General features: G+C 44.2%; 2 protein-coding genes across 2 annotated transcripts; both read right to left on the reverse strand.

Annotated features, from left to right (window-relative positions):
- Positions 1–41,285: 41,285 nt before the first annotated feature.
- On the reverse strand, positions 41,286–46,955 carry Kcnj8 (potassium inwardly rectifying channel subfamily J member 8). The gene is made up of 2 exons (XM_032907296.1): positions 46,547–46,955; positions 41,286–43,097 (listed from the first exon to the last, which is right to left on the reverse strand). Exons 1-2 carry the CDS (start codon positions 46,918–46,920, stop codon positions 42,197–42,199), a joined length of 1,275 nt encoding a protein of 424 aa, XP_032763187.1. The 5' UTR covers positions 46,921–46,955; the 3' UTR covers positions 41,286–42,196.
- A 20,356-nt stretch (positions 46,956–67,311) lies between these two features.
- On the reverse strand, positions 67,312–182,080 carry Abcc9 (ATP binding cassette subfamily C member 9). Its single transcript, XM_032905368.1, has 39 exons — positions 182,007–182,080; positions 181,799–181,906; positions 177,443–177,603; positions 174,132–174,273; positions 172,378–172,499; positions 166,538–166,704; positions 164,390–164,632; positions 161,949–162,143; positions 155,221–155,373; positions 154,374–154,529; positions 152,569–152,703; positions 148,753–148,915; positions 146,072–146,112; positions 145,040–145,182; positions 138,149–138,257; positions 132,769–132,873; positions 130,773–130,845; positions 126,473–126,578; positions 118,082–118,183; positions 117,704–117,788; positions 115,688–115,768; positions 111,902–112,039; positions 111,644–111,769; positions 106,229–106,325; positions 101,347–101,576; positions 100,326–100,474; positions 100,055–100,124; positions 98,782–98,939; positions 93,545–93,637; positions 90,429–90,531; positions 82,267–82,368; positions 81,365–81,485; positions 79,629–79,759; positions 78,885–78,963; positions 77,164–77,272; positions 75,565–75,668; positions 74,653–74,786; positions 71,518–71,580; positions 67,312–67,652 (listed from the first exon to the last, which is right to left on the reverse strand). Exons 3-39 carry the CDS (start codon positions 177,582–177,584, stop codon positions 67,515–67,517), a joined length of 4,608 nt encoding a protein of 1,535 aa, XP_032761259.1. The 5' UTR covers positions 177,585–177,603; positions 181,799–181,906; positions 182,007–182,080; the 3' UTR covers positions 67,312–67,514.
- Between the last annotated feature and the right edge of the window lie 66,474 nt (positions 182,081–248,554).

Consider the following 248,554-nt stretch of genomic DNA (forward strand, 5'->3'; position numbering starts at 1 on the left):
AAGTCAAAGGATGACCTGGAGTCAAGGAATGCTGCCTCCTGGTTTAACTCCCGATCCTCTGCTCAGTGAGCTCTCTTACACGGCCCAGGACACCCTGCCGAGGAACAGTACCATCCCGCCATGGGTCAGGCCCTCCTGCATCAATTAGCAATCAAGAAAATATCCCACAGATATATCCCACAGAGCAGGTTGTTGGAGGCAATCCTCCCAGGCTGAACTCTGGGCTCTGTCAACTTGACAGGTGAGGCTAGAAGAAACGTGGTCTCCTGAAGACAGAAAGCAGGGCAGCTTCAGCACTGGTCACCAACAAGGACCCTTCTGGGCACATTGCCTGGCTTCTTTATACAAAAGTTTGGTGACAAGTCATTACTTTGGTATATGAAAACATTTATGGAAGAGTCTCCATTAATTTCCCCAGCGTGTGACAGCGGGAGAGTAAACCTTGGGACCTTGCGTTCCTTGGTTCCTGTCTTCCCTGCAGACTTCTTTCAGTTAGGAAGCCCGCATGGCATGCCACACTCTCAGAGCGGCAAACTCAGGGAGCGAAGCTTTCATGTGGAACTGACGGCAACCTCTTACTTATTTGCTTCCTCTCCCTACTATTCTTTCTAAATTTAGATATTTTTCACAGGACTCGGTCTGCTTCTTCCAGCTTTCACAGCATAAACCACCCACGGCCATTTTGCAGAGCCTCCTTAGGTCATGGGAAGGTACCGTGCTTCCTGTGTACTTAGCACATAGGTAGACCCCACTCACCCCGACCACTGTGAGAGGCCATTCCCTTTGTGTCTAAGTAGCACACATATAAATACAGTGCCAATTGTTATTTCCAAGAACTACAATTCCCAGCATTCCAGGGAGTTACCTGGTTCCTGGGCAGGTGGGGCTTATAGGTTAATTTGGGGCATTACAGGTGTTTGCCTTTTAATTTGATAATGGCACTACTTGGTTGTAACTGTTAATAATTTAAGTTCTTATTGTCTTTTTTTCTACTTATAGCCCTGCTTTTGCCATATAAGATATTGAAATACTTAGTTATGAGGCTGAGGATGGCTGACCAACCTGGGGTTTGTCTCCCAGCACCCCCAGGCAGCTCAGAACCATCTATAACTGCAGTTTAGAGACCCCAGTGCTCTTTTCTGGCTTCTGTGGACACAGAGTGAACACGTGTGTGTCATTACATGCAGACAAAACACTCATCTGAATAAAATAAACACGTCTTGAAGTAAGTTTACTAAAACATTAACAAAAATATCCGCACTGTCCTTTGAATTTGAATAAAGGACTAAGTTTTTATCTCTTGTAAACGAGCTTAAAATCTATCTGAAAGTTTTTATAAACAGCAGGAAGGACTGGTTTTCTCTCATCTAAGGCTGCCTTATCTATTGTTCTTGGGTTCCGTTCAATTTGTTTGTTTTTTTCTTTTCCCTTTTCCGGTCTCAATGCATGTGTCCCTGTTTCTGGTGGGAAATCTTCCTCAGTAATATGTGTGTTTTCTCTTCCTTTGGGATTCGAGTGATCCCAGACCATCTTTTGTCTAATTTTCCCCCATAAATTCTGCTTCTCAGATGACAATGTCTGGGTTTGGTTTCACCAGCATCTGAAGGAAACCTCCTTACTTTCTTTTGGAAATACGTACTGGAAGTTCGGTGTGTTTTCGTTGACAGAAACCTACAAGGTGCTAATTCAAAGCCCCTGCAAAGCGTTCTTAAGCTCAGGGCAACTTCAAGAAATGCAGCTTCCTTGCTAAAACTACTCACAGAGAGCAGCCTCCTCCTTTTAAATTTTGTTTTTGGGTTTGTAATTCAATGACATCACTCTTCCCTTCCCTTCCATTTCTCCCATTACCCCTCCCCATTCTCCTCCAAATCCACAAGCTCCTTCTTCACCTATGGTCATTGAATATATCATATATGTATATTTCTAAATATAACCTGTTAAGTACACATAATGCTACCCACATGTATGTTCTCAGGGCTGACTATTTAGCACTGGACAACCTATCAGTATGCTCCTCTCTGGGGGAAGCCGCTCCCCTGCTCCTGGCTTTCCTTGGCTTCCTGTAGTTTTTGTGTGTAGGGTCAAGGCCTCATAGACATAACACCACCCCACTACCCCTCTCCTCTACCTACCGAACACCTAATCCACTTCGGCATGGAGAGCAGCCTCTACATTAGAAAACAATCCAGGTAGTTTGCTTTCTCCAGGGAGTTTGTTACTTATTTGTTTTTTAATCATTAATTTTTTTCAGTCCTTCTGTAATTAAGGTAGACGATTCATTTTTCTCACTATTTAAGACTGGGTCTCATATGGTCCAGGCTGGCCTTGAACTCACCATGTAGCCAAGGGTAAACGAGTTACTGGTCCTTCTGCCTCCACCTCCCAAGTTCAAGAGATATAGGAATGTTTTCATAATTCCTATTTTATGTTCTTGCTGTCATCAAATATGACCTTGTATGCAATCAGAAGTACATAAATGTCAGTGGCTGTGCATGGACAGGAGGTGGCTGTGCATGGACAGGAGGTGACTGTGGATGGACAGGAGGTGACTATGCATGGACGGGAGGTGATGAGTGTAGAAGCAGTTTCTGTCTACAAACTCATCATGGTCTTTATGACTGCCTGTCTTTGATATGGCAGAACAGAGCAAGCATAGCTATCTGTCCCTAATAACTTCTTTCAGGAAGACCAGGCTGAGCCATTTAAGACATCCTTAGGGACACAAGAAACACATAAAGCCACCAACATAGGCCATGTGTTACTTTTATTTCCCAAGAAGCAGGATTCTGAAATATTTTATGCAAATGAATCAATTATAGACACAGACACTTGGCCATAACCTAGAAGCAATCACAGGGTGAAGTTAGACAAATGTTAGAAAGTAGGTAACCAGGAGTAATTCCCATCTGTTTTTGTTTGCTTTGTTTCCATCTAAGCACCTTCAAGAGCTGGCACAGTGGGCACGTGATGGAATTGGGAGTGATACTCTTTTGGAAAGAACTTGAACATTCCTGGGCTCCCAAGCAATGGCGTTTAGAGTTTGTGTGTGTCTTCTATGCTTTGGTCATTTCCATTGTTCAGAATGAAATCTTCCTTCAGGTAAAAACACTAAATCAGGGATGAGGGAAATGGCTCAGCTGTTAAGAGCACTTGTTACTATTTCACTGACCCAGGTTCAGTTCCCAGCACATGCATGGTGGGTCACAACAATTCATAACTCCAGTTTCAGGGCATTTGACAGCGTCTTTTGATCTCCAAGGTCATGGAACACACATGGTTCATATATATATATATATATATGTATATATATGTATGTATATGTATATATATGTATGTATATGTGTGTGTGTGTGTGTGATACCCATGATAAGATAAATCTCAATTAAAATAGTTTTATTTTGTGTTTGTGGATGTATGATGGATGTGTGTGTGTGTGTGTGTGTGTGTGTGTGTGTGTGTGTGTGTGTGCAGGCACACATTTAGTCTTGGGCATGAGTGTAGATTACAGACCAACTTTTGGGAGTCAGTTCTCACCTACCATCTGGGTCCTGGGTATCTACCTCAGGTCACCAGGTTTGGTGGTAAGCACCTTTATTAACTGATCCATCTTGCTGGCCCTTAAATGCTAAAGTTGGTTTTCCTCTCTCTTAAATAATTAGACATAGATTAGGCCAGGAAACCCTTTGGCTTAAAAGGAGCACGGTATGCCTTGTATTTCAAAAAGAAAAATCATTAATTTAGCACAAAGGTAAATTAGTAGCAATTTGCCATCATCTGTTTGCTACTACTTTGGTGGCTTCCAGCTGGTGGCAGCCTAGAGGGAAAAAAATGAAATCATACCCAAGGTAAGCCAGTAGCCAATGGCCCAGACTGGTGAACTGAGTATGATTTGTGAGAGCAAAAAGCAGCCAAGGGCTGACACGAACTTTTGTGTTCTAAGCAAATGAAACTAGCAAGGTATAATTTACAATAGGCATTATTAGACTGAATTTACTCATTTAAGAAAATCTTTCCATATCTTTTCTTTCAGTTTAACAAATCAAGGACAGAGGTTGATTACTACTACTACTACTACTACTACTACTACTACTACTACTACTAACTTTTAAAAGGAACGATGTCTTAGTTAGGGTTTTATTACTGAGACCAGACACCACGACCAAGGCAACTCTTATAAGGACAACATTTCACTGGGGCTGGCTTACAGGTTCAGAGGTTCAGTCCATTATCATCAAGGCAGGAACATGGCAGCATCCAGGCAGGCAAGGTGCAGGAGGAGCTGAGAGTTCTACATCTTCATCTGAAGGCTGCTAGCAGAATACTGGTTTCCAGGCAGTTAGGATGAGGGTCTTAAAGTCTACACCCACAGTGACATACCTCCTCCAACAGGGTCACATCTAATAGTGTCATTCCCCGGGCCAAGCACAAACAAACCATCACAGAAGAAAACAATTTCTTTCAGGAGGTAAAGTATTTCAGTGTTGTTTGTTTTTATTAGATATCACCTTTACTACCCTTCGTACTCAAGTGTCCAGGTCAAGAGCCAAAGCCTCCTGTTCACAACAGTTAAGAGTTCATACTTGAGTGTATACACCTTTTTATGTTGTTATTAACATCTACACAATAATCCTACACAGCAACTGAAGATGAGTTCAGGGAAGTATGCTGGGCTGAGAACAGCAGCAGCAGCAGCAGCAGCAGCAGCAGCAGCAGCAGCAGCAGCAGCAGCAGTGCGAGGTGAGACGGAGCAGCAGTTAAGAGCACTGGATTCTCTTCCAGAGGACCTGGATCATAATTTCTAACACCTACCTGGTGGCTCCTGAATATCTGTACCTCCAATTTCTGGGGTACATGGTACACAGACATACACGCAGGGAACCATGCACACGAAATGTATTTTAACATTAAAAAAATGTGGGTGATTTTGTCATAGAAATTGTAAACCAGGGGCTGAGTGACCCGAGAGTAAGTGAACAAGACAGAGAAAGAGAAAAGAGACCTAAAATGTCCAACATTGGATGACATGAGAAAGAACCCACAGCAAGACTGAGAAGACACAACGGCAAAAATGGATGTTGGAAGGATGTGGGGTCCATTGGAACCAGGGAGCGAGGAGTGATGAGTTGCCCAGATCACTGCCAGGTCCAGAAAGATGATGTCAGAGACTCCATCTTTAAGTCTTTGTATTAGAATTACATTGGCCCCTAAAGAAAAGACATTTCAGTTTAGGGGACAGTAGCCCAGTTGTGTTCAAGTGGAAAATGAAAGATACTCAAGGAGCTGACACGACTCTGATTAGAGAAAAGAACAATAGTCAGCTGGGGGGGGGCGTTTCAGTAGAGATGAAGGGGCAGTGGGTGGAGCTGGAAGGAAGACTATGGAAAGCTTTTTTCTTAAGAGGGATCTGCCCCAGGACTTCTTGTTCGTATACTGATTGGAATGATCTCTTGGAGACAGGTGGCACCTTAAGCATGGGTGAAGGGTAAGGGAAAGAGAAGCTCAGATAAGTGTAGGAGGATCTTACCCAGAATGGAAGGTAGACTCAAGTTCACGAGTATGGATGAAGACTGCAATAAGGTTGAACGTTCTCTCCTAACCTGTTGTCTTCTCAGAAAAGCAAAAGTCTAGGCCATCACCTCAGAGTGAGGGGCTAGGATAGCAGATGCACGAGAGTTTCCTGGAAGCACCTGTGGCCCAGTAGAGGCTAAGAATCGTAACAAGGAGCCCAGTGATGGTGAATGAGTTTACTGAGCTAAGTTCGGAGTTTCCAGAGGACGTGGGAGTGGGGAAGAGAGTTGAGAATGATTATACCGAACATAAGGAACTCTATCAATAAATACAAGAATCTAAGCTAGGGAACAAGGTTGTGGGTCAAGTACCACGAAGAAGAGATAAGAGAATCAAAGGTTTAAGACATTCGAATAATTGCTAGTGACAGAAAAAGTGATCTGGAAGTATACAACATGGTAATCAGAAATTGACAAACTCGAATTTACGGGATTGTGGGGTTCCTGAAAAACAAAACAAAACAGAAATATGACTAATCAAGAGCCACCTCAGGTGGAGTGAAGGACATCCCCAGTGCACAGGAGGCAGAAGTAAAAGGATTAGGTGGTCGAAAAGTTGGGCACTTGAACGTTGACGTTCCTAAGAATTTCTGCAATAATTTTTTTTTTTGTAGCATTACCAAAGCTAACACCTTCACCGACAGCTTGAGGCATCTCAACTATTTGGAAGAAACAGGCGTAGTCAGTCAATCATTCAGCCCGATGGCCAGGACAAGGAGCATTAGAGATCCCAAGAGAGGCCTACCCCACTCAAAGAAGAGCAGTTCTCAAGCTCTTAGGCGTATCACCATCACCCGGGGAGCCTTGAAACGCATGGTTTCCCAGTTTCTAGCACACGTGGAGTGTCAGCAGGCAGGAGCCCATTGTGGGAATGCTCTTTAAGGTCCCTAGATGATTTCAGTGTCATCCAAGTTTGAGGGCTGCATGCCACAGAGTCAGCCCATCCTGTGCCATTTGGTAAGAACTAAGGGAGGATGAATCAATCTTGGCTGGGAGGCACCTTCCTAAAAGTGTCTATATGTGTGAGCAGTATATGCCAACAGTACCAAGAACAGTGACAAAAACAGCTGCAGAAAGACACGTGGAAGTGGGAACGGTGTTGTGAGAAGAGAGTGTGAGGCTTCTCCTCTAGTTCATTCACAGCTGGGGTGCTCAAATCCTCATCCTTATCCTCCTCCTTCTCAGTGCAAAATGAGGTCAAATGTGTACATTTCAATTATTGGCAGAATACAAACACCCTGGGCAGAATGCCTTTAATAAACACAATTCCTCCTTGGAAAACACTTTGTGGATGCACACAAAAAGCTCTTTTATGATAGTGCTTTCACACAGTTTTTTCATTAGTTCATCAATAGCATGTGGTATATAATTTGCCCTCCCCCCCAGGTAGATACATGCATAGAAAATGCTCCTGAACTCTAAGTTGAAAATATAAACTAAAACCCACATAGTCACTTAACTTGGTAAATATGCTACCTTCCCAGTATAGTTGCCTATATAAAGTCATGGCTGTTCCTCCTCATAGTGGCGTGACTGGCTAGGAGCTTCTGTGAGTGGCCAGCATAGCTTGAATGTGTAGCTCTGCCTGCTGCTGGTTGGGTGAAAGGTCATTATTCAAAAATTGGAGCATGGTTTTTAACTGGCCGTGTATGGGTCTCATGACGCTGTGAAGCTGAAAAATTGTAGTCAAACTGTTGGATTGAGATTGTCCACATTCAGGAGGTCACGATCCAACAAGCAACCTGCCTGGAATGGACCAAACAGTCAGGGTCTACTCCTCTCATAGAGTCGTTGCATGAGCAGGGTGTGGTACTCTCTCCTGCAGTCCCAGCCCTTGAGAAGCTGAGGCAGAAGCACTACCATGGGTTTGAAACAATGAAGTCATGGACACATGCCTGCATCAACATTGAGTTGACTCTCGCCTTGTGGGAAGACTGTCTTTAGTATCTTCAGAGGAGGAAAGAAGACAATGGACTGTATAGTTTCCCCTTTTGCTATGCGAAACCTCCTTTAGGGCTGTTGAGATAACCCCAGTGTCTGCCCACAGTGAGTGTTCGTAGGCCTTCAGTAAGAGGTTGTCATTATCCATCAATAGTCACTGGAATTGGGGTCCTTTGTGGGCTTGCAAGGCAGTGATAGTCCTAGAAGAATTAAAAGCAATGTGTAAAAATACAAGCATTGCTTATACTGCATGATTTTTACAGATTTCCTGACACTGTTTATGTGGGATTTGAAAGGTCACAAGGACACATTTCATTTCCTCTGATTAAGGCAGGAAGTTGACAAAAGGGACCAGATGGCTTGCTCTTTGGGTCCCTTGTTACTGGAGACAAGAATGACACCAGGACAGGAACCTACCCAGGAAATGCTCCTCTTTTTGCTCCTCTGTTTTTATACCAGGATGACCTATTGCCTCTTATAATTTGCTGACTGCTTGTCTGCTCAAGGTGAGTCATGGAGAACCAGCAGCCTTCCACACATGGTGACAAGCCAACAGCGACAGGTTACAGTACTCTATGACCACCATACCTCAGTGGGAGAAACAGGCCTTCCAAAAATATCTTTAATAGGACAGCCTTGCTTCAGGCCCTTCTACTCTTGATTTTTTTCCTGACCATTGTACAATAAACATATATAAATCTAATTTGAAAATTTTCAAGTATTGTAAACGGGCCAGAAAATTTCAGGTCAGCTAACAATAACTGTGCTGAGAAGTCTCTTGGCACCCTTCTCTAATACTTAACATCTTCCCCTGGGCAGTAAATTAAACAAGGTTCCCAGGACCTAAATAGCTGATGAGGGTTTGCTCTTTGACACAATGGACTTGAACAGCAGTAAGCTGCTATGTAGAAGATGATTAAATGTCTTTCTTTCCTCAGAACTATGTGCCGCATCCCGTTTCTACTATAATCATGGGAGATAAAAACATTTTCATCATCGGAAACTGATAATGATCTATCACGAAGGCCTTATTCTGTGATGTTTATAAAAGGCCACTTACAATCTGGCAGTCACTGCTGATGTGGCTTTAAGGGACAAGTAACATCATGGTTTTTCACTTGAGCATCTAGGTTCTTGTAAACTTGACCAAAGCTAAGGTCATCTGGGAAAAGGAAAGCTCAATTGAGAAAGTTAGTGCCTCCATCAGACTGGCCTGTAGGAAGTCTGTGCCTCCATCAGACTGGCCTGTAGGAAGTCTGTGCCTCTATCAGACTGGCCTGTAGGGAAGTCTGTGCCTCCATCAGACTGGCCTGTAGGGAAGTCTGTGCCTCCATCAGACTGGCCTGTAGGGAAGTATGTACCTTCATCAGACTGACCTGTAGGGAAGTCTGTGCTTCCATCAGACTGGCCTGTAGGGAAGTCTGCCTCCATCAGACTGGCCTGTAGGGAAGTCTATGCCTCCATCAGACTGGCCTGTGGGGGAAGTCTGCCTCCATTTGACTGGCCTGTAGGGAAGTCTGTTCCTCCATCAGACTGGCCTATAAGGAAGTCTGTGTGGTCATTATCTTGATAAATGATTATGTGACAGTGTGGGTTGTGCCATCCCTTTAAGGTGGCCCTTACTGTATAGAAAAAGTAGGCAGAACACAGCACAGGGATCAAGCTAATGACTGGTTTCCTCCATGCTTCCTCCCGCTGCTCCTGCTTTGAGTTTCTACCCTGATTTTCCTCAGCATCCTGGGATGCAATCAGGACCTGTAAGTCAATGAAGCCTGTCTTCCTTAAGCTGCTTTTGGTCACTATTTTCTCACAGTAAACAAAGTAGAAAACCACTTTCATTATAGTCTATAAACTTTTTCAAACCTTGTATTAGACACTCATGTGCGAAAGAGAAATTTAAGTTGTTTTCATTGGTGTGTTTGTGTGCTGTTTGTATGTGTTCATGTGTGCACATATAGTGAGTCTGAGTGTATGTGTGTGTGCACATGTGTGTATGTATGTGTGTGTGCGCGTGTGTGTGTGTGTGTGCGTGCGTGTGTGTAGAGGTGAGTGGATAACACTGGGCATTTTTTCAAACAATTGCTACCCTACTGTTTGAGAGAGGGTCTCTCGTAGAATCAGCAATTTTTGTAACTGTCGGATAGGCTGTACAATGAGCTCCAAAGATGAGTTTGTCTCTCCTCCCACCCCCGGCACCTCCTAGTCAGGATCAATCCCAGATTGGTCAAAATGCCATGCTATTTTGATCCATTATGTGAGAGTTGAGCCTTTAGGACTGCGTCTAAAGATGAAGGTCAGGACTACAGATACATCTGATAAATGTGGCGCATGTATGGAGATTTGGGGACCTGAGCCCTAGTCCTCATGCTTACATACACACACTTTCTCGTGTGAGCTGTCTCCAAGGCCCCTCATTTGGGTCTTAGAATAGCAAGACTTTGTGTTCCTTATCCTTTCCCAAGTGGCAATTCCTCTAATTTTTTTTACTTATAAGTGGTGTGAGATTTGCCAAGTTATCTCGGATCCTAGCTGCTCTTTTAAGAAACGCTGAAAAGGCAGAATCCCCAGAACTATTATTTATTTTAAAAAAATATCTTCCCTCCTCACCTACTTTGGGCCTCCTGGGACTAACCAAAGCTACAATAAGGAAGCACCTCGATGGTCCATTTTATAGTTCATTTCCTATTCAAGCTACGTTTTGGTTTTTGTTTTCCAAGAAGGAAAAACGGAAATGGGAAACTGAGCTTCTGCCCCAGTGTTTGGGTCCTAACTCAATCCCAGATTGATCAAGACGTGATGCTATTTTGATCCATTAAGGATGTGACAGGTTGAGTCTTTAAAAATGAAGACCAGCATGTAGACATGTTAGACAGTGCCTGTGGAGGAGAAGGCAAGAGAACACTTGGTGGAGGAAAATTCACGCTCAGTCTTATCCTAGTTGGCTTTCTAGCGATGTAATGAACCCATGATTCAGGACAGCTTCATGAAGAAATGGTTTATTTATCTTCAGCTTCATGGTTCATCATGAAAGGAAGTCAGGGAAGGCAAGGCAGGAACCTAGAGGCAGGAACTGAAACAGAAGCCATGGGGAAATGCAGCTAACCGGCTTGCTCGCAGATGCATTTCAGCCACTGTTCTTATACCTACCAGAACAACACACCCAAGGGTGGCACCACCTAAGTTGACTGGGTCCTCCCATATCAACCATCAAAGACGAAAGTGTCTTATAGTCGTCCTTACAGGCCTATATGATGGAGACATTTCTTTACTTGAGATTCTTAGATATGTCTAGGTATGTGCCAAGTTAATGGATGCTAACCAGAATAGGTCTCAGCAGATATTTTAGTCAACCTTACCAGAAAGTTGCTGACTTCTAACACACTATGAGGCCAAGGTTGACCTCACCTAATCCTGATTCACTAAGACCCCTCTCTGTGAGTTCTGTAGAAATAGCACTCCTGTTTTAATGCAGCATGGGGGTGGGGTGGAGGAGTCAAACCTAGGGTTTCTTGCCACCAACCAAGCATTCTGCCCACTAAGTTACATTCTGAGCCCCTCATCAAAAAGAGAAGATAGTATTCAGGTCAAGAGAGACAGGACTTTATATTTGCAAACAAAACACTTTTTAGATAGATGCAGGTCAAAACAAACAAACAAACAGAAAACCAACCCAACTACTAACCAAACAAAAACCTTTATCTAGGCCAAGATGAGTACCTATAGGTCCTTCCATCTTTCCCTCCCTACTTCTTTCCCTCCCTACTCTCTCCCCTCTAGCCCTTCATTCCTCTTTAGTAATGACCCCAGGATACAAACTGTAAGCTTGGAAGGGACTGTGGATGGCTTATGTCAATACTTTGATGTCCTGAGAAAGATTGGCAAGGGGCAGGGCTGGAATGACCTGTCCAGGCAGAGGGTCAGCAGTGCCTTGGCCTGAGAGGTCTTCAGTTTTGAGGTTGCTTCCATGACTGTGCCTCTAGGGTGCTGATGATCATGTGTATCACCCAGCCTGTGGTACACATCTATAAAGAGATATTACAAACCCAAACACATAATATTTCACTTTAACCCTGAACCGTCATCCCACGGCCTCCACCTTGGCTTCCAGACAAAACCAGTGGATGAGTTTTTCCAAAAATATAAATTTCAGAGTACATTCTGAAAGTCCCAAAAGATGTTTTATGGCCCCCAAAGAACAGCTGAAAATGTAAACATGCTAAGGCAGAAGTAATAAATCAAGGTTATTAAACCCCCAGGAAGGATGTCATGAAGTCTTTGCGCGCCCCACGGAATGTGTTGAGTGTGTACATTGTTGATCCTCTGAAATTCTTCACTCGCTGATGCTTCATGGAGTGATCCTGGCACATTGAGGGCCTTTTGCAGACGGACAAAGATCTGCTCAGAGTCCTCCTTCCTGGCTAGCATAAGAGATCAGGACAGAGGACATTTTAGACCTCCCCAAATGTAAAAGATTAAACTTTAATAAAAATAGAATATTTATATAAAATATCATGCACTGCAAACATTTCAGTTGATGACTATTTTAAGATGTGTTAAGTTTTCCAATATTTTTGAATATTTATTTTTAATCTGACAAAGCCAGTGTGTTTTAACATAAAACAGACGGGACACTCTGGGGAAGATATTCTCCATCTGTTCACGTGAGTGAGGGCCGAGATGTAGAAGATCTGCCAAGAATGTTGGGCCTTGTACATGATAGCAAACTCCCGAGCTACACCCCCATTCCTTAGAGCAGACAGTTTGGTTCATGTCTGCTATGGTTTTAGTAGAAATAGAGCCCATAGGCTCATGATTAGACACTTGGTCCCCAACTGGTGATATTGTTTTAGAAGGTTGTGGAACCTTAGGAACTGGATCCTTGCTGAAGCAAATGGCCCAGTGGGGGTTTGGGGGAGCTTGAGTCCTTCTAGTCCCACCCTACTTCCGTTCTATTGTCTGTTTTCTGACCAAGGACATAAAGTGACCAGCTTTGTCACACAGTTGCTGCCATGCCTTCCCCACTGTCACGGATTGTACGTCTGTGACCCGTGCTCCTCTTCAGTTGTTTCTTGTTGGATATTTGGCCACAGCACTAAGGAAAGTAACAAATGCGTTTTCTCTCAAGGACTGAATGGGCAACAAGGCTTAGATGATAGAGTGCGGGGGAAGACTGCCCAGGAAGGGAACGCAACTTCCTTCCTCTGTGTGCAGGGGAAGAGAAAATAGGAGCACCTAGACTTTCCCCTCACCCTTCTCATTGCCACAGAAGCCCCCACTGGCCACGTTGGATTACAAAGAAGTGGAGGGAGGTGAGGGAAGGCCAGAAGAGCGAAGGGCACATGCCCAGTACCGGAGTAGACAGAAGCCGGGACCCTGAAAAGCTTGTACCTATTGATTATGTCCTCTGTTGATTGATTAGACCCTTATTGAGTATCTGCTCTGTTGTCCCTGGGAACAGAATGACCCACAGCACCAAGTATCTGGCACAAGGGAGAAGACTGACCACAAAGAAGCAAATTAAGTTCTCATCTAAGTGGAAGTTAAATTCCAAATGCGTGACGCGGCTGACGGAAGAAGGCTTCAAACAGCTGCATCTGAGGAGATGTTCTCCCTGAAAACATTTGTTGAAGATAATAGGAAATCCACTTCCAGGAAGAATGGCAAATCGGATGCTGTAAGCATGGGGCAGGGGGGTGGAGAGACACAGTTATCAGGGTATTACATCAAGACCAGAAAGCAAGTGGTTACAGAAGCATGGAGGTTTCCTGAGCTTAGGCAGGTCTGCGTGTGTCTATGCGTAGGATCAACAATAACTCTGCTCAGAGGCACCAGGGAGGAAGCCTAGAAGGGAGCATGCTCTCCGTAGATCTGGGCTGTGTCCAGGGTCCTTGAGAACAAACACATCTGCACGGAGATTCCGTGCAATCCAGAGACCCGAGAGACCTTGCCAGTTCTGTTTATGTCCTTTCACCTTTTCCGGTGCCAACGGGTTCTCAGAACTCAGCCCTTTGCCAGGTTCTTTCCTAAGTACTTACTCTGTCGGTTTGTGAGTGTGTGGTTGTGGTTGTGTGGATAAAAGCAGACAAAGCATAGGAAGCAGGGCTGTTTGTGGTACGCCCATCCATGTGTGGCGGTCAGGACTAACCGTTGGGTGCCTCCTTCCACTGCTCTCCTATAGCTCTTCATCTTGTTTTTGGGGTCTCCCACTGAACCCAAAACTCACCACTCTGCCCATATTGGCTGACCAGTGAGCCCATGGGATCGCCCTATCTCCTCCCCAGAGTCGAACTTACAAACGCCTGCTACAATGCCTGCTTTTTACACGCATGCTGGGAGTCCAAATTCACGTCTTTGTGCAAGCACTAATCCCGACCGAACCATCTCTCTACTCCCCCTCCCCTTTATGAACTTCCATGTATTAAACAATCACGTAATTTCTTAAAGCCCCCAAAGAACAGTTTAAAATGAAAACATGCTAAGGCAATAGTAATAAATCAAGGATTTATTACCCTCCCCCCAGGAAAGATGTCATGAAGTTTGTGAACACCACATGGAATGCATTTAGTGTGTTCATTGTTGATCCTCTGACATTCTTGAAGAGCATCCCCCAGTGGCCTAACTTCCTTCCAGCTGATCCCACCTCCTGGAGGTTCCAGGACCTCCCAGTGCTTCCCTGGGGCAATGTCTTTAGCTGAGGGGCCTTCTGGGGACACCTAAGGTCTCAATGATAACACCACCCTTGGGGTAGGGAAGCAACTAACCCACCTGAGCTGGGTCACTGAGCTCTGCCCCAGTGGAGACAAAGGGCTCATGTCTTCCACGGGGCTTCAGGAGCAGCCTGTGAAGAGGTACATGCATGGTGATAAAGCAGACACAGCACCTCATGTCAGGAAGATGACTAGACTTGTACCTCTAGCAAATTCTTTCCAGTCCAGTTTTAGCCTGGCACCGCTCACACCACTAACTTTCATGCTTGAGCATGGACATGAGCCAATGAAAATGAACTGTAACTCATGGCCGCAGGGATGAGAGCTCTCTGGGGGCACATGGCTGTGAAGTACACGTGAGAGCTCTCTGCAGGCACACTGCTGTGATGCACACGTGAGAGCTCTCTGGGGGTACACTACTGTGATGCACATGTGAGAGCTCTCTGGGGATGCACTACTGTGATCAAGAGCTCTCTGGGGGTGCAACACTGAGATGCACACATGGTAAATGCCTGGGATTTGTGTCACGTGCATTCTGCTCATGTGAAATACAGCAGGCGAGGTTTCAGGTGGCTGAACACAACTTTTTCTCACATCTTGGTTCATTCACTGAATGGTTGATAAAAATCATTTTATGGCTTTTGCTCTGTGTGTTAAAAAGAATATGTTATTACTGATGCCAAGAAGTACATGCTGACAGGAGCCTAATATAGCTGTCTCCTGAGAGCCTTAGCCAGAGCATGTCAAATACAGATGTGAATGCTAGCAGCCAACCACTGAACTGAGAATGGGACCCCAGTGGAGGAGTTAGAGAAAGGATTGAAGGAGCTGAAGAGGCTTGCAACCCCGTAAGAACAACAATACCAACCAACCAGAGCTCCCAGGGACTAAACCCCCATCCAAAGAGTAAACATGGACAGACCCATGGCTCCAGCTGCATATGTAGCAGAGGATGGCCTTGTTGGGCACCAATGGGAGGAGAAGCCCTTGGTCCTGCCAAGGCTGGAACACCCAGTGTAGGAGAATGTCAGGGTGGGGAGGTGGGAAGGGGTAGGTGGATGCGTGGGACAACACCCTCATAGAAGAAGGGGGAGGGAGGATAGGAAAGGGGTTTATGAACTGGAAACTGGGAAAGGGGATAATATTTGAAATGTAAATAAATTTAAAAATCCAGTTAAAAAAAGAATATGTCAGGGGAAGCCCAACCGTCACTAAATTTCTTAATTTGGCAGAATATTTGTAAATTTGAGCTCAGGGTAGGCTTTTAACGTCAAAGCTGTTGACTGACCACACAATTTGCATATAACTATTGAACTGTTCAGTCACTGTGGATTGCATAGACATCTACTTTAAAATAATAATCTCATTTGTTCTAGGTCCCTGTCTGTCTTCTCTTTTCCTGTTATTCTCGCATCCCCGATAACGACTCCCCAATGCTTAGTTAGTAAACAATCAAGTTTGTTTGACTCAAAATCAAAACCCGGTGTTAACGTTTCCATACTTCTGCACGTGCACACAGTAGGTCACTGTGCTTTCTTTACCCTTGAAAACGGGGCTCTTGTCATCATTGACATTAAACAGGCAGGGAAAAGAAGGTGATCTTGTAGATGATGGTCGCTGTGATGTCAGAACCTAAGTTTGTCCGGAAGTAGGTCCAATTGAAACTGCATCCACTTAGTTTGGAAGTACAACCCCAGAAAGAAAGAAAAAAAAGTACAGTCTTGTGTTTCCTCGGTTATTCGGTTCTGGAAACCAACCCTCTCATTCATTTTGTAAATTTACCTTTCTCCTTTAACTGGATTTGGACACCAAGAGAGAACAAAAAAGATGATCACCCAAGCCATGGTGAGTGAAGACAGAAAGCTTGGCTGACCGCAGTGTCCTCTGTGAAGTTTAACCAATATTTATAGTTGAAAATAACCCGTGTTAGATCAGCGGAAAGTTCATGGGCGCTTTCAAGTTTTCTGCATTCCCGAGATCCTGAATTGTAAACTTTCTATGATTATCCAATTGTGGCTTCTGAAAGTCAGATTTTTTAAAAAAATGATTTATTTTTAGCTGAGTTATATTGCCGGAACTTTCATGATGTTTATCTTTACACGCATGTAGATTTATAATGATGGAGCGGGAGAGATGGTTTAATGGTTTAAAATACTAGCTGCTCTTCCAGAGGACTGAAGTTCAGGTTCCAACAACCACATGGGAGTCGACAGTTCTAGAGGGGCCAAAATTGGCCGCCTTGGGCACTGCACACATGGGCTGCAGAGACATATGCAGAAAAAAAGACCCATACATTAAATAAATAGACTGTCCTCCCCGTCACCAACCTTTAGGGGTTGTTGGAGTTTAGTCATTAGTTTGACTTGGTGATTTTAGTTCACATTTTTTTTCTCAGTTGCCTAAATAAACAGTCTGCTTGGTTCCAGTAATTCTAACTTATTTCAGCGACTTCTGAAGATTGATACATTTTTATATTCAAAGACTCTCAAAGCTAAGAGAGGAGAGTATATAATAACTCATATGGTGAATATTTATTGTATGAGTTGACTAATTGCTTGTTTTAACCGAATGATTTCTATATTATTATATAGAGACTTTTAGAGAATGTTTAGTTTTTAATAAATAAGGAGATTTAGAATTATGATTAAAACACCATTATAATTTCCATGGCATGTCCTGGTACGTTACGGCATATGATTTGACCATGGTACTGTGACTTCTTCCTCAAGGTATCCTTAAATTTTGTGTATTTATTTCTTTAGGTTAGTTTTTGCAGGTGTTTGTTTTCTGGGTTAGTTGTCGGTTAAGTGTTTGTCCATTTTTGAGACGATGTCTCAGGCAGCCCAGATTGGCCTCTACATTTTCATTATATCTGAAACCGTCTCTGAACGCTTCTGCCTCCTGAATATTAGGATTGCAAGCACATGCTATTCTGCAGGCTCTCTTTAGGTTACATTTTAAAGTGTTATTTATTTTTATGTTATATGTATGTGTGTTTTGACTGCATGTATGCGCAATCACCATGTCCATGCCTGGTGCCCAAGGAGGTCAGAAGAGGGTGTCAGATCAGTAGAACTGGAGTTATGGACGGTTGTGGTGCTGAGAAGTAAACCTGGGTCCCCTGCAAGTGTAGCTGAGCCCTCAGATCGGTTTTTATTTCAGTTTTCTCTTCTCATTGTTACCTGCCCACCATCACATGCTTTCATTGTAACACTGTGCACTTCTCGCCCTCTGTCAAAGCTACCTCCTTCTGCTCCACCATGGAGGTGGAGGTGTTAGGTCTTGTCATTTACTCAAACATGCTGAGTACTGTACTGTTCTCTTAAAATAACATTCATTTATTTTCATTGTATGTATATTGGTGTTTTACCTGCATGTGTGTCTGTGTACCACAGGTGGGATGCATCTGGTAGAGGCCAAGGAGGGCATCAGATCCTCTGGAACAGGGGTTGCAGATGGTTGTGGGACACCATGCAAGTAGTGGGAATTGAAACCAGGTCTTGTGGAAAAGCAGCCAGTGCTCTTAACCACTGATGGATCTCTCTAGCCCAAACAAAGTATCACGGTATTTTATTTTAAACTATCATCTATCTATCTATCTATCTATCTATCTATCTATCTATCTATCTATCTATCTATCTATCATCTATCCATCATCTATTTATCATTCTATATATCTATCATTCTATCTATCTATCTATCATCTATCTATCTACCCATCATCTATCTTTCATCTATCCTCTATTATCTATCTATCATCTATCTATCTATCTATCTACCCATCATCTATCTATCATTCTATCTATTATCTATCTATCTATCTATCTATCTATCTATCTATCATCTATCATCCATCTATCTCTCTATCATCTATCTACTTATCTATCTATCTATCATCTATCATCCATCTATCTCTCTATCATCTATCTACTTATCTATCTATCATCTATCTATCATCCATCTATCTCTCTGTCATCTACCTATCTATCTATCTACCTATCTATCACCTATCTACCTATCATCTATCTATCTGTCATCTATCTACCTATCTATCATCTATCTATCTATTGGGAATGACACATGGGCAAGTCAGAAGATAACCTGTAAAAGTCAGTTTTCTCTTTCCACTAAATGGGTCCCGAGATCAAACTTAGGCTATTCAGCTTGATAGCAACTGTCTTTACCACTGAACCATCTCCTTGGAGCCCAGGTACTATTATCTTAAAACGCTTTTCTGAAAACTCTAGCATCCACGGCTCTGTTTCTCTATCTGTTGATAACTCTAGCATCCGTGGCTCTGTTTCTCTATCTGTTGATAACTCTGGCATCTGTAGCCTCATCAGCATTTCCATACTTTGAAACAAAGTGAGAAAGAACTCACAGCTCCTGGGTGAAGCTCCTGCTGAGTATTTGAGGACCTGCGTGTGGGTCACCAGAACTCGCACTGAAGCTGAGTGGAGCACCCCTGTAATCTCAGTGCTCCTTTGGGAAGACAGGAAGCAGAGAAAAGAGAATCCGCAGAAGCAAGGGGGCCATGTAGTTTGGCGTAGACCATGGTGAACAACAGATCCTGCCAGGCTGGAAGAAGAGAGCCTCATCTGAGGTTGTCTACTGACCTCCACTCATGCATGTGCCTACACACATTCGCATGCACACACACACACACACACACACACACAAACACACACACACACACAGAGTGAGAGAGACAGAGACAGAGAGACAGAGAGAGACAGAGACAGAGGGAGATAGAGAAATTTTAAAAGAAATGCTTTACTATTTTCCATTTTTTCTCCTCTGAGGTAGGAAGATAGTTCTGTGTTACTCTGTATCATCCAGAGATAGAAGGCTTCAGCTACTTCTCTGCCTTTCTGTTTACCTAGTCTGTTTAATAAAACCACCTAGAACGTTCATACACAGCTACTCCTAGACACATAAGCATGCTCACTTTAAAAGTGTGTTTAAACTTGTTTGTTTGAAAGGCACACGAGGCTAATGAGACTGCCATACTTGTTCATTAAATAATTCTATTTTGTCCATGCATTGGGTGGGTTTCCTAGAGAACCTGATGCTAAGATTCTTTCCTGGTTTTTTTTTTTTTTTTTTTTTTTTTTTTTTTTTTTTTTTATCGAGGAGATCATCTCAGGAGAGAAGCCTGGGAAAACTAGGCAAAGCGGGGCCTGGAAAAGGCAGAGAAACAGCAGCCAAAGGGTGACTTCATCTACTGCTTAGATCATTATTCTCCAAGAAGGCAAGGGGGTTTCACCTCTGTGCCCTTGATCATTGACCACGGGCTGTTTCTACACAAACTTCCTAGGTCATTTTATACAAGGTAGATCTTTTCCACTCATGGAAATCCTGGGGGAGAGGAATTTTTTGAGCCCTTAGTAACAGTTGCAAAGAGGTAGGAGATAGGTACTCTCTCTTAATGAAGAGCCTCTGAGTAGAAAGTCAAAAGCTATCGTCTACATCCCAATAGTTACCTGAACTATTCAGCGTGTGTGTGTGTGTGTGTGTGTTTTGCTTGGGATGAGACCCATGAAGCTACCACTTAGTGACATTCCAAGCTACTGCTTCTTCTTTTTCTTTTTCTTCTTCTTCTTCTTCTTCTTCTTCTTCTTCTTCTTCTTCTTCTTCTTCTTCTTCTTCTTCTTCTTCTTCTTCTTCTTCTTCTTCTTCTTCTTCTTCCTCTTCCTCTTCCTCTTCCTCTTCCTCTTCCTCTTCTTCTTCTTCTTCTTCTTATTCTTATTCTTATTATTATTTTATATAATGTACTTTATTCTCTGAGAACAATAGTGTTTATTTGAGAATATGCATTTAGATGTTGGCTTGGGGATACTTGACATCTCTCTCTCTCTCTCTCTCTCTCTCTCTCTCTCTCTCTCTCTCTCTCTCTCTCTCTCCCTCTCAGTTAACAACTTTCCCACACTTCTGATATGCTAGGTAGAGAAAGAGTGATTCCTTCAGCTAAAAGCCTTGATGCTTATTCCAAGAGACTGGCAGAAAGTGACCCAGGAGAAGGCTAACAAAAAAGAAAGAAAAAAAAGAAAGAAAGAAAGAAAGAAAGAAAGAAGAAAGAAAGAAAGAAAAGAAAAGGAAACCTTAAAAGGTTTTAGACAATGCATTTATCAGTGTGTTGGGAGGATCTAGAGAACTAAAAGCTTTCTAATTCCCTGCTAGCCTTTAGTTTTATCCTACCTTATCTTTTAGTTTTGTTCCTGTAATTTTTCATTTTCTGGTCTGTGCGCTCTAGTGGCATCTCCACAGCCTCCATAAAACACCCTGACATAAAGCCACTTGGGGGAGTTTTTATTTAGGTTACATTCCAGATTATAGCCCTTGAAAGCAGGGAAGGTAAGATGCTAGGAACTTAATCACACCACATCTGTAATCAAGAGTAATGAATCCATGCTTGCTTTCCACTCTGTTCAATTTCTCCAATCTCATGTAGTTCAGAATCTCCCTGCCTTGGGAATGGCACTGCCCTCAGAGGGCTCGGGCTTCCCTCATCTACTAATTTAATTGAGGTCACCCCATCCCAAGACATACCTAGAGAGCTATCCACTATAATCAATCCCTGATGGACATTTTCTTTCTAGGTGATTTGAGATTGCATCAAATTGACAAAGCTAAGCATTAAACTCCACCCTTGTCCACTTGACACACAAGCACACCACACCCTTGTCCATTTGACACACAAGTTTACCACATTCTTGTCCACTTGACAGACAAGCACACCACACCCTTGTCCACTTGACATACAAGCACATCACTTTTAAACCATGATTTTTCACTCCTTATCTTCAGGTTTCACCTTCATCTCCATGTAAAATATAGTCCAATTTTAATAATCAGAAGTGTAACAGGCCGGCAGACCTTAACACAACTGACACCATGATGGATGCACCATGGAATCCAACACAACCCTGCCAAGAATACAACAAAGGCTGAATCTATCAAAGTCCATTATTGGACAAGTCCCTAAATATACTGACTCTGCCTTTTGGCTTCTATAGTTCTGCTTTTGGCCAATTGTTCTTGCTAGCTGAGGTGTATCGGCCCTGGACATGTTTCTTGTGCTTAAAATATCACCCTGAGAAAGGCTTGGAACTGCCCTGGAATCCTGAACACCCAATGTGGCGGCCAACCAGCTTTGTATCGGTTTAGACCCATGTCCAACTGGTCTTCTCTAGCAGGTACCTCACAAAGGAAGTCTCCTTAAAAGATCCCCTGTGCAACAGTTTATATGCTTCTACCACATAATGTTGCACAGTAACGTTCTCTTTCCAAAAGGAAAGAAGTGGGGCACTGTGACAACCAAAACAAATCAGAATCCAATGGGGAACCAAATCTCACAGCCCAACGTCCAGCATACGGGACTCACTGTCTGGCTCCAAAGGGCCTGGCAGTCAGGTCACCACCCCTCTAGATGTGCAGCTCACACAGGCTCTCTCTTGCCCTTCATCTAGGCCCTTTCCACACCTGCAGCTCCCATTGACTGCTCTCCCATGATCTCAGCATCTCCAATATCCTTGAGTCTCCCTTGCAAGTGATAGTTCCCCTTCATAGCTCCAGGAAATGGCCCCTCACGAACTCTCTACAGTAATACATGACATGACATGACATGTGAAATACCAGGCCTTGGCTGCTCTCTGTCAGCCCTTGGTCAGTCTCTTTTACCCCTACAATGCTTGTCTCTCGTGCCTTCAAAACAGCATTTACTTTAGTAAACTGCTTCTAGTTTGAGATGTAGCTGGCTCCTTGCACCACCGCTGTACCATTTTCAATGTACTGACCCTGAATAAACACTTTCCTATTGTCCCATGCCAAACAGGTTCCCTCTGGTATTGATCTCTGAACAGTCACAGATGTTTCTCTAGACCCAGGATGATCACCACACAGATTCATAGCTGAAACACCACACAAATAACCCTACCCCTGTTCCTGACAGTCTTTATTCTACTCCATGAGTTGAGAGTTTCCACCATTCATATTTGTCTCTGCATATTTGTCGTCTAAACTTCTTGTAGAATGACCCATTAACCTCCTCCTATAGTACTTAATGGCTTTACCAACCACAGTCCCAGATTCTTCCACCATAGTCTAATGGCTTGAAACCCACATGCTTTAGTTTATTACATCATTAACTCTACTTCCTCAGTACCAGTTTCTGTTGCTGTAATAAAATAACCCCGACAAAAAGCAACTTAGAAGAGAAAGGGTTTATCTAAGCTCAAAATCTGGTTGTAGTCCATGATATAAGGGAAATCAAAATGGCAGGAACTTCAAACATCTCATCACACAACATCCACAGTCAAGACCAGAGGACAACAAATGTATGTATTTCTTGCTTATTTCATTTGCTTAGTTTGAATTTTCATTCATATATTCAGGAGCCTTTTGGTAGGGAATGGTGCCACCCACAATGGGTTGGGTCTTCCAGATCAATTCATTTAATTAAGGTACTTCACCCAATGGGCATACCCACTGGCTAGCCCAATGGGGGCAGTCTTTCATTGAGACTCCCTTCCCAGGTGATTCTAGGTCATGCTATTGACATTTAAAGCTAACTGTTACAGAATACAAAAGAAATAAGTTATTTGCTCAAGGTCCAAAGAATCTCACAAGCTCACGCCTAGGGTTCAAACAATCCTCGAGCTTCTCTTTATGCTGTTGGGCTTGTCATCTCTGTCACCTTATGCAAACAATATTCTCATGGCTGTGAAATGCCTCACAGAAATAACCTAAGGAAAGAATGACTTATTTTGGTTTATAGTGTCAGAGGCATTGCTCCATGTTCCCGTCTCCAGTGCTTCATCATGAGACAAGGGCAGTGAGCCTTGAAGTTGAAGAAACAGAGGTTGAGCAAGACCGATGACTGGGTATAACTTCAAAGGTATGTCTGTAGTGACCTACTCCTCACAGTAAGCTCAACCTCCTAAAGTTTCCAGAACCTTCCAAACACTGCCACTCGCTAGAACTAAGCACTCAAACAAGAGTCAGGGGGACATTTTATATCATCAATGTATAACGTTCTACCTCTGGATCCTGAAGGTAGGTTCTTGGCTGTCTCTTAATTTAAAATGCATTTAATCAATTTCCAAGAGTTTTAAGGTCTACCTGGCCCATCTAACCTGTGGCATGTAGATTACGTGTATTTTAGAATCAACTGTGAAGTCAACACATTTTCAGAAGACCACACCATGTATACAGTGACAAAAGTCAGACACTACTAGATAGTCCCAAAATTGTTAAAAAAGAAAAGAAAAACAATAAAAAAGAAAAGAAGAGAAAAAGAAAGATTAGAAAAGTCCAATGTCTTCTGCAAAACAAACTTTTAGTTGAAGGCTATTGAAAACAAAAAAGAAAGTTACAGACTTCCACTATACAACAGTGCAAAGTCTGGTCAAAATCCATCAGAGTAATCCTTAAATTCGATATAAGCTCAAAAAAAAGCTTGAACAGCTCTTCCCTAGTGACTTGCTGAATGCACCCACAGCTTCTGTCTCTGAGCTGGCTGTTTTTCCACCTGTTGGTTTCTTTAGAAGGCACACTACATTCTATTCTCATGACTGCACACAATACTCTCTTGCAAGCTCCCTAGAGGGGATCTTACTCTGCCACACATGGCCTAGCCTTCTGGCCCTTCTTTCGAAATCTAGGTGGAAGCTTCCATTACCCTATAGATCTATTATTATTATTTTTATCCCTCCAATACCAATGTGACACAGATGGGGTCACGCCCTGCTGCTATCACAGGTTCTCACTCTAGCAGTATGCACCGTGGTCCCACATAAATGGATAGTTGAGCACTGTGAAGCCAATCTGAAAGAAATAATTTTTTGGCCTATGCTTTGCAAGTAGGTAGTAGTATCTTCTCAAGAGAGAGCCTTTTAAATTATTTGACTCTTTCACATGCTTGAGCCTGTGGTAAACAGGTTCTGGCCAACTTCTGAGAGGCCTTGAAGGCATCTTTCCCATTACCCAGCTGCAGAGTCTGAGCTATATCTCCAGTCTTTGGCACTTTAGATTATTCACCACCATTTAGATAGAGCCTCATCATGTAGCTCAGGTTAGCCTGAAACTATACACTGGGGCAGGCTTTGAACTCCTGATCCTCCTCCTCAGGCCTACAAGTACTTCGGTTATAGATGTGCGCTACACCACCTGGATCCTTGGCTTCTTCTATGTAACTGATTCTTCAGAGGTCAAGTGTGATTTAGCTTCAAATTCACATGAACATGTTAGACCAAACTGACACCTTTTTTTTTTATGTCTTTCTGTTGTTTGCTCCTGATTCTTGCTACACCATTAAAAATGGATAGCGACAACCATGCTGTGTCCTGAATGCTGTACATTCTTCATCTTCAAACTATCCTTCCTCAAAGTCTCAGGGCTTAAATGTAGAAAAGTTACTTCCCAGAATGCACATGTGTGTTCTTGTCTAATTCAGCAGCAGGATCCCTGTTCTGATTGGAACTTTATGAGTGTTCAGCACTATCTGCCTCTTGATTGGCATTCTGCTCTCGTGATATTTTGAACTCCTGACAGAATCACCTAATAGGCTGTATCCATAGCATGTTAGGTTGTTTTCAGCCTTCATCTACAAACTTTCTATTTTACTCATGCAAAACAGTTCCCAAAGGCATCTGCCAGGAATAGTCGCAGCAACAACCCAACTCCTGGTACCAATTTTCTACTTTTCTTATTGCTGTGACAAAGTACCAGAGAGAAACACCCTTTACTCCTTAATCTAAGTTATCTCAATTACATGTATTACAGAGATTATGCAATTGAAATCACAATGTATATGTGAGCTGTCATGCTTTTATAGATTTAGCTGCAAAGCTATTCTAATTTTACATGTCATAAATGAACTGTGATTCAAAGTTTCAGATCAGATCTCTGAAATGATGCTTAGAGAGTCTCTCATTTTCTTGTTATAATGTTCAGTGACCTAGGATGAGTGGGAAGGATATTTCTGTTCACGGTTTCACAAATTTCTGTCTTGTACTCTGGCAGAATTCAGGAGCATGTGGTGATACAATTTTGTACTTCAAGGCCAATTGGAAGCATAGAATGAAAAATTGACTTGGACCTGGCATAACTCTCACAATCATGCCTCTGATGGTCTACTTCTAACCAGACCCCACTTGCTAAATGTTCTAGCCCTCCTAAACCAAGCATTCAACACACAATCCCATCAGAGGTGTGTTTCCCACTTCCACTGTAAAAGGATCTGCAAGTAAGAAGGGGTGAAGGACTTTAGATAGCTTTGAACAATTGTTTTTCAATTAACATAATGGAGATGGTTAAGGAGGAAAGGTTAGAATTTTAAGACCTTTGTTCATGAAGAACACGAGATGATGCTTTCTGGGTATGGACTGCAAAATTTGGCTTTTCAGATACATTCTAGAGTAAGATTCCATAGTACAAAAAGCTTTTCTGGGTCTTGAGATGAAAACAAGGTCATTTTCCCAGGGGAGGAACCCTTCAAGCAAGCCTCTAAAATAAACAAACTGCCTGGCTTTTACTTGAAACAAGGGGCAGTTAACTAAGATTTACTGCAACCGACTCTGGACTCCATCCAGATGTTGAATTAATGCAAAGTTCTTATTGACCATAACAGAATCTCACTTTTGGAGGATATAGTAGAAAAGACCCTCTGCTAATTCTGGAAGTTGATGGACCGGCCTCTCACCTTCCGGCCCTGGGTCATTGAACATTATAACAAGAGAACGCGGAAGACTGTGTCATTTCAGAGATCTGATCTCAAAGCTTGTGAAACTTAGAGTTACCGTTATAACATACAAATTTAGAATAGCTTTTTTCCTTTTTTTTTTTTTTCAGAGCTGGGGATCGAACCCAGGGCCTTGCGCATGCTAGGCAAGTGCTCTACCGCTGAGCTAAATCCCCAACCCCTAGAATAGCTTTACAGATAAATCTTTAAAAACATGACAGCTCACATATATAATGTGATTTCAGTTGCATAATCTCTGTGATACATGTAATTTAGATAACTATGATATGGTATGAATATTTTTGTCTTTTTTTTCCCAAGCAGTTCTATACCACAGTAGACAATACATATCTTTGTAAACAAGGAGAAAGGGTTTGACCTTCTTCTATCAACTTCCTTTTAGGATCCTCTCTTGGAAAACAAAGAGGCTTGACTTACGCAACCTCAGTTTTGGGTCCAAGTAAAGGAGCAGTAGTGTTGACGGATGACAGCTTGGAGGAAGTGGTGACTGGATTCCCAAAGAAGTCTATGGCAGGCTGGGTCAAAGGTGGGCCCCAAAGATCTTAGCTTTAAGAATCACACTCTGAAGTCCTGTGTTATGACAAAAGTGTCTCTTTCCTGGTTATGTTAAGGCGATGGTGGTTCATATCTTAACCACCTGGCTCTCCATTGCTTAAGCAGCCTTGTACGAAGGCTCTTGTTACAACAAACCAGAGTAACCATCCTTCAGGGACTCTCAAGGAGCTGTACCCGCCCCTCAACCCATGACCCCAGAAGAGATTCTTTGCCAGGCAAATGTTCACAGGAGGCTTTCTCAAGTTCTGTGAGGGATGACAGTTGATAACTGAGTACAGGATTAATCTGCCATCCTCACTGCTGGCAAAGACAAAGGAAGGAAGGCGGGGCTTATTTTGGCTCATGATTTGGGAGGATAGCCAATCATGGTGGCAGATCATGGCACAGGAGCTTGAGGTAGCTGATCCTTTGGATCCATAGTCAGGAAGCGGAGAGATTTGGATGCAGGATATTCAGTTCTCTTTCTCATTTTACTTTTCTGGGACCCCGACCCATGAAATGATGTTGCCCACATTTAGAGTTGATCTTCCTTCTTCAGTTAACTCTTTCTGGAAATGCCCTCACAGACACACATAGGTGTCTGTTTCCAAAGTGATTCAGATCTGGTCAAGTTGACAGTGATGATTAACTGTTATAAAAGACCCAGTTCAATCATATCTGGACTTCTGAGCTCCCAAAACTATGGGGTAAGGAATTAGTGTTCTTAAGTCAGTGCCTTGTGATAATTTGTTACAGAGACAGTAATGACATGGCCCCTGCTAAAGGCGTGAGCAGAGAGACAAGGACGTGCTCACTGGTCAGGATGCCCAGTAAAGCTGAAATCACACCAATGACAATACACACATGACTGTGGATGGGGACCATGACAATGGCAGAGGCCACTAGTAACATACAGGAAATATGCTGGGCTCTATTTTCTTTTCTTTTCTTTCTTTTTTTTTTTTTGGTTTTTTTTTTTCGGAGCTGGGGATCGAACCCAGGGCCTTGCGCTTCCTAGGCAAGCGCTCTACCACTGAGCTAAATCCCCAACCCTGGGCTCTATTTTCAAAACATAGTTTTAAGATTTATTTCAATTTCAGTTCTGTGTTTGTTTGTATATATCTCTGTGTGGGTATGTGTAACTGACTTCAGTCAGAAGGCAGAAGAGGATGCCGGCCCTCCTGGAGATGGAGTTGTGGGCTTTCCAATGTGGATGCTATGAAGCAACTAGAATCCTTTGAGAGAGCAGTATGTACTTTAACCCACGGAGCCATTTCACCAGCTCCAATGTTCTAGTTTACTTCTGTGGCCATGAGAGAAAGAACTGACAAAAACAACCTGAGGAAGACACTGAGTTTATTCAGCTTGCAGGTTACAACCCACCATTGAGATGCCAAAGAAGGCACTCAGGGCAGAAACTGAGTGGGAGAGCACCGGGGGATGCTGCTTGCTGGTTTGTTCCCTCTTGCTTGCTCGTCTCCCTTTCTTACACAGCCCAGTTCCATCTACCTAGGGACGGAACCACATAAAATGAGCTGGGCCTTCCTGCATCAGTCAGCAGCAAGAAGAAATGCTGCATGGATTTGTTCCCAGGCCAGACAATCCCCCAGTTGTGGTTACCTCTTCAGGTTTGTGTCAATTGATAAAAATTTTGACATTTATACAAATGATCTGTTATTTTTAGCATCCCCTTTCTTCCCAATGTGTGGGCAGGAAGGTGGAAGGAGGAAAATATCTTGGGAATAAACCATAACTCCAAGGTGAGGGAGAAGGATAAAGATGCTAAAACCATGTGACCCTCCACCCAACACACACACACACACACACACACACACACACACACACACACACACACACACACTCAGTTCCCATCTCCTGAGAGCAGTCCTCCCATGATAGAGTTGTAAATATTTTCTGTCTGATATGCGGTTGAAGGATTTAAGTAGTCAAAATTTTTGGAAGTTTGGGAGGAAGAGATTTTCTGCTCAGTCAGAATGGAAATTTGATGCAACGTTTGACAATGTAATCAACATAGTGCTGAAGTATTAATCTGCTTGACTATTCTTAAAATTACTATCTATCTCTTATATTTCTTTCTTCTGTCTCTGTCTCTGTCTCTGTCTCTCTCTCTTTGTGTGTGTGTGTGCGTGTACACATGTGTAGCAAGAATTATGGAATTTTGGTTTCTTTTAAAAAACGCAGACATATTGTAAGAATATGTTTTCATTTTAATCCCAAGCATGGGGATGTGGGGAGGCTGCTTCACAGCAGCTGACTGTGATTTGCCCTGTGCTCTAGCAGAGGCATGGTTTTGCCAGCTGTAGATAGTTTCTGTGATCCTGTGATGTTTGGTATTCTGGGAAGTGTTCAGAGGGTATTTAAATGCTAGAGCCCTGATAGATATGGTTGGTGGTTATTGGTCATTCGGGGAGGTTGGTTTCAGTTTGTTAGTAGTCCAAGAAAAAACAAGAAGAAAGAAATTAGATTCAGGGATCTTTATCTCTCTATCTCATCCCTCTTTTCTTCTTTCTCTTCTATCCAGTGATAGGGGTAAAACCAGGAGATAAGGGGTGGGAAAAAGAAGAACCTATGAAGTAGTAAAGATTGGCTCTGTGTGTGTGTGTGTGTGTGTGTGTGTGTGTGTGTGTGGTATTTCACAATGGTCAGAGGTCAGTGTGATGGAGTTGGTTATATATCTGCAAGTCTAATAGGGAACAGAATCTTTAAAATAAACTTTAATCACAGTGACCCAAAGAAATTGATTTTCTTTCTCGTGTGTTTTCTAACGCTCCAATATTAGGTGTGCTGGTGAGTTTTATGCCAGTTTGACACAATCTAGAGTCATTTTAGAAGCGAGAACCTCAATCGAGAAAATTTCCCATCAGATTGGCCTGTAGGCAAGTCTGAAGGGCATGTTCTAGATTGATGGTTGATGTGGGAAGGCCCAGCCCATTGTGGTGGTGACACTCCTGGGCTCTGGCTTCTATAAGAAAGTAGACTGAGCAAGCCATAGGAGGAAACCAATAAACTTCTGGTCTTAATGACTTCTGCTTTAGTTCCCTGCCTTCAGGTTCCTGCCCGCAGCCTTCAGTGATGGACTGGGGCTTGCAAGTGTGAGACGTAAAGGCTCTTTCTGCTCTAAACTGCCTTTGAGTATGGCGCTTCATCATTACGATAGAAACTCCAACTGAGAAGACACCACTGATCCCTACACTGTGGGGACTTGCCTGTTTTTTTATCTTTTGTGATCTGTTTTCTGTTTTCCTGATTATCTATGTCTTCTTTAAAAGTCTTTTCTCTCCTGGTTCTCTGAAGTTGAACATATTTGTTTCTTGGCTCTACTAAACATTCTTCATTTACCCTGTCAGGCTATACATTTCTTCAGCTCTTCTGAGTTTTCTGTGTAGAACACACACACACACACACACACACACACACACATATTCTCACACAGACACTCACACATATGCACATATGAACACACACACTCATATACATGCACACACATCGACACACATATATACACATAAACAACCAGCATGCACACATACACAAACATGCATGTACACACACACACACACACACACAATGATGACACTCACTCACTGATTCTAAGGTAAAATTGGAGACTCTTTGTGCTTTACCTCTACACAATCCCCTACCACCCAGGCACACAATCTTTGTTCCACTTAGCACATAGACTATTCCTTAAACGAGCCTGTCAGAACTTTTGCCTTCTTAGCACCTCTGCCTGGCTACCTCTTGTCTAACTGGCCTCAATAAAAATTTTCAGAAAGCCTTTTTCATAACTTTCTACCTAAAAGCTTGCTCGTATCCCTCACCAATTATATCACTTCTTCATTTATTGCATCTCATTCTGTCTCTATCTAAAACAATATGGTGATTTCAAATTTTGCTTCTGGTTTTGTGTTTTATTATCTTCCATAAGATCATAGCAGACATGGATTTCTACCTTGTCTACATCCATCTGGTCTACCACTGTCTTCCCAACCTTGTATACATTGTCATCCTTTACTTAACAAGTAACATTGGATGACATTGGATGAATTAAGGAATCAATGTCTCTTACTCTGCTTGCTTTTCTCTCTCTCTCTCTCTCTCTCTCTCTCTCTCTCTCTCTCTCTCTCTCTCTGTGTGTGTGTGTGTGTGTGTGTGTTGCTCATGGAGGCCAAGGGAAAGTTCCATCCTATGGAATTAGAGTGACAGGGTTGAAAACTGCAGAGCATGCTGGGAATGGAACCTGGGTCCTCTTGAAGAACAGTATATGCTCTTAAGTTCTGATTTGTCTATCCAGCCACTTCAACTCGATTCTAAACTCATCCCTGCCTCCTTATAGCCCCCTAGTTGTCTGGACACAATCTATCATGCTTGTGTTTTCACCTCTCTGTTGCTGTTTTCTAGTTCTGTGAAATATAATCAGGAGCCCTGTGATGACTTTTTTTGACAATGAGCAAGAAGTACAGTGGATCCCAGGAGATTAGGAGGGAGTCGATAATTCTTGGTGCCTAGTGACATGTGGCAGCCATTTTGGATGCCTCAATGCAATGCACCAATGCACCGTTCACATGTTTGTGGTGATGCTAGTGTGAACAGTTGATCTTGTCATCTAAAAATACAGTGCATGCAACTGTGTGCAGCACAAACTACCAAGTGAGTCTCTTTCTAGTTTGGGCACATACACACACACACACACACAGCAAGCAGAGTAGAGACATTGATTCCTTAATTGATCCAATGTTACTTGTTAAGGATGACAATGTATACAAGGATGGGAAGACACTGGTAGACCAGATGGACATAGACAAGGCAGAAGTTCATGCCTTCCATGCCTGCTACTCTATCTATTGTTATTTTAGAGTTTATTCATTCTACATACAAATTCTACAGTTTACTACAAGATAATGTTGTATGGTTTCTCCTAGGGAGACATGAATAAGCGACAATTCACCCCAGATAGGACATTAAAAACAGAAAAGAAAGGATTCCATCCAAGTCTAGGTTGGTGAACAAATCATTTTATTGAGATTACTTATTGGAATATGTGGGAGGAGCTACTTGCTGAAGCATGGGTGAGGGGCTTCTCACAGGAGCATGGGTGCCTGAAAAGCCCACTCCAACATGGGTGAAGACCCAATTTGAACCCAAGTGCAGACAAAACTACTGACATGTCAACAGCTTGCAGAACCTTGGGGAGGAATCTTTGTGAATCTTGTAATGTGGGCTCCTCAAGCCTTGAGAGTTCTTTACCTTCTTGGGTCTTATGGGCTTCTATTCTTCCTCCAAGAAAAAATATTTCAATTCAGAGGGAAGCGCTGGGCAACTAACATGCTAAGCTGTGCTGTGGTCACTCCCAGCTGGAGCTGACCTTAGCTCTGCTGATTAAGAGGTCACAGTGAGGTACTGACTTTGCCACGCAGGTTTATGGGAGCACAGTTATGCAAACAGCTGAAACCACATTTGTGAAAGAGTGTCCCCTTCCTTTATTAGCACATTACTCTGTGCCTATGTGCAAAGTTACTAAAGATTCAGTTCAGTGTAGGAGTATATCCGATTGTCACAGCACTTTCCTAGAATGTTCCTGGTTCCAAGGCCAGATAGTAGTAATTTCTCATCAGTACAGCATCTTCATAATAGTAAGATCTTAATGCATTTTATACTACAACCATAATTACCACATCTAATACTGTTTTAGTGATTTCACAGGAGATGTCCCTACAGCAATACTAGCCAATAGACAGAAAAGAAGGGCTCTTTAACAGGTAAGGCACCAACAGTCCAATGACAAGGGAGAGTCAGTGAATTTGTTCTAGAACGCCCAATAGATCCCTGAGATAATGATGATGCCCACACAAGAAGACCATGGGGGCTAGACCCCAGCTCCTTCCATGGCTGCTGACAACCAAGTCAGTTCCTGAAGTCTCACCCTTGCATCAAGTGCTGTGCCTTAGTCTTCCAACAAGAATGTCTTAACACCAAGTAATTTAACGCAGGGAAAGAAGTTGAAGGAGAAGCTGTCAGCCCCCCATTCTCTGATGCTACACTTTCCAGAAATGTGCATCATTAAGCAATGCCAAGCGAGCGAATCGGAAACTGTGGGAGATTCTGAGTAGAATCCCTCACTCACATGGGAGGCAATGGCTTCATCTGACCCCACTGCATCTGTCACAGTCAAAAAATTCCAATCCAAATTAATCTCCTGCAGTCTTGCATTGTTATTCTTTTTATTAGTATAAAAGAAGTTCCAAGGAATGCCTGGAAAGATAAGAAAGATGGAAAGAGTTGGTGGGAAGAGAAAACCAGGCTGCCTGAGACCTCTTATCCTGACTCATCCTGGAGACTTGGACTAGGGAGATGATTGACAGCCGCAGAGTTCAGGAAATCCCCCGTTCAGGGATGGGTGGCAGGGGCAGACGTGGACAGTGCTGTCACAGGGGCCTGGGTTCAGAGATGAGTGGCAGGGACAGATGTGGAGACAGGACTGTCACAGGGTCCTGGGTTCAGGGATGAGTGGCAAGGACAGACATGGAGACAGGGCTGTCACAGGGCCCTGACACCCTGTGTTCTTTCAAGTTCAGGCAGTGATTCACACTAGGGGATTCTTGGGCCTCCAGATTCTAGGAAGGCTTGTGGCTTCATTCCCAAAGATATCGTGGGTCGCCCAGAGTGATGCAGAAAAAAGCAGAGGGCACTGGTGATGTGAAGCATTGCGACTGAAGTTATATCCAATGTTTTCCTTTTAAATTTAAGTTTAATTTCGTGTTTAGTGTTTTTAATTTAATTTTTAAATAATTAAAAATTTTGTCACATTTGCTCGTAATTTGTTTTCAAATTGCATATGCTGGTATATTTTTAAAATATGTGTTTTTCTGTGTGGGTTTGCATATTTACATTTAGTACCCATGGAAGCCAGAAGATAATGTCAAAATGTCCCGGAGCCGGAGTTACAGGCAACTGTCCGTCACCCAAAACGGGTGCTAGGAACTGAAGGCAAGTCCTCTAAAAGAGCAGTAAGCACCCTAACTCCCGATCTACCTCTCCAGCCCCTTGGTATACAGATTAAAATTTTGGCATTCTTAAATTTGACATAAGCATCTATATTTTTTTTTTAAAGAAACCTGGAACACAATCGCACTTACAGAGAGTTCCATTTCAGGCAAAACTACCCCTAGTTAGACAGAAGCTCTTGCACACTGTGCTCTTTCCTCTTGAGTGTCTGCACTCTGCACCTCGAAGACAGAGTGTGTGATTGTCAAGAACGGAAATAGGCCGTAGAGAGCATCGCAATGAACGTGGAACTGTTTCCTAACAGACACCGCACAGGAAAACACACAGAAAGAGCTTGTTCTGGGATGCGGGAGGTTAAACAAGGGAACTACAACTAAGGAAAAAGCATTTAAGGTTTCCTTGTTCGACGCTTGTGGGTATTTTTGCTTGCATGTATGCGAACTCGCTAAATGTGTGCAGTACCCAAGGAGGCCAGAAGAGGGAGCCAAATTCCCTGGAACTGGAGTTACAGATGGTTGTGCGCTGCCAAGAGAAGCCGTGAGAATGGAACCTGAGTCTTCTGCTTGAGCAGCAAACATTCTTAACCACAGAGCCGTCTCTTCAGCCAATCAGATTCTCAGTACAGGGCAAATTCATTACACTTTTTCTCTAGGGCAGAAATAAAGTTTTTTTCAAACCTAATTCCCAGATCTTTGCTGTGGAGACACTCTATCTGCCCACTCCACTTGCTTTTTCCCAGTCTACCGCCCTTGATAGTTTTGTGGCTTCCAGACTGCCACGTGTGAAACTCGACGGAGCTGAATGCAAACGAGGCAGGCTGCATACAGCGGAGAGTTTCGTCCCGCAAGTCTATTTATCCTTTTAGTGATTTAAATGCAACAATCTGCCATTTCTGACATTGGCCGTTGAGCAAAACATACCCAGGCGTGTTTGTTTTCTCTAAGGGAAAGCTAAGAGATACGGCAACTCTACCCGAAAGAGATCAGATGGAAAACCTGAAACAGGAAACAAAAACAAACAAACAAACAAACCAAAAACCTGGGACACGTTCCAGAAATGCAGAAGGGACATTTTCATGTCAAAATCAAAATCACACCCACCCTCTAGTTACTTAGGCACAGGAAGACAGGGGACGTGCCTGGGCCATGACAGTGTTGCTTTGCCGATTTCTGGGAGCGGAAGCACCACACTGCTCACCTCAGAGCTGTTCCCTTTCCTGGCTTTCTTCTTTCCCAGCCACACAGTGTTAGCTGACAATTCGTGGCTGTTCTTTGTCAGAATTCCAAAGCTCTCTCTCTGAGTGAAATTCTAGGATCCCCAGCCCATAGACGCTCCAAGTGCCCTTGGCCTTGGTCTGACAGAGTGACTCAGAACTCGCAATCCTCCAGTGGCCCAAGGAAATGACCTCCAGGGAGGACAGTGTCACCAGTGAGCATGGTGAAGCATTTCCTGCTCCTGTTGATATTGTTTTGCGCTCTGCAGTTTATAGGGAGAGCGCATTCCTCTTTGATGACTAAATTAGTCTCAGATAAAGAGGAAAGAGTGAAAAGACCTCTGTATCCCCTTCATTTAGTTACTTTCAGGATGTAGAAGGTAGAGAGAGGACTAAAATTTGTGTCTCCGAGGAGCAGTGTGTGAAAGCATTCACAACAAACCCTACAGGCAGCTCAAGAGGAAGCTTAGGGGCCACGCTCTTCCCAGGATCTTTCTACAAGATTCTCATCAAATGTGATGGGAACTCCCCACAGACCTTCGGAGGATGTGACTCCAATTACACTGACAGTAATTTACTGCAAAGATTCAAGTTCAAGTCCGTGGAAATCTTAATCAGCCTTTAATGTCAGGTCAAGATAGGACATTGGAGCCAATTCTGCTTTAAAGGGCTTACATCTTTATTGATCGTCTTTTTCAAGTGGCTCTCTCCCTCTGCAAGACTTCTACAGCTCTCTTCAGTGTAAGCCCTGCCTCTGTCCCTCTGAGGCTCTCTTGGGGGTAACTGAGGTGAAACTATTGTATCAAAAACGGTTTGTTTGAATGAACGCTCAGCAGGGAGGATATGACCCACTTGGTGAAGTGCTCGGGGTGCAAGTGTGCAGAAAGAACTGGGTTTGGACCCAGAACCCACCTCAAAGCCTGTCACAGCTTCGTGCACCAACTCCAACACGACAGGAGTAGCAACAATCGGCTTCCTGAAGCTGCTGACCAGCCAGCCTATCCGCAGTGATGAGCCCCAGGTCAGTCAATGAGAGGAGACCCTTTCTCAAAAAATAAAGCAGCAAAGAATAAGGTATCTAGTATCAATCTCTGGCCTCCACATGCTCATTTGCACCAGCGCACACCTACCACATGCACCATCTTCACACACAGACATGTGTGCACACACACACAGATTGAGGCTAAATATCTATATACCCTTGGACCGCTTCGGTGTGTGTTGACAAAGCAAAGGGTGAAATGTGTTGTATGCAAAATTAAAGCCAAAATCTGCTTCTCAGTTGAAAATGCTACAAATCAACGGAGTTCTCTAAAGGCTTCAGGTATTCACATAGACAACTGGAGAAAGACCGACTTTTTCAGGAACGGCAGTCAAGGCTTTTCTAGCTGGACTCCGATGTGGCTTCCTGGGTTCATTTTCCAGCTTCATTCTCAACACTTTATATCTCTTCAAGTTCACCAAGGACTGCATCTGCCTGTCTATATCATCTATATTGACAGAGATATAGAGATACACAGATATATAAATTATTATATATGTTATTATATAGATATAGGTTATGGTATATATGTAGATATAGATAATATAGATAAATAGAGATTGAAAGAGAGAGACAGAGACAGACACACACACACACACACAGAGGGAGGGAGGGAGAGAGAGAGAAAGAGACAGAGAGGAAGGGAGAGAGAGGTATCACACAGAGCTATAAGCTACTGAGGCTAAAATTCTCTGCTTTTACCAAATTGCTCTTACTAACCCTTTCAAACCTCCCATCAGCCTACTTATCTGTATTTCATAAATCATTTCATTAATAAATTGCAACCATACATCATTTCAATCCCCACACCCCTGCTCTCGCCTTCAGACTATTTATCACAGAATTTGGTTAAATACACAGTGCCAGGAGGCTGGTAGATGTCCTCTCTTCCCAGACTCCTTCTTCTTAGTTCACGGCTACAGCTTTTGCTCTTCTGGGAACGTGACCATTGGGTTACAGAAAGACTTCAAACAGAAGGCAGTATGTGACGTCCGATTCCTGGTTCCAGGACAGTTTTACTTGGGGCTGCAGAGGCAGCTGCATGGTAAGGGCACCTGTGTCTCTCCCAGAGTTCAGCACTCACATGGCAGTGCATAGCCACAGAGAACTCCAACTCCAGCAGATCTGATGCCTAGGTCTCATCCCCGTGGGCACTGCTCTCATGCATGTACACATATGCGCATGCCAAATGCATATAATTGATAGGATATACTCCATCGGGGCAAAGAAGGCATGGCAGTAGCCACAGGACGTGGCTGGTCGATGCATCCACAGTTAGTAAGCAGAGAGCAGACAGGAAGTGGGACCATGCTCTCAAACCTCAAGCCTGGTTTCTTGTGACTCACGTCCTCCCACTGGCTCTACTTTCTAAACGTTCCACACCTTCCGACCTCAGTTAGGGACCGAGTATTCAAACACATAAACCCACAGTGGACATTTCACACCCAAGCCACCACGGTGAGCACACCACCCGTGAGGCACTATTGAGGCAAGCAGTGAGCATATGGCGGTCGTTATAGTCATACCTGCTCTGTTCTGCGTGTTTGAACTTCTCTGTGACAAAAGGCTAAAAAGAGGAAAGAGCAAAACATTCCCCTAAAGACGTACAATTGTTTTCCAAAAGGGACCCAAACACGAGAGAGTTTCCTACTGGATAATCCCATGGGTTTTGTCATTCAGATGGTAGATGATGTTGTTTAAGGATCTGTTGGTTTCCTTGCTTGCTAAATGATGGCTCCTGAGGCTGGGGAGAACAGCTCAGCAGCTAAGAGTGCTTGCTGTTCTGACACAGGACCTGAGTTCGGTTCCCAGGACTCACATGGGGGCTCTCACACATCTGCAACTCCAGCTCCAGGGCTCTTGAGGCCTCCTCTGGCCTCCTTGGGAACTACATACAGGAAGAGAATTGCTGTGAGTCTGAAGCCAGCGAAGTGAGTCCCAGGGCAGCATAAGCTACAAAGAAAGAGGTTGTAAAGCACACACACACACACACACACACACACACGCACATACACAGTCACACACACATGTACACACACGCACACACACATACATCCACACATATATACACATATACACACACACACACATGTACACACACGCACACACACATACATCCACACACATATACACATATACACACATACACACAAGTACACGCACATACACACACATACATCCACAGGTATACACACACATACACACACACGTACACACATATACACACATACATGCACACACACACACACTCACACACACACACACACACACACACACACACACACCAACCACAAAAACCCTCCCCTAAGAACAGAAAGATGAGTGTAGTTGAAATTGCTCATGACTAGAAGTAGTGCTTTATGGAGCTGGGAAAGGATTTTTCTTTTTCATCTTGAGAAAAAGGGAAGCCATACGAGTCTTTTAAGAAGAGTTATAGTGTAAGGTAACCTGGGCCCAAAAGGACACCAATGGTGTGTACTCACTTACAAGTGGCTATTAGCCAAAAGTGCAGGATACCCACACTATAATCCACAGACCCCAAAATACTAACAAGGAGGGCCCAAGGGAGGATTGTTAAATCTCACTCAGAAGGGGAAATAAAATTGTCATGAGAGTGGATGGAGGGAGGGAACTGGGGGGAGAAAGGATGGGGAGGGGAATGGGGAAGGGATCAGATGTCTGGAAAGTGTTTGAGAGAGGGCCAGAAGTGTGAACAGAAATTGGTGACTGGCAGGGCCAGGGTGGGGAGGGCGTCTCTAGGATGTGCCCAAAACCTAGGATGGGGAATCCTAGAGTCTATGTGGGTGACTCTAACTGAGACTCCTAGCAGTGGGGAATATGGAACCTGGGTGGCCACCTCCTGTAGCCAGGCAAGACTCCCAGTAGAGGGATAAGGACATCAACCCACCCACAAAGCCTTTGACCCAAAATGTGTCTACAAGAAGTGCAGGGACAAAGACGGAGCAGAGACTGAGGGGTGGCCAACCAATGACTGGTCCAACTTGAGATCCACCCCATGGACAAGAAGCAATCCCTGCCTATTAACGTTGCTCTATTATCCTTGCAGAGAGGAGCCCAGCACAACTGTACTCTGAGAGCCCCCACCCAGCAGCTGACTGAAACAGATGTGGAGACCCGCAGTCAAACATTAGACAGAGCCCAGGGAGTGTTGTGAAGAGTTGTCGGCGGGGGATTGAAGGAACCCACAAGGGATAGGGACCCCACAAGAAGACCAGTAGAGTCAGCTAACCTTGACCCCTAAGGGTTCCCATACACCAATAAAGAGCATAAATGATCTGGACCTACCCCACCCCACGCACATATGTAGCAGAAGTACATAGCTTGATCTTCATGTGGGTCCCCTAACAACTGGAATGGGGCTGTCCCTGGCTGCTGCCTGCCATGGATACCTTGTCTGGCCTCAGTGGGAGAGGATGTGTCTATTCCTACAGTGACTTGATGGCTTGGTACCCAGGGGACATCTACCTGTTATCAGGGAAGGGGAGAGGGAGATAGGGGTGGTACTGTATGAAGAGGGACTGGGAGGTAGGAGGTGTCTGCAATCTGGATGTAAAGTGAATAGAGAAAGGGAGAGTTTTACTGTAACATGATTAGTGATCTGAAAAAGTATGGCTGTTCTATGAAGACTTAAGTGGGAAGAAAAACTTTAAATATTGAATATAGAACAGGGCTGGAAAGATGGCTCAGCAGCTAGGAACACTGACTGCTCTTCCAGAGGTCCTGAGTTCAAATCTCAGCAACCACATGGTGGCTCACAACCATCTGTAATGGGATCCAATGCCCTCTTCTGGTGTGTTTGAAGACAGTGACAGTGTAGTCATATATAATAAATAAATAAATCTTTTAAAAATATATAAAATAATAAACTTAATAAAGAAGTATAATTATGTATGCACATGTACATATAAAAGCATACATACATACAGAAAAAGAGGGAGCAAATGTGTGTGTGTGTGTGTGTGTGTGTGTGTGTGTGTGTGTGTGTGTGCATGTGCTCCCATATAGAGGAGATCGAGGACACCCTTGAGTGTGGTTTGTTTCTCAGTCACCATCCACCTTGTCCTCAAGACAAGTTCTCTCACTGGCTTGGAGCTCACCAAGTAGGTTGGGCTCTCTGGCCGGTGAGTCAGATATCTGCCTGCTTCACCTCCCAGCACCCTGGGATTACGAGAGTGTGCCACCATGCCTGATGCTTTCTGGTCTTGATCCCAGGTTCTCAAGCTCACTGCAGAGTAAGCTATCACAGTCTATGACATTCTAGTTGTCTAAAATAAAGGGTATGGTTCTCCAAATCACTAATGCAGTGAATATAGAAGTAGGCCATGGGGTCTTATTAATTCTAAAGGACCTGCAGATTTTTAGAGGTTGTTTTGTGAGCATTTACCCAATGTGACTGTCACTTAATAGCATTCTAAGCCATGACTTGACCCAGAGTGCCCCATCAGACCCCCATCAATGTGATAGTCACTATATCTTTGTTATCCAGCAATGACAAGTGACCAGAGGAATTGCCCATGCTCGGTTTGTAGGACATTCTCCGTCACCAGATTCAGAAATCCTACATCGCACCCAGTGTTTCCTACCCCGCAGCCTGTGGCCTTCCAGGACCATCTGCTTTTCCGACAGAGCAGGCAGCATTGTGCATATCCCTGTGGCCACCCTGCCAGCTGCTTGCTGGTTTGCTTAGCCACCTTGGGACATCAGCACGAAAAACCCTTCCCACAATTGGTTCTGAATCTGCAATTGCTGTTACACTGTTTCATAAAGGAATTTTTTTCAGTTACTTCTAAAGAAATGTCTCAATATTTCAACAACTGTCAGGCCTACCTCATGTGCACCCTGTGGGGAGCAGGCCTTCCTGGACCAGGAAGAGGGTAGTAGTACAGGGAAACAGTTGCATTCTGGATATATTTACTAGTGAACAGCATAGAAGCTATGAAGCAGACATAAAGTATGACTTCTGAATATTGGTGTGAATGGCGGGACGATTGGAGAGAAGACCGGGTGTGTGAGTGGGAACAAAGCATTGTGTGGGCTTTTGTTGCTCATTGGTTTTTTTTCTTTCTTTCTTTCCTTTTCTTTTGGGGGTGGAGTGGTCCAGGCTGGCCTCAGACTTGATGTGTAGCTGAGGCTTACCTGAACTTCTGACCTTCCTCCTCAACCTCTCAGGCTACGATAACAGGTGCTGCCTCACCACACTTGCTTTATGCTGTGAGGTGCTGGAAACCAAGCCCATGTTTGTTCCATGTTCGCTAAGTACTCCACATGAAGATCAAGCTACTTCTGCTACATATGTGCGTGGGGTGGGGTAGATCATTTATGGTTGGTGTATGGGAACCCCCTAGGGGTCAAGGCGAGTTGACTCTACTGGTCTTCTTGTGGGGTCCCTATCCCTTGTGGGTTCCTTCAGTCCCCACCCCAACTCTTCACAAGACTCCCACACCCGAAGCAATGGCTTCAACAGACACAGTAGTGGGTTTTGAGAACTTTATTAAACAGGCAAGCAGAGCTGCAAGTACCCGTTTGATCTTTGAGTCTAGAGTTCCAAGTCACAGATTTCTTGGGAGCAGTCAACTTAGCCCACCTGGTTAGAATCATGTGTCTTTTAAGGTTAGATTTGAACACATTCCCGATGACCTGTGAGGTCCAATGGCTCATATATGAAATAAATTCAAGCCCCAAACTCTGACTAAAAGGCTACACAGCTGCCTAGTTTCCATGTTTTACCACACCACACACTGTGTAAATCCAGGACATCTCTCTACTCTGCCCTTACTTGAGGGCTCAGGAGTTAAGGAGGATGAACCTGGGCTCTGGTAGAAGATCTCATCTCTGCTAAGTGACAGAAGCTCAGACATGCAGACCAACTGACTCGGACTGCAAAGGCTGCTGGGAAGAAAACAGAGTTTCCAGATGAGAGGAGGATCAGAGAGGACGGGCTCAGGTTTCTATGGCAACCCAAACTCAGAAAGACAAGCCAAAAAGAATGCTTCAAACCAAAACCCAAATAAACAGAATAGGAAAGGGAAAACTGCGGTTCTCTTTGGCCACAGACCTGAGCAGGGATCTTAGAAGGTGATATCATCTCTATGTGACTCCATGCCTCTAAAAATGTCTAAAAGTGTCGCTGCTGCGGCACTCTGTGTGGGGAAACAAGTGTGAACCGCAAGCCCTCTGCTTTGTGTACTACTGTTTATTTATACAAGAGGTTTAATTTCTCAAATATGAATATTTTTCAGTGCCTTAAAATACAAATACTGTTGTGTTCCAGCCCTGAATTGGCGACGGGTCCGATATTTCGATCACCAGAACTCAGCGAACTGTCTCAGGATGGTCTGTCAGTCATCGGGACTCAGTGAGTGGCTGTCTAGGGTCGTCCTGCCCTCATGATTCTGATGGGCACTGGTTTCCTTCTGGAGTCATGAACTGCACCTTGGGCACCATGAGGGAAGAGTTATTCCTCCGGATGGAGTTGCTCCTCCTCATGGAGTTGTTTCTTCTCATAGAGTTGCGCTTCCTCAGAGAATTCTGGTGCGACAGTTCACTCTTTTGGAGGGTCTGAATCAAGATGGAAGGTTTCTCGTCCAGCTCCCGGGCACTGCATCTTGGCGCCGCCACTTTCACAGTATTACCAAATTTAGAATAGTCCACAGAGTATACTCCCTCCTCCTCAGTCACAATCGACACGAAGCGGTGTCCCCACTGGATCTCCTCTGCAATGTAGGAGGTCCGCGCTTGCGTGGTGATGCCCGTGGTTTCCACCACGCCCTCGAGAATCACTATGACCTCCAGGTCTTGATTGACAAGGTCAGTGGCTGAGATATCGTACAGGGGGCTACGCTTATCAATCACATGGCAGATGATCAAAGGGGCCACTAGGAAGATGTTATTGCTCTCGATGGGGTTATCTACAGGAATGTCCTGCTGGTGAATAGGCACCACCTCCCCTTCTGGCGTCGTGGTTTTCTTGACCACCTGGATGCGCACCGAGGCGCTAATGATCATGCTTTTCCTCAGGTCACCCACCCGGAACATGAAGCACAGCTTGCCATTACGGACCGCAATTACAGCATGGCGGCTGAAAATCAGCGTCTCTGCCCTTCTGTGGGCCTGGGCCGTCTTCATGAAGATGCAGCCCAACATGACCGCGTTGATGATCAGACCCACAATGTTCTGCAGAATCAAAACCGTGATGGCCAGAGGGCACTCCTCAGTCATCATTCTCCCTCCAAACCCAATGGTCACTTGAACCTCGATGGAGAAGAGAAACGCAGAAGTGAATGACCTGTAAGGAACGGTATCAGAAATAATGCCAGGTCAGCGTGGGCGTGGTGGAAAGTGCCCAGGAGGAGCCACACTTGCTACTACAGCCTAGTGACTTGGGAAAGATTCATTTTTAATACAAGCACCCTCCCCACTCCTTTCTCCCTCCCTCCTCCTCCCACAACCTTCTGATATCCTCTCCCTCTCCCTTTCTCTCTCTCTCCCCTCCTCTCTCCTTTTCCATTCGTATGCTTCCTAGATCATATACCATGTGAAGACATTCATAAAAAAACAACTAAATATAAATTGTAGATATATTTCATATTTACCAAAGCCTAACTTACTTTCTGGAATTTTCTACTAGCTAGGTGTTTGTTATTTATTACCTACTTGTGTTTGAGAGACTTGAGTTCATATGGAAGCTACTGGGTAATGGCTGAATGTTGTATTATTTGTAGCTTCTGGAACTATAGTCATTATCCAGTAATTGATTGTCCTGTTTACAAAATCCAGTACAGTGGTAAAATGTGGTGTAAAACATGTCATCCAGAAAACATTTGTATTTTAATAAGGAGAGTTGGGTTTTTTTTTTTTCCATTTGGAGAAGTTTTTATTGATTATCTTGTTTTTCATGTGACCCAAAGACTATGTATACGTAATGACTACATCCATGAGTCCTGTCAGATCTGGCCTGCTGTTCTCAAAGGAGCAAGGGGAAATAGCCAACTGGTGTCAGGATTTTCTTGGGAAGGTGTTTTGCGGTTGTACATCTCCGCATCTAAGCGAATAGACAAGGGTTTGGAGGGCTCCTGCTGGACTTGAGTGAGTCCTGGGTAATTTTGCTTAATCTCTGGCTGAGAAGAGTCACATTTTGTTGTTAGCAAATTACTCGCCTGGCTGCATACCCAGGACTGCTGGGGCTTCTTCACAGCCGCTATTCCTGACACTCACCCCAGGTCCACACTTCGCTAACTTCATAGGAGAGAAACCATACATTACAGTCTGTCAAAATAGTATCTATGAATACCAGGCACAATGAGCAAACCAAACATTTGAACTTTGAGCACTCAATACACGCTGCCCTTTGGCAGGAAGCCAGGAGAGTGTGTGAGTCCCCACACATCCATCTGCTTTCAAGTGGGGTAGGAAAAGAGCCCTTTATCTCTGTGGTGGCTAAAACAGTTCATGCAAAACTCTAAGACCTGACTTCTGCCCTCCTTGCACACCCTGAGATATGTGTCATGGATGGAAAACATCACAGACAGTAGAAACAGGTCTCAGAAGAGGGTGCACCTCTAACACTGAGTTTAACAATGGTTTGTATGTCAGAGAAGAGTCCCGTGTCTGTCCATGGCTTGGGAGATGGTTCCTGAACTGTGTTTTTATATTGGAGTTCAATTTCTCTATCCAGAGTAAGAACAATATTGTCTGGACACCTGTCTCACAATCTCAAGTGGAAAAAAAAAAGCCTTCAGTGGAGAAGGGATGAGGGCAGAGTGTGAGCTGAATAATAATGAGAAAAATAACATTGTTTCTATTTTCTGACTCATGTTGCAAAGTCGTCTGCACAAAGGAGAAAGTATACCACCCTTAAGTGAGAGCAACCAAGCAACTTTGGAAATACTGCTGGATAGCCACTGAGGAAAAGTTGCTTCCACATTTGATGATTTGCCTGACATTGAATTTATAAAAGAAATGGAAACACAAGCGATTAGAGTTATGCACATCTTCAAAGTTCTCTAGGAAGAGAATAGGCTTTACATACGCTAAGGAGCGTGATCTAAAAGCTAGCACTGTTAGGTTGATAAAGTCACCTTTGCTTCACTGTAGTTTTGACAGCATTCCTCACAGCTCAACACCATTAGGAATGCATCTAGGAAATAAATATTCTTCAGAATATCTTCTTTGGATAAGAAGTAACAAGAAGCAGGTTTTAGAAACCAGTGATTGCTATAAAATTCTCTTCCTAGAAAGCATCCTAGAAAGAACAATCTCTTTCGATGATATATATTTAAATTTACCAGAAGAGTAATTTTTCATAAATAGTAATGATAGATCGCCTTGAGTAAAATTAGTTTGTTTTCAAGGTTGCCATGATCATTTTTCCTACTTGCCTTTGTCAGGACCTTTTCCTTTCCTGTTTACTGGAAACTTGTTTGAATGTGAATGCCCTCACCAGCCCTGTCAATGCCAGTACGTGTGAGAGACACAGCATTACAATAACATTAACTTCAAATCTCTCAAACACATTTGAAGCATTGAAACACAAAGAGGGCTTTGTTCTCTGTGTCCCTGGTTGTCTGCTCACCTGGGCTTCTTATTCACATTGTCACTGAGGCAAAAGCTTGAGGAAAGACAGTCCTATCTGCCCAAAGGTAAAGCCTTAGATCAGTCTAGTACATTGTTCTCTTGCAAAATCTGAGCTGGACTCCATGTGTGGTCTCAGGAGACCTCTGTCCTTGACACGCTGACCTGGCAGTTACTTGGCCAAATGGAAGGAGCATAGGTAAGATCATGAGAAACTCAGCTCCTGGCCATGCCATGCTCTGATACTTGTATAGGTTCAGGACCACTGAAAGTCTCGTTCTTATCAGTTTCCCTGGCTGGATGATGTGTCTTCCGTCTCTCTGCCTCACAAATCATGTGAATTCGGACTAGGATTCAGAAAACACCCTGGAATTTTTCCCAGTGTTATTACGGTTTTATTTTATTTATATCGTTTTTCGCAATTGATATAAATTAGGTCCCCACCCAAAGAAACAAATTTAAGAAATTTGCCTTGTTGCAATGTTTGGGGCCTGCCTCATGGGAATACAAAAGAGAGCTGCGAAAACCAAATGCAAGTTAGCGGTCTTTGAAACATCCCTATTTGCAGAAGCCAAGGTTAGGTGACCTAAAAGCTGTCCTGTTCCTATTCTGTGGAAGCTGTGGAAGGATACTTCACTATGCACTTGTGGTTACTCAGGCTCCTTTGGGAAAACCTGCACCGATTCTCACTAAAACCGTCTCTTCTAAAGTTTAGAATAAGCTTTAATTTTTAAAATCTGAAACAATCTGTCAGATATGCTAAAATAACCTTGATAAGAAAAGGCTTATGTTCATTTCAATTACCTTACTTTTAGTGTATTTTAAAGTTAAAAATGCTTTACAGAAAAATATTTCTTGTATTTGCACAATGCTTTTGATTGACTGGAGCTATTTTCTGGGGCACACTGGACATCCTTGGGGTGAAAATGAACTGTTTTTTTTGGGGGGGGGTCAAGAATTCTTCGAACCCATGAGGTTAGCACAAAGAAGCAGCCGCACATTCTCACATTCTCAGAAACCTACCCATAAAACTACATTTACAAAGACTTTAACGTATTAGCCCCAACCCTGCAACCCAGATTTGCTTTTCGTTCCTGAACTGTCCAGTGAAAACCTTTTATTTCACAACTGACCAGCCGCTGTCTCACCCGTCTTCATTCTTACCTGACATTGGTCACACAGACGGCGGACTCCAAGCCACTCTTCTCCGTGATGCCTTTCTCCATGTAAGCATAGATGTCCCCGTGGGCGAAGGCCACCAGCCACCACATGATAGCGAAGAGCAGCCAGCTGCAGAGGAAGGACATAGTGAAGATGACCAGCGTGTGACGCCACTTCAGGTCTACCAAGGTGGTGAAGATGTCCTGCAGGAAGCGACCTTGCTCTCGGATGTTCTTGTGAGCCAGGTTGCAGGCTCCGCTCTTGGCGATGAAGCGGGCTTTGGGGAGGCGGTCGCGGATGCGCGGTTTGCGCAGGTTCTCCGCCGCGATGCGGGCCAGCACATACTCCTCCGGGATGATGCTCTTCCTGGCCAGCATCTTCCTTTCAGCATAGCCCGCCTAGGCACCTGCCCTGACTCACGGCTCCTTTCCTCCACAACGCGTCCTCCTAGACCAGAGAAACAATCATTAAAAACCGTCAATTTCTTTTCCTCATCTCGGGTTCTAGTACAAAAGGATGCTGCTTTACACACATATTAAATTAAAGATGTGATCAATTTAAACGAGAACCTAGTCTGTATCTGAGATCTGGGATCTCAGAGGAAAACTTTTGATCTGAAAGAGAGGAATCAGTCTCTCTCTCTCTCTCTCTCTCTCTCTCTCTCTCTCTCTCTCTCTCTCTCTCTCTCCTCTCTCTCTCTCTCCCTCTCTCTTCCCCAAACCCCCTGCCCCATTATCTCCCTGAGTACTCGTGGAAATAGCCTCAGATACGCAAATCTTAGAGCATTTTCTGTATATACAGAAAGGGTCGAAGAGATTTCTCTTGGGCCTTGGGATTAGGGCAAGGATACCACCTACAAAGGCCCCTGAGGAAAAAAAAATAAAGTCAGCTGGATTCACCATCTACTTGCTAAACTTTTTAGATAAAGTGGCAAGGTTAAAAGTAAAGAAGGAAGGATTCTTATTTTTAGTTGCAGCAAAGACACTGCTTCGTGCTCATTAAAAAAAAAATATTAACTGCAATTAAAAAGGTACCAAACAATGCATTTCCGAACTTGAAAATGATTGATTTTAAGTTGGAAGGATTTAAGAGATGCGTTTTAAAAGGCGTCCTCCCCTCGCCTTCTGTCCCCTCCCTCTGGACAAATCATACTATATACTGGAAACTAATTTGCGACACGGGGATCAGAGGCACTGCTGAGCGCGGCAGTGGAGTGGCAGGGCTTGATCAGGGCTGGGTACACCTTGGCTGTTTGGCTTTTGGCTAGGATGTAGCGGTCTTCCCCTGCTGTCCCCCGGAGGCGCGATGCAACTTACAGACTCAGGGTTGCGCGCCCGGCCGCGGCTGGAGCTCCGCACAGAGCGGACAGGTCCCTAGCTCTCGCATCCCGGGAGCAGGGGCCTCCCGAAGTGCATATCCGGGGGATGTCGGTCCTCCAGAACTGAGTTAGGACTCTAGAGGGTGCGATCCACACCACAGTGCCTGCGGGGAGGAGGGCTGGAGGAAGAGGGATGGGTTTGGCTTTTCCCCTCCTGCTGCTGGGCCACTGGGAGGGCGGGGTAGGAGCTGGGCGTAGATGTGCTAGTGGCGGTGCTCCGCCAGTTCCTCAGCCGCCTCGGCTGGGCCAGACCGCCGAGCGAGCGAGCGAGCCGGGGAGAGGCGGAGGCCAGTCGGAGGGAGGCCGGGAGCGGGCCATAAGGGAGGGACCACCGGGGGAGGAGACACCAGCGAAGCCAGCTCGGTTCCCAGTAGCTCGGACTCTGCTGCTAGACCGGCACACACGTCTTTAAAAGGCTCGCTGCTCAGAGAACTTTCTGAACCCAAGTTCACTGACGCAAAGAGATTTAATTTATTATTTTTTAAAGTGTAACTTGGCGGGGGGAGGGGGGAACGTGTGGTAATCATCGGGTTGCTTCAGATGAAATAAAACCAGATGGAGAGAGTGTAGGTGTTTTGGGTAGGGTGAGAGTGGTGTGAGGATGGGGTCCCTGCCCTGAGCTTGTAGATCTGTTCACGGTAGAATACAGAGGGTTGGGAGGGCTGAAATTCTTTTGAAGGATGATTTCACCAACTAAGACCAGTTTTCAGGAACTAAAAAACACACAAAAGAAACAAAAAGGAAAACAAAAATGAAGACAACAAAAACCCCATCCACAGTCTCCTCCGAAAAAGAAAATTTACACCCAGCAGGGTGGCTGTCCACTTCCCTGCACCACACCTGCTGTCGCCCTGGGCTCAGTCTGGGCTCACTTCTGACTTGTGGCCGCAGGCCTCTCCCTCCGCCTAGATCGTCAGATGATAAGACTGCTCCTTTGCGCACAAGAAAGATTATACAGTAAATGTCTTTCTATAGCTTTTGAGAAGGAGCCAGGGGACCGAAATGTGCTTTCTCCCTCAGGTCAAACCTCTGTTTTTGGCGCTTGTATTAATGGAAACTTTAATTCTTGGAAATTTTATGTGTTTTCCAAGACTTGAGGGTCGAGAGTATACGAAGTATAAACAACATGTTCATTTACTAGAAAGACCTAAAATTAGTCTTTAATGAAGGAAAATGAGGAATCCCCCCCCCACCATTTCCATTAGGCGTAGATCTGCTTAACCCCTTGCATGCTGGAGGGTCTGTCCTGTTTCTCAGTGAGATTCTTTTTGTTTCCTTTGTTTTCTGCAGTAATTCATGCTGTTGTCTGATAACAGCCAAATAGGTGTCATCATTTGTTCTGTGAATTCCACCACTGAAATACAGTTTAAAGTGCAGCTTGCTGTGCAGTTTAATGTCTAACAATTTAACACCAAAAACATTAAACTCTTTTTTTCGGGAGACAGAGTTTCATGTATTCCGAGATGGCGTCACACTTCCTGTGTAGCCTATGATGACCTCAAACTTCTGATTCTCCTGACTGTTTCTTCCTTGTGCTGGGATCACAGGTGTGGACCATCATGTCTGGTTTTTGTTTTGTTTTACTTTTTAAGAGCTTGTGTACGATAGACAAACACTCTACCAACTGAACTACACTGCTACTACTCTCTCCTTACGTGACTTTATCGTCGTTATCGTCGTCCTTCAAAACAGCACGTTGTTGTGTAACCCAGGCTAACTTATAGTTTACTATACAGCCCAGACACACTTCAAATTCAAGGCAGTTCTCTTGACTCAACTTCCTAAGTGCTGGGATTAAAGAATCAATGTACTATGCCTGGTTATTAAGTATCTAGTTTGCGTTCAGATAGCTAGGGATATATAAATATGTGTCGGTGTGACTGATCTTACGAGACAGACAGTGACTGTACAGATGTGATGTTGCTAAGATCTGACCCAATGAAGGATATAATTAAAACAGAAAAGGAGGAACTGGAGAGATGATTCAGCAGTTAAGAGCGCTGACCACTCTTCCAGAGGACTTGGGTTCAAATTCCAGGACCCACGGGGTTGCTCACAACCTTCCGTAAATCCAGTTCCAGGGGATTCAATCTCCACTTCTTACCTCCGTAAGCATCAGGCATGCACCAGTGTACAGACATACATACAGGCAAAACCCACAGAAAATAAATGATAAAAGTATTAAGTGTTAAATTAAAAACATATGAAGCTAACACATGAGACTCAAGAAGGATGACCAAAATGCGAATGCCTCACTCCTTCTTTAAAAGGGGAACAAGAATACCCTTGGCAGGGAATAGAGAGGCAATGTTTAGAACAGAGGCTGAAGGAACACCCATTCAGAGCCTGCCCCACACATGGCCCATACATATACAGCCACCAAACTAGATAAGATGGATGAAGCAAAGAAGTGCGGGCCGACAGGAACGGGATGTAGATCTCTCCTGAGAGACACAGCCAGAATATGGCAAATACATAGGCGAATGCCAACAGCAAACCACTGAACTGAGAACGGGACCCCCATTGAAGGAATCAGAGAAAGAACTGGAAGAGCTTAAAGGGGCTCAAGACCCCATATAAACAACAATGCCAATCAACCAGAGTTTCCAGGGACTAAGCCACTACCCAAAGACTATACATGGACTGAGCCTGGGCTCCAACTGCATAGGTAGCAATGAATAGCCTAGTAAGAGCTCCAGTGGAAGGGGAAGCCCTTGGTCCTGCCAAGACTGAACCCCAGTGAACGGGATTGTTGGGGGGAGGGAGGTAATGGGGGAGGTTGAGGAGGGGAACACCCATATAGAAGGGGAGGGGGAGGGGCTAGAGGGATGTTGGCCTGGAAACTGGGAATGGTAATAACAATTGAAATGTAAATACGAAATACTCAATTTAATAAAGATGGAGGGAAAAAAATCAGGGAAAAAAAAGGACATGGCAATAAATGGTTCCTAGTGGAAAAAAACAAAACAAAACATGAAGCGTGCCATCTAATTCAGGTCAGAGCAGGGAGGGCTCCGGCTCGGGGGGGGGGGGATATCTGTGAATTGTTTGGTATCTATTCTAATAGTTGAAAAACTCGACCCATGTGGAGTATGCTGAAAAGTAGGGGGAAAAAGACATTCCGTAAACAAGCAGACAGCCATGGAATTGGGGCAAAAGCCTCGACACAGGAGAAATGAGTCTAACCAGCGTCTACGACGCACCTGTAAACCAGCAGGGACAGGTCGAGGGCTCCTTGGGGAGCCTGACTTTCTTAGCAACATAATTAGCCATGCCAAGGGAGAATCCTCCAGGGTCTTTTAGGCACTGATAAGCTACTATTTGGGAATGGAGTTTGTCAGTTGGGTTTCATTGTCAAGTTGACCGGATTTAGGAACATGCAGGAGACACATCTGTGGTCGTGTTTGTGAGCCAAGGAGGGAAGACTCATGCAGAGCATGGATGGTGATTCCGCAGTCAGGGTTCCAGGCTGAACAAAGACAGAAGGAAGGAGAGAGGGAGTTCAGCACTGGCACCCACCTCCCCTGCTTCCTGGCTGCAGCTGCAGTGTGGGCATCTGCCTGGAACTCCCACCGCCATGCCCTGCCTTCCCTCCATGATGGGCTGTGTCTCCTAAACCCAATCCCCAACAAACCCCTCCTTCCATGCAAGGCTCTTCAGGTATTTCATCCCAGCAACACGAGAAAGAGTGACCACAAGGAGGTTCCTGACATTCCTACTCTCTAAAGAAATAAAGCTTGTCAGATGCTTTCAGACACAGGTAGGGGTGTGTGTGTGTGTGTGTGTGTGTGTGTGTGTGTGTGTGTGTGTGTGTGGTGTGACAGGCTGATGTCTTTCTCAACTGTCTATTGTTTTGATTACCAAATGGAGACTGGAGAGGTCCTGGAAAAGACTTCTGAGATGCAGGGTGGGGGCTTTGTGTCCGATGGCTTTGACTCGACTTGTGGGCTTTCAACTCTCAGACATCAGGATTTAGAAGACCTTCCAGATGACAGTTGGAGCACTCGCGTCAGCAGCAGGGATGACTGACGGTTGGCCTAATTTCTTGGTGTGCTTCTTTACTCGTGTCCTCATCTAAACCACTTGGGAACATATTGCTTTTGGAATCGGCTTAAATAAAATGTTACATAAACTAGTAATCAAAACAACATGTTATAAACTCACTTTCAGAGCCTTATCACTCGAGGATGACGGTTTAACACTCTTCACAGTTATCTGTTTCATGGGGTTCGGAAACTTCCATTTTGAGCTAGGTGTGTGTGTGTGTGTGTGTGTGTGTGTGTGTGTGTGTGTGTGTGTATGCGCAAGTGCATATGCGTGCACATGTATGATATGTATACACATATATAATAAGTATTTCTTTTCTTCTAATTGTCAAAAATGATTCACCAGGGTTGCATATTAAAAGAACTGACCTCCAGCTTGTGCATTCAACTCAAGTCAGAAAGCCATGATGGGAGGTGGTTAATGAAAATCAATCCCTTTTATTTGCATCTGAGTGGATAAAACAAACTGTGCTGGGACACACTCTTTGCCATCAAGCAGGAAAGAATAGATCACATATCATGAAGCCTACGTGTTTATGAACAACCAGCCTGGGTCAGTCAGTATGTTGGCCTTCAGCTAACAAGACTAGAATTCAATCCCCGGGATTCATGTAAAGCATGTAGCTGTGCAGGTCTCTACGCCATCCTAGCACTGCATCGGTAAGAATCCCCGGGGCTCGCTGGCTGGCCGGCTAGCCTAACAAGAGCTTCGGACCGCAGTGACTATGTGAGTTCCACCTGAGGAAGATATGTGAGGCACACCTTGTACATACTGGGACCCATTTGGGGGTGAGGAATTCAGGGAACCCAAGGACTTTCCAGTAGGCTTCACCTAGGAAATAGCTTGACATGCTTGAAGACTACCAACAAGAGCAGAGTAGTTAACAGAGGAGAGGAAGGACGAAGAGAGAGGTGGGATATGTCAGTGGTTCAGTGGTCCATCTGGCCCTTCGCATACCCTAGTGAATAAGGACCGAGGGCCTGACAGCAACTAGGCTGTGACAACCACCCAGTGGGAACTGGGTTATCTTCCTTATGTTATTTATCAGTCTAGAGCACAGTAAAATAACCTATGTAAACTAATCTGCTTAGCGAGGGCTGAGTGGTACGCTCAGAATGTCTCGTGTCCATGTTTCCCCCACCGTGCACTCTTTCTGAGGGATGGTTTTCTACCCACGGTAAAGCTGCATGAAAAATATCTGGGGATGTGGTTTTATGCTCCTCTGAGGTTTTGCTGGGCAAAGACAGAACACGAATAGAATCCTTGACCACAAATTAAAATGTCTTTAATGGGAAGGCATAAATCCTTCCAATACGATGGAACAAAAACACATTATCCCAGACGTAGGGGGAGCCTCAGACTTACGAGGCAAGAGTGTCGTGGCTTGGATTCAGTCTGGATGTGTCCTGCAAGAGTTTCTGGGCCCAAAACCTGGCCAGATGTGACAGTGTGAGAGATGGTGAAATACTTGTGTGTGTGTGTGCATCACACATACATTGTGTGTGTACACATATATGTGCAGGTGCACACGTACAGGAGTATGCATGTGAGTGGAGATCAGAAGTTAATTTCAGGTGTTGTTTCTCAGACTCGATTCACCTCATTTTTTGAGAACCATTCGCATTGGTCTGGAGCTCACCCATCAGGCTAGAGTAGCTGACAAGCAAAGCCCAAGGTTCCTGCGGTCTCTGCCTGCACCGCCCCGTGATCGCAGCCTGCCTTTTTATCTGGACACTGGGGCACGCCAAACGCAATCTGCATTGCAGTTTCACCAACTGAGTCATCTCCCTAGGCTCTGAGAGGATGGGAATTTTAAGAGGTGGGTAAGTCGTGAAGACATACTTACTATCAGAAGACACTAATGTTGGTCGTTTTTCTTAAAACTTGTATGAGTGTCTAGTCATGCTACAAAGAGAAGTGTCTCACAATGGCGTATTCACTCACGTCTCTCAAATGCTTTGGCTGTCTTGTCCCCCGCCCTACACTCCTGTCCTTTGTGTGAGAGAGCAGGGGATACTTGTTTCCCTGACTCTGTTTTATTTCACTCAGTACGATGATCCCCAGTTCCATCCATTTTCTTACCAATGACACAATGTCATTCTTCATAAAATTTCACATAACCGTTCTGCATGTGTCTGGGGGCTGGGCATACCTGCCATGGCATGAGTGTGAAAGTCGGAGGAAAACTTTGGGGTCCTTCCACCATGCGGTCCTAGGGACTGAACTTATGCCATCTGGTTTGAGGACAGGTGCCCGTTCCTGCTGAGCCATCTCAGCGCCCTAGTTCTTCTGTAGGACCGGAGAAAATTTCACCTTGTGTGTGTACTACATCCATGCATCGGCCGGCGGACAAGGCTGACCTTGAGGTGTAAGTTAGTCCCCAAGAGAGCAGGTGGCTATGTCTGAATCACTGGCTTCATGTTCCATGGGATCTCTGGCACACGAGGCTCCTCCCTCCCGTGAGTTCCTCTCCACAGATGAGAATAGAGGTATAAGAGAGCTCCCCCTTTCAGTCACTAAACCAAATAAAGCCAATTTAACCTCCTCTCCTTATAAAGTATCGAATCGTAGGTGTTTTGCTACAGGAGCAGAAGATGGGTATACTCAAAGGCAGGACAAGTTATGCTGCCTACAGAGCTTTGGGTGCGGCCTGCCCTGCAGCGGGCACTTATTACGAGCTCTTGCCAGTAAGTGAGGGTTGGTTGTGGCCAAGAAGTCAGAGCAAGGGGTGATCATAGGAAGCGGGGAGACGTAGTCCCCAGATTGCCTTACTTACCACCCAGCCCACTTCCTAACCTAAAATAAGGCTCCATATGATAATTACAGAGCTGAGTGGTAATTCTGAGACCTTACCGGCCTTCAGAGTATGGTATATACTCAGTAGTCCTAGTGGTGCCTGTTCAGCTCTTAAATCTGGCCGATACCAGATACTGAAAGGGAACCAGCCAGAAACACCAGTGCTGCAACAAGAACTCAGATATCCTAGGTCTGTTTTATCGGAATCATGAGCATCACCAAGAGAAAAGCAGCTTCTCCTACAAAGGAGAGAGTATCTGGGAGCGTTTTCTACACTGAAGCTATAAAATGCTAGTTCTGGATAAAGCTGACAATTCCCATCCTCAAGACATGAGGAAGATGCTGTTAGCTCTTGGTTCAGGACCTGAAGTTGGGGGTGGTGGGGGGAGACAGAGAAGGAGAGAGGGACAGAGACAGGCAGACAGACAGACAGAGACAGAAAGACATCTCTCTCTCTCTCTCTCTCTCACACACACACACACACACAGGGGAGGGAGGGAGAGAGAGAGAGAGAGAGAGAGAGAGAGAGAGAGAGAGAGAGAGCTCAGTCTCTGCTCTACAGTGGAAAGGCTGAGGAAGAAATTTCCAAAGATGTCCTTCTCTATCCTGTACTTTCAAAGGTTCCCTCCCTGTGTTTTGCAAACCCAGTGACTCATGCAGTGCACGGAAAGAAAAACCTGACACTTCCCAGAACTTTGTCCAGTGGTTGCTTGCTGCCACCTTTCGAGTACGGCCAGCTGCAGTAGGAATTATAAAAGTTGAAAAATTTCCACCTCACCCCCCAAATATCCCCCAATTCCAGTCGTTCTTCCTCCCTAGCCCCCCATCTGATCTGTCCTGTTCCCAACCCCACCTGCCCCCAGTCCACCTATGAAATCTATCCTTCCTCCCCGTCCCAGGGAGATCCTTGCCTCCCGCTTCTGCCTACCCTCCTGTTACTTCGCCTCTCTGGGTCTGCAGACTGTAGCATGATTGACTTATACTCTACAGTCAATCTTCACTCATATTTGAGTACACACCATGTTTGTCTCTCTGGGTCTGGGTTGCCTCACTCAGGATGATATTTTCTAGTTCCATCCATTTGTCTACAAATTTCACGATGTTTCTAACAGCTGCGTAACACTCCATTGTATAAATGTGCCATGTTTCCTTTACCCATTCTCCAGTCGATGACGCCTAGGCTGTTCCCAGTTTCGGGCTATGACGAGTAAAGCTGACGTGAACATAGCGGAGTACGTGTCCTTGTGGGCTGGTGGGGCATCGTTTGGGTACCTGCCCAGGAGTGGTGTAGCTGGGTTTTGAGGCGCATCAAGTCTCCATTTTCTGAGAAACTGTCATATGGAGAAAATGCCACACAGCGACTCCATACCTTTGCTCTCTCAGCAGCGGTGAAGGGGTGAAGGAGCATCCCCTTGCTCCCCATCTTTGCCAGCAGGAGCTGTCACTTCTGGTTTTGATCTTAGCCGTCTGACAGGTGGGTGCAAGATGTAATCTCAGAGTCACTTTGATTTTCATTTCCCTGGTGGCTAAGGGTGTTGAACATTTCCTTAAGTGTCCCTCAGTCATTTGAGATTTCTTTGTTGAGAGTTCTTTTTAGATCTGTCCCCATTTTTAATTGGATCATTTTATTGATATCTTGCTTCCTGATTTATCTATATATTTTTTGGAGATTAACCTCCGACAGATGTGGAGTTCACCTGTGAACCCAGTGGAGACTTCCCAGACTCTATTCGAGTGACCCTACCAAAGATCCCTGTTAATGGGGGGACAGAGAGCCTGAACCAACCGTCTTCTGTAACTACGTGAGGCCTCAAGTGGAGGGATTGGGGTACCAACTCAGCCACAAAACCTTCTTCCTACAGTTTTTCCTCCCTGCAGAATGTTCTGGAACAGGAGCCTAGCAGAATCACCATCAAAGAGACTGGAGAGACTTCATCCAGCAATTTTTGGGTGCAGATGCAGAATCTCACAGCCAAGCATTAGGTGGAGTTTGGGGGGGTCCTGCAGAGGAGGGGGATGAGGGGTTGGAGGAGACAGAGACATCAAGGACACCACAAGAACAATCCACAGAACCAACTGGCTAGGACTCATGGGGGCTCCAGGAGATCAGGGAGCCTGTATGGGTTTGACCTAAGGCCTTGACATCTATGCTATGAATGAGTAGCTTGGTGTCCTTGTGGGAATCCTAACAGTGGAACTGTTTGCTTTTTAAAGTTTGAAAATTTTAAAGGGACTTTCAGTCTTAAGCCCGAGGAAGTCAGGGGTTTTCTTTTCGATCATTAAAGTCTTGGTCTTACTTCAGGTAAAGATTATCTGAGCCAAAAATAGTTTTCATAGGGTCAGTTTTTTTCTTCCCTAAACAGGTTCACACTGGAATTAAACATTTGAAATTTGTTTCCAACTTAAAATATCGTATCTTATTTGCTGTCAGAACAAAAGGAGTAACCTCTACCAACCCATAGAAAATTTGTATGCATTTCAATGACATCTCTTTTATTTGTAAAATAAACGAGTGAATATGGAAGTTGCAGATGAGGTAGTGATCAAGTTCACAGCACCTTAGAGGGAGAAAGACTTGTGATTGGACGGTGCTAGAAGTGAAGCTCAGTGGTAGGGCAGCTGCCTAGCATACATGAGGCCGTGGGTTCGGATCTTAGCACCATGCTGAAAACTCAATTCTGCCACTTCCTGTGGAGGTGTTGAACATCACTGTTTCCTGTTTGGTAAAATACAAAGGGCTTAGAAGTGACCACTGCATCTGTGGACAGCATTACCAAAAATAATCATGGCTCTCACAAAGCCAGCTTTATTTGCTATTTCTAGTTTTTCTTTGCCTTCAATTTACTACTAGTTCTAACCAATAATAAATAACAACAGAGGTGACTAGTGTGGTCTTTCTCCTTGTGATTTTCAGTAAAATCTTTCAGAACAACAACCTTGTATTTCCACATAGTGTGTCTTATGCTTCTTTAGTGTTTAGTCAGTGATAGAAGGTGAATTAAATTATACCAAATGTGCATGTTTAAATGACTTTTTTTTTTTTTTGGCCACTTAATAGCCAATTAAATTGCTAGATTTAAAATGTCAAGCTATTTTTACACTCCTGAGATAAATTGCACTTTTTATGGTGAACTTTTATTTAATGTATTCAATTATGTTTTGTAAACAATTGGTTTTGAAGGAAGTTTCCTAAGCAAAACTGGACTGGCTTCTAATTGACTCTCTCTGACTTTGGATGCAGTCTTTCCTCTTTTAGAAGACGCACAGTTCTTCTTCATGGATTGGAAAAGCCAGCTACCTTTTAAATGTTTGCAAGAATGTTGACATCATCTACTTCTGTGTTGTGTCTTTGTGTGGGGGTGCGTGCAAGTGTGTTGTGTGCACGTGGAGGCCAGAGAACGTGGATGTTGTTCTTCAGATGTTGCCCACCTTCTCTTGAGATTAAGATCTCTCACTGGAGCTTGCTGAGTCGGCTAAACCGACAGCCACTGAACCGCACGGATTCACCTCTCTTCACCTCCCCATCATTGCCTTGGTTATCTTGTTTCTGGACATGGTCTTACTCCTGTAACCCCAATTGGCCTGGAATTCACGGTTAGCCCAGGCTGACTTCAGGCTGACAGAGAGCTGCCTGGTTCTGCCTCCCGTAAGCTGAAATCAAAGCCCTGAACTACCGCACCTATGTCATCTCAGCCTTTTTATGTGGGTGTAAATGTGGTTTCTGGTGGTCTGATTCAGGTCCTGGTCCTTGGGAGGCAAGCATTTCATCCACCGAGCCGGCTTTCCTGCCTGTTCCCCAGCCATCTCCCCGGCCGTTGCCCCTTCGAACTTCCTGATGAGACCCCATTTAAGATCCCCTTATTTTATCCCGTGTCTTCCAGATGTTCTTGTACATTTCCTGTCTGTTGTATGCTGCATTCCGGGTGCATTTCCAATGGAAAGAACTGGAAAGCATTGTTTAGGCTTAAGTCCTGTTTAGTCTATCCACAGATTTCAAAACTATAATCGTTCTGTTTTTTTACTTCCCAAAATTTTACTTGTTTATTTTAAATGAATTTACTCTTTTGCTTTTATTCTAGAATAAAGCGGCATTGGTAAGCAGGCCGAGCTTAGGTCCTTGAGGAATCATTAGTGTGCACCACCACGCCTAGCTTCATTTGCTCTTTCAAAGCTCCTGTCTTAGGCGAGACCTTCCTGCTCTTCCAGAGGACCAAATGTGATTTCCAGCCTCTGTGTCAGGAAACTTCTGCTCCCTTAACCCCACCCCTCTGGCCTCCAAGGGCACCTGCGCTTGTGTCCGTGCATGTGTATATGTGTGGATGCACAATGCACACACACATACAATTAGCTAAAAATAAACAACACAAAAAAGAGCCTGTCTACACAACTTTCTAACCCACATAGAGTGGGGATGTGCTGTACATTGCATCCTTGAACCCGTCTGCCTCCTCTTCACAAAGGCAACCCCACCCTGCCTGAGCTTAGTGTCGAAGTTCTTTCTTCCTTGGCTTTACTTGTTGAGCTGTGTGCACATGGAATCCCAACATAATGTATGATATAAAGACATGTTTAGCCTTGGTAGACTCTTCCGGGTCCTAACTTGGCCGGGACATTTCCTTTCCTTCCGCTGGTACCTTGCCCATTTTCTTGGAAGGTAGTTATTACTGCTTATGTTCCTGATGAACCGTGTTGAGCACATTTTTATAAACTCACCAACAAACACATATGCTTTAAAACCCCTTACCGATTACTATTTTTGTTAGCTGTTGTGCTAATATTCTCAGTTGTTTTTTTATATTTTATTTGAAAATTTTATACATGATTTTTTTTTTTGGTTCTTTTTTTCGGAGCTGGGGACCGAACCCAGGGCCTTGCGCTTCCTAGGCAAGCGCTCTACCACTGAGCTAAATCCCCAACCCCTATACATGATATTTTGATCATATTCACCTCTCTTCTCTAACTCTGAGATCCACACCCCCATTCTATAGCCCTCCGACTTTGTGTCCTCATTTCTTCTCTTTCTTTCTTTCTCTCTCTCTTTCTTTGTTTCTTTGCTTATTCCTTCTTTTCCTTGTCTTTCTTTCTCTTCTTTCTTCTTTGTTTCTTTTCTTATTTGTTTCTTTCTCTATCTTCTTTTTTCTCTTCTTTGTTTCTTTGTTTCCTTCCTTTCTTTCTTTCTCTTTCTTTCTTTCTTTCTTTTTTTTCTTTTTTTCGGTGCTGGGACCGAACCTAGGGCCTTGCGCTTGCTAGGCAAGCGCTCTACCACTGAGCTAAATCCCCAACCCCATTTCCTTCCTTTCTTTCTTTGCTTCTTTCTTCCCCTTCCTTTGTTCTTTCTTTTTCTTTCTCTCTTTCTTTTTTTCTTTCTTCCTTCCTTCCTTCCTTTTTTCTTTCTTTCTGCTTTTTAAAAAATGCCAATTGAATCCAGTTAGTGCTACCTATAAACTCTTGGGTGTGTGGTCATCTACTATTGTAGCTGGACTACCATGAGTTATACTGTTGATGAAAATTAACTTTCGCCCAGCATTTACCAGTTACCAAATACCATCTCAGCTAAGGGTAGGAAGAGGGTGCCCAGCTCTTCCCCCTTGACAGTGGTGTCATGGCGGGCTTGAATGTGCATGGCTCTTGTGCATTTTGTCACAAGCACTGTGACTTTATATGTGGAACTAGTGTGTCTGAAAAACATTGCATTAAAACACACATTTTTTAAAAAAAATCAATCTAGGTTTTTAATTTCCTCAAGCAATTTAAATTTGAATGTGTGATAACATTTTATTCTTTTCAATCCCATGCGTGATCTACAGGTTACTGTAACACACTGATATTGTGTGTCTTTACCAAAGCTTCAGTGGTATTCATTTTCTAGAGTTACAATTATACAATCTCTCATCTTGAGTATATGATTTCACCATTGCAGAATTAGAATATCAATTTATTTTTAGAGGAAAAATAGATCTTGTGATTTTTTAAAAATATGATGTGGTATTTGTCCTAAGGTCTCATTACTAATATTTCATACAGGAGTGTGATTTGTAATCATGTTATCATTTGTGGTGAGAAAACTCAGTCCAGCATGGAAGCAGTTTGTCATGTGTCTGTGTTTGGCTTTCCACATATGAAGAGACAGGAACCCAGGCTTACCTGATGAGTGCAAGACAGCACTGAGTGGTGGACACTGAGTATTATACAACCCAGATTTCTAATCCCCTTCAGTTCCTGGTCAGTAATATCCCAGATAGTCACATGGTTCTTCTTTTATTGTTTACCATATACACGACAAATACTTATTCTCAAGAGACATTAAATCGCCAGCCCAGTCTTCAGTGAACCCCACAGTTAGGAGCACAGGAAGTCAGCTTGCTTGAACTCACCTCTCAGGTGCACTGACACTCAGGCAAGTTGGTTTCACTGACCCTCAATTATAACGGGAGATAAAGAATTTTACTGGGCTGGAGAGATGGCTCAATGGTTAAGAACACTGACTGCTCTTCCAGAGGTCCTGAGTTCAATTCCCAGCAACCACATGGTGGCTCACAACCATCTGTAATGGGATCTGATGCCCTCTTCTGGTGTGTCTGAAGACAGCAACACGATACTCACATGAAATAAATAATTTTTTTTAAAAGAATTTTACTTCGCATTTTTTTCAAGTTTAAACTAGATCATACTTGCAAGGCTCCCATCACACTCAGCATTGTGACAACCCTGTAGGAAAATTTCAAAGGGATGGTTTTATCATATGTATCCTATTAATGTGTGAACTGATGTCATATTATTTTTCTGTTCTTTCTCCCGATGCTTTTACTTCTCTCCTGTTTTTTGATATGAGATGATACCAGACATTACAGAGGTTATATAATATTTAAACCATAAATCATTATTTCATCCCGATGTTTTATTGGCAAGCATAGTTAAGCTTTATTAAAATACCATTTAAGCCAAGAATTCCTCATGAAATATTAGGGTTGCTAATTTTCCCCCTACGTGGCTGGACAAAGGCCTAGATGCCTTGTGTTCTCAATATAATCTTTTATCACATTGACTACATCCTAGACGTGGGAATCCACAGGGCAGTCCCATCATCATCCACATCACCCATTTCCACCATTCCCCCTTTCCTCTGCCAAGGACAGGCATGCAAGATTTGGGCTACATGTTTGGCACTTTTGAGTGGGTTGAGGGTTGCTGGGAGAAATACATGTAAAGTCTGTGGATCCAAAACCCTAACGTGGCTGGTGAACACAGCTCTAGGTGCATGTTGCTGCTTGCTTGAATCGTTGTGAGAGATGTCTCTTGTAGACTGTGCGGCATTAAAGTCATTTATGGGGGGAAAGTAAAACATGGGCTTAAAAGGCAACATCTGGGGGAGATTCCTTATGGCAAATTTTTGTTTTCATTTCTTGTTTTCAAAGGAAAACACATCCTTCTTTGGACTTTTCCTCCAGTCAAGCTGAGGTTGGCTGGGAGACATTGGAGTAAATGTTTTTGTCAGCCAGCTGATTTGATCACGAGGTAAGCAGAACAAGAAAGATTTTCCATTCTTAAATACCCCTCCCCCTAAAAAAAATGAAGATAGGGGGTTGGGGACTTAGCTCAGTGGTACAGCGCTTACCTAGCAAGAGCAAGGCCCTGGGTTCGGTCCCCGGCCCCGAAAACAAAGAAAAAAAAAGAAAAAATGAAGATAGTCATTTGATGATATAGTGCACAAATGTCCAAGAGAGTGCATCAGTGTGCAATAAAATTCATCAGTTTACAGTGCAAGTCACCAGTGCCCAGGACAGTGCACCAGTGCCCAGTGTAGTGCATCAGTGCCCAGGACAGTGCATCAGTGCCCAGTGTAGTGCATCAGTGCCCAGTGCAGTGCACCAGTGTCCAGGACAGTGCACCAGTGCCCAGGACAGTGCACCAGTGCCCAGGACAGTGCACCAGTGCCCAGGACAGTGCACCAGTGCCCAGGACAGTGCATCAGTGCCCAGGACAGTGCATCAGTGCCCAGGACAGTGCATCAGTGCCCAGGACAGTGCACCAGTGCCCAGGACAGTGCACCAGTGCCCAGGACAGTGCATCATTGCCCTGTGCAGTGCACCAGTGCCCAGTGCAGGGCACCAGTGTCCAGTGCAGTGCACCAGTGCCCAGTGCAGTACACCAGTGCCCATCACAGTTCATCAGTGCCCAGAGCAATGTATCAGTGTCCATCACAGAACACCAGTGTCCAGCACAGTGTATCGGTGCCCAGTGTAGTGCATCAGTGCCAAGGACAGTGCACCAGTGCTCAGGACAGTGCACCAGTGCCCAGGACAGTACATCAGTGCCCAATATCATACATCAGTGCCTAGTACATCAGTGCCCAGGACAGTGCATCTGTGCCCAATATCATACATCAATGCCCAGTGCAGTGCATCAGTGCCCAGTGCAATGCATCGGTGCCCAGGACAGTGCGTCACCCCCTTCCTAAAACAACTGCTTGTGATTTGGGTTTTCTAATATCACTTCTTGTCATGTCACCTCTAATTTGTGTTAACTTCTCCTCAGCATAAAATTTTACATCTTGAAAAAAAGACGTTTATTTTACTTTTAATTAAATGTGCACATTTGTGGCAGGAAATCATATGTTCACATGTGAGTACAGGGCCAGAAGAAGAAGTCAGACCTTGGCGCTGTAATTATAGGTCGTGGTGAGTTGTCCAACATGGGTGTTGGGAACTGAACTTGGGTATCTTAACCACTGAGCCACCTCACCCCGATTCCAGACTTTACTTCTGATCTGCGTGTATCACCTGGCCACAAGCTTTGACCTCGGAGGCAAATCCTTGACTTAAACAGATAGAGAGCAAAACTGTCTTAGGCACACAGAACGAACACCAGGAGGAAGCTGACTACTCACTTGCCTGACCCTTTGGGCAACCTGAAACACAGACAACTTGAAACATAGGCCTGGCCATACATCTGGATGCTAGAGAATTTTGTGTCAAAACATTCATTAAGGCTGCATGGAAGGTAAAATAACACATGAAGTTGCTCATAAAGTCTATAGGCAAGGCCAAAAGGCAGCAGAGATGGTTGTGCACATGGGAGACAATGGAATGGATTGAGTGGCCTGTTCCCAGACTGACCTCTAGATCTGTCCCTGTCATCAATCTTCCTGAGCCCTGATGTCCCCTAATTCCAGTACTGACTGACATGCCTTTCCTGACTCTTGCTCTTCGAGAAACAGGGTCTTGGTGACTGAAGTGTGACTGGCCAGTAGAAATTTGCTGCAGGGCATATAATAAAAAGTAACTTAAACACCACATAGTAAACACTATGAAAATGTCAGCATATGAACATGAAGACAGTTGGAGACAAATGTGGCAGCGGGAAAGAGAATCATTACCATGTCCCTTCCACTCCTTCAATGCTAAAAAAAACCATCAGCAACACCCCTCCCCTCCAACACACACACATGCACACAACACACTCCCCACACCCAGGACAGACACATACAAGCATTGTTTACATCCGGAAATGTATATGGCACGGGAAGTATACATTTTGTACTCAAAGTCGGCAGAATCCCACACAAACGATTCAACAGCTAACTCGGATGTGGAAAGCACACATTGCGTTCTCATGAAAAATATTCCTGCTTAGAACCACCGCTGTTGGTTAAATGACCAGACAAAGAAAATGGTGCTGAACATTCTGGCTGTCTTCTCAGATGAGACCCAAGACAAGATTGCGTCAGCAAGGAACCCAAACAACACCTCTCATGACATGGAGTGTCTGAGTAATTCAGGGTAAAGTGACACCAGTGACTGAGAGAAAACCAGTGTAGCCAGGCATGGTGCTGCACACATGCAAACCCAGCACTTGGGAGGCCACGGCCAGAGGATCACTCATGAGTTCAAGACCAGCCTCGGCTAAATAGGAAGCAAGGAGGGAGGGTGGTGGGAGCCGGCTGAGGTGATTTAACTCAAACTTGGCCGATTGTACAATTGGTTTCATCTGGGACACTTGCTAGAAACATATAAAAAGTCTCCTCCTTGGTGAGTGTCATCCAGGTGAATCCTACCGATACTTAATAAATCAATGGTATCAATAACTTGCAGTCACTGAATTAAGTTTCAGGTGCAGTTTTAGCCGGTGTTTTCTCTGCTGATAGGTGGCATGTACTTTGGGGAGCATTTGAGTTGATCCCCTCAGTGGAGACAGACCTGGGGTGTGTTAACAAAAGTAACAGGACACATACATGACATTTGGAAATCGTAAATGTAGGTGAGTATATTGATTTACTGTTGTTGACTGCTTAGCAGTGGAACTCTGTGGAAGGAACGTCACTCACTGCAATTGGGTAAACAAAGGGCTAATTTATTATATAAGGTAAGCCAATAAGCTCTCATGTACTACAGAGAGAAAACATACAGTGCACATAAATGAATTCCATATACTGAGAATAAATAGGATAAACATAGTAAAGAGGAAGTCAAGAGGAGCCCACAGTTACAGTCACATGACGAGCAGTTAAAAAAATAAAAGAAGAAGTCTGGGGAGAAACCATTTTATTTATTTGGAGCCATGCACTTGTTTTAGTGCCAAGGGCACAGGAAGATGGACAAGATATGGTCCTGATCACACCAGATGCTTAGAAAGATCTTTCAGTGTCTAACCTAGATCTAGAAGAGTCATGAGGAGTAGTGGCAGGGTGTGTGTGTCACAACCTTTGAGGAAATCGATCCTTATACACAGGGCGATCCCAACAACCCTGTCATTTTATCATGAACACATCTGCAGTTCTTGCTTTTCACAGACACGATAGGATCAATCTGTGTGAATTCGATTTGGTTATATCGATGTAAAATTTAACTCTGTGGAGGCGATTTTCTTTTTTTACAGTCTTAACTACAGTAAAAGCTCCTTTCTGTCATCGGAGGTCACCCAGACAACGCAACTCCTGACTGACTGAGATGCCACCAGACTTCATTTGGTAGGTGGTTTTTTTTTTTTTTTTTTTTTTTTTTTTTTTGTTTTGTTTTGTTTTTTGCTTTGTTTTGTTTTTTGTTTTTGCAAATCATCAAACATGTTCTCAACTCGAGTAAGTAAAAAGTTCGAGGGAGCAAAAGTCACTTTTGCACAGGATGACGTAGTGGGCTACAGCGAGGGAGCTACTTCTGTGGTGAATGCCATCTCTAGTCAGAAGGAGGCACTGATTGACAACAAATGTCATGGGTATCCAGCCCCAGCAGAACCTTCTCACACCAGCAATATTTTAGTAGATTAGTCGATTTTCTTATGAAGTACTTTTGAGGTTGAACTCATTGCTAATAGCTGTGACCTACTGGCTTTCTGCAAATAATACTATTATTTTTTTCTAATGAAGTTTTTGATATGGAAGAAAAGGTGACTATTTAGGCTAAGTAACCTGGGCCTTCTGTCTATTTCTATGAATGTTTTTCTTACATTACGTTCTATATCCATAAAGGCACCTCGATATATCCTGATGCACAAGAACTATAAGTCTTGACACAGAATAAACAACGCAATATGACTACAGGAACTGTGGGGATGTGACATCTATTTTCTGTGGAGACCCCCATATGGAATTGAGCAATGCTTATATCTGATGGTTAAAGGTTACAGAAACTGTGGAAGCTGGGATAACAGGGAAGAGAACTTCAGTCAGTTTGGCTTTATTAATGGGCAGTTAAATGAAACGTGACACTAATATCATATAGACTTCTGGTACACTCTTTAAAATTAGAACAGGACCAATGGCCACATGTGTGACATCAATGTCTGCCACTGAGATTTGCCCAAGTGAAAATAAACACTTGCTACCTGTGTAAATTCAGAGTGGGGACTATTTCTATTTTCCCACAGAGATGTAGGGTAGGGGATATCTGGTACCTTCAAGGAATGTGCACATGCCAAGATTAGCATACAGCCAAGATATGGCATGAACACGTGTGTGTGTGTGTGTGTGTGTGTGTGTGTGTGTGTGTGTGTGTGTGACAGATAAGGCCATTCATCTATATTCTTTTGGGCCCTAGATAATATAGCATTTCAGGGTCCAGAGTCATTGTTTGGCTGATAAAGATTTAAACTCTAGAAAGCTTAGTTTAGGTGGCCCATTGCTGAAGGACTGAAGCTAAATTGAACTTCCTCCTTATTGGATGGAGGAAAATGGAAACAAATATAATATTTTCAAATATTCAATCTCTTTTCATGATCTTTCTCTTGTGAGGGGTCGGCTTTATAGATATGATATAGATATGATAGCTTCTTGGTGACAGGAAATGATTTAAAAGGGGGAAAAGTTAAAAACATATTAACAATGTTAAATGCACAGAAAAGACTCCTATAGTAGATCATGAATGTGAGTATTTGTTAGAAAATGAATTCTCTTCATCAACAGCAGGGCAGTGCTAGTCTCCTAATGAGAGTGTGGTAGCACAGATGACTCATTTCAGCTCCAGTGCTTGACAGACATCGACAGACCTCACTCACACTGATTTACCCCTTAAGGTCGTTGGCATGTTTTAGCATAGCCTACCTTTCCAGTGTGGCCTGATCACAGTACAACACCCACGATGAACCTACAGGAAGTGTCCCTCGGAAACGGTTAGACCAAAACAGGAAACAGAAATTTCCACTTTCCATACAGAAGTCTGTCGAAGTTTCCGGCGCCACCCTTCGGAGGCAAAGGTTGGGGATCCCTCTGGTGGGCGACGGTAGGCATCGAGACGAGGGTGCTGTCGTGATGTAATCCTGTCACATGTCCGCACGAACGAACGAGGCGAACACTCCATCTTCCTGGGCCAAGAGGCTTTCCGGGGTGTCGTATTCCAAAATGTTTCCTCTCTTCATCACAATGACCAGGTCGGCAGTCAGAATGGTGTGAACCCGATGCTGTAGGAGTGCGAGAGACATCGACGTCCGTTATGAATTTGAGCACACGGGGGCCAAACAATGACTATGATTTCAGACTGGTCATGCACGGTTGCTTCTTTTTACTTTGGGCCTACCATTTTCTTGAATTAATTAATTAATTAATATACTTTTAAAATTCAACCAGCATGGCGGGGTTTTGTTTTATCTGTCTTAATTTTAGTGTAGCCGTTAGTCACTGTTTCACAGAAACTTGACAACTAGACACACCAATCAGTCGTTGTCTCAGTGAAATGCCAAAGGGAGCCAAGGTGAAGCAGTTGCGTTCTATCTTATTCTTGATTACAGTTAATTCATGCGTGAGCTCCCTAAGTCCCTGGATTAACAAACAATGGGAAGGACCCTGAGAGACTCTGGTCTGGAAATCTGGAGAAGTGCATTCTGGCATTCGACATTTGAATGCATTATCCAGGGTTATTGGCCTATAGTCTCATGGCATTTTCCAGGGTTATTGACCTGTAGTCTCTTATGGTGCCCTTGGAAGAGGGGCTGTGGTGTTATTTATAACAACAATAATAATATAATAACTGCCATTCATTAAGCATGCATCATAAGTTAGTGTACCACATAAGGAATCCTCAAATTTTTCTTCAGCTGCAGCTTCCCCTCCCTCTACTTTATCATGGATAGAATTAGGGTTCAGATAGATGAAGTTACTGGGAGACATGTTTTAAAAGTATCGACAAGCCTTATCAATGAGAAATTTATTAGTGAGAAAGAATGACCTTAATGACACTTCTATTGTCTGCAGGATGTGATTCTACAGATTGTCGAAGAGACCTATCAACTATTCAATTGTGGATGATCTTCCCGTTGAGTGTTTGACAGAGTGCAGAGGACCAAACTAAAACAACAACAAACAGTTGAAAGCAGGTGTGTGTGTGTGTTTGTGTGTGTATGTATGTGTGTGTATGTTTGTCTGTGTGTGTATGTTTGTGTGTGTGTATGTGTGTATGTGTGTGTGTATGTGTGTGTGTGTGTGTGTGTGTGTGTGTGTGTGTGTGTATGTGTGTGTGTGTGTGTGTGTGTGTGTGTGTGTGTGTGTGTGTGTGTGTGTGTATGTGTGTATATGTGTGTGTATGTGTGTGTGTGTATATGTGTGTGTGTGTGTGTATGTGTGTATGTGTGTGTGTATGTGTGTGTATGTGTGTGTGTGTGTGTATGTATGTGTGTGTCTGTGTGTGTGTTTATGTGTGTTTGTGTGTGTGTGTGTGTGTGTGTGTGTGTGTGTGTATGTGTGTATGTGTATGTATGTGTGTGTGTGTGTGTGTGTTTGTGTGTGTGTGTGTGTGTACTTGGCCTCAATCTGCCCACTGTGTTAGCATTTTGATGTATAACCAAGGTAGAACTCTTCATGAGTACTTTTCCATTCCTCTGTCCTGGCTGTTTAGATGCATGGTGTTTTGGACCCGAGAGGGACTCTCCAGTCCTACTAGCCACTTTCAAGTTCTCAGTAATCACACTTAGCTATTTTTAGAAATTAGCCAGAAGTTGAGGGGCAATGCCCATCTTTCAGAAAAGATCAGAGGCATTTGTACTCCCACACACTTCGAAAAAATAAACAGAGCAAATGGTTTTAGAACAATGCATTTTCCCTTCTGAAAAATACTATTTCTTCAATAACTATTTCAACGGTGCTTTAAAAAAGAAATTGACCTTTCTATCTCTGAAGACAGTTTCATAAACATTACTATAACAGTCTAAAATCATGTTTACTAAACTAATATAAATATTGAAGTATTTTAGCCAATAGAAATAGATGTAGCTTGTGTTTATCCCATTAATTCACATTATTTTTTGTTGTTGTTGTTGTTATTGTTGTTGAGAAAGCATGGGGTCAGTTTTGACAGTGTTGAAGAAAATTTCAAAATGCTCCAGAGAAGTTAACCCAATTAAGGGTGAAGAATAAATCGTTTCCATAAATAAACACCAGGAATTAGTTTGGTATGTGATGATTCCTAGGAAGCTGGAAAAATGCGTATTAAAAAGATATTTTATATCGCCCGGTGGCAGTTAACCAAGGCAATGGGGATTTTTAGGCAGAGAAAGAGAACATGTCATAGCAGAGCCATGGATCATTCTAGAAGAAGTTTATGACAAGTGTGGTGTTGGTCTATCGTCAATGAGCCACTTGTGAAGGGCGGGCCTCTCTAGAGTCTCTCGGACATGCCTCATCCCTCTAATCTTTAGGTGTATTGGGTATGTCGGGAGTTTAATGACCTAGACATTAAGGGTCTAGAAGACTGGACAAAAGATTTGCATTAAATAGTCCTAAATACAGTTAGAAATCAGGTAAAAGAATGCAATCTTTCTTTTTCTTTTTTTCTTTTTTTTTTTTTCGGAGCTGGGGACCGAACCCAGGGCCTTGTGCTCTACCACTGAGCTAAATCCCCAACCAAAAGAATGCAATCTTTCATTTAAGGATACAACTTATGATCAAGTAACCTTCGCCATAAATGGGGCTCAACACCACCATGCTTCATGCAGAGTAGGGCAGAAATTTGGTCTCCCAGGTTAGCAAGGGTCCGACATCCCTCTCTCTTCCTAGTCATGAGGGGTAAAACAGGGAATTCTTCCTTCCCCTAAGTATCCGCCCTTCATGTCTCTAGCAAGGCAATTCTTGGAGCATATTCAAGAAGTGTTTTTCATGTTAGCTGGTTCTCTAGCCTCTTACTTAAATCATTTACCATGGTGACAATGAAGTCCTGAACCTCACCCCTTCCGGAAGAGGAACCACAGATCCTTTAACTGGGGCCCATGGGTAATCGCTTTCTGGAGCTTGAGAAAGATGCACTTCAAAGAGTGGTCTTTCTTCCTAGAGTAGCAAGTGTCCCTCAAAGCACAGGGCTCTCAGCAGTTACACTCAGTAATCCCTTAAATCCATCTTTGGGCAGGTAACACACAGAAATTTTAAGGGTGACTAGAAAACAGCCTCAGATTAACTTGTCCTTAGGCCAGAGGTAAGCCTGGTTTTGCTTCCTAAATGCTGTCTTTGAATGCAAGCACTTGGGTGAGCTGACTTGTGCAGTTAGACCCGGGGTTAGTTCCTCCCCCAGCTCTCCCTCTAATCGAAGCCTCCTCTCTGCCTTTCTCAGCGGATTCTGCTATGACAACTACCAGAGAACGAGATACTTGGAGGAGCAGATCTTGCTGGTCTACTTGTTGGTCATCACCAAAGTAGAAAAGAGGCCATTCTTGTGCTGGAGCAGGTTTGGACCAGTATCGCACTCCACTAAAATACCCTCAGAAAAGACTAAAACAAGGCCCGCATCCACAATAGAAGAGACACGGTGCTGGAGGAGAGAGAGGTGGAGAGAAAAGAGAATCAGCAGGAAGAATGGGCAAGTGTATCACAAAATAGAGTCTTCGGTGGGTGGCAATGATAACAAAGATCAAGAGGAAGGGACAGAAAACTAATGCCCTTACAAGCAAGAAGTGCGATAAGGGGCTAATTGACTCAGGGACCTGATTGCTACTGGATGTACAGATATCACCTTCCCCAGCTGTCAGTCTCCCATTGTCTTCTATTTTAAATGATAGAAATAGGGAAAATATACATGAATATTAGCTAAATTTGGTAATGGATCTTAGGAGCGTTCCTTCTGAAATGTTCCTTCCAAACATTAGCCCAGACACTTAGCATGTGATCAGCTGGTGTCCTTATATTTCAGATGATGTCATTGAAAATATATATAATGTGAAACAAGAAAGAAATACACAGTTCAACACAAGTATGTTTTACCTTCTCAGACTTGAAGCTCCCTACAGAAGAATGAGTGACCCCACCCCCGCCCCCGCCCCACCCAACCCCATGCATGTCACTTACAGCTATGGTTACAACTGTGCGATCCGCAAAGGCTGTCATGACTACTTTCTGCAAAATGTTTTCCTGCCAAAAGAGAAAAGAAAAGTTTCAATTTTCAGGTGCCTACTTTCTCTTGCTAAAACATTTGCTACCCCAGGGTGGTATTAGTGCCACTGTTCAGCTCCTTCTGAGCATGCTCTCTCCAAGCCCTCTGTGGAGGCTGACAGAAAATGTAGCTTGTCGTCAGTGGTCTGACATAAAAAGGAGACCATGAGAATGGAGGAAGACAATGTCTTTCTTTTATTTTAAAAGATTTATTTTAAACAATTTTAATCTTGTGTGTATACATGCCATGTGCACTCAGGTAACCCACAGAAGCCAGAAGCAGGCACCAAACTACCTGAAACAGGAGTTACAGGTGGTTGAGCTGCTCAGGTCCTGTGCTAGAGCTTGAAGTGCTGTAACTACTGAGCTCTGCAGCCCCAGGTATCTTAAGGGACAGGGAGGGGAGGTAATGGAACACAGGTGCCTTGAAAGCAGAGGGAAGTCTAACTTGGAGGAGGAAAGTAAGGAGGGAGAGAAAAGCCACATGGGATGGGATGAATAAAAATAAAGCACAGTGACATTCAGGTGGGAAACTGTCATAATGAACCTGTTACTTAGTATACTAGCCAGTGTCATGAGGAACCCGTTACTTCGTTACTTCATATGCTAGTGAAAGTGTCATGAGGAACTCATTACTTTGTATGCTAGCGAAAGTGTCATGATGAACCCATTACCTTGTATCCTAGAGAAAGTGTCATGATGAACCCGTTACTTTGTATGCCAGAGAAAGTGTCATGAGGAACCCATTACTTTGTATGCCAGAGAAAGTGTCATGATGAACCCGTTACCTTGTATGCTAACTGGAAAAGAAAACTCAGTGGTCCATCTACTGGACAGATTTATTACCAGGGGCCTCAAAGGGGAAAATGCACCACAGGAGCATGGGCATGCATGCTCTCACTAGACCACAAGCTGCACACGGTGGAGGCTAATCAAACCCTGGTGCTAACCTTTGACTTAGCAAACAAAGAGAGCAGAGGTTCATGCCAAAATTTGGATTTTTTTAACCAATATTGAACGTTTATGAAAAATATACCTTTCTTCACATCACAAAATATGAGTGACATTACATTTGAAAAGTGTTAATAGTCTGTCTGCTACAGGAAACTTTGGTCACCTATGTATCTCCCTTAGCTTGCTTGAGTCCTAGATTCTCACTCCCTCTCTCTTCTACACTATGGAGAAGCAGTTATCTTTGAAATGGGAGGAACTTCCAACCATATGCAATGTTAGATGTGACGTCATATAACTTGGCAATATACTTTGATTGGTCTTAATGGAGAGGGGAGCTGAGAAGCCAGGCATAGTGGTGTGTACCTGTAATCCCTAGTGCTGAAGAGAGAGATGCAGGGGATTGCAAGCTTGGGGTAAGCCTGGCATGACAGTGAGTTTCAGGCCAGCAAGGATTACACCAGAAGGTACATTAGCATCTTCAGACACAGTTGGTTCTTAACAATCTTGAAATGGTTTTACTTGGGTGTAACTTTACCCAATCTGAACCAAGCAACCAGAAAGCAATATGGAGTTAGGCATGTAAAGTCTCTGGCCTTTTCCCATGAGTACATGGGGAAACCCACTCCTAGGTTAAGTCATTAGTAACCTTAAAAAATACAAATCGCTATAGATGATGGATGGCCTTACTTATCACGGTCTACTAAAAAAGACAGAACTTTCCATAGTTTGGAGTCCTGATCTGTGGCCTTATTCCTGAGCACAGCATACTGCTGTGCCCTGAGATTATAACACCTTGAAATGTATCAGAAAGTAAGGATCTGGTGTAGATGAGTAAAATTCATTCCTCCAGACTGAGACCTCTGCTAACAGCCTCTATTTTCCTTCTTTCCTTCTTTCTGTCTTTCCTTCTTTCTTTCTTTCCTTCTTTCCTCTTTTCTCTTCCACACACAGCCCCCCACAAACTTCCTAACAGCCTTTCTGCTTCTTTTAGCTTCTGTAAGGCCATGCAGCATTGTCTTCCAGTGCTCGCTTGTTCTTTTAGAACAGTGACTTACAGTTCCAACCACACAGTCACCAGTGACAGGGGGTCCCCTTCTTAAAGGCTGTGTGGCATTCCCTGATCTCTACACACTACGTTTTCTTTATCTGTCTGTCTACACACACACTTAGGTGTATGAATTAATGTTAACATTGCTGACAGGAATTAGACCTGTCTACTATAGAATCTGATTCCTTTTGATATACACCCAGTATTTGGCTCCTGGGTCCACATGGTAGACCCATTTTTAATTTTTGAGGAACTCCCATATTCCATTCCAAAGCAGATGTGTTACTGTTCATTTTTTTTTTTTTACCAACAGTGTGCCTTGGGTCTCTGTATCCTCTACAGTGCTCATCGAAGGGCACAATCAGCTCAGTCTATTATAGTGTCACACATTGCAAAGTTGTTGACAGATTTTCCACATTTCCTCTACAAAGAAGTGCGATGAATTGCTTGGGTTAAAACTGCTCATTTGCTTGACTGACTCTTTCTACAATGCATAAAGTGGATGATGACTTCACATTGTCTTCCTTCTGTGTGTGTGTGTGTGTGTGTGTGTGTGTGTGTGTGTGTGTGTGTGTGTGTTAAGCATTCACTAGTAAGAAGACAAAAAGGAAATCTGCCTTAAGGTGTCTGGTGCTCATTTCTCATTTCCACTCAATAGTTTTAGAAATTTGAACTCATGTCAAGTGAAAATATTAAGGAGAGTTTAAGTGATCAAGTGGCTTGTCCAAGGCCACACTTAGGTGGTGCTTAGTAGAGATTGAGAAGAAATGGAATATTCCATACCCAATTTCACTTCTCTTTCTGTTCTACCATCCTGAATATCCCGGTGTATGAAGGCTGACTTTGATCTTCTCAGGGAAACTCAAGTCCTACTGTACCATATTAAAAGTGAGTCTTGATGACATAAATCCTTTTGGATGATCAAGGACATTGTTGGGAGTCATTTGCCGCATGATCATTGAGGATTTGGAGCCCAGCCAGAAGAGTACACTGCAGTTTTCAGTCACACCTCCGGCTGATTGGTTTTTAGAGCTGAGATGTGAACTCACCGTGGCCATGTCGATGGAGGCCGTGGCCTCATCCATAATGAGTATGCTGCTCTTGCGAACAAAGGCCCTGGCCAGGCAGAACAGCTGTCTCTGTCCAACGCTGAAGTTCTCACCACCTTCGGTGACAGTGGCGTCTGAGGGAAGATAGCAAGAGACTCATTGACAATAGAAAGTAGCATTTAGCAGTAGAACAAAGTTGGAGAAAAGAACATGAGATGTACGTGGCTAGCACGGCTCCTCAGAGAGTAAGGATGATGCTGACTCATCTTATTTTTGACAACATGTGGGAAAGTGTGCCCTAACAGCAAGCCAAGAAATACTGCTAACCATTTGCAAGACCAGAAGACCTTTGGAATTGTTGAATTATTTAATCCAGTTCTTCCACGAAGTTGTGTAATATCTACCTACGGCCTACGAAGATCAAATGGCTTGTTCAAGATCAAATCAGGGTTAGAATGTCCCAACCACAATACTACTTCTCTTTCTGTTACATCACCTTGTAATATATCAACCAGGCTAATCTGTACTTCCCAGCAGATGAGGCCTTGGTCTGTTTTTATCTATGTATTTTTATTACTACTGTAGCCTTATTAAAACAAACAAACAAATGAACAGAGATGAGGGCTTAGAGATAGCCAAGCAGTTAAGAGCATTGGCTGCCTTTGCAGAAGACCTGTGTTTTGTTCCCAGAACACATGGTGGCTTACAACTCCAATCTGATGCCTGGTTCCTGGCCTCTGTGGGCAGTGCATGCATGCATTACACATACAGATAAATAGTTATGCATACACATGAATAAAAATAGATTTTAAAATAAGGAAACTAGCACTAGAATCATGCAATTCTAGCAGAGCATAGAGCTAGAGGCCCGTGGAGCGTGTGGTGCTATGTAACCAATAACCTGAGCTGTACCTAGGCCTCCTGGCAGAGATTTGACCATATTCTTCAACTGAGCAATTTCCAGAGCCTCCCAGAGCCTGTCATCCGTGCACTTGCATTCAGGATCCAAGTTAAATCTGTAAGGGAACACCTCTGTTTATCAGTCGATAGTGAACATAGGACAATATAATCCATACCCACCCAGAACAGGGCTCAGTTCATAGCAAGCACAGAACCTGGATGCAGTCTCGTAGATATCCCCAGAGAATGGATGCTAAACACACAGATCTATATGGGACTGTATAATACACAACACAAGAATTCAGAGTGTATCAGAGATACAAGTGGAAAGAGTACAGCCAAATAACTTGATGCATCTAGAACTTTATAAAAATGTTTTTATTTTAAAGTAAAATATAATGACATAATGTCTCCCCTTCCTTTTCCTCCCTCAAACCTTCCTATGTACCCCTTCTGACTCTCAAATTCATGACGTATATTTTTTTATTGTACGTATGTGAGTGTGTACGTGTGTATGTGTATATGCATATATAGGTATGAATACCATTATATGAATCCAACCTGCTCAGTCCCCATAGTGTTACTTGCATGTGTATGTCTTCAGAGATAGCCACTCCATATTGGATTAAGCAGTTGATGTGTTCGTCCCTGGGGAAGACATTTTTCTCACTCTCCCCATTCCTTAGTCACCTATAGTTCTGTGTCTAACGTTGGACCACTAGAACTTTTAAAGAACTTTTAAAGAACAGATGAATAATGAGTGGGAGTCCATACATTTTTTTCTCCACTACAAATAGTAATTCTGAATAGAGGTAGCAAATTAAGGTAGGGAGGGAGAGAGAGAGAGAGAGAGAGAGAGAGAGAGAGAGAGAGAGAGAGAGAGAGAGAGAGAGAGGAAAAGAGGGAGAGAGGGGGAAGGAGGAAAGAAGGAAGGGAGGGACAGAAGGAGAGAGAAGCAAAAATCAAAACAAACAAAAAAGCCATGCACAGGCATGCACATACACACATAAGTGTATACACATACACACACACACACACACACACACACACTCCCTTCCCCAATGTTCTCATAGAAAAAAATCTGTGCAGCCTTTGGACTCAAACAATCTATTTCTCCAACAGCAATTCCACCACTTGGAATAAGAACTTGGGAAAGCCACAGCAGCTTTGAGTTCCAAAACTATCACTTGTAACATGGGGATAACAATATTCCTGCAAAGCCTTTTCTGAGAATTTAATGAGACAAAGTATTGAAGGGAACTACTGGGACAATAAATATCTCCAGTTATTTGTAGTTTTTTACTGATTTATGGGAAACCACGGAGCAGGAGCAGAGAGCACTTTGTCCGAGTGATCTGACAGGAGAATAAAAGGCAGGGAGGCGGACAGAGAGGGTCCCCGGTATCAGCTGAGCTCAGGACTGACACAGCAGGGTCTGTGGCGCAGGATACCTCTAAATGTGGCCGCTCACTGTGGGCTTTATAGAACCAAACGGAGAGCTCAGCGCTCACGTCTAGGCTGGCACACCAACGCCAGGGGCTCCCACCCTAGTTGTGGGGCAGCCCGCCGTGTTTGATCCTCTCTAGGAAGCTGCCACACGAACCCACTCACCTGATGGAGCCGCTGAACAGGATGGGGTCCTGGAGAATGATGGACAGTCTGGAGCGCAGCGTGTGCAAGGGCAGCTTGGAGATGTCTATTCCATCGATGACGATCTTTCCTGTTACAGAGAGCAGACGCCACAGACAGGCAGCAAACTCGAGAGAGACCTTTTCACTCATCAAAGAACTGAAACTGTGCCCCTCTCCCGCCTTCACCTGGCCACGAGGTCCTGGCCCCCAGCCCCAGTCCCACCAACGAATGAATTAATAAAAGATTTGTTTTCCAAGTTCTGGATTGAAATAGAGAATGCAGAGCTTCCCGTTTAGCATCAGAAACATCTGTTTCTAACAAAACGTACATTTCTGGTGAGACGTCGCTTCCCGATATATTTTATTTCCAGAAGGAATGTTGTGTTGTTATTCAGTATTTGGCCATGAAAGCCAAGATCACTGTTCTCCTTTGGGTCCTCTGTCTTCTAGAATGCCTTTACCCTTCTTTCCTGTTTTAATTTGCTTTGTGGGTTTTGTTGGAGTTGGACATTCTGTATGTATATGTATGTATGTATGTATATATATATATATAAGTGTGTGTGTATATATGTATATGCTGTTGTTGTTTTTGCTGTCTAGCCCTACCACACACACGAGTTTCCTGAAGACAAACCCATTGGCCCGTCACCCACGGCTCTAATGAATAGCACAAAGCACCACAAACAGGAAAGCAAATTCTGACAGGAGATCTCATCAAGGGTGCCATACCATCTGGCGACTTACAGGACTATGCATCCTTTTTTGTCTTTTAAAGATTTGTCTATTTATTTTATGTGTGTGAGTACGCTGTCGTTGTCTTCAGACACACCAGAAGAGGGCATCGGATTCCATCACAGATGGTTGTGAGCCACCATGTGTTTGCTGGGAATTGAACTCAGCACCTCTGGGAGAACAGCCAGCGCTCTTAACCCCTGAGCCACCTCTCCAGCCTCAGGGACTATGCATTCTTCATGGCCCCTTTACTTCATGGATTCAGTTCCTCCTCCCTGTTATGCAAAGACAATGTTCCTTGTGGGCAAGTATGATGATCTCAGAACACTACAGCCCACTGACTTACTAAGCAGGGGTTTGTTCAAGAAGAGGCAAGGAAGATGAGCTTAAAGGGTTTCCTTCTGGACAGCCCATTGTCTGTTAGCATGCTAATAGACTCCTGCTACTTAAAAGGCATCAAGATAGTTATGGTTCTCAGGGCCTGTGATCCCCTCTGTAGATGCCTGAGGATCAAGTTAATAAAAAATAAATAAATAAATCAAATTCTGTAGTAACCACAATTTTGTTAAATGTCAGTTGTCTTTGGAGCATGTAACTGCTCAGAGACTCAAACTCTGCTGAGGACATGCCCAGCATAGAATGAGTGAACCACTAACAAATCTAGAGGTTGATGTTTACTACGCTACTGAATTTACTACCCCCATTCTGATTGCTATAGTTCAAATATGTGTATATATACATATATGTGTGTGTGTGTGTGTGTGTGTGTGTGTGTGTGTGTGCATATAAGCTCAGGCTCACACACCAGGGTGCATACAGAAGCTGGAGGACAACCTGTGTGAGTCAGTCTGTCCTTCCAGTCTGTAGGTCTGGAGACTGAGTCCAGGTTGTCGGTGTTGATGACAAGGACCTTTACATGCTCAGCCATGAGAGGCCACCTGGGTGGCAAAATTTCAGTTAGCCACTCACCGTCAAATATGTCGACCATTCTGAAGAAAGCCAGAGATAGAGAGGACTTCCCGCTACCGGTGCGACCACAGATGCCCACCTGAGAAGAACAGCAGAGATGGAGACTCAGGCGAAGGCACGGAGGGGACGGAGGCATGTTTAGCTTTACCGAGGTGTCATGGGAAAAGTTTAGGCCTGCTCAAACGGTCGCACTACAAAGCTCTTCTTAGATCTCAAGAATATGACAAAGCAATGTCCCGCTCAACCCCTGACGATGGCATTCTGATTTTTATTTCTGTGTGGCCGTGCTGTTCTCCATCTTCACTTCAGCACCAAGTTATAGCTGGGCCTCTATACAATACAGCAGTGATAAGAATGAGCCCACCTTCCCTCACTTAATCCTTCTTTTAAATGTGAATAAAAAAGTCATTTTTTAGAGTAGATCTGGAATGAAGGCAAAAGTCACCAAGGAGATGTCTCTCTGCCAGAAATCAGAAATGTTAAACAGCATGCCTGCCTGGCGTTGACCTTTGTGATTTTTGACGTGAAGGCTAATGAAGGGCAGAAAACTTGGGGGCATGCAGTATCCTGTTGGGATCCTCCCTCTCCCCTTCTCTTTCTTCAGATAATTTTGCCCACAGCCAGTGCGGACTGAGCCTGAACACCCCGGATGGGCTCTGACGTGGTGACGTCCCACTCATGTGGCGATGGGGGCTCCACCAAAGATCTGTGCAGACAATCAGTCGGATGGTGTGAACCCCGTACCTTCTGCCCAGGCTTGATGTAAGCCTTGACATGTTTCAGAACGGGCTTCAGGTTATTTTCATATCTGACGCATAGATCGTGAATCTTGATCTCACCTTCCTGTGGCCAATGCTCTGGGACTTGAGAAGGATCTTGGAGAAGCAGAAGAGACAAACGGTAGTTCAAAGGGAAATGAAGAAAGGAACACACAGGCACACTTAAATGCACATACAATTTCCAGGAGTAATTTTAAATATATGTGTGTGTGTGTGTTTGTATATACATATATGTATGTATATATGTGTGTATACATATATGTATGTATATATATGTGTATATATATGTGTGTGTATATATATATGTGTGTGTGTGTATATATATATGTGTGTGTGTGTGTGTGTATATATAAAATTTTCCATAAACTCGTTGTGGTTCTGAATCAAACTATGGTAGTTTTTTTTCAAACTAAATAACATTCAGGGTAAACAATGCTGATTGAGAATTTTAAAATTTTATGAGTTATTTTCTTTCCTTCAAGGTTGCCTCTGGAAAATTCCATGCAGATATACAATGCACTGTGACCATTCTTCACCCTGACCCACCCTGTCTTAGCTTCCTTCTGTTATTCTTGTGTGCTACAAGTTGAACCTGGGGCTGGGGGATGGGCACTACCGTCGTCCCACCTCTTCCGCATCCCAGCATTCCATGCTATTCAAGCTAAGCAAAGACAGTTCACGTCTGAACGGTTTCTATGTAAGCGGATCCTCGAGCAACCGGAGCTTATAATGTGAACATCTCGGTTCTTTGAGGACAGAAGATAGAACTTGGGAGGCAGGCAAGAAGCCTGCACCCGTGGTTCTAAGTGGACAACTGCATGGGGACATAAACGCAAAGCACTCTGGGAACACAGAGGTGGGAGAGCTGGGTCATCCAAAGAGACTTCAAGCAAAAGCAGTTGTTGAGATGAATCTCAGGAAGTTGATCTCAAATATGTATAGAAGAAGAATAAATATGAGAGGAAAATGGACCACACTATCCTGTTTAGGGAAGAAGTGTGTGGGTGAGTGAGAAACAGGACTGGGCAGTAGTGAAAGGTCCCTTAGTAGCCTCACCTATAGCCGGGACCATGTGCTTTTCTAGCTAAAGAGCCACTGGACGACTTAGGTGAAGAAATGAAATTTGATTGAAGTTCCCATCTGATGAAGACCCCACTGTGCCTCCCATCAACTTTCCTGGCAGCTTTACTCTAATAGAATTGAGAATCTTGGTTGCTGCGTTCACGGTCCTTGACATTTAAATCAGTAAAGCCAGAAGAAAGGGAAGACAATGTGATAAGGCCCTAGTACATTTACAACTCTCTCTAAATGGCTTCTAGTAGAGTCTACTTGCGTCCAAGACTAAAATTTTGCTTATCCTCAGCTGCTGACATCACTCAATGTTAACATGAGAGTGGGTGTGGCGTGTGCACCCATACTCCCAGCACTCAGGGGGCTGGGGCAGTTGAATCTGAGTTCTGAGGCCAGCCTGGGCTACATAGACAGAACCCCAAACTCAAAAAATATGTAAATAAATGAGAAGAAGGAAGGAAGGAAGGAAGGAAGAAGGAAGGAAGGAAGGAAGGAAGGAAGGAAGGAAGGAAGGAAGGAAGGAAGGAAGGAAGGAAGGGGGGAGTCAATCAAGAAGAGATGGGTTCACGTGGTATTACAGTGACTAAGCAAAGCAGATGCCAGTGCCAGGAGCTGGCTTGTTCACGGTACCCATGGTGCCTTCATAGTTCTCGGACTCCATAGTTAAGAAACTGTTCACTTTCTTCACTGCGCCCATCTGGACTTCGAGGTCGGCCAAGTTCCTTACAACCCAATTCAGGTAATTGGTTATCTGTATCAGGTGACAAAACGGTCACAGTTAAAGCAAGCAGGCAATTCTCACCATCACTGCATGATTGGAGACAGAAGGACCAGGACAGTGTCTGTCACATGGTCCATAAGTACTGCTGGCTAGCAGTCCCCTGGCAGAGAGAGCCAACTGTAGAGAAGGTGCGTGTTCTTCAAAATCCTCCTGTGTCTCTCCATGAACTGTTCTCCTATTCCCCCACACAGTGGAGAACTCAAACATTCCCATGTATGCTAATCTCATGTATTTCCACACTCCTTAGTGCCTCAGTTGGGATATAAACAACACAAGGCAGGGACCCCAAACTACCTCAGGAACAGGATGCCTGTGGGATCTGGGAAGATTTAGACACCAGCTACACACTCCCAAAGAGAAAAGATGCGGATGGAGAGCTGGCTCATCTGCTAAGAGTGTATGACACCGAGGGCTGGGGTTAGAGCCACTGCACCCGTGTTGGGTGGTTCTCCACTGCCTACTGCCCGAGCTTTAGGGGATCTGACATCCTTTTCTGACCTCTGTGAGCACTGCATCCATGTGTGTACCCATGCACAGGCACACATGGACACACACAAATACACGTAATTACTCGAAGCTGTCCTAAAACATTAGCTTTAGGCTCAAATCTACTACCCATGTGAAAAGGCCATCCTGTTATAAATGTCAGATTTCTCTAGTGTCCATGAAAGAGGTTTGATCACTTCTATGGAAAGCCCTTCTGGCATTGCATGGAGTGGGAAGAAAGGTATTTTCATCCATCGATACCCACCGTGAGGGCATACAGAAGGCCCAAGCCCACTAGTCCAGAGTTGGAAGAGCCACTGATGGACGCAATGGAGGCCGTCAGAACAATGCAAGCTCCCAGGTAGTCCTGTAAAGGGGAGGGGCAAGTTAGAAGACCTGAAGAAGATTCCCAAGTCATTAAAACCAAAGATGCCAATCAACGCAGAGGGAGCGAGCGGTCAGTGGGAAGCAAGCCATCGCATGAGTTTCTGATCAAGCTTCACGAAAGTGACTCGTCAGAGGCAGAGGAAGGAAGGCCAGTGACGAGGCTGGAATCAGGAATGGCAGTGTGCTCTCCCAGGGAAGATATGGCTTACCTGAAGAGAAGTTGTGGTGGCTGTCACAACTAAGCTCAGATTTAGAGCCCCCTTCTACATACATGCAGATAAGCAACTATTTCATAGCTTAGACTTCACCTATGCCCACGTCAATGTGACTATGGCCTCCCCTCCAAAGCCGTGCAGAGATGAGCCTCTGGTGCTTGCTGAAATCTGGAGCTGAGCATTTTGTCACCAGTGTTCATGTCTGGGACATGAGATTCGCAGATCACATAGATGAAGAAATGGGCTACAGTTGCTTATAAGTTACAAATATTAGAGACATGCCTTAGAGCACCAGACTTTTCCCTGACTCAACGATAAACTTGTACAAAACTTAAAAAAAAATTCAGGGAGGCCAGCCTTGAAGTCCACTAAAAGACATCTGCTCATCTCCTGTGCCCCTTCTAATCCCATCCCTCACCTCTGTGAGCACGGTTTCTGCTTTGTCCTGACCGTGTTTCTCCGGTCCTAGAAACAGAGAGACTTCCAGACGTGATTATCTCAAGACACAGACAGTTGGTGAACTCTTTCTGCAGCTAGAGAGAAGTCCAATCCCTCTAGAAGATGGTCCAAACCCTGGCTTTGCCAGTTAGTAGCGAGCGAGCTCAGATAACTAATTTAGATGCCTTTGGATCTACATTTCTTTGTGAAAAGTAGAAATTATGCCTAAGTCACAGAAACTTTAAAAGGGACGAAGTCATAGCTATGCTTCCCCGTCCTGGGAACTGAGGTTGCTTTTACTTACGGATAACTTTTCAAATGCTCGAAGCAATCTTTAAAAACCAGCGTGCATCATAAAGTATTAGAGGTCAGAACAGGCGCCAAGATAAAATTCCACCTCAAATCCCCTAACCGTTAAAAAGGGGTTTTTAAAAAGGAATGATGTAGACTTAACCTATTAAAGCAGTAAACATCATTGAGTAGCAAATTCTTCTTAGGTCTCTGCTTCTGATAGAGTCATTCATTGTTAACAGCACATACCAGCCGGTGAGTGCTTTCTTTTTCTCTCCTCTGCTTGAAGTTATGACGGCACAGGTGCAGGGCTCATCTAGTGTACACTCTTCTTCTATTGCTTGTAAGTGCCCAAAAGTCCCCAAGTACTTTGAAACATTTATAGTTACAGATCCCCCTCCCCCAAGTCCTCTATGTTCAGCTCCATAGTTTCACCGTGCTGTGCTATGTTCACAAGTTACGTAACGGGCTGAGCTGAGAGCACTCACTCTTCTTGGAGAGGACCCAAGTTCAATTCCCAGCTCCCACATGGTGGCTCCAGGGATCACAGGCCCTCTTCTTGTCTATAGGCACCTTCGTTCACACGTACATGCATGCACACACACATACATATAATTTTTTTAAGCTTTAAAAATAAAACAGAAGGATTCACAAAGAGTTACAATAAAGTAAGGTGACCCTAAGGTAAAGTTCCAGCAAGATGTGCCTGGTGGAATTTAAAGACACCGGGACTCGGTTCCCAGGAAAATTCTGTGGGTCACGCACACTAAGGGCTTCACTTGGGTGATTTAATTTCTAGTCTCTGCCTCCTGACAGTTGGTTCCTTTAAAAAGAAAAGCCTCGGTCAAATGTGTTCAACACTCTTTTGAAAATATGTATCAGCCCATAGCTTTCCTTCTATACTAATCAATCCCACTTATATGAACAACAATTGCAAGGCCCCGTGGTTTATTGTTTTCTATCGTGATCCTCCGGCTTCTGGATGCTGGCCTCTGATAGCACCCGAGACTCCGTCCCTGCTCTGCCTTTCCTCAGCACCCCTGTCTCCTTCTCGTCAGATGCCACCTTCTGAGAGGGGCCTTCTCTCTTGGGTGCTGAACCCGGTCCCAGGGTTTCTCTCTGACATAATGCCCTCCTTGGCTTTCTCAAAGTTATTTGTTTCCTCAAATGCTCATGGTGCCTCTACTCTCAGTGGAAGCTGAGTTCTGGAAGTTGGGGTCTCTGTGACTTCCTGACCCACCACAGGCCAGGAGAATGGTGTCCAATGCATCCAGAAGGTCAGTTGCTCTTTATGTAATAAGGCACAAGGTGAACTCACCCTTCATTTAAAAAAATGCATCCTCTCAATGAAATTATTTCCGTCCATAAAGAAGAGATCGGTGATGTCATTTTCTCAGGCAGACACAAATGTAAAGTTCCCAAGACAGCCTCAGAAAGGCAAACATGTTTTCTCTCATTCACAGTTCTTAAACTTTATATAGTCATAGAAAATCATGCATATATATATATATTGTCTGTATTTTATAGTCAAAGAAAGAAAGTGAGCATACATACACATGCACATGCACATACACATGTACATGCACATGCACATGCACATACACATACACATACATATTCAAGAAAACTTAGAAAATAAATAAAGCAACATATTTGCTAAAGAATTAGAAACATTCTGGAGCATGTAACTAGAATTTTAACCTGATCTGCATAAGAAATGCCTTTTTTTTTGTACGGAATATTTATCAAGATGTCTCGCAGAGACTTGCTTAGCTTCAGATACTTCCTTTCGAACACACAAGTAAACTAGAAAGATGAGAATTAGCAAGTATATAGACGTTCACGTCAGCAACCTGCCTTCCATATCCCGTGCTATTAGCATGAATACAATGAAAGATTAGGGTTTTGTCTTCCTTTTGCTTCTTCAAGATATTTGTGAATAGGAAAACAGTTTAAAGGTAATAAATTAAGAAAACAAAAGCAAATGGTTTGAAAATCTACACAGAAGAGAGAAGACACTTAGGGATCGGGAGTAGCACACCTTTGGCTAAGGCCCAACACATCCTAACAAACCTATTTGGTGACTGACACCTCTCACAGTGAGACTCCGTTTAGGAAATAAATCTAAGTTCCTGATTACTCATTCTCCAGGGAGAGCTCAACCACACTAAGTCATTTGTGCAGCACCAAACTAAAACGTGTGTGTGTGTGTGTATGTGTGTGTGTGTGTGTGTGTGTGTGATGTTTGGTGTGTATGTGTACATGTCCATGCAGATGTGTGTGCGTGCATGTGTGTATGTGTGTGTGTGTGTGTGTGTGTGTGTGTGTGTGATGTTTGGTATATATGTGCACATGTCCATGCAGATGTGTGTGCGTGCATGTGTGTATGTGTGTGTGTGTGTGTGTGTGTGTGTGTGTGTGTGTATGTGTGTGTGTGTGTGTGTATGTTTGCATATATGTGCACATGTTCATGTAGATGTGTGTGCATGCATGTGTGTATGTGTGTGTGAGTGTGCGTATGTGTGTGTGTCCTTGCGGAAGCCTGAGGCTAACCTCAGGCACTCTTCCTCAGGTTCTGTCCACTTTGTGTTTTAAGGCAGTGTATAGAACTCACCGAGTAGGCTTGGCTAGCCCACCAGCGAGCCCCAGGGGTCTGCCTGTCTCCAGATCCTCAGTGCTGGGATAGCATGCCTCCAGGCCTGGCTTCTTGGGTTCTGGGGTAGAGGTGGAGGGAGGGACTGAACTAAGCCGTTGTGTTTCTGAGGAAAGCTTCTCAGTCACCCCTGAACTGTGATCTCTACTCCTCATGTAAAGCCATTGTTCCTGGAAGGGAAGCCTTGGATTCCTATTGGCCATAGAGAAACCTCTGGTCCAATTTCAGTGAGCCCAGGATATCTATCGGTACTTGGGGTTATAATGAAAACTGTAATTCTCTGCAATCAGCAGCGGCCGAAAACCATGGGCTCTGCTTTTCTCCAAATAGTCCATAGAAATGAGTCTCATCTCTAGCACTTGGGAACAGGAAAATTATATTAGGGACTCGGGTTACAGCGTGATTGCAGCCCCGTCTACTGCAGAGCTGGGGAGCTCTTGGCCGTCTCACCAAACAGACTGAAGACAGACAAAGCAGCTAGTTCCACTTCCGTATGGCGTGCCTACCGACTTTCTGGGTTGTTTGTTTGTGTTGGCTTCTTGGTGTGGGTTTTCTTTTAGCCTTCTACCACACAGCACGGCAAAGCTTGGAACCACAGTCTGCATGTAGACAGACTTACACAATGTTTTGAAAATGGATACACCGATGCCAGAGAACTGGAATTGTTTAATACGGAGGGATGAAGAGAGGACATTAAGTAAGCCGTGTTCAAAGGCCAGGCCCTGGGGACATACACAGAACCCTGGCCACTTCACTCGGCACCGATAGGAAAACAGTTCTTTCTGCTGCCAAGGCATGCAGGGTGGCCCCGGTCTTGCTGTTAGTCTGCCAGTCAAGTCCCCTCTATCCCTCCGTTCACCCCTTGGATGTGTTAAAGCCTTCGTTATGTTTTCTCAATCCTAAACGGGTGGGAAATGAATGTGGTAGGCAAGATGAAATTTTCCACACAGAAACCAAGGAAAGACAATAACTTGGATGGTCTTAACTCTTTCTCCTTCTCCTTCTCTTTTCATGTGTAGATGTGTTCTGCATGGGGTACGCACGTATTTGCATTTGTGTATATGTGCTTATGTGTGTGTGGGGGGGCATGGGCATTTAATGTGGCAGAGTCCCGCTGACTAACTCATCTAGTCTAATTAGCTTGCCTGGGGGTTCCTTCCCCCTGTGCTGGGATGATAGGTGGCCCCCACTCCTGGGGTTCTAGGATCCAAACTATTCTTCTTAGGCCTGGGGGATGGCGCTTCATCTCCTCAGCCTTGGAATTTTCTGAACCTTTATTCAAAATGATCGGGAAAGAAGCAAGTATAGGGAGTTTACTAGACAAGATTTTAAAGCTGGATGGAGCCCAAGGGATCTTTCTCCCAACTCAACACCCTCCATCCTCTATGATTTATCTTCCTTCCTTCTCATGGGGATTTTCTGCCAGCATCAAGGGGATGGTGAGGAGACTCTGAAATCAAGAAGTGTTTAAGAAATGGAGGACACTCGGCCACAGGAAGCTCTGAAGTCAAGCTTTCTCCTTTCTATACTAAGGCTTCCAGCCCTCTTAGAAGTTTCCGGAAAAGCTGCCTGACTAGTTCATGCCCAATGCCCCGACCCTCCTTCTGCCCTGCTAGTTGTCTGTCTGTCCTGATAACGTGATGAATTTCACTCAGAACAGATTTTCCTGTTAATTTCCTGGATGCTGTGGTTAATGCTAGGGGCACGAAGGGCTGTGTGAACAGTGCAGATAAGATCAATGTAGTTTTATTTATTTATTTTTTTGAGCCAAATAAAGCCTTTCCTTACTTTTTTTTCCACCCTCAGAGGGCTTACAAAACAGAGCGCATGTAGTTGTGGGGCTGAGAACAACTTACACTCTCATCTCCATGTCCCTGATTTCAGCGTCCATTTCTCTGACAAAACCCTACTCGAGTGAGATGGTGGTTGTGGATACAGTGAGGGCCCATCCATGCACCCACAGTAATGAAGCCAAGTGGGCACAAAAGCTTTTCCCCGCTAGAACTCATTCACTTGATTTACACAACAACCCACCTGTGACATACGTTCCCAAACTACAGCATTTAGTGTTAAACAGACTCACTTTGTTTTAAGTGTGAAGGTGTTTTATCTGCGTGTGTGTCTGTGTACCACATCCATGCCTGGTATCTGAGGAGGCCAGGAGAGAGCATCGGACTCCCTAGAACCGGAGTTGCAGGTACTTGTGAGCAGATATGTAAGTGCTGGGAATTGAACCCATGTCTACTAGAAAAGCAGCCAGTGATCTCAACTGGCCTCTGCATTAGATTTTGAGGAATAAGTTTACTCGTGACAGTGGTTTGGTGACTCCCTGAAGCCTTGTGATAGAGATACGGAATGCAAAGAGAAGGTGAAATAACATATGTTTCATGCAATGTCTTCCAACATGTCAGGGCATTGAGGAATGAAGGACAGAGTCTGTCCTTCCTGTTCAAAATGCAATCTCTTCTTTAGTCTACAAGTAAACTGAATTCTTTTATACTCAGGTAGATTTGATTGCATTTTCTTGTGGGGGTTAAAATACTGGGTCGGACGCAGCCGCTTTGAACTTGGCTGCTGCTTCTCTCTAGTTCTCCCTGCCCTTCCCTTTCCTGGCAGTCTCAGGCGCTAATATCTTGGTTTGGCTCTATGAACTGGACATGTGGTTTGCATGAAGATTCTTGTCCTACACTTGTCTGTGAACCTGTCATTGGGAAGTGCTAAGGGCCGCAGCCATAGACATCTCAAATCCAAGGCGAACGGACTTACTCCTAAATGTCACGGCTGATCTCCATGCTGAGAAAGACCAGACTCAAGAGCAACTACTGTCATTGTCACATTACAATTCTGAAAATCCACCCACAGTGACATCCTGTCAGTTCTAGTATTCCTATATAATATCTTTAAAAGAAGAAAGGAAACAGAAGCTTAAAAAACAATAGTGGTCTAGATGGAGTCAGGTGACAATGTTTGGGTTTTGCTTATAGATTTTATGCAATAATTAACCTTACTTTCTGAAATCTGTAATTCCTAAGGAACTCTGTCTTGGTTTTTCCAACCTTCACATCTCCCTGAGAGATGATTTATATGTTGTTTTTAACATCTAATGCTTCTTTGAAAATTTTGTGTAACATATTTGTGTTCTATTGGTCAATGAGCTCCTATAATCACTAATGCAGTGGTAAAGGATTACCACTGGTGCTGGAAAGTCTTCTCCACTCTTGTCAGCCAGTGAGAAATCACAGTAGCTAAGACATAGGTGGTCTGAGACTGTCCATCTGTATCCATCCATTAAGGCCACTCTTGAACTTGGGAGCCTTCATCTTGACCCCATTAGACTTCCGTTATCCTCTACCTTCTCTGGTTGTTGGGTGTTAAAGGGAAAACTGCATCTGGCTGGGGATTCAAATCATCTACAGCAGGGACTTAGCTTAATTTTTCAACTTGGCAAAATCTAGAGTCACTTGGGAAGAGAGTTCCAGTGAGGGTTTGCCTATCCTGGGTAGCCCTTGGGCATGTCTGTGGCAAAACTGTCTCCATTGAGTTAATTGATGTGGAAAGCCCTACGCCACTGTGGGCAGCGCCAACCCCTAGGCAGGTGTCCTGAGTAGAGTAGAGGAAGTAAGCTGCACACAAGCAAGTGCACGAGCTTATGTTGCGTATGTGTCTCTCTGCTCTTGACAGGGGATATGATGTGACTAGCTCTTTAAAGTTCCTGCCTCGACTCTCACAAAGAGGGAGGGTAAGCTGGAGTTGTAAGCTGAGATAAGTCCCTTTCTTCCCTCACTTGTGTTTTGACAGGATATCTTATCACAGCAACAAATCAAGCTAGACTAGCATACTAGGGCAATTATGTTGTTTTCATTGTTTTTTTTAGGGACCTGTCCATGAGGTGCATGTTTTTATTCTTATTTTATAAATGAAGAGGAATCTGGCACAGCAAGAAATTAATCTGGTATATGAAGTCTAAACCATGCCAGAGTCTGTGTGTGTCACACAGGATGGAAGACAGCAATAGACGACTTAGCTGCTGACATTTTATACTAACGTAACCGTCTACTGCCTTAAAACAAAGAAATTCACCATCCCGTACAGGCTTGAATGGATCAGTGAAGGACATCAGTGTATGTGGTCCCTTTTCAAATTGTCTTTTAAAAAAATGGCACTATATAAATATTTGCTATTCCATGAACTTAGGTAATTCAGAGAATATAAGGAACACAGAATTAGTTTTGCCCTGGGTACTATTTTTTCTTGTGATTAGCTACAACATTAAAATAAATTTCATCTGGAGCAAAACCAAACCTGATCTATTTTAAAGTCCAGTCAATGGAGGCCTGGTACTGACTCTCCGTAGAAGGCTAGTTCCACCAAATGTCTCTACGCCAAGCCTCTTGTCTGTTTGGTTTCCATTATGAAATCACACGAGGAACACCATGAACGTACCGTCCTGACCTCCAGCCATCTGTTGGCTGCGGAGAGAAATAAGTAGGCAATGTTGTTTGTGTCTGTCAGCTCCAGCATGCGTTGCTTGAATCTGGTTTCATGCCTGTGCAAAACAAAGACAGTACGATGTTAGTCACCTAACAGGGGAATCAGGAAAAGCCAGTCACAGTGAACTACTGAACGGTTTGCAACAGAGCGACACATGGATGGGATGGGTGACAGGCGAGTGGACTCCAGAGTCACTCTGCTGAGTTCTGGATAGAACCAAGAGGGCAAGCGTTTGCTCCATTTTTACCCTACAACTAGACAAAGAAGCCATTGCTATGACAAATCTTTATTAAAGGTCACTTGGTAGTCCACAGTATTGGAGGATCCATGCAAAGGAGACTTGGCCTATGCCACATGGGCTACGGAAATCACAATGTGTTCTATCTGTGTTTGAGGCATTGATTTTATTTTTCCAAATGACATTGAGCTGGGCTGGATGAGAACCAATGGAGACAGAAAACTATACATTTAAAACAGGTAAATATATCCCTTCAATATTCTTTTTGTTTGGCTTTTTTTTTTAACCAAAGAAAGAAAATCGGGTGCCAAGGGACAGAATATTGAGGGATCTCACAGATCTCTTACAGTGACCGTGTGAACATGAAGGAGATTTACCTTGGGTGATGGGTGATCTGAACAAAGACAGAGCATGGGGAGAGGGAAGGGTAAAGTCGGGCTTCTGAGAGCACAGGGAAGACTGCCCGGGAGTAGCGTTAGGGGTGAAGCTGGGCTTCTAGGATGAACAAGGCACTGAGCACTCTGAGAGACCTCAGAGAATACCCTCCCTCTTCCAGGGTTGGGCAGGTTTCTCACCCTGATGGTCACAGTGACGGAGTGACTGGCCCGTGGGAAAATCAAGTTCATCCTTGGTGCTCGACATAATCAAATGCAATTCTGTGTGGCTTGTTTTAGCAGCAGAACTAGGAGTAGCCTTCATGCAAGCATATATTCTCTATGAGCGTGTCCCACCCTATACCTCAAACCCCTTGCCCTACTCACTATCGTGTAAAATAAATGCTGTGCCATAGAAAGCTTTTTTTTTTTAAATTAAGAAGATCCTTAAGTACTTGACCATCGTAGGCGTGATTTTCACACATGCACGCTGAAAAGAAATCTCTTCTATGTAACAAAAATATCCCTTATTTTGTAATCGGTTCCCTTAAATAATAGACAAAGGCAGAGCTGGAAACGGCTGGTTTGAAAGCTGGCTGCAAACCCAGCTGAGTTAACTGCTTCCCTCTCTGTGGCCATGGCCACTCTGACACAGGCCACCAAAAGGTCATTTTTTTAAAGGAATTACTGACCCACTGGTGAGTCCCCCACTCCTTTAAAATCTTCCAGTAAAATTGCAAAACTTCTAAATAACTCATCACTTGTATCAAAGAAGGAAGAAGTCCTGGGTGGGGTGCTTTTGGCCCACGATCAGAGTCCATACAGGCCAATATAAAGCAGATACTTGGTATCTCTCCAATCGATCTGATCATTGCGGCGTGCCGAGCCAGAGAGACGATTTGGTGAGACAGCAGTGTCTGATCTACAGTTATCAGAGAGCTCAGCACCGAGAGCCAAACCATTACTTCGACTTGAGTTATGCAGCCTTGAGCTAAATGCCACATCCAGGGGGACCTGTGTCAAGGAATGGCAGGGGACTGAACAGCCCGAGGGGTGTGTCTGCTTCCACGTGACCTCAGGAGGGGTGACTACAGTGAGGAGTGGAGGGGAGAATGGCCTCTGAGGTCTTAGGATCCACAGCCATCATGAGGACAGACTGTGGTGGTCTTTGTAAGGCTGACATTTCCATACTTGCGGGATGTGCCAGGTAGACTGGTTTGCAAGAGGAATGTCAGCCATGTTTGCATCTAAGCATCCCTTCTCCACAGCAGGGAAGACATTGTGCTAGATTCTGGAAAAACACAATGAACGAGATGTGTCTTTCTCGGAGTGGGAGAGACTGTGCTAGCTAGTGAGTCTGAGGTAGCCCAGGACCTTCCTTTCATGAACCTGAGACATTGACATCGGAAGGTCTGAATAAAGAACCAGGTCAAGAGGGTGGGGAGAGGGGAAGGGCTAGCCCAGGCTTCCTGGAGCACAGGGGAGATGGTCTGGGAATAGGTTTTGTTTTCACTAGAGGAGGGTGCAGGTTCCTGGGGTGAACAGGCATTGTAGATGCCCTGAGAGAAAACAGAAGTGAGAAGACCCAGGGCTTTTCTGGACAGGTTTTTTCCTCACCACCCTGGACAAATGCACCCAGTTGGTCAGAACTTGTGGTCCCGACAGTGTGCTGTCTGGGACAGGCTTTCCGCTGCCATGGTTGTGGAGGTCCTTTTCTATCACTCCACGTTTGCAGGGAACTGGCAACTGCCTGGAGCAGAGGGAGGAGGGCTGAAGGCGCAGGCAGCATTCCTCTGCTTCTCTTTGGCAAGAGCCTGTCTGTTTTCCTAATGGAAACTTTGACACACTCAGCCTGTATCTTTTCATCCACATCCAGTTCATCCTCTGAACATTCTTAGACCCTTATTCTGTCAGACACACACACACACACACACACACACACACACACACACACACAAATAAAGCAGCGGCAAAGGTCACTGACAGCGTAGTCTACTTTAGCTGTGACACTGTCCTTGTAAATGACTGCAGGTTTCCTGCGATGTGTGAGTGTGCACCAAGCGCTGGTGCAAAGGGAACGTAAGATACAGTCAGTAAAGCAGGGCTTTCTGAAGGAGCTGGCCCAGGGGACACTGGCTGGACACAGGAAAGAACAGATATGGGGAAGAATGTGCATAATTCTTTTCAAGTATTCTATGATTTATTTTCATTTTAATTCTGTGTATGTGGGTATTTAAGGGTGCATGAGTACAGTTGCCTGTGGATAACAGAAAAAAATTTTGGATAAGCCGCTGTGAGCCATCGGATAGGGGTGCTAGAAACCGAATTCAGATCCTTTGTAGGTCACTGTGAGAAACATGGTATTTCCAAAGGGGGTGTCAGTTAACTATTATTTGTTGATAGACGTTTTTGGATGGATTTGCCCCTCGCCAGAAGTCTGAAGATGTGTTACTCACCTGAAGGCCCGGATAGTGGTAAGCCCTTCAGCTGTTTCTGAGAAGTGACAAAGCAGGGGGAGCTGGGTGCTGTCATCGAGTTCCTGGAGATCCCTAGAACAAATAAAATGGTATTTGTCACCTGCTTCCAGGTTCTGAGACCATTGAACTTGCAGGGTTCTCAGACCCCAGTGTTTGCTCTTGCCATCCAGTCATCTGAACTCCACCTCTTACTTATTTCCCATAAGTTCTCATGCTTAAAATCTTGAACCATCCCTGATCTCGGCTGTACTACAGATCAATAGTAATAAAAACCACATGGTATTGGCATAAAGACAGAGAGGTTGATCAATAGCGCCAAACTGAAGACTCAGAAGTAAACCCACACACCTATAGACACTTGATTTTTGGCAAAACTGTACAATGGGGAAAGAAAGCTTCTTCAACACATGGTGTTGGTCTAACTGGATGTTTGCATGTAAGAGGAATTCAAACAGATCTGTGTCTATCACCCTGAACAAAACTCAAGTCCAAGTGGATCGAAGACCTGAACCTAAAACCAGGTGCACTGCATCTGATAGAAGAGAAAGTGGGAAATAACCTTGAGTGCATTGGCACGGAAGACAACTTCATGATCAAAACACCAACAGCTCAGGCCCTAAGATCAACAATCAGTAAATGGGACTTCAATGAACTCAAAAGCTTTTGTAAATCAGAGGGCTCCATCAATAAGAAAAAATGGCAGCTACAGATTGGGAAAGATCTTCAGTAACCTTACATACGGCAGAGGGCGGATAGCCAAAATATGTAAAGAACTCAAGAAATTAGAAAGGCATCAGTAAATCAAATTCCAAAATGGAGTACAAAGCCAAATAGAGAATTCTCATTAGAGGACTCTCTAATGGCCAAAAAGCACTTAAAGAAAGATTTGACATCCTCAGTCATCAGGGGAATGACTCAGATTCCTTCAGAATGGCTAACATCAAAAAACTCAGGGGACAGCACATGCTGGTGAGGATGTGGAGAAGGGGGAACACTGCTTCATTGCTGGTGGGAGTGAAAACTTGTACAGCCATTTTGGAAATCAATTTGGCAGTTTTTCACAAAATTCTACCTCGAGTTCCAGCTATACCACTCCTAGGAATATATCCAAAAGGTTCTCCACAATATCACAAAGAGACTTGCTCAACTACGTTCATAGCAGCTTTATTGGTATGGCCAGGAACTGGAAACAACCTATATGTCCCTCAACCGAAGAATGGATAAAGAAAATGTGGTTCATTTACACAATGGAGTATCACTCAGCTATTAAAAACAATGACATCATGAAATTTGCAGGCAAATGGATGGAATAAGAAAATATCATCCTGAGTGAGGTAACCCAGATCCAGAAAGATAAACATGGTATATACTCACTAATAACTGGATAATAGCAAAAAAGTACAGGATAACCATGCTACAACCCATAGACCGAATGAAGCTAAGTAACAAGAAGGGAACCAAGGGAAAATATTTAAATTTCACTAAGAAAAGGAAGTAAAATGGACATCAGTGGTAGAGGGATGGAGGGAACTGGAGGGTGGGGGTCTGGGGGGTGAGAGAGGGATCAAATGTGGGGAGGATTGAGAGAGAGAGAACCAGGAGAGAGAAATGGAATGGGTGTTGAGGGATCTCTGGGAAGAGCTGAAAACACAGGGCCATGGAGACTCCCAGGAATCTATGAGGATGACCATAGATAAGACTCCTAGCAAGAAGGGATATGGTAGAGTCTGAACCAGGCAAGTTTTCCAATGGAGGGATGCGGTCACCAAGCCAGCCAAAAAATCCTTTGACTCACAATATTTCCTGCCTATAAGATATGCGGGGATAAAGAAGGAACAGAAGTTGAATGAATGGCCAACGAATGGCTGGCCTACCTTGAGACTCATGCCATGAGAGAGAGAGAGAGCCAACCTCTAACACTGTTAATGATCCTCTGCTATGCTTGCAGACAGGAGCCTAGCATAGCTGTCGTTTGAGAGGCTCCACCCAGCAGCTGAGGGAAACTGATGCAGAGACCCACAGCCCAACATTAGGCAGAGCTCCAGGAACCTTGGAATAATGGGGGAGGGAAAATTGATGGGGCCAGAGAGGACAAGGACAGCACAGAAAACCTACAGATTGAACTGGTCTGGGCCCATAGAGGCTCAGAGAGACTGAGCCACCAACCAGAGAGCATGCATGGGGACAGACCTAGTCCCCCTACTCCTATGTAACAGAGCGCGAAGGCCCATCTTGATCAGCTGTGCAGTCCCACAAACAATCATGGAGTCTTTTCATTCTGAGTTCCTGAGATGGACTTGGCCCACTTCACAAAGGGCAGATGTGGGGAGGAGACCCAGAGGAAGGTGGTGAGCACAGTGAAGGCATTTGGGGAGCTTCCTGGTTTTAACCTTTAAACATAAACAGGTGGCTATTGGCACAGCTGACAGCAACAACAGATGGCCGCTCACTGAGGTCAGGGCTGAAGAAAACGTCACGGAGGAGCCTCTCTGTTTATGGAACTGTCCTGTGTGAGCCCAGAAGATGATGGAACTGTCCGATCTGCACTCTTGTAGGAAGGAAGCTAAACACCCATTAGACCTGAGACTTCTACACTCAAAAGGTCACACTGCTGCGTGCCAGGAGCTCCTCCACTTTAATTCTCCTCAAGATATAAAAGAACGTCCGTTCAGTGGCAGGAGTAAAATCCTCGTGCCTGTATGATTTCTCGTCCCTGGGTCGCCCTGCGGACTCTCAGATGAGAATGTGTAGACTGGATGGCTCTTAGGTCTCTTATCAACCCCGACTCCTTTAAAATTAACCGTTGTCATGTAACAGTTGGCTCTTGTTTTAAAATTCTATTTTGTGCCCCTTGCTCTTCTCTAGTATTAAAAATAGAAACTCTTTATATAACATTTTTAAAAGACCATAATCTCTACTGCAGTGACTACTCCGTGTGGACCAATGACTCAGACGGTGTTTCAGGAGCAAAGCTCGCAGTTCACATTTGTGGTGGGTTAGGAATCATTGCCAAACTCTTGCCACCCAGTTTCTCTCAGTAATGGCAAAAAGAGATTCACATGAGCTTGTGGGCGCAGTAAGATACAAAAGTTTGGTGTAAGTGTTGAGAGGCAACGACTGGTGACAAGTCAGCCAGAGGTCACCAAGAGAGTCAGAACCTCTTTGCCCTGCCACACAGAATATTGGCACAAACATCAGAGGAAATGGAAGTGTAAATCTGACTGCTGTCCTTCTTCCTAGTCTGGAAGGGAGGAAGGAAGGAAGGAAGTAGGGAGGAAGGAGAGAGGAAGGAAGGAAGGAAGGAAGGGAGGAAGGAAGAAAGAAGGAAGGGAAAATGGAGAGAGAAGAAAGAAGATGGAAGGGAGGGAAGGAGGGAGGAAGGAAGGAAGGAAGGAAGGAAGGAAGGAAGGAAGGAAGGAAGGAAGGTAGGGAGGAAGAAGAAGAGGAAGGAAGGAAGGAAGGGAGGGAGGAAGGAAGAGAGGAAGTTTGGGAAGGAAGGAAGGAAGGATAGAAGGATGGAAGGAGGGAGGAGGAAGGAAGGAAGGAAGCAGTGAGGAAGGAAGGAAGCAGTGAGGAAGGAAGGAAGCAGGGAGGAGGGGAGAAAGAAGAGGGAGGGAGGAAGGGAGGAAGGAAGCAGGGAGGAAGGAAGGAAGCACAGGGAGGGAGGAAGGAAGGAAGGAAGCAGGGGAGGAAGGAAGGAAGCACAGGGGGGGAGGAAGGAAGGAAGGAAGGAGGAAGGAAGGAAGCAGGGAGGAAGGAAGGAAGGACAGGGAGGGGGGAGGGAGGCAGGGGGAGGGAAGGAAGGAAGGAGGAAGGAGGGAGGAAGGAAGGAAGGAGAGGAGAGGGGAGAGAGAGAGGGGAGGAAGGAAGGAAGGAAAGGGGAGGAAGGAAAGAAGGAAGAAAGAAAGGAAGGAGGAAGGGAGGAGGAAAGGAAGGAAGGAAGGAGGAGAAAGGGAGGAAGGGAAGGAAGGAAGGAAGGGAGCAGGGAGAAAGGAAAGAAGGAAGGAAGCAGGAAGGAAGGAAGCACAGAGAGGAAGGAAGGAAGCAGGGAAGAAGGAAGAAAGGAAGAAAGAAAGGAAGGAGGGAGGAAGGAGGAAAGGAAGGAAGGAAGGAGGAGAAAGGGAGGAAGGGAAGGAAGGTGTCTAGATTCTGAGGAAGAAAAAAAAAAGTCATTCAAATATAACCCACATCTCCAGTGTGGGAGGACTAACAGCCCTGGGAGGAGATATAATATGAAGTAAGGTGAAGCTCTGTATGTCCCAACGACCTCGCTAGCACCCTTCCCCTTTCTTCTCCCTCCCCCTGTGTAACTTTCATCTTCTCTCTCACGCCTGTCCTGTGAAATACGCTCAGTGTGCTAGGCAAACACACCAGCCTTTCATTGTAGCCTAATCTGAGTGTTAGGATTACCTTTCATATGGCTTTATCTTAATAACAGATGGGTCTCATCGAGCACAGGTTTGTACCAGCCACAGCATGGCAACACGGCTATCAGCAGCAAGTGTTTGCTGAGTACTGCCACAGAGGCCCCACAGTGACACAGCTCACCCATCCCGTTCTTCAGGAAAGCACCGAATGTAAACTTCCAACTTTACAAACGGGGATGCTGTATTGACCACTGATCATTTAAATTCTTGGGGAACAAGTACTATATCAACAGAAAATCTGAAATTAATGATGACCCTTTATTTATTTGACTGTATTATCAGGCACATGGAAAATTCTGCGAATCCAATGTCTCCAGTCTCTTAAAGGGATGCCGTGCCTCTCAGACACTCACAATTATCCAACGACATAGTCATGAATAATTTATCTCCTCGCCTTCATCTTTAATTCTTTCATACCATGTGTCTGAAGGATGTTTGCAGTTTTAACCCTATTTCCTGTTTTGGGATAGACCGCCTCTGCGTGGCTCACTCTTCAGGGTGATGCTTGGGTTTCTGTTTCCTAGATTCGGCCAAAGAACCAAAGAACCCAAGAGTTGGCACATGCACGGGCTCACAACTGAATAGGCAAATTGTTGACAAACCAAACGGCAGGTTAACGTGTGTCAAGGGCAAGGAAGAACCAGTCACTTGTAGGAAGGATGGCAGTAGAACTTACAGAAACATGAGGAGTTAGCGAAGCCAGTCGCCCTCTCCACTAAACTCTCCACCTTAAACACTAGAGCAGACACGGTTCCCAATCAGTCAGATGTACAGAATGGTCTCACTTACTTAGAGGCAACCCGGAAGTATTTCTGGATGAAATAAAAGGCGACGCCCAGGGGCGCAAGGGCGATGAGAAACACGGGTGTAGCATAGGAGATCATCCCAATAGCCGACAGGCAGAGCAGGGTAGAGCGGGTCAGCGACTCCAAGGTCGGAGGGATGTGCTGTGGGGACAGAGTACGAAGGGCAATGCATGTAGCCCCTGTGCACTGTCCACGGCAGTGTAACAGTAACACTCACTTTTGTGTTAATGCTAAGAAATGGGAGCCATCGACAAAGCAAGCTATAGGGCGGTTCACAGTAAACAACGTCACATGCAACCACAGCTCAGTATGGACACATCCTCAACATGGTCCCCACCTGCTTGCCTCGGATACTTTAGATAAGTGCTTATTCTAGAGTATGGTCATTCCTGAGTTTGTTTTGCTTTCCTATGATCGAATAGAGTTATTTCCACATTAGTGTTTTCAGACATTCCTTTTTAAAAGGATATGAACCGTTTAAAACTCATCTATCCTTCCACTGTAAAATGTGTAGACCATTTTTTTTTCAGTAGTTGTTTGTGTCTTTTGAGTATCTTTGATTGGATCATCTGCCTTTTCCTTATTGAATATCAGATGCTCTTTATATATTATAGTGTTTACCTTCTTTCTTTCACAATTTAAATTCACCTTCGGCGCTTCCAGCTCAATCAAACTTTAAATGTTTTGTATAATTAATTCTGCTTGTCTTTTTCTAAATTTTCCTAAGGTCTGTCTTACTTCAAAAGACCCTTTGCAGTTCATGGTTTCAAAGCTACCTAGCCTTCTTTTATTTCACCATGTCATGGCTTTTTATAGACATCTTTATTTGATGGGCATTTGTTTCATGTTTTATGAATAATTGTCTCAATATCTTTTATTTTAAAATCAATGACTCCCACAGATTTAAGAGCAGCTGAAGAGCAATTGAAGAAGATGCCTAATATCAACCTCTGGCTAACACACACACACACACACACACACACACACACACACACACACACACACACGAGAGTGTGCATGGGCACTTGTATGTACAAGTGTATACACTCACACAAGCACATACATACAACCCACACAAACACACAGATAGAAATGCTATCCTAGAAATCATTTTTTACTATGATATGAAGTCAAATGGGCCCCGATTTAAATTTTAGCAATTCGCTGGCATTAAGAGTCATCTGTCTGTGTTTGAAATGCTGTCAGTTTACACTGAGGAATTTCTATTAGAACTTAGAAGTGACTCAGATCCTCACCTGGTCGATGATGTTGGTATCAGCAGAAAACCGATTGAGGATCAGTCCCAGGGGCGTGGTATCAAAGAACCTAAGCAGGGAACAGACCGAAGAGTACGCTGGTGTGGACCACCTGGGACACACTGAGGGACAGCTAGCGTCTTCAAGATGAGGCCTCCACATTCATTGGATCAAATACTTTCCTTTAAACTTTCACATTTTATTTCAATCCTAAAATGCATACTTTTATTACTACATGCATAAGGGCAAGGAATAACTTGTTTTTCCCTACCTTATTGGGCCCAGAATTATCTTATTGAGGAGATTGTGGTGGAGGTTCTTGGCGGCGGTGAGGCCCATCCATTCTACAGTGAGGGAGGTGACGAGGCAAAGGAAAATGCCCGCTCCACAGAGGATGCTGAACCCAGCCACATAGAAGGTCTAGGAAGAACCAGCACAGGAAGTCGACATGAGACAATCACCTGGGCTTCTCCTAACTAGGAAGTGAAGCACTCAAGTCAGACAGACTGTTGGCATCCTTGTCTGGCTTGCACTTAGAAAGCTAAGGCATGGTGGGTCTCCAGGGCAGGACCCCCCATCGGGTCAGACTTGCAGGCCCAGCCACCCACACTTGTTATTTTTACACTCGAAGCTTGGCCTCAGAACTGCAGCATGTGTTTATCTTCCCGGCTGGGGACAGACTCTTGGTTTTCTACCTGGTCAAGCTCATGATTCCCGTCCTTCTTTTTACAGAATGACACCTCGGTGTAGGGCTCCGGAATCAAAGCGATCAGAATAGCAACCATTTCCTCCATAGGCGCTTAACCACATTACATAATAATTACATGTGCTGCCTGCGAGAGGGAGGCTCTGAACTCCTTAAGTATGAATCTGAGCACAATGTCTGAAGGCTTCTTATGACAAGAATTGTAAAATCAGGGCTGAGAATGGCTCAGCAACTCAGAGTGCTTGCTGATCTTCCAGGGGAAGGCATTTCGTCCCCAGAGCCCACACCGGGTGGTTTGTAACTGCCTGTTCTGGCCCCCATGGCCACTGCGCTCGCATGCACCTGCCTACTTCACAGACACATAACGTGTGTTATTTAAATATGTAACAGATAAAGACAATGTGATCGAATATAAAATGATAAAAACAATAAAGAGCATCACCCTTTACACTGCTGGCTGTTGACCCAGTCTTAGGCCTTTCCTGCTTCCTAACACACCGAGCCTGCACCAGGGTCCTCTGGCATTCTATCTGCAAGCTGGGGTCAGCAGAGGCCTCCCTGCCCACCATCTCCACATGCTGTGTACCTGGTCAGCTTTCCCGGGGTCGTTTATACTGTACTCGGAGGTCCACGTAGCTAGCCAGTAGTCTATGGCCACGATCACCGAGTGCTTCAAAAGCTTAGAGAAGATCATGAGGAAGAGCAGGAAAAACCCTCCTGAGGTGAGGTACCACCAACAGGTCTTCCAGGGCATCTTCGTCCTGAGCCTCATTACAGTTGACATGTTGTCGTCCTCGTCTTCCTCCTCCTCCTCCTCTGCATTGTCACACATACACACACAACACACCATGTGAGCTTCAGATGAGTGCCAGAAATAATCTTTATTTGTAAGGGGAGTACAGGTGACCTCGTTTAACTTCAGAGAAGCAAAGGTGTTAGCCTTGTGCATCTTAAACAACCTAGGCAGGGCCACACTTCAGTTATTTAAAAATGGGTTCAAGACGGTCAGAGGTGGTGACATCCTCCTGTAATGCCAGCACTCGGAAGGCAGATGTGGATAATCAGGAAGTCAAGGCCAGCCTCAGCTATAGGCTACATGGGGAGTTCAAGTCTAGCCTAGGCTACATGAGATCCTGTCCAAAGAATGGGAAGGGAAGGGAAGGGAAGGAAGGGAAGGGAGGGGAGGGGAGGGGAGGGGAGGGGAGGGGAGGGGGAGGGAGGAGGGAGGGAAGCGGAAGGGGAAGGGAAGAAGAAAGGAAGGAAAGGAAGGGAAGAGGGAGGGGAAGGGAAGAGGGAGGGAGGAAGGGAAGGGGAAGGAAGGAAGGGAGGGGAAGGAAGGGGAGGGGATGGGAGGGAGGGAAGGGAAGGGAAGGGAAGGGAGGGGAGGGGAAGGGAAGGGGAGGGGATGGGAGGGAGGGGATGGGAGGAAAGGGAAGGGGAAGGGAAGGGAAGGGGGAAGGGAAGGGAGGGGAGGGGAAGGGAGGGGAAGGGAAGAAGGAGAGAGGAATGGAGGGTGAGAAGAAGTAAGGGAGAAAAGGAAGGTAAAGGTGAATGAACAAACAAATATAAAAATCCACATGTAGACCAGACTGCTGATTTCCAAACTGAACACACAGCCCAGACACTTGAGTTAGTGATGAGATTGTGTTGCCAATAAAAACATGCTCCTTCCTGGCTTGCAAACATTTTTTTTTCTTTAAATCTATGGCTTTCTACATTTGGGGATCTGCACCAGGAGAAAAGCAGCTGTGGAATTCGTGTCTACTCTAGAAGCACCCATCCGTCACTTTCCTCTTCTGCTTTAGATATAGTCATGAAGGAGGGTTGTCAAGACAGAAGGTTCCAGAGGGCCATGCTGGAGGACGCAATGGGCAGGATGCCCCTTAGAAACTCCGAGACCAACTGTCCCGGGCCTATTTCCACAGCTATGACAGGAAGGCTTTTGATTTTCTTTTTGGCGTAATGTGGTTATTTGCATGGTCCAGTGATGGTGGGATGTCCTCTCTGCTCCTTCTCCAGAGGCAGTACTACACAGGAACAGTGTGTTCTCCACCACTGCAACAGCTACAGGTACAAGCCTGTAGTCAGAGGAATGAACGCTGTGTCTTTTGTCTACAGATCATCAGACCAAAGGGACCCAGGGTCGATGTCACCAGCATCTCAGTTTCAGCTGGATCCTGTGACTGAGTCTCGGAGAAGCTTCTCTTTGGTTAGGAAAGCTTTGGTTAGATGGGCTATGTTCTCTGTCTCTTAAGTATGGGAACAGAAATGTGCACAATGAAAGGGGTAGATCCTTAAAGACAAGCTGTCTTCCCAGGGTGCACCCTCCACTTCTATACCAGATGAAAGCCCAGTTACTCACAGCGTCCAGCCAAAGGCAATGTGTGTTTACTTTCTCGGTACCTAATCTGTCCATGCAATGACCTGGTCAACGGTCAGTAGAAATAATGCATGCTGATTTAAGGCCCTCGAGCGAAAGGGAACATTCTCTTTCTCCAATCTGCCCTACCTGGTGGCTTCGGAATGCTAGGACCTGGGACAGCAACCATCCTAGATGGTAGTGCATCCACAACTAAGTCACATTAATTCCTAACCATCCCCCACCCCGTAAGGTTAATACTGTTGATTCACACCTAAGAAGGATTTTAACCCAACAAGCCCGGGGCAGAATCAGTTTCTGTGGTGATCAATTTTCTACTGCAATGAGTGAGTCTTAAGATAGTTGAGTATGGGGGTTGGGGATTTAGCTCAGTGGTAGAGTGCTTGCCTAGCAATTGCAAGGCCCTGGGTTCGGTCCCCAGATCCGAAAAAAAGAAAAAAGAAAAAAAAAAGATAGTTGAATATGACTCTACACTATTAAAAAAAGAAAAGAAATAATTAAATAATCGGTTTATAATGCCAGAAGCCTGTGTGTGCTTCCAGAATTCAAATGAAAGAATTCACCCGCCATACATTGCTGTTCTCAGTTATTATTTCTTCTTCATGAACTGAGACTTCGGAAACATGCAGGCGGCACAGTTTGGTGCTTTCTACCTCCACGTTCCGAGGTTCCCTGCTTCTTGCTTGGCCAGTAGAAAGGAGGAAACAGCAGATAAAAACTACATAGGAAATGAAGCAAAAGGAAAGTATTCACTGTGTCCTTAAACGATCTATTTTAAAACCCTCTTGGTGTCCCATGTCAAGACGATGTAATGATTTTAACCAAACTTCCAGTTAATCTTTTTACTTCTCCCTCAGAACACAGTGTTAGATGTGGAAAACTTGGCTTTTCATACTTTTTGGCGAGTGTTGACTTCTCAGTGAGAACATAAAATGTATGTCCTTTTGGGTCTGGGTTACCTCACTCACGATGATATTTTCTAGTTCCGTCCATATGCCTGCAAAATCCATGATGTTCATGTTTTTCAAAGCTGAATTGTGTAAATGAACCACATTTTCTGTTTCCATTCTTCAGTTAAGAGACATCTGGGTTGTGTTCAGCTTCCGGCTACTACAAATAAGGCTGCTATGAACATAGTGGAGCATGTGTCTTTGTGGTATGGTGGGAGATCTTTTCGGTATATGCCCAGCAGTGGTATAGCTGGGTCTTCAGGTAGATCTATTTCCACTTTTCTGAGGAACCTCCAGATTGATTTCCAGAGTGGTTGCACCAGTTTGCAGCCCCACTAGCAATGGAGCAGTGTTTTTCCTTCTCTACGATCTCGCCAGCATGTGCTGTCACCTGAGTTTTTGATCTTAGCCGTTCTGATTGGTGTAAGGTGGAATCTCAGAGCTGTTTTGATTTGCATGGCTAAAGATGACTAAAGTTGTTGGCCATTTTTTAAACTCTTCTTGGTCATTTGAGATTCCTCAGTTGAGAATTCTCTCTTCAACTCTGTATCCCAATTTTTCAATTGGGTTATTTGTGTTTTTTGAAGTCTAACTTCTTGAGTTTTTTTAAACATATTTTGGATATTATCCCTCTGTCGGATTTAAGGGTAGTGAAGATCTTTTCAAAGTCTGTAGGTTGCCGATTTGCCCTATTGACAGCGTTCTTTGCCTTACAGAGGCTCTTCAGTTTCATGAAGTCCCATTTATCAACTCTTGATTTAGAGCCTGAGCCATTAGTGTTCTGTTCAGGAAATTTTCTCCTGTGCCAATGTGTTCAAAGCTATTTTCTACTTTAGTTTCTGTTAGATTCAGTGTATCCAGTTTTATGTTGAGGTCCTTGATCCACTTAGACTTGAGCTTTGTGCTGGGTGATAAATATGGATACATTTGCATTCTTCTACACGCAGACTGACAGAACAGCACCATTTGTTGAAGATGCTTTCTTTTTTTCACGGTATGGTTTTGGCTTCTTTGTCAAAGATCAAGTGTCTGTAGGTGTATGGGTTTACTTCTGAGCCTTCAATTTTATTCCATTGTTTGCGCCAATACCATGCAGCTTGTAGTCACTATTGCTCTGTAGTATAGTTTGAAGTCAGTGATAGTGATTCCTCCCGAAGTTCTTTTATTGTTAAAAATTGTTTTGGTTATCATGTGTTTTTTGTTTTTCTATTTGAACTTGAGAATTGCTCTTTCAATGTCTGTGAAAACTGAGTTGGAATTTTGATGCCTATTGCTTTAAATGTATATATTGATTTTTGATAAGATGGCCATTTTTCACTACATAACCCTACTATGAGCATGGATGCTCTTGCCATATTCTGAGGTTTTCTTTGATCTCTTTCTTCAGAGACTTGAAGTTCTTGTCATACAGATCTTTTACTTGCTTGGTTAGAGTTACAGCAAGATATTTTATGTTATTTGTGGCTATCGCGAAGGGTGTGGTTTCTCTAATTTCTTTCTCAGACCTTTTATCATTTGTATAAAGGAGGGCTACTGATTTCTTTGGGTTAACTTTATATCCAGCCACTTCGCTGAAGTTGTTTATCAGCTGTAGGAGTTCTCTGGTGGGATTTGGGGGATCACCTATACGTACTATCATATCATCTACAAATAGTGATACCTCTACTTCTATACCATTTTCATTCTTCATCACTGTGTTGCTATGGGAACCACACACAGACCTGACGAGTCAAGTGTAGGCAGAGTCTTCCAAGTGTTCTCATTGTTCACTGATTATTCGTGTTTAAAGAATCGATACTTTAGTAGTAACCTGACCCAGTCATTATATTAGACTTTTCCAATTATTCTGTTTCCAGACCCCTGCTTTCCATCCTCTGTGACACATGCTGTGAAGACACAGACACCCACTGAGTGTCCCTCACAGAGGCAGCTGTTGGGGAATGGAAGCCTTACCTCGACTCTCTCACATTCAATATTATCATTTACTTTGGTTCTGTGTTTTGGGCAAATAGCTAGTTATACCTGTGTGACACACACGTACGTTTCTGGGACAAACTCCCCGTAATATACTAGTCTATATGAATGTTTCAGATTTAAAATATATATATATATATATATATATATATATGTATACTAGCCTTCATCTTCATCCTCCATCTGTGCTTTGGCCTCCCTTGAGTACATAGCTCTTCGGAGAGTCTTCCTCTCCAGCGTTGTTTGGTCGGCTTCCATGTCCTGTGGAGAATAACAGGCTCTTATTGAAGGAGCTTCTGTCTGAAGACGGGTGTAACTTACCCCTGAATGGCACACTGAGTGGTTTATCCCAGTGCCAAGCTCTCTGTTCACTCTGAACACACAGGGCTCCTGTCACAGGAGCCGATAGGGAGATAATGCTGGACATTTGTGGGCCAGGTTTCAGAATTTAGACGCTCAGGGCGTTACAACATCAGGAACCTAAACCTTGAAACGGAGCTCCACCACTGAGACATGGCTTGTCTTTACGCCAGTTTCAAACAATTGCTTTAACCTAAGGGTTCGTTTATGTTAAATACCTTCTTTTAAAAATTATTCAAGCTAGGCATGACGACAAACGCCTGTCATCTCAGCCCTTGAAAGGCTTAGGCAAGGGAATAACTGGAAATTCCAAGCTGAATGGAACTACCTATGGATCTCCCAGTTCAAGAAACAGACAAACAAACAAAAAAAAAAATGCATGTAGTTCTGGGCTAGCTAAACGCTATCATTGATACTGTGACCTTAGATGGGTAAGCTGGATGGATTCTTTGAGCATATCACTGAGGGAGCTGTACTTTAGTGGCATCAGGAGGAACCAGGCCATTCCAAAGAAAGTAGGCAGTGGGGGTTCTCTCCATGCCTAGGACACTCATAGCACACTGTAGGAAAGAGATATACAAGGAAAAGAAGGAAAACAACAAAGTCAGATTGCCATGTGATCAGGGTTTCGTGGGCCTGTCATCTGCCCCAGGAAGGAGGAAGGCTTTCATTTCCTTCGTGTCCCAGCCTCAGAACTGGGGCAGCAGCATCAGCACCATGGCATGGTGCTGGGGACAGTCACCTGCCATGAAACCAACCCCAAATACCTAGGCCAGAATTATTGTGAGCGACACTGGCCATGAGTGGGCCCTAGTGTGGCCCAAAACAAACATAGTTACATCATGAAGCCAATGAACTTTTGGCGATCAGTCCCCAAGTATTGCTTTTTTTATTTTTCCTCATATAATATGTGTTTTGGAAGGCTCGCCATTCTAGAAAGTTTCACTGTTTCTGAACTCATCATTAAGGAAGTGACAGAAGTCCCCAGTATTTCGGGATTAGTGTACAAAGACACTAGGCACAGAGTTTCCTAATAATGTGAAGATCAACGTGTGGGTGGACTAGATCGAGATCAGACCACAGGGAATCTCTCTCCTCTGTGAATGGTAGAATGCCATGGGACAAACACAGAGAAAAGCGGACTTAGTTCCATTCCGGCTCCTACAACAGTACATGTGAGCCCAACACTTACTTTGCTTTTTTTAAAAAAATATTCCCCTCCTCCCATACCCACACACGAACTTAAAGCAAACGTTCTTGAAAGTGTTCACAAAAGAGCTTATTACTGGCTGAGTATTTGGAATTGTGTTAGCATTGGGGTTACATAAATAGAAATTCAGCTTCATTTACTGTGACGATTTACCAGGCCTCCCGCAGTGAGAGAAGGGGAGTATCAAATGATATTCATGTATCCAGAGAATCACATAATAACATGGTGCAGAGAAGAGCGGGTGCTGCCCCAGCCAGAGTTTTCAGTCTGATTAGAATCAGCCAGACATGCCATCTCTTCCTCCACTGCGGCCTCCATTGTCAGCGTTTGGCAGAGTCCTTCGTTCATTGCTCTTAATCCGCACCACTGACAGCTCCTTCTGAGGCCCGGTGCCAGGCTTTGATTGACATGCTGTCCTGCATCCCTTCTGCACCCTTCGTTTGCTCTGTGTACATGGGCTAGGCTTTCTCAGCCTGGGTGTGTGGGCTCACACACGCAGCAGCCAGAGTAGCATCTGTATCTTTTACACACAGCATTCATGAGCTACCCCTTTACCTCAGCTGTGATTAACACAAACATCTCCCAGTGTGGCCAAACGTCTCCCAAGAAGCAGAATTGGCCTGGGGGTGGGGTGGGGCAGCTAACACTGCCTCCTGTGTGTGGCTATGGGAGGAGGGCAATTTTTAAAAAAAAAGCAAAGTGTTGGGCTCACATGTACTATTGTAGGAGCCGGAAGGGAACTAAGTCCACTTCTCTCGTTGGGTTTGTCCCATTGTGTTCTACCATTCACAAAGGAGAGAGATTCCCTCACTCAAAGTGGAAGCTGTTACTGTAGAACCACGTTAGTCCATGTGTGCAGGTGTGTGTGTAGGTGTGTATGCATTCAAGTGTGTATTCACAGATATGCATGTATACAAGTTAGTGTGTGTGTGCAGGTGTTTCTACGCAGGTGTGTAAATGTGTGTATCTAAGCATGCATGTGAGTGCAGGTGTGTATGTATACAGGTGTGTGTGTGTGTGTAGATGTATATGTGTGCAGGTGTCTGTGTGAACAGATGTGTATGTGTGCAGGTGCATATGCATTTATGTTTGCAGGTGTGTATATATGCAGGTGTTTGAGTGTGTGTGCAGATGTATATGTATGCAGATGTGTGTGTGTAGATATATATGTATGCAAGTGTCTGTGTGTGTGTGTGTGTGTGTGTGTGCAGGGGTGTGTAGGTTCAATGTATGCACGTATTTACGTATGTGTACATGTGCATATGTATGCAAGTGTGTGTGAACAGATGTATATGTATGCAGATGTGTGTGCAGGTGTGTGTATATTTGTGCATGCAGGTGTGTATTATGTGGGTGTGTATGCACAGACGTTTATGTATGCAGGTGTGTGTGCATCTGTGTGCAGGTATGTATGTATGCTATGTGTGTGTGTGTGTGTGTGTGTGTGTGTGTGTGTGTGTATGAACATTTCCATGCATTCATGTGCAGGCCAGAGGTCATAACATGTTTTCCTCTATCCCTCTCCCCTTTATTTTTTGAGGCAGGGCCTTTCACTGAGCTTGGAGCTCACCAGTTTGGGTAGACTGGCTGGGCAGTAAGCCCTAAGGTTCCTCCTGTCTCAATCCCAGCTCTGGGATTAGTGAGGCACACTGCCATTCCTGGCTTTTAGGAGAGTACTGGGAGTCTAGCTGAGGTTCTAATACTTGAAAAGCAAGCTCTCGACCTCCTACACAGCCCTGTGGGCACCTTGTCGTTTCTGAGGTGGCAGAAATCTCTCCAGCTTCAGATGGGCATTCCAGGCAGGTGCTAGATTCAGCCTGGCATCTCTTGGCCTCCATGCTGCTTCCTAGCTGGCTTCACCATGGCCCTGCACTGGCTGGCTCACATGTCCGTGCTCAATGGAAACACTGTATCTGTCTTTGATTAGGAAGCCAGCCTTATCTGAAGCGATTACTTCATCTCTAAATGCAACTGAATAGCCTTTCTTTCTGGCTTGTGTTTTCTCTCTTTCTTTTGTTTCCAGATCCTTCTTTCCAAAATAAACAATAAAATTATCCTGCTCCTGAAACTAACATCTTATTATTTTACCCCATGCACTTAGGTCGCTAAAAACAATGTTACTTGGAACCACCTCCAAGATGCTTCTCGGCAGCTCTCTCCGCTGTTTCCCTGGCATGGCATTGCACATTGTAATAGCATCTTCACTGGGGGATTCTGTGATCTTTCTCATTCCCTGCATAGATTTTCACATTTGTTTTTCTTCATGGGGGGTTTGCTTTTGAGATCTTCAGAAAGTCACAGGACAAAAAACACAGCATTGATACCTGTGTGGCTTTTCGATCTTTTTTCTATGAAATTGTATAATGTATTTTTATTTCTTAAAATAGAACAAGTTAATTTTCTGATTTCTAAAATGCTGGCTGATATAACTGCTTCACTTTTTTAACGTTCATTCTTGGCCACTGCACTAAAACCTGGATACCTCCCAGCCCAAACCCCATAGCAAAAGTTCTCAAAGATTGGAAAACTCAGTTTCCTATTTCTTTTCCCAATCCTGAATTGAACTGAAAGGTTTCCAACTCTGTTATTGCTCCCCCTAATATGGCTGTAGTGTGGTCAGCTACACTGAATGTGGACCTGGGTTTCATTTCAATGCTATCAGCACCATTCATATATGCTGTGCAGCTCGGGAAAATTATTTGACGTCTCTGAACCCCAATTTTCTTATCAGTAAAAGTGAGGAAACATTCTCCATGCTGTCTCATCAGGACCATTCCTGAGAACTCAGCAAGGGTAAGAACAGCTTTGTGGGGTCTAAAAAGGATAAAAAGAATTGTTTTCTTTTTTCTTTCTGCTAACCTTCAGTCACTCCCCCACGCTATTCCAGACACAACTGCTGACTTCAGCCAGAGTTCTCAAAGCCATCTTGGCTTTTGTGTTCACGGCGACTGCCTGATTGTAGGCAACGCGTGAAAACGATCTTATCACGTGTGAGAAAGGAAGAGACATAAATCCGGAAAGCAGTGCACACTAAGGAAGTCTCGAGGCTCGATAACTATTCATTCTACTTGTAAATACAAATGTAGTTCCAGATGGTTCAGAGCCAAAACAGACAGAGGACTTCATCCAACGGACAGCACGGAACAGCCCAGGCTGGGGCCTGGGTAGACGGCTTTAAGGAGAAGACCACTTGCTGCTCAAACGTGAGGGCCTGAGTCTCAGACTCAGCACCCACATAGAAATCCAGGAGTGCACATTCACAACCGGGACCCCAGAACTGTGGGGAAGACAAGGAAGAAAGATGATGTGCGGTCAACAGCCTGGATCCAGGCTGAGTGAGAGACCCTCTCTCCAGCGACTAAAGTAGAGAGTGACAGAAGTCACATAGTACACTCCTCCAGTCTCTACACATGTCCACGGGTATGCACTCCAAGTGCGCGCGCGCGCGCACACACACACACACACACACACACACACACACACACACTGTGATGTTTGTATATGCTCAGGCCAGGGGGTGGCACTATTCAGTGTGGCCCTGTTGAAGGAGGTGTGTCACTGTGGATGTGGGCTTTAAAACCCTTATCCTAGCTGCCTAGAATCAAGTCTTCCACTAGTAGCCCTTAGATAAAAATGTAGAACTCTCAGCTCTGCCTGCCTGGAGGCTGCCATGCTCCCACTTTGATGATAATGGACTGAACCTCTGAACCTGTAAGCCAGCCTCAGTCAAATGTGGTCCTTTATAAGACTTGCCTTGGTCATGGTGTCTGCTCATAGCACTAAAACCCTAAGACTCATACACACCAGACACACAATAAGTAAACAAACTAACAAAGAAAGAAAGGAATAAGATGTTGGAGGTTCAAAATGGCCCGCTCAATAACCGTATGCAAAGATGCAATTACCTCAGGCTTCCATTGAGGCTGTAATAGGGCATCGTGTCTGTTATGAGGCATAGCTCTTCCTTAAAGGCATCCCTAGTAATCACACAGAACACTCTGACGCTTACCTTTTCTAATTCCTGATCTTGCCGATTCATGAGGGTTTTCCAGTGTTCATAGAGCTCCACGTCTTTGGTCTGGATGTCTTTCAAAGTCCCTTCCCTTAAGACACTCCCATCCTTCATGGCTATGATCTGAGGAAAGAACACGGGAGCAGAGACATAGCAAAACCTGGAAGTGGCCAAATGATTAACCTTTACCCCGGGAAGTGTTTGATATTTCTTGTCTGTAAGGTACGGCTGAGAAACAGACACAGGAAGCCTCACCCAGTCCGCGTGCGTCAGGTACTGTAGTTTGTGAGTCACAAGGACGACCGTCCTCTTGTCATCCTGGAGAAACTTCAGGATCCCTTCCTGCATCAAGTGGTCGCTCAGGTGGATGTCCAGGGCGGAGAATGGATCGTCCTGCAGCGGAGAGGGAAGGTGCGAGGGAGATGAGGGAGAACCAACTGGAAAATGGGGGAAAGGAGCACCACCGAGCTCTTGTGAAGAACTGAGGGTGTCCGAACATGTCTGCGCTGCTGTGTTGATTTCTGTGTTGTTCTCCTGCTTGTTTAATATGCAAACCTGTGTCTACTTATGGGCCCAAGGAAGAAGTGGCGGGATTCTCATTCCATTGGTTCTACACACTGCGGCCCACACTCACACAAGCAGAAACGGTAACTCTGAGAGAACTTAGCACCGTCTTATTCTCTACACAGATGAGATGGATTAGGCAGACAGTGAAGTAAAGCATTTATGTTCAGAAGCTGGAGTCCGTTTATGTGCACGGCCATCACAGAGAATAATATAATTAGCTCGATATTTATCCAGCATTCAGTTACTCTCTGCTCAATAAACAGAAACAGTAGTAATGGCTTCATTAAAGTATTTAAGAGCAAACTTATGAAAAATAAATATTAGTGAATTAACTAAACAGTTATTTTGTTTAGATATCATAGTTACAGATAAGTGGGTAAATTAATGAACGTTCTTAGACGCCTTTTATATAAATGCACTTAGCAGAAGAGATAAGAAAGCAGCAGCCCAGCAGCAAACCACCGAACTGAGAACGGGACCTTTGGGGGGAATTAGAGGAAGGATTGAAGGAGGCAAAGGAGTCTGCAAACCCGTAAGAACAACAGTGCCAACCAACCAGAGCTTCCAGGGGCTAAACCACTACCCAAAGACTACACATGGACTGACCCTGGGCTCCAACTGCATATGTAGCACTGAATAGCCTTGTTGGGGCACCAGTGGAAGGGGAAGCCCTTGGTCCTGCCAAGATTGGACCCCCAGGGCAGGGGAATATGGGGGGGCAATAAGGGGGATGTATAGGGGAAATACCCATATGGGGGAGGGGGAGGGGAGGGAATGTGGGCTTATGGACAGGAAACCAGGAAGGGGAATAACATTTGGAATGTAAATTAAGAAATATATCTAATAAAAAATTTTAAAAAAATACATGGACATTCTAGATAACGGAATACTTAACAATTGTCATTATGTGTGTATATGCGTGTATACAAATACCTAACAAATATAGATATAAATGCATGTTTATTTCTGAGTTTATGAATGCAGCTTAGATAGTAGCGAAACAAAATTGATCACTAGAAGAATTTTACCCCCAAATTTTATAATTTTTTTTTTTTTTTTTTTTTTTGGTTTTTTTTGGGAGCTGGGGACCGAACCCAGGGCCTTGCGCCCTAGGTAAGCGCTCTACCACTGAGCTAAATCCCCAGCCCCCTATAATTTCTAATGTTTCAAAAATATTTCTGAACCTTTGGGTCATTTTTATGGATGCCAGCTATTTCTAAGACATTCTATGAACTAGAACATCCAAGAGATTAAGCTGTCTCTCCACCACTCAATAACTTGCTTTTAGAAATTGTCACGGATGGATGTGGAGAGATGGCTCGGGGGTGAAGAGCCCTGGCTGCTCTTCCAGAGGACAGATTACTTTAAAGTGAAAGTGTGTGTGAGCAGTATAAATCATTCCAGGGCACACTGTCCCCTTGCTGGCAGTGAAAGAAGCATTTACACAAATGCAGCAGGAGTCTAATTAACCAGCCACTGGCTTTGAGAATCCAGATAACTATTATAGGGGGCGAATGGGTTGCTTTTGACACAAGTTCTGCTTCTGGGTCCTGTAAAACCTGAGGCATTTTGTTGTTGTTGTTGTTGTTTATTTGTTTGTTGTACAGACCAAGCATCCCTAGTCATTTGTACAGGAAATTTTCATATGGAAAAAGATACAAGTCAGAAGTGAGTTTTTATAATAACTCAGGTCAATTTTCCACACAGTTCTGAACTGTAGTGCCGTAAGAGAGCTGAGATGCATTTGTAACCACCTCTCTCTCTTCTGGGCAATGTCTGGACTGTCACTTCATTTGTAAAGTGAGGGGGATGCTAAAGAGAGCGGCCAGACTGATGCGAAGATCCAACAAAACAATGTAGTGTTTCGTTTGATCACATCACAGTGCTGTTTTACCGTTACTGTCTGAGTACAGCAGTAGTAGCTGTCACTGTGTGTCCCTCTCTAAGGTGCTGCAGTGACACTGTCATGTCTCCCAGCACTCACAGGAGATCACGATGGTTCAGAGTTCCATCTCTTGTCAGCCAGGAGTTCAGGCGAGTCATCCCAGCTACTCAACAAGAACTCCAAGGCTTGTTTGGCCCACAGTATAAGTACAAAGCCAACTTGAGTAACTTAGCAATAGTTTGATCAAAATAAAAAGAAAGTTGAGCCTATAGCTCAGCGGGAGAGCACTTGCCCATCATACACAAAGCCGTGGGTTCAGTCCCAGGACTAGGAAACACACAAACTATGAAATCAAGCCCCCTGGATCTATATTCCTGCTTCAGTAATTTTTATAGGACCTTGGATAAAGGAATGGTGTTCACATCAATAAAAGCCACCAATAGCAGTCATGAAAAATTAAGTATTCAGAGCATGGATTAAATGAACTAGCATGTGTACCATTCATAAAATAAGGGTGTGAAAAGATAAACTCTATGTTAACAGAACAAGGAGATGCTGATGGGACTGAAAGGAATTGTCAGCCTCTATGAGCATATTTACAAATAAAGATTAACAATGTCACAGGAGGACACGTTTACGTTCTCTGCTGGATTCTAAATTTCCCATTCTTTATAAATGCTGCTATTTTGGCTCCTACCTCCTGTAGAAACTCAAGCAGATAAAAATCACAACCAAGGCAAATCCACAAATTTTGTGACTACATGAAAACCATAAGAAGCGTCTTCAAGACACAGGTTCTATTCAAGTTGAGCAAAAATTGCTACCATTTTAGGAATCATTGAGGTTAACTCTGATCTACAGCCTGAGCACATGCCATGGAAGGGAATATCTATTTAGATGGCCTTGTGACCACCAACAATCCTACTCTCCAACCCTTATCACTTTGCCATGAACTACACAGAAGAAAATCCTTCCCAATTTCCCATCGCCATCCACACTCCTTCCATGATTCTCCTGGTCAGGAAACCCAGGTAAACCATTACCTTCAGGGGTTGGCACATTGTTTCAGAAGCTAAAGGCGATCACCCCCAAGCTTGACAGCCCGAGTTGGATTCTTGGGTCCCAGATGTTGAAAGGAGAGAACCAACATGGTGATTTGTCCTCTGACCCCCACAATGCACCATGGCAGGCAAACACTGCCTCGCCTTCCGACACAAAATGAATAAATAAATACAACCAAATTTAAGCAGATACTGCTTAGAGCACCTCAGTGCTTTATATTGTAATTTCCTGAACACCAGCCTGGATTGACCGACTCTCGGTCTGTGAGCATGCGCTCGACCAACTCTCGGTCCGTGAGCATGCGCTTGACCAACTCAGGGTCTGTGAGCATGCGGTCGACCAACTCTCGGTCCGTGAGCATGCGCTCGACCAACTCTCAGTCTGTGAGCATGTGCTCACTCTGTGCTCCGTAATTCCACAAATTAAGACAGCTTCCCCTCAGTTATCCAACCTGGCATTATAAAGACCCATTTGTCCAGAGAGGGGAAAACACAAGTTATAAATAAAATTAAAGTTCTTATTCTTACCAAGAAGACAATATTGGTGTTCTGGTAGAGTGCCCGTGCCACGCAGATTCTCTGCCTCTGACCCCCACTCAGGTTGATACCCTGGAAAGGAAACAGTTAGAAACCCCCGTTTTCATCACTAAGAAGGGACCTGGTGGTAAAGATCACCTCGAAAGTGCAGGCATCTCCGAGCTTTGTTGGCAACACTAGGGATTCTCTGTAATGCCACTGCTGGGTGTATCAATAATTCTCGCCCCTTCCCATGACTCTTCCTTTCACGCTAATGGAGACCTTGGCCGTACAAGAGTACCAATAACCAAGACCCTTGGTGACCGCCAAAGACAAGCAATTTCAATTTTCTTTTCTTTCATTTTTTACCTTTTACATATTTTGGCATATATCTCTTTTCATAGACTTTAATTTTATTTTTAATTATGTGTGTATGTGTGTTCCTGTGTGTGCACATGTTCACATGAGTATCAGATGCCTGTGGTCAGAAGAGGGAGTCACATCCCTTGGAGTTGGGAGCTACAGGAGGGTATGAGCTCCACTGGACCAGTGGTCAGACTGAACTTGGCTCTTCTGTAAGAGCAGCAAATGTTTTTTATCGGCTGAGCCATCTCTCTAGCTCTCAACACATACCTCTGTAATTTGATGTTATAAGTTATGCCAATAACATGTTGATTAATAATAAATTAATTGTTATATCATAATTATATAATCCTTAATTAATAATTAACATTAACTTAGCACCTAGTATGTACCAAGCTCGTGTATGCAGTGGCTTTATGGCTTTCTGGGCTTTACTCCTCAAAGCAGGCTCATTAGATCAGGATTGCTCTCATGTCTCATTAGATCAGGATTGCCCTTATGGCTCATTAGATTAGGATTGCTCTCATGGCTCATTAGATCAGGATTGCCCTCATGGCTCATTAGATCAGTATTGCTCTTATGGCTCATTAGATCAGGATTGCCCTCATGTCTCATTAGATCAGGATTGCTCTTATGGCTCATTAGATCAGGATTGCCCTCATGTCTCATTAGATCAGGATTGCTCTTATGGCTCATTAGATCAGGATTGCTCTTATGGCTCATTAGATCAGGATTGCTCTCATGGCTCATTAGATCAGGATTGCCCTTATGGCTGTTAGATCAGGATTGCCCTCATTGCTCATTAGATCAGGATTGCCCTTATGGTTCATTAGATCAGGATTGCTCTTATGGCTCATTAGATCAGGATTGCCCTTAGGGCTCTTAGATCAGGATTGCCCTTATTTGGCACACATGGAAGCCAAGCTCAGAGACATGAAGCATGCCTTGACTGAGGCATGGTGCTGCATCAGAAGACGGTTGAGAAGAAGGTGGCCGATCGTGGTTAGCTGAAACTGACTGAGTCTGAGAAATTTTCTCAGTGCTTCAGCCATTGTAGCCTCAGCTGTACTGGGCAGAGGACAAAATTACCCGCGACACAATTTGTTATCACGGTAGATAATTAGCCCTCTGCCTAGCACAGCTTTGGACCTGTTGGCGTTACCGATTTTTTTTTAGTCGTTACCGTGGTGAAGATGGCAGGCCTAAATGCTTTCAGCTGTTCGGGATAGCTGCAGCGTGATGTCATCATAAAATAAGGGTGTGAAAAGATAAACTATACGTTAACGAAATAAGGAGATGTTGATGAGACTGAAAGAAATTGTCAGAAGCAATCTTCGTCTTCCAAAGTAATTCTAGTCAGCAGCACCAGTAGGCAAACGTATGCTTGGTCAAAGCCAGCGGTGGTGATTCACTCGTCCCAACCCCCACCCACCACCGCAAGCCCTGAGTGGCTAGCACAGTGTGGCACACACAGTTCTATCTCAATGGGTACATAAGGGATGGTGGTGTCGAAGGATGTCTGCCCTTTTATTTTGGCCCTTGTCATTGGGACACCATGGGACTCCTAAGCCCCCAGACTTCATTAGGTTCTTCTGGAGATTAAAGACAAGCAGAAAACTTTTCTCAAGTTGTGTGCACTGCTTAGTTCAAATACATGCAGCTCACCCTCTCTCCGATTTCAGTTTGGTCTCCAAAGGGTAACAAATCAATGTCTGGCTGCAGAGAGCAGGCATCGGTGACAGCCTTGTACCTTTGGGAGATAGAGATTCAGGGTCTCTGAGAACACAGATGTTCCCTCAAGGGTCTTATATACCGAGACCATAATCACACCTCTCCCTTACTCTCTCCCACTCCAGTCCTCTGAGCTCACTTCCCTTTCCCTCCCTCCGTCCATTCCCTTCCCTCACCTCCCTTCCCTTCCCAACGTTCCCTCCCTTTCCTTCTCCCCCCTTTAGTTTTGGGGCATAGCTTCTCAGTAAGTGAATTGGTCCAAACTCACAGCTCACAAGTGGTTGTTTCGGTTGTAAAATCATGCAAAGTTACCTCTGTCTGTTGAAAGAACTTCCAAAAGTGATGTTTTCCTCGACCGTAGCATTGAGGAGCCAAGGCTTCTGGGCAGCATAAGCCACAGAGTACCTGCTTCTGCTGTGAAGAAGGTACACACAACCTGGATTACACAAAGTGCTGTGCTCAGCATTTCCATGTACCTAAGGGAAATGAGACCTGGGAGGGAGGGAAGACACAGAGGAGACAACGAGAAGAGAAGGCAGAGGAGGCCACGGACCTTAGAACGTGATTACCAAATAAGCCACTTCAGCTACAGGGCTCTGCATCTAATTAAAATGTCATGTGACAAGGAAATTTGATTCTCCTGTGCTGAAGTGTTTAATGCTATAAACCATCAAGAGAAAATTTCTTTTCTAAATTGAGATTAAAGGGTTATTAATAATTCACTCTCTTTGGTAGCCCACAGATGTTTTGGTTTGTATTAAACTCGCTTTATGTAATAGTGGATTCTTTTTTTTTTATGGTGACCTTTAAGAAACATGAATTGAAACTAGAATCAGGGCATCTGTTTGTGACTTAGTTACATAAATATATTTTAAAGTCATAGGCAACATAACTATTTCAAAATGGAGGAGTCTGTTTCAATGTTGAAATAACATTTAAGTCCCATATTTCAAACACGTAAAATATTTTTAAGGAGAGGAGTTAAGGGATGGGTGTCCATGATCATGGTACATTGTGTAAAATTCTCTTAAGAACTAAGAAACGTTCTTAAGGGAAAGACACAAAATAAAAATAAGCTGATAAATCCCTCCTCCCTTTTCTATTTCTCTGGCTTAAAGATTTTATCAGATGCCAGTACATTAGGCTTTAACCTGCAGTCACTTCAGAATACACGTGAACTGAAGAACCAGAGGATGATGGGACCAGGCTGGGGCAGGGAGTGGATGAGCTTCAAGGTCAGATTTCCACGGTTAGTACATGATGTGTCAGTTACGACGATGGGATTGCAGTTAACAGAAAAGGAAGGTTAAGGGGAAGAATTGAGAACAGCTAAATGGTCATTGGGAAGCAGGGCATCTTGGGACATTAGAGGACATTAGAGTCTAGTGTGACAGTCATCTTTTAGATAACCACAGATGCAGGAAAGCAGTGGTCCCCAAGTCTGGCTGTCTGCCTGCCCTTCCCCTTACTCTGGGGAATCATTTGATGCTGGGGACCAAACCCAGCGCTTCATTGCGATTCGGGATTGAGCTCAGCTTGACTTTGTTTTCTTTTGTTTTCAGCGGCTAAAGCACTGGGCTCTGCACCTCAGGACTGTACTCAAATATCCTCAGAGGCACAGTTCATGCGCGTATTAACTCTTTGTGTTTTTATTTAATGAGCCCTCAGACTCCCTTACTAAAAGACAGTTTGATTTTCAGCCAAACTTGAAAGGCATGAAATCCATGAAAACAGAAACAGTTGACACAATTCGTTTGCCAAATTAAATGTTTTCTTTCCTTTTGTCTTTGCTGAGACAGACTATCACTGTAGCCTGTACTCATCTGGAGCGCAGGGTAGAATGCAGAACGGCTTAGAAAGCAAGCCTATTCGTCTGCCTAGGGTTTACAGTACTGGCATTACAGGCATAAGCCTGACAAATTAATCCTTTTGTGAGCCACCGCTGTTGGAAACGTTGTAGGCATGCTAAAAGTGACTGTACACCATCACAATGAAGAGGGAAACTGAGGCGAGAGATTAAAGACCGAGGGAGGAAGTTATTCTTATTAAACTCGGGTGAAAATAGAAATAATACCTTCGGGTTGCTTCAAAAGAAGGCTCAGATTCATTTACACTGCAAGTACGGCAAACAATGGTTCATTAATGATGAAAGGTAGCCATGAGGGGACGTGCGTGCAAATCAGGTACACGATAAACAGGCACCGGAAATATTCTCTCAATATTTTTTCGAAGACAAACCACATAGATAATTTTCTTCCTTTCTGTCTTCCTTGGGCAGGAATATGCCACCACTAAGCTCCCGGATGATAGCAAGACCTGCTCTCTCCACACAAGCCTCTGCCTCAAGTCCCAGCCGTACCCTATGTCCCATTCTGCTCCATTAGCTCTGGAAATCTTGAACAATTTCTCTAGAACACAATTGCCCACAGTTCTGTATCTCCCACTTCTCCCATTAAATTTTTATTTTAATCTACTTAAGTTTCTCATTCACTACCCTGAGAAAGGGTCAGAAGAAACACCTTGAGCATCTACATGGATGGCACTCAAAGCCCAGGTATCTCCCTTTGAGGATCACATAAGAAAGCTGGACATGCAGCAGGCTCAAACTACAACATCTGGACACAATAGCGGAGCGGTGAGACTCATGGGGAAGCGGGGTTGGACTGATGACATGTACTTATACCTTCATTACGGTGGGAAAAAGGCATTAAGTATCAATATTTTATATTTGATTTTTGAAGCATTTAGGCTCACCTGAATTATATTATTTTGAAAGCTCTATATTCAATAGTTTTACACAATTGTTCTAACCCAAAAATAGCTACCACTTTACTTCAGACAGTGTCCTAAACTTTTTTTTTTGTGGGAAAATGCATGTAGTCACATCCTCTGGTGACAAATTTGTCTTAGGACTGTTAAGAGTAAATTCCACTATTACACACTGCTAATGACGGGTCAGCATGTTTAATTGAAGCCGAGAGACATAATACCACTAAATACCAGACTAATAAACTAAAAAGTCCCTCAGGAATTCTCCCCTGATTTAAGTAACTCATCAACGACAAGTACAAAAATACTTAATTTCCCAGTTTTAGAGACCAGGACATCTGACCTTAATGTTTTTAATAGTGACATTACTTAAGTCACCCGTGGAAGAAAAAGCAGATGCGTTGGAAGTTAATGGACTCGTTTGTACTCATCTGCGTGGAAATGCTCATCACACAACTGCCTTGTCATCCCACACGGAGACTTTGGAAACCATCAACTTATCTAAACAATGACTGAGTAAAATCCCTGCTATGTTCAGTATCACTCAGAGCACTGACCGGAGCTGGGAATAACGCACTGGATAGAGTCCTGGTAGCCATGTCTAACTAACAGACCTGAGTTGGAGCTCTGCCTGAGAGCCACGTGGTAGAAGGAAAGACTCCCTGAAGTTGTCCTTTGAACGCCACACCCGTGCTGGGGCATCTGCATCTCCCACACAAAACAAATAAATAGAGAGTCCAACTGAAGAGATAGTATGACCACCTCCTAGCATTGAAACCACTAGAGGGACCATGGAAATGAAGGTTCTACCCCTCCTTGCTGGGCGTTCTACGGTTGTCAGAGCATGGTAAGCACTCAGGGCCAAGATGAGCGGAGAATCTCAATGGAAACACATTTCTGGGCATGCCTATGAGAGCGTTTTCAGGGAATTTTAACTGAGGATGGAAGGCCCACTCTGAATGTGGGAAACTACATCGAATTGGCTGGGGTTGGACCAAAAAGGGGAGGAAGAATTGAACAGAAGCACTTGCATCTCTGTCTTCTGAGTGCAGATACAACTTGATCAGCCTGATCCCGAAGCCACGCCCCCTAGCGGCTGCCTGATCCCACAACCACGACGCCCCTCCCCAACCCCACCCCCAATCACGAAGCTCTGTACTCTTAAACTGTGAGCTTAAATAAATTTCCTTACAGAAGTAGATTTTTCAGGAGCTGATGCCACAGAGTGTATAAAGAGTTGGCCATACTAAGATAACACCAGGAGAAAAGGTCAGAAAGACGCCCAAAGAACAGGGTAAATCCTCTTTGACTGATATATGGCGTAAGCAGTGGGCATAAGACCCACAAAGAAAAGTCGATGTTTGTGTCAATGGCACACCGGATGGTGATGAGCTCAGGAACCACGTCTTGGGTTTCTACAAAACCGCTGTAAACTTTTACGCTTGAACTGGAAGGGGCAGTGGGAGAATGAAGAGAACCATCCTGCTCCACCAGGGGCTTGCAGAGATGGTGAGAGGGGAAGATGGAGGAGGGAGAGACAATGGGCCCAGGAGGGAAGGGCCTGTGATGGGGGTCATCAGAGATTTAGCAGCAAATGCCTCCAGTTTGAGGTGCCTGGGGGATTTCCAAATGACCTTGGCCCTGAAGCAGGATTTAAAGCTCAAGGGAGATCCAGGAAGCAAAGAAGGACCTTGGAATGATTTCCTGTCTTGACAAATGTGTTAGATAACAAAGTTCCAGTTTCCATTCCCTTAGTACTTACAAAAAAAATCAGTAAATGATTCCAACAATCCTCATTTGTTTACGAGAGAACAAAAGACCAGAAGCAGAGAGCAGAAACTGTCATTGTGTTGGGAAGATGCATGCTGAGGTGGGTGCTTCTATAAATACAGAAGCAGAGGGGAGAGAAAGCAAAGTCCTGAAGAATTGACTAAGGAAGAAATCTATGGCTGTCTGGCTGTCTGATTGTCTGTCTGTCTGTCTGTCTATCTGGCTGTCTGGTTGTCTGGCTGTCTTGCTGTCTGGCTGTCTGGTTGTCTGGCTGTCTGGTTGTCTGTGTCTGTCTGGCTGTCTGGTTGTCTGGCTGTCTGGTTGTCTGTCTGTCTGGCTGTCTGGCTGTCTGGCTGTCTGGCTGTCTGGCTGTCTGGCTGTCTGGCTGTCTGGTTGTCTGTCTGTCTGGCTGTCTGGTTGTCTGGCTGTCTGGTTGTCTGGCTGTCTGGTTGTCTGGCTGTCTGGCTGTCTGTATATCTAGCTGGCTGTCTATTTGGCTGTCTGTCTGTCTGGCTGACTGTCTCTGGCTGGCTGTCTGGCTGTCTGGTTGTCTGTCTGTCTGGTTGTCTGTCTATCTGGCTGTCTGGCCGTCTGGCTGTCTGGCTGTCTGTCTATCTGGCTGTCTGTCTGGCTGTCTGGCTGTCTGGTTGTCTGTCTGTCTGGTTGTCTGGCTGTCTGGCCATCTGGCTGTCTGGCTGTCTGGTTGTCTGTCTATCTGGCTGTCTGGTCTGTCTGGCTGTCTGGCTGTCTGGCTTTCTGTCTATCTGGTTGTCTGGCTGTCTGGTTGACTGTCTGGCTGTCTGGCTGTCTGGTTGACTGTCTGGCTGTCTGGCTGTCTGGCTGTCTGTCTGGCTGGTTGATTGGTTGGATTGGTGCTTCTCAGATGAGGTCTCATTATATAGCCCAGGCTAGCCTCAAAGTCATGCTTCTTCTTCCTCATCATTCTGGGACATGGGATCACCCACATGTGCTGCTGTGCCTTACTACATGCATAAGAGGAGAGCCAGACTGCAAGTTTTACAAGAAACCAAACAAGGAGGTCATCTGAATATGGAAAATATTAGTTCAGTATCAAGTGACCAGGAGGCAGAGTGAGGTAATGCCTAAAGGGTTACCTTTAGGGATGTCACACATTAAAATTATATATCTTATGTATTTGTGTGTGGACACATGTATGCCATGGTCTAAACTACGGAAAAATATATCCAAGGGTTATTGTCTAAACATTTTTAGCTTCTTTATCACCACCTTCCATCACTATACATTCTTTTTTACAGGATAAGATGGAATATACATTGTCTATTCGCTTTGAGTGCAAAGAAACAACAAAATGTATTTCCACATTGCCATGTTGTTAATTTATTAAACAAATTATAGTAGTCAGGAATGGTGAAGCCCAGAGTCTGGTTGACTCAACCAGAGTGCAGGCCCAGAGAAGAGCAGGTCAGAACTCTGTGGAGGTGTGAGGAGGCGACCTCGGGGTTTCCCCCACCACCTCACATCCTTCCCATGTTTGATGAATCGATGTTAAATGAAAGACAAGTAATTAGATTATGACAGCACTGTCATATCATGTAACTTAGTCCAGTGGGGTCTGCTTCTCCATCCAGAACAGAGGATGAAAGTCGGAGAGCTGCTTACTATCCGACTGCAGTGATCAACATCAACTGAGGGGTGGCTATATCCTAAGCTTTCCTCTGAGTGGGGGCAAACATGGCCACTGCTTTCTGGTTTATCCAAAGCAGATAAATCGGATGCTAAACTTTTCTCAGCTTCCTCCTCTTGCCAGCAACAATGCAAGCCAGAGTTCTAGGTCAAACTTCGCAGCCAAGCCTTTCTTTCTCGTAATGTGTATTTCAAGCCTGGTGTATTCTAAAGGGCCCAGAAACAATATTTCCTCAGAGAAACCCGGGTGCACGAACAGCTGGCTCTGCTACGTGGAACCCGTTCAAAACTGGGTCCTTGACAGCGAGACTTCACTTTGGTGCCACTGACGTATGCAGCAGGAGGACTCTTAGCAGATACCTCTGGCCTCCAGCAACCAGAAAAGCAGTAGCGTGGCATACTTCCCAACCATGTCTCCAGCCATTGTTATGCTCACCGGGGAAGAATCATAGCTAGATATGAACTCCTAGACAGCACTCGTATTTATTTATTTGACAAAAGTTACAACCATTCCTTCATATACTGCCTATGAGGACTCAACTAAGTGGGCAAACTAAATAAACCTAGTTTGGCCTTCAGTACTCAGTTATGTATCTGTACAGCCCCATATCACTGAATTACACAACGTGTTTTAAAGAACCCCTGCAAACATTCCCCAAATTTGTGACCTCTCTCGGTGTCAGCTGAGGTGTTTGCTCCTCACAAACCCTTCTTACAGCGTCTCAGTATTTGAGGAGCAACAGGCTAGGTCCCTTCCTTGTCATATCTTTGAAGCAGCACACTAGGCTGTCCTGCCTGTGCCTCTCTCAATACCCCTAGTGGGTGGCTTACATTAAATGTGGAGAGAAATTGTGGCTTTTCAGCCTCTTACGAAGACTTTAGAAAGAATGTTTATTTGTTCCTCAAGCACTGAACTCTTGATGATCCGTTTACATCTAAGCTTTATAAATAGTGTGAGTTTCCCATAACTTATTTTATGACAGAAGGAATTTTGAGTGTTCCTCATTTACATTTAAAAATGTGTCTTCCACGTGCTCCACTATGTTCATCGCAGCCTTATTTATAATAGCCAGAAGCTGGAAAGAACCCAGATGCCCTTCAACAGAGGAATGGATACAGAAAATGTGGTACATCTACACAATGGAATATTACTCAGCTATCAAAAACAATGACTTTGTGAAATTCGTAGGCCAATGGTTGGAACTGGAAACTATCATCCTGAGTGAGCTAACCAATCACAGAAAGACATACATGGTATACTCATTGATAAGTGGCTATAGCCCAAATGCTTGAATTACCCTAGATGCCTAGAACAAATGAAACTCCAAAGACGGATGATCAAAATGTGAATGCAGATCGCCATGAGAGACAGCCAGAATACAGCAAATACAGAGGCGGATGCCAGCAGGAAACCACTGAACTGAGAACAGGACCCCTGTTGAACAATCAGAGAAAGAACTGGAAGAGCTTGAAGGAGCTCGAGACCCCATATGTACAGCAATGCCAACCAACCAGAGTTTCCAGGACAAGCCACTACCCAAAGACTATACATGGACTGACCCTGACTCTGATCTCAGAGGGTTGCAATGAATATCCTAGTAAGAGCACCAGTGGAAGGGGAAGCCTGGGGGTCCCAAGTAAGACTGAACCCCTAGTGAACTAGACTGTTGGGGAGAGGGCAGCAATGGGGGAGGGGGGGGAGGGGAACACCCATAAGGGGGGGGGGGGGGAGGGGGATGTTTGCCCGGAAACCGGGAAAGGGAATAACATTCGAAATGTATATAAGAAATACTCAAGTTAATAAAAAAAAAATATTCAAGTTAATAAAAAAAAAAGGAAAAAAAAATGTGTCTTCACCACCCCCACCTTTCATCTTAGCATGCACTCGTTTATACGATCATAAATTGTCACAGTGAATTATTTTATAACCTTATGACACTTGAGGTTTCTATTGGGTTTTGATATTTCTGTGATTTATATTTTCATATCTTAGCCTAGTTCAGAGATTCTTGACTTGTGAATGGAGAATTATTGTTGTAGAATTCTCCTGGAAGATTTTTAGCTGTGTGAAAAAAAAAAACAATTTAAAGTAGTGTCCTAGATGGCACCACCTGTCAACTTGCCTAGAGTCACCTGGGAAAGGGATTCTCTCCATTCAGAGATTATCTAGATCAGACTGGCCTATGGGCATGTCTGTGGAAGATTGTCTCCATCATTAATTAACAGAAGTAGACCCAGCCCACTGTGGGCAGCACCATCCCCTGAGCATGTGGCTCTGGGCTGTATAGGAGAGCTAGCTAAGAGTGAGCTAGGTGAACCAGCAAGCAGCATTCCTCTGTGGTTTCTGCTACAAGTTCCTCCTTGATTTCCTGCCCTGACTTCCCTCAGCGATGGATAGCGACTTGGACAGGTTAGCCAAGCAAACGCTTCCCTCCCCTAGTGGCCTTGGGTCTGAGCGTTTATCACAACAGGAGAGCAGAGTAGAACAGACATACTTACTTGTTCCAGTAAACTTTTCCTTCCAGGGTCTGCATCTCACCAAGGATGGCAAGGAGGAGAGACGATTTGCCACAACCCACCTGGCCCACAATCATGGTTAGCTGACCTAGAGAAACAAAGCAGAGGACAGGAAGACTTCACTTAGTTATGTAAGATTAAAACCCACTCTAGGGGCATGCCGGGAGTCTCGGCACTAGGAATACAGACAGCTGGAAAGATTGGTGCAAGCTCAAGGCCAGCCTGATCTACACTAATGTTCTGGGACATCAAGAACCACACAGCGAGACGCTGCGGCAAACACTAAAAGCAAAACAAAGGCTAGGGGGAAAGTTACCAAAATAAATAACAATGTAAGTTAAAAAAAGAAACTAGATGCAATTCCTACACATTTAGGCAGGTCTAATGTTTTGACCCTTAGCCCTGTTTGATTTCCAGTGGTGAAGTAAATATACCAACCCCTGTCTTTTTGCAAAAGAAAGGAAAAAGTGAAACATATGGGTCTTGACTTATTATTTTAACTTTTTTTGAAAGAAGAGCTGGTGTGGCCCACACAGTTCTCAGACTTGCTATAAATTTCTGATGCTTCTGCCAACTGGGCTGCATTGCAGACCCTTGCTTTATTATTTTGTAAATGGAAAATTGCTCATCTGGCTAAAGAACAAAAGAAGTAACTCATTAAACCATCAGCATTAGTTTTAACTTTCACCATTAAATTCACACAATAAAAGGTCAATTACGGCAAAAAATGGTTGTTGGGATGAAAGTGATTCATGTTGTTATTAGGACTCTAAATTCCCGTTTTCTTCCAGGTGTGATAGAAAATGCTCAAGCTACTGATCGTTACACCAGGTTGAGTGAATATTTCTATTCAGTTATTCAATCATTTTAAATAAAACTATTGTGACCTTCCCTACATGTCTTGTTCTTTTTGGTGCTGTTGTAAATGGTATTGTTTTCTAAATTTCCCTCTTGGTTCATTTGTTGTTAGCAAATCAATATATAGAAGTAAGACTTAGCCAAGGAAGAAGAGCGTCACACTAAAAACTACAGAACAGCGCTAAGATATACGCAGGAGAGCAGAGTGATATGGAAATACACCAGGGGTTATGTGTTCGGCAAACTGACATTATTAAATGTCCACACTTCCCAACACAATCTACAGACTGAAGGTAACTTTTCCTCAGCATCCTGTGACAAAATGTATTACAGCGAATACATTACAAAGCCTCAGTGATCTCTGTGGTGATGATACGTTGGGCGATGACAGAATGGAACAGAGAGCCCAGAAATAAACCTTTATGAACAGTCACCTAATCCACCACAAGACCACACAGTGGGGAAGGAACAGGTGGCAATGCGCAAAGTGAACGTCCACTTGCAGAAGAGTAGGGTTCGGCTGTTAGAGTCTATTGCAGCTAAAATCATTTCACAATGACATAAAGACCTAACAGACTGGAAACTTCAAAACCCTTGAAGATGGCATAGGAGAAGCAATTCTTCCTATTGACCTTGGCAATGAATTTTTGGGTTTTAAATGGAAACAAAATTCAATAGAAAAAAAACCCAGCAAAATGGGAATACCTCAAAATAAAAATGGGGGGGGGGTGTTGAACAGAAAACACTCACAAACCTTCTCTCTGATAAACTATTAATCGTCCAAAATACACAAGGATTCCCTACAGCTCAATAGCAGAAAAACAAAACGTGAGCATTTAGTGTGAAATCAGTATGAAGGTGACTCAAACATTACAACCAGAACTGCCACACGGTCCATTAAAAACACCTCTGAGTGTCTGCACGAAATAACTAGAGTTCAGACAGGGAGAGAGGGCTGTGCTCCCGCATTCGCTGAAGGAGCTTTCAAACATCAAAGCAGATAGGAACAATCCAATGTCCGCCGATGGCATGAAAACACGCTACATACATGCAATGCTCACGTGTAAAGGAAGGAAATTGTTTTCGACAATATAGAAGCACCTTGAAGGATTATGAGGACAGACAATGATGAAAAAAATACTACATGCATCCATGATTGTGGTTTACAATTCTCAAACTCACAGAAGCAGAAACAGAAAAGGGTTGCTGAGGATGGAGGATGCGTGTGGGGCAGGGAGAGGAGACTGTTGCTTGGTGGGTAAAACATTTCCAAGATGCTTCCGTGCCTGCTCTACAGAATATCTGCATGAGTTCAGTCTGTGGCAGGATAGCTCCTGGGATGCTCTCCCCACAAAAAAATATTATAAACTAAAAGAAAAATAAAAAGAAAATTTTGGAAGTGTCTGTATATTAAGTTCATCTGCTATGCTGGACCCAAACTCTTGCAGGAGACAGACAGACTATAGAAGCCATGAGTGCTGGATGTCCCCCAAGGCATCTGTTTTCTGGGCACAATTGGGCGGTGTTATATATGAACCCACAGAGGTTATAACAGCATGCACGAGATCTGCACAAAATTCAAGGTAGACGGAAGACAGCCTATGGGGTGGGGAGGTGGACATGAAGTCACATGAGTGGCTGAGGAGCTTATGGTATTTGGTAGCTGCTGGGAGAAGAGGAGTCAGATTTATTTACGGTATAACCCCTGGTAGATCAACCACACTCCAGCGTAGGTCCCTCTCCCAAGAGTAGCTGAACACAGGGAAACAACAGATACTGTGGTTGCTGAGTTTAAAAAGAGAAATTATTCCCCTGAGGTAGGGGAGCAAAGACAGGGGGTTGGAGTTGGAAGATGGAGGTGAAAATAGTCAAAATACAAAATTCTGAAAAGAAACTCGAGACAGAATACTAAAGAGCTGAGATCCAGTTACTGTAGATCAGTTGCATCTCAATAAAACTGAAGGGTAAGCAAATTACCAGGCAAGTAAATAATCTGGAGTACTCACAAGGACCACCAGCAGTTTTCAGGGCCTTGGATGTTTTCACAAATAACCTTCCTTTGAGGTTGCTCTTAAACACAACAGGAAATGAGCAACCCCGATTTCTCAAGTTCCACAAATGGCCAAGTGAACAGGAAATAACTTGTCCAAAGACACACATTTTTAATGATAGTCCCACTTTATAATTTCTAGCTTACAGTGTTGCCTTATGAGGAACCTGGTGCACATCAGTAATAGAAACATAGGGTTAGATCTTTAAAACCTCCTTTAATGGGACAGGAGACATAGGAAATAGGTCAGTGGTTAAGATTATGGGGACTAGAGTTCAGAACACCAGAGCCCAGGTACATGCCAGACGGGCTTGTTAGCCGACCTCTAATTGCAGTCACCCTAAGAAGATGGAGACAGGGCATCCCCAGAGCAGGATGACAAGCCAGACTAGCTATACCACTGAGCTCGCTCTGAGTTGAACTGAAAGTCCCTGGTTCTCAGAGTAAAGTAGAAGATTGAGAAAGAGTCCAGGCCACAACCTCAGGCCTCCACATATATACACTCAACACCCGCCCCACGCCACCCCACACACACAGACTCATACACACACACGCACACACACACACACACACACACACAAACACACACACACACACAGACACATTCACACAGACATACACAGACACATACACACACATGGATACATACACACACAGACTCATACACACACACACACACATAGACACATTCACACAGATACATACACACACACAAACACATATACACACATGGACACATACACACCCAGAGACACATACACACACAGACACACACACATATACACACAGACACACACACACACAGAAACATACACACACAGACTCATACACACACATACACACAGACACACACACACAGACACATACACACACAGACAGATGGATACACACACAGAAACGCATACACACACAGATACACACACACACCCAGAGACACACACACACACATATACACACACACAGACACACACACACAGAAACATACACATACACACACAGACACAGACACACACACATAGAAACACACACAGACACATACACACACAGACACACACAGACACAGACACACACAGACACATAAACACACACAGACACATACACACACACAGACTCATATACACACAGAGATAGAGAGACACATATACACACACATACTCACACACAGACATACACACACAGAGAGACAGGCAGACACACACAGACACACATAAACATGCAAAGGTGCACACACATATTTGCACACACGTGCATGCACGTGCACACACATACACAGGAAGTGGAAACTAAATGAACACAAATAAAGCTTGCTTCACTCTTTGCTATGCTTAGTTATCTTGGTAAAAGGAAAAAGAACGCTCAAGCCATGAGCTTTACCTGTTGGAATTCGAATGTCAATATTGGATAACGTGGCTAAACCACTGCCCCATGAGAAGTATCCGTTCGTCACCTGGAAAATAAGAACGTAGGAACTAAGTTAGACACGTGGTACCAGTGAATACCCAGAGGGCGGCTCCTTTCAGAAGTTTAAATCTAACACAAGGGACAGCAGAGCCTAACCTAAGCTCTATGTGTTTGGTGGTGTGACTGAGAAGCACTGGCTGTGAGGCTGGAGAGACCGCTCAGCAGTCCAGAGCGTTGGCTGCTCCTCTCTCTGACAGCTCCCGTGTTCAGTTCCCAGCATCCACATCAGGGGGCTCACAACCAGCTGTAACCTCAGCCCAGGGGACCCAACACCCTCTTCTAACCTCCACCAACACACGCACATGCGCACACGCACACGCACACAGAGAGAACACATAAACTCACACGGGCACATACACATAAGAATAACAAGTAAATACATGTCCCAGCATACATTTTCCTTAACTACTAAAAGGAATCATGTTTTCTTCTCATGTACCAGAAAAGGAAGCCAGTGCTGATATCACCCCTGAATGTGAGCACAGAACTACGAGGTCTTTGGTGACAGCTATGACAAATGACTGAAGATGCCACAGCTTCATCCAAGGGCGAGAGGGGAAAACGTGGTCTGAAACCTCCAGACAAGAGCCTGAAGCACATGGTCACCCCCTAAACATGTAACTGCACACTTCTCACAGGCCAGGCATTGAACCCCGCTGTCTTGGAGTGGTCTGGAATGTGCAGGGGACCTGGATAAGGAGGCTTCCAACAGGGGAAAGTTCTAGGACTCTGACCCTCTGATATCCAGCACCGTTCCAGAGCCTGCTTGCCATTGGCTTCTCCCTGTGATTTGTCCCAGCCGTCAGTCCCCAGCTGTGCCCCCAAGGCCGCCATTTCTGTTTGGGTTCTACTTAAGCACAAGAGGCTGCAGAAAGTATAAAAGCTATGTCTGGAATTATATGAAATACACCAGGGATCTGGAGAAGCTGATGAAGCCAGACAGTGCCCGTATTCATGTTAGTACAATTTCCTCTCAGACATCACATTCTGTCCTGCGGGAAGCTTGTCAAGGCTCAGGAACTCCAAATTGGAGACCCCTTAAGACTTAGGCAATAGGCAACGCACAAGTATCAAGAAATATCTGAAACGTACAAGATTCACAATGACTGTCCATCCCTCACAGCATATAGCCAGTAAAAACTGAGGAGAGAACTCTCTGGCCTGTCAAGTCCCATACAATTTGTCCAGAGAGATCCTGGGTTCCAGCTCTCCTGAGCCACCACCCATTCTGGGATGGATGTAGTTTTGAGTCATTCACGCTCCTGTAGGTAACCCCTCCCCCACACTCCTGTAAGTAACTTCAATAGACTCATTGGTTCACCATGCTGTATTTTAACGGTATTGTTATGTCACTTTCCTATTTGTCGTGAGTACACATTTGCTCTTACCCTCCTAGGAATAGGGTCATGAACAACCATTTTCCTTTAAAAAATGATTTATGATACTGGTATTTTCTGTGAATTAGTTTATGTGTGAGTGCTACAGGAGAGGGTTGAATGGTAGATTTCTGGTAGAAAGAAATGCTCTTTTCTGGGTCCCAGATGTAAGTTTGAAGACGTGAAGAAAAGAATGATGAACTCAGCTGGGCAGTGGTGGTGCATGGTTTAATCCCAGCACTCAGGAGGCAGAGGCAGGAGATCTGCTAGTTCAAGGCCAGCCTGATCTACAGAGTGAGTTTCAGGACAGCTATGGCTACACAGAGAAACCCTGTCTCAAAGGAAAACAACAACAACCACCAAAAAAAAAAAGATGATAAACTCACCAGAGTACACTTAAAATATTGTCAGGGCTGTGATCACAACAAAGAGACCCTCGATCTGCATTCGATCAGATCTAAGCCTATCAGACCTCAGCCTAGAGAGTAGCATAAATGCTCGCAGTCCAGTGAGAACCCCAGAGATGAACTAACCTTTATGGCAACATCTTCAGTCTCAGCAGGCCGAAGACGCCGCGCCTGCTCATAGTTGTCCAGGTGGTACCTTCCAGGCTGCTTCCTGTTTATCGGTTTTGATTGCTGCGTTCCAAATGGAAGAGGACAGAAGTTGACGCGTTATGAAAACATTGACATTTTACCAAATGCTCACTCGCATTGCTATTCCACTTGGAGTCCAAGAAAAACAAACAAAGCGAATGTCAAATTTTAGTCCGTCCTAACAGCTTCTCCACAAGAGCAAACAGGGACAGATGAGAATTTAAGGCTAATTAGTCGATGTCTTGGGGGAAATGAAGACATAGAACTTGCAAACGATGGTGGGAAGGGGGCTGATTGCTGGCGCTTGCTGGTTTCAGTCCAGCCCAGAAAACCTGAGTCCCTGGCTCAGTGAAAGACCCTGCCTCAAAGGATGAACAGAGAGTGAGAGAGGACACAGATGCCCTTCCCAAGCCTCTCTGTATACACGGGCTTGTGCACCAACCTCGCCACCCACACACAAGCACACACACACACACACACACACACACACACACACACACACCCTACACATCCCTGCAGAGAGAGAGAGACAGACAGACAGACAGACAAAGACAGAGAAAGACAGAGAGAGACACAGAGAGAGAGACACACAGAGAGAGAGAGAGAGAGAGAGAGAGAGAGAGAGAGAGAGAGAGAGAGAATTCATACATACACACACAAGAACTGGAGAGACGTCTCAGTGGTTAAGAACACTGACTGCTCTTCTAGAGGCCCTAGGTTTCTAGCACCCACATGGACGTTACAACTGGCTGTAACTCCAGTCTTCTTCTGGCCTACGTGGGTACTGCACATATGTGCTGCAGACATACATGCAAGCAAAACGCCCACACACATAAAAAAGATTTAAAAAAATTTTAGGATAAAAAAACCTCAAAAATTGTCTATACATTTAGTAATAAATTACTTCCTGATAAATAATTATGTCCTGCTTAAACACCGTGTAGAGGTGATTAAGGTTAAATTGTAACAGTCTAAAACTGTCGATTTACCTAGAAAAGCAAGTGATTCTAGAAGTATGAAACCGTTAAAAATATTTTTTTGTCTACAATTTCAGGTTTAACATCTTAAGAAATTATCGCTTCTATAAGAACTAGCAATGTCTGAAAATCATCCAAATGAGACACTGCCTTTCCAACTCCCATTAACTGATGTCCCAAGACAACGTCAACCGTCAAACAGAACAATGCCAAGGCTTCATGAAAGAAACATATCCCAATATCTCAGAAAGAAAACTGACAACGGAGAGTCAGCTGAGGCAAGTCCAGCTAGGAAACACTGTGCACACGTATCCTGCATTAAAGGAAGAGAACGTGTGTGTGTGTGTGGTAGTGAGATGTTATGTTGGTTGCCACAGCCCTCAAGGATAATCTTGGAAACAGTGCATGGAACATTCTGGAATTACCACAACTCTTCAGGGTGGATATATCTTGCGTACAAAGTATACCTGTACCTATATTCTAACATCATTGTCTTCTGGGCTACTACTGTCTCCCCAGGGACTCATAAGAATGACTTCATGCACTTCATGAAACCAGGGCGAGGTCGGGAAGAAGAGTGTGTTGACAGAGACTTGAGTCGCAGCTCTGTCGATGTAATTTGAAGACGCGTTGGCTCTAGAACATAACCGACTCTCTGTGGCAACTCTACAGCCAAGACCACTCAACTCTAAGCTCTCACAGGATATAGAGTACCCCAAGTGCTCTCAAGGAGGAGTTTCCACTAGCATTGTTTCAAACACACAGCACTTTAAAAAAGCTTGTCATTTGTGGTTTGGGCTGTCCATGCTGATGAATGACCCTGGAAGACACCCGATAGTCCAGACTGAATTCAATAACTGAATATTGGACACAGCTGAAGGAGATTCTTTTTCCTTCCAAAAAATTCTCTTTGCAGTATAATTTTTCCCTTCCACCTCACCTCATACAGAAAATAATTCTTCCGATACCTCCAACTCCACAAACTTGACCTCCCCCTTTCTTCGAGGTCGTCTTGCTCTGCTCACTCTGCCTCCCTGGAAGATGGTCTGATGTGTTCCTTGGGAGACGGAAGAGCATCAAAAGTGCGAGGGGCGGGCTACAATCAAATATTTGCCTTTCTTTTTCTTTAAAAAAATATAAATACATTGTAATGCAATACACATGCATGCGTGCATGCATGTGTATGTGCCTGTGTGCATGTGTGCATACAGGTGTGTGTATGCCACAGTTGGAGAAGGGGAGAGAGAGAGAGAGAGGGAGAGAGAGAGAGAGAGAGAGAGAGAGCGCATCAGATACCCTGAGACTGGAATTATAAGTGATTGTGAACTGTCCCACTTGAGTGCTGGGACCCAAACAAATTCTCTGCAATAACATCAAGTGTTTCTATTGACTGAGTCCCCTTGCCAGCCCCCACAGATTTCCTGTGTGGCCCACACAGGTATCCAACCTGTGAATGACCTCAACCCTATAAGCTCCCTGCTCTGACCTGAAGTAGCCATGTGTGTTTGCATTGGTGTACATCTCCACACAACATGAAGAATTCTTTGTAGACCCCACCATGACAGTGTAGACAAGCACATATGAGTTATTTCTCAGACAGTAGTCATGCCTGTTCATTGAAACAACCTTGAAAGAAGGAACACAGTGCATCTAAAGGTAGTCAAGCACCTGGCTTAACTGTTTTTTTTTTTTTAGCAGTTTTAACCACAATATGAAGAAAAGTGTATTGTAGATGGATTTCTGGCGAAGACTCTCTGAGTCTCACTCAGCTCCACTGAGAAGACAGCAGTGTACTTGCTTTTTGATGAGTCATGTGAGTGGTAAATGTATTTATGTCTTTTTCAAGCAGTTACATAAGTGAGGAATAGTTATAACAACACTGATTTGACATTTACTTTGTGTTGTGTATTTGTGCATGCGGAGACAAGCTGTCAACATCAGCTATTGTCTTTCACTGTTTCCCACTTATGATTTGAGGCAGGGTCTCTCACAGCACCTGGAGTTGATCAGCTCAGCTAAGTCTGACCCGTAATACCCAGGGATTCTCTTATTTCTGCCTCCCCAGCCCTGGGGTTACAAGCACGTGCTATCGCACACAGATTTACATGTAGATGCTTGGGGTACAAATGAAGGTCCTTATGCGTTTGTGCCAATCACCTCACCAAAAGAGCCACCTCCACAACTGAAGACAGGTTTCAACCAGTCCCATTGGCTTAGGGTGATAGTCTGTTTCATAAATTTCCAACTCCGTTGCTGACGTTTCTCCTTGGGTGATGATAAGTGTTGTTAAAACCATCAACTGCAAAATACACACTTCTTTATGTCACCCTAACATTAACCACCTCCTTAAGCAGCTCAGTTTCAGAGAATGACTCCATCGTCGACCCAGCAGTCAGCCAATCAAAAGGCATCCATCCACAGTCAGCCAATCAAAAGGCATCCATCCACAGTCAGCCAATCAAAAGGCATCCATCCACAGTCAGCCAATCATAAGGCAGCCATCTAGCAGTCAACCAATCATAAGGCAGCCATCTAGCAGTCAACCAATCATAAGGCAGCCATCTAGCAGTCAACCAATCACAAGGCAGTCATCCAGCAGTCAACCAATCATAAGGCAGTCGGCCAATCAAAAAGTGGCCGTCTTTGAGTCTTCTTTCTTCTTTGCTGCCAAGTAATCTTTCAGCACGTTTTTATTAACTGAACATAAAAAAGACGCAGAGGGATCTGCCAATGTGCTTAGCATGGAGGAGGCCCTACAAATTCTTGAAGAAAGAGAGAGAGAGAGAGAGAGAGAGAGAGAGAGAGAGAGAGAGAGACAGAGACACAGAGACACAGACACAGACACAGACACAGACACAGACACAGAGACACAGACACAGACACAGAGACACAGACACAGAGAGACAGGGAGTGTAGAGCATGTACACTGAATTCCATCAGTTCCTCACCCTATTCACCACAACTGCAACAAAATCCTAACCCCAACCATCATCTCTAGCTAGTTACTATAGTGGCCTCTACTCATTTCCCAGTTCCCTTCTTTGGCCTGCTGACCTCACTCAGTCACCAAAGTTAACTTTTGAACAGTAAGTAAGATTATTCTGTGCTTGGAATCCCAGCATTTGGGATGTAGAAGGAAGAAAAATAGGGATTCAAGGTCATTCTCAGCCAAGCAGTCCCAGGCCAGTCTGGGATACATGAGACACTGTCTCCCAAACCCAAAATAAACAAAGTAAATGTTTTCCATAGCCCTTCTACTGCATTTCAGTAAAATCTAAACCCTTCCCATGTTCTACAAACCCCTGAGTCATTATTATAACTGCGTCTCATTTTTCTTCTTGTCACCAAGCTCTAGACATACTGCCCTTCTGTGCATTATATAAACCAAGTCACTCCACAACTCAAGATCTTCATGATGCAGTCTTCTGGGAAAAAAATGCCTTTCTCTTCCTCAGTGTCCCTCTCAATGGCACGCACCGGTGAGGTTTCAGCCCAATGCTGGCTCCTCAGAAGTGCGGTCGGGCAGATGGTCACTCTTAATTTAGTAACCCCGTTACTTTGTCACGTCTCCTTTCATTTATATCCACACAGGAAATGGTCTTGTAATTTCAAACTAATATATCATTTGATTCCTGTGGCAAGAAAACAAACCATGCTGGGAGAGAGCTCACCCACCGGTTCAGAGCCACAACCTAGCTCTTGGCATCTAATACAAGGTAACCTGGGTGTCTGGGAGCCTGGTGGATCCATGACCAACGGTTGCTTTCTATTGCATGTGACACATGTCCAGACAACACTGACCGCTTCCAGACCCTTTGCAGCTATTAAATAAATGCTTGTGGACAGGATCAGTGAACCTGCTGGTCTGCAGGTGACAAGACTCAGGTTTAAACTCTGAGTCAGATCCTTCCTAATCTTACGACTTTATCCAAGCCACTGATGCATGGAAAGTCAGTGTGCTGGGATGAGAATAAAATAGGCAATGCACTGTATACGTTAGGTGAATCAAAGCACTTAATGTACTAGTGAGTACATCTTAAACTAGAATGTGTACTGGAGCTAAAACACATCCTAAGAATGTGGGGGAGAACAAACAACCATTCAACTCCCTTTTAAATCAACTGGAGGGTCGTTCTCTCCTGATTTACAGAAGCAACATTTCTATAACTGTATACCACTTTTAGATGTGTGAGGATTTATTTTTGTAGGCGCAAGTAGCCATTTTTCTTCATGTGGATTTAAACAAAGCTTGTAGTTTCTTCTAACTGTACTCATATGAAAACATTTAATTTGTTTGGACCATCCTCTGTATGGCAAAAAAGAAACCAAACCCCACTTACCACTCCGGTGTGCTTCTTACAGGACTCAAAAGGCAGCGTGCCCTCCCCAGTCCTCCAGCTGTCCTCACCAATCTCATCGCTCAAGAGAAACTCATTCAGCTTCTGAACGCTGCAGAAAGCAATCAACAAACACCGTGTCAGGAAATCCTATGAGGTAACTAAGAGCATTGACTTGTTCACTAGGAGCCTTTGTTACCAACGTCTGCTGCCTATACCTGTGGAAAGCCACAGGAGCAGCACTGCCTTAGGAAGCGGTGTTCTGTCCATCTTGAAGGACAAGCATTCCTTCTTTATGAGTGTGTTCTGTAGCTGCTGTGTGCTCTCGTGTTTTAAAATGGGGGATCTGAAGAAGCACCCTCTTCACCTACACGAATACCCCTTGAGCACTCTTCATTCTGAAGCTCTGAGCTCAAGCCCGAGTGCCAAGACCAGACCCAAGAGTCTGAACCTCCAGGTCTAAAAGTGCCTGGAAAACATCGCCATATGGATGATTGTTCAATGACTCAAAGAATAAACGGTGATTCACACGGTTTATCTGGTGGATCCAATTCTCCATTTCCCCTTCCTAGTTTGCACACAAATCTCACTGAAGTTTTTACGCAGTTCCTGAGCCCTAATTGTCGCTGAATGTCGAGAAGCCACGAGTCCTCAGCTATGCTGGAAGTGGAAAGAACTTTCTCTTCTCTAGGTAATATCCTGTCCTCCTAGTTTTAGTTGTCAACCTGACATACTCTAGAGTTATCTGAGATTGTCTTCTCATTTGAATGATTTCCTAGATCAGGCTGGCCCGTGGGGATTGTCTTCATTATGAGTTGACGTAGAAGGGTCCAGCCCATTGTGGGTGACCCACCATTCCCCTTGGCAAGTATCCCCAAGCAAAATAAGAGAGCCAGCTGAGCATAGCCCCCCAGTTGAGCCAGCAAGAAGCATTCCTCTACGGTTGATGCTTCAAGTTCCTGCCTTGACTCTTTGCAATGATGGACTGTGATATAGAATTGTAAACTGAAAGAAACCTTTTCCTGCTCTAAATTGTCTTGAGTCGGAATATTTCATCATGGCAACAGAAATGAAACTAAGACACACCCAATTTGGTGCTTCCATTTACTATGTAAAGAGACGGTGCCCATACCAAACCTCTGACCCTCCCTGTTCTCGTCATCTAGCCTACTAGACTGTGGACACCTTTAAAAGCCAAGCTCTCCGTGTTCTGGGTCTATGTCAACGGGCTCATTTTGATTCCTCAGTGATGTTGGTGAAATAATAGTGGTTAATAAATAGTAAAGGCACCCCCTGCTTGCACGAGGTCCTCCCCGGAACCACTGAGGTGAATAACTGTGGGAAATACACAAATCCTGGTCTGAGGTAAAGTAATATCAGCCTTGCCACCAAGGTTCTCCATTCACTGCAAAGCTGTTGATGTGAGGCACCTTCTGTGAGGTATAAAATGGCACCTCTTTTGGCATCTTCCCCATCGTCTTCTGTCCTCATGCCCTGATAGTTTTGGTCAGAATCATCTTTCCAACCACACAAAACCACTTTTGGTCTCACAAGTAGACTCAGACTTTTAGGGAACTTGTCCTTCCCTTCTACAGACTGCTTCCTCCGATCAGCTTCCCTCTTCCTCTCTCTCCCAGTAGTCAAGAGCAACTTAGCCCTTTAGGGTTATCAAGCACAGCCATGCCCCTAGACCATCAGGAACCAGACAGCCTCCTGTTCCTTTAAATTACTGACGGCCATCTCAGGCCACACCACTCTGTGTACCGGGATTCATTTTGCTTCCTTGCCTCTTGAAGTCCACAGTGGAACTCCCTGCTCGTGCCCATCCATCTCTCTTCCTTGAATTTACTAAGGTGGCTGGTCTACTTGAAGTATCCATCAGAGAATGTAGACCCACAGAAGACTCTTGGCCGTTAAGTGGTCAAGTTGGTGTCAAACGAGTAAACCTGAGATTTGTGCAGAGCGGCAGTATTTAGCCTGCACTGGGCCATTTCTATGCACTGTCTGGTTTGCACCAGTCCTCAGAAGCAGGCGATATTAGGCTACTCATTTGATAAGCAAGAAAACCGATCCTCAGATACAACCAGACAACAACATACATGGAATCGAATGAGTACTTTATGCCTAGAATTTGAACGTAGGCATGTCCGGTACAAATCAGTTTGCCTACCTGCCTCTGCCACTGTTAAGTTCAGTCTTTTGTTTGTGCCTCATCTGTTCATATAATTGATAAATGTGCTGAATGTTGTATTTATACATGCTCGCCTGTTCACTTCTCAAATACTACTTTGGTTTTTAAATATTGATTCTGATTTTTATTATGCGTCTGTTATGGCTGCCTGTGTGTGAATGTGTACCAGGGAGACCAGAAGAGTATCAGATCCCCTGTAGCTTCATTAACTGGAGATGGTGAACTGTGTAACATGGGTTCTGGGAACCTAACTTGAGTCCTCTAGAAGACCGCCATGTGACTCTAACCACTGAACCATCACTCCAACCCCACCAGTAGGACCGTGGATGTTTAGACACAACTTGAAAACCTTGGGCGGGTGTTACATTAGTGCAGAATAACCGGCTGTGTGACTGACAGTCGCATGGTTTTTGATATCAATTATGAAGCCTTGTCAATTGGCTTACGTAGCCATACGTAGCCAAGTTATGAGCATGCCTGATAATAAATACCAGTATTTATTTTACAGATGGTGATACGGGAGACTTGCCAAGCAGAAACATCTCTGAGAGGAAACACAAAGTGGTTGTTGTTGTTGTTGTTGTTGCTGCTGTTGTTACTTTCCCCTGGAAATGAGCGATTTCTTGAATAACATTTTTCCCCTCTGGCAAATAACATCTTTGGACATAGTTACTGCATTACACATTAAATACCAAATACCTACAAGGAATACTACATATTCCACTCCAGAAGGGAAAACACATAAATTATTTCCAAGGAAGTGGAGAAGAAGCTTTAGCATTGTGGGGGGAAAAAACCACTCTTATTTAAGTACTTTTTGTTTTTAGGACAGGATCTCAGGTAGCCCAAGATGGCCTAAACTCAGTATGTAGCAGAGGATAACCCTGAACTCCTATCTCCAGCTCCCAAGTCCTGGGATTACGAGCATGTGTCACCATGCTTGTCCTTTTTGATAAGAATTTCATGTTTTATTTTAATTTTATGTGTATGGGTGTTTGTGTGTGCACATCTGTGTGCTAGTTGCACTCCTGGTACCTGCAGAGGCCAGAAGAAAGGGTTGGATTTTCTGGAACAGGAGTCAAATTTTAAGTAACAAGTGAGTTTTCTTCTGTCTGTTTTGTAGCACTTTACCCTAAAACACGGTGGGAGGTTGCAGCTGTGCCCAGACAAGTTGTAACAAATTAAAAAAAATTTTTTCCTCTTTGGTCTATTTTGTTATAAACGTATAAATGTCTGTGTGCACATGCTCCTCTCTGTGAATGCCACAAGGGCACCTGGCTACTGATGTGACCAGTTTGAAGAGAAAGTGTAGGCCTTAGCCTGGAGCAGGGAACTCTGTGTGGCATGTATTTTCTCCAGCAAAGAACTTCCACACCTTGTACACACAGAGCAAACCTGTGTGAGTTTGCTTCGGCCCATTCTAACCACTCTAAAGTACATTTCTGAATAATGTACTTTAGAGGTCCGGTAAAGGGCATATGACTTCTAAGAGCCCCGAAGAGGAGATTTCAAAATCAGCTGACCAAAATTTTCTCAGTCTCCAATTATAAACAGGCGGCTCAGCTCACTGCTGGCCAACTGGCATTTGAGACTAGTCACGGGTTCCCAGGCACTGAAGCAAATGTAGAAGCCAGTCAACACTGGGAAAATGCTTGCTTGGGTTCCCAGAACCAGTACCCAGTGGGGAAAAAAATATCTGGCCACTTCTGCTGACCCACCACCTCTGCAGGACCTGCGAATCAATCCAGAACGTTGTTTTAGAGAAATGAGCTTTTAGAAGCATATTCTGTTTGGCCTGTGGCTTGGGGAAGCTGGCCTGGGGCCCTAAAGTTTGCTGGGCTTTATCAGACTGGCAAATGCCTTTCCCCCAGAGGGATAAAGAGAGAAGCCTATGATAAATTCACGGAGTTATAATCCACCTTCCACCTCACTAGGATTTATTAACAGGACAGTACACTGTGGGGTTGTGGAAGAGCCTTTTGTAATCTTTCTCAAATCAACTCTCCAAGTGCTTTCAATGTTTGGCAAGCTCTTTCTTCCAGAGGCTTGATACATTGTAAGTTATAGGCTGAATTTTGCTTCAGCTTCTAGCGTAAAGTCAAGTTACAATTAATTAAGACTGCAATCCTGGAAGGGATGGCCATTAAGTGGAGAAAACGAAAATAAGGACCAAAATAGAAGACTCTGGCCATTTATCAACTTTATCGTTTGAAGCGGCGTCCCTTCCAGAGTGCTGCCTAATTTGGAAGCATGACTTCGGGGCTTCAGTCAGTGATCTATGCTAGCCCTCCCTGAGGCAGAGCAATGAGAGAAGAAAGGAAGGTTAGCTGAGGCCAGAGGGTCTGAACTCTGAAGTCCAAGAGCTTCCAAACAGTTACTGAGAGTCTGGTTCAGAGAAGAGGACTGAAGCTCTGTTAGGATACCATCCCCTCCCACCCCCCTACCTGGACTTCCCACCCCCCGACCTGGCTCTTTCCAGGATAGCTAACCTTCATACCAACAACCCCCCACCCAACCTGGTTTTTTCATTATGAGGTTATTGGACGTTTAGTCACCCGAAAATTAATATAAACTGTTGCCTACAATCAATGTATTGAGCATCAAACTCCAGGTTTCTCGATAATGCCTGGGCCTTTTGGCAATTATTACTTTGAAACGTCCTGCATTGCTGTTGATGGTAGAACACACTGCTAAGGGGCAACCTTAAGTGTTGAGGTCTTCAGTGTCAAGGCATGTAGATATTTCTTTCAAAACTCATACGAATGTGGCACAGGCTGTCTGGAGCACACACCGAGATTCTATAAGCTGTATCAAGATCGCAAAGTGAGAATAAGATACAACGTCAAGATCGCCATGTTCGTAAGGCAGTCTAGGGCAGCAGATGGTGGCAAGGACAGCACGGTGTGGCTTATCAACATATTTGTGTCTATGACACAAAGGGGAAATGGTCACCATCATATAACCTCTGCCCTGGTAGCTGCGCCATGGCAGAAATATAACCAAGACAAAGTCAACCCTGCTGTGAGCATATTTAAAAGAGAGAACTAACAGTTGTCAAGTCTTTCTCTTTTCAGCAACATGAGCTAGGATTTGTTTTTTTCTGGCAGATTAAAGTACAATCAAAGAGTCCTATTCTGTTTGGAAATCTCCTATCACTGCTGGTACACCCGTAGGTTGGTTCAGCTTGAGTGGGAAACATGATGGCCACATTCATGATATATTAAATGTGTGTGCAAGCTTTGACCTGTGTCACTTCAATGGAAAGCATCATTGCCGTCTCCATGAAGATCCTTCAAGGGACAGCCATACCTATCACTGTCACTTATAGAAATCTGACCTAACCCAACCACCAGAGAAGAAGGCAAAGGCAAACGGCTGTTCATTGCCTTGGTATTAATCATGTTAGGGGGGAATAAGACACTCTAAGTGTCCAGTAAAAACCCAACTATTCAATAAATGTGATTGTTTCTTAAGAATGGACTATGGACTAGCCGGTAAGAAGCTGCCCCCTGCAGCAGATGGGGACAAATACAGAACCCACAGCCAGGCAATATGCAGAGAATGAGAGATCTTGGAGCACAGCCCCATATGGAATGTCTCCATCAAATCCCTACTCTTAGAGCTCAGGGAGTCCCACAGAAGAGGAGGTAGGAAGAGTGCGGGAGCCAGAGGGATGGAGGACAGCAAGCAAACAAGGGCTCTACATCAACAATGTCAGCAAGAGACAGAGGCAGCACGCACAGGGCCTGCACAGGTCTGCACCAGGCCCCAGTGTATGTGTTACGTTTCCAGTCTAGTGTTTTATGGGATCCCTGAGTGTGCAAATGAGCAGGTCTCCTTTTGTGCCTCCTCTTGGGCTCTTTGCTTCTGTTGGTTTGTCCTGTCTGAGTTCCATGTGATAGCTTTTGTTTTATCTTACTATATTTTACTTTGTTATATTTCTAAAAAATAATCAAATGAACAAATGAAAACAGGAACCACTGGGGTAAAGGTGAACAACTGAGCTGTCGTTTATACCTGCCGGGGGAGGGAGATCAGCTTTCTCCAACAACGCGACTCTGGGTATATCAACCGCTCCAGGACAGGCCTCGTGTCCAGGAGTAGTTGGTCAACATACAAGGGACTCCACAGTGTGTGTGTGTGTGTGTGTGTGTGTGTGTGTGTGTGTGTGTGTCTGTGCACGCACCACACACACACACACACACACACACACACACACAGTTTTAATTGGCCACAGTTTGGTGCTTGGGGGGAGAGGTGATTTTATTTTATTTTTCCTGGTTTGGCAGGGGTCGGGGATGGTTGTTGTAATGGATTTTTGGATCTGAAAGTTCTTAGGGAAGAGGAGGAATATGATCAAAATGTATTTAAATCGAAAATTGTTTTAAATGGTAAATATATATATAATAATAAAAAAGAAAAAGTAAAGAACCCAAGTATGCAAGAACTTCGTAGGAAATAAAACACTGCATGCTGACATCATCAGCCTCTAACAATGGGAGTCTTCGCACATCTTTTTCACAGCTCCTTTTGTACAATTTTGCAAATTAGAGGCACACACACTCTTCATACCATGAATATTCAAAAGGACCAGGACAGTTTAGTGCATACCTGTGACAGCCTTGACTGGAAATCACACCAATGACGGCTTTGACTGACTGCAAATCATACCTGTGATGGCTTTGACGGTCTCTGATTCATACCTGATGATGGCTTTCACTGCGAATCTGACCACCGTGGACAGCAGGAAGAGCGGTGTGACGAGGATGTGGAAGAGAGACAGAGAGGCAAAGGCCTCTGCGGGTTTCAGGTTGTTGCCACTGGCATAGGCATGGGTCACAAATGTCTGCACGCACACACACAAAAGGGTTTAATTAGAACGTTCTGGAGAAAGCGGTATACACTCGGACACTCAACTTGATGAGCCTAGCGTATCCTACTGTGCTGGCGTGCCCAATGAAACCATGAGAGGGAGTTACTTCAGCCCGAACTCATAGCAAATATTAAATGCTAAAACAATGCTGGACGTTGGCAAAGGCATAACGGTTTGCACATGATCCTTGAAGTAAGCTAGAGAGACAGACAAGTCGTCTTATTTATAGAATAGGAAAGTGACTTCTATCAAATCACTCTCTGTGTAGGGAGGAATAAACTGGAAAGAGAAGTGGACAGAGTCCCCTACACCCAGCCAGATACTTTCCAAGCAGCCCGGACTCTCTATCCCAAGCAAAGAGAATGTTCTAGCATTTAAATGTCCCTACTGCACACCTGTATTAACACTTCCACATTGAGTTTGCATGTTAGTGAGGAACAGGATCATTTAGCACGTCCTGGTTTCTAATGTGAGCTCTTTTGTATGAGGACCAGGTCACTATGATCAAGGTGGATACTTAACAACCACTGTTAGTTTTAATCCCAGCGGGGCATTTGCCTACCTTTGGAGAAAATTTTTATTGTCATGGCTAGGAGAGGTCCTGATACCTAGTAAGGTAGAAGCCAGGGATACCACCATTTATACCAACATTAAGGGTATCCTCTGACAGCACAGAATTATCCCAACCAAAGTGTCCCTGGTGTTATGGCTGAGCAATCTGGACTAGGACCCTTGGAGGGAAACCACAGAGAAGGAAGAGGAGTGGGAAGTAACAGCCACAGCCGCCCACACACTCTCTGTCAGAAGTCATCCATGACCACCGAGCTACCTCTATTTCTAAAAGCAATAAAACGAGTCTTACTGCAAGAACAGCTGCGATGGGAATGGCTGCGTTCATGAAGACTGCGGGGAGAAATCAAACATGTTACATCACTGACCTCGGAAACCATTCCTCCCATCACTGACCGAAATACCATTCTCCCCCATTCTTCCGTCACTGACCGAAAAACCACTCCCTCCCTGTCACTGACAGCGAAACCATCCTGCCTGCTTTTAGTCACCCACTATTACTTTTACTTCTTCCGTGAAAACCAGAATGGCAGAGAGCAATCCCAGTGCTCTGCCTGGACTTGCCAATACTCCCTGGGAGCTTTCTCCTCATCTGTAGTTCCCACATACACATTTTAGGCAGAAGGTAATTTTTTCAATAAGGAATTATGAATTTTTATCTCATTAAATGTTCCAAGCAACAGAATTCAGATAAAATAATCCTTTGGTGGTGCCAACTATTAGAATATGTAAAAAAAAAAAAAAGGTTCATTTTTGAGAGCATTTCCAGGTTATATTTTCTTTGCTCTACTGAACTAATTTAAGTTATGAAAATTTGGTTATTGTGAAGATGAAAAATTGAGAATTTGACATTACTTCATGTTCAGGATCCAACAGGGGTTATTCGTTTTCACTTTTCGACCTTTCAATTAATAAATAATTCCCTATCTTCCCCCAGCCTTCGAACCACAATGCAAAGGCAACTCAGAATTTTTGGCTAAAGTCCTAGAGGGTTTTTTGTCTCTTGTTTGTTTGTTTTTCTTGTTGTTTTGCTTTAAAAACTGATTGAGACATTTTTAGTGTGTGTGTGTGTGTGTGTGTGTGTGTGTGTCTGTGACTAAGTGTATATATGTGCATTATATTTTTGCAGTTGCCTGAGGAGGCCAAAAGAGGGCGCCAGATTTCTGAAGCTGCACTTGTGAGCCACCTGACGTGGGTGCTGGGAACTGAACCCAGGTCCTCTACCAGAGCAGAAAGTCCTCTTTACTGCAGAGCCGTCTTTTGCTTTGTAGCTGAGGCTGGACTGGAATTTACTGTGTGGCACAGTTTGGCTTGAATCTCAAGGCAATCCCTCTACCTTAGGCTCCCCAGGGCAGGGCTATAATTGTATACCGCCAATGATTACAGCATTTGGATTGTAGTAAAACCAGGTGAATGTTTCTAAGGATCCCTTTTGGAAGAACAGGGTTTTATCAAGACTCGCACCACTGTTATGTCAACACAAGACCCTGAACGTGGAGACATTTTCATGGCACCTAAAATAGAGCACGCCTTGCCCTCGATGCTGACTGCAGTTACGTTTCAGAACAGAGGTGCACACTGCCACAAAGACCTAGGGGTCATTTGTAATTCAAGAGAAAATAACACACAAACCTTCAAATGCCCACAACTTTAAAGATTTTTGGGAACAAAATGACCGACAAATAAAATTAAATATGAATGGGTGGCATTTGACTAAGTACGCTAATACAGGCCCATAATTCTAGAAAACACTGAGTCTGTGCTTGGAGACTTTCATAGCACATGGAAATTCTTGACACCACACTAGGAAAGCAGGTTGTATGTCAAGGAAGTTTGACTTCATTCACTTGAAGATTTTTTTTTCCTCCTTAACTTAATCTTCAGGAAAGTCTACCAGAAGTGCCCTCCAAAATAGATTAAAAAACCAAGAGTGGGTGCTTTTAAAGAATTTAGAGATAAAATAGTCATTCGCATGGTGGTCAAATCAATTTAAAGAAAAAGTTGCCCTACTAATACAAATGAAGATGGTTGCTCCTGACCATTAGACTGTACAAGGAGACCCCAGTGGAGGAGTTAGAGAAAGGACTGAAGGAGCTGAAGGGGTTTGCAACCCCATAGGAAGAACAACAATATCAACCAGCCAGACCCCACTAGAGCTCCCAGGGCTAAACCACCAACCAGTGAGTACACATGGAGAGACCCATGGCTCCAGTCACATAAATAGCAGAGGATGGCCTTGTTGGGCACCAAGGGGAGGAGAAGCACTTGGTCCTGTGAAGGCTCATTTCCTCAATGTAGGGGGATGCCAGGGCGTTGAGGTGAGAGTGGGTGGGAGGGAATAGGATCAGGGGGAGGAGCTATGGGAGAGGAGAAAAGAGGATAACATTTGAAATGTAAATGCACAAAATATCCAAGAAAAATAAAATTTAAAAAGAAAGAAGAAATCGTTGCCTTTTTCCTGGGAAGCGCCTGAGTTCCTCTCCATAACTGAGGAGCATTCCACCTGGAGCTCACGCCACCAGGGGAGACAGTTCAGCAGGTAAAAGCGCTCGCTGCACAGGGCTGGCAACCTGAGTTCGAGCCCTGGCACCCACAAAAGGTGGGCGTAAGAGTGAGTGTCGAGAACCTGCTCCACAAAGTTGTCCTCTGACTTCCACACACGTGGAGTGTGGGTGTCCTCACACATCATCGAAATAAGTAAAATAAAGCTTTTAAAAGTAGCAAGGATCTCAGTATATAAAGGATCACAGTCAAAAACAGTGCCGAGTCAGATTCAGGCCTCCCAGACGCTAGCCCTGTGCTGTGCTGCTCTTTATCTTTAGTGTGAAGAGAATCGTGTGGCCTGTGGACACTGGGTAAAACTGTATACACAAGAACGGGCTTCCGCTGAGGACTAGAGAGAGCAGGTCATTGGTTATAAGCCAAACTTAATCCTGTGTGCACTGGTCACTGGGCGTGACAGCGAAGACTCACTGGAAAGCGACGTGTAGAGCGCGAAGGTTTTGAGGCTGGAGAGTTCCTTCATTCTAGTCTCCTCCACGCTCTTGCAGAAAATGTGCTCCCAGGCATACAGCTTAAGGAGCTTGATGCCCTTCAGTATCTCGTTTGTCTTCTTCAGCCTCTCGGTGGAATAATCCTGGAAGGCAGAAGGGGAGACCGCAATGCCGATTCAGCCAATGGCAATAAAGAGGCGGGACCCAGAGATGCTCACGCCTCCAGGAGGCTTTGGCTCTGATTGGCAGGACCAGGAATCACGTGAGAAAATCCCAGGGGTAGCTCAGCTCAGTGTGATGCAGTCTCGACTTCATTCGTTCCTGATATTTTAGGCCAGCATCCAAAGGAATGGTTTCATCACGGCCTCATCATACATATGTGTCATTAAACTGTGTCCCTGTTTGTTCCCCTACTTACTGTCCTCGTGTCCTCTCTCCCCTCCTGCTGGATCTTGTTCCTCTCCCAATCGATCCCACATTCTGCTTTCTTACTATGTGTGTTCCATTGCCCTCTCTATCCTTTCCCCTTTAGGATGCCTTCCTCACCCAATATAATTCCCTTTTAGTATTGTCACACACACACACACATACACACACACACACACACACACACAAATACAAATATACACATGCATACAGATGCACACACACAATAACACACACACAGATACACCACACACATACAGGCATTCACACTCACACAAATGGACACACATGTATAGATATATTACACATACACCTGCACAAGCACAAACCTGCACACAGACGCACATTCACATATATACCTATGCCACTCACACATGCACATGGACACACACAAAAATGAACACACATGCACACACATACATGCACACAAAATATAAAATGCTTCCTCTGTTTGCGTCATCCACACCCAGGCACTAGACACATAGTATCTGAATTCTGCCAGTGTTAGCATGTGTGCTACCAAAGCAGAATAGTCCTTGGCTTTAAAATGAAGAAGTGAAGAAGGGGATCTTTCTAGAAACACATGCGCTTCTATTTCTTTAGCAGAAGGACAAGTGTGAACTAAAGGCGTGTGCTTTGCTTCCTCTGTGGAGCTGTGAGGGACCAGTGTGGGATGAATTCACATTTTCCCTCAGAGTCTTGTACCTGAGACCCAGCCCGCTTTCACCATCTTCCTGTTCCTTCTTGTATGTTCTTGTCTACGGCTAAAAATCAGAGTGACTTCAGAGGATTTAAGGTTCCCAGTTTGACCATTAGTTTGGCGGCCTCCTCCAACTCAGTAGTATCCCAGAACAGCCTACATGGTACAGGAGGCCCCACTACCATCAAAGTGGACACCAGAGTGAAAGGCAGACGGAAGAAAGCAAGGTGGCCATTCGGCTGCGTTTCATTAATTTATGTCTCTGCGTGGCCTTATATGCCTATCAAATGATGGCCCATGAGCAGCAAATAAAGGACAAATGTTTGAGGGGCACCCAGCATCCATCTGTGCTGCCATCCCATGTCTTTCTGTGTTTGAATGCTACAGTGAAAAGGGGAGGTGGCACAGAGCACTGTGAGGACAGACGCAGACACAGAGAGTCACCTTGTCCCAGCAGCAGACAAACAAGGGGGTGGGGAAGAGTCCCCCACATGTATAACATACAACTCCCTTGTCACAGTAGAAATGCCAACTGGAGGGGCAATGCCATGGGTGGGAGCAGCCCCACCTGTGGCGTCCGATTTACACACAGCCTCGCTCACACTCGATCTAGCTTTGTTTCTAAACACACTGTCAACTGTAGGTTGATGTTCTTATGCAGGTGAAAGCAGCACAAGATAAAACGGGACCTGCCATTGGACGAGAGAAAGGGAAGCAGGAACAGAGGTTTTAGAAGAGGGAAGAGCAGAAAGAGAGAAGCAACATGAAGGCGGACATAAACGATCCTCGCTGTGCATCTCTACATAGTTACAGGTTGCTATGACTATTCTTAAGGGATGGACGTGTACAGGACTCTGTGTGTCTAGATGAGCAAACTATATCTTATCTAGGTGGGCCAGTTTATATCCCTACCATTGGTTGTAAGTTATTTGTGTGGGTGTATTGCACATTGAGCGTTTAACACATAAGTCTGGTTGTTGGTTTCCAGTTTGTTGAGTCATAACTCAACTGTGTTGTTGGGAGTGTGAGCAGAGTCCATGACAGGAAGCCATGCTAGGCTACAGAATGCTTGGGGCTAGCATGGTGTGGGGCCAGGCTAACACGGCCTGCGGAACACGATGTGTGTATCAGGCATGGGAACAACCTGCCAAGGGGACAGTGTGTAAAAGCTGCTGACAAGAGCGCACAGATCCATGCAGAGTGGGAACTTGTGGGAACTGGTCATGTGCATTTTTAATTATACCACAACAGTTAACAATGTTACTATTTCCAAATGGTTGTTTGCAGAAAGCCAGTGTTTGCTCAAAGAAAACGATTTCGTGGTAATGAAGTTGAAGCAGAAAGGGTCAGTAAGGGCTGTGTATTCATGACCATGATTACACTCCATAGGGTTTGCTGGTCCCAATGGGTTTCAAGCAACCGCACATACCATTGGCAGGAATTGAACTTCAGATGCATGGCACCCAATCTGAGACTCCTGCTCGATTCATGATTCATTTTTTCCTGGTCATAACTGACATCCAAGGCTTAAGAGTCACTTTTGACAGCTTGCTTCTCTCTCTCTCTCTCTCTCTCTCTCTCTCTCTCTCTCTCTCTCTCTCTCTCTCTCTCTCGATCCAGTCAGATGTGGTGGTTAACACCTCTACTCTCAGCATTGGAGAGGCAGAAACAAGCAGCTCTCTGTGAGTTCAAGGGCAGCCGGGTCTACATTAGTGAATTCCAGGACAGCCAGAGCTACATAGTGAGACCTTGTCTCAAAACACAACAAAAGTCCCAAGGGCTTAGCACCGGTGATTCCCACAGTGTGAGACGAAACCAGTCAAGTCTGAAGTCCCCACTCTACCTTCCTAAGCTGTCCTCACGTGGCCACTACAGAAACCACTGTGGAAGCTCTTCCACAGGACTCAAGCTGCATCTATCGCACGACCCAGCTATACCACCCCTGAATACTCACCCAAATGACTCCAACTGAACACACCACAGAGGCAGTGGCACATTAATGTCAATACAATGTTAGTCACAGTAGGTGAGCTTTCCATTGGCAGGGGAACGGATGAGGAAAATGTGTGGAGACACCACAGACATGAAGAACAAAATTATGTTCCTGGCAGGACAATGGGTGCAACTGGAGGTTATCATATTAAGTAAATTAGATCAGACTCAAAGTGGCAAATGTCGTGTTTTCTGTTATGTGTGAGCTGTAGATTTTACAGAGATGACATGAAATTGGGTGTGAGGCTGCTCAGACAGACAAAGGGGCTGATGGGAAATGAAGAAGGCAGCACGGATGATATAGACGGAATATAGTCAACACCCACTGAATACTTGAATGAAATCTACTATGTGGGATGAACGGACACCAACTTTAAAACACTTTTGCAGTAATAAAAGCACACATTCACTGACCGAGAATCCAAATGAAGCCAGGAAGGGTAGCACTTTAATCGCAGCATTCAGGAGGCAGAGGCAGGCAGAGCCCCATCAATTCAGGCCAACCTGGTCTACACAGCCAATTTCAGGCCAGCTAGGCTGAAAGGTTCCAGGTTTTGGAGGGGATACATGGAATACAATGATTTTTGAAATTATCCAGATTGAGATGAATTGACCTCTTATATTATAATTCAATAATAATTATTATTTCCTAATAAATTCCCCAAGGACGCGACTCACCAGAGTGCTCTTCTGAGCCTCCGCCAGTTTCGTGGCGATGAAGTACTGAATCGGTGCGAGGAGCACGATGACCGCCGCGCCAACCAGCGCGCTTGACCCAAGCAGATTATAGAGCAGGATCACCCCCATTATGATCTAGGAGGGAGCACGGGAACAGGAGAGTGAGCGGGGCTGGGAGCCGGCGGTGGGACAAATGCTGCCGGCGAGAATGGACCGTCCTAATTATCATTCGAAGTTTACTTGGGGGTCAACTCAACTGTGACAGTTGGGTTTTGCTAAGATTCCTTTTGGATGGAGAAAGAAGGTATTTTCAGTATGTTAGTGTGTACAGCTGGTGTCAGACCACCCTATTGCTGCAAGCTGCCAAGAGGCCTCCTGGTGTTTCTGGCCTTAAAAGCTCTACACTTGAAAAACAAATTAACATCAAGAAGCTGAAAAGGCCGTCACCCACTATGACCTTGATGTTTTAGGTTCTCCTGGAGTTGTGCCAGCTTTTCCAAGTTTTGGGAATTTACATATTGGCAGCATTCCAACACAAGCATAGTAGCGCTTCTAGGGGCCAAAGGCTCCCTTCCTGGTGACCCCCAAAGACACTTAAGACAACAAAGCTATGAGCAACCAAACCTGTGGAGAAATCTGGGTGTGGTGACAAAAACTTGTGATCCCAGCACTTGGGAGGCTAAGGCAGGAGGATTGCTGTGAGTTCAAGACCAGCTAAGACTGCATGGTCGAACTTTAAACCCAAATGAGCAAACTTAAACAAAGCAAACCAACCAAACAAACAAAACCAGCACATAGAAAGTCTCCTGGGGTACTTATCACATGGAGTCTTCTCTTTTTATCAAGTTGTTACTTTTGTTTCTGAGACTGGCTTCCAACTTGCTACATAGCCAAGGCTGGCTGAACTAGCTAAGGCTGGCTGAACTAGCCAAGGCTGGCTCAGGCTTGCTATCTATTGTGTTCAAACACTTGTACTTCATGAGTTTGAATTTCCAGTTTAAAAAACAGCTATAAGCAATACTTATAAGAACTTGCATTTTTACTATCTATACACTTTAATAAGCGTAGTGTATAAAGTTAATTTCAGCATAAAGATGAAAATTTTTGAGGTCATGAAAAATACCCAGCACGGCAACTCAGAAAAATAACTGTAAGGGCTTCTTTGGCCTTTGTTATCCAGTGGGATGAAAAACCATGTCTTTAAAAAAAAACACATTTAAACTGCTAGTCTATATAATATATAACTAAATATCACTGAAGCCTGTCACAGTCTAACCATCTTACAAAGCTCGGTGTTCTGCATTCCACTGTCAGGTGAGGCCATGGGCTGGACTGAAGTGACCACTATAGATCAGAAATGCTGTGGGATTCTTCAGAATGAAAGGGTTCGAACCTGGGGGTGGATTTGGACAGCGACACTAACAACTGGTGGATTCCCAAGTGCTGTGAAGTGCAAGATCCCATTTCCAAATGCTTTGGACCTGGTGATTTATTAAAACTTGAGGACCTCCACAACTGGGTCAAGAAAAGATGGGTGCTTTCAGAGTGCAGTTAAAGAATTATCATGTAGAGGAGCTCAGCTGCAGTGCACACAAGGGGCACCACAGGCATTGGAACTCAAGCAATATAATGCCACCTCCTACGTTTTAACCTTCTAACATCTCTTAGTCTCATATTCCTTGTCCACAAAAACAGGGCCTAAGGGCACTAGAGTATTTCAGTGGTATAGCATCTGTGAACCAAGTGTCCTCTGCTCTGCTCGTTTTACCCCCCTGCTAACGAGCATCTTATGTCCATTGATCTACCTGAACGGGCATGGCCCACAAATTGGGACACAGGAACAAGAACCACATGAGCTGATTGGTTTCTATGGCAACCAAGTTGTTGATCTGTCCCAGGGTCATCTCACCCATGGATAGGTTAGAAGTAGACAGTCGAAGGATTTTGTTGTAGATCATAGCCTGTAAGGAGAAGTGGGGAAGGATGAAGGCCAGGCTGCAAACTCGCAATACTAATCAATTAATAATGCCTAACTAATAATTGAAAAGGTAATTGTTAGTTTTTTTTTAAATATACAGGCTTCTCTACCTTCTTAAACTAATCGTAATCTTAAATGTGAGCTTCTGTTTTCTAGAATTATAACATACACCCTACGTTAAGCACTATGCTCAGAAACAGACATTCATGGGGATGGTAGATGCAAGATTCTTAGAATATCTTTCTTAGTGCATGATTTTGAAAGTCCCCCTACACATTAATCTGTGTTTCTCTCGTCAAGTAGAAGCTACTGATCTGAGAGCCAAAGGGGGGATATGAGAAGGAAGGGGAGGTCCAAAGTTGGGGTGACAGAAAGGTGATTGAATTTATGCAACCCCAAAACAGAAGGAGAGAGGAAAATTTGCAGGGGAGGGAGGAGGAGGAGGGGGAGAGGGAGAAAGCAATGTATAAAATAATGTATGTATGAAAACTTCACAACAGTCCCTCTTGTAAGTGCTAAGTTTTGAAGTAGATCCTGGAAACTCATGGCTATAACATTAAAGTGAACATAGTGTGGAGTGGGGGGATCCCCTGGCTGGCTAGTCTTCTCATCAATACCCGTGATGAATAAATGGTATCATTTATAAGACACAAAGGTTGCCGTGTTCCACATACCAGCAGAGCCCCACGCAGGTTGATGCCGGTCTCTATGGTCACATAGTAGGAAGCCTGCAAAAATGTCCTTTGCAGGATGAGGGCCAGGAAGAGCAGGACAGCCAACACATGGGCATTTTCCAGAAACTCCTTCGACGAGAGTGTCTCTGAAAACTTTTCGTGAAAGGGAGAAAGGAAACAAATTCAAGCAGGTCTTTCCATCTGCGTTTGTTAAAGTATGCATGATTCTCAACTTAAAACTCAGTGTTCTTACAATGCAGGCACCAATCTCCCTTGATATGGGGGCTCTCATTGAACTGGAGCTCACGGTTTCAGCTCACATAGATGGTGGGTGAGCCCCAGGGGCCTTCCTGTCTTCACTTCCCCTGTGCTGGGATGGCAATCACCCTGGGTTTACTGACTGGGATAACTTCACCCAGGTTCTATGTATCTTGATTAATATGCATGAAACAAATTTTAAAACATTTTATTTATCTCACCCACGTGTCACCTCCGGGGAGAAAATATGACTTGTGAAAAACTGTCTTAGTAGGAAGCTGACTGAATCCATAGGGATATAAAGCACTGGGTCAGCTTTGTACACAGCAGAAGCGTGTGGTAACGGTCAATGAAGTGTGTAGCAATATTAGAGACATTCCTCTTTTTCATGATTGTAATTTAGTGCTGTGAAGGAGTGTATAGAACAAATAGGCTTGTAGTTCTGAATCTGGGGTAGTGGTCACCTCCTCTTTCTCTTCCTCCTTACCACCTCCTCTCTTCTTCCTTTTCCTCCTCCTCCTTCTCCTCCTCCTCTTCCTTCTTCTTACCCCCTCCTCCCTTCTTCCTTTTCCTCCTTCCCCTTCTCCTTACTCCCTCCTCCTCCTCTTCCTCCCCCTCCTCCTTACCTCTTACTCCTCCCCTTCTTCCTTTTCCTCCTCCCCCTCCTCCTTATTCCACTCTTCCCCCTCTTTCTTTTCCTCCTTCCCCTTCTCCTTAACCCCTACTCCTTCTCTTCCTTTTCTTCCTCCCCCTCCTCTTTACCCCCTACTCCGCCATCCTCTTCCTTCTCAAATTCCTCCTAACCCCTCCTCCCATTCCTCTTTTTTCTCCCCTTCCTCCTCCTCCTCCTCCTCCTCCTCCTCCTCCTCCTTCTCTTTCTCTTCCTTTGTTCCCCCTCCCCTTCCTCCTCCTTCTTTTCTGATAGTTAAGTGAATAAAAAATGTAATTGACAAAAATGTGTAAGACCCTAAGCAATGTTTGTGGCTTCAGAATGGCCATTCTAACTGCAAGGAAGCTCACCGAGATGGATAATTTGGGACTAGCAAATGTTTGTTTGAATAGCTAGCTTATTGTAGCTGTGTGAATGCTTTTCAATAGGATGTGTTTTTAAAAATCTAGTAAAAATATACTTCTGTTTTCTTCTTCATCTGTCTTGAGTATGCATTTGAATCTCAAGTCTTATCCCATCTTCATTATCCTGGCCCTGCATTTCAGGTGTAGAACTGCCAATAATTAATTTTTGCACAAAGTTCCTCAACACAAATGGTGCTTATTAAATATTTATAAGCTTCAAATCTTAGGAATAATTTTTTGGACAGATACAGTCATTGAGTGTGTGTGTGTGTGTGTGTGTGTGTGTGTGTGTGTGTGTGTGTGTGTGTGTGTGTGTGTGTGATTTTTTTCCTAAAAGAAAATTATTTGGATCTGCACCCTGGTCAGGAAAAAATAAATGAAAGACTTTTTAGAATTTAAGGAAAATGAAGGCACAACATATTCAGACTTATGGGAGACAATGAAAGTGCTAAGAGAAAAACTCATAGCTCTGAGTGCATCCATAAAGAAATGGGAGAGAGCCACCTAGTTGAAATCTCTAGAACAAAAAGAAACATATACACTCAAGAGGAGTAGATGGCAGGAATTCAAACTCAGGACTGAAATCAACCAAGTAGAAACAAAAAGAACTATACACAAAGAATCAGCAAAACCAGGAGGTTTTTGAGGTTCTTTGAGAAAATCAAAAAGATAAACCTTTAGCCTGAATAATCAGGGGGCACAGAGACAGTGTCCAAATTAACAAAATCAGAAATAAAAGGGGAGTCATAACAACAACAACTAAGGAAATTAAAAAAACATAATTAGATCCTAATACAAAAGGATATACTCAACAAAATTAGAAAATCTGAATGAAATAGATAATTTTCTAGACAGATATAAGGTACCAAAGTTAAATCAGGAAAAGATAAACCATCTAGACAATCCCATAACCCCTAATGAAATGGAGGCAGTCATTAAAAATCTCATAATCACTAAAATTCCAGGACCAGATAGTTTTAGTGCAGAATTCTATCAGATTTTCATGGAAGACATAATACCAATACTCTTCAAACTATTCCACAAAACAGAAACAGAAGGCACACTACCTAATTCATTCTGTGAAGCCACAGTTACACTGATACCAAAACAACACAAAGACTCAACAAAGACAGAGAACTTCAGACCAATTTCCCTTATGAATATTGATGCAAAAATATCCAATAAAATTCTTGCAAACTAAACCCAGGATCACATCAAAATGAGCATTCACCATGATCAGGTAGGCTTCATCTCAGGATGCAGGGATGGTTCAATATACGGAAATCCATCAATGTAATCCATTATATATTAAACTTAAGGAAAAAAAAACTAATGATCATCTCATTAGGGGCTGAGAAAGCATTTGACAAAATTCAACACCCCTTCATATCGAAAGTCTTAGAAAGATTGGGAATTCAGGGCCCATACCTAAACATAGTAAAGGCAATATACAGCAAACCAGTAGCCAACATCAAAAAAAAATGTAGAAAAACTTGAAGCAATCCAACTAAAATCAGGGACTAGACATAGCTGTCTACTCTCTCCCTATCTATTAAATATAGTAATCAAAGTTCTATCTAGAGCAATTTTACAACAAAAGGAGGTCAAGGGGATACAAATTAGAACAAAAGAAATCAAAATATCACTCTTTGCAGTTGATATGATAGTATACTTAAATGACCCCAAAAATTCCACTACAGAACTCCTTCAGCTGATAAACAACTTCAGCAAAGTGGCTGGATATAAAATTAACTCAAACAAATTAGTAGCCTTCCTCTATTCAAAAGATAAAGAAAAAGAGAAAGAAATTAGCAAAATGACACCCTTCACAATAGTCACAAATAATATAAAATATTTTGGTCTGACTCTAACCAAGCAAGTGAAAGCTCTGTATAACAAGAACTTCAAGTCTCTGAAGAAAGACATTGAAGAAGACCTCAAAGATGGAAAGATCTCCCGTGCTCATGGATTTTCAGGATTAACATAGTAAAAATGGCCATCTTAAAAAAAAAGCAATCTACAGATTAATGCAATCCCCATCAAAATTCCAACTCAATTCTTCACACAGATAGAAAGAGCAGTTCTAAAATTCATCTGAAATAACAAAAAACCCAGGATAGCAAAAACTATTCTCAACAATAAGAGAACTTCTGGGGGAATCACCATCCCTGACCTCAAGCTCTACTACAGAGCAACAGTGATATAAAACAGCATGGTACTGATACATAAATAGAGAGGTAGATCAATGGAATAGAATTGAAGACACAGAAATGAACCCACATACCTATGGTCACTTAATCTTTGACAAAGAAGCTAAAACCAAATTCAGCATATTCAACAAATGGTGCTGGCTTAAGTGGCGGTCAGCCTGTAGAAGAATGCAAATCGATCCATTCTCATCCCCTATACAAAGCTCAAGTCCAGGTGGATCAAAGCTTCCACATATAACCAGATACACTGAATCTATTAAAAGAGAAATATGGGAAAGAGCCTCAAGCACATGGGCAGGGGGAAATTTTTCTGAACAGAACACAATGGCCCAGGCTCTAAGATCAACTCTAGACAAATGGGATCTCATAAAACTGAAAAACTTCTGTAAGCCAAATGACATGGTCATCAGGACAAAACAGCAACCTACAGATTGGGAAAAGATCCTTACCAATCCTACATGCAACATCTACATCCAATAGATACAAAGAACTCAAGAAGTTAGACTAGAGAGAATCAAATAACCCTATTAAAAATGGGGTACAGAGCTAAACAAAGAATCCTCAACTGAGAAATATTGAATGGCCACAAAGCACCTAAAGAAATGTTCAACATCCTTATTCATCAGGGAAATGCAAATCAAAATGACCCTGAGATTCCTCCTCACACCAGTCAGAATGGCTAAGATTAAAAACTTAGGTGACAACAGATGCTGGAGAGGATGTGGAGAAAGAGGAACACTCCTCCATTGTTGGTGGGATTGCAAACTGGTACAACCACTGTGGAAATTCGTCTGGCGTTTCCTCAGAAAATTGGACATAGTACTACCTGAGGACCCAGCTGTACCACTCCTGGGCATATACCCAAAAGATGCTCCAACATACAACAAGGACACATGCTCCAGTATGTTCCTAGCAGCCTTATTTTTAATAGCCAGAAGCTGGAAAAAAAATCCAGATGTACCTCAACAGAGGAATGGATACAGAAAATGTGGTACATCTACACAATGGAATATTACTCAGCTATCAAAAACAATGACTTTATGAAATTCATAGGCAAATGGATGGAACTGGAAAATATCATCCTGAGTGAGGTAACCAAATCACAGAAAAACTATCATCCTGTGTGTTGCAACCCAGTCACAAAAGAACACACATGGTATGTACTCTCTGATAAGTGGATATTAGAACAAAAAGCTCTGACTACCCACAACACGACCATATGAAGCTCGAGAATAAGGAAGACCGAAGTGTGGATGCTTCAGTACTACTTAGAAGAGGGAACAAAATAATCACGGGAGGTAGAGGATGGGAGGGACTTGTGAGGAAAAGAGGAGAGGGAGGATGGAAGGGGTGACAGGATCAGGTGTAGGAGAAGATGGGGGATATGTACAGAGGGTCAGGAAATTGTGTGGCAATGGGGATGGGAAACTGAGGGTAGCCACCAGAAAGTCCCATATACCAGGAAAGCAAGAGGTTCCCAGGACCCAATGGGGATGATATTAACTGAAACACCCAACAAAGGGGAGAGAGAACCTTGTAGAGACCATATCCAGAGGTTAGGCACAGACCCTGGTTGAGGGATGAGGCCACCCACCCTTCTCAAAAATTTAACCCAGAATTGCTCCTGTCTAACAGTAATGCAAGGACAAAGAGTGGAGCAGAGACTGAAGGAAAGGCCATCAAGAGAGGGCCTCACCTGGGAATCCATTCCGCACACAGCCACTAAACCCAGACTCTATTGTGGATGCCAAGAAGTTGCTGACAAGAGCCTGATATAACTATCTTCTGAGAAGCTCTGCCAGTGTCTTACAGATACAGAAGCAGATGCTCAAAGCCAACCATCTGACTGAGCACAGGGACCCCAATGGAGGAGTCAGGGGGAAGGTTTGAAGGAACTGAAGGGGTTTGCAACCCCGTAGAAAGAACAACAATATCAACCAACCCGATTTCCCAGAACTCCTAAGGACTAAACCACCAACCAAAGAGTACCCATGGAGAGACCCATGGCTCCAGCTACATATGTAGTAAAGGATGGTCTTATCTGGCATTAATAGGAGGAGAGGCCCTTGGTCCTGTGAAACCCCAGCATAGGGGAATTCCAGGGCAATGAGGCAGGAGTGAGTGGGTGTGTGTGGGGGGCAGCACCCTCATAGAAGCAGGGGAAGGGGGAGGGAATAGGGGGTTTGCAGAGGGGAAACCAGGGAGGGGGATAACACTGGAAATGTAAATAAATTAAATAAATAATTAAAAAAAAACTTTAAAAAAAGAAAATTATTTGCTTTACTAAAAACATTAAATTCCTCTATAAATAACCATGCTTGAACTTCTCATACCACTGCATTAATAAAAAGTGACAATTACAATGTAATCTTTCAATAATGCGTTTCTTTTTCAAATACACCGTGAACCAGGCAGGCAAGATGGCTCAGCAGGTAAAGGTGCTTGCCACCAAGCCTGATGGCCTGAGATCAACCCCAGGATCCACACAGTGAAAAGAGAGAACCTGCTCCACTCCCGTAAGTTGTCATTGAGCCCCACACGTTAGCTATGGCACCCGCATGCCTACGCATGGTAGTGATTTCAATAACAATGTTGCCTGTCAGCTCATATGTTTGAGTAGTTGTCCTGAGTTGGTGGAACTGGTCAGGAAGGATTAGGAGGTATGGCCTTGGAGGAGGGGTGTCACAGAGAGCAGGCTTTCAGGTTTTACTTGCCCATGCCATTTCAAGTTAGCTCTTTCTCAGCCTCGTGCTTGTGGATCAAGATGTAAGCTCTCACCTGCAGCTCTAACACCCTGCAACCTGCCTGCCCACCAGCCCGCCCGCCTGCCGGTCCGCCTGCCTGCCCGCCCGCCCGCCAGCCTGCCTGCCTGCCTGCCTGCCTGCCCGCCCGCCCGCCCGCCCGCCTGCCCGCCCACCTGCCCGCCCTGTCTACCTGTCCGCCTGCCAGCCTACCCGCCTGTCCGCCTGTCCGCCTGTCCGCCCGCCCGCCTGCCTGCCTGCCTGCCTGCCCACCCGCCTGCTGCCCGCGCTTTCAACGCTCCCCACTGTGATGGTCATGGACTCACCCTCTGAAACTGTATCTCTTCAATAAATTGTTCCTTCTATCAGTTTCCTTGGTCATGGTGTCTTCACAGAGATACAAAAGCAACTAATACAAGCGATAAATAAATTTTAAAAGCCGTGCACTTACTCTCGTCGTGTTATTATTCTTCGGTTCATTCACACGCTGGACGATTCCGGAAATACAAAGAGGGCCGGCAAAGCCCAGCAAGTCAGCCAAGTAGCGGAACGTGCTGCTCAGCAGGATCGGTCTCCCAAAAGCCCGGTACATGGCCAGCCATATGGACGGAGTCCGATTCGGATGATCCGCAGCCTTTTTCTGAAACAAATGGACTGAAGTAAATAAAACCTTAGGACAGCAGTCGGCCTCGGCAGCTGCGAGGTGCTTTCTGAAGTCCCAAAGATAACTGTGGAGACATCAGTGGGACGTGGGAAAGTCTGCTCCTTTCATTTAATACAAGTATTAGCTATTGGACCCCACACATACACACAAGAAACCTATACAACGGAGTGTACAAGTCAGTTCTACACCTCTGTCCTTAGTCATCACCGGATTCTTAAGGACAAATGCATACGGTTATGAGGTTCCAATCACATTTCCTTTCAAAAGTACCATGAGCAGACAAGATGGCTGTGTGAGTAAAGGTGCTTGCCACCAAGCCTGGTGACCTGAGATCAAACCAGGATCTATGTGGTGAAAAGAAAGAACCTACTCCTACAAGCTGTCCTCTGATCGTCCGTATAAGGCATGGCATGTCCATGTCGACACTCACTACAGTGTTTGAATTAAAAATGGTCTCACAGGCCTGTGTGTTTGAGTGTTTCGTATTTGTAAGAGGTTCCCAGTCACACTCTGTGAGCTAAAGTGGATTATCACACCTCATTTATCTTCCACATGTTCTCAGCTTCACGGAGAGGAGTCAGTTCATTTTGAAATTGTTAGGGGCTGAGCTTGAAAAAGGAAAAAAAAATGGATACATGCTTAAGATAACCATTGACTTGTAAGCCGTCAGCCGTTGTTTGTAAAGACTTTAAGGCCTGAGCATGTGTGGTGGCAAAGAAACCAGCTCACTGTGGTGGAAGGCTGGAGGGATGGTTCAGCTGGTAAACGGCTCTCCTTGAAAGCTTGAAGACAAGAGGACAATCCTCAGTAACCACATGAAAGAGGACAGGCATGGTGGCTTGGATTCCTAACACTGAGCAGGCAGGCCTGGTGCTTCCTGGCCAGCCAACTCCATGGGGGTTGGGGGTAGCTATGTCTCACTGAGAGGCTCTGCCTCCTTGACCTCCACAAACTGGAACAGAATCATCTTTCATATTCAGTTAACCACTGGAGCTCATGATTTCTACATTTTCTCAGGTTCACTCATATGACATGAGCACAGAGACTTGAAACTGTTCCTTGAAGGCACACAGGAAGTCTGAGGTAAGTTTACTCTCTATTTTATATATTTTAAATGAGAGAAGTTTACAGATTTTGATGTAATATTTCCTCAAGGAAAACCAAGAAGGGACTCAGGCCCATTTGTAGCAACTTTTCCTGCAATCGCAGTTTCGAAACACAAGATTCTGAGACAGGAGGTTTTCATCATTTACCATTAAACAATTAGTTGGTTTTCACTTAACATTGCCATAGTGCTCTAACAGATTCAGCATGCAGGATTCTGTCATTGTGAATATCAACATTGTAAAGATTGTTGCAACAAAAATACATCTAGAACTGTGTATCCCACCTAGGACCCCTTAGAAGAGTAACAGGACAAATTTCAGATTTACAAAGATGGAAATAAGGAGCAAATGGGAAGAAGATGATGAAGATACATTGTATCCAGGCATGAATTTGTCAAAGAATAAGGCAAAGGTACCAATAGCTCACACGTTTTAACTTTTCTCAAGGATCTTGTGAATTGCTTTTCTAAGTATGATAAAAAAAAAACCATATGTTCATTAATAAGTACTTTAAAGAAACCTCACATTAATTACCAACAAACACTGGGTTTTGTGCTTCAAATTTAATTTGAATACTCTCCAAGTTTGAAGCATAGACATTCTATGTTAACAGGTTAGTTACATGAGATCACTCAGCTTTAGGTTTCATGTGCATGGGTGTCATGCCTTCTGTGTGTATGTGTATGTAGGGCCCTCCAAAACTAGAAGAAGGCATTGACTCCCCTGGGAATGGAATGTCAGATTGTTGTGAGCCACCATGTGGGTGCTGAGAGTCAAACCCAGGACCTCTGGAAGAGTAGCCAGTGCCCTTAACCACTGAGCCATCTCTCCAGTCCCTGAGCTTATTTTTAATGTATACTTGAGTACATGTCCCAGAGGAAAACAGTGCCCTCAGAGTCCTTACATGATTAGGGACAACAGTCACGACACCACTTTACTTCATCAGCCCTTCCTCTTTGTCCTCAGTGTCATAATTAACAAGAAGCCAAATTACTGGGTGAGGCAGACGGAGAAAACCTGCTTTCCCTTGGCCGCAGACACTATTTGAGCTTTGTACTTTGGTATTTAACAGGCCTGCTCAGTGTGGTTAGAGGTGTGTAAGACAGATTCTGTTACCTTCTGCTCTTCGTAGGCCTCCTTCAAGCAAACATAATTCGTCACCGCCCTCATTGCTATCGGCAACTTTCCGATCGCCTTCAGATCAATAGGTTTCCTGTGAGCTGATATGATAAGCGTGTTCATCCACCAGTAAGTAGCTTTGGACAGCAAATTCACAAACGGCTGGAGGAACCTCACGCCCAGGTCCTGGAGGTCCTCTGGAGGCTTCACTTTCTGAGGATTCATGAAGAAAACATATCTCTGCGGGTAGGAAGAATTCCACAGTGTGACCATTAGCCCACGTCTCTCTCCCCGGATTAAAAATAAAACCACAACCCTTTCTACATTTTCGTTTAAGGCAGCCAAGACCCGTGTTTTAATTTATGGTCCTTTCCATTGCACTCTGAAATTTCCTTTGCACTGATTCTTCTTTGTTTTCCTTAGATTAACCAGCGAGTTGCCAGAGTTCCACACTGAAACCACTTGTAGACATCCTGAAAAAGCCATTAGACTTTTAAAAGAGCTTATGTTTACCCTGTGACCGGGTTAAATTAATGAAGATCGTTCTGTCATTGAGATTCTAACGCCATTGCTGAATCACGTGGTTTGGCTGATAACTGTCTACTGTCCCGATTTACTGCGGTTTATATCTTCCTACTCATAAAGTTATTTGATAGAAATGAACGTTGAAAAGCCTGCTAGTGCCAGTAGAGTCTCAGGCTGTGACGGACAGCATCAGAACAGGAAGTATGGAAGGCAGCACGGGCTCCGTGCCCTCATGGTAGTCCTAATTATTCTGTTTTGGACACGGACCTAAAGTTACCGCTCTCGAAGCTCCATCAGGGAAAAAAGCAGACCACATAAACTTATTTCCTCTATAATGATCGACCTCAAGATTCATGTTTTGATGAACCCAGATTTGCCTTTGCCAAATCATGGATGAAGAAATCTATGGATGAGGGAATCAATCACTGCCTGCAAGAGCATAAATATAGCTTAGGTTCACCCAGGTCCTGAGAAATGAGTGGTCTGGTATTATAAGTGGGAATGAGCACACACACGCACACACATGCACATGCATATATACAGGTACACACATGCACATACACATGTAAGCACATGAACATACACACACGCACACACATGCACCCACACATACATATACATACATGCACACACATACATACAGGTACACACATGCACATATACATGTATGCACATGAACACACACATGCATCCACACATATATACACATACATGCACACACATACATACAGGTACACACATGAACATACACATGTAAGCACATGAACACACACACACACACACACACACACACACACACACACACACACACACACACGCTCTCATACAGTTGAATGGTGGGTGCCGGAGTGGTGGAGCTACTTCAGAAGGATTAGGAGATGTGGCTTTGTTGGAGGTGGTGTGTTTCTAAGGGTGGGTTTGAGATTTCAACTACTGGTGCCATTTGCAGTCTCTGTCTCTGTCTCTGTCTCTATCTCTGTCTCTGTCTCTGTCTTTATCTATCTATGTATCTATGTATGTATCTATCTATCTATCTACCTATGTATCTATGTATCTATCTATGTATCTACCTATGTATCTATCTATGTACTATGTATCTATGTATCTATGTATCTATCTATGTATCTATCTATGTATCTGTCTGTCTGTCTATCTATCTATCTCTCCATTCCTCCATCCCTTCCTTTCTCTCTCTCTCTCTCTCTCTCTCTCTCTGTCTGTCTCTCTCTCTTTCCCCCAGTTTTCATCACCATCTCCCTCTATATGTATCTCTATCTGTTGCATGCTTGTGTATCAAGATGTGAGCTCTCAGATACTGCTTCAGAGCCACGCCTGCCTGCCAGCCACCATTTCTGATCCTGAAGGCCATGGACTCTGAAACTGTTATTAACCCTAATAAACCCTTACTTCTCTAAGTTGCCTTGGTCACAGAACTTTATTAGAGCAATGGAAAACTAACCACAATTAAGGTCCTGCAATTCAGTGGCTATTGCAATTTTATGCTTACCCACATAAATCACATACCCCCCCCATTAAATACGCCTTAATTCCTGAATGGCCATAATCTTTAATGCTGAGGTCTTCACTGTCAGGCATCACACCAGTGCAATTGGTACTCACTCGGACCCGGATGACATTGATCTCCACAGCCATCAGCAGTCCATTCAAGATGACCATCACTCCCGTGATGCAGAAGCGCAGGTCTGACATTCCCCACCCCAACTGCCAGTATTTGACCAACTTTATTGTCTTTGTAATGAAGGCCATGACCCAGTACAGGAATAAAGCTGCAGAGAGAGAAGGAGGAATGTAAGGCTTCAGCAATACTTACACACAAGCACATTTAAAGTATCTCATTTGCAAATCATTCCTTTAGTAAGAAACGACGTATGTTTGAGTGTGTGTCATGGGTTTTGAAAGGATAAGGCATAGGGGTCAAGTCTATCCACATTCAGTCTTCTGCATGTGGATATCCGGTTTCCCTCAGCTCCTCTTACTGAAGAGACTCCCTTGACTCCAGTGTGTTTCTGTGCCTCTGTGCAGTCATGTGGCTGTAAGAGAGTGGCCTTATTTCTGAACTTGATTCCCTCTTCCAGTGGTCTGTCTCTTTTGAAACCGTGGCATGCTGTTTTGATTGCTAGGGCTTTGTGGTACCTTTTGGAGTCATGTGATGTTCTCTGCCTTGCATTTTTCTTCTCAACACTTATTCAATAGTTTGATATCTTTAATTCAGTCAGATCTGAGAAGAATGGGGTTAAGGTTTTGATTTGGGGATTTGATTGAAGCTATGAATTGCTTTGAAGCATGTCAACACTTTGATCACATGATCCATGGAAAGTATAAAAATAAGTTAGAAATATTGACGGCTTCCACTCGAATCATGTGTGATAGGTGGAAAGCCATAAGGAGAGGTAAGGATAACCTCTTGCCTTCAGGGTTTATGTGAGTCTGTGGTATTGTCTCTGACCTTGTTCCTTAAGACCTTCAGTTATGTGAAGAATTAGCAAGTCAGTATCTGTGTAATCTGTTTGTGAGGTGGGCTGCTTGTTCTCAGTGTGTGCGGATCATTGTGGGGAATGGTCTTGGGATGTATCCGTCTGTTCGGCAGGACTTCTGCTGTCCAGCTCACCTTCAAGAGGAAAGTGATTCTTCTTAAACAAATAGTCTTAGCCAGCACAGCTGCTTGCAGGACACAGAGAAGAGCAAGGACCCGAAAGCCATTGTCCTTGACTAGTCGTATAAAAGACGGACGGAACTCTTCACTCCTCACTACCACAGCCAGCACTGTGCCACAAATGTGAGTTACAAGTGACGAGATTCCATACACCTCTTTGGAAAAGACTGTAGTCCACTCTGTATGGGTCATTACACATGAATACAGGGTAAAAATGGAATCAAAACACAACAAACAATCCAGTCGGGCAAGACTTAGCAGGGCCTGAGTGGTTAAAGGGGCTTCTACCCTTCCTCACTGAAGCAGAACTGGACATTAGCATCAGAACTAAACATATGTCAGGTTATGTTTTAGCTTAAGATGTATAAATAAGGTTAGATTGGGGGGGGAGAGCAAGCCAAATGATTCCCTGCCTAAAGAGATCCACTTCAATACTGGAGACAGGTTAAAAATAAGTGGTGGGAAAAATGTAACATGAAAGCTGGAAAAGTAAGACCCTGTTAATTCCAAGACAAGCAGACTTCAAGAAGGAATATTCGCTGGAAGGGAAAATGTCCCCAACAGTGGCAAAAGGGCCTATTTTTCAACGATCAAATTGTGATGGCCCCAATGAGAACTTGAAGAACTGGACACGATCAAGCATCTCATAGTATCAGATGTTTGTGAAATTATTTAAATCTGGCTTCATAAAAGCCACTCACCACCTTCAGACTGTACTCCACTTTCACTGACCGTGGAGCTGGTGATTAGGAAAGGAGGCATAATAAAATTAAAATAGGAGAGGGATAGGCAGTGGTCAAGGCAATTCTTGCACAAGCAGCCAGTGTGAGTTCTGAGTCTCAGTTCCCCAGAACCATGTGAGGGCTGAGAGGTCTCACTGAACCGCCTGTCATTCCAACACCCAGAAGGCAGAGACAGAGGACCCTGGAGCAAGCGGTCCAGCCAGAGCAGCTGTGCAGGAGAACATGAAGACCCTGCCTCAGGGACTAAGGTAGAAGAGCAGAGAGGATAATTCCTAACATCCACCGGAGGTACCTACGCATATGTACGTGCACACCTATGCATCTGTACCTGTCCACACAGGTACTCACACACACATGCGCATGCCTACACACAGGTATACCACACAAACAGGCACAAGAAAAAAGGAAGAAAACAAGACAACAGAAACCATACAGAGCATGATTGCATTCAAGTCATAACATAATTAAGTTTTTAAAATAAAACTAGACATGGCGGCGCACGCCTGCAATCTCAGAGTTGGGGAGATTCTGACGAAAGTATGAGCTCAACCTGGGCTACATGTTAAGACCCTATCTCAAACACAAAAGGAAAGGTCAGGAATGGAACTAGGGAGGTGGCTCAGAAGTTAATAGCACTGGCTGCTCTTCCGGAGGACCCATGTTTGATTCCTAGAACCCATATGGTAGCTCACAACCATCTATAATTCCAGTTCCATAGGATCTAGTTCTATCTCAGGTACACACACGGTACATAGCATGTGCCACCAAAATACTCATACACATAAAATAAAATTTTAAGACAAAAGTGTTATTTTTTTTAAAGTCAAGAACAATGTCTGTCACCTCTGAATAGTTGGTTAGTGGATGACAGAAACTTAGCATTTCAAAACAGTTCCCGTGCTTCTCATCTCTCAGTTTCCATGTGCTCTGAGTTCAAGCATGGGTCATCTGGATTCTCTCGTCATAAGGCAAACCAAATGATGACAGGGGCTGGAGGGTCAGCCCAGGACCAGCTGACTTTGAACTTTTGTCCTTGTCGTTTTTGTTGGGTCCTCCTTGACCTCAGGAGACTATGACAGACAAGGAGCACAGACGCAGTACAGTCACCTTTGAGATTCTCTATTCAGTCGGCTACCAAGACATCCCCTAACGCTTAAACCAAGTGTGTCTAGCCCAGGTAGAAGATGTGTATAGATAATTTCTATACACACTAGAAATTATCCCAACTGAATTGTAACAAAAATTCTATTACCTGATGTGAAAACTAAGAAAAAACTAAACTAAGAATAAATATTATAATTTTAGATGTTTTAGATGTTCTGGGAAGGTGCCCTATCAGTGTTTCTACCTTAAAGGTTAGGGAAAGGAGGTGAAGGAACAGAATCTAAAATAGGAAGGCAGTCCACAGAGAGGGGAAAGGACACCACCTAAAGTGGTCAGTGAATGGAGCGTATTCCGGAGAACAGACAAAGCTGGTTCTTCCAAAGGATCACAGTAGACCAGTAATTCTCTGGCCAGGTTAGACAAAGAAGAGTAATGAACACCCTGTGGTGGGAACAGAGGAAGCTTTGTCTCTGTAGTCTACATCTGTGAGGAGGATGACCAGGGGCTGCTACCTAGGACATCCGATTTGAAAACTCAGATCAAAGGGGATTGCTTGGAACCAATAGCTGTGTCTGAAATAAAATGCTCTAAGGGCATCTTATATGAAACTGATTTTTAAATGGATCGTGGTTCTAAACACAAAAATTAAAACAATAGAATTAACAAATAAAACACAAGAGAGTAAATGTTTCTTAAGACACAGGAAGCAATACCAACAGGAAAAATGTTAGATACACAGCAACACATCAACATTAAAATTTTCTGCTTGACAAGAGACTCGGCTAAAGAAAGGAGTTTGGTTGCTCCAAACTCAGATCTCAGAGAATAAATTCTACAACCGAAAGTTAGAATGCAAGTGGCTAAAAATAGAACAAGACACATCAACAGCCACTCTGAAAAGATGAAGAGAACGGCAACTTGACACTTTACAGAGATACGAGCCAATGAAGTCATCAAATGACACTCTGCACCAGCCGTCAACAGGAAGATGCTTATTAAAGTCACGGTGAGTGACTGGTGGACACCCACCAGTATGGCTACGTTAGGTGGACCAAGCTCACTGAGGCTGTGTCCACATGGAACTGAAGATGCCGCATACCATTAGTGAAAATATTAGGTGATTTGGGTCAACTTCTGCTGGTTTCTTACTAAAATGAGCATATATATGCATATACCTCTGCCTGTCCTCTAGCCCAGCAATCTCTCCTGAGGTTTTTACCCTAAAACACATTCACAAAACTCTTCACAACAGCCCTTTTACTTTCATGATGACTCATGACTCAGTCTAGGTATGCATCAATAGCACAGGGAAAGGTGACATGTTTGTACGGAGAAATATCACACAACAGTTGATGGCAAGAACAAAACCCAGTGCAAGTGGACTACTACTGAGCCTCACAGGGTCATGCTGAGAGAGAGCAGCCTAACTTGTTTGATTCAATCTGTGTGACACCACCAGAGAACAAGCCCGTCTCCATGCGGTGGAGGAAATCAGGATAGATATTTTCTCTGTGCAGATGGGGGGAAAGTCAGAGTAGTCTGAGAGGGACAGGGAATGCATGCATGGCTGAGGGCTGCATGGTGGCGGGAGGGTGGTGAACACATCTGACAACTCAGGGCCTCTTGGTCTCAAGTATGCAAATTTTACTTCACAAGAATTGTAGAAAAGATCTAACTCTAGTTAGAATATATGTGTGGATAAAGAATGGAAAAATATATAGATATATATGTATACATGGATATATAGAAGAATAAAGATTTGTCTAAAACAGAGTATGCAAATTTTAGTTCACAAGAACTGTAGACAAAGATCTAACTCTAGTTAGAATACATGTATGTCATATATACAAAATATATAGTTAGCTTTATATATAGTTAGTCAGCTATAGATAAAAAAAACTATATATATATATATGCCAATATATACATATATATGGATAAAGAACAAAAATAAAGATTTGTCTAAAACAGAGTAAGACCAAAATTGAAATTTTTTAGGTAGTGGGCAAATGAATATTTGTGTAATTCTTTCAGTTTTCTTCAGGTTTGGAAGACTTCGTCATGAATTTGTGATTGAAACAAAATTACAAGTTCATGATTTTAAAATAAACATCTTCTTTCTGATAGCAAGTGTTTCTCTTAAAACAAGGGAAAGTATCTTTTAGTTCTCTCAGTCCTTCATCTTAGCAATAAACTCTCATCCTCACTTAGACCTACATAACAACTGTGCTCCAACGTTGACTTCAAGCCCTTAGATACACCGCTTAACTGTACATTTTCTTTCCCTTTTTATTCTGTAACTTAATTATACAGTTTGAATTTTTCCCTTTTGTTTGCCAATTTAGAAAGTCAAAGTTCATTGGAGGTCAAAGGAGCAGCGAAGGCTAAGTAGAGAGCCTTAGCTCTGTTGCAGGCGGGAGGGAGGGGCTGAGATTTGAAGAGCTGTTCCTCCGGACTGACTGTGGGCTTTTCCATGGGCTACAATGCTCACCCTGCGGCAAGGAGCTGTCTGAGGACTCGCCAGCAGCTTTAGAGGATGGCACCAACAGAGGATGGGAGAGGCCTTTGGAAGGTGTCTCAAGACTCCAAGGCACAGGGAGACGTGGAGCCATACAGAATGTCATGCTAGTGGGCCCACTATGTACAAGAGCTCAGATTGTTAGAAAACAATTCCTGATGTCCCTGTGGTCAGCACATCCCTCTCATTCTCCCCAGAACAACACACTGCAGAGGCATTTATCGGAGGGATCATGGAATGGTCGCAGCTTAGGATACCTTAGCGTATATCCACCCCCACACTCTGGGAGACTCCTCAGAATTAGGTTTTTTCCAGGCTTCTCACTCTCGGCCTTCTTCAGTACATTTTTATTTATTGTGTGGAAAAGAAACTGAACGGTTCTTTGAGGGAGGATGGTCAGAAAACCTACGAGAATACTTACCTAAAAGTAATTTAGGGAAGTTTGATGTTTCAATGTTGTGGTAATACACAATGGATGTGGTGGTGGCAACAAATCCCATCACAGCCGGCATGAAAAGGTGGAGATGCCTGGACGTCCGTTGCCTAGAGAGAGCAGAACGGGGTTGGTGTCTGAAGCACGTGGTTCTAGAGAGTTCATCATTCTGTTCGCAACCTTCGCCTGAGAACTTACTCAGCGATGTTTAAAGCCAGACTGCAATAATAGCTGCTTAGAGATGTGTGAGCAAAGGCATCAGACCCGTGTGACCCAACTGTGCTGAAAGCGTTTATCCTAGCGAAAACCACGATTACACACGATGAAGCATTATCCTCAAGTGCTTACAGAAGTGAACGTACACCCAACGTTCTACGTGTGTCGATATATAAATCGATATACAAATTATGCATCAAGGCAGACCTGCTGAAGTAACTTAATGATCAAATTAAGTAAATGCTTAAAGAACAGGGGAAAGGACATATTAAGGGAGTGTGACACAGAAAAGCTGCAGCTGTCCTCGAAGCACCTCGCTGTGTCATGTACTAACTCACTCAGTGTATATACACACTACTGTATGTAGATCAAGTCTGCCTCCGACAGAGATCCTCCTGCCTCTGCTTCCCCAACGCTGGGATTAAAGGCATGTGCCACCATACAGGGCTCCACGTGAATCTTTCAATAAATATGACCTAAGCACATGACCAACATTTTCCTATTACCTGAGCTTATTCTCCTATTATGTGAGATGAAAATAGACTATATTTGCATTTATAAGTAAACCTCATTTATTTGACTTCCTAATATAAACTTCTTTTGTAAGAAGGACAAAATTCCATTAGAAATATGACTTCACGGGAATTCTGATACTAAATTTGTCTCATCCTTTACTTGAGTTTCTTTGTCTTAATGGGTCTCTGGTCCCCTAAATGCCTTCCTCTCTATGTCTATTTCTTTACAAAATAAAGGAGGGTCTCTGAGAACTGGTGACTATGTTAAAGCATAAACGCATAGCTCTTAGAGCTATAGTCAGTTAACATCAAGAGAGACACATGCATATAAAGATATTTAGTATCAATATGCATTCTATATACCTGTTTTTAAAGATAAGTGCTCATTAAACTGTGTCAAAGGAGAGAACTCTCTGGATAAGGGAACAAGGATACATGAAAGCACCTGACAGAGCACAAGACACAGAGATCTAAAACTATCTGTCAGAGAAATTATGTAGCAAGACAACAGGGAAGGTGAAGCCCAGAGAGACCATGGAGAACGTTCCACAGGGAAAGGGTTTGTGTGCACGTGTGAGGACCTGGCCCAACTTCTCAGAACCTGTGTAAATCAGCAAGCAGGGTAGCAGACATCTGCATCCCCACTGCCCCAGGGTTCATAAGGACCAGTGGGAACCAGAGACAGCTCAGGGTCCAGCTGGCCTGGCAGAAGCAAAAGCAAGGGACTCACATATCAATAAGGCAGACATGAGGACAAACACTACAGGCTTTCCTCTGACCTTCACATGTACACCCCCTCACACACATGAGCACACGCACGTCATACAGACTTGTACAAAACAAAAGCAAACCCCTCGTGGTTATCCTGTATGGTGAGTGACAGTGACTGCTGCTAATAAGTCATGATCTGATCCCTTCCCCACAATTAAGTCTGGTCATGTGCTCTTGGCTACTATCTGTCTACGGGCCTGATGTCCCATGGTAAGACACTGGATGAGTCGAGTCACTTACGAGTCTGAAACAATGCCTTCTGCTATCTCGCAGACATGCACAAACAGGAGTGCAAACGTCAGAATCCATCTCAGGTTGTGTCCAGGAAAATGAAGCCATGTGTTGTGATGAATTTGCACTTTTGAGCTTTGGCTCCCCCATCCTGAGAGACAAGTGATTAACATGAAGGCCGGTATAAACACAGGTATAATTCACACTGTTGCATGTTGTGAGCTTTGGGGAACATCCTGAACCCCAGTGCCTCACACCAATGGAAACGCTGGTCTATTTTCATTATGTTAAAAATGACTGTTTACATTTGGTTTACAGCACCATGGGCATGCACACATTAACTCATGTGATATCATTCAGATTTGATTCTCTGCCTCTGAGAACAATGTGATCTTAACTGATGATCTGACACCTTTGATTAGCCAGACAAGACGAATGAATAATGATAATATCAAAAGGAAACCAGCATCTATAATCTTTTAAAACATGAGACCTGCAGGAGACTAACGGAAAAGACATATTTGGTGGTAAAAAATTGGACATATTCGAGTCAATTGTGAATCACATTCATATCTTTGTGTACACGTGTTCATGTATGTGTTCACATGTATGTGTGAGCACATGTGTGTCGTGATGTGCATATAGAAACCCTCACTTTCCACCTCATGTAAGACAAGGGTTCTTATTGGTCACTGCTGACCTGTGAGCTCCTGGGGATTTTCCTTGTCTCCCTCTTACGTCACCACAGGAGTGGTGAGGTCATACATGTGCACATCTTCCTTTCTGTGGGTTCCGGAAATTCAGGCTCAGGTCCTCATGCTTGTGCAGTAAGGCCTGGTGCACTGAGCTGCCTCCCTAGACCTGACTCATATGTGCATCATGTGAGAAAATGATCCCCTCTGGCTGGGTCAGCACTGTTCAACAAACATACCACGCTTTTCTCAAAGAAAGCAGACACTGGCCTGTAGAGATGGCTCGGCAGTTAAAAGTGAATACTGATGTCACAGAGGGCCAGTGTTCTGTTCCCAGCCCTCCAGACAGGCAGCTCACAACGGCCTGTAACTCTAGCTCCAGCTGACCTTCTGACTACCTTGGGCATCACGTACACATGGGTGTGCGTGCATACAGGCACAACTTAAAGTAAACCAAAATAAAAATGTTTAGTTATGCATACACGGCTTGGGAAGGATTGAGGACACTACCAGCTCATGCTAAGTGCACAACAGAAGAAAAAAATGGTAATTATTTCTTGGTCAAGTTTTAAGGTTTTCCTCCCCAAACTGTAGGTGGAGGGAGTACCATCACATCACTTAGGTATACTACAAGGGAGCCCCACCTTTGTTTTTGCCCTCCTGTTTCTTTTTCAGTTTTGAATACAGAAATATACAATGTACTTCAAAAACAAAGCAGGATTTGTACCACGAATACTGCAAGAGAGGAGCTCTGTTTAGATAAGGGAACCCCAGCAGCACCCCAGTAAGAAACCCAACTGGAGGCTTAATGCTTCCAGAGGCTCCTAACTCAGAACTAGAAAGTAAGCTTTGCTACCACGTTCTGTGGCCTATGCTTTTTCACCTCTCACAGGAAAGCTCTGTGAGTCTCCTGTGACGTCACAATTTCCCTAGGATGATACTGATCTAGTTAAGAAGTCAATGTCGTCGACAAACATTCCATCGTGTTCCACGGCCAGGGTCCACCCTAGTCTTTCTATTCTTGTATCCTTGTGTCCAGCCTCTGTGGTTACATTAAGTGGAGAGGAGTTCGAGGCTAAGGGTCTGTCGCAGTGTGAATTATTAACTCTATACCTGTTACAGTTACCACTACATTAAAAGCTGGCATTTTTCCTCTCTGGCCCTACAGTATTCAGTCCCTATACATGTATTGAACGTAAAGAGCAAGGTGCCGAGAGTGATCCTGGCCTCCTTGTATACCTCGAAACAGACACTCTTCGATCACTGGGGGAATGTGGACCTGTGGTACCTATGTAGGTTGAGTTCTCTGATGCTACAATAAACACTGCACCCAAAGCCACGCGGGGAGGAAAGCCTTTAGTTCATCTTATACTTTGTGCTCCTCCATCAAGGGAAGCCGAGACAGGGGCTCGAGGTAGAAGCTTGAAGCAGAAGCCTTGGTGGAATGTCACTTACTGGCTTGGGTTCCTAACCTGCTCACCTTCCTCCACGTACAGCACAGGACAACCTGTGTAGGGATGGCCCACTATGACGGATTCTAACCTGAAATGGTTAGCCAAACAAGCCTACCTCTCTTGCTTTTGTCAAGGTACTTCACCTTACAGCAATCTTCGTCGTTTTATACATGGAAATATTGTTAATGTTTAACAAGTTGACAGGTCTAGTTTTTGTCCAGATGTGGTTGTGATGCCTATTACCCCCACAACCTAGGAGACTCAGGCAAGAGGACTGCAAGATCCAGGGCATAGGGGGCCATATCAGGACATAGTGGGCTGCATCATCAGGGCATAGTGGGCCGTATCAGGGCATAGTGGGATACATATCAAGCTCCACATGCCTGAGTTGTATGACAGAGCCTCACCTCCAGGAAAAATAAAAACAAGAAATTAGTTAAATGATCTATTTTGGTCGTTTGCGGGAAGTTTCACAAGTCATACATAATCGCCCTCAATAACTGCCTTGTGTGCATGTATAAATGGTATAAGTGGTTAAATGATGTATAGTTACACTCCTTTTTGCTTGTTTCCTGAGTCAGTAACACTGTGTAGCCCATGCTGGTCTAGAACTCATAGCAATCCTCTTGCCGTAGCCTTCTGCTTAGGTGATGGAACTCCAGATTCTAGCCAAGCATCCGGCTAACTTTCCAAATGGTTTTCACGAGAATTCTTCCTACCTAAGACACAATCCACCTCTCTCCTTTTGAGGTGCAGACAGTTTGTCACTCTGCGGGTGAGTGCTCACGGCCACTGGCTCTTGCTTTTGCAAATGGGCTGACAAGATGGAGTTGTGACAGCTCATCTGCTCCTGTGGCTGGGGGTAGGTGCTCTGTGTCACCCTGCTTCCATCCTGCCTCAGAGCAAATGCTCCCATATGCTTTAGTTATGTCTCACAGAGTGGCTGCAGCATGGATGGTATATACAGTCACTGACAGGCCCGTGGCATATTCTACGGCAAGTGCATACCATCAAAACACACAGAACAGCATTGCCCTGTCCTCACAAACCCGCACATCAGCTTTCAGGGTGACCGCACCAGGAATGCAGCTCTCACATAGCACTATGGAGAACCTCGGTACCCAGCGAGACAGAAGCATGAGGTGCTGTGTGCACAGGGCCCATCATGACTCACCAATGAACAGGATCGGAAAGGTGATAAACAGCAGGAAGACGTGAGGGACCAGGTTGAGTGCGTCCACAAAGCAGGGGTTTTGGAGAACACCATGGTAGATGTTGTAGGAGGAGATGTTGTTACCACAGAAGGAAAGGCTCATTTCTTCTTAGTTGATTAGCCTAGAATAGAGACGAGTCCGTCTTGGTATAAAACTTTCCTAACACGGTGACTTTAGCTAGGGGTTCACAGCTTAATCTTAATCCCCCTTACCTTTGTGGCTGAGAAAACAAAAGTCATGTCAAGTAACTTCAGGTTTTCCGTAGCATTTCAGTAAAACATTTTCCATGGTTTAAGAAATAAAAAACGTGTGCGAAGCGCTACCTCAGAGAAGCACGCACCTGACCCAGGTCAGGCAAAGAAGAAAAGGGGTCATGTGTGCAAGGAAAAGAAGAAAAGGAACAAAACTGGTAAATGAAACGCCAAAATGATACAAAGTGAAATTGTCTTATTTTCCCGCGCTCATTCATGCACCCAGAAAGATTCCCTCGCCATGCCATCGGAGCAGAGATGACAGAAACACCTCTCTCTCCTGTGGCATGGAATAGTGTGAACAGAAGCTGCTTCTCCCTGAAGGATGATGATGACAAGCAGTTAAGACACACTGAATTCAGCTCCTGACAAGTTCCTAAGGCCTCAGTCAGACATCTCTTGGGCTGTGTGCAATTCAACGGCTTCATTGTAGTCAGAGTAGCCGAGCTGTCAGCAAGCTAATTTTAGAAAAGTTCATCATCCACAAAGAAACTTAGTATCCTTTAATCTACCTCCCTCCATCTTCTCCTTCTCCCTCCTTAAGAAAGAAATACTTTATTTTCTCTTCTTTATTTTTTGTAGTGTGTGTGTGCGTGTGTGTGTGTGTGTGTGTGTGTCTGTGTGTGTCTGTGTGCACGCGCACATGCATCCTCCCCGCCCCCACCCCACCCCTCTGCTACAGCAGGCATATGGAGGCTAGAGGACAGCTTACAGGAGTCAGTTCTCTCCCTCCACCATCTGGATTGCACGTTCAAACTCAAGTCATCAGGTTTAGCAGTCAGAGGCTCTACTTCTTGAGCCCTCTCAACAGACCTAATGAACTTTCTCAGCGTTACCTAAGCACTGAGGTGAAGACCTTTCCATGGTACAGACTCTATCACATTTATACATCTTTTCATCAGTGGATGTGCATTTGAACCCTCTGACTGTTATGAAAAAGCCGCTAGACATGTTCCTAAAGTCTGCAGAAGCTGAGACAAAAGCTAGCTGCTGAGTTAGAGATCAGTGTCCCAGTGTAATGAACAGTGAAGACGGGCAGGAAACATGGGACTTTGGGTCAGTCACTGTAAAGGCTTCAGTTGCTACCGTGTGTGTGTGTGTGTGTGTGTGTGTGTGTGTGTGTGTGTGTGTGTGTGTGTGTGTGAGAGAGAGAGAGAGACAGAGACAGAGACAGAGAGAGAGAGAGAGAGAGAGAGAGAGAGAGAGAGAGAGAAGAGAGAAGAGAGAAGAGAGAAGAGAGAACCCTGAATACTGTAGCTGCTACCCTGTGTGCATTGTGTGTACGTTGTGTGTGAGCACAGGCCTGCTCTGGCTTTGGTTTTGAGTAGATCTTCCTCTTTGCTATGCTGGAAAGACAGTAGAGCCTCGAGGCTCTGCTCCATCAAAGCAAAACGCTAGGACCCTGACTTGTCTTTCCGCCATCTAAAAACCTTTGTGTGGAAGCTTCTACTTAATTGGTGTCTGCTTAGTTCTCAAGGCAGCCCATTCACTATCAGGAGTCCTCAGAACAAGTCCATAAGGACGGTGATGTTTGGGAGTATTTCACAGTGCACTGTGCTAAGCTTCAGATAAATTCATTCATTCGTCAACCAGTAGACAACTTGGGATCCACACCCACATGTGAGATTTATAATCCCTGCTTCCCACTCTGTCAGCTGACCACCCATTTTCCTAGATAACTGATCTTTAACTCTTCCTATTGAAAACAAACAGCGGTTTAAGAGTTTAACCTCGGTTTAAGAGTTTTACCTCACCGGACGTTCTTTTCCATATCTCTGTTGGATTCTGAGTTAATTAAAAGTTAATAATGTGTCAACAAACAGTACCTGTCTTATCTTTCTTTCCATGGGTAATTAATTTAGTAATGGACATGACATTTCTCCTGAAAACAAGACAAATAATGTGGCACAGAGGACAGTAGGTAAATTGTTGGAGAAACGAAATTACCCTCAGATGTTTTAGAAGTCATTACATTATAATATAAGTAACTGGTTGCAAAGCTTGTGTGACTATAGCCCAAATGTTTGTGTACAGTCCCTTACACATATTATAGCTAATAAACCCATTTTTGATAAGTCACTGATAGGGTTTCAATTTGAGATCATATATATATATATATATATATACACACACACATATATATACCCAAGATTCAACCATATATTTGATATAAAAATCATATTTTTTAAAATAAACTCAAGATTTGACCATAGATTTGGTAAATCATTACCACTACATAAAATTGATATGGGAGAAAAATATTGAAGTTTTTTAAGTAATAGCAAAAGCTGTATATTCTTATGTGTACATCAGTAGATATATTTTGATAAAGGTAGAAAACCAATCAGAAAATAGCAGCTAGCAATGAGATTTTTTAAGACTATTCCCTTGTTCAGTGAAAAGATAAAATGAAACGTTGTCATTTACTTGATTGTTTGTCTGTTTGTCTATCTGTTTCTGCAGCACAGGTGACCAAACCCAAGGCATCGAACATGCTGGGCCAAATGCTCTACCACTGAACAACTCATTCCATCCCCAGCCCAGTGATGACAGCTCACAAAAACATCTAGATTGTGTTCCCTCTGCTGTGACCTCCGAACCCTGCCCTGGCTCCCACTCTCTCTGCTCCTTATACAGATATTGATGTTTCCTTTGGACATCTCTTCTACTCCCCCCCCTTGACCTTTAGATTCCTTTTTCTAAAGCCACTGTCCAGGAAGAAGGTTGTAATAGCCAGCTACATCACCAACCAGAAGGAGGGAAAGAGGAAATTTACTGCAGATGGTATATTAGCTGTTGTAGCTATAAGAGATATTGAATCAAGGTGATGATGATGGTGGTGGTGGTGGTGATGATGATGATAATGAGATGTGTGTGTGTGTGTGCACCTATGCATGTTATTTGAGGATTTGAATCCATATCCTTATAATGTCAAACATTCACCCTACAAACCAAACTATATACCCCAGCCTTCTAATAAATCCTGAAATTTTCAAATAGCATCTGTGGTGCAGGCTGTTGTGAGCTTTGAGGAAGGCCATACACTGTTGATCTTGAGGGCCAAACTGTCACCTGGCATCCATTGCCAGTGACCTTCCCCTGTATCTGACTAGGCTCAGTTTGTGCACAGAAGCCACAGCAACAAGGAGGAAAGGGATTAGGGAAAGCTAAACGCTTTCTCCCTATGTCCATAATCATCCGAAAGACAGTCAAGTGTATACAACAGTCCTTAGGGATGGGGAACTGGAAGGAACCAACTCTAAAACAGATCAACAGTGGGCTATGGGGTGGCCTGCAGAACAGAATACAAAGGAGAAAGGAGTTCTCCGTGCCTCCTGGTAGTTATAAAACACAGTATCAGTTCAGAACTCTAGTAACTCATCTATCAACTCCTTTGATACTTCTACCGAAGAAAACACTAAAATATAATAATGTATCAAGAACTAATTGCCAGTTACTTTTACCAGCCTCCAGCTTCCAACTTAGACTCTGAGTACCTGAGAAGCAGCCACCTCCCTGGCCCCCCAGCAGAAGCTGTCAATTGTGACCCATTGACAGTGCCAGCCAAGCTTTCCTCCTTGCATGTGGAACAGCTCACCCCTGAGTTTCTCAGCACTTAGCCATCCCTTAAAGCACCTAAGGCAGTTGTTAGCCACAACACTCGCAGGATGTCCAGTGTCACCCACCAAAGCAAATGCTGCAACCATTTCACTGAATTTGCTCAGTTGGAGACCTCAGGAAATAAGTAGATGTGTCTGGCTATCTAGCTAGCTGTCTGGCAGGTTCTGTGCAGATCCAAGTAGGAAATTTCCTAGCAAAGATGACCCCTGACTTGATTATCTAGTCGTTTATTAAATTTACTAGATTATCCAGGCAGTTAGCCCTCAGGGGCTATGACGTTCTGTGACCCAGGAAAAGCAATGTGCTGGGACCCCTCCACAGATAAGATCGTTTTTGGACACTGCAATCAACACGGAGCAATCAATCAACAATAAATAAATAAATAAATAAATAAATAAATAAATAAATAAATAAATAAATAAATAAATAAATAAATAAAATTACCTTGGCTTTGGCTCAGGAACTTAGTCCCCCTACTGGTGCACTTGATCTACCTTCCAACCGCCTGCCCACAGTCTGAAGATGTAAATTTCAAACAAGTCCACAGAACTCCTACAGAGCAAAGAGTAACAAATGTCAGTAGACAGGAAGCTGCTGCATGAATTGTGAAGGGAATGGCTAAGAAAGTCTCTCTGTATTAAATCAGTGGCACCTTTCCCTGTTTCCAGTAGGTTTAGACTCCAGCCGGCAGGATTGTGTAAGTCCGACTGGAAACCTGATCCCCACACTCTCCTCTCCAGCAAGTCCCCCAATCCTAGAAATAGAGAATGCCTTTACTGAGGAAAAAACCAAATCAAAATCAACAGCTTACAGTCACTGACTCCACAAAGCGGTTGGGGATCTCTCTGGAGCAAGCCGAGGAGCTCACGCACTCCATGGGATGACAAGTTTTCCTCCCGGGTCAGCAGACAGCAGCGAGTGGATTATTTTTAGGGTGGTGGGAGGCCAGCTGCTGCCTCCTATCGCGTTTCTCCACTGCGCTGCGCTGAGCTGCGGGCCGGGCCAGGGCGGACACTGCCGCGCCCAGGCAGGAAACTGCAGGAGCCCAGGACGCATCGCCTGAGGCGGGAGACCCTCCCCTTCCAGGACCCTCTTCACCCCGACCCTGCTCACCCGGATCATCCCCACCTGAGACCCTCCCTCTCTCCCGCCATCCCCACGCAGGATCACCCTCCCCCAAACCTTCCCCCGCCCCTCCCCACTCCTCCGGAGCTGCTCGGCTATGGGTAAGCACAGCGAAGATGTGCCAAACTCACACCTTACGTGGCTCTACAAGATAGCGGAACTTGTACAAACTGACTCCCGGACCCTAGAGAGGAGGGTTATCAGATAGGAAAACACAGAGTGCCAGCTCCGCAGGCAGCCTTTGCTTTAGCCACCAAGAAATAGATTTAGAAGTGCCATCCGTTCCCCCAGCTTTGCCCCCAGCGGGACTGAGAACTGAAGGCTTGGCTCACTCTAGGCAGAACAACCCTCCACCAGGCTAAGTAAGCGCTTGTGTCTCACTTGGATGGTCAGGAGCAGGGCAGACTCCTCCAGTGACCCGGGAAATTTGCCTGCTGCTCCAGACTGACAGACCAATAGCACTTGTCTGAGCACCCCAAACTTTGAATTTGATTCCGAGTTTCGACACCAACAGTACGTTTGTTTGTTTGTTTCATTGTTTTCAGGAAGTACAGATATAATTAACTCTTGAAATAACCTGCTTAAAACAAGATCTATTGAAGGCAGGGTGTGGCAGTGTTCTTCTTAAATGACTGCATTTGGGAGAAAGATACAGGGAGTTTAAAGCAAGAAACAGATACATAACGGGTTAGAAGCCAGCTACACACACACACACACACACACACACACACACACACACACACACACACGAATACACACTCATGCACGCACGGTTTTGATATAGATATGCCATGTATGTGACATTCCACAATACCTTCCCATCAGGCAGGAAGAATCTTAAATTTTAAAATTAATTTTAATGTTTTTTTTTAAAGGGGCTGAAGGTTTGACACCCTGGCTTGAACTCAAACTCGCAGTAATCCTCCTGGCTCAGCTTCTAGATTGTTGCGATTACAGATGTGAGCCACGATCACACTGGGTAATTTTTGGCCCCAGTAACTCTTGAATAAACTCTCGAGATTCCCAAGGGCTGGTTTTGAGTCCTTTGCAGCAATCAGTGTTTGTAGCAACTGTCCTTATCTGATAAAGGATCGTCAGCCCGGCAGGCTGGTGCCTTCGGGGTTCCTCATGCTGTCCCTAAAGGCACTGGCCGCTCAGCTGAACTCAGCACCCCGTGGCCTCCTGGCCTCCAGAAGTTGGTGTTCAGAAGCTGACCCCAGCACAGCATGCCCCAGAGGAGATGAGAATGAAGTCATTTTCTTGGAAGGTCCTTACAGCCTTGGCCAGCTTCCAGGGCCAAAATGTACCACTACCAGGGACCTACAAGGCCAGAGAGAGATGGCACCTAGAAGGGTCCTGGGACTGGTCTTACAGCCTCAGAATGGCATGTAACTGCATAGCAAACTTTGGGGGACAAGAAAAGAGAGCGTATGTGGTTCGAGAACAGGGAAACTCAGAACTGTGTTCAGAATGTGGAAACACCAAGTTGGGCAGAGAATTGGGAACTAGCAGACAGATAGTTTGAATGGAAGTACACAAAAGGAAATGGTGCTTTGGACTTTTAAAATGTATTACTATTATTGAGACTAGAGTCACGGCTCAGTGACTAAGAGTGCTTGATGCTCTTGTACTGAACCCCAATCCCAGAACCTATGAGGGGGTTCACAGGTGTCCGTAACTCCATTTCCGGGAGATCTGATGCCGTTTTTGACTCTGAAGGTACCAGATGCACACACTACACCACATACACATGCTCAGGCAAACACTTAGAAAAATAAAAATGAATCTTTAAAAGGAATTATCACTAAAGTAACTCCTGTTAAGGTCATATACTGTAATTAAACAGGTTCACTGTAGAAATATTGGAAGATGTGAGCAAGTAAGACAAACCAAGGCTACCACCTAGAAGACTAAGCAAAACATGTGTCAGATCATAGAAATATAAGCAGCGTGCTGTGTGGATGGAAGAAGGGCATGGAAAGGAAGCCTGTCAGGTTCTGAGGCAGACAGGAACCAAGCACATAGAGGCTGATGGGCAGGGCGTTCAAACAAGCCTGGGATATACCAAAGATTCTCGACTGATAGGTAGGTAGGGAGGGAGGGAGGAAGGGAGAGAGGGAGGGGGATGGATAGATAGATAGATAGATAGATAGATAGATAGATAGATAGATAGATAGATAGATGATAGATAGATGATATAGATAAATGAGGTAGAAATAATGATTGATAGATTGATAGATTAGATAGATAGGTGGTACATGATAGAAATAAATGAGATATAGATGGTTGATAGATTAGAAAGATAGGTGAGAGATGGTAGATAGATTAGATAGATAGGTGATAGATTTGATAAATAGGTGATAGATAGGTAGATAGACGATAATAGGATGGACAGATGAGAGATAGATAGGATCTATCTATATCTCATTTATTTCTAACATCTATCACCTATCTATCTAATCTATCAACCTATCAATCATTATTTCTATCTCATGATGATAATGATTGATAGATTGATAGATTAGATAGATAGGTGATAGATAGGTAGATAGATAGGATATAGGTGCTAGATGAGTGGATGGATAAAGATAGATGATAGATATAGATAGTTGATAAATGATGAATGGATAGATGAATATATATATATATATGATAGGACAGATGGATGGATAGATAATAGAGGGATGGATGGATGAATAAATGGATGGTTGAATGGATGGACAGACAGACAGGATGAAGAGGACAAGAACAAGCAATACTAGCTGGACTTCTGATTATCACTTCTGCTCACTGTCTCAATGACTGGACAATTCTACCAGCTCCTCGTTTTTGTCCTTTGGTGTAGCACGTCCCAGGTCATGTGTTACAGACTTACGTTCAGGCATCGGACTCTCCCCTGGAGTAAGCATTATCGAGCATGCTGCTCTCACACTGTTTTTGCTATGCAAGTTTTGATTGCTGGTAACACCACATAATTTGTCTTTTACAGTAAGTTTTTTTCCAGTGACACTTAGAACTGATCATAGAAATAAGTTAAATTGTGGTATGATGTTTCATTCTGTGACTTAAACACACCTTGCGGTATTAAACTTTCAATTCTGAATTGTCCGTAGTATCTTTTCCTAAATGTAGTTTTAATTAATTCTAAAAGGTAGTTTATTTAAGATACACCCGCTGGGGCGAGATACGGTGGCACACCACTCCATTCCCAGCACTCAGGAAGCAGAGGTAAGTTAGAGGCCAGCCTGGTCATTCCTGGGGTTGTAGAGCTGTATAGTGAGATCCCGTCTGTCTCAAAAAAAAAAAAAGTATTCTCTAAATAATGAAATAATTATTAAATTATTATAGGATTGATATAGGATCAAAAATGTTAGGCTATGGAAATTAATTCCAAACTGCAGAGAATGTGTTCTATAGCAAAGTAAGCATCCAATATTTTCATTAATAATAATAATAATAAAAGGAACTCACATTTTTCAGATCCTCTAGTACAGGCTGACCTGGAACTCCCTATGCAGCCAAGCATGACTTTGAACTTCCTGAGTGAAGGAATTGTGCTGGCATGGCTAACTTAGGCAATGCCGGGTTAGAACCCAGGGCTTTGTGCACTTCAGGCAAGCATTTTACTCACTGAGCCAAGGCCCAGTCCCCTACACACTTCTAAAGAACGCTACCCTCAATTTGCTATCATTCTCCCCATTGCAATGTAGTCCAGGGCCTTACCTAATAAATGCCGGCCGCCTTGGACACTTGTTATGAGTGTTTTTATTTCATTCTGGGATTGATTTTTGCCTTGTGCATTTGGGAAGCAAAGAGGAAAAGAGAGAGGGGCCAGGGGCCAGATGACACAGCTGTACATTCCTGGGCTCTCGTGGGTCACTCACACCATCACTCCTGCTTAAAGTGCCTCTCAAAGCTTGTTTCGGTTCAAAAGTCCTAGCAAGTTCTACTGCTTGCCACGCAGAACCCCTAGCCCCATCACCCCACTATGCTTAGTTTTGTTCAGTCAAATGTCTGGACCATTTATTTGATCCTGCTGCTTTTCCCTCTCTGAAATACATCCTATTTCCATGTGTCACACAACCATGCTTGGAGCACTCTGTCACCCACACTACAAAGCTGAATGGTTGTTTCAACTCTGTTCCTGTCATTACACTCGTTGCCCCTCCTTCCCGGTGACCGTCGCAGTGTTTCTCCAACATGATACAGGCTCTAGTTGAAGCCATGCGCTCTTCCCTACGTCATCCCCAGTGGCCTCCATTCCTCCTCATCTCCCTCTTAGTGTTAAGATCGACCAGGTGTCACAGGAGAAACCAAGGACCCTACTCTGTCACCTCAGTCCGCTGGCTGCCACTAAAAGGAACAGCTGCCCTGGATACTCCATGGTCCCTGGGCACAGACATTCTAGGAGAGGAAAGGGGTAGAGTTGAAGATACTGTTAAAGAGCTATTGGAAAAAACACCCTCTGTAGACATGATCCCCAAAGAATTCTGAACCAGGTAAATCACTTTGAAAGTAAAGACCTTGGTTCTGAACCAGTGCCAAAGTCAGTTGCATGAGTCAAGAACCTGACATCCTCCCAAGAAGACAGGCGTGGGGAGGACAGATGATCAGAGCACTGAAGTCCCATCTCTGCATCATGGCACAGCTGCCAAGCCTGCAAATCCGGCCTCACATCGATGCACCGAAAATGGAACGTGTGAAAGGTCCTGTTGAGGATGTGAATCAGACAAACGGCTTCGGAAATGCCATAAGAAGACCTAAGGTCAATGTCAAACTACTGCTGTTCCTGGAAGAGCAGGTCACAGAGACCGTTAGGGGGTTTGGCCGATCCCCGGGCCTTTAACAAGCTAGATAAGCACTGAAGGCTATGTTGTCTTTGTCACGAAGTCACAGCTTTCATTCACTGCAAGTATGAGCCACTTAAGATCTCACTTCCTTCTTTAATGAGTCATGTGGGAAACAGGGGCCATAGCCAGAAAGGGTCTGGCTGGCTGCGGGAATCCACAGGATGCCACAGGGATTTTCTCTCTCTCTTCCGTGTGTGTGTGTGTGTGTGTGTGTGTGTGTGTGTGTGTGTGTGTGTATAAGAGAGACAGAGACAAAGAGACAGAGAGAGAGAGAGTGTGTGTGTGTGTATAAGAGAGACAGAGACAAAGAGACAGAGAGAGTTGTATGTGTGAGAGAGAGAGTTGTATGTATGTATTGTGTGTGTGAGAGAGAGAGTGAGTGTGTGTATGTGTGTAAAGAGAGACAGAGACAGAGAGTGTGTGTGTGTGTGTTTGTGTGTGTGTGTTTGTGTGTGTGTATGAGAGACAGAGACTGAGAGACAGAGATAGATGATAGATAGATAGATGATAGATAGATAGATAGATAGATAGATAGATAGATAGATAGATAGATAGATAGATAGATGATATATAGATGATGATAGATGATAGATAGATAGATAGATAGATAGATAGATAGATAGATAGATAGATAGATAGATAGATAGATAGATAGACAGTATAGCCCAGACAGCCCTTGATCTTGCCACCCTCCTGCCTTTGTCTCTCACGTAGATAGGATTAACCCTGTGTGCCACCACACCTGGAAAGCATTTGTTTTCTAGAACAGAATATTCAGGCTATTGTCAGTTTGTTCTTTCCTCAAATAGTTATCAGGTGTTAACCACACTCCTTAGCCCTAGTCTCTACAGCCTCACTTCTAAGAAAGAAAAAGACTTGGACACTTCTTGGGTTGTAGTGGGATTGAAAAGGTGAAGCCCAGAGTCCTGGGGCTGGGGGATGACACAGAGCCTCAGAGTGCTGGCTGCTCTGTCAGAGGACTGGAGCTCAGTTCCCAGCACCCTGCCAGGGGGCTCACAGACACCTGCACTTTCAGTTCCAGCATCCGATGCCTTTCCTCACCTTTATACACAGAGTGAGGAGAGGCCAGCAAGCTGCTTGGAGATGGGGAGTTCCTTTTCTTTAAGAGAGTGGCCTCTGCAGAGTCAGCCATGCAGCAGCAGAAGGCCACACATCCGAGAGTGAATGGACAGTGCAAACAGGACTTGGTGAGGTTTAAAAGAACGATACAAAGTTGGGAAGGTAGGAGATGGGGAGGATCTTGGAAGAATAGGGTAAATATGATCAAAACAATGTAAAATATTCTCAAAGAATTAATCAAAATAAGGGGAGGGAACTTCAATGTCAAAGTGCCTCACAAGACTTAAATTCCAACTCTGGTGGTGGGGCTGAGAGGTCCGAATAAGGAAGGGACAGAGTGAAGAAAAGTCAAAGGTGATTCCTAAATACCCACCCTCAGGAGAGACACATGGCACATTGGCCGCAGCCAGGCATGCCCCTTCTAGAAGTCATGATCTCATCGTCCAGCTGTGTGTCTGTGCACACAGAGTAAGAGCAAACAGGTGTCTGCAGCACCCAGGAAATTTACCTGGGTGCTGCGATGATAGAGTCCGTGTGCCTACTCAATGGTGAATTGATTGATGGCTCAGACTCCAAAGAAACTGAGGCTCTTGTGAAGGAATAGTTAAATAATAAATAAATACGTGTTTGAATATGTTGAGAAAGGGACTGGGGAGATGGTTCCCAGGTTAAGAGCACCGGCTGCTCTTACAGAGGACCTGAGTTCAGTTCCCAGCACACACATTAGGCAGCTCACAACTGTCTGTAACTCCAGTACCAGGAGATATGACGCCCTTTCTGGGATCCTCAGCATGTCTACACAAGTAGCATACATTCACACACTTATCCACACACCTACACCCTCCCACACAATAATAATAATAATAATAATAATAATAATAATAATAATAATAATAATAATAAATATTTCAAAAGTGTCATAGGATGGTTTCATGAGACGTGAAACTATCTAACATGAGGGTTGACTACTAAAGGATAGTCCATTCATTTTGATGGAGGACCAACTCTCTTGCACACACTTACCTGTGCAAACAGTTGGGGGAGGGGCAGCTCTACAAAAACATCTCTAGAAGGCCATCAAAATAGAAGTCTGACTCAGACCGGCAGATACCAGATCTCAAAGTGAAGTAGAATACTATGAGGGCTTGAGCTTTGTAAAAACAAGGTACACAGATCCACTTGGATAACTCTTTAAGTCCTGTAGCCTCTGAACTGGGGAAAGTTCCTTTAACTGTATGCCCCGAGAAGGGGACTGAGATTACAAGATGAGGCCAGTGCATGGAAACTGCAGGTTGGAGGACAAAGTTCATAAATACTGAATCATCCTTGATAAGGCTGAAGGATGAGGGTTAAGTTAAGAGGTGAAGTTGGAAATACTCTGTAAGTTCACTCCACTGCAGGGGTAGCTGTGCTGTGGCTCTCAAGTCTCCCACCCACCCCGATAGTAAGGAGGCCAGTTTGTGGGTGCCTGCTACCCTTGGACTCGATTGTCTCAGCACGCCATGACTCCTTCCCCACAGTCTGCCTCACTGATGATGTGCAGTGTAGAATCTAAACCGCTAAACAGTGCTTCAGCCTTGAGAATCTTTTCACACGCTCAGCATATGATAAAGTCCTTGGCAGATGACACTCCACCACAGAATTGTAAGACATTGCTTGGTTTGCTCTTTGTGTGTGATACATACTTACTAGGGGAAAACAATACCTTCGTCAACACAAGAATTGTGACATTGTTTCAACCAGGTCCTCTTTGTCCCACGTTAGCTTCCGTTTACTATCCAGTTTAGACTTCATGGTTTTAAACTTGGCCAGGAAATTTTTTAAAAAGTCTAAAACAGCTAAGTTCTCATAGAACATTTTCCATAATGCTCCTCCCTACCCCACTCCTCAGTTGTTTTGTTTCTTTGGGAAAATGCCAAGGAAAATATTGAGAGTGATTATTTTAAAGGACAAAGAGGAAGTCATATAAAGCCAAGTTTCTTTTTTTTTTTAAGGAATAGCTAACAGCACAATGGATATACTCCACGTCTGAAATTAGCCTGTTAGCTTTAGAGATCGGTTGTGCCTCCTCACTCAGAAATAAAAGCAGCAGCTGAGGTAAAACGTAGTCAACGAGCATGAAGATGCACAAAACTTTATTTTTTTTAATTTATTAGCTGTTTATCCTTTCGGTTCCCTTTATAGTCGACTATGTCCTCTGTTAGGTGATGAAACGTACAAAGACCCCTTTAAATGCTGGCTCTGCTCTGCGCATGCTCTTTCCGTTCAATTCAAGAGACTAGTTATGGGTCTGTCCGGGAGATTTACCCAGGTGCTTGCGATGGTAGCGTCCATGTTTCTCACCAATGGTAAATTGATTGGTGGCCTAGACTCCAAGGAAAATGAGGCTCTTGTGAAGGAATAATTAGGTTTTACAGTGACCATTCAGGGCAGAGGTAGAATTCAAGCTCAGACTAGTCCAAATCTAACACTGGATCTCCTTTTCTCTTTCCTTTCCCATTTCTCTCTTTTTTAACTTTCCTTTCTTCTGTTTCTTTCTTTCTTTCTTTTTTCCTTGCTTCCTTTCCTTCCTTCCTTCCTTCCTCCCTTCTTTCTTTCTTTCTCTCTTTGTTTACATCTCAAACGCTGCTCTCCCTCTCCCACTCCCAGCCCCCACCCCCTAGCTGGTCCACCCCTCACAGAGTCCCTCCCCATCCCCCTCCCCTTCTCTGAGAAGGTGCCCACACCCATCAAGTCTCTGCAGGATTAGGCACATCATTTCCCACTGAGGCCATGCAAGGCAGCCCTCTTGAGGAATGGATTCCACAGTCGGGATACAGCTTTAGGGACAGTCCCTGCTCAAGTAGTTTGGACACCCACAAGGAGACTATGCTGGATATGTGCTGGGGCCTCGCTCCACCCCGTGTATGCTCTTTGCTCTTTGGTTGGTGGCTCAGTCTCTGAGAGCCCCCAGGAGTCCAGGTTAGTTGGCTCTTCCTGTGGAGTTCCTATCCCCTTCAGGGCCTCCGGTCCTTCCCCAGCTCTTCCATAAGAGTCCAGTGTTGGGGCTGGGGATTTAGCTCAGCGGTAGAGCGCTTACCTAGGAAGCGCAAGGCCCTGGATTCGGTCCCCAGCTCCGAAAAAAAAACAAAAAAAAAAAAAAAAAAAGAGTCCAGTGTTTGACTGTGGGTGTCTGCATTTGTTTCAGTCAGCCTCTGGGTAGAGCCTCTCAGAGGACAGTTATGCTAGGCTCCTGTCTGCAAGCATCACAGGGGACCATTAATAGTGTAGGGATTGGTGCTTGCCCATGGGATGAATCCCAAGTCGGGCCAGCCGAAGGTTGGCTATTCCTTCAGTCTCTGCCCCATATTTGCCATGGTACAGACTTGACTATCATCATAAGAACTAACGAAGGCTGTGGGCTCCAACACAGGAAGAAGAACTGAGGACAGAGCGCTTTCCTCCCTGGGGACAGAGAACACAGGTGGCGAGACACACAGAGTACCTTTTCTTGTAGAGTATTGAAAGGAAGGAAGAAGGCAGATTAGGTTTGGCAGTTTGGGCTTGCACAGCAGGGAGCTCTATCACAAAACTGTCCAATGCTAAACCATTTGTCCGTCACCCTACAGCACTGGTCTGCTTAGTCTCAGGCTCATAGGACACACAGAGGAGAGCTGGACTTCTGCTGAGTATGTCCTAGGGCATCTTACTACAGGACACTCCGATACCTCACTCCCCTTACGGGTGGGGAAGCTGTTTGGAAGGGAGATCCTAGCAGCTCACCTCAGCTTCTTCAGGAGACACAGGGCGTCACCAGGCTTGGATGATTCATGAAGAGAAAGCAGAAAGTGAGTCGACTTCTGACCTTACATAAGCCCGTACACTTTCAGAGCCCAGCAATCTGGTTTAAAACAAGGTTACAAAAGAACCATTTTAGAGGAAAGAAAATCTGTGGTCATTTCAGCCCATTTGTGTGGCTTAGAGCAGATTAGCACAGGATAGGTAATTGATACAAGAGTGAAATTGATTTCTCACAGTATTAGGCTGGAGAATCCAAAGCAAAGCATGTGCACCTTGCAAGCTTGGGTGAAGGCCCTCCTGCTGCTCTTCAGTGTGGTAGAGAGCGCCATGCGGTGAGAGGAATCAAGCATCCTACCCTAGGTTTGTCTTTCCTTTGCTTGTAAAGCCACAATCACATTGGATTGGGCCCCACTATTTTAGCCTCACATAACCTTAATTACCTCCCTAGAATCTCTCCTCAGCTTAAGTTACTACTCTTTGAATACCTCATATTGAGAAGTGCATTTCAATATGAATTTTGGTGAGGGACACTCAAACTACTTATTTCTCAAGAAAATATGACCCCCGGAAGTGCTTCTCAAGTAAATTCTTAATGGGTGTCACACATGATAACATTCTACAGTGGCTGGAGTGAGAAATGTCTCCCAAGGGCTCATGTATTTGAACACCTTGTCCCCAGTTAATGGCACTCTTTGGGGAGGTCATGAAACTTGCAAGGCATAATGAACCTTGCTGAGAACGTATATCTTCTCTGCTTCCTGTATGTGGATAAGTATGAGATCGCTCAGCTTCCTGTTCTGGCCACGTTCCCCACCAATAGCAACACCAAGCCATCTAGGGAAGTAAGGTGAAATAAACTCGTCCTGAAATGGCTTTGCTCATGGTATTTTTCCAAGCAATAGTAAGGTGACTGATGAGAACCACAGAATAACCCATCAGTGTTCTCATCCCCTGATCCTCATCAAGATAAGAGGCCCAAGTGTCCCAACGTTCAAAATGGCAGCTATGGTCCCATTGACACATGATCACTACGGCTACCTAGCAGCCTAAGACTAAAGGCTCTGGTCTCTACTCAGACATTCTGATACATGCTACAGAACACTGGGATCGGAACCTAAGGCCATGCCATAGTTGGAAAGTGCTCTGCCCTTGAGTTATGCCCCTAGCCCTTTTCTTATTTTAGCTAGTTTGCTAGTCAGTTAGTTAATTAGGTTAATTAGTTAGTTGGTTGGTTAGTTAGTTGACATTAAAGTGCTCAGATTGCCCTTGTACTTACTCTGATGCTCAGACAGACCTTGAATTTTCACTCCTCCTGCCTCAGCCTTCCAGGTATCTGGGATTACATCCAGATACCAAAGGACACTGAATGTAGGATTTCATAATTCATGGTTGCCAAGCCTATGTTGTCAATATTAACATACAGTCTCTATCCCTTTGTCTCTACTACTGCCATTTCCAAGAGGACCTAGTGAGTTGGAAAAGTTATACAATAGCAGGTCTCTGAGATGCTTGTTACTTACCATGTATGTGCTCATGTTAGTGTGCAAGCACACAAACATGTGCAAATGCACATTCCTATGTGGCGGAGGCCAGGCCGGAAATCAACCTTGAATGTCCTTCAGGAGCCCGTGGCTCTGTTTACGTGTTCAGGGGTGTAATTTTGCTCTCCTTTCTGTTTTGGGGGGAAGGGCCTTTCTCTGACCCTGAAGCTTCCCAGTTAGACGAGGCCAGGTAGCCAGAGAACCAGAGGCATCCTCCTGTCTCCAGCCCCCTTGCTCAAACTTTGCAAGTCTGTGCCGCACACCCAGCTTTTTCAAGTGGATCCCGTGCTCCTGTGCTAAGCGCTTTCCTGACTGAGCCATCTCTCCAGACTTCTTCTGCGCTGCCAAGGTAGGAAGACTCAGCAATCGAGAGTAATGTCAATGCCCTTGAAGTGATCTATTTGGTTTTCCTATGCCCAACACTAAGAACAACCTAGGATGTCTATATCTGGCCCAGCCATTTGCATTCTAAGAAAGTCAGAGTCGGTGCTGGGGTGCTGGCTCTCGGTTAAGAACACTTGCCGCTCTTCCAGAGAACTTAGTTCTGTTCCTGGCACCCACACGGGGCGGCTCACAACCATCTGTGACTCTAGCAACAGGGAACCAGATGCTGTCTTCTGGCCTCAAAGAGCCCTGCATACAAGTGGCATCCTTACACAGAGACATGTCAACAAGACACTTCCCCTACTGGTTCCTCTTCATCCTACTAAAACGGAATGCGTCTGTCAGCCATGGAGAGCACACTCACTCCAGCTTCTGCTGAGAGCAGTGGAGGCTTCTTCCTGTTTATCCTTCTTGAGGACATCAACTTTTCCCCACTTCAGTTCCTGGAACGCTTTCATCCCTCCACGCCCCCCACACCCCTCCCTCCAGCTTTTCTTCGTCACCGAGTTGGACGCTATTGAATGTTCACTTCGAACTGCCAGCATCTAAACCGAGACGAGGAGGACAAACATCTTCCGGTTTTAACTTGAAAGCCCTTATCTGCGAGAAGAAAAATAAAGAGATGGGAGATGCCAAATGGAAGGATTATCTAAGCAGAAAAAGCAAATCTGTGTAAGAGGGCTCCCATGATCCTCCAAACTTGCCTAAAAACTTCTTAATTTTTGTTGTTGCTATTGTTTTTTTGTGTTTTTTATTCTTTTTTCTTTTATTGGATATTTTCTTTATTTATATTTCAAATGTTGTTATTTTTTTTGCGTGTATGCGAATGACATTTAACAATCTTGGGTAACAGTGAGTGACTGATTATAGAAGAAATACAAAACAAAACATAGAACTGTAGGATTGTCAACTGCCACTTAAATGCCAGGCCAAGCAGAGAGGAAGGTCTCATGAAATTCAGGATTTTCACTGAGGAAACACCACGAGGACTTCCTTGCTTCCCGTCATTACAGAGCTGAGTGTCACCCAAACACTTGGCTAAGCAAGGAGCACTCAAAGGAAACAGACTAACGTGAGCAGATGGCTTCGCCCTTGCTTTTGTTTCTTGTGTTTTTAAGCTGTCACGGAATTAGAGCAGTAGCCAATTGGGTTTGACAGGTGGCGTGGGAAGAGACACCATGACCAAGGCAACTCTTATAAAAGACAACATTTAATTGGGACTGGCTTTCATGTTCAGAGATTCAGTCCATTACATTCATTGTAGGAAGGATGGCACTGCCTAGGCAGGGACTTGTGTGGCATTGGAGGAGCTGAGAGTTCTACATCTTGTTCCGAAGGCAAATAAAAGACTGGCTTCCACATGGCTAGGAGGAGTATCTCACTGTCCCCTACTACAGTGACACACTTCTTCCAACAAGGCCATACCTACTCCAAAAAAGGCCAGACCTCCTAATAGTGTCACTCCCAGGGCCAAGCATATACAAACCACCATAACAGGTATTCTGGCTGGTCTTATGTATCAACTTAACACAAGTCATCAGAGAGAAAGGCGCCTCAGTTGTGGAAGGCGCCTCCATGAGATCCAGCTGTAAGGCATTTTCTCAATTAGTGATCAATGAGGGAAGGCCCTTTGTGGGTGGTGCCATCCCTGAGTTAATTGCCCTGGGATCTATAAGAAAGAAGGCTGAAGCAAACCACTGAACTGAGAATAGGACCCCCTTTGGGGAAATTAGAGGAAGGATTGAAAAAGTTGAAGGAGCTTGCAACCCCATAAGAACAACAATGCCAACAAACCAGAGCTCTCAGGAACTATACATGGACTGACCCAGGGCTCCAACTGTATATGTAGCAAAGAATAGCGTTGTTGGGGCACCAGTGGAATGGGAAGCCCTTGGTTCTGCCAAGGTTGGACCTCCAATGCATGGAAATATGGGGGGTAAGGGGGGTGGATGGGGGGGAATACACGTATGGGGGAGGGGATGGGAGGCTTATGGACAGGAAACTAAGAAAGGGAATAGAATTTGAAATGTAAGTAAAGAAATATATCTAATAAAATAAATAAATAAATAAATAAATAAATTTAAAGGAAAAAGAAAGCAGGCTGAGTAAGCCATGGGATCAAGCAAGTAAGCAGCTCTCCTCCATGGCCCCTGCATCAGATCCTGCCTCCAGGTTCCTGCCCTGTGAGAGTTCCTGTGCTGACATCCTTCAGTGATGGACTATGATCTAGAAGTGTAAGCCAAATAAATTCTTCGCTCCCCAGTTTGGATTTTTTTGTCCTGGTGTTTTGTTGCAGAAATAGAAACCCTAACTAAGACAACAGGAGTCCAGGAAGATCTACAGAGGAGTAGGTAAGACTCAAGAAAAAAGAGGTGCAAATCCTGAACTTGAAGCAGCAGACTAAGGAATTTACTATTTCATTAAAAATTAGAACAGACAGTCTCCATCTGTGCCCAGAGCTGGGGCTATACCACACCTCCAGGGTATAAAACCTGCCTGCAGAGAGATGGCCTAACAGTAGCTCTCCCTCCTAAGCCCAAAAACCACAGGTGGGACCTCAATTTCTCTCCATTGACTATCCAAGGAGAGACCCACCAGGAGTGCACAGGACTTAGGAGCCTCAACATGGCCTGGGACGGAACCCTTCCAGTCTCTACAGCTCTCAGACCCAAACCATGCCTGCAGAGAGCTGGTCTACCAGGAGCGCTCTCATTCCACAGATCACTGACTCACAGGCTCAAAGGTCCATAGGAGAGACAAGCTCCAGTCAGAGACAGCAAGAACAGCAATCAACAGAAATAACCAGATGGTGAGAGGCAAGTGCAAGAACCAAAGCAGCAGAAACCAAGACTACTTGGCATCATCAGAACCCAGTTCTCCCACCACAGAAAATACTGGATATCCCAACACACAAAAAAAGCAAGATTTGGATTTAAAATCACATCTCAGGATGATGATACAGGACATTGAGAAGGATAGAAATAACTCCCTTAAAGAAATACAGAACACGGTAAAAAAGTAGAAGCCTTAAAGAGGAAACACAAAAATCCCTTAAAGAATTATAGGAAAACACAACCAAGCAGAGGAAGGAATTGAAAAAAAACCATCCAGAACTGAAAAATGGAAATGGAAACAATAAAGAAATCACAAAAGGAGATGACCCTAGAGATAGAAAACCTAGGAATAAGATCAGGAGTCATAGATGCAAGCATCACCAATAGAATACAAGAGATTGAAGAGAAAATCTCAGTGGCAGAAGATACCATAGAAAACATCGACACAACAATCAAAGAAAATGCAAAATGCAAGAAGTTCCTAACCTAAAACATCCAGGAAATGCAGGACACAGTGAGAGGATCAAACCTAAGGATAATAGGTATAGAAGAGAACAAAGACTCCCAACTTAAAGGGCCAGTAAATATCTTCAAGAAATTATAGAAGAAAACTTCCCTAACCTAAAGAAAGAGATGCCCAAGAACATACGAGAAGCCTACAGAACGCCAAATAGATTGGACCAGAGAAGAAATTCCTCCTGTAACATAATAGTAAACACAAAATACACAAAACAAAGAAAGAATATTGAAAGCAGTCAGGTAAAAAGGTCAAGTAACATATAAAGGCAGTCCTATCAGGATTACACCAGACTTCTCAACAGAGACTACAAAAGCTAGAAGACCCTGGATAGATATCATACAGACCCAGCCCAGGCTACTATATACAGCAAAACTGTCAATTAACATAGATGGAGAAACCAAGATATTCCATGACAAAACCAAATTTGCACAATATCTTTTCACAAATCCAGCCCTACAAAGGATAATAGATTGAAAACTCCAACACAAGGAGGGAAACAACACCCTAGAAAAAGCAAGAAAATAATCTTCTTGCAACAAACCCAAAAGAAGATAGTCACACAAACGTAATTCCACATCTAACAACAAAAATAACAGGAAACAATAATCACTATTCCTTAATATCTCTTAACATCAATTAACTCAATTCTCCAATAAAAAGGCATAGACTAACAGACTAGATAGGTAAACAAGACCCAGCATTTTAATACATACAGGAAACGCACCTCAGTGACAAACACAGACACTTCCTCAGAGTAAAAGGCTGGGAAATTTTTTTCCAAGCAAATGGGCCCAAGAAAAAAGCTGGAATAGATAGTCATTCTAATATCAAATAAAATCGACTTTCAACCAAAGGATATCAAAAGAGATAAGGCAGAACACTTCATATTCGTCAAAGAAAAAATTCACCAAGATGATCTCTCAATTCTGAACATCTATGCTCCAAATGCAAGGGCACCCACATTCATAAAAGAAACTTTACTAAAGTTCAAAGCATACATTGCACCTCACACAGTAATAGTAGAGATTTCAATACACCACTCTCATCAATGGACAGATCATGAAAACAGGAATTAAACAGAGACATAGACAGACTAAGAGAAGTCATGAACCAATTGGACTTAACAGATATTTATAGAACATTCTATCCTAAAGCAAAAGGATATATCTTCTTTTCAGCTCCTCATGGTATTTTCTCAAAAATTGACCATATAATTGGTCACAAAACAATCCTCAATAGATACAAGAAGATTGAAATAATCCCATGCATCATATCAGATCACCAAGAACTAAGGCTGGTCTTCAACAACAACAAAAACAACAGAAAACCCACATATACATGGAAGTTGAACAATGCTCAACTCAACGACAACTTGGTCAAGAAAGAAATAAAGAAAGAAATTAAAGACTTTTGAAAATTTAATGAAAATGAAGGGACAAAATGAAAGCAGTGTTAAAAGGAAAACTCATAGATCTGAGTGCCTCCAAAAAGAAACCGGGGAGAGCATACATCAACAGCTTGATAGCACACCTAAAAGGTCTAGAACAAAAAGAAGCAAATACACCCAAGATGAGTAATCTGGATAAAAATGTACAATTTTCTAGACAGATACCAGGTACCAAAGTTAAATCGGGATTAGATACCATCTAAACAGTCCCATAACCCCAAGAAAAATAGAAGCAATCATTAAAAGTCTCCCACCCAAAAAAGCCCACGATCAGATGGGTTTAGTGTAGAATTCTATCATACCTTCAAAGAAGACATAACACCAATACTCTTCAAACTATTACACAAAATAGAAACATAAGGAACACTACCCAATTCGTTCTTTGAAGTCACAATTACACCTAAACCACACAGAGACCCTACAAAGAAAGAGAACTTCAGACCAATTTCCCTTATGAATATCAACACAAAAATGTTCAATAAAATCATGCAAACTGAATCCAAGAACACATCAAAATGATCACCCATCATGATCAAGTAGACTTCATCCCAGGGCTGCAGGAATGGTTCAATATATGGAAATCCATCAATATAATCCACTCTATGAACAAACTCAAGGAAAGAAACCACATAATCATCTCATTAGATGATGAGAAAGCATTTGACAAAATTCAACAGCCCTTCATGATAAAAGTCTTGGAAAGATCAGAAATTCAAGGTCCATACCTAAACATAGTAAAAGCAATATACAGCAAACCAGTAGCCAACATCAAGCTAAATGGAGAGAACTGGAAGCAATCCCACTAAAATCAGGGACTAGACAAGGCTGCCCACTCTTTCCTTACCTATTCAATATAGTTCTTGATGTTCTAGCTAGAGCAATCAGACAGCAAAAAGAGGTCAAAGGGATACAAATTGGAAAGGAGTAAGTCAAAATATCACTATTTGCAGATGATATGATAGTATACTTAAGTGACCCCAGAAATTCCACCAGAGAACCTGATTAAAAAAAAAACTTCAGCAAAGTGGCTCAATATAGAATTAACTCAAACAAATCAGTAGCCTTCCTCTACTCAAAGGATAAACAGGCTGAGAAAGAAATTAGGGAAATGACACCCTTTTCAATAGTCACAAATAATATAAAATACATTGGTGTGATTCTAGCCAAGCAAGTGAAAGATCTGTATGACAAGAACTTCAAGTCGCTGAAGAAAGAAATCTAAGATCTCAGAAGATGGAAAGATCTCCCATGCTCATGGGATGGCAGGATTAATATAGTAAAACTGGCCTTCTTGCTGAAATCAATCTACAGATTCAATGCAATCCCCATCAAAATTCCAACTCTATTCTTCATAGAATTAGAAAGAGCAATTCACAAATTCTTTTGGAATCACAAAACAAAACACAACAAAAACCAGAATAGCAAAAACTATTCTCAACAATAAAAAACCGTCTAGGGGAATCACCATCCTTGACCTCAAGCTGTATTACTGATCAATAGTGATAAAAAAAAACTGTATAGTATTGGTACAGGGACAGGCAGGTAGATCAATGGAATAGAATTGAAGACCCAGAAATGAACCTATGATCACTTGATCTTTGACGAAGGAGCTAAAAGCATCCAGTGGAAAAAATGCAGCATTTTCAACAAATGGTGCTGGTTCAACTGGAGATCAGCATGTAAAAGAATGAAAATTGATTCATCATTTCCCTGTACAAAGCTCAAGTCCAAGTGAATCAAGGAGCTCAACATAAAACCAAATACACTGAAACTAATAGAAGAGGAAGTCGGGAAAAGCCTCAAACACTTGAGCACAGGGGGAAATTTTCTGATCAGAACACCAATGGCTTATGCTCTAAGATCAAGAATTGACAAATGGGACTTCATAAAATTGCAAAACTTCTGTAAAGCAAAGGACACTGTCAATAGGACAAACTTCATCCAACTGATTGGGAAAATATCTTTACCAATCCTACATCTGATAGAGGGCTAATATCCAATATATACAAAGAACTCAAGAAGTTAGACTCCAGAGAATCAAATAATCCTATTTTTAAAGGGGGGGGTTTCAGAGATAAACAAAGAATTCTCAACTGAAGAATATCGAATGGCTGAGAAGTACTTAAAGAAATGTTTAACATCCTTAGTCATAAGGGAAATGCAAATCTCACACCAGTCAGAATGGCTAAGATCAAAAACTCAGGTTACAACAGATGTTGGTGAGGATGTGAAAAATAGGAACACTCCTCCATTGTTGGTGGGAATGCAAGAATTGTTGTGGTTCCTCAGAAAATTGGTACTACCTGAGGACCCAGCTATACCACTCCTGGGCATACACCTAATGCTCCAATATATAACAAGGACACATGCTCCACTGGGTTCATAGCAGCCTTATTGACAATAGCCAGAAGCTGGAAAGAACCCAGATGCCCTTCAACAGAGGAATGAATACAGAAAATGTGGTACATCTACACAATGGAGAACTACTCAGCTATTAAAAACAATGACTACATGAAATTTTTCTGCAAATGGATAGAACTAGAAAATATCATCATGAATGAGGTAACGCAGTAAAAACAGAACACACATGGTATGCATTCTCTGATAAATGGATAATCCAAATCTTGGAAAACCTAAGGAAATATTCACAGATCATATGAAGCCCAAGAAGAAGGAAGACCAAAATGTGGATGCTTCATTCCTTCTTAGAAGGAAGAACAAAATACAACACTGGTAGAAATACAGGGACAAAGAGTGGACTGAAGAAAAAGTCACCCAGAGACTGCCCCACCTGGGGATCCATCCCCATATGCAGCCACCAAACCCAGTCACTATTGCTGATGCCAAGAAGCGCTTGCTGACAGGAGCCAGATATGAGGGTCCCCTGAGAGGCTCTGCCAGAGCCCTGCTGATACAGATGAGGATGGTTGCAGCTAACCATTGGACTGAACAAGGGAACCTCAATGGAGGAGTTAGAGAAAAGGATGAAGGAGCTGAAGGGGCTTGCAACACCATAAGAAAACAATAATATCAACCAACCAGATCCCACCAGAGCTCCCAGGGACTGAACCACCAACCAATGAGTACACATGGAGGGACCATGTCTCCAGCCACCTCTGTAGCAGAAGATGGCATTGTCCAGCATCAATAGGAGGAAAAGCCTGTGAGGGCTGATTTTCCCAATGTAGGGGAATGCCAGGGCGTTCAGGCTGGAGTGGGTGGGTGGGAGTAGGAGCATCCTCATAGAAGCAGGGGGAGGGGTATGAATTAGGGGGGAAAGGAGATAACATTTGAAATATAAATAGAAAATATCGAAGAAAAAAGAAATTCAATCAGAAAAAAAATGAAAGATTGAAAAAGATCGAAGACTTATAAGTTAGGGTGGGGGAGGTCATCTAAGCTCTGTTTGAGGTAGATATTATGTGATGGCAACCTGAAGATTAGTTGATGGAGAAGAGACTGCCTTATGTGTGGAGTCCTACTAGCCACAAGACCTGTGCTTGGCTTGCAGGGAGCAGAAGGGCATGAACTGAGAGATAGGGGGAGGAGACTTCTGACTATGGACCCAATATCACTTGATGCTTACTGATGTGACATAGCAAGGGAAGGGGTGGGGGGAGCATCTTGGGATTTAAGTCATAGCAATACCGTAGCAAGGTTGTAACTACAGAGAGGTTCTGAAGCCCGCGGGAATGCTAAAAGTCACATACTGACAACTGAAGAATGCATGAGAAAACGGAGGTGTTAGTCATTGATGCCCATAGCTAAGCCCTGAAATACACATGTTCGTGAGAATGGGTTCGTTTGCCCTATACTTCTGATAGGTTGAGATTAACACAAAACAAAAGAAAAAAACCATGTATTGTAAAAAAAATTCCCGAGCTGAAAGGCAAACATATTGACCCCAATCTGGTCACACTCCAGGTGCTAAGTGGAATCAAATCTGTAGTCCTCCTGAGGACATGTAGCTGAGAATGACCTGTCTAGCGAGTCACCCAACTCCATGAGCTCATTTTTTCCTACATTTTCCGAGGGTAAATTTGAGTTGCTTTCTTGCCCATCCAGTAGCCAGTACCCTTTTTGGGTGGACAGCTCTTGCACACACACACACACACACACACACACACACACACACACACACACACAGAGAGAGAGAGAGAGAGAGAGAGACAGACAGAGACAGAGACAGAGACAGAGACAGACAGAGGCAGAGACAGAGACAGAGAGACAGAGACAGAGAGAGACAGAAAGAGACAGAAGCAGAGAAACAGAGAGACAGAGAGAGAAACAGAGACAGAGACAGAGAGACAGAGAGACAGAGAGGACATAGTATCTATAAAGAAGGATAGAAGGACCAAGAGTCTACAGCAACAGTAGAGTCCACAAGTGTAACTTTTATTTTTGTAAACCTTATTTTTAATGATGGTTCTTAAACGCTTTAACCTCCCTTGTAGCCCACCACCCACCCAAGGTAGTGGAAAAGAAAAGATACAGGAGAAGTGGACCTGTTTAGGAAGGGTCTTTGGAGCAACTCCCGACTCTGTTATCTGGAAATCGGCAGTTCAGTTCACAGGTCAGCAGCCGCAGCTCGATCCACACACACACACACACACACACACACACACACACACACACACACACACACACACACACACACTTCACAGATACAGCAGCAGCCAGCTTGGCAGAGACAGGATAGCAAATAGGAATCAGCAGCCGTTGCAGTGCCTAGCAGAGACGGCCAGGTCCCAGCCTCAACTCAAGTAAGGAGGAGGGACCCAGAGGGACGGGAATGCCAGAAGCTCTCGGCTGTGTCTCTCAGCGAAACAAAGACTTGAGACCAACAAGCATTGCACATGCGCCCTTCAAACATCACGTGTCCTCCACGCCATGGCGTGCATATATCTCAGCGGACATCGCTCTGCCAATCAGCCACGTCGGCAGAAGCAGCAAAAAACTGCAAAGCACCACCAGAAGTTAAACGCAGCTCAACCACACAGTGTAAGGTGGACCCATACATGCCTGTCACTAGCAAAGAGTTCATCACGTGTCCTTTCACACGTTTGCTTTAGCAGGACATACTTTTATCCGTGTCTGCTTCAGTTAAGCGTTCCTTCACATGTTTGCCCCAGCAAAACACCAACCGACCGACTTTCCAAAGAACACGTTAGTTTCCACTTCACACTAGACGGTGGGATAAGCGTTTACAGAGTGGAGGATGATTGCCCCTTAAAGGAAGTACCACTCCCAAGAAGAAAACTGTGTTTCAGGTATCGTCCGATGGTGGCTATAGAATTCTCACTAAAGAAAGAAATGTACTTCAGAAAAATAGATTTTGAGATTCAAGGAACAATGTGGACAGAAGCAACTAAAAATGGCCGAGCTGAGCTGAGCTGGAGAGATGGCTCAGTGGTTAAAGAGGACTCAGGTTTGATTCCGAGCACCTGCGTCTTGGCTTGTTAAACCGTCTCTGACTCCATCTCCTCCGGGATCAGTAGTTAGTTCAGTAAAAGTCAAATAATGGCTCTGAGGGGGTCTGTTGTATTAAATATTTTTAGATAAATCCCGGCCGTGCGTTCCTGATACCTACAGCACTCACCCGTGTTGCATCCTGGGACTTCATGCAGCCTTGGCTCTAAGTAAAAAACTCGGGGGGTTGGGGATTTAGCTCAGTGGTAGAGCGCTTGCCTAGCAAGCACAAGGTCCTGGGTTCGGTCCCCAGCTCCAAAAAAAAAAAAAAAAAAAAAAAAAAAAAAAAAAAAAAACTCGGACTGTCACCGCCAGTAGTACCAATGAACTTAGCAGGCTTGGGCTCAGATCCAGACTAGTTAGTGTTATAAACTACAGTGTTTTCAATGTACACACAGTTTTCTGTTCTGATAGCAACAGATTAATGTTTAATTAATAGACTAATTACAGAAAAAGATCCCGTTAAGTATTAAGACCATGTTTGTTTAAACTGTACTCCGTTGTAATATTTGGTTTGAAAATTGTCTCCTGGTTGCTGGCTTGAATTTCATAAAAGATTGTTAGAGGAACTTTGGCCTGGGATTATGACTGAATATCCTACAGTTTCTGAAATGGCCCAAAATGTATTCTGGGCATTTCATAGTATAAACTTATGCAAAGAAGTGTTCTCGGCATTGGCAATTATAGAATCAAGATATCGACCTACTCTTAAAAGTAGTGAAGATGCCCTACGTTCTGTGGAATCAGATGTTCAAGCCGAGATTTAGTGCTTCATGTGACAATAAATAGGTACCATAGTCATTAGTAAATTCATTTTCATCCCTAATAAAGGGCAGAGTGATGTGTGTGCCATGTTTATCTATAAGGAAACAATGTGAATATTTCACCTGCCCCCAGTGGCTTCCTGTTATCCTTTGAGTCATAGTTTGTCACATTCCACTCCCCTACCTTCTTATGGTTCCCTGGTTTCTTTCTCTCCCTGGAGCCTCCTCTCTTTTGGGACCTTGGCACTCGCTGTCTCTTTGCCTGGAAAACACAACCCTCACATTCCAGTCTGCTCTGCGTTTGTACAGGAAGTGTCTGTTGAGGATCTGTTTCATCCTCTGCCCTTTCTGGAGCACGGAGAGACAGTGATGGATCAGAATAAACCAGAAAACGTAAAACGGCTCTAATGAGCCTTACTTTCTTGTGGCTGCAACCACTCAGTGAGGCCCTCTCTGCACGGATGGGATATTGCTGTCCCTTCTGCTCTATCTCCTGCCATTCTGTCGCTTCCCAATGTTGTGCTATTCTGTGTCTGTCTTGTCTGTCCTCGTCTTCTGTTACCCCAAAGGCAGAGATGTCTCAGGTATCTCTTCAGGGGATATTTGACAAAACAGTAAGAGGAGTGAACTAGACCTGTGAAAGGTGCCCCAGAAGAAGAAGGGTGTGTGTGTGTGGTGTGTGTGGTGTGGTGTATGTGGTATATATGTGGTGTGTGTGTATGTGTGTGTGTATGTGAGTATGTATGTGTGATATGTGTGGTGTGGTATGTGTGTGTGGTGTGGTGTGATGGGTGTGTCTCTATGTGTGTGGTATGTATGCATATGTGTATCTGTGATGTGGTATGTGTGTGTGGTGTGTGTGTGTGTGAGCATTGTGTGTGGTGTGGTATATATAGTGTGTCTGTGTGTGTGGTGTGGTGTGTATGTGGTGTGATATGTGTGCAATGTGTGTGTGGTGTGATGGTGTGTGTGTGATGTGGTGTGTGTGTATGATGTGTGTGTATGGAGTGTGTGATATGAATGTGTGGTGAGTGTAAGTGGTGTGTGTGGTGTATGTGTATGTGGTGTGATGTGTGTGTGTTTGGTGTGGTATATGTGTATGGTGTGTATGGCATGTGTTGTGTATGTATGTTGTGTGTGATGTATGTGTGTGGTGTGATGTGTGTGTGTGGTGTGTGGTGTGTGTGGTGTATGTGGTGTGTGTGTATGTGGTGTATGTATGGTGTACATGTGTGTGCTGTGTGTGTGCGATATGTGTGGTATACGTATGTGTAGTATGAGTGTGGTGTGTGTGATGTGTGTGTGGTGTATGTGTGGTGTACGTGTATGCTGTGTGTGTGTGTACTGTATGTGTGGTGTGTGTGTGTGTGTGTGTGTGTGGTATGTGTGGTGAGTCTGTGTGTGTGGTGTGTGTGTGTGTGTGTGTGTGTGTGTGTGATTTAAAGGCAAGAGAGCAGATGTGGCAGAAGGACAGAGGTTTCCATCAGGTCTGACAGGAACAAGATAAGGAGCTAAAGTGCAGAGCAAACATTGAACCCTGCAGACAGGCTGTACAGGGAGCAGGAGCTGCATCCATCTAAGATGCAGAGTCTCTGTGCCATGTTGAGATTGGTTTATAAAGCAGCCTTATTTTGTCAGAAAACAAAACCCTCTGGTTATTATTACTTGTTTTTAAATTTTATTATTTATTTTATGCATATGAGTATTTTTCCTAACTGTATATTTGTGTACCATGCATGTACCCAGTGCCTGAGGAGGTCAAAAGGAAGTGTCAGATTCCCTGGTTTTACAGTTACAGAATGTTCTATAAACATTCTGCATAAGCTCCAAGGTGGGTGCCGGCAAGAGAACCTGGGTCCTTGCAAGAGTAACACGTGCTCTTAACTATGGAACTATCGCTCTGGCCCCTATAATTACTTACTTTTATAGCACGGTTTTAATGAACATAATATTTTAAAGACTGCATGGTCTGGCGGTGTGGCTCCATTAATATAAAGCTTGCTTAGCATCAGGACCTGAGTTTAATTCTCAGCACCACACAAACTACGCACTGCACACACCTGTAATCCCAGCACCCAGCACATAGAACCTTGTCTCAGAAAAGCTGCATAAGACCTATGGTTGTTAAAGACATTTCATGCTTTCCCTAAGCCTAAAAACAGATGTTCTTCTATTAAAATACTCAACATTAAAATTTATTTACATACAAATTAAACTGATACCAAAGTCCCTTCTAGTGAAGCACTCACTCATACAGGTCTAGATGTAAGCTTTCCTCGTGTCGCCTGTCAGCAGAGCTGACATGAATTGAGTGTTCCTCACTCTCAAGACGAATTCTAAACTCTTGATTCTCAAAGACTCTTGCTTTGGGGCACATAGTCACTCGGGATCACATGGTTAGAAAACATGTAGCCAGTCCTGAATGTGGTGTTTGGCTCACAACCTATATTCTTCTATTTTTTAGATGTATTTTATTCTTGTGTGTGTGTGTGTGTGTGTGTGTGTGTGTGTGTACACATGTGTGTCACAGTACCCCTGGAGGCCAGAAGAAGGTGTCATACCCCTGGAACCGGAGTTATAAGAGGTTGTGAACTTCCTGATTTGGGAGCCGGGAACTGAACCCCAGGCCTCCGTAAGAACATCAAGCTCTCGTGTCCATCAAACCATCTCTCCACCCACAGCTGCTAACATTAACTCACACGACCATGTTCTCCCTAAAGGATTCAGCCCTCCTCACCAAGCCCTGTCACCTAGTCTGTACCAAGCCTTGTCACCTAGTCTGTGGAACCACACTGCCTAGCTTTAAGTCACCACCTATGTTGCCTTTATGATGCTTCTTGTCACATTTGAGACTCAGCCATGGATGGCAACCTCTGATCTGGACCCTGAACGTGGAATTCACGGTCAGAGGCAAGGTTAAGGTCACGGTTAGATGCTTTCGCAGGAGTGAGAGGATTCCATTTTCCATCAAGCTCAGTGAGATATCAGTCGCCTCCTCTGGTGTGGGAATCTCTGGAGGTGATGTGGGATGGTCTTCCTGGTGCTGTCCATGGTCAAAGTGTTGTTCGCTCACTCCACCTTCTTCTGACTGCTTAGCAGCTCACAGCAGAAAGCCTTAAAGTGGTGGATTTCCTGCCCTCTGCCTAAAGCCTGGGCTCCACTGTAGAGCCTTCAGCTCTCCAAAAAGCATCCTCAACTTTCACTGTCTAACCTCAAAGGGAGGCTGCCTCACTAGCAGACCCAAGCCTCTCACTGGCTACCACCTTACCTTCTAGCCATTCTTTCTGCCATTTTGTAACGTTCAACCTTTGTTACGTGTGACGCTCACATGTTTGTAGCTCTTTCCTCTACGTGATGCTCCCTCTAGTGCTGACTTAAGAGACAGTCACAATTTGTTTAGTTTTGGCAGGTTAGAAACTAGTAGAAAGTCTGTAAGAATTATGTCATTTGCATACTGAAATTGCATTTGTTATTTATCCCATTGCTGTGGTCAAAATCATGGTAAGAAGCAACTGAGGAGAGAAAGGGTCTGTTGAGGCTCATGGTTTGAGGGTCCTGTCTTTGCCAACCAAGCTCTCCCACATCCTCACATTTGGGTGACACAGGAAACAGAAGGAAGGGGTGCTCACACCAGTTCTCAGTTCACTTGCTCCATTCGCCTCCTTAGTCCAGGACTCCAGACCATGAGACAATGCCGCACATTCAGGGCGTGTCCTTTCTCCTCAATTGACCAGCTCGGCGGTGCCCTCACAGACTCATTCACGTGCACTTCTTAACCCAATAAAATTCCCAAGCAGAATTAACCATTACAATAGAATTTCACACAGACAAACATCTCCCAATGAAAATCTTTCCCCCATTTTTTAATCATTTGACCATTTCATACACATATAAAATGAATATTTGTGGGCCTCCATGCTGGAGGCTTTCCACAGAGATCTCTGGTCCAGCTAGGTGGGCAGGTTCAGGTGAAGGGGATGAACTCGGGCAGGGACGGGTAATGGCTTTTGCTTTTGTGGCCTTCGCTGCTGATGCTGCTCCGTAGGGGACTGACTAGCCAGCAAAAGGCTCAGGGGAGCTTCTAGCTACAGTTTTAGGAGAGCAGATCTCTTTCTCCAAGCAGTGGAATAATTCCTGCACACACCTCTAATCCTTCTGAATAGGATTCTTAAATACAGTTTCGGGATGGGTCAGGGTCTGACAGCAGGTATTTCCCATTGGTTTGACCTGAGAGCTTGGGAATTGTAGATTGAAGTCATTATGCAGGTGAGGGCTGGCACAAGTTAGATCAAGGCCACGATTGGACAGTAAAAGAATAAGGGGGGGGAGACAAAGTTTTTGTAGGGAGGGAGAAAAGAAGAAGAGGGAGAATCAAGGTGGAGACTGAGAAGGATGACCCAGATCTGGATGGTCCTGAATTGCCAAGGTAGCCGGGATGGATTTCTGTAGACAGATTTATCTTATCTAGGTGGATGGTTTATATCCTCATCAATTGGTTGTGCTTATTGTGTGGATGTATTGTGGATTGAGTATTTAACATATAAATCTAGTTGTTGGGTTACAGTTTGTTGAGTCTTGTTATTATGGGGTAGCTGGGACCAGAGTTCCTGATTGGTCAGGGCTGATCAGGGTGACTTGTAAGGCGGGTGAAGAGACTGCTGGGGTCAGAAGATAGCTAGGCTAACGTGGCATGGTACCTCACCGAAGCCAGCTGCTGCTGAGATAAGTTAAGATTAGTTCTCTATGGCCCTACAATGCCAGAACTAACACTAGGGAGCGACTGCTAGGGTACGAGAGTACCAGGGGCCCAGTGTGCAGCAGTGACTTGTGAGAACCGGTCAAGCCCTTTTTTTTTAAATTATACCACAACAGGGAATACATCGTCTACATATTTGAGTGTGTGGTCCTGCTTCTACGTGACTGATCTGTCTTGAGCCTGTGTGACCTGTGGTCACATCCTCACCTGTGGAGGAGGGGCGTGGAGCATTGCCCTATGGGACTGATTTTCCTCAAACCTCTCTACAGGGGGTTATGGGAGCTGTAGCTATGTGATCTCCTGGGAGACTGGGAATGCCCCTGCTGTCCCTTAGGGTCTCCCAGGAAACAGGGTACCTTTCACAGCCCACCGCCCCACAAATATTAGATGTTTTCAGCCCAAATACCCTCTCACAGCCCACCCCCTCTCCCAGTGGAACCCTTCTTAGACAGCGCCCTGCTACTGCCTAGGGTTCTTACTCAGACAGACATGTCCTTCCTGGAGCAAGGATGGGTTACCAGTGCCCACACCACTGAGGAAAATGGCAACCTTCCCCAGTACTCATGACAAAATGACCAAATTATCAAACGTACAGCGTGGCTTTTATGGGTCTGCCCAAAGTTCCGGAAATGTCTGTGTCACGAATAACACTATTTCACTAGCTATCAAATGAAATCATGCGTTCTATTTCTTTTTAACATTCTTCAAAGCATTAGCCACACTGTTCAGAGACACAGAAAGAACCCAGTTGGCATCTCCTAATTTAGCAGTGACTGACGCATGGTGTGTCCTTGGGCTTTCTGGTTTTTCTCACTGTTATGGGTGGCACTTCCGAGTTCCTGGCAATCCCGTGGTTCCTGGCATTGGTGAGGGCTGCTTGCCAAGTGAGGTCTCCTGGGTGACAGCTCGCCTGAATTACTTCCTCAGTGGTCTGCTGTTGACTCCAGACTTGTCTTCACTGTTCACCTCAGTCTATACCCCCAAGTCCACGAAGCCCCAAACCAAGAGTGAACCCCACTTGATTCTGATTCGCTGGGAGGAGCCTTTTCATTTCAGGTCTGGAGCAGGAATCTTCACTACAGCAATAGGAGTAGAAAGGGACCTGGCTGGATTAAAGCATAAGAAGTCATGTATTCGTCAAAGTAAGATATCTCCATCCTTTGAAAAATATGTATCTGTAGGTGGTTTATTCCTATCATTGGGGTTGTAGGGGGGTTATTTGTTTGGCTGCTTGCTTGCTTGTTTGACAAGTTCTCATTTTTATCCCTGGCTGACCTAGAACTCACTGTGTAGACCATGCCGGCCTGGAATGTGTAGAGATTCCCCCGCCTCTGACTACTGAGTACTAGGGTTAAAGGCACGAGCCACATGCCCACCAAATCTTTTGGTTTTATAAAACAATCTACAAAATGTAACGTTTGACAAGATCACTTTAGGAGGAGGAAAAATGCAGACATTCACCTGTGTCCTAGAAGGCCTTGTGAAAATCCCCGGAAGTAGATGCCTGGATGAAGGCTAGAATAGAAGACGTGTCAGATACGTACTGTGCTGTCAAGAGTTTTACCAGTAAAGTGGATTATGTAGGATATGAAAAAAAAAATCCCCAGAAGTAGAGTGGTCTAGAATGTGTGTGGATGGGCACATGTTTTCAATAGTTGAGGAAATATGGGTCTAATTTAAACATTCCAATGAGTTATTGGGACTTAATATGACCATATTAGTTTCTATAGGGCCAACTCAAGGAAGAGTTGATGCTGGGTCATAGAGGGCACAGGCCATCATGATAAGGAAGGCATGGGGGCAGGAGCATGAGCCAATTGGTCATATTGTGCCCCAAGTCAGGAAGCAGAAAGAGATAGATGAAGTGTGATGGTTTAGATATGCTTAGCCCGGGGAGTGCCACTATTAGGAGGTATGGCCTTGTTGAAGCAGGTGTGGCCTTCTTGGAGGAAGTGTGTCGCTGAGGGGTTGGGCTTTGAGACCCTCCTTCTAGCCATCGAAGGACAGTCTGCTTCTGCCTTTTTTTTTTTTTTTAATGAAGATGTAGGACTCTCAGCTCTGCCTGCACCATGCCTGCCTGGACGCTGCTGTGTTTCCTGTCTTAATGATAATGGACTGAACCTCTGAACCTGTAAGCCAGCCCCAACTCAATGTTGCCCTTTACAAGAGTTGCCTTGGTCATGGTGCCTGCTCACTGCAGTGAAACCCTGACTAAGACTGAATGCTTGTGCTCTGTTGATCACTTTCTTCTGTTAATTCAGGCCAGGACTCCAGTCTGTGGGATGAGGCCGCTCACATTCAGGATGGGTCTCTACTCCTCAGTTAAAGCTTTCCAGAAACATGCTTACAGACAGCTGAAGAGGTGTGTGGTCATGTTGATTCTAAAATCAATCAAACTAGCATGTTAATCAACAAAGGTGTTTAAGAAAGACCACTAAAGGTGCACACTTTGATTTCTGAAAAGATTCTTTGGGGGCTGTTATTTTATAAACACTGTTTTTTTTTGAGACATGACACCTTTCCTCCTTTCCACGCTTTTCCTAATTTCTCAATCTCTCCTTGGATTTGTCCTACTAATATCTTTTTCTTAGGTTCTACAAAGTTAAAACAGACAGAGCTCATATTTCTTGGGTCAGGAAAGGTTTTAAAATAGCTAAGAGCACACAAGCATTAGATGGTTCTCATTCTTGATATACATGTGCATACACAGGGTTGGAGAAGGAAAATGAAAATCAAGATTTTAGTCTTCTATGCCCATGATGGAGGGGGTTGCTGGCTTCACTCTCTGCTCTCAGCCTCTGTTTGAATGTGAGTTTGGCCTCTGACTATTCTCGACCACATACCATCGATTCTCAACTTTCCCTCATTGCCTGTGGATGGTGTCAAGTGCAAGTCTAGCATGGACAGAAGCTATGACATTTTGTGGTGTTTGAACACCATGACCTAAAGCAACTTGAGGGGTATTCTTTTTTTTTTTTTTTTTTTATTAACTTGAGTATTTCTTATGTACATTTGGCAAACATCCCCTTCCCCCCCTTCCTTATGGGTGTTCCCTCCCCACCCTCCCCCATTGCCGCCCTCCCCCGACAGTCTAGTTCACTGGGGGTTCAGTCTTAGCAGGACCCAGGGCTTCTCCTTCCACTGGTGCTCTTACTAGGATATTCATTGCTACCTATGAGGTCAGAGTCCAGGGTCAGTCCATGTATAGTCTTTAGGTAGTGGCTTAGTCCCTGGAAGCTCTGGTTGCTTGGCATTGTTGTACATATGGAGTCTCAAGCCCCTTCAATCTCTTCCAGTTCATTCTCTGATTCCTTCAACGGGGGTCCCGTTCTCAGTTCAGTGGTTTGCTGCTGGCATTCGCCTCTGTATTTGCTGTATTCTGGCTGTGTCTCTCAGGTTCGATCTACATCCGGCTCCTGTCGGTCTGCACTTCTTTGCTTCATCCATCTTGTCTAATTGGGTGGCTGTATATGTATGGGCCACATGTGGGGCAGGCTCTGAATGGGTGTTCCTTCAGTCTCTGTTTTAATCTTTGCCTCTCTCTTCCCTGCCAAGGGTATTCTTGTTCCCCTTTTAAAGAAGGAGTGAAGCCTTCACATTTTGATCATCCGTCTTGAGTTTCATTTGTTCTAGGCCACTAGGGTAATTCAAGCATTTGGGCTAATAGCCACTTATCAGTGAGTGCATACCATGTATGTCTTTCTGTGATTGGGTTAGCTCACTCAGAATGATATTTTCCAGTTCCAACCATTTGCCTACCAATTTCATAAAGTCGTTGTTTTTGATAGCTGAGTAATATTCCATTGTGTAGATGTACCACATTTTCTGTATCCATTCCTCTGTTGAAGGGCATCTGGGTTCTTTCCAGCTTCTGGCTATTATAAATAAGGCTGCGATGAACATAGTGGAGCACGTGTCTTTTTTATATGTTGGGGCATCTTTTGGGTATATGCCCAAGAGAGGTATAGCTGGATCCTCAGGCAGTTCAATGTCCATTTTTCTGAGAAACCTCCAGACTGATTTCCAGAATGGTTGTACCAGTCTGCAACCCCACCAACAATGGAGGAGTGTTCTTGAGGGGTATTCTATGTTGCTTACAAGTTACAGTCTGTCACAAAGGGAAGTTGGGAAAGAAATTCAAGGCAGGAAGCTAAATGAGGGAACTGAGGCTGAGGTCATGGGGAACTGTGCTCATTGGCTTGCTCTCCGTTGCTCGTTGGGCTACTTTCTTAAACAACCACATTCACTTGCTAGGGGATGATACTGCCCACAGTGGAGCCCTCCCACATCAATGATTAAACAAGGTGCACCACAGATTTGCCTACAGGAAAATATGATGGAGATATCCTCTTAGCTGAGGTTCCCTCTTCCCAGATGCCCCTAATTGCATTGGACTGATTTAAAAAAAATTATCACCACAATTATTTTAGATTTTGGAGCTACTGTTACCAGTGTAACCTCTGTTGTGAAGAGGATAAAAAAAACAACGACCTGATTTGCATGCCATGAGTGACCAGATTTGCATGTGACCAGTGCCTGCCCTTGCCTTTTGGGTTAGTGCTCTATAAAGAAGAATTAAATGGGATGATCCTGTGAGTTAAATAAAATAGACGTTTAAAAAAAACATTGCAGTGAGACACAAAGAAGGATGCTATTCCCAAATGTTTGCACTTTAAGAATGTTTATTTCAATTACAATGACACTAGTAACTAATTCCAGAGAATTTTCCATTACCACCACACCATCTCATATATCACAAGGTTTTAAACTGGGCACTTTGATCTATACTCACGGTCTCAGCACTTAGGAGGTGGGGGCAGGAAAATCCGAAGTTCATGGTCATCTTTGGCTACATAGTGACTTGGAGATCAGCCTGGGACACATGAAACTGTTTCTAAAAAAGGAAAAAAAAAGATAACATCTCAGAGGAGTTATAGTGTAGCATAACCCAAACACCGCTACTCAAATAGTCCTAGTGGCTACCTGCCCCAATATTCTGGAGGTTCCAGAATGAAACACACACACACACACACACACACACACACACACACACACACACACAGAGAGAGAGAGAGAGAGAGAGAGAGAGAGAGAGAGACAGACAGACAGACAGACAGACAGACAGACAGACAGACATGCACTCATTCTTATATTTTAATATGCCTTAAACAGCTCAATGGTTGGACTGCTTCCTAACCTCCACATGTCTGATGTACTTTTCAATAATCCCAGTTCATCACATACCAAAACCTATGTTCCATCTTGATGTCCCAGATTCAGACCTGCAGCCCTCCTGTGCCACAATCCTGGGCTCATCCATGTTGGCTGTCTCTGTCCCGTACTTCTCAGGCGTGGCAGCTACTCCTTTTCCCAAATGGCGGCTTCCTAATACCTCTGGTCCCTTGCCCTGGAATCCTAAAAGGCCCGCCTCCCTCACCCTGCCTGACCATTGGCTGCCGGCAACTTCATTTACCAATCAAAACCAACTAGGGGCAGGGACCCTCAGCATCTTCTGTGTGGATTCTTTTCGGGACCCAATTAACATAATACAAGCATTAGACGGAACCCACAACACAATGGTCCCATTTGTGAGAATAAAATAGTAAAATATATTGAACATGTGACCTTAAACAGTTCGTCTTTTTCGGTGCACATGAGAAGGAATCTTTGCCCACGCTTCATTTAATTCTGTCCCTCAGAACGTAACCTGTGCTTTACAACACTGCTGCCAGTTTCCATTGGCTTCTAGTTCTTGAAAGTACTGGCCTTTTATGAGAAGGAAGGAGTGGTGATTTAGCACTGGGTTCCCTGATTATATAAAAGACGGTGAGACAGAGGCTGAACTCACGATACATCAGAGAGTGCAATCGAAGCTGAGGGCTGTACGGTCAGTTATACAAACCACACATACTCTCCGGACTGGCCCTTCCACCCACACCTGTCACCCACATCTGTGTTTCAAGCTGCAGGAAGGAGACAGGAGCTGGGGCAGATCGGTCAAAGGGTGCATACCAGCTGTTCTTCAAAGAAACTTTCCAGAACTTACACATTTCCACTTCCATTCACTGGCGGTGCTGGATGTGGTAAAGCAGAAATAGAGACCACTAAGCCAAAAACCGGCAAACTCTGTAGGGATTTGATTTTTTTTTTTTTTTAATGGATCAGTCCCTGCATAAATTCATGGTTTAGTGGGCTGCAGGTAGGTGGCAGAAACTTCTGGTAAAATTAGGCTAATGGGTCAAGATCTAGAACAAAGGAATGATGACATGTCAAAAGGTATCTTGAGGGGTTGGGGATTTGGCTCAGTGGTAGAGTGCTTGCCTAGGAAGCGCAAGGCCTTGGGTTCGGTCTCCAGCTCGAAAAAAAAGAATTTAAAAAAAAAAAAAAAAAAAAAGGTATCTTGAAATCTCCAGGTGAGTGATGGGAAAAGTACCTTGGAATGGACACAGCAATGGTCACCTCTCTTCCCTATAGAACCTGATTGGTGAGTTCCTCTCCCATGAGCTCTAGGACAATATGCAAAGACTGTCACTTCTGACTCTGGGACAACATGGGTTTAGAGCCGGCATCTAACTCCTTGCAAGAAGCAAAGGATTTTATTAAAATGATACATTGAGGGTTTGAAAGTATAATATGAGACATGTTTTCTTCACTCCCCTTTCCTGTATTTTTCTTTTATTTTTCTTGGCTTCTCTACCCATTCATTCTTCCATAGGAACTTTAGAATCACCATTTTTAATTGGATTTTTTTTATTTATTTACATTTCGAATGTCATCCCCTTTCCCCATTTCCCATCCATAAACTCCTATCCCATCCTCCCTCCCCCTTCTTCTATGAGGGTGTTCCCCCACCCATCCACCCACCCCTTTCTGCCTTCCTACCCTGACATTCCCCTACACTGGGAGGTCCAACCGTGGCAGGACCAAGGGCTTCTCCTTCCACTGGTGCCCAGCAAGGCCATCCTCTGCTACATATGCAGCTGGAGCCATGGGTTCTGTCCATGTGTACGCTTTGGGTGGTGGTTTAGTCCCTGGGAGCTCTGGTTGGTTGGCATTGTTGTTCTTATGGGGTTGCAAACCCCTTCAGCTCCTTCAATCCTTTCTCTAACTCCTCCAATGGGGACCCTGTTCTCAGTTCAATGGTTGGCTGAGAGCATCCACCTCTGTATTTGTCATGCTCTGGCTGAGCCTCTTAGGAGACAGCTATATCAGGCTCCTGTCAGCATGTGCTTCTTGGCATCAGCAATATTATCTGGGTTTGGTGGCTGTGTGTATAATGGGCTGGATCTCCAGGTGGGGTAGGCTCTGAATGGTCATTCCTTCGGTCTCTGCTCCAAACTTTGTCTCAATATCCCCTCCTATGAATATGTTTGTTCCCCCTTCTAAGAAGGACTGAAGCATCCGCACTTTGGTCGTTAGAACCACCAATTTTTTTATTATTATTATTATTATTGAAAGGGGTTAGGGCTTTGAAACTGTATTTTTTTAACTTCTTAAGCTGGGTTGGCCACAAAACCTAGCTCAGGATACACCCTGGCTGCTTGTCAGCAGGTAAGTGTGAGGTTGTGATTTTAAATAAGGAAATGAACAATTGCAAACCTACCAAAGCAGGACCCTTCACCCTTCATCTCCAAGCTTCTCTCACCTCTTGTGCCAGGAAGGATATGTGAACCCCAGAACACCATCAAGGAACCATTTCTGATGTAACAGTGTTAGGGTCTCTTTATTACGAGCTTGGGCTTGGGCTCTCCTTCAACCCAACCCTGACCCAACAGGACAGGAAGGGAAGGCAGAGCAGCCCTGAACCCTCAGTGGGACAAGGTTTTCTAGGAAATGGAAGTAAGTGAGGGAGCTCTGACCTGGCAAGCATCTAACTGAATGTCTACTGTAAGCCGACAGGTGGGTGCTCCGAAGCAAGACCATATACAGTCACCAACGTCTAAAAGTACATCTGAAACAGTCGGTTAATCATTGATAAAGTGTTACCAGAAAGCAGCTAGGGAGTGACTCTGGCCAGGGACAAGTCAAGGGGTCCTTCCTGGTACCCAGATACAGCTTGGGTTCTCCTGCAGGTAAAGTACTTTTTGTTTCGTTTTGTTTTGTTTGTTTTTGGGGGGTTTTTTGTTTGTTTGTTTGTTTTTTCTAAGATGGAGGTTGGTTCCAAGATGGAGTAGGTTTGGCCTCTCAACCCATAACACCATTCTATTTCAAACACCTCTGGAAGACGGTCTCCGACATTACAAGTATTTCACTTATCCTAGCCTCATTTTTTTTTATATGCCCAAGAACAGATGTTACATCATTCTGCGTATCATGAAGTTTTAATGCCGTTTATGGCAGAAATCCCTCACTTTCCACAGGAACAGCCATTGTTTCTTCTGCTCTTAAGATAGTTTTTTGATCTTCTTTTCAAAGTCATAAAATGTTTCAGGGCCTACAGTCAATGAAACCTACGGGAGTGTGACCAGATGACTCTGAGCGAGGCTTGCTTGTGTGCCTAGGGTATGTGTAGCATTTGACTGTGTTCATTCCTTCCGAGCATTGTGGATGCATTGACTGGCGCCCCCCCCCCTCAACTGCCATTGTGCACATGAGGTAAGCCTGATGTAAGAAAGTTGTTCCGTAAAAATGGCAGAGCAGAAGGTGAGAAGAGAATTTGAGACTTTGGTACCATCAGCCCTAGACTGGCTAGCTCTAGAAGTCTCAATGGCATTCCTAAACTTCTACCTGATTTCTGCACCTTTACGTTTCAATCTCTGTGGATCACAACTTCGTGATGTGAGTGCTCGAAACAGGATGCAGGTCCCCAGGAAGAGCATCCAGGGACCACCCTGCCTAGGTGAGGACAGAGAGGGAAGTGACTGGAGAAAAGATAGTGCCAGGAAATACCACAAATTCCACAAGATGGGCAGGACAGGGCCAAATGAAGGGGACAACCTTCCCATTCCAGTTGACCAATAATTTTAAATGTTGATCAGGGTTACCAATTGCAGTCATCCAACTCAGGTGACCGCTGAGTTCACCACCAAAATGTTTATTAAAAAGTGTGTGCTTTGTGAGCTCAGGGTCTCCTCTTGCCTGCGTGCTGGGGGACCCCAACATATGTTGGAACAATAAACCAACAGCGATTGGGTTGCAGCGATTCCGGTCCGTGACCTTATTGAGTGGGGGGTCTTCCAATGGACTCTTACAGCAGCAAACACTGTTTACCACTGAGCCATCACTCCAGCCCCTTGACTTTTAAATTTAACAAATCACCATTCATAACAATCTGCCTGGAAACAGACACACTTACTGAACATCCAAATATTATTTTAGCAATTTTGCTTTTGAATTATTGGATTTCCATCTGTTTCATTGTGTGGAACTACAAACGTAACAACACTCTTTCCTTCGTTTGCACCTCAGTTATTCTGAAGCTTTGGGTTTTGGGGGTTTTGTTTGTTTGTGGCTTTTGTTTTTGTTTACATCCATGAGTTCAGTCTTCTGCAGAGCCAGTCCTGCCTTCTGTCCCTGTTGTCTTCCGTTTCCTGCTGTTTCTTGATTCTGCTGTAGACACTCAGGTCAGCAGCCTATTTTTTCACCCAGTTCCTTGAAGTAAATCTAAATTTCTAAGAGCTTAGATGCAGTTCTGTGATCAGAAGAGGGGCCCTGCCTTAGGACAGGGCTACTCATCACAGCCATGGTCTTCTGAAGACCACGGCTACTTCCGAGTCCAAGCTCATCCACTGACGTCGATCACAAGGGCAGGCTTTCATTTTTTTAATATTAGTTATTTCTTTGTTTTACATCTCAACTGAGGCTCCCTCTCTCTTCTCTCCTCCCAATCCATCCCTCTCACCCACCCCCATCCACCCCTCCTCTCTTTCTCCTCAGAAAAGGAGAGACCTCCCATGGATATCAACCAGGCTTGACATTTCAAGTTGCAGTAAGACTAGGGGCAGCTTCTTCTGTTGAGGCAGCCCAGTTAGGGATCCAAAAGGAGACAACAGAGTCAGAGACAGCTCCTGCTCCAGTCGTTAGGAGTCCCAAAAGAAGACTGAGCTGCACAATTGTTACATCCATGCACAGCGCCTAGGTCTGTCCCTTGCAGGCCCTCGGGTTTGCTGTTTGGTCTCAATGAGCCCCTATGTGTCCAGATTCTGTAGGTTTTCTTCTGGTGTCCTTGACTCCTCTGACTCCTTCAATCCTTCCTCCCTATCTTACACAAGATTCTCCAAGCTCTGCCTTAGTGTTGGGCTGTGGGTCTCTGCATTTGTTTGCATCAGTTGCTGGGTGACAGTTATGCCAGGATCCTGTCATGTTTGTCTTTCTGGGTCTGGGCTACCTCATCCAGGAAGGACTTACTAGTTCCATCCATGTGCCTGCAAATTCATCATGTCCCTGTTTTTAATAGTCAAGTAATACTCTGTGGTGTAAATGTACTGCATGTTTTTTACCCATTCTTCCCTTGAGGGACATCTAGGTTGTCCTAACCAGTTTCTGGCTGTTATGAATGAAGCTGCTATCCACATATTTATTGATCACAACTTGCTTGTGAGCAAGTGTCACAAGGTCATCTTTTCTGAACCCAATTCACTCAAGGCTCTTGCATTTTTAACTCCTCCAAGTTGCCACTATTTGGAAGTCAAGTGTTCTATATGTGTCTGGAGTTAGGAGAAGGTTGAGGAAAGGAACAAAAAGAGAGAAAAGCCAGGGAGAGGAGACAGAATGGGACACTATTTCAAATCACTGTCAGTGATAACATGATATCTTGAATTAGCTTGAAATACAGAGTGAGCTTCAAGCCAACCTGAGCTCTAAAGGCTCTATGTACATATATCTATTCTGCCTCCCTCACTGCACCAACACACACACACACACACACACACACACACACACACACACACACACACACCTACTCATACTGAAAATGTAGGGCAATGTTGGGGACTCTTGGAATGAACAGAGGGGTTGCACGGTTGGCTGAGGTGAGCTCTGAATAACTGAAAGGCTGTCACGAGTTGGTTCCTCTTTGTAGATTTCAACAAATACAGCTACAAAAATATATCCTCCTTCTCCCATTGCTATGCATAAAATCAGGCTTGCACTAAGTGACCAGAGGTCTTCCTGTCCCTAGGCACCAACGGTTCATAATGCATGCGGTTGTCTTTCTATTATCTTGCTTGTGTGGAGAAATCATCCATGCTTTTACTACTGTGGGGATGTCTCCTTGCTGGAAAACAGATGTCAATGATAATTTGACAACAATGAAATGTTAAGAAGTCAAAACGGCCATGGGAAAGTGTGGCCATACTCCTTGGGCACTGACACACCTAGAGAGCTGGCATTAAATGCTTCTTTCAGTTGACTATGCATAGGAAGGTGACTGGCAGCCATTTGTACACTTTGGTGTTCATTTTCATAAAGGACAGGTTCTTAGAATTGTCTGGGGAATACCAACAAAACACTTGCCCGGTTGGCTCACGGTTTCTTTGCCATCCTCCTACAGAAGCCACGGCAGAAGCAGCAGAACTACATGCCCGCTGACGCCTGAGGATGGGCTGCACAAGACTGTTTTTCCTCCTCAGATGCCTTTGAGGAACCTTTATCAGATATCCATCTGTCCGGTCAGCATGGGGACTGTGAGGGGCTGTGCCATTCCTCTAGTTCAGCTCAGCTCAGCGCCACGTATCCACTAAGGTCTTCAGATGGATACTGGTTTCTTCTCTTGACCTTTCAAGGTGAATTCACAAACTTTCCTTGGAGCGCCTTCTCCTTCCTTCAGGTGGCTTATCTCCAAATGAGGGGGGCTGGGAACATTCCCTAGGGTCCTGTCACTGTTGTCCTGGACAACTGTGCACAGAAAGAGGCTCCACTTTCTGTCACTGCAAAGCAGAACTGTTGAAATCCACACTCTAGCTGGTAGCCCACCTCCTGTGTCCCTCACGTTACTTCCCTGGTGGCTGAAATCCACACGCTAGCTGGTAGCCCACCTCGTGTGTCCCTCACATTGCTTCCCTAGTGGCTGAAATCCACACTCTAGCTGGTAGCCCACCTCGTGTGTCCCTCACATTGCTTCCCTGGTGGCTCCAAGCTCTGCTCATGAGCTGTGGTGATTACTCAGCACACTGTGCTAGTGAGGTGCTGGGGAACTGAGTCCTGGGGCCCCGCAGCCCTAAGGTACCTTAACGTACAAGACCCAGAGGGAGCTTCATGGGAAGATGAAGTAGAGGACCCGGAAGAATCCTGAAGCACTGAAAGCTCACCTGGGAGACCATCTTCTTCCAGGAGATGGTGACACATGGAGGTGACCAGTCAAGTCTCCAACCTGTTCATCATTAGCTCTTATATGGGAAAGCGTACCAGCAAGTCTGAATTCTAGAATATTCCACTCTCTCCTTTATATAATCCCTGAGTCTTAAGAAGTATATTCATCCTAATTTTTCATATTTTTACTTTACAATTATGATTTTTTTTGTGTGTGTAAATGGGTTGGTACATGTCACAGCGTACATGTGGAGGTCAGAGGACAGAGGTTTGGGGAGTTCATTCATGGTATGGATTAATAAGTACTATATATTATATCAAGACATACACATTTATATCATGACGTTAACTGTTTCCTTCTTAATAGCAGGCAAAAATAATACAGGAAGAACTATCCCGAGGCTGGAGGGATGGCTCAGAAGTTAAGAGCTCTAGACACTCTGAAGAGGCCGTTCAGTTCCCAGAACCATCATGGCGGCTCACAACCATCTGTGACTCCGGTTCCAGATTACCAACGCCCTCTTCTGGCCTCTGCAGGCTCCAGACAATGCCCACAGATTCATGGATACAAGACACTCACACTAATAAAATAAAAATAAATCTTTTAAAAAGAACTAAACCTAACAATTTATTAACTTAGGATATTGCTACATGTTTTAAAAGAAAAAAAAAGAACCTTAACCTTTAAAAAAAAGAACAGTTCTAAAACTGAGATTTGCAGCTCTGTTGTAGAGTTCTTCCCTAGCCTGCAGTAAGCCTGACTTTAATCCCTACCACTACAGGAAGAAAATCTCTTTAAAAGAAAAACAACATTGAGCTGGAGAGACGGCTTGGTGGTTAAGAACACTGACTGCTCTTCCAGGGGTCCTGGGTTCAATTCCCAGCAACCACATGGTGGCTCACAACCATCTGAAACAGGATCCAATGCCCTCTGTCTGAAGACAGCAGCAGTGTACTCACGTATATGAAATAAATAAATCTTTAAAAAGCAAACAAACAAGCAAACAAAAATCTCACAGGACGTAATTTATCATTTTTAATTTAATAAAAGAGTAGAGTTGACCAAAAGGAAGATCAAACCATTTGTATGTCTCCTAGAACACCTACTCATTTAATAAACAGACGGCACTAAAAATAAAGGTTGTTAATCTTAAGAAATTTCATGGAGGACCCACCAAACTAAAGGTTAACGTGATCCGTGATGTCTAAAATGGCCTGAGTCTTCCTTCCCTTCCTGAGAAGAGAGGCAGACAAGGACTTTTTGAGGTTGTTTTATGTGACCTTAAAATTTGTCCCTTAGAGCCTAGGACTGAACTAAAAGTCTGACATGTGGGAAGTGTCACTCCCCTGGGACTTGGGGTAGAGCAGTCCAAGTTTAAACAATATATCTGGGGAAATAAAGAGTGTGGGAAAATTAAAGGTTGTTCTTGAGTGTTTGTATAATTTCTGCTTCGGGGCCAAACGGAGTCCTATGTAATCAATGGTTTCACATTTTCTGCGACTTGGTCCAGAGCCAAATTGAAAAATAGTTTGTCTCCCACTGAAGACAATCCCCAGGCTTCATGTCCCCTTTGTGTTGTGAGAACCACAGCCCAGGACGGTTCCCTCGTTCTGTGAGGAGAAGAACAGAGAGCGGACGTGCAGACCTGAACGCCTGGGCCGGCCCATTAACGCTCTCCAGCTGCCTCAAGACATGCGATCCCAAAATAAAAGGGATGCGGAACATCCCTGGGCCTAAAAAGTCACTCGAGGAACACAGGGGCATGAGAGAGGAAGGGACTTTGTGTGACTCTAAGCCACCGGTGGCTCGGAGGAAAGGATGCTTTCCCCAGTGGATTTGATGCAGAGGGACCATGGGGAGGTGGTGGGTAATCCGCGCTCTCTCTGGTCATTAGCTGACCCCAGAGACCCAGGTATGGAAGCAGGAAGCAAGTGTGTCATTTCATCCCCAGACAGTTTGGTCGCTAGTGGCCTGACTGTGGGAGTAGAGGAAAAGTCATCTTCACACACAAGTTTCCAGTTCCGTGCTGAAGATGGCTCAGCCAGGAAAAGGTGCTTGCCATTAAGTCAAATCCCAGGGACCTAAATGGTGGGAGAACAGACTCCTGCAAGTTGTCCTCTGAACTCTACATACAAGTCATGCTTACACACACACACACACACACACACATACACACACAAAGGCAGACAGACAGATTTTCAAAAAGAAATACTTGGTTATATTATTTTTGTCATCCAAATTTATGGTAAGAAAAGAGTTCCTTTTTCATGGAAAAAAAAAACTTGGAGTGGCGCGTTGGACTGTCTCCTATTAAAACAGCGTCAGTGTGTGAAAATTGCTCTGTCTTCGTGTAGGGATCATGATGATGTGAGATAATCCAGCTTCACATTTCTGGATCTAGGTTATGCAGAGGCCCAACATAAATATCACTAATCTTTTTTTATTTAAAATTAATAAATTCTGGTTGAGCTAGGAGTCCTTAGAGATGGGCCTCAGAGCTATCGATGATCTGTTTAAGACAGTGGATTATCTGATTTGGCATGCAATGGGTTTGGATGCACCAGGTAAGTTCTGTTAAACATTTTAGTGTATTTTACCATCAGGAGGTACATTATGAGTGTCAGAAGACCATGAGCCTTTCAGAGAAAGGGAGAGCTCACATAGTGGTCTGGACATTGGAGTGTGCTGCTGTGTTTGATCAAGCCCCAGAGACCAGGATAGCTGAAGTGGGGAGAAAAGAGGAGAGAAGTGAGCTCTAAGAGGTCACAGTCCCAGCCCTAGCGCTGTGTGTCCTCACCAGAAGCTGGAAAATTCCTCATCCGGAGTGACTCAAGAGTGATAGGGCAGAGTGTTGAGTAGAAGCAGGGTGTGATCTGTCTTCCATCAGGACAAGGTCACACTGCCTCATCTGTGCAAGGCGAGAAGGATGGAACTGGCCAGCTAGTTGGAAGGCTAGCTTATCCAGCCTAGTGATAACTCAGGCGTAAGATGATGGACTTGCAGGTGATCCTGACAGTGGTCAGATTGTGGGCACGCAGATCTGGCTAGTGGGATTGTAGGTGGGTCGGAAATAAGTGAGTCAGAAACCTTTCCGCATTGTGGTCTGAACAATTACAAGGGCAGCATTGATATTATCTGAGTTGATGAAGAGGGAAAGTGTGGAGCACATCCAATTTGAGATTTTTAAGGGTGGTTTAATTATAAGTCTGGGATCTGGAGAGGAGTTTGGGGCAGCCTTATCACATTGGGCATTGTCACTGTGCAGATGGAATGCAGAACTCCAAGTAGCACGTCCCGTAGTTTTGTAGACCAGCAGGATAAGTGGATTACCTGTGAGTTCTTGTCTACACCAGCTTCCCTTTACCTTGCTGCAGTCATTCCTGTAAAGTTAAGTCTTGAGGAAACAGGGAAACAGTCCTCACTTCAACTGTGGGCATGGGAAGATACAATTAAGATACAATGTACAACAATTCCAACCAACCAGAGCTCCCGGGAACTAAACCACCACACAAAGACTGTAACATGGACAGACCCATGGCTCCAGCTGCATATGGAGCAGAGGACGGCCTTATTGGGCACCAATGGAAGGAGAGGCCCTGAGTCCTGCCAAGGCTGGGCCCGCTGTGTAGGGGAATGTCAGGGGGGCAGGAAAGGGAGTGGTTGGGGAGGAGGAGCACCCTTATAGAAGAAGGGATGGGGGCTTATGGATGGGAAACGGGAAAGGGAATAACATTTGAAATGTAAATAAAAATATCCAATAAGAAAGATACAATGTACAGAGAAGGAGAAGTCCTTAAAGGTGGTTCTCTGGGACACTCCCACAGGTCCGGGACAGGTTGGAGAGAAGCAGAAAAGCAAGAAAGATAGGCAAAAAAAAAGTCTATGGATGGACCCAGAAGGAAGTGTTGTTTGTCCCGAGAGCCAAGGACATGCCAGCCCACCGCCTATCCAAAGGGGACCTGAGGACTGAAACCCAGAAGTAGAGTGGAGCTCATTAGAGCTTTAAACACCACAGAGTAAAGCAAAGACAAAAGTCTCAAGCCATGCTCATGATGGCCACCTGCAAGCCCAGCCATCCGGGAGGTGCAGGCAGGAGGATCACAGATCCAATCAGCCTTGACGACTAATGAGAGCAAAATTAAAGGTGCAAAAACAAAGACAGACGTTGTAGCCCAGCCACAGAGTGCTTGTCTGACAAATAGAAGGTTCTTGGTTGAGTCCCTTGTACATGTAAATGAATAAACACACACATAACTAAGTCAGCAAGCAGAGAAGCTTGAGGAAGACAAGCAAAACTGTTTTGAACACTGATCAATTATGGTTTTGAAAATATTGGCAATTTTTAAGTATATTAAGGACATAACCTATTGGTTAGTGTCTGTCTGCAACTTGGATAATGTGGCACTGAAGTGACAAATTTATTAAGTTATTACATAAAACTGAAGGCAGACGTGTGGACCTTAGCATTGGGGAAAACCTATAGATAAGACATAAACTAAACCATACAAGCTTCACAAATAAAATTTCATTTTAAAAATTCTGAATAAGTCGCAGTATAGAAATATGGAGTAAATATTTCACTTTGGGGGCAGCATTAGACACTTTAAGTATTAACTATAAGTCGTGCGACGGTGTGCCTTAAAAACCTGGGCTCTCCCAATTGTGTACTTACAGCGCCATCTACTGTCTCACCAGACAGTTGCTTCCTGTTCACGTGATCATGCTAATCCAGGGAGTATACTGCACTGTTTCACTAGACTCCATTCTTTACATGTTACAGTCCTAGCTTGTTCCTCTCTCCCTGTGATAAAACGCTAACCCGCAGACACTTGTGAGGTGCATTCAGCTTACAGGTTCCCGTCTGTCACTGAGGGAAGCGAAGCTAGGAATTCAAGGCTGAAGCTGAACCAGAGAGCACAGAGGAGTGCTGCTTGCTGGCTTGCTCTCCAAGGCTTGTTCGCTTTGCTTCCTTATGAGCTCAACTGGACCCAGGACCACCTGCCCAGGGCTGTCAATGCCCACAGTGGGCTGAGGCTTCCCACTGCCATCATTAATCAGGAAAATTCTCCCACAGACAGGCATGTGCACAGACCAATCAATGGAGCTGGTTCCGCTACTGAGCGTTTCTTTGCCCAGGTGTCTCTAGTTTGGGTTGAGTCTTATTTAGCTATATAGAGAATTAAAATGTTACTAACCAGCCCAAACCCTGCCAGTTTTTTGACAGTGTACAAACACCAGCAAAACCACATACAAATGCAAAAGCTTCTGTGTGTATGTGTGTGTTACAGTGTGTAGACACTGTGTGTATGTGTGCGTGTGTGTTACAGTATGTGTAGTTAAGGCATTAAATTCTGATTACCAATTGATTTGTCAATAAGCAACTATCTCAATGCAGCAGTAATCAATTTCCACAAAAGCCTGTAAGGGATTCCTATTTTACTTGGTATAAAAATTCAGACTATTTCCTTCCATCTTTTTATTAAATGATTATGTTTACAATGCTACTACAGACTTACACCTCTGCATATATCTAGATGAAAAGAAAAATATGGTTCCTGTAAAATAGGGTTATATGCATAATCCTATCATTTATTTAGAAAAAATGAGAAAGCAGAATATATGAGCATATATGTAAGAGTATGTGTATGTGTGTATGTTTGTGTATACATATGTGCAAGTGTTTATATGTGTTTATGTGTGTATTGTGTATGTGTTGCACATATGCATACGCATATGTGTATATGTGTGTTTGTGTATGTGTGTATGTGTGTATGTGTGTATGTGTGTGTATATGTGTGAATATACATGTGTGTATGTGTGTGTTTTGGTGTGTATGTATATGTGCATGTGTATATATGTGTATATGTGTGTATGTGTGTATGTGTGTATGTGTGTATGTGTGTATATGCATGTTCATGTATATGTGCATATGTGTGTATATATGTGAATATACATGTGTGTATGTGTGTGTTTTGGTGTGTATGTATATGTGCATGTGTATATATGTGTGTATGTGTGTATGTGTGTATGTGTGTATGTGTGTATGTGTGTATATGCATGTTCATGTATATGTGCATATGTGTGTATATATGTGAATATACATGTGTGTATTGTACGTGTGTGTATTGTACGTGTGTGTGTGTGTGTGTGTGTGTGTGTGTGTGTGTACTGAGTACTATCCTACAGAAAGCAGAAGAGACTAGGCAGAGGAAGGAGGACCAGCAACAAAATTCTTACCACATCCTTCTTGGGGAGGAGGTGAAGCTCAGTTGGTAGGGTACTTCCCTAGCATGCACAAAGCCCCCACCCCATACACTGGACACCGTGGCGACATGCCTATAAGCCATTGCTTGGGTTTAATCTCAGAATTTTGGAGAAGATACAGGGGGATCAGGAGTGAAGTCATCTTTGGCTATATACATGCAAGTCTGAGACCAGCCTGGGCTACCTGGGGCCCTGCCTCAGAAATAAGGCACCTAAATAAATGAGCCTGATAGCTAGAGTCGGTCACATATGCGGAGTGCTCAGTGGAGGAACAACTCGAGTTGATAAGGTTAGAGGACTAAATGTGATATGAAATGCTAGCGACGTAATAACGGTTTGACATACACCAACTTTGGCAAAAAGTAATGCAGGAGAATGTTCAGTAAGGAGAGTTGTGTGGGGCTCTGTGGGGCGCTGTGGGGCTCTGCCTGCAGTACCTCAGGCAGAAGTTCCCTGCTCTGAGGCGATGTGCTTGCTGCTCAGACTCCTATCTTCTGTTCACTGAGGGCTGAAGGGCAGCTCTCTGAGCTAAGGTGAGCAGAGTCCTTATCCCCTTGACAGAGAACTAAAATAAAACTGATCTAAAAAAACATACTTTGATAATGAATTCCCAGTATAGCTTTATTTAATTATAAATTCTTACGACTTGTTATCTATATAAGTTATGTTTAACTTGGCTTTAAAATATTCTGAGAAATTTAGCAGTCAACTCTTGTGAGCTGACTCTAGCCAGCCCTGAAGGGAAAGAGGGCAGAGCCAAGGAGACTCCTCTCCTCCCTCCAGCCCTGTCTCCCTCCATCAGCGTGGGACTTCGCAGCCTTCATCATCGAGCACATCGTTGAGGAGGGACCCAAAGTACCAGATATACTTTCACTCTGCTGAGTTTACCACTGCAGTCCCCAACCGCGCACAGCAGGCACGGCAGTGACATTCACAGTGACAATAGCCAGAAAAGCTCCTCCTCGGTTGACACACTCTGAGTGCACCCTATCTGCTGGCCACTTGTGGCTTCCGTTAAGCCTTGATAACTTTGACATCTCGAGTTAGTCAGCTAGGAGAACCACGGAAGGGGGTTTGAAGCCATGTCTAGCTTCGACACAAACTCTTTCTGCAGCCGAAGTGAAAGGCAACTGAGGACCAAGGCCCTTTCTGTGTGTCGAGACTTATTTCATGCAGGGGCTGGAGTGATGGACGGCTCAGCAGTGGAGAGCGCAAGCTGCTCTTGGAGAGCAACCCTGTTCTGTCCCCAGCACCCATGGTGGGCGGCTCACAGCTGCCACCTTGAAGAGATTGGATGCCTCCCCCTGCCCTCTGCGGGCACGCGCCTGCCTTCGTGCACACATAATTTAACAAAATATTTTTAAAACTTTCTCATCTGAGCAGCGTCACCGCAGGATGCCAGGCCCCTCCTGTTCTACTTCAATGACTGAGAACAATGCATTGTGTGTGGGTGGGGGAGTGTTTGTTTCTGTGGACAAGAAGCATCCTTCATCTGTTCACGTTGAGGTTGTGGGCAGATTTGAAGAACTAAACGTGCTTTGATTTCTTGTAAAGAAGGGATCCAAAGGCTTGGAGAGGCTGGAATGACGCACGAGTACATTTGTCATTTACGGCACACTTGCCCACGTTAAGAGGGTCCGAAAGGCGTACTTTTTCTAGGTAGCGTACGAAGTTGATTTGCGGTGGGGACCACAGCATCCTTGAAGAACTCTGAAGGGCTCACTTCGTCGGCTACACCAAATGTTGGGGGATGCAGCCATGAAAGGGGGAAGACTGAGTGTAAGGAGAGGAATGGGTCCTTAGTCACCAAGACAACAAGATGTGCAGCCAGAACAGGTACCAGAAGCATTGATTTCTACAGAGCTAAGGCCTTGGCTCATTAACCATAATGAGTCTAGGAATGAGATAGACAAGTCAGGTTCAATTCTCACCCATATGTGACAAGAGAAACTTCTGTGTCCAGCCAATGAAACTCTAATTCAAATCATTAAAAAAAAAAAAAAAGTTACAGCCTTTTGTCCAATCCCTATATTTGAGTCAGTTTACAGAATCAAACGCTTTGGAATGAGAGAGAAAACCTTTGTTCTCAGTCAAACATTTCATATGGTTAATATTTCTCCCAGCCTCTCCCTAAAGAGATCTCTAGCCTTTAACCAGGGTATCTTTACACAAGGCAAACATCAGCTGCTCAGAACATTGGGAGACTTCCAGAAGCTGTCTATGAAATGACAGTGGATGTGGGTGACCATAGTGCTACTGAGACTTATTAGAGTAGAGGCTTATAGGGTCAGGGACCACTCTACATCCATATCACTGACTGCCCCTGTGTGATTTTCACAGTTCCAGAACATATAATCGGGTTAAGCACAGTTAGCAGGAGGTGTAATGTCAACAAGCCTTCCTTGATCCGTGACGCTCAAACTAAGATGGTGGGAAAAGCCAAATGTGTCTGTCAGGGCCCCTTCCATTTAAAAGCAATGGCAATCAATCTGAGTCAACAATGTGTTCCTGGAGAAATGCCAAGGTTAGTGTAACACTGAAACCAGAGAGCATTGAAGACAGGTCAAAGGGCTCTGGCAGACCGGAGCACACAAGCTTAGCACACCCCCTCCAATAGGTTCTGCCTTTCTCTCTCCTCCCATCCCTAAAGCTGACCACCAAGGTCTAGTCCCTTGTTTGGCCACTTCCTCCTCCTGAGGCCACCAAAGTCCAGCTGCAAAGTATTGAAGTCCAGCAACCAGAAGCCCCCTTCTGGCTCACCCAATTAACATGCCCCATCGAGGGCTGGAGAGATGGCTCAGCGGTTAAGAGCACTGACTGTTCTTCCAGAGGTCCTGAGTTCAAATCCTAGCAACCACACAGTGGCTCACGACCATCTGTAATGAGATCTGATGCCCTCTTCTGGTGTGTCAGCTACAGTGTACTTATAAATAAACAAATAAATAAATCTTTTTTAAAAAATCTTTTTAAAAAAATGCCCAATCAAAACAAAACAACTCATCCTAACACTGGGTCCCCCTTTCCCTTGATAAACTACCATTTGCTCATGGGTCCTGCCTGACTCCTCTCTACCCAGAGGCAGTCCTTTGTCTCTCCAGGGCAAGTATTCCTTCTCTCTCTCCTTTGTTCTTTTCCCCTTCTCTCTTATCCTCTGTCTCTTGTCTTTGTCTCTTAATCCCTGCCCTTTGTCCCTCCAGGAGAAGTGAATCTCCTTCATGCTGAGAAGTTGGTCTTGGTGTGTCCTGTGCCAACTCCAGTGCTCTTAAGGGTGGTTTCCACCACAACCCTGGTCAGCTCCATTTTGCCTGTGTAGAAAACAAATGGGTCATGGAGAAAGATGGTGGGATTCTGGGAGCTTGGCCAGGCTGCACCTCCAGTTGTGGCAGCTGCACCAGATATGATTTTCATTGTCAGGAAGATTCACGTGTACCTTGGAAACTCAGATGCAATTGTGGGTCTAGTAAGCGATTAGTTCTTTTTTCCTCTATATTTTACCAGAAGACTCACCAAAATGGACTTGCTTCCAGCAGGCATGGCTAACAGTACACCTTCACGGTCCTGTCTCCGACCAGCGCTAGCTCTTAGTCTTACATCCCATGCAAGGATCCGGATTACCCCTTCCTTTCAGAAGACATCACTGATAAGCAAGAGGGTGGCTCAGCCCTCTTGGTACCTGCCACCAAGCTTGCCAACCTGAGTTGACACACAGGATTCACACGGTGGAAGGAGTAAGCCACCTCCCACACAATGTCCTCTGACGTTCACACTCAACACACACACACATACACACACACACACACACACACACACACACACACACACCACACACCACATGAATGTTAAACTCTGGGACCTTTTCCCTATGCAAAGCTTGTTAGGGGCCAGTGGTGGAACACATTTCAAGGCATCTGCTTTTAGGTTAAGCATCAGCTGTTACATCCAGCAGCCCCTCAAGCAAGAGCACAGAGGCAAGCACTCTTTGGGTTTGAGAATCAGCATAGTCTTCACTGGAGAGCATTACTGGGCAACCTGAAAAGGAACTATCTCTGAGTGGAACCCAGAACAAGAGAAAGAGGCTCAACATAAGCTTCTGTGCCAACTGGATGCGTAACCCAACGCATGCAACTGTGTTTAAAGTAGCAGTAGCCATTGCTGTCCAGGGTCTTTGAAAAGTCACAGTGTGGGACTTTTAGAGCAAGGCCCTAACATCATCTGAGAGAAAAGAGAAATCTCTTTTTCCATTACCGAGCCTTCGTAGAGGGCACCAAGTTACCATGTGTGTTGAACCTCTCATAGGAAGTGATTGTTGTGTTAACACACAGGACCATAAAGCTGAGTGTGCACAGCTATACTCTATCACTAATGGACAGACTCTATAATGCATGCATGTACATCATATACACATACAATTTATGTATATACATGTATAAATATATGTATACATATACACATGTATATACATACACATACATATGTACACATATATACATGTATACACACACGTATATACATATACATACATATGTACACATATATACATATATGTGTATATAAGTACACATACATATATATAAACTATATTTATATATAATATGTAAAATATATATAAATATACTTATATATTTATATATAAATATATAATATATTTTATATATATATATAAAATTGGGCCCAAGAAGACATGTAACTTACAAAATAAAGTGTTCCAAATACCCGTGGTCCCCACCCCTGCTGCCCTTCCTCTGTCTCTCAACCAGTTCTTAAGTCTTCATGGAGAATTCCCTAAGAGAACCTGACTGAGCATGAGAAGACTCGCGCCCGGCTTACAGATGGTTCTTCATGCTATGCAGGCACCGTCTAAAAATGGACAGCTACAGAACACATGAGGTGATGTAGCAGTTCATAGACTGTACTCAGTGGTTTGGCTGTGTGAACGTGAACTTGGAAAGCACATAACTTGGAATGTCACATCTGGTGGCATCCAGTGGTAATTTCAGCACTTGGCAGGTGGAGGTGGGAGGATCAGAAACTCAGGGTCGTCAGTTTCATGGCTGGTGTGAGGCCAGAGTGGGGCAGATGAGAGCTTGTCTTAAAGGGGCAGCGGGGGCAGGGAGAGAGGAAATTAATCACGGAGATATGCAGATTGACTTCCCAGAATGAGCATTTTAAAAGGGAAGGCATTCGTGTCCCACATTAATGTTCACAAAGGATGGTGTTTTAGTTGGGGTTTTATTGCTGTGAACAGATACCATGACCAATGCAACTCTTATAAGGACAACATTTGACTGGGGCTGGCTTACAGGTTCAGAGGTTCAGTCCATTATCATCAAGGCAGGAACATGGCAGCATCCAGGCAGGCAGGGTGCAGGAGGAGCTGAGTTCTACATCTTCATCCGAAGGAAGCCAGGAGCAGACTGAGCATCCTCAGGCAGCTAGGAGGAGGGGGATCTCCAAGCCCACCCCACAGTGACACACTTCGACAAGGCCACACCTTCTCATAGTGCCACTCCCTGGGCCAAGCATGTGCAAACTATCACAGATGGCTTCCTAGCATGGGAGAGCTTTAGCAATCGAGACCATAAGTCAACCCACTCTGCAGACACCAGCGGGTTCTTTTCTCAGCCAGTCTTGTCATTGCCAAACAGGCTCGTAAACAAAGGACCACGGTGCCAGCGATGGTGGTTGCTCATGCCTTAGTGACATGGGCTTGTTACTCACCAGTGTCCCTAAATAAGCTCCAGCCATCACCAAGTGCCTACCCTAACACCAAACTCTGATGCCGTACTATTCGTGGAGTAGAATAAGAAATCAATGACCAATTATTAGGTAGTGATTTATTGGTTTATCTAGTAGTTTAGGGAAAGCACTGCTTGTAGTTCCTATTTGCCAGGCTTGATGTCATTCGCTACCTAGAACAGAAAGACCTGGAGGAACAACTGAGACGACGGGCTGTTGGTCCTAACCCTCTGACTGCTGCGTACATGTCGGTAAAGTCTTGCTTGCTTGCCCAACCCACTTCGTGGTTTCAGAAAATAAACTGAATGGCAAGTGGGCCCAGAACTCTCTTGGCTTCAGTCTACCAGTACATACATCTCCTCTCTTCTACATTCATTGGTGTTGGGATGTTTATTCCAGAGACTCCTGCAACAGACCTGCAAAATGCCGTGTGCACCATCAAGATGTCCCACAAAGCATCATCTATGGTCAACAAACTCACTTCACAGCAAAAGGGAGTGTAGCGAAAGGTCCGCATTCCTGGAACTCACCTGCCTCGTTAACATTCTGAAGCGGATCTGTACAGTGGCCTTCTGGAGACCATTACAGCGTTAGCCAGGTGCAATATCTTGTCTGACTGGGGCGAGCCCACAAGGCTGTACACACTTTGAATCGGTAGCTAGTACATGACACCAAATTCACTGACCCAGTAAACAAGAAGCGGAAATAGAAATAGTGCCTTTCACTCTTAGGCCTTTGACTCTCCGATGTATTTTCTCCCTCTTGTTCCCATGACTGTTTGCTCAGCTGGCATACCAGGTCACAGTTACAGAGGAAGGAATGCTCTCAAGCCAGAGGCACAATGATGGCGGCCACTGATTGTCACCTCACCACTCTGCCCTCCTCGGGCCTCTGCATTAACAGGCAAAGACTGAAGTATGGTGCCAGCTTTTGTGGCTGGTCCTGACTCCCGACGGGAAACTGAGCAACCACTGCACAGTGAAATCAGAGTCTCTCTAAATCTGTGGGAGCATTTCAGTGCCTCGATGTTAAGGTCAGTGGGGGAAAAACACAAGATGTCCACTCAGACAAATCCTACAGGAGTCATACTTGGGTCATCCTACCAGCTATACTGAGGTACCTGGTAGAGAAAAACAAAATCCAAAACTATAAACTGAGTGATATAGGAAGATAGGATAAACACTAGCTAAGACAGGTGAGCAGTTATAGAAAAACAGCCTGGAATCGTGTGGGCCTTCTATCTTTGTGACATAATCAAGGCATTTTGACTTTGTTAGTACCAAGTTAACTATTCACCCTCCTATTTAAGTATCGAGATGTTGGAGGAAGAGTAAACCCCCAAATCCTTCCCAGGACGGATGCAGGTCTCCTGATTTATTTGCACATGTCGTGCCCTCGATGCCTAGGTAGAGCCGTGGCTTCGTCGTTATCCTGGTCTGAAGATTAAGTGTGAACTAGCAGGAGGTGTGTGCTGCCCAGCTGACGATGGGTGGAACTTGGGTGGTTCACTTCCTGTGTTCCTTGACAGGGTGTAAGGGTGCATAGACATCTGGGAAATGTTTTTTGGCTTGCGTTCTACAGTGCTGTTCCTGAAAGGTATTAGAATTGGCTTGGGAAAGACAGTGTCGCCAAGGCGTCACCAGTGTATGTGCAGTGTCACCTAAGCCACTGACTGAAAATGGAAGTATGAAGGAAGCGTGAATCTGCTCTCTGTCAGCCAGGACACCATCTTCTCTTCCTTTCAGAACTGTGTTCCTGGGTCTGAGGCCTGAAGGTTTGAGCCAGGACTCAAGCACTATGGCTTCTGTTCTCAAGCTAGAGACCTGAACTGAGGCTTACCTGTAGGTTCCTGGTCCTCACAGTCTCAGGCCCTGGAGATGGCCCTGAAACCACCCAGGCCTCCAGCCTGTAGATAGACAATGCTGGGACTTCTCTGCCTCCTCAGTCGTAAGAAAACGCGTGACAAATCTCCCACACTGGTTTTGTTTTTCTAACACAAAGAGTGTTTCATGAAGAAAAACTGACAACTTCCGGAATGTTCGAGGTGAGGTCTGTGATGAATTTTCCAAAGACAGTATGAGACTGACCATAATCTTCAATAATACAAAGATTTAAAATTTCACAAATGCGTGTAAGTTAAGCAGCATATTCCTGTAATATTTTTTAATTCTGTGAGTCAAATCTTACATTAAGATTACCAGGCCTCTGCTGTTAGCCCATTGCGGGCTTTCCTGCTCATTTTAAGTGCTTCCTTTCTATAAGAATTCATGCTGCTGTTGTCTTTAGGGTCTCATCAAATCCCACTGTGAGTTACTTTGCAGTACAAGGAATTGAGCCACAGTGTTGTGTAGGCTGGGAAAGCACTGAGCCGCTGAGCTACCCCCAAATGTTATCTTGGCATCATCTGAGACTTCTCATGGGTAAGGGCTCCCACAGGTTAAAAAAACAGCATTAACCAACCCCCATCATGACACTAGGATATTCCTTAAAGAAATACAATTACTGCATCTAAATACATTTACATAAACTTATTGCAACTAAAAATTATTCAAAGAAAATTAAAATTTATTAATATTTAACTCGACATTTTAAATGACTTTTCACCTTTGTTGATGGATTCTGAATACTGTCCGGTCTTTGATGGTTTGCACATCTTAGGAACAGTGTTGAAGTTGTTTGCGTTTAATAGGAAGCAGCCACTCCTGATTGCTTCTTCTCTCTTCTCTCTGCTAATCAGCATGTTCATTTGACGCTTGTCACTTATAACTTATGATCTGACTGTAGGAATACATTCCAATTTAAACCCACAAATGTGTTTCTCCACATTCCGCAGTCTCTTCCCACAGATATACATTTTGCCCGGTTTTATTTTGTGTCCTGCGAGGTTAAAACAGCAAAGACAGCGTGAGAATGTACGGTTTTGAGGCTCTCCGGGGGACGGAAATATAGACATGCTCATCGAGTCCCAGGAATGGAGTTTGTCCTCACACTTTACGGTCAACTCTTACAAAGTTTCAGTTTCTTATTGACTTCCTGCTTCCTGCTACCGTGCACAGACCAATGTGTACTTTAAGCTTTAATTTCTTCAGGTTTATGTTTTTCTGTGATCTAGCTTCATGGATATTCCATGAAGCCTTGAGGAGAATGTTTACTCCCCTCCCTGGGAAAGAAAACCCCTGTCTGCTAGAACCATTTGGTCTAAAGCACAGTGGGGGGTTCAGCATCCCCTGACTGACTGTCTGTGCGGGTGATGAATGTATTGTGGAGAAGGTGGGGGAGTTCCACCATCCATCCCCCTGTCTTTCTTAGGAGTCCTGTAATTGTCACTTGCTCTGGGCTGTTGGCTACTGTGTCAGGTGGATATTGTACACAGTTGCTCTGTCTTCCTCATTCACTTATGATCTCCCTCGTTCTGTCCACAGTGTTTGCCTTTAACCTTGCTCTGTCTGGTGTAAGCACTGCCTTTGGTTAACACTGCATCACACACCCTTTCCTGCACTTGGACTCCATTAAGAACCCTTAAAGCCAAGTGAGCAGCTGGCACAGTAGACAGCATATGGCCAGACCTTATATTTTTGCTCCATTTGGACATTATTTGCCATTTAAAAAGAAAAAATTGGGACAGAATCTCCTTATTTAGCCCCTGACTGACCTGAAATTCTCAATGAAGATCAAACTGGCCTTGAACTCTGAGAGATCCATCCGCCTCTGCCTCTCAGACGCTGGGATGAATGGGTGTGCACTACCAGGCCTGCATCCGTTATATGAATTTTTGATTGGAGAGCCTATTTCATTTACCTTTGACATAACTAATAGTTTAAAAACTTACTGGTTGTATCTTGCATGCTGTTTTCTGAATCCTTCTTGGCTTGATAGACAAGCATGCCAAAGATACATATACTTAGGTCCTCATACCATTCACAAAACTCAGCTCAAGGTAAAACTTTAAGGTAAGATTCAAAACCATTAAAACCCCTCCGAGAAAACAAAGGGAGAAAGTGGCCTTCTTTGTTTCCTTGTTTCTTTGGTTCCTTGTCTCTTTGTGTCCTTGGTTCTTTGTTTCTTTGTGGCAGTGCAAGCTGTCCTTGAATTCATTAAATACTCCAGTCTGGCTTCAAATTTCAGGGCACTCCTGACCTCGCCTTCATTTTCCAAGTGCAGAGATAACAGTTATGATCCACCAGGCCCAGCACAGAAAAGTTTCTTGACATTAATACTGACTTGATACTCAAACATAAACAATTAAAACTTGACAAGGAAAGCTATATCCAGACTTTTTAAAAAAGCTAACAGAATAAGAAAGCTAACAACACAAGTGGGAAGGTGTGTGTTCTAAACCCTGTCTGGAAGGGGATCAAAATTCAACACATATGAAACCTCCTTAAATTGTAACTATAAAGTTAAATTAAGGGTAAAAGACTTGACTAGATGTTTGTTTACAAAAATCAAACTCAATCATTAGAGACAGCATATTAAGCCCAAAATGAGACACTATTTCACTCGTTTTCGTGCCAGGCTTGAGGGACCATGCTACTAGACAGACATAAGAACTGGCAAGGTTGAGTGAGCTCAGACCCTGGGAATCACAGAAATCTGAGATAGTAGGAGGGGAGCCTGCTCTGGAACAGGTAAAGGTGACAGCCCACTGGGAGGGACCAGGTGCAGTCTGTCACACAGGGTAACACCTGGAGTTCTTCTCTATGCTAATGAGGTATCTGTATAGCCTTGTGCCTTCAGCCAATGAGCTACTCTTCCTGGGTATTCCCTCCACTAAACGGTATTTAATCCCTAGTTCACCCTTAACAAAGTGTACACATTCACATACACCATCAAATAAAGCAATATGAACAAGCAAGACTTTCCTCGGAGAGCTGCTTCATTAAGGATCGGCACGGGTGAAGCCTGCAACTCAAGAGCTGTGCCTAAGACTCTCCAGGAAGCCTTTCTCCCCTCCTGCCCCCTTCAGGTATCCTTTGCTCCCAATCAAACCAGATTCTGCCTGACCCAGGTTCTGCCTCCCCTCTTCCCATAGGATCTTGCAATCCCACTTACTTGCATGTGTACAGTCCAATGGAAACCAGAATCTCAAAAAGAGACCTGTGCCCCTGAAGCTCTTCATCGTGAAATTGTTCATGGTGACTAAAACTTGGAAACAAATGCAATGTCCATCAAGAGACGGGATGTAGGATAGGGAAATGTGATTTATTCTCCGGTAAAATATTGCGCCTTGTAAGAGGCCAGCCGGGGTGAAGAGCTGGTGGAGAGCTTTCGAGCACTTGCTGTCTTCCGGAGGAGCAGAGTTCAGTTCCCCGCATCTGGGTGCAGCAGCTCACAACCGCCTGCAACTCCAGCTCCAGGGGAATCTGACGCCCTCTTCTGGCCTCCACAGGCACTGCACTCACGTAGTACACACGCGCACACGCGCGCACACACACACACACACACACACACGAGTGTGCAAGACTCGCGGAGGTGTTGTGTGTTCTCAGCACTTTGGTTGTGGTGCTGATAGCACAGTTGTTCCCATCCAAGCTCGTTAGAATGTATAATGAACTCCATGTAACTTCTTGTGGTACGTTAATTATACTCCTAGAAACACCGAGGAGCTGGGTGTGGTAGCACATACATTTAATCTCAACACTTGGCAGGCAGAGAAAGGTGGATCTCTGAGTTCAAGGTCAGCCTGGTCTACAGAGCAAGGTCCAGGATAGTGAGGGCTATTCAGAGAAACCTTGTCTTGAAAAAACAGATTAAAGAATAAACAAAAACAAGAACAAGAAACAAAACAACAAAAAAAAACACACAACAAAACAACAAATAAAAAGCCCACTGATGTAACTACTGAATTATATTCACATTGGAGAATATGACAGGAGAGAAAGAGAGAGAGAGAGAGAGAGAGAGAGAGAGAGAGAGAGAGAGATCTATCATTGTGACATTTAAAAGCTGTCAACTTTATTTACTTGCACATTTAATCAAAGAGAATATTTAATTGTGATGGATATAAGTAGGCAGAATCAAGCAAGTCAAGAACAATAGACTTTTTCAATAATTCAGTGCCTTCCTACGCCCTGCCAGATTATAGACTATTAAAACTTTGGAATGTCTACTTTTTTTAAGGATTTATTTTTAAGTGTGTGTGTGTGTGTGTGTGTGTGTACATTTATATATTTACATGAATTGGAATCTAATTCCACCCTTTAACGCAGGAGATTCTGCAATAAAACTCTGATGACCCTGGATGGTAGAGCCCTATGTAAAACAAAGTCCCTCGTAACTGCAGGTTTATAAAGAATCAAGTGCTCTTCCTGACCCTGACATCGGAAATTTTAAAAAAAAAAATCTGCCAAACAGAAAGAAAGAAACCTTATTCAACTTGACAGAAAACTTTTTATTTATTGATATCTTAGAAAACTCATGATAAATTTTGAAAATAATAAGTTGTCTTTAATAACTTGTCATTTAAGCTGACAATGCAAAGCTGGGTTTCTGTTTAGAAATGGCAGAGCGACAGGTTGCCGTAACTGGAAAAGTGAGTTCTTGCAATTTTAGGCAAAGAAACACCTAACTGAAAACAAACAAAAAATGTTGATTCAACCCATAATCAAGTCTGCAAGCACTGCTGTTTCTTAGGAGCCTAGTTTTCTCTCAGTGGTATGTCTGGCTTTCCCACAGTATTAACGCACGCAGGTGAACATGCCCTAAACTCCATAGCGGCAGTGAGCTAGTGGGGAGCTGGCTCTTGGCAGGAGAAGCAGTATTGTCAAGGGAGTCAAGGGAGCTCCAGAGAGTTTTCTTTTCTCTTAGAAAGAGAAGAGAAGGAGAAAGAAGGCAACAGTGAAGCCTTGACAAGGAGGACGTGAGGAAGAACCATGGGACTCAGCGGTGTCATTGATCTGCTGCTGGAATAGCTTACTCAGGTGCATCTAAGGGAGCTTGAACTCTGCAACTAGATGAAATGGGTGGAGAAATAAACAAAACAAGTCATGTGTAAGCAATGGGATTTACAGAGTCACAGAGCAGTCATGACATGCACGAGAAATGAAGAGAACCAGAAATCAGTGTGTGAGGCAAAACATGCCAAACTCAGAAAAGCAAATAATTTTCTCTCGTCTGTAGAAACTCACACACTCTCTCACATACACAGATACACACATACTCACACACACTCAAAGATACTCTGACACACACACACACTTTCTCTCTCTCACACACACATATACACACACACACTCAAACATACTCTGACACACACACACATACATACACATATACACACATACTCACACACTCAAACATACTCTGACACACACACACATACATACACATATACACACATACTCACACACTCAAACATACTCTGACACACACACACTCTCTCACACACATATACACACATACACACACTCAAACATACTCTGACACACACACACACTCTCTCTCACACACACACATATACACACATACTCACACACTCAAACATACTCTGACACACACACATACACTTTCTCTCACACACACATATACACACACACATACTCAAACATACCCTGACACACACTCACACACACACTCTCTCTCACACACACATATATACACATACTCACACACACTCATACTCTCTCTCACACACACATACTTACACACACTCAACTCTCTCTCACACACACATACTTACACACACTCAAACATACTCTGACACACACACACATACACACATACATACACATATATATGTATACCACTTATGTATTAAGTACATGAAACTGGAAAGAGGCCATGAGCAAAGAAGATATGCTATAGAGAGGAAGAAGGAAAAAGGAACTGGAATACAGAAGGCACGAGACTAGAATGGAGGCTGTCTGAAGAAGGAAGGGTCCACCACAGGGAAGCAGGGGCTGGGGGAGGACATGGGGGAGGGGGATGAATCATGAAAAAGTTCAATGACTTTATTAAAATGCCATAGTGGAATCTGTGACTTCATATACTACTCTAAAAAAAACCATTCATTTTTAAACTAAACCCTAGCTAAAGGGGTGACTCACTGGTTAAGAGCACTAACTACCATTGCAGAGGACCCAGGTTTGGTTCTCAGCACCTAATGGTGGCTCACAACTGCCTATAATTCCAGTTAAAGGGGATCCGGTGCTCTCTTCTGGCCCCTGAGAGGACCCCCACACACCATACATGTGTACCTACAAACACACATGCACATTAATGAACTAAATAAGTAGAAAAGAATTTCAGTATGGCATCCAGACTAGAGGTCAAGCATAAAATATAAAATGGACCAAAAGCAGCATCAGATGTGACCTTGAGATGCTCAACCATATTGGCCCTGAGAACCAATTCCACTGATATAAAAGTAAGTAAGTCCATCGGAACTTCCTTAGGTTATAATAACACATTACAGAAAAGTGAAAATTCAGAGATATGATCTTTTGACTCGTTTGTTAAGCACAAAAACAAATCTACAAAGAAAAGGAATGGAAAGAAAATGTTGCAAACAGCAAGAAAAAGAAACATTCAGATTCAAGACAGGGAAGTCTTGTTTGGAAACAGCAGCAGCAGCAGCGGGCTGGCTTGGCTAACATTGTCTGGAAACCCCCCAAAAGTAATGAGGGAAGAGAAAGGAACGCAATAAAGCTATGAAAGCGTGAACGTAGATGGCAGTTTATTTTATCTAATTTATCCAAACAACAGAGCAGGTGAAAGGGCCTTCGATCACAGTGAGGATCAGGCAGGTGGAGGCTCCCAAAGAGAGAAAAATACCGCAACCGATTATCTCAGAAAGAGTCAGAACAAAAATATATGAAGCATGGGGGTGGATGGGGCCCAACTCACAGACACTTGTGTCCCTGGGATGCCACGTTTCTAGAAGGAAGTGTGAACCAACTGTAAGAATCAGTTTGTCTCTAACCCAGCGGTGCCTGAGGAACAGAAAGGAGATCTTTGGTTTTCTAAACAGAGTCAGCTTCAAATGTCCTATGCTACCCAGAATGAGCTTAGCTTCTCATCGATATCCCTAGCACTGGGATCACACATATGCACCATACCTGGTTCCATGCAGCACTAGGAATTGAACCCAGGGCCTCACACATGCTAGGTGAGGACTCTAGAACCAAACCACAACATTGGCTTCCTGGCAGTGGAGGAGGAGCTTTGCCTCCTTCGAGAAACAAACAGACCATCAGGAGAGATGCCTCAGCTGTTAAAAATGCCTGTCGCTCTTCCGGGAGACCCGAGTCTGGTCCCCAGCAGCCATGTCTGGTGGCTCACAACTACCTGCAGCTCCATCTTGTTCAGCTATGATGCCCAGTTCTGTTCTGGATTCTGAGGACACCTACGCACATATGGTATTCCCTCCCTTACACACACACACACACACACACACACACACACACACACACACACACACCCCACCAGAAGAAAGTTGCCAACTGGCAATTAAAAATTAAAACCATGTATTTATTGAAAGTGAGAAAAATCTTAATGAAGTGGTTGTTTCACAGAGACAAGAATATGCAGCAAGGATATGAATGAGCGAAGGCATGCTTAACAGGCGTGGGAACTGAAAGAGATGCCCCGCCTGCCCCTGACCCCACCCCCATCCTTCCACCCATCCCCGCCTCTGTACACCTACAGAAAAGCCAGTGAGCGCTTACAACCTCAACATTTGGGGTGAAAGACAGGCAGATTCTGGGAGCTCACTGGCCACTATGTCTCTTAGAATAACATAAAGGTAAGTTTTGGGTTCAGGGAGGGAGCTTGGCTCAAGGCAGGGAGCAGTAGAGAATGACACCAGACATCTTGTGGTAGCCTCCGCCTCCGCGTACTCCGGCACCATACCCCTCCATACACATAAACACACACATATGTGCGTGCGTGCATGCATAGGTACGAACATTTTAAAAGAAACGGAGAGAAATAATAAAACAGTGTAAGAAATCAGAGAAGAGGGGGAAATGGAAAACCATGCAGGAGACCGCATCAGAAGAAGCAGAATGAAATTAGTACTGCTAAAAATAGGATGAATGGCTTGAAAGGTAAAAGTGGACTGAATGCACAAAGAGTAAGAGAAAAAATATTGAAAGGAAGGGCTGGAAGTGTATCTTCATGCCCAGAGCGCTGATGTAGCGTGCGTGAGGCCCCAGGTTTGACACCTAGCAGTGCCAGGAGAAGGAAGAGTTCGTAAAAGGAATTCCCAATTCTCACCTTAAATAAAAATTCAATATCAGACATATCTTCTCAGCAAAGAGGCCAACACTGTGAAATCAGCCAGTCAGTTCCGTGAGTGTCATATGATTTTAGGTGTACAGGTGTGCACACGGGAACCTATGGGGATTTATTGAAATATTGCTCTTTTGTTTTTAATGCTCATTCTCGTGCTTATGGGCAAGCATTTTGCCCACTGAACTGTCTCCCCACCCTTTGAAACTGTTTGCATCCACCTGAAAAGTCACAGACCTCTATATCAGAAATGGGCTTCGTCCAATCCTACAACAGATAGAGGGCTTATATCCAAAATATACAAAGAACTCAAGAAGTTAGACCGCAGGGAGTCAAATAACCCTATTAAAAATGGGGTTCAGAGCTAAACAAAGAATTCACAGCTGAGGAATGCCGAATGGCTGAGAAACACGTAAAGAAATGTTCAACATCTTTAGTCATAAGGGAAATGCAAATCAAAACAACCCTTAGATTTTACCTCACACCAGTGAGAATGGCTAAGATCAAAAACTCAGGGGACAGCAAATGCTGGCGAGGATGTGGAGAAAGAGGAACACTCCTCCATTGTTGCTGGGATTGCAGACTGGTACAACCATTCTGGAAATCAGTCTGGAGGTTCCTCAGAACATTGAACTGCCTGAGGATCCAGCTATACCTCTCTTGGGCATATACCCAAAAGATGCCCCAACATATAAAAAAAGACACGTGCTCCACTATGTTCATAGCAGCCTTATTTATAATAGCCAGAAGCTGAAAAGAACCCAGATGCCCTTCAACAGAGGAATGGATACAGAAAATGTGGTACATCTACACAATGGAGTACTACTCAGCTATCAAAAACAATGACTTTATGAAATTCATAGGCAAATGGTTGGAACTGGAAAATAGCATCCTGAGTGAGGTAACCCAATCACAGAAAGACATACATGGTATGCACTCATTGATAAGTGGATATTAGCCCAAATGCTTGAATTACCCTAGATGCCTAGAACAAATGAAACTCAAGACGGATGATCAAAATGTGAATGCTTCACTCCTTCTTTAAAAGTGGAACAAGAATACCCTTGGCAGGGAAAGAGAGGCAAAGATTAAAACAGAGACTGAAGGAACACCCATTCAGAGCCTGCCCCACATGTGGCCCATACATACAGCCATCCAATTAGACAAGATGGATGAAACAAAGAAGTGCAGGCCCACAGGAGCCGGATGTAGATCTCCCTGAGAGACACAGCCAGAATACAGCAAATACAGAGGCGAATGCCAGCAGCAAACCACTGAACTGAGAACGGACCCCGTTGAAGGAATCAGAGAAAGAACTGAAGAGTCAAGGGGCTCGAGACCCCATATGAACAACAATAATGCAACCAGAGCTTCCAGGACTAAGCCACTACTAAAGACTATACATGGACTGACCCTGGACTCTGACCTCATAGGTAGCAATGAATATTCTAGTAAGAGCACCAGTGGAAGGGAAGCCCTGGGTCCTGCCTAAGACTGAACCCCAGTGAACTAGATTGTTGGGGGAGGGCGGCAAGGGGGAGGGGGGGAGGAGCACCCATAAAGAAGGGAGGAGGAGGATTAGGGGGATGTTTGCCCGGCAACCGGAAAGGGAATAACACCGAAATGTAAATAAGAAATACTCAAGTTAATAAAAAAAAAAAAAAAGAAAGAAGAAAAGAAATGGCTTCGTAAAAAAGGCACTAAAAGGCAAAGTTGGCAGTGACTTCCATTCCAGTCTACAGACTAGGGACAGAACCGTTCCCCTAGTCCTTTTCAGCATTGGGAGGCATCCAGTACTTCTTAGCCTGAATGCAGGCACTTAGAAGACAGAACCTGTTGCCCCCAGCCCGAGTAGCTTCTAATTATGATCTGTGTTTTCAACATGTGACCCTGCTACAATCCATTTATTTAAATATATTTTATTTTCGTGGGGCATTAACAGGGCAGAGTAAAGATTTCCAGTTTCCTCGTTTTTGTTTTTGTTTTTGTTTTTGTTTTTGTTTTCTAGACTCCCTAATATCCTTTTGTTAGGTCTCAAACTCAGGACAAAAGGCTAATTGGAGGGCCTATCTGACATAGCGAAGAGGACCTGGCCTTCAGGTTCTCCCAGCCTCTCTCAGTAGAGCCATTACAGAGTCTTCCTGACTGTCATGCCCCACCCCCTACCCTAAACTCTCCAGCCCAGCCCTTCCCTTCCTCTTAGCCTCTCTGATTCCTATATAACTTCAGCCATGCTGGCTCCTGGCCCTTTTTCACCTCTTGGAGCCTTGGCTCTCGAGTTCCCAAGTAGTCTCTTTGCTCCTCCCCCCTCTCACCCCTCCCTCCATGGCCTGGGTCAGTCTGGACCCTCCCAGATGCCTCCGTCTGTGCTCTGCCTCATTTCTACAGTGAAATCTCTCCTCTTCCATACCTCGGGGAGTCACGTGCTCATTACTGTTTTAGAGGTGCATGTCCGTCACTAACAAGGACACGGATGCAATTCAGGGGCAATGTCCCAAGATTTCTGACAGTCATTGGGAACACAGATGTCCTTCTAGTGTAAGCAAATGTAATTAAGAAGAAATGTCAATGTAGGGAGGGTAAGAATAAAGACCATGGTTTTGGCATTTAACCTGGGCTTCACAGTGCCAACATCCAGGTGTGCCTGACTCACTTGCCTCTCTCCTGCCCTCTTGTTCTTGCTCTCTCCTCTTGCTCCTGCTTCCCTCTCTCCCCATTCCTCCTCCTCCTTCTACTCCCTCTCTCTCCCTCATTCTCTCTCTCTCCCTCTCTCTCCTCTCTCTCTCTCTCTCTCTCCTCCCCCTTACCCCCCCTTCCCCCTCCCTCTTCCCCTTCCCTTTCTTTCTCTCCCTCCCCCACCTTTCTCTCAACTCCCTCCAGGTGCCCTGAATAAACTCTATTCTATACTGTCCTGTGGCTGGTACCTCAAAGGGGGAGGAGGAGAAGCCTCAGCATGGGCCCAAGAGGCACCCCCTTCCCCCACACCTTACTGTGCCTCCACCAAACATATTCCTTCCCTCCTATCTTTTTATGATACACAACAGATATTACGGTTGGCTGAGTGGAGACCCAAGGCGGTTTATAGTTTATGCCCAGATATGAAACTTTACAGCACAGGTTACACAACAAACATCCTAAGAATGTTCTGGTCACAGCCTGCTTGACCCACACACTTAACCTTTATTGGAGAGCACCCTGAAGTATTATGATATATATAGAGAGATAGAGATAGATATATAGATATATATAAAACCATGTGTAAAACACTAACTTTTGTGCCTGCTTATAGTCTAGCCCTCTTTGGCTAACCCACAAATATTTTAAAGCTCTCCTTCGGAGCTCTGACTACATCCCAGTCACTGTGCTGAGCACTCTGATGCCACTTAGTCTTCAGAACAACCCGATGTAAGTGTTCATTGTTATTTCCACAGAGTTTAGGTTCCCAGAAGAAAAGTAGATTCCCCAAGGTCAAACACTGAAGGACCATGGATCATTGACACACTGTGTTCCACCCGCCGGATCTTTCTGTCCCGCGCCACCATCTCTGTGCTCTGCCCACACAGTAAGATTGTGGCAGTTAAAGATATGGACAGCGTGCTATCTGGGGCATTCTATTATTTCTGGCTTCCTCCCAGGTCCCAGACTCCTACACACTTAAAAAGAACAGTAGTGTCCAGCTCCGTGGCCAGGAACAGCAAGAGCCCAGCAAGTGAGCATTGGCACAAACAACTGTGTGACCTTCTTGTAAATAGCGCATCTCTCTTCCCAGCCCCCTGTCCCTGACTTGGGGACAAAGGAACAAAGGTAGCTCCTACTGATTTGACACTGTGGGAAATGGGACCAACAGCAGTCTTTAGCTCAAAGATTACATCAACAAAGAGCCTCCCCTTCAAGCTTTGAATTTGAATTAGCCCCATGTGACTATTTAAAATTACGATCTTTCTATCCAGTACTGTTTCACACATTGTGTAGCTACGGCTGAAGGCAAAGAATACTAGAATCCAACTGGGGTCCACTTTAGAAAGGATTTGGTGAACCTGTCCAACACTATCAACATTGGCTCCCCTCTTGGTCGAAAGGATGCCACTAGGGGGCGTCATCTCTCTGTGTGGCTTGGGCTGGTTTCTTCAGAGTGAGAGTAGACCCTGTCCCTTTCAGAAGACCAACACT

Source organism: Rattus rattus, chromosome 6 (genome assembly GCF_011064425.1).
Source record: "Rattus rattus isolate New Zealand chromosome 6, Rrattus_CSIRO_v1, whole genome shotgun sequence".
Taxonomy (NCBI): Eukaryota; Metazoa; Chordata; class Mammalia; order Rodentia; family Muridae; genus Rattus; species Rattus rattus.

What these genes read in the sequence shown, in the direction of transcription:
- Kcnj8 (XM_032907296.1), bottom strand. Translation starts at nt 46,920, where the DNA reads ATGCTGGCCAGGAAGAGCATCATCCCGGAGGAGTATGTGCTGGCCCGC. An exon ending in GTCTGTGTGACCAATGTCAG is followed by an intron (nt 43,098 to 46,546) that starts GTAAGAATGAAG and finishes CGTTCCTTACAG; the next exon opens with GTCATTCACTTCTGCGTTTC.
- Abcc9 (XM_032905368.1), bottom strand. Translation starts at nt 177,584, where the DNA reads ATGAGCCTTTCCTTCTGTGGTAACAACATCTCCTCCTACAACATCTAC. An exon ending in GTAAGAAGCACACCGGAGTG is followed by an intron (nt 132,874 to 138,148) that starts GTAAGTGGGGTT and finishes TTTGGAACGCAG; the next exon opens with CAATCAAAACCGATAAACAG. An exon ending in GCACAGTTGTAACCATAGCT is followed by an intron (nt 67,653 to 71,517) that starts GTAAGTGACATG and finishes GCACTCCTACAG; the next exon opens with CATCGGGTTCACACCATTCT.